We start from the raw sequence: 250,363 nt of genomic DNA on the forward strand, positions 1-250,363 counted from the left end.
TGCTTATCATGGTTACCACCAAAATGACTTCTGCCTTTAGAAACTCTAATAGGAAACAGGTAAATGTCTAAAACAATGTTTGATTTTACATTAAAACTTATGAAAATGTAATTCCTCTAACAAGATATTTTGTTATTGAGTTAGGATTAATATATCTTGCTTGATCTTCAAGTCACAGGAACAGCTTGTTAACATTTCAGCTTTATTTTGAGACTTATCTCCTTATTCTGTGGCCATTTGAGTGTACAAAAATTTATGAAGTGTTAGGTTTAATTCCACACCTGTAAGAAAGGTTATTTTAATAACTGACTTCTGTAATTCAATACTGTTTCTCTCCTTGCTGTAATTGGCTGCTGGTTATCTTTTCTGAATGTGCTTTTTCAGAGGAGACAATGTGGCTTCATGGGTTTCAAATTTCTCATGTGGAGAAAACGATTAACTGGGGAAAAAGCTGGTTACCACAGAATTTGCTGACAAATTCTGTTTGGTGGCAATGTTGATAGTTGCATGGCCTTTCGGTGATGACTTCAACATGGTTGCTACCAAGTTGTGTTTTGATGCACAGGGCATAATAAAAGCTAAATTAATTTTATCATAAAGTAAAATTTTACCTTCCTAATGTAGTTTTTTAGTTTCATTTTTGGTAGAGGTTGGGACAAAGTTAATTAACATTAGCTGATATTGTACTTTACTGTTTTTAGACACTTCTCACATGAATAACACTTCTGTTGTTGGCAACTCTTATTCTTACTTGTCTGATGAAACAAGCTTACAGAGGCCAAACAACTATTAGCAGGTGGTAGAGTCAGGATTTTTCTGTTGCAGAGTCTTTTAGAAATCTATTTAAATTTTTGGCATATTGATGCTTTGTAACTTTGGATAACAGCAATTACCATTCACTGAATGCCTATTTTGTGCCTTGGGTATATTATTTCACTTAACTGTCACTTCAATGCTTAAGTAGATCGTTTTATTCTCTCCAGTTTATAATGAGAAGACAGGAGCTCAAAGAGGTTAAACACACTTTGGCAAACACATGTGAAATTTTAGGTTACAATCTAGTCACGTGCATTAATTTGGAAGTTACTAGTTCCCAGATAATTGAATAGGTTGGAATTGCTACTCTAATTGCACTAAGTTTTGTCTTGCTCTAAAACAGATACTTCAGACTGTCAAGAAAAGAATGGACTTCTCCCCTGGTGGGTGAGGTGAAAACTGGCACTCAACTGATGTCCCAATTTGGTGGCAGAGTTTTAAAAGCTGTTGTTGGGTTGATAGCGTGAATGTCTGATATCACATGTAGAAATGATGTCCAATCACTGGAGCTCAAGACCTGGTTCTTTACCACAATTATGGCCGATCTAGTCCCTGCTCGTGCACAAGTGCCAAGAGATGGCAATAGAATTGTGTGCCTCTTAACAATGTTCTTTCCTAAGATAACATGTCTTGCAAACCACAGAATGTGGTGGAGGTGAAATGGTGAGGTTAAAGCCATTTTTATCACCTCAGTACGAGAGGCCACAGCTTTCGTGCTTGAGTGCCTTTTGGTATGTGCTATGGAAAGCACCGCCAAGTGAATAGGCTTTCATTTCACTATTTCATTGTGAGCCTTTGGGCTGAAGGTCACAATGGAGTGTTGTTCCTCCTCTTTTGGAATAGTGCTGCCAAGAGAACTTTCTGATGGATAGAAATGGTGTATGTGTGCCGCCCAACTTAGTGACTAGCTGCCACATGTGGGCTATTATTAAGCACTTGAAAGGTGTGAGTGCTACTGAGAAACTGAAATCTTAAGTTTCAATGTAAATAGTCACATGGGGCTACTGGCTGATGCATTGGACAGTGCAGTCCTAGAAGAGATACCCTGGTTCTCTCTGGAAACTCCAGATGCCAGCTGCCCAAAGTGAAAATGGGCAATGAATTTAACACTAGTCAGTTCCTTTTCTGGACTCTGAGTAGTTTTTGCCTTTCAGGGGAATGTACTGAGGTTATAAGAATGCCTCCCTTGCCTTTCCTTTCTGTGAGCAATGAGGCTCACATGGCTGACTTACAAAACGCTGTCGGTGACTGAGAGAACAAAGCCCTGATGTTTAACCCTTACCCGGTTTAGAGGGGACTAGAACTCAGACTCTCCTTCCGTTCCCCTCCCAGTGTGTGCGTGCTAAGTTGCTTCAGTCGTGTCTGACTCTTTGCAACCCTGTGGACGGTAGCCTGCCGGGCTCCTCTGTCCATAGGATTCTCCAGGCAAGAACACTGGAGTGGGTTGCCATGCCCTCCTCCAGGGGATCTTCCTGACCCAGGAATCAAAACTGTGTCCCCTGTGGCTCCTGAATAGCAGGCAGATTCTTTACAGCTGAGCCACCAGAGCAGCCCTCCCTTCTTAGATAGTGACCCAAATCAATATCATGGGTGTGTGGCATTAGAACACAGGGAATCTTGAATCGCTAACTGAATTTGCCTCAAATTCAACTGTCTCTGAGGAGGGGACCCCTGTCCACTGCACTCACACTTCCTCTATCTTCTATTCTAGTTTCATTCAGAGTGTGAACAGCCAAGTGGCAGAGGGGTGGAGCAGAGGTGGTGATGGTGTGAGATTCGCACGGTGGAATTTCACTTATGCAAGTGTTCAAGCACTTGGGAGAGGTTAGAATTAGCTATTTCTCTAGTTAGATTTAGCTTTAATTTTAATCTTATTTATTTGTACAGATTTTTTTAAAATTTCAAATAAAAAATTCAATTTTTCAGTGAAAAACTAAAACATAAACTCTTTCATTAAATGAATTGGATGGTTAGAGCTAATGGTAGAAGCTTCTGTCCTCAGGCTCATGATCTCATTAGAGATAGTACATCTTAGGCACTTAACACAATGGTACTGATTATTTAGATTGTTTAGAGTATTACATACACACACACATGTATGCATGCGTACATGTGTGCTCAGTCGCTTTAGTTGTGTTGGAGTCTCGGAGGCTCTATGGACTGTAGCCTGTCAGGCTCCTCTGTCCATGGGAATCTTCAGGCAAGAATACTGAAGTGGGTTGCCATACCCTCATATAATTTGTACCGATTAAAAATGCATAATTTGTACCAATAAAATCAACACCAAGCTTGTTCTTTATCCTTCATTCAAAATATGTTAAGCAGCTACTATGCAAAGTGCTGGGGCAACTAAATAGTCTAAGCCAAAATATGATTTCAATCTTTGCAAAGCTCTTGATCTAGTGGGTAAGTAATATAAACCACTTCTGACATTAGACTGACTGGGATCAAAGCACTGCCCCATCATTTTTTATTTTTATAGATAAGGGCAAGTTACATGGTATTTACTAAGTTTCAGTTTTCTTATATACAAGGGGGTTATAGTGATACCAACCTCATGAGCATAGCATGAGGATTAAAAGGAAAAATTATTAATATGTACAGTCCTTAGCCAATACTTACAGACAGTGCTCAACTGTGCGTTAGCTTATTTTTTAAATTGAATTGACTCATGATATTGTATTAATTTCAGATGTATAACATGATGACTTGATATTTTTATACATTATGAGATGATCACAACAGTATGGCTAGTTATTAGGTTGATGCAAATGTAATTGTGGTTTTGGACTGTAAACTTTAAATCATTATAACTAAGCTCAAACACATCTTTATTAATCAAAATAGGAAACCATTACAGTCAACATATTTTTGCCAATGAGAAATAGGTTTGTTTATTAATGTAATATAAAAATCCATGCTTCTGGATTTGACAAACTCTTGGAAAGCAATTTCTGTCTCCTGCTGGTTGTGAAAACATTTTCCCTTCAAAAAGTTGTTGAGATGCTTGAAGAAGTGGTAGTCAGTTTGTGAGAGGTCAAGTGAATATGGTGGATAAGGCAAAATTTCGGGGCCTAATTTTTGAAGCATTGGTTGTGGGACATGCAGTCATGCATTGTTGTGGAGAAGAACTGGGCCTTTTCTGTTGACCAGTGGCGGCTGCAGGTGTTGCAGTTTTTGGTGCATCTCATTGATTTGCTGAGTTTGCTTCTCAGATGTAATGGTTTCACCAGCACTCAGAAAGCTGTAGTGGATCAGACTGGCAGCAGACCACCAAACAGTGAGCATGACTTATTTTGGGGGGCAACCTCGGCTTTAGGAAGTGCTTTGGAGCTTCTTCCAGGTCCAACCGCTGAGTTGGTCATCTCCAGTTGTCCACTTTTCATCACACATCACAATCAGATTGAGAGATGATTTGTTGTTGTGTAGAATAAGAGAAGATGACACTTCAAAATGACAATTTTTTTGATTTTCAGTCAGCTCATGAGGCATTCACTTGTAGAATTTTTTCACCTTTCCAATTTGCTTCAAATGCTGAACGACCTTAGCATGGTTGATGTTGAGTTCTTTGGCAACTTCTTGTGTAGTTGTAAGAGGATCAGCTTCGATGATCCTCTCAATTGGTTGTTGTTAACTTCTGATGGCTGGCCACTGCACTCCTCATCTGTCTCAAGGCTCTCATCTCCATTGCAAAACTTCTTGAACCACTATTGCACTGTACATTTGTTAGCAATTCCAAATGCGTTGTTGATGTTGAGAGTTGTCTCTGCTACTTTACAACTCATTTGGAACTTGAATAAGAAAATTGCTCAAGGGACTTCCCTGGCAGTCCAGACTTTGCCTTCCAGTGCAGGGGGTGCAGGTTCGATCCCTGGTCGGAGAGCTAAGATCCCACATGCCTCATGGCCAAAAAGCCAAAAACATAAAACATTAATAATATTGTAAAAAATTCAGTAAAGACTTTTAAAAAAAGAAAATTGTTCAAATTTGCTTTTTGTCTAACATCATTTCCCTAGTCTAAAATAAATATAAATACACAGCAAGTAATAAGCAAACAAAATAAAGGGAGAAATGTGCATTAAAATGATGTATAACATAATCACATTTATTTAAGAATGTATTCCAATATCAAACAGCAAATGTCAACAACATAAAACTGCAATTATTTTTGCACCAACCTAATACACTCTGTCACCAAAGTTATCACACTATTGACTATATTCTCTATATTACATTGTACATTACATTCCCATGACTTATTTTATTACTGGACATTTGTACTTCTTAATTCCCATAGCCTATTTCACTCAATTGCCCATTTGGTTTGTTCTCTGAGTGTTTCTATTTTGTTATGTTTGTTTTGTTTTTTAGAGTCCACCTACAAGTGAAAACATATGATATTTGTTTTTCTCTGCCTGACTTTTTTTATATAGTATAATTCCCTCTAGGTACATCTATGTTGTTGCAAACGGCAAGATTTCATTCTTTTTTATGACTAACATTTCATTGTGTATATATACATGATATCTTTATTCATTCATCTACTGATGGACACTTAGGTTGCTTCCATATCTTAGCTATTGTAAATAATCCTGCAGCGGACTTTGGGTGCACATATCTTTTTTTTTTTTTGCCACAATGAGAGGCTTGTGGGCTCTTAGTTCCCCAACCAGGGATCAAACTCGAGCCCCATGTTGGAGAAACACTGAGTCCTAACCACTGGACCACCAGAGTATTCTCTGCACATATCTTTTTATTTTTATTTTTTTATTTTTTTGCACATATCTTTTTAAATTAGTGTTTTTACTAATTTATTCAGATAAATAACCAGGAGTGAAATTGCTGGATTGTGTGGTAGTTTTATTTTCAATTTTTTGAGGAATTTCTATACCATTTTCTACAGTGGTTGCACCAATAGCATGTCACTGTTTTGAGTACTTGGACTCTTTAATCAATAGAAATTGATAAGACACCAGATGAGAAATTCAGGCAAGTTATTGGATCTCATGCTGCAGCACAAGGGAAGGAAAATGAGTAACAGATGCCCTTACTGGCTCCAACTGGTGGTGGGAGGCAAGATGGTTTCTTAAATGGGTTGAGGGGATGGGCAAGTTGGTGGATTGGACAGGAAGCATAGCTTAGATGGTCTGTCCACCCAGCTGGTGGTGCTGTGTGCAGAAGTCATACATAGTACCCTGCTTTTGCTCCTGACACCTTAGAAATGGCAGTTGGTTTGTGGTCCTTTTGTATCTGCACATGTGTGCAAGTATTTTTAGTCCCTTATAGCTTCTTTGTATTCTGTTGCTTAAGGAAATATTTGTGCAGGTGCAAGCACTCCAGTAAAGAGTCCCAGGTCCCAGCCTAGCCCAAGCGGGATAGTTTTATGACCCAGAGATTTCTCTCGTGCACCTTCCCAATTTCCTGCCAGAGGCAATCTGTTATGAGTTTTTCACCACAAACTAGTTTTGCCTTTTCTGGAATTTCAAATAAATAGAATCAGAGTATGCACTCTTTTGTGTCATTTATTTATTTTCAAATAGGTAATATTAATATATTCACATGGCTTGAAATTAGGAAGGTACAAAAGGGCAGGCAATCAAAAGTCTTCTTCCCAGCCTTGACTCCCAATCATTCAGTCTTCCTCCCTTGAAGCAACCATTATTATTAGGTTTATGTGGGACCATCCCATAGCAGTCATTATTAATTCAGGGCTTTATACAGGTACTTTGAGAATTCAGTTTTAAAGGTTACCCAAAGGATCTTCAGACAACCCAGCTAAGCAAAATAAAATCAATTTTAAAAATTATTGGAGTTCTTTTTAGACTCTGATTCCAAATGTCAGATTGTGACATTTTACCTATCTATGACTTAGGTAACCTTCAAGCCATATCTAGTTCAAGTTCTAATATTAGAATAATTAATTAATTATTAATTACTTCTCATTTATTGAATTAACAAAACATACATTGAACAAATATAGAACTACAACCATGAACCAAAGAAAATCAAGCTTCTGGCCGGCCTCATTGGTGTAATTAGTCGAGTGGGGGAAACAAAAATTCACCAAAAAAATCGCATAATTACAGTTTCAGTGCCATGTGATGCGAAAGGACCAAGGCAGGGGAGTCTGAAGGTACTTCTCAGAGGTAGAGACTAGAGGTGTGGTCAGAAGGATGAGTACTGGAAGAGCTTTCCAAACACAGAGCAAAGCATACACCAAAGGCCTGTGGAGGGAGAAAACTGAGGAATTGGAAGAGGTCCGTGTGGCTGGAACAGAGATAGGACAGAATGTGGTCTGAGCAGTGAGAAGAGGTGGAGAGGTGGAGAAGAGGCCGCCTGACCACGCAGATTAGTTAAGAGGTTTTGTCTAAGGAAGTGGGAAGCCACTGAAGTGGTAGTGCCTTGGTACACAGAGCCATTTGTGTGGAGACAGGATTAGAGAGGGGCTAGAGGGCATGAGAGTGAACCAGAGACTAAATCAGTAGCCCGGGGCTTCCCTGGTAGCTCAGTCCGTAAAGAATCCGCCTGCAGTGCAGGAGGCCGGTTTCCATCCCTGGGTGGGAAAGATCCCCTGGAGCAGGAAATGACAACCCACTCCAGCATTCTTGCCTGGAAAATCTTACAGACAAAAGAGCCTGTCAGGGTACAGTCCATGGGGTCGCAAGAGCTGAACACGATTTAGCGACTAAACCACCACCACCCAGGCCCCTGGTCCTCCCAGGCAAAGGTAGTTTGGACTAGGGTGGTGATGGAGGATATAGACAGAGGCCAGATTCAAGGAAAATTTGGTAGGTAAAAATCTACAGGATTTTCTGATAGATGGAATTTAGCAAGGAAAGGTAGATTAACATGGTGTCTCAGCTTTCTTATACAAGATGGATTCAGCTGTGATGAAACTTGGTTGAAATTACTGTAAATAACGGCATAATCTAAAGTTATGCAAAATTTTGCCTCAGATAATATTTCAAGTTTTTATCTGCGTGGAAGGACATGGCTCTACTTCCTATTTTTTGAACTTCCTAATCTTTTTTTATATAACGAGAGTGTTTTTTTTTTTTTAATTTTTTTGAAATGCTATTACAGTGGAACCCTTTCTGGAAATTCTGGTATTCAATTAGATAATAACCAGGGCTATCTAATTTCTACGTTCTTTTTTGGGTGCTGATTACTATCATTTTGTCACTTCTAAATATCTAATGAAAGTAATTTATATTGCCTTTGTTGTTATTATTTTTTGCCCGTTTTTCTGGGATTTGACTAGGATTAGTAGCTGGTTTCTGTTCCTCACTTAGTACTTTCCTTCTAAGAATGTCTTCGTTGATATTGGATAACTGCCCGACTGGATATCACATATTTGTGCCCATGTTCTGTCCACTGCCGGACTCTGCATAAACCCAGTGTGTCGAGACGACTGTTGCAATCACAAGTGCCATTTACACGTTGTTTTTTCAGAGTGACCCGGTCGCCTCTTGAGGAAGCTCCGGCGGCCGCTGGAAGCTTGCGCGTCTGCATCGCGTGGCCCCAGCCTGGGACCCCTGTGTAGGGGTCCCGCAATGCCAGGCCCGCAGTCTTAAGGCTGGGGTCGCTTCGGGCCGGGAGCGGGAACGTTTGGTGCAGCTCTTACACGCAAGGGGCGGTTCTAGAGACTGGGGAAGTCAGCATTTGTGCATCCGATGGCTGGAGCTTTGAAAGAGAGGCGGAGGAACAAGCGAGAGCTCCCCGCCCCCGTCCCCCACTGTCCAATCCCTTCGGCTTCTCCTATTCTCGGCCTGCCGGCCCGACCCCTAACCTGCTCGAACCCATTCTGCGGTAGAGACGGCCGGGTCTCTTTAAGGCCCTTCCTGCGCCTGCGCCTTGAGCCTTCCTGACGCGGCCGGGCCGGACCCGGGAGGAGCCGGCGGCGGGCACGCTAGGGGTCGGGTGGTAGTTGAAACCGCGGCGGCTCGGCAAAAGTAGGGTCAGGGTCTGAGGCGGCCCGGAGCTCCTGAGTGAGCGCGGCGCTCGAGAGGAGGCACAGAGGGCGGCCCGCGAAGCCGGGAGCGAGGCCGAGGCGCTGAGACGCGGCGGCTCGGCTGCCGGCTGGATGGGAAGTTAATGTTTACGACGGAGTCCACCCAACGTTTCCAAGGTGAGGGGCGCCGCGCCAGGCCGGGAGGGCCGGGAGGCCGGGCGGGCCGCGAGCCCGAGTTCCGCGGGACGCACAGCCGGGCCGAGGAGCGGCGAGTGGGGGCCGCCACTAAACTTGGCGGCGCGAGCGGGGCGGGCGCCTCCGGCCCCACTGGGGCCTAAGTTCCCTGTGGCCACCGGGACCCTCCCCAGCGCGGTTGCTGCGGAAGAAACTCGCCAGCGGGACTCCCAGTAGTTTCCCAGGGAGGTGAAGGGGCGAGGCTGTTTCGGGGGCGCTTCCTCGTATATCCTGTGGGGCATATTGACTCTTCACCTCCGCGCTCGAGGCCAGGAGTCTGTTCCCACTGGATGACCAGATGGGGCGAGACTGTCCGCGCCTCTTGCGAAGTTGGCGTCTTTACTTGGCCTCGGGGATTCTGCGTAAGGCCATGTCTCCAGGCAGGTGATGGGCGAGCCAGGTGTGGTAAATGACGCCCAAGGATGCAGTTGGGAGCGGTTGTAGCCATCACTGAAATCACCTTATGACTAGAGGGGCAAGCCTCAAATTAACCACAGAATTTCCGGTAGGTTGGATTGTGGTGTTAGTGTTTGATTTAGAGTTGCTGTGATTTCTTTGTGTTTTTCTTTCTCTCTTTTGGGCATCATAGATCAACTCAGTTGGCATCCTTTCACCGAAGAGTTAGCCAAAACTTTTGGAATGGTTCCTTCACTTTACTCCTATCTGTTGTTGTTAGAAGTGGTTTCAAAAATCAGCATTTTCTTTCAGAGATATCTTTTCTGTGGGTTTCAGTGTAGAATAACAGAATCCTTCCATTGGTGAAAGAAATCTGGTGCTTCATGAAAATCCTGAAGTTATCTGTTCGTAGTTTTTACCTTTGTTCTGGACTGAAATGTATTAGTAGCTTTTTTGTTTTGTTTTTCAAAAATGTTATTAATAAACTTTCTGCAGTTTACCAGAAGCTCCTATTCTAAAATGCTAGCCTTAAGGTCTCTGAGAAATTTGTGTCAAATCTTAGAAAACTTATTGTAGTATAACGTATTTTTAAAAAGTGCCAGTCTTGAGTATGCAGGTAAAGACTTTTTACTAAGTGTACTATTACAGATCAAGAAATGGAACATTGCAGGATTGGGGTTTATATCCAGGAGTGGAACTGTTGATTTATGAGGTATGTGAATAATAAAATGTTAGCATTAGAATAATAAAATGTCAGCATTAGATCCAGTTGAACATTTTCCCAAAGTAGCTTTTACCAGTTAGCAGGGAATGATATTCCGTTTACCTCATGTCCTTGTTAATGCTTCTCAGTGTTAAAATTTTTTGCTGTTTTAGTGGAAGTGCAGTAATATATATATGTATGGGGTCGCACAGAGTCGGACACGACGGAAGCGACTTAGCAGCAGCAGCAGCTTTATTTTACATTTTTCTGATGATTGTGGTTAAGTACCTTTTGTTGGCCATTTATATGTTGTCTTTTGTGAAGTGCTTGTTAAATCTTATTATTTTTTAATTGCTTTGTAATTCTTTATTCAGAATATGAGTTCTGTTTGTGTATGTGTATGTGTATACACATCTATCTCCCATGAGTCCTTTCTGGACTTAATCATTTTCCACTTTATATCTTGTCTTTTCAATCTTGATGGCCTGTTTTTTTTAATGAATGGAAATTGCTAATTTTAATGAAATATACTTAGTCCTTGTCTTTATGATTACTGTTTTTTGTAACCTATTGAAGAAGTCCTTGCTTCGCCTGAGAATGTGGAGATGATTTCTCAAGTTACCAAGTGTGTGTGCTCAGTTGTTTTAGTCGTGTCCGACTCCGAGGCCCTGTGGACCTTAGCCCATCTGGTTCCTCGGTCCATGGGATTTTCCAGGCAAGAATACTGGAGTGGGTTGCCTTGCCTTCTCCACCCATGTTATCGTACAGAAGTTTTATTTTTACTTTTTACATTTAAGTTGTACAATTTACAGTAAGTTGTAGGTGGATTGTAGGGGTCAAGATTCATTTTTTACCATATGGGTGTATATTTGACCCAGCACCATTCACTGAATATATATCATCCCTGCCCCTCTGCACTGTGTGACTCATAAGTCAGGTGAACGTAGAAGTGTGAATCTGTTTCTGGACACTATTCTGTTTCACTGGTATATTTGTTACCCTTGCACCAGTATCACTGTATTAATTGATGTAACTTTATAATAAGCCTTGATATGGGTCGTTCCTATTTTGTTCTTTAAGATGGTCTGGGCAGTTCTTGGCTCTTAACGTTTCCATATAAATTTCAGAATCTTGTCCTTTCATACAGATTTTGGAGATTGGAATTGAATCTGTTTATCAATTTGGAGAGAATTCAGTTCTTAACAAAACTGAGCTTTCCAGTTTATGAACGTGGTATGTTCTTCCATTTCTTTATGTCTTTTAAAATTTCTCTAATGTTTTGTAGTTTTCTGTATTAAAGTCTTGCGTACCATTTGTTATTTATTGGTAGGTATTTGATATTTTTAATGTTATTGTAAATGATGTTTTTTTTTTTTTTTTTTGTAAATGATATTTTAAAGCATTTGTGGCCAGTATACAGAAATACAGCTGATTTTGGGAGTGGGGGGAGTGGCTCGGAAATTATTTTAAAACTAATCCCAGACATCATTTCATTAACAAATCCTAAATGTTTAATCTCCCTTCGATACCTACCTAGTCCAGATTACACCTTGTGTGTTCTAATTTTCCAAGGTTTTCTAATCTTTTTCTATTTGCATGTTATCTCCCGGGTCTGAGACAAATTAAAGATTTGTAGAGTGTTTAATATAAAGTGTGACTGTGTTAGGCTCTGGGGATACAAAGCTGATTAAGATGCTGCCCCTGCTTTTAAGGAGTTTAGAGTCTAGGAGGAGTTGTAGAAATTCAAGAAAAGACCTTTATCTTGCTATGATGAAAATTGGTTTGGCTGCATGCAAAAGGGACATTTAAATCAAACTGTGGGGGAGGTAATATGCCTGGCTCCCAGTGTTCTGAGAGCTGGGCAAAGGAAGTGGGCTGTGGGTGGGGGCTGCTATTCACTATACATACTTCTGCTTTATTCCTTGGCTTTCAGCCTTGAGCCTCTCTCCACTCTTCTTGAGTCTGGAGTCTCTCCAAGTCTGTGTTTCCAGAGACTAAATTTATGAGAGGATGTGAATGGGGGAGAAGGGAAACTGCAGGTCCACATACAGACTGTGTGTGTGCGCTCAGTTGTGCCCAACTCTTTGCGATCCCATGAATCGCCAGGCCTCTCTGTCCATGGGGTTCTTCAGACAAGAATACTGGAGTGGGTAGCCATTCCCTTCTCCAGGGAATCTTCCTGACTCAGGGATGGAACCTGGGTCTCCTGCATTGAAGGCAAGTTTCTGAGCCACCAGGAAAGCCTTTCAGTTCAGTTCAGTTCAGTCCAGTCCAGTCGCTCAGTTGTGTCCAACTCTTTGCGACCCCATGAATCGCAGCACGCCAGGCCTCCCTGTCCGTCACCAACTCCCGGAGTCTACCTAAACCCATGTCCATTGAGTCGGTGATGCCATCCAGCCATCTCATCCTGTGTCATCCCCTTCTCCTCCTGCCCCCAGTCCCTCCCATCATCAGGGTCTTTTCCAGTGAGTCAACTCTTCGCATGAGGTGGCCAAAGTATTGGAGTTTCAGCTTCAGCATCTGTCCTTTCAATGAATATTCAGGACTGATCTCCTTTAGGATGGACTGGTTGGATCTCCTTGCAGTCCAAGGGACTCTCAAGAGTCTTCTCCAACACCGCAGTTCAAAAGCATCAGTTTTTCAGTGCTCAGCTTTCTTCACAGTCCAACTCTCACATCCATACGTGACCACTGGAGAAACCATAGCCTTGACTAGACAGACTAGCTGACTTTAAACCACTAACCTGATTTTTTAGTCCTTTACTTCTTCCCTACTGACTGTGTACTTGGAGACTCTCAAGGGCTGAGCCTTTCTGGGGCTCTGAGTAGGCCTATCAGTGTGTTGATGTTATTCCCTTCTGCAGGCCTGGAGGTTTGACTTCTTGTCCTCTGCTTCCTGTCCTCTACCTGTTACTTGTTTTTTTTTCATCTCTTTTCTTGTTTCATAGATGGCATATCTCTTGATCTGCCTGAGAATGTTAAAGATAGTTTCTTTAAGCTGTTGTTTTCCTTACATAGCTTATTTCCTCCAAGTTCCTTTTTTTCCTGTTTGGTATAGTCTCAGCAGCAGAGACCCTCCTCAGAGGTCTGGTAATCCTTGGTTGTTTGCTTATGATTGAGAGACCAAATACATTAGCAAATTTAGGTGTGATTGCCCACAGTGAAATATATAGAGTAAGTGTATTGTTTGATAGTTTTGCTATGTATACACCTGTGTAATTAACACACAGTACAGAGCATAGTGAAAAACCCAGACAATTCCTTCATATCCCTTTCTTCTATCTTCCCCATTCCCTGCCCAGAGGCAACCCCTGTTCTGATTTCTCTCTGCATAGATTAGCACCAGTATATTCTAAAGTTGCCCGGGTGATTCCAATGTATGGTCAGGATTGAGGCCATTGGTTTGAGTGGGCTGTTTGAGCCTCTCTCCAGTGTCTGTCTTTCCTTTTGGCCTGATTCGATTTCCCAGAGAGTATGGAAGTTTTCTGCTTGGAGGCCAGAGGTCTAGTTGCCAGTGGTCTGGGAACTCAGGAAAAGAGAGTTGGGTAATGAGCCATAAAAGCATGTAATGTGAAGGGACACATAATTGGCTTCCATCTTTCACAATGTATGGTTTACCCTTTTTAGAGACTGAATCTCTAATCTGCTGCCTTATTGAGGTCAGATCACTCAGTGGCTTGGAAGAGGAATGCGGGTCTAGGTTTATAATTATTCAAACAGTTTTCACTGGATCTTTCCTTCTTCAGTCTCTCCCTTTGCTCTGGCAGTTCCGGAACGCTTTGAGGATTCTGTACTGTAAACTGGGTTTGTTCTTGGTGGTCAGCACTGCTGTCTTTGCAAACACTACTTGTCTTTGACCAAATCAGTTACCACTCATCCATCTCTCCACCTTTCAAGGTTTTGTTGCTGTTGTTTGTTCCATTCTCTTGATCCTTATGGTTAGTGTCCTAAAAACAACAGCAAAATTTTCTTTATCCTTGTTTTATTAGAGTTTTGTTGTTGTTGTTTAGTCACAGTACTGTCTAACTCTTCTGCAATCCCATGAGCTGTAGCCGCCAGGCTCCTCTGTTCATAGCATTTCCCAAATAAGAGTACTGGAGTGGGTTTGCCATTTCCTCCTCCAAGGGATCTTCCCAAGCCAGGGATCGAACCCATGTCTCCTGCATTGGCAGACAGATTCTTTATCACTGAGCCACCAAGGAAGCCCTATTATGATTCTGGGAGAGAGAAGAATTAGATGTGTGTGATCAATCTGCCGTCTTAACCTGGAAGTCCCTCATCTTTCATCATACAAAAATGTGTTGCCATCTGTCCATCACTGTTGTCTCCTCCCTGTGGGGTTATAGCTTTTAAAGTCTCTGTAGTGTTATCTACATAGAATGGTAGGAGGGAGAGCATCTAAATACTGGATCAAACTGTCATTTGTCTAGAAATCCCTAAATTCATTTGAGAAGTATCCTTTGTCCCAGAGTCTTATAGTCTCAGGATTGGAAGTGATTTTAAAGATAAGACAGCTTAGTGAGCTATTTGATACTTTCTGTAGTGGGGAACTCACTTAGAAGAGAAGAAGGACTGGAGAAATGGAGTGGGCTGTGGATCTCTGTACTGGGTCTGTAAATCCATATGTGCATTAAACATTTAATAGTGAATGAACAAATAATAGATCTTGCATATTTGTAACATATAAAAGTTATTAAAAAGTCATGGTGGTTTTGTTATTTTAATCAATAATTCTTAAATCTAGCTATGGTCATGGTGGGTAATACTTAGAATTTTTTGTTTTTTGCTTTTGACTGAGTTCTCTGAATATTTATCACAGCAGGTCACAGCAGTAGCAGGGGTGAGGGAGAGACAGGAGACTCCTTTACCCTTTAGGTAGGTCTTGGAGGTCTGCCAGCCTATGGGGGGTTTCCTTCAGGCCTGCCTTCTGCCAGATGTGCCTCGGGTCTCTCTTGAACTTGTCTGCTTCACTTCCAGGCTGATTTTCCACCGCAGGAATCAGGTCCTCTTGACCAACTTACAGTGCTTGAGATGATGCTGGCAGTTCTTGAGCACATCTTTGCAGTGCATCTCAGACCTCCTTACCCCCTCCTGCCCAACCCCTTCCCCAACCTGGCTGGGTGGACACTCAGAGTTGGGGTGAGACACAGTCCCTGAGGCCCCCGCATCCAGTCTGGGCAGGAGGTAGCAAACGGTCAGCCAGTTCTCCAGGGGCTGATGCATATCTTCCTGGGGACCAGCATCTCCTCGAACTCCAGGTGAACCTGCCGGCCAGGAAGGGAGGCAACCCCATGTGGGCCTGTTGGTTGCATGCTGTAGTGAGGCTGGCAGTCTTGCCTGCCCAGCACCCCTGAGACAGGCCAGGGCCCACTGCAGCCTGCCCTGGGGTACACCCCTGAGCAGCTGGGAGTCAGGTGCCCCAGAACATGGTCTGTGTGTGGCGGCAGCCTCAGGTGCTCAGCAGAGCCTTCCTAAGCCTCAGCTTCACCCTGAGGCACCCACAGTGCGCTGCAGGTGGTGTGGGTGCCTTGGCTGTTGCTGGAACCCACAGGCTGTGGCCTCACGCTGACCCTCCCCAGATGTGGCCAGGAGACTAACCATTCCACCACCCAGAATTTTTTGTTTGGAAACACAGGATTCTGTACCAGAAAAAATTGACAATTTGCTAAAGTTGTTGAAATCTTGATAGTTAACTTAAACTGGTAAATTAGAGCTACCCATTAAAACCTCTCTGTTACTCCTTTAATAACTTTGTTATGCTTTGCACTCTTTTTTTCTTTAAAACTCTAAGTAGGTTTCCAAATGCTTTTTGAAATAAAAGTTTTTATCACAGAGTTCATGATATGAAAATATTATTCCCAGTATAACTTGATTTCTGTTAGGCTAAATTTATAAAACTTTATTTATTTACCTTTCAGTTGTTTCCATGTTTCTGGGTTTCAGTGTCTTTTGTTGTTGTTGTTGCTCTTGTCCATTCGCTCAGTTGTATCTGACTCTTTGCAACCCCATGGACTGTAGCACACCAGACTTCCCTGTCCTTCACTATCTCCTGGAGTTTGCTCAGACTCATATCCATTGAGTCCATGATGACATCCAACCAATCTCACCCTCTGTCGCCCCCTTCTCCTCCTGCCCTCACTCTTTCTCAGCATCAAGGTCTTTTCCAATGAATCAGCTGTTATCTTCAGGTGGCCAGAGTATTGGAGCTTCAGCATTAGTCCTTCCAGTGAATTTCCAGGGTTGATTTCCTTTAGGATTGACTGGTTTGAGCTCTTTGCTGTCCGAGGGACTCTCAAGTGTCTGTCTCTAGAGTACTGTCTCTGTGCTTCATGAGAGGGTTCCCTGCCTGTGCTTTTGTAGTTGATTAAGTGGCCAAAGACAATGTGTCTTTAGTGCTTGTTTATTGTATTTTGTACTAATCCAACCCTCATAGTTGTACTTTGAAAAATGTTCCCTAAAGCTGGTTAAACTGGCTATTAATCTGGATCTTCATTGTAGGTTTTGCTATGCAATGTCTTACGAATTTATGATTAGGGCTCTATCTTTAAGGAACTGCTGGCTCCTGTGTTCTTGAAAGGAACCTTGATAGAGATAGGAACAGAATGGTTTTCTTATGGATCATTGCCCTTTTTGTTTTTCACAAGAAAGTGTTAAGCACTGATAGGGAAGTGACCATGGGCATTTTGTCTTACCTTTGAGTTGGTGCTCAAATAATTAGTTGCTGTATTCAGCTTGGTACAGATCTTTTGCCGTGTTAAAAATGAATCTAGGGACTTCCCTGGTGGTCTAGTGGTTAAGAATCCATCTTCCAGTGCAGGAGGCATGGATTTTATGCCTGGTTGGGGAACTAAGATCCCACAGGCCACGGGGCAACTAAGCCTAGGCACCGCTTTTACTGACCCCGAGTATCACAAGTAGAGAGCCTTTGTGCTGCAATGAAAGACCCGATGTAGCCAAAAATAAATAAATATTTTTAAAAAGGAATGGAGCATTCTCATAAATTATGCTAGTAAGTTTGTTAGAACAGTGTTAACAGATATTCGATAAAACTTTCACTTTAATGAACAATTGTGTAATGTGATATTTGAATGAAATACATGAGAGAAAGAAAAATTTAATATATTCAGGTATACTAGAAATCATGATAGTTTAGAAGACTGAGCCAGAATTTGATGGTGAGAAGACAGAAGTAAATTGAGAATGAATCCTAGCTCATGAAAAGTATAGCCTTTAAATATTTAATTGAAGTGCATGTAAGAGAGCAGCACAATGCTAAAGACTCAACTGGGCTGCCTTTTTGAAAATGTGGAGAAGCTTCTTTGCCACTGCCAGATGAACAAGGTTATAAATGTTGTCAAGCATGGTATATTTACATTTAACACACAAGATCAGAAAAATGAGTCAGCAGATGATCTAAAAATTTAATGGAGTTGTAAACATTGTCAGTAAGTCATTAAGAATCAGCAAAGATAACATATATATATAGCATCCCGAATGTGTCAAGTATAAGGATGGGTGCTGGGGTAATTGTGATCAATTCTACATAGACAGAATCTTTGCTTTCACAGAATTTATAAACCAGAGGAACACACAGTGGCTACAGTCTCGTTTCTTTACTCTTTTTGTGTTTGGCCACAGTGCTCAGCTTGTGGGATCTTAGTTCCCCACCCAGTGATCGAACCTGGGCATATGGCACTGAGAGTGCCAAGTCCTAACCCCTGGACCGCCAGGTAATTTCTGGTGTAGTCTTGTTTCTGAGTGAGGTGATAAATAAAGAAGGGGGGTAATTTAGTGATTGGTTTGTTTTAAGTCTTGAGGCTTTTTAAAAAATGGAGTGTAATTGATTTTCAGTGCTGTGTTTCAGGTGTTCAGCAAAGTGATTCAGTTATACATGTATCCTTTTTCAGATTCTTTTTCTTTATAGGTTATTATAAGATATTAAATATAGGCCTCTATGCTATGCAGTAGGTCTTTATTGCTTATATAGTAGTATGTATCTGTTAATCCCAATCTCCTATTTATCCCTCCTTTCCCCCACCTTTTTGCTTTGGTAACCATAAATTTGTTTTCTATGTCTGTGAGTCTATTTCTGTTTTTTAAATAAGATCATTTGTATCTTTTTTTTTGATTCCACATATAAGTTATATCATGTGATATTTGTTTTTCTCTGTCTGATTTACTTCACTTGGTATGATAATCTCCGTAGGTCTATCTGTGTTGCTGCAAATGGCATTATTTTATTCTTTTTTTATGTGGCTGAATAATATTACAGTGTGCATGTATATACACATCTTTATCCATTCATTTTTTGATGGACATTTAGGTTGTTTCCATGTCTTGGTTATTTTCAATAGCGCTGCTCTAAATATTGGAGTGCATGTATCTTTTCAAATTAGAATTTTTGTCTTGTCTGAATATATGCTCAGGAGTGGGATTGCTGGATCAGATGGTAACTCTACTTTAGTTTTTTTAAGGAACATCCATACTGTTTCCATAGTGGCTGCACCAATTTACATTCCCACCAGCAGTACAGGAGGGTTCTCTTTTTTCCACACCCTCTCCAGTATTTGTTGTTTGTAGACTTTGGTGATGGCCATTCTTCCAGATGTGGCTATTCTGACAGCTGTGACGCTTTTGTATGGAAAAATGCTGAGTTGAGTAAAAGTTTTAAATCTTAACATGTGCTTTAGAAATTTTTGAGGTGAAATTTATGTGTCGTGAAATGCTCAGAACTTAACTGTGGAAGCTGAATGAGTTTTTTTAAATTGGTGTGTGATTGTCTCACAGTGTCGTGTTTCTGCTGTCCAGCAGTGTGAATCAGGTGTAAGTACACATATATCCCTCCCTCTTGGGCCCTCCTGCCATCTCAGCCTCCTACGTCATCACGGACTGTGGAGCTGAGCTCCCGGTGTTACATGCAGCAGCTTCACACTGGTTGTCTGTTTTATACATGGTGGTGTGTATATGTCAGTGTCCCTCTCTCAATTTGTCTTACTTACTCTCTCCTTCCCCTGCTGTGTCCACAAGTCCATTCTCTACGTGTGCGTCTCTGTTCTTGCCTTGCTATAGATAGGTTTATCAGTATCATTTTTTCTAGTGAATGAGTTTCAATAAATATGTACTCTTGTGTGACTCTGCCTTCCCAATAATCCCACGTAGTTCCTTTAATCAGTTCTTGTTCTGATAGCTTTTACGACCAGTTTAGTTTTTCTAGGTCTTGAACTTCTAATAGAAAAGTAGAATAAGTGTGTATTCTTTTCAGGCTGGCTTCTTTAGTTCAACGTAATATCTTTGAAATTCATCCATTGTTGCTCTTATTAGTAGTTCTCCCCCCCCCCCCCCATTGTTCATTGGGGTATATCTGCTGTCTTCCTTTTTTTAAATTGAAGGATAGTTGCTTCAATAGTTCTTTATAATTGATGTGTAGTAAAACATTATACGGGCTTCCCTGGTAGCTCTGCTGGTAAAGAATCCGCCTGAAATGCAGGAGACCCCAGTTCAGTTTCTGGGTCAGGAAGATCCCCTGGAGGAGGGCATGGCATTCCACTCCAGTATTCTTGCTAGGAGAATCCCAATGGACAGAGGTTGGGACAGAACTTGGTGGGCTACAGTCAGTGGGGTCGCAAAGAGTCAGACACGACTGAGCGACTAAGGACAGCACAGCACAATACCTTATATATCACATTTTGTTTATTCATTCTCCCTTTAGGCTATTATGAATATAACTGTTATGAACACATAACTGCTAGTCTTCTTATAGACATGCATTTTCATTTCTCTTGTATAAATAACTAATGGTGGACTTACTGGCTCATAGGGCAGCTGTATGTTTAACTTTAGAAGACATTGCCGAACGATTTTCCCAAGGGAATAGATCATTTTACATTGCAACCAGCAGCCTATGAAAGATCTACTTGAGTGACACATCAGAACTGAGTTTCAGAAAGCCTTTTCTGGCACAGTGGAGTATGAGACTTGAGGTAGGGAGCATGCACAGTGAAGCGACACGGCTGGAAATTTGTGTATTCCTGTTCTAAGGAATTGATAGGGCGGGAGAGAATCTTACGGACTCTAGAGCCTATGGTGTGTGGGGTGAACATAAAGCAGGGGTCAGGTGATCCCCACGTATCTGCCAACGTGTTAGTCGTTCAGTGGTGTCCGACCCTTTGGGACCCCATGGACTGTAGCCCGCCAGGCTCCTCTGTCCATGAAATTCTCCAGATAAGAATACTGGAGTGGGTAGCCATTCTCTTTTCTAGGGGATCTTCCCAACCCAGGTCTCCTGCATTGCAGGCAGATTCTTTACCATTTAAGCCACCAGGGAAGCGTGTATCTGCCATAGGCTGTTGGATATTGGTGCACCAGTCATTAATAAAATGGAGGAGTACATTTTAGAGGGAAGAGGGAGAAATCTGTTTGTAAGTAGTAATTGGGGTAAAAGGAAGTCGATGAGATAGTTGTGTATAGAGAGGAGAAAGCCCAGGATGGAATTGGAATTTTGGGGACCACTGACATGTAAGAAAGAAGCTGATGAAGAGAAGTCTGGAAAGGAGCAGGAGGATTCAGTAACCACTACAGAAGGGACACGGGAAGTGAATTTAACAAACTGGAAAAAAAAAAAAAAACTGGAAGAGTTGAACTTTGAAGAAGGAGGGAGAGGCTTGAATGTTGTTAATGTGAGTAAAAAGTAATAATAGCCTTTTTGGAGATTAACTTAAAAATTCCTTAAAACTTAAAATATAATGTTTTTTGACCAAATAGTTGCACTTTATGGAATAACTTCTAGAGAAACAGACAAATATGTGAAGATGTGTTTAGAGGTATTCTAAACCTCTACTGCTAAGTTACTTCAGTCGTGTCCGACTCTCTGCAACCCCATGGATGGAAGCCCACCAGGCTCCCCCATCCCTGGGATTCTCCAGGCAAGAACACTGGAGTGGGTTGCCATTTCCTTCTCCAATGCATGAAAGTGAAAAGTGAAAGGGAAGTCACTCAGTCGTGTCCGACTCTTAGCGACCCCATGGACTGCAGCCTACCAGGCTCCGCTGTCCGTGGGATTTTCCAGGCAAGAGTACTGGAGTAGGGTGCCGTTGCCTTCTCCTCTAAACCTCTAGGCACCTGGTAAAGTATATAGTAATGAAAAACTGAAAACAACCCAAGAATCCATTAATAAAGGATTGGCTAAATAAAATATGGTATATTCATATGATAAAATGCTATGCAGCTGATGGAATATGTTATACACACATACCATATTCCATCAGCTACATAGCATTTTATAGTATATGTACACATACACACACACGGTATTAGTTTTCTATTGCTGCTGAAACAAATTAGTACCAACTTGGTGGCTTAAAACAGAAATGTAGTCTCTTACAGTTATGGAGGCCAGAAGTCTCAAATGTGTTACTGGGCTAAAGTCAAGGTATTGACTGCTGGTTCCTGGGGTAGAATCCATTTCCTTGCCTTCTCCAACTGTTAGAGTTGCATTCTTTGTATTCCTTGCATTGCATTCCTTGACTTCTTCCTGCATCTTCAGTCAGCTGCATTGCATCTTCAGGTGGGCCCAACTCTGACAATTCAGGATAATCTCTTCATCACAAAACCTTTCCCTTAATTACCTCTGCAATTTAAGATAACATGCCCAGGTTCTGGGTTTTATGATGAGCTCTTTTGTTCTTGTTTAGTTGCTAAATTTTGCCTTGACACTTTTGCAACCCCGTGAACTGTAGCTTGCCAGGCTCCTCGGTCCATGAAATTTTCCAGGCAAGAATACTAGAGTGGGTTGACATTTCCTTTTTCAGGGGATCTTCCTGACTTAGGGATTGAACCTGCATCTCTTGCACTGGCAGGTGAATTCTTTACCACTGAGCCTCCAGGCAAGAATACTGGAGTGGGTTGCCATGCCCTTCTGCTGGGGATCTTCCTGACTAAGGGATCGAATCCAGATCTCCTGTATTGCAGGTGGATTCTTTACCATCTGAGCCACCAGGGAAACCCTGAGTTCTTTAGGAGGCCATTAATTATGCTGTCACATAATACTAACACAGAAAATCAGGCACATTATATAAAAATTCTCAAAAATATATAGTATGATTTTTTTTTTTTTTTGACTGGGCTGAGCAGCATATGGGATCTTAGTTCCCAGACCAGGGATTGAACCCATGCTCCCTACAGTAACAGTTTGGAGTCTTAACCACTGGTCCACCAGGAAAGTCCTCAAGTATGAACTAATTTTTGTTAACTTGATACACATACCCATATAGTAGCATATGTATAGCAATCTTAATGAATATATACTGTACTGTTAACAGTGACTTTTTGAGAGTGGGATTTCAGAGTATTCAAACTTTTCCATTTTTTTCTATGATAATTTCAATTCTTAATGAACATGCATTTACTGATCAGAAAAATAAAAAACAAAAGGAAAGTATTGTGTGGGTCATATGTTACAGAGAGATCTGCAAGTAAGATGAATATTGTAGATCATGTACTGAATTTAGCACAAAGAGGCTGTTGGTGAGTGACTTTAATCAGTGTGGTTTTAGTAAAATGGTATGGTGGAAACCACACTGCAGTGAAAAAGTGGGAGATGAGGTAGGGAAGAATGAAAGTTAAACATGTGTCCAGTTGCTTAGCTGTGGGGAGGTATTTCAGGGACAGGGGTATTTCAGTTCAGTTTAGTTCAGTGGCTCAGTCATGTCCGACTCTTTGCGACCACATGAACTGCAGCATGCCAGGCCTCCCTGTCCACCAACTCCCGGAGTCCACCCAAGCCCATGTCCATTGAGTTGGTGATGCCATCCAACCGTCTCATCCTCTGTCGTCCCCATCTCCTCCTGCCCTCAATCGTTCCCAGCATCAGGGTCTTTTCCAGTGAGTCAGCTCTTCGCGTGAGGTGGCCAAAGTATTGGAGTTTCAGCTTCAACATCAGTCCTTCCAATGAACACTCAGGACTGATATCCTTTAGGATGGACTGGTTGGATCTCCTTGCAGTCCAAGGAACTCTCAAGAGTCTACTCCAACACCACAGTTCAAAAGCATCAATTTTTCTGTGCTCAGCTTTCTTCACAGTCCAACTCTCACATCCATACATGGCCACTGGAAAAATCATAGCCTTGACTTGACTAGATGGACCTTTGTTGGCAAAGTAATGTCTCTGCTTATTTAATATGCTGTCCATAGAGGGGTGTAAGATCCAGTGAGAGTTCTCAATATGGCAGAGCAGCCTGTGTAAAAGTTGAGAGCAGAAACTGGGAAGAAGAGACAGACTGCCTCTTGAGTTCCAGGACAGAGAACAGGAGGCCTGTCTTCTGACTTTAGATAGAAACCCTACTTACTGGTGGCTTGTGAGACTAGAGAGGTATGGATATGGGTAGTAGTTAAGTTTATAACATTTTTGTTTTCTTTAACATTATCAAATTAAAAAAAAAAATCTCTTGTAGTCCTAAATGTTCCTCTGGCATTTTGTTAAAATCTACAGTTATTGTGTACCTGGGTTAATTTACTCAAGAGTACTCGCTAATGTACTCTTACTTTGTTGGTTTGTCCCAGAACTTCTGATTGTTTCTGTAGCCTCATAGTATATATGAGGTTCAGGGAATGAGACCTTAGTTTTCTAGGGCAGTGTTTTGGGGATTCCCCCTACTCCCTCACCCCTTATTATTGAAACTAATCATACATAAAAATCTGCTCCTATGAGTTGATCAGTTTTCTTTTGGCTCTACAATGTCTGAACAGAAAGGCATTGGAGATACCATTCACTCCAACCTTTTTTTTTTTTTTAAAGTTCTGACAAGGAAATAACGTTTAAAAACACTTTAACTTGTGAAGGCCCTGTGGTTTTTGGTTGCTTGCATGCGCAGAAGGCCCTATGCACTTTGTCAATAGAATGTGGTGCTTTTACCTTGCTGAAATGCTGAGGACCTTTCAAAAAATCATTTCATTGGTCCTATATTTCTGACAGGATTTCTTGAGTTTTCATGTATCCTTCTATCCAATTTCAATTAACATACATTTTCCACTTCTTATTTTAATCAGTTTTTTAAAACCAGTTTCAATGTAATTAAATTAATTTAAATGTCAATTTAAAATAGCTTTTAGGCCTTGCCATGATCTGTGCATTATTTGCCTGTTTTGGAGAATTATGTTAAAGACTCTTATTAACATTTTAGGATTTTTCAAAACAGTGGCAATTCATTTTTATTTCACCCTTGGTATGGAGTGATAGTGCTTAACATGCTTACCCCCCCCCCCCACTTCTTGATATATTGTGTACATTAAATAAAAGATTCATGTAAGATGTGATATATTTTAAGAGGTGCTTGTTCTGAATTTGTGCTTTTTTTGTGCTGGACTGAGGCATAAGAAAACAAGTATTTTAGCACTGTTGCTGCTGCCAAGAAAAAATTGTGTGTGTGGATATGCTTTTTTTTTTTTTTTTTTGGATATGCTTTTTTTAAAAACAATTTTGTGTTTTTAACAATGGAACGTTGAGGTTGGGGACAGGCTTATTAGCTCTTTACTCATGAACTTGAACATCTTGGTTATAGAAATTTTAGGTTCAGCTCACAATGGCCAAATTTTAGTTACCTAGTATTCTTATCAGTGTATTTTACATAGCATTCTCTTCCAGTTTTAATGCAAAAGTATTGATGGAGAAATTATATCAGTAGTTTGGTAATACAGTAAAATATTTCACATAATAGCAATTGCCTTTTCTTTGTAGGAAAGCAGCAGTAGTTTTTATTGAAGCAAGTAAAGTTCTGTTTCGGGAAGAATTTCATTATGATATGAATTGATGGCCAGAGAGGAACAAAGTGGCATAATGTAGAGAGTGTGTGTGAGTCGCTCAGTCATGTCTGACTCTTTGCAACTCCATGGTCTGTCCATGGAATTCTCCAGGCAAGAATATTGGAGTGGTTTGCCATTCCCTTCTCTAGGGCCGCTTCCCAACCCAGGGATTGAACCTGGGTCTTCTGCATTGCAGGCAGATTATTTACCATCTGAGTAGAAAGAGCAAGCATTTTACTTTGTCATTTTCCTTCTCCTTTTAACCTCTCTGGGTCTGTTTCTTTATCAGAAGAATGTGTTTTCATATTATCATGCAGTGTAGTTCATGAGGAATGGAAATACTAAATGTAAAGTATCTGGAACAGTGCTTGGCCTGTGTTTTGTGCTCAGTATAAATAGCCGTTATGATTTTGTGATTATCAGTTTCTTAAAGGAAGTTTAAGAGAATGCAGAAAGCATGAATGGAATTGACTGTAAAATATAAGGAAGACCCTTCTGATAGCAGGATTGGTTTGAGTTTTGTGTTCAGTTTTCAATTACCAGAATGTCTCAAGTGGATTGCCAGAACTACCTGTGAGATAGTTTTCTTCTGTCAGTCTGAGGAATTATGCTGTGTACCTTATGAAGTTGTTTGATGCATTGTATATATTTAAAAATACTGATTATCTTATTCTTTGGATGGTTTGGCCTGTAACAGGCAAGATTCTAGGTTTATATACTTTTAAAAATAGATTGTGTCTGCTGAAGTGTATAGCATTAAATAAGTCATTTTTAAGCATGAACAAAATTTTATTCCAATCCATAGCTCATGGTAATTTTTGTTTTATGATCAAGGTGATTTAAAAGGTCACTATTTTTTCTTTAAAAACCTAGCAATGACTATCCTGAATGTATGAAAACTCTTTTGATACTAGGTAGTAGGTGAACTGTCCAGTGAAAAGATTTCATTAAATTTTTGAATAAAATTGAACTTGAATAGCTCTTAGGTTTCAAAGACTTAAACAAATGCTAATTCCTTAAGATAACTAGGTGCTATATCGAGTACAGTTTTGTATGTTTAAAACATTTAAAATGGTAAAACTTAGGACCTTATTCACATGTAATGCTTTAATTAGATAGTCTCTAAATATCAGCAGTACTCAGGTGTTTTGAATGGTTGGAAAAGTGTGTGAACTTTGTATGTAGTTTAAGGTATTTCTGAGCTGTGGCAGTCCATAGAGATAAAGGCATTTGGTTAGCTAGAGAACAGTGCGTGTAGTTCTGTAAAGCTGAGTATAGACACAGATTTGCAGTTATTAAACCACAAGCTTATACTTTTGGAGCATCCAACAAAACTGACATTTTCTGTTTTAGAAGATTTTTTTTTTTCCCATTTATTAGTTGGAGGCTAATTACTTTACAATATTGTAGTGGTTTTTGTCATACATTGACATGAATCAGCCATGGATTTACATGTATTCCCCATCCCGATCCCCCCTCCCACCTCCCTCTCCACCCGATTCCTCTGGGTCTTCCCAGTGCACCAGGCCCGAGCACTTGTCTCATGCATCCAGCCTGGGCTGGTGATCTGTTTTACCCTAGATAATATACATGTTTCGATAATATACATGTTTCAAAACATCCCACCCTCGCCTTCTCCCATAGAGTCCAAAATTCTGTTCTGTTTAGAAGATTTTTAGAAAACTTATTATGTATAAACAAGTTAGATTCGTTGCAGTTGAATGTTTGTGTTATCCTTGGTAGATTTTCTTTTCTCTCTCTCACAGGCATGTAATTGTGATGTGGTTGCTGATGCTTGCTTTTCCCTGTTCATTTTCTTTTCTTTCTTTCCTTCTTTAGAAATTATTGCTGTAGCTTACAAAGTGGGATGATTTTCTTCTGTGCAAAATGTTAAAGTCAGGAGAATGTCAAACATTTCTGCAGTTATGCAGATCTGTTTACACTTACTATAAAAATTATAAAAGAGGTTTTTGTTGATATTCTTGAGACTTTTTTAACACTAGTATTATACATTGATACAAAAGATAAAATACAGTCAATAATACACTATTGTCAAAGGAGGTAGGAGTTTTCTTGTGATACGTTGACAGTTCATTTTCAAATATAATTTCCATCTCAATATTTTAGTTAATTGAATCTCTTAAGTAGGTAATCAGATTGGTTTGGGGCAGGTCCTATCTGTCTGTCAAAATCCTTAGAGTCATGACATGTTCTCATATGCTGTGTTTTTACTTTTGTGCTCTTCTGTTAGTTTAGCTCACCTTCCTTTCCATGATTTACACTCGTGAGGACATTTTGGTTTTAGGGCTGAATGTTTAGTATCCTGGCTCCATCACTTATTAGCTAATGGCTTCTTGGGCCAGTTGTTTAACCTCTTATCAGTCAGTTCAGTTCAGTCGCTCAGTCATGTCCAACTCTGCGACACCATGGACTGCTGCACGCCAGGCCTCCCTGTCCATCACCAGCTCCTGGAGTTTACTCAGACTCACGTCCATTGAGTTGGTGATGCCATCCAACCATCTCATCCTCTGTCGTCCCCTTCTCCTCTTGCCTTCAATCTTTCCCAGCATCAGGGTCTTTTCCAATGAGTCAGTTCTTCGCATCAGGTGGCCAAAGTATTGGAGTTTCAGCTTTAACATCAGTCCTTCCAATGACTATTCAGGACTGATTTCCTTTAGGATGGACTGGTTGGATCTCCTTGCAGTCCAAGGGACTCTCCAGAATCTTCTCCAACACTGCAGTTCAAAAGCATCAATTCTTTGGTGTGCAGCTTTCTTTATGGTCCAACTCTCACATCCATACATGACTACTGGAAAAACCATAGACTTGACTAGATGGACCTTTGTTGAAAAAGGTATGTCTCTGCTTTTTAATATGCTGTCTAAGTTGATCATAACTTTCCTTCCAAGGAGCAAGCATCTTTTAATTTCATGGCTGCAGTCACCATCTGCAGTGATTTTGGAGCCCCCAAAAATAAAGTTTAACTTTTGTAAACTTCAGTAAAATCTGTACCTGGATTATCATGAGGGTTAAATAAGGTAATGAATGTAAGTCTTGTCATAGTGCCTGGTATGTAATAAAATATACAGCATTGATAAGATATCACTGTGTGCAAATTTTCCTTTTCTTTTTTTCAAATTATAGTTGATTTACAATGTCATGTTAGTTGCAAGTTTTCTTTTCTGAAACTTTGCCCTGGAGGTAGGAAGGATCAGAGAGAGATATGAATATATGCTGTATGCATATAGAAAATAAATTAACTCAGAGAAATTTGTCATAAAGACATCTAAAGGAAGAAGACTTGTCAGCAGTGTTACCCTTTTTTGTATTTTTTTCCCCTTTCAGTGTAACTCCTCTTTGCTGTTTTTTCTATTCCTATTGAAGTCAGTTTTTGTATCTTTCTCTTCTTTCATCTGACAACTGTTAAATAAGTGAAAGATAATTTGAAATTCTTCTTTGAAGATATTTATAGATTGTGTTTTAAGATCTCTATTCCATATTTATTCATAATACTCAAAACATGCAAAACATTGCTGTTTATAATAATGTTGTTTATTCCCACATTTACAGAGCTGGAATAATACTTCCTTCAGTTCAGTTCAGTCGCTCAGTTGTGTCTGACTCTTTGCGACCCCATGAATCTTAGCATGCCAGGCCTCCCTGTCCATCTCCAACCCCCGGAGTTTATTCAAACTCATGTCCATTGAGTCGGTGATGCCATCCAGCTATCTCATCCTCTGTCGTCCCCTTCTCCTCCTGCCCTCAATCCCTCCCAGCATCAGGGTCTTTTCCAATGAGTCAGCTCTTCGCATCAGGTGGCCTAAGTATTGGAGTTTCAGCTTCAGCATCAGTCCTTCTAATGAACACCCAGGACTGATCTCCTTTAGGATGGAGTGGTTGGATCTCCTTGCAGTCCAAGGGACTCTCAAGTCTTCTCCAACACCACAGTTCAAAAGCATCAATTTTTTGGCACTCAGCTTTCTTCACCGTCCAACTCGCACATCCCATACATGACCACTGGAAAAACCATAGCCTTGACTAGATGGAGCTTTGTTGGCAAAGTAATGTCTCTGCTTTTAAATATGCTGTCTAGGTTGGTCATAACTTTCCTTACAAGGAGTAAGCATCTTTTAATTTCATGACTGCAGTCACCATCTGCAGTGATTTTGGAGCCCCCCCCCCCCCCAAAATAAAGTCTGACACTGTTTCCACTGTCTCCCCATCTATTTGCCATGAAGTGATGGGACCAGATGCCATGATCTTAGTTTTCTGAATGTTGAGCTTTAAGCCAACTTTTTCACTCTCCTCTTTCACTTTCAACAAGAGGCTTTTTAGTTCCTCTTCACTTTCTGCCATAAGGGTGGTGTCTTCTGCATATCTGAGGTTATTGATATTTCTCCCCACAACCTTGATTCCAGCTTGTGCTTCCTCCAGCCCAGTGTTTCTCATGATGTACTCTGCATATAAGTTAAATAAGCAGCCAATATACAGCCTTGACATACTCCTTTCCCTATTTGGAACCAGTCTGTTATTCCATGTCCAGTTCTAACTGTTGCTTCCTGACCTGCATACAGGTTTCTTAAGAGACAGGTCAGGTGGTCTGGTATTCCCATCTCTTTCAGAATTTCCACAGTTTATTGTGATCCAAACAGTCAAAGGCTTTGGCATACTCAATGAAGCAGAAATAGATGTTTTTCTGGAACTCTCTTGCTTTTTTGATGATCCCGAGGATGTTGGCAATTTGATCTCTGGTTCCTCTGCCTTTTCTAAAACCAGCTTGAACATCTGGAAGTTCACTGTTCAGGTATTGCTGAAGCCTGGCTTGGAGAATTTTGAGCATTACTTTACTAGCGTGTGAGATGAGTGCAATCATGCAGTAGTTTGAACATTCTTTGACATTGCCTTTCTTTGAGATTGGAATGAAAACTGACCTTTTCCAGTCCTGTGGCCACTGCTGAGTTTTCCAAATTTGCTGGCATATTGAGTGCAGCACTTTCACAGCATCATCTTTCAGGATTTGAAATAGCTCAACTGGAATTCCGTCACCTCCACTAGCTTTGTTTGTAGTGATACTTCCTAAGGCCCACTGACTTCACATTCCAGGATGTCTGGCTCTGGGTGAGGGATCACACCATCATGATTATCTGGGTGCTGAAGATCTTTTTTGTACAGTTCTTCTGTGTATTCTTGCCACCTCTTCTTAATGTCTTCTTCTTCTGTTAGGTCCCTACCATGTCTGTCCTTTATTGAGCCCATCTTTGCATGAAATGTTCCCTTGGTATCTCTAATTTTCTTGCAGAGATCTCTAGTCTTTCCCATTCTGTTATTTTCCTCTATTTCTTTGCATTGATCACTGAGGAAGGCTTTCTTATCTCTCCTTGCTATTCTTTGGAACTCTGCATTCAAATGGGAATATCTTTCCTTTTTTTCCTTTGCTTTTCGCTTCTCTTCTTTTCACAGCTATTTGTAAGGCCTCCTCGGACAAGCATTTTGCCTTTTTGCATTTCTTTTCCATGGGGATGGTCTTGATCCCTGTCTCCTGTACAGTGTCACCGGACCTGCTTAAAAACTGAAGATAGATATTATATTTGTGCCAGCCTAAATCCTATTGGAATAATATTGAGTATAAATATATATATTTTTTGCTTTCTACATGTTTTTCAGTTGTATATCAAGTTCTTTTATGGGTTCAGAATTTCTAGTACCTTGAAGAATAAGTAACGATGTGTACAGATCACAAATTAATTATTTTTTATATTTACATTGGCATAGACCATTTTGAAATTTGAGCATGTATTTTAGGTGTATTTCTGAGTTTGATACATTGGTGTTTATTTTGGAAGCAAAGATGAAAAGACCTCTCTAGACCCATTTGGCATTACACACAGGCAAATACCCACTTAAATAGTATGATGCTATAAGTTGGTGAACTCTGAGTTTGTAATCTTGTTAAGCAGAGCTGTTTAAATACTGGTCCTAGAGGTACGATTGCCTGTCATTCATGTTCTGGCCAATTTCTCCACAAGTTCATATCAAACTTGCTGTGAAACTTGAGATGCTTCTAATAGTCTATTTCAGACTAAGAGTATAAATACTTTTAAAAATGTGATGTAGTTGGAAGAGCTCAGATATCTAGAGAATTCGTCATCTATTTTTTTAACCAATTTTTGTTGTTGAGTTTCTGGTATATACCAGGCACTGTGCTAGGCATTACAGAGGGCAAGTAATACTTTGGTCAGAACAAAAAGGAGATGCCTTTTCAATAGTGGTCCTAACCTGCAATCCTGACCTCAGTAATGATTTCTTAATATGTTATTTTAGTATTGTTGCTTCCTCCCTTTTGTTTCCTTCTTGCAAATATATTTTTCAGATTAGAATGTATATAGTCTGTCATGATGGAGGATTCTAAAAAATGATTTCCCCTCAATAATGCAAATAATACATATTTGTTTAGGAAAGTTTGGAAAAATTAGAAGTATAAATAATTTTAAAACCATAAAGTTAAAAACAAAAACAAAAACATAAAGTTGGGGCTTCCCTAGTGGTCCAGTGGTTAAGACTCTGCACTTCCACTGCAGAGGGGACAGGTTCTATCCCTGGTCAGGGAACCAAGATCCTGCATGCTATGTGGTGCAGCTGAAAAAAAAATCCATAAAGTTAATGTCTTATATTCTGTTCAATTCTGTTGTGGTAATTGCTGTTGGCAGCTTCTGTTGCTGTTTTTCTTTAGCCAGAGCAGACTATTAAAGGTCTATTTGGCATTTGTATGCCACGCTCATAGCAACATTATTCACAATACACAAACTGGGCAACAACCCAAATGTCCATCAACAGAAGAAGGGATAAACATTAGATGAGTAGAGTTCGTTCTGTCTTTCCTTCCTCCATCCCTCCCTTCTCTCTCCTCCTACCTCCCCCCAACCTTTCCTCCCTCCATACCTTTTCTTTCTCCCTCCAGTTTTTCATAGCCTGAGTTTCTATTCTAGCACCATGAAAAATGAGAGAAGTATATATAATGGAATATTGTTCAGTCATAAAAGGAAATGAAGTTCTGATATGTACTACAGTGTGGATGAACCTTGAAAACTTTATGCTGAATGAAATAAGCCAAGACACAAAAGGACAAATATTATATGTATTGTTTGCTGTTGTTTAGTCACTAAGTCGTGTCCTACTCTTTGTGATCTTATGGACTGTAGCCCACCAGGCTCCTCTGTCCATGGGATTTTCCAGGCAAGAACACTGGAGTGCGTTGCCATTTCCTCCTCCAGATTGTATATATTAATATGATTCTATTTATATATCTAGAATAGTTAAATTCACAAAGTCAGAAAGTAGATTAGAAGTTACCTGAGGCTATGGAGAAAGAGGAATGGATGCATAGTTTCTGTTTGGTACAGAAAGTGTTTTGGAAATAGTGGTGATAGTTGTACATCATTGTGAATATAATTAATTCCAATGAATTGCACACTTAAAAATTGTTACAGTGGTGGGTTTTTATGTCCTGTATATTTTACCCCAGTTATGAAACAGTCTGTTTGGAACCTGTGAGAGCCTTGTGGCTAGTTTGCAGTTTTACTTCTTAGTAAGGCTAAGGTCTCACTCATTCATGCTTCCTCATGGTTCCCTTGTTCATGCTCCATCGTTTTTGAAAAAAAAAAAAAAAGACTGAGTGGTGATTTTTATGGGTAATTTTTCTTCATGATTTTTATTTTTTTTGTGAATATAGATCACATAATGAAAATATTCATAAATGAGACTTATTTTAAAAACAAATCAGAAAATATTTATCTTCTTTGGCTTATTATATAGTATTCTTTCTTTTAACCTTTATTTCTTCTTTATGATCTTTCACTTTTTTTGAATGTATGTATCATTCTGTAATTTTATAGTTTTTAGTATAACTAAATTGGAGATAATTGGGAAAAGAAAGGATTCTTCACATCCCAACAATTCACTACTATATCATTGAGTTTCTTGGTTTTAATTTTAATATGTTTTCTTCTATTCTCTTCTTTGCTTATGTCTTTGTCCTTATGAAAATTTTTATACAATTTGAGTTCCTTTTTCACTTTTTGCTACATTAGCATTCTGCATGTGGTCTGCCTTGTCTTCGTAACCATCTTTTTGTCCCCTAACCATTTTTTAAAATAAAGTTACAACTTCCAGTTTCTGCAGTCAAATGCTCTACCCCTGAGCTATACCCCCCTAACTTCCGGTTTCTGGTTCAGCATAGAAGTTGCCACTTCCCCTTAACAACAGGTAAAAACTAAACAAACTGAAAAATTAATGATTCTTATATTTGCAAGAAGTGAGGCCACAAGACAGAGCACTGCCCCCTAAGTTGGAGAAACACAGAGGTAGATACGGAGAATTACAACTTACTGGAGAGAAACCTGTGAGTTTGAAACCTCTGTGGGAACTGGTGGTAGGGAAGGGAAGCCTGAACTAAAACTGATGAATTGCTGCAGGCTCAGTGTGAACAGGTCTGAGAGAGAAAAACTCCAAGGGGACCCAGTCTTTGGTGCCCCAACACTTTTGTGAATTTTGCCTCCAGGAGCTTGGCCAGGTTTTCATAGTGAGTATGAGAGAAAAGTCCCCTCTTGCTTCCAACTGGAGGAAAGGAAAAGGAAATGTTTAAAAATACAGTGGAATACTCTCTTCTTAACAACATCTGCCCTCAGGAGGAAGTGTTGAACCAGAGCCTCATCTCCTGGAGTTTGATCAGGGCCTATCTGACCTGGGGGAAATAAACAGCTCTGGTCTTGTCTGGCCATTTTGTCTCACGTAAGGGGAATGAAATGATGGGAGAGGAAGATGACTGGGTGGCACATGTAAAGTTCAAAGTTCAGAGGTGCAGGCTCACTGAAAGACTAAGATCTAGTCATAGGACTATAAAATGCTTCCCGTCCCTCCACACTGTACTACCACATTATTAATAAAGGCCTGTTTACAGTAGTTCCTTTTACCCAGTACATCATATCTATAAAGCAATTATAATACACACTGAAGACGAAAAACAATTTGAAGAGATAGTGCAAGCATTAGAACCAGACTTAGATATGGTAAGGATGTTGGAATTATCAGACAAAAGAAGACTTTAAAGCCATTGTGATCAAGATGCTAAGCCCTCTAATGGATAAAGTAAATAGCTGACACAACAGATGGGCAATATTGGGAGAGGGTGGAAATTATAAGAAAGAAACCAAAAGCCCAGGACCGGACGGTTTCACAGCTGAATTCTACCAAAAAATTTAGAGAAGAGCTAACCCCTGTCCTACTCAAACTCTTCCAGAAAATTGCAGAAGAAGGTAAACTTCCAAACTCATTCTATGAGGCCACCATTGCCCTAATACCAAAACCAGACAGAGATGCCACAAAAAAAGAAAACTGCAGGCCAGTATCACTGATGAACATAAAGATAGAGATAAAGATTTAAAAGATAAAGATTGTTAGACTAAAAAAAAACAAGATTCAACTATATTGTCTATAGGAAATCCCTTTTAAATTAAGACGGGATTAAGAGGTACAGACTACTATGTATAAGCTACAGGGATAGATAGTACAGGGAATGAATATAGCCAATATTTTATAATAACCAAAAGTGGAATATAACCTTTAAAAATTGTGAATCACTGTTATACACCTGAAACTTATATAAAATTGTAAGTCAACTATACCTCAAAAAAAAAAAAAACCGAAAAACAAACCATATAGATTAAAAGTAAATGAATGGAGAAACATATAAAAGATACACAATTGCTAACATTAATTAAGACAGAACAGCTGTATTAATTTCAGACAGCAGACTTCAGACCAAGGAAAGTTTTCAGGGACAAGCAAAGAAGGGGATATATAATAAGGGGATCAGTTCATCAAGAAGACATAACAGTTCTTGATATGTATACACCTAAACCAGGGCACCAAACTGAGGCGAAAACTGAAGAATTGCAAGGAGAAATAATGAATCCATTTTCACAGCTGGAGACTTTAATACCCCTCTAAGAAATGGACACATCAGCAGACAGTGAGGACACAACTGCGTTCAATAGCACCATCAGTCAGCTAAATATGACAAATGTCTGTTAATAGAGACTGCTCCATCCAACAACAGCAGAAAGTACAGACTACTAAAGCTCACGTGGGACATTCATCAAGACGGATGACATTCTACCAATTTCTTGAGAGACACGATCTGCCCCAGCTCACACAAGAATAGACAGGTTTTTTAATTAGAAAGTAATAAAATTTTTTTGGCCACACCATGCAGCATGTGGGATCTTAGCTTAGTTCCCTGACCAAAGATCAAACCCCTCCCCCTTGTAGTGGAAGAATGGAGTCTTAATCAATGATCTGCCAGGGAAGTCCCAAGAATTGACAATTTCTATTAAAGTAATTGAATCAATTTTAATAACCTTCCAGAACAGGAAGCACTAGACCTCTGTGGATTCACTGGTGAATTCTACTGAACAGTTAAGGATAAAATTATACCAATTCTCTACAGTCTCTTTAAGAAGATAGAAGCAGGGGGGTACTTCCTAACTCCATTCTGTGAGGCCAGCATTACCCTAATACCAAAACTGGACAAAGACATTAAAATATAGCATGCAGACCCAAATATCTCATGAACATAGATGCAAAAATTCTCAACAAAATGTTAGCAAATTGAATCCAACAATGTATAAAAAGAAAAACATATTGTGATGAAATGGGATTCATCTCAGTTATGAAGGACGGGTTTAAGTTTTGAAAATCAGTTAATATAATCCACCACATCAACAGGCTAAAGTAGAAAAATTATATCAATAGATGCAGAAAAGCATTTGACAAAATTCATCACCCACTTATGATGGCCAACTCTCAGCAAACTCTCTTTGAACTTTATCGATAAAGAATGTATACAAAATTATACAGCTGATGTACTTAATAGTGAGAAACCTGTAGCATTCCCACTAAGATCAGGAACAAAGCAAGGATGTTCCCTATCCTACTGCATTTCAACACCATACTGGAAGTTCTAGTTAATGCAGTAAGATTCTTTTTTTTTAAAAAAGGGAAGTTAAAGGTATACAGACTGGGAACAACAACAATGAAAACTGTTCACAGATGATATGCTATAGAAACTCTGAAAGGTTTCAACTACAGAAACTTCATGGAACTAATAAGCAATTATAGGAGGGTTACAGGAAAAAAAAAATCAATCGATTTACTATATATCAGCAATGAACAAGTGGAATTTGAATTGAAAAACACAGTGCCATTTACAGTAACACCTTGAAAAATGATTTCAGTTCAGTTCAGTCACTCAGTTGTGTCTGACTCTTTGCGACCCCATGAATCTCAGCACGCCAGGCCTCCCTGTCCATCTCCAACTCCCGGAGTTTATTCAGACTCATGTCCATTGAGTCGGTGATGCCATCCAGCCATCTCATCCTCTGTCGTCCCCTTCTCCTCCTGCCCCCAATCCCTCCCAGCATCAGGGTCTTTTCCAATGAGTCAGCTCTTCGCATGAGGTGGCCAAAGTATTGGAGTTTCAGCTTCAGCATCAGTCCTTCCAATGAACACCCAGGACTGATCTCCTTTAGGATGGACTGGTTGGATCTCCTTGCAGTCCAAGGGACTCTCAAGAGTCTTCTCCAACACCATAGTTCAAAATGAATTACTTAGATATAAATCTAACAGTATGTGCAGGGTCTATTTGAGGAAAACTATAAAACTCTGAATGAAAAAAGCTACTAAATAAACAGGTATTCATAGATTGGAACACTCAGTTTGTAAGAAGGTCAGTTCTTCCCAATTTAAATCTGTAGATTCAATGCAATCCTGTTAAACCCCCAGAAAATTATCTTGTTGATTTTGGCAGACTGACTCTGAAGTTTATAAGGAGAAGCAAAAGATCCGGAATAGCCAACATTGTTGAAGGTGAAGAAGAAAGCTAGAATTCTGACACAATTCAACTTCAAGATATACTATAAAGCTACAGTAATCAAGACAGGGTGGTGGAGAGGAAGGGATAAATTGGGAGATTGGGATTGGCATGTACACACTATTATGTATAAATAGATAACTGATAAGGACCTACTATATAGCACAGGGAACTCTACTCAGTACTCTGTAATGACCTATATGGGTAAAGAATCTAAAGAGTGGATATATGTATAACTGACTCACTTTTCTGTACAGCAGAAGCTAACATACATTGTAAATCAACTATACTTTAAGAAAAATTAAAATTTTTTCTAAAGGGAGGAGAAAGGAATGAGGTGATGGTGACAGACAGATGGACAAACTCCAAATCTGATTGGGGGGGGAAAAAAAGGCAGTATGGTGGATAAATAACAAGGTCCTATTGTATAGCATGGGGAACGATACTCAATATCCTGTGATAAACAATAATGGGAAAAGAATATGAAAAATTATATATATATGTATATATAATTGAATCTCTTTGCTGTACACTAGAAATTAACACTGTAAATCAACTGTACTTCCATTAAAAAGTATAGTATTGATGAAAGAATATACAAAACAATGGAATGAAATAGCCTAGAAGTAGTCACACATAAATATAGTCAATTGATTTTTGACAAAGGGACAAAGGCAATGCAATGGAGAGAAGATGTGTGTGGGTTAGTCACTCAATCGTGTACGACTCTTACTCTTTGCAACCCCACGAACTGTAGCCCATCAGGCTCTTCTATCCATGGGATTCTCCAGGCAAGAATACTGGAGTGGATTGCCATTCCCTTCTCCAGAGGATCTTCCTGACCCAGGGATCAATCCCACATCTCCTGCATTGCAGGCAGATTCTTCACCATCTGAGCTACAGGGAAGATCTCAGAGAGAAGATAGTCATTTCAACGAAAGATAACTGGAGTAACTAGGTATCTACATTTAAAAAAAAAAAAAAAAGATTCTAGGTACAGACTGTACATCCTTCACAAAAATTAATTCAAAATGGATCACAAACCTAAATGTGAAAGGCAAAACTGTAAAATCCCTAGAGGATAACATAGTAGAAAATCTAGGTGACCTTGGGTTTGGCAATGACTTTTTAGACACAACACCAAAGGCACAATCCATGAAAAAAAGAATTCATGCCTGTGTGTAAGACACTGTAATGAGGATGAAAAGGCAAGCCAAAAAATGAGAGAGAGTATTTTCTAAAGACATATCTGATAGTGAAACCACACTCCTATTCACATAGGGTTTGAACTCAGCCAAAACTAAGGTTGAAGCCGTGGGCTAGGACTTGAACCCACTGTCTTTTAATTTAAATCCGATACTGAAGCTCAGTAAGGTTTTTTTTTCTCTGATAAGGAAAATTTGGCCTGAGGCAAAGCAATTGGTAAAAAGTGAGTTTATTAGCATAGGACACTTTTGTAGGCAAGAGAGCACAGCCCTGAGAACAAAGAGGGCTACATTTTTATAGTCAAAGAAAAAGTAGGGAGGGGATAAGACCACCTTCTTCCTCATTCTTGGATAGATGTCAATCAAGGCTTTCATCATTAGTTCCTCTTTTGACCCTTTATGATCTGAGACCGTCATGGTGCTATTTAAATCACATGTATATTAGCATAAGGGTAGTAACATATATTAAAATATGATAATTCATCTCAGCTTTCATTATAAGGTACCCTTTCACTTACATTCCCGTCTTGGCTATATGCAGAGATGCTGCTTTTCAAGGACCATTAGCTCCCTGACTTCAGATAACATGAATCAGACCCCATGTCTGTTATCTTGTGTTTTAGTTATCACAATTTATAGCTTGAGTGTGCCTGGTCTTCCTTCAAGGTGTAGATTGTTGCTGGGTTCCTGGATTCTTTCCTTGAATGGTCACTGACTTACATCAGTCTCCCAAAACTCTCTTAAAATTCTGTCTCTGTCTTTAATCCCCTAGTGGAATTTTTAAACTAACCTTTTAATTATCCTACTTTATCTGGTATCCCTACTGATATCCTATCAGTAATGGACTTTATCTGATATCCCGATCAGTAATGGACTGTTAGCCAAAAATAGAGAATTCTTAAAACTCAACAGTAAGTTGGTGGGAATGCAAACTAGTACAGCCGCTATGGAAAACAGTGTGGAGATTTCTTAAAAAACTGGAAATAGAACTGCCATATGACCCAGCAATCCCACTTCTGGGCATACACACTGAGGAAACCAGATCTGAAAGAGACACGTGCACCCCAATGTTCATCGCAGCACTGTTTATAATAGCCAGGACATGGAAGCAACCTAGATGCCCATCAGCAGATGAATGGATAAGGAAGCTGTGGTACATATACACCATGGAATATTACTCAGCCATTAAAAAGAATTCATTTGAACCAGTCCTAATGAGATGGATGAAGCTGGAGCCCATTATACAGAGTGAAGTAAGCCAGAAAGATAAAGAACATTACAGCATACTAACACATATATATGGAATTTAGAAAGGTGATAACGATAACCCTATATGCAAAACAGAAAAAGAGACACAGAAATACAGAACAGACTTTTGAACTTTGTGGGAGAATGTGAGGGTGGGATATTTCAAAAGAACAGCATGTATACTATCTATGGTGAAACAGATCACCAGCCCAGGTGGGATGCATGAGACAAGTGCTCGGGCCTGGTGCACTGGGAAGACCCAGAGGAATCGGGTGGAGAGGGAGGTGGGAGGGGGGATCGGGATTGGGAATACATGTAAATCCATGGCTGATTCATATCAATATATGACAAAACCCACTGGAAAAAAATAATAAAAAAAAAAAAAAAAAAAAAAAACTCAACAGTAAGAGCTCAACACAATTAAAAAATGGACCAAAGACCTTATCAGACACCTCACCAAAGATATACAGAAGGCAAAAAGCATATGAAAAGAAAAAAACAAACAGGAAGATGGTCCACAACATATGTCATCCAGGAAATGCAAATTAAGATAACTGTAAAATACTACCATATTCTTATTGGAATAGCCACAATCTAGAACACTGACAACAACAAATGCTGACAAGGATATGGAGCAACAGGAGCTATCATTCATTACTTGTTGCAATGCAAAATGGTACAGTCACTTTGGAATAGTTTGTCCAGTTTTTACAAAAGTGAACACACTTTTACCACACAGTCCAGAAGTTATACTTCTTGGTGTTTACTGAAAGGATTTGAAAAATTACATCAATACAAAAACCTGCTTATAGATGTTTATAGCATCTTTACTTATAATTGCTAAAACTTGGAAACAACCAAGATATCCTTCAGCAGGTGAATGGGTAAGAAAACTGTGTTACATCCAGACAGTGGAATATTATTTAGCACCAAAAAGAAATGCTCTATCAAGCCCTGCCAAGACATCCAGGAAACTTAAATGCTTGTTACTAAGTAAAAGAAGCCAGTCTGAAAAGGCTGTACATGGTAAGAGTCCAACTCTGTGATATCCTGGAAAAGGCAAAACCATGGAGACAATAAATGGGTAAGTTGTTGCCAGGCATTGGGAGGAAAGATGAGATGAAGAGGCAGAGCACAGAGGATTTTTTGGGCAGTGCAGCCACTATGTATAATGCAATTGGACTTCCTTATTCTTGGATTTCTCATTCATGTATTCAACCAACTACAGATAAAAATATTTTAAGAAATTACAGGGACTTCTTTGGCGCTCCAGTGGTTAAGAATCTGGGTGCCAGTGCAGGGGTCATGGGTTTGATCCCTGGTCCAAGAAGATTCTACATGCCGTGGAGCAACTTAAACCCATGTGCCACAACTACTGAGCCCACATGCTCTAGAGCCCATGCTCCACAAGAGAAGCCACCGCAACGAGAAGCCCACGCACCACAATGAAAACCCAGTGCAGCCAAAAACAGATATTTTTAAAAAATTTCAGAAAGTTCCAAAAAGCACAACTCGAATTTGCCACACTTCAGCAACTAGTATTATAAGTAATCTAAAGATGGTAAAGTATAGGAGGATGTGCGCAGGTCATATCCAAATACTATGCCATTTTATATAAGGGACTTGAACATCCACAGATTTTGGTGTCCACAGGGGTTCCTGGAATCAATCCCCTGTGGATACTGAAGGGTGACTGCACTGTAATGATGAATACATACCTTTACGCATTTGTCTAAACCCACAGAATGTACTGTAATTTAAATAATGGAATGACAGAATGGGAATAATGAAGTGGGAGGAATACAAATCAGCTAGGATCTTTTGTCAGTGTGACCAAAGCCATTCAATAATACCTTTGAACCCTTTACTTCTCCCCAAAGATGCAGAATTATTTGTTTATTTCTGTATATAGTTCTTCAGCTTTTGTTATATTCTGTGTTAATTGTTTCTATGTTTGTCTGCTCACACTCCCATCAGTGGTGCTACTTGAGGACAGGGCAAGACAGGGACCAAATATATTCTTCTTCCCACTCAATGCTGTGCTTAACAGTAAATATCTGTAGAGTGAAATTATAGGGTTTTTGTGGAAGTAAATAAGTTAGAAGAAATATTAAATTCCTGAAACTGAGATAGGCAGGTTTTTGAGTCATTGTTAACTTGTGTAGACCACCCTGTTTCTTCTGAAGAGTGGTAACAGTAAGCTTCTGAACTACTAATGCCGCTTTGGCTGTAGGAGTTTGGCACTGATTTTGAAGTCTTGGCATTTGGCTTCTATTTTGTTATTGTTCTCTGGGGCTTGGTTTAGGAGAAAATGTCTTCTGTAAAAGATTTTAATTGTAAACTCCTTCTGGGCATATTAACTGAAGGTAAATGTTTTTTCTTTTCATTTTTCAAAATATGAAAGTGTAATAAAAGACCTAAAGGCCTTTCAGTTGAGGATTTTGCTGATGGTGTCCTCAGGAGGCAGTGCTTAGCTTCAGCTACAACCTAATGGATTATTTTTATTTATAGATTTTGGAGAGACAGTGTATTACTGCAGAGAGTAATATACCTAATTTTAGAATATCCAGGTTTGAGTCTCACTTTTAGTTTTAAGTGTGAGCCTCTCAGAACCTGTTTTCTCATTTGGAAAAGATTTCATGTTCATGAACTGTAGCACTCCTTGCCAAATAACAAAATGCCAGTTTCTCTGGTTTCAGTAAATGGCGCCATCAGTTGCTCAAGTCAGAATAGATTGTACTCTTGATTTGTCTTTTGCCCTCATTATCTACATCTGTTTCATCAGAAAGTCATTTTGTTTCCACCTCCACAGTATTATTTTGGAGGTAAATATTACATCTATTTTCTTAGTCTCTGCTGCCCCATAATAGCTTAAATCTTGTTTCTTACCCAGATTTCTGTAACAGTTTCCCACCGAGTCTCCCTACTTCGTCTCTTACTCCCCTATAATTTGTTTATAAAGGAGGGTACTTTTTTTTTTATAAAATAGAAAAGACCATATTATTCTTCTCCACATGGTTAAAATCTTAAATGACTCTCATATTCCAAATAGTTTCCAAATTCCTTTCTTATAAGATTCTTACTGACTGAGCCCTGGTTGACTTTTTTAGTTTCATCTTTCTGCACATCCCCTTAAGCTACTATGCTTTAGCCGAAATGCTCTCCTCTTAGTTCTAACCTCTGCTGTTCAGTATGGAGGCCACTAGCCACGTATAACTGTTGAGCACTTGAACTGTGACTAGTCTGAATTGAAATGTGCTCTAAGTATAAAATGAGCTTCCTGGGTGGCTCAGTAATAATCTGCCTGCCAATGCAGAAGATGCAGGATACATGGGCTTGATCCCTGGGTCAGGAAGATCCTCTGGAGTGGGAAATGGCAACCTGCTCCAGTGTTCTTGCCTGGAAAATTCCATGGACAGAGGAACCTGGTGGACTATAGTTCATGGGGTCTCAAAGAGTCAGACACGACTGAGCACACATTCACATACATACGTATAAAATACACACTGGATTTCAGACTTAGTATTAAGGACAGAATGTAAAATATTTCATTAAATGTTCATTTTCTGTTGAAATAATGTTTTTGGTATATTTGGGTTAAATAAAAGAATTTCATTTGCTTTTACTTTTTAAAGTTTAGCTACTAAAAATTTTAAAATAACTATTGTGGCTTGCATTGGGGGCTCATCTTATATTTCTTTTGGGCAGCTCTTTTCTAACACATTGTTTGTTAATTCCTCAGGGCTTTTGTACGTGTTGTTACTTTCTTTGCCTAGCTCTGTATAGCTGGCTTCTTCTTGCTCATTTGGAAGATCTTAACTTGAATAATGCCTCCTCAGAAAGGCAGTCCTTAACTGCCCTAACAAATTGAGTTCTTGTTTGTTGTCCTCATGCCATTTAACCTTCCATGCCTTTGTTCACAATTTGTCTGATTGAACTAGTTCCTTGAATGTAAAGAACACGTCTCTTTTCGTTATGACTACACATTCATGTATATTTACCACCCAGTAAAGTGGTTTTTAGATTAGGTTCTAAATGTGACTTGTCAAATAATACTTGTCAATGTAGTAATACTGGACTTCTTCTCAGATCTGTTGTAAGAATTAAATATATTAAGATATTTTGTAAAGGCCAGTAGCAATGTTATTTATATGTAGAGAAGCTGGAGAAATTGGTCATGTGTCTCCTGAGAAATTAAAAATCAGTTAGATGAAGCAGTCTGAATTTAGCCTGCAATTTGGTGTGTCCTTCAACCAACCTTTGCCTCTGATAGTTTGACACAACAGTACATATATTATGTGACCTAGAACTTCTGAGGATTGTCATGTTTTAAAAATGGTTTTTTGAAAGGTTTTTTACCTCTGTTTCTTTTCTCCAGTAGTTATTTTTATAGCTTTTATTTTCTTTGTAAGGGTAGTTAGGGTATTCATTTAAAATAGTATCAGATCTCAGAATAGGTGATGAAATACTTGTAGGTGTATTGTTTTGGCTATGTCTTTTCCTTGGCCATTCCTTAAATATGCTGAAATTATGAGAATAAAACTTAGTATTCTAGTCAGTATTCAGGTATCACTCATGCTAAGTTAAGATGACATTCTTTAAGAAATTATTTCCATAGGAAGAATTCTTGTCAAAAAGAAAATTTAATTGGATTTTTTATTCAGTGACTTCACAGATACATATTTGTATTTTAGAAAATAAAGGTTAACTCAGAGTTTGTGACATACTGATTATAAACCCATCAATAGCAGCAGAGATCTGGAGAACAATGATAATTCTTACTTTGTAAACTATTAAAGATTGGGAGAGGAAACAAGCAAGGGTCCAGATACAATTAGTTTAAGCCTCTGTAAAAGCTTAGGGGCTTCCCAGGTAGCTCAGTTGTAAAGAATCTGCCTGCCAATGCAGGAGACGTGGGTTCGATTGCTGGGTCGGGAAGATCCCCTGGAGGAGGACATGGCTGTGCACTCCAGTATTCTTGCCTACGGGTTGCAGTCTATGGGGTAGCAAAGAGTCCAACACGAGTGGGTGACAGCACACACGCACAGACACAAAAACTTAGGAGGTAGGTGGGGAGAACATTATGAGGCTTTTGTTAATTAATATGCAGCAGCAGAGGCAGTCGAGGTAGCACTGATACAGCAGTAGTGGCAAAAGTTTGAATGCCTACAATGCCACGTGGCCTTCTGAGTGTCAGAAAAACATAATTTTCATGAAAATCATAGGGTATATGTTATCAACCTACTTTTTTTTTTCAGTTGGGGGTTAGAGGCATCAAGTGATGAAACAAATTGCCCAGGGTCACACAGCAACATCTGGGTACAGAGTTTGTACTTGATCCAGCACAGAGTAAAAAGAGAAGTGGCCAAAGATGGGTTTGTGGGGGACATCTGGTAAAGCATAGAAAGGATGTAGCAAGAAGGAAACCTGAGAAGCAGAAGGAAAAACCAAGGGTGTGTTGTCATAAAGGCTCCGGGAAGAGAGAGAAGAAAGAGGATTAGTATGAAAATAGCTGCATTTATTGAGTGCTCTACATATGCCAAATGCTTTGATTACATTTTATCTTTTATTTTTGACCCTGTTTTATAGATAAGAACCTGAGGCTTCTTATATCAGTAGTAAGGAGAGGAGCTGGTGTTGCACCCAGGTCTTTTTTCTTTTTTAACATTTTCTTTTGTACTGGGGTATAGCCAATTAACAATGTTGTGATAGTTTCACATGAACAGTGAAGGAGACTCAGCCATACATATGCTATGTATTCATTCTCCCGAAACTTTCCTCGTCTCCAGGCTGCCACATAACATTGAGCAGAGTTCCCCGTGCCATACAGTGTTTCCTTGTTGATATCCATTTTAAATCTAGCTGTGTTTACATGTTCACCCCAAACTCCCAAACCATCCCATCCCCCCAGCAACAGTAAGTTCGTTCTCTAAGTCTGTGAGTCTGTTTCTATTTTGTAAGTAATGAACCTCGGTCTCTAATTTCAAAGAACAAGTGCTCAATCTCTAAGCTGTCCTGCTTCCTAACAATATGAGGGTTTGTGGAAAATAGTGATCAAATTGGGAGGAACAGTAAACATAGGAATCCAGCTCAAGAAGTATAGTAGCTGAATAATAAGACTTTGAAAAAAAAAAAATACCATCAAAGAAACAAATCAGGAAAACTTCCCAGGACTGAAGGACATGAATTTCTAAGTTAAAAGAGCCCATCAGAGTGCTGAGCACAATGGAGGAAAAAAACATTTGTGTCAAAGCATTTCATTGCAAACTTTTACAATTTAAGAAACCAAAGAAGAGTTGGAGAACTTCCCAGAGATGAAGGGAAAATGGGCTAATTAATAAAATTAGAGTGGTTTCAGATTTTTCAATAAGAATAAGTGAAGTGAAGTCACTCAGTCGTGTCTGACTCTTTGTGACCCCATGGACTGTAGCCTACCGGGCTCCTCCATCCATGGGATTTTCCAGGCAAGAGTACTGGAGTGGGTTGCCATTTCCTTCTCCAATAAGAATAGTGAAAGGTAAAAGACAACTGAGGGCTATATCTACAAAATCTCAGGAAAAATTATTTCTAATCTAGTTTGTAATGCAGCCAAATTTTGAAGTGTGAGAATAGAATAAAGATATTTTCATGTATGCAGTGTCTCAAATTTACCTCTCATTCAGCCCTTCTCAGGAGGCTTTTGAAGGTGTTAACCCACCAGAATGAGAGCGTGTACCAACAAATAGAAACACACAGGATTTAGGAAATAAATTACCCAAGCCTAGTGAGGAATGGATAACAGTGAAGTGAAGTCCCTGGAGGACAGTTGTATACTAGGTGTAGAGAGCAATCAGTCCAGAATGGAGCAGGTCAGTTTTCAGAATGGACATGGTCAAAAATTGGCAACTCATGTGATAAATATGTTGTGGAGATTTATAAAATTGGATGAACTGGGAAATAATTGGGCATGAATTAATAATGCATACGTATTAAATAAAATGAAGATGTTTATTAAGGGTATGTAAAAAGTTCCTCTTCATGAACCACACCCTTGTGGTGAAGCGGCTTGCATAACTCGGTGAAGCTGAGCCATGCTGTTTAGGGCCTTCCAGGATGGATGGGTCACACTGAAGAGTTCTGAAGGGTCTTAGTAGAGTTTTCTGGGTCCATTGAAGGAGGAAGTGGCAACGCATTCCAGTATTCTTGGCATGAGAACCCCATGGACAATATGAAAAGGCAAAAAGATACGACACCGGAAGATGGGCCCCTAGGTTGGAAGGTATCCAATGTGCTACTGGATAAGAGCAGAGGACTGTTACTAATAGCTCCAGAAATAATGGAGCTGCTGAGCCAAAGCGGAAACAACGCGTAGTTGTGGATGTGTCTGGTGGTGAAAATAAAGTCCAATGCTGTAAAGAACAATATTGCATAGGAACCTGAGATGTTAGGTCCGTATATCAAAGTAAATTAGACATGGTCAAACAGGAGATGGAAAGATTGAGCATTAACATCTTATGAATCAGTGAACTAAAGTAGATGGGAATGGGTGAATTTAACTCAGATGACCATTGTATCTACTACTGTGGGCAAGAATCCTTTAGAAGAAATGGAGTAGCCATCATAGCCAACAGAAGAGTATGAATGCAGTACTTGGGTGCAACCTCAAAAACGACAGAATGATCTCAGTTCATTTCCAAGGCGAACCATTCAACATCACAGTAATCCAAGTCTATGCCCCAACCACTGATGCCAGAGAAGCTGAAGTTGACTGGTTCTGTGAAGACTTAAAACACCTTTTAGAACTAATACCAAAAAAAGATACCCTTCTCATCATAGGGGATTGGAGTGCAAAAGTAAGAAGTCAGGTGATACCTGGAATAACTGGCAAGTTTGGCCTTGAAGTACAATAGGAAGCAGGGCAAAGACTAACAGAGAACATGCTGATCATAACAAACACCCTTTTCCAACAACCCAAGAGATGACTCTATACATGGACATCACCAGATGGTCAGTACCAAAATCAGATTGATTATGTTTGCAGCCAGAGGTGGAGAAGCTCTATACAGTCAGCAAAAACAAGACCTGGAGCTGACTGGCTCAGATCATGAGCTCCCTATTGCAAAATTTGGGCTTAAATGGAAGAAAGTAGAGAAAACCACTTGACCGTTCAGATATGTCCTAAATCAAATTTCTTATGATTATACGGTAGAAGTGGCAAATAGATTTAAGGGATTAGATTTGGTAGACAGAATGCCTGAAGAACTATGGATGGAGGTTCATAACATTGTATAGCAAGCAGTGACCAAAACCACCCCAAAGGGGGAGAAAAAATGCAAAAAGGCAAAGTGGTTGTCTGAGGAGTCCTTACCAATAGCTGAGAAAAGGAGAGAAGGGAAAGGCAAAGGAGAAAGGGAGAGATATTCCCAATTAAATGTAGAGTTCCAGAGAATAGCAAGGAGAGATAAGAAAGCCTTTTTCAATGAGCAACGCAAAGAATTAAAGGAAGACAGTAGAATGGGAAAGACTGGAGATCTCTTCAAGAAGATCAGAGATACCAAGGGAACTTTTCATGCAAAGATGGGCACAATAAAGGACAAAAATGGTATGGACCTAACAGAAGCAGAAGGTATTCAGGAGAGGTGGCAAGAATACACAGAAGAACTATACAAAAAAGATCTTCATCATCGCTTCTCGGCCTTTTGGCTAAGATCAAGTGTAGTATCTGTTCTTATCAGTTTAATATCTGATACGTCCTCTATCCGAGGACAATATATTAAATGGATTCTTGGAGCTGGGAGTTGGAATAGGAGCTTGCTCCGTCCACTCCACACATCGACCTGGTATTGCAGTACTTCCAGGAACGGTGCACCAAAAAGAAAAAAAGAAAAAAAAAAAAAAAGAAAAGATCTTCATGACCCAGATAATATGATGATGTCATCACTCACCTAGAGGTAGGTATTCTGGAATGCGAAGTCAAGTGGGCCTTGGGAAGCATCACTATGAACAAAGCTAGTGGAGGTGATGAAATTCCAATTGAGCTATTTCAAATCCTAAAAGATGATGCTGTGAAAGTACTGCACTCAATATGCCAGCAAAATTGGAAAACTCAGCAATGGCCACAGGCTGGAAAAGGTCAGTTTTCATTCCAATCTCAAAGAAAGGCAATGCCAAAGAGTGCTCAAACTACCACACAGTTGCACTCATGTCACATGTTAGCGAAATAATGCTCAAAGTTCTCCAAGCCAGGCTTCAATAGTACGTGAACCATGAACTTCCAGATGTTAAGCTGGTTTTAGAAAAGGCAGAGGAACCAGAGATCAAGTTGCCAACATCCGTTGGATCATCAAAAAAGCAAGAGAGTTCCAGAAAACATCTATTTCTGCTTCAATGAGTATGCCAAAACCTTTGACTGTGTGAATCACAACAGACTGTGGAAAATTCTTCAAGAGATTGGAATACCAGACCACCTGACCTGCCTCCTGAGAAATATGTATGCAGGTCAAGAAGCAATAGTTAGAACGGAACGTGGAACAACAGACTCGTTCCAAATAGGGAAAGGAGTATGTCAAAGCTGTATGTTGTCACACTGCTTATTTAACTTCTATGCAGAGTGCATCATGAGAAATGCTGGGCTAGATGAAGCACAAGCTGGAATCAAGATTGGTGGGAGAAATATCAATAACCTCAGATATGCAGATAATACCACCCTTATGGCAGAAAGTGAAGAACTAAAGAGCCTCTTGATGAAAGTGAAAGAGGAGAGTGAAAAAGTTGGCTTAAAACTCAACATTCAGAAAACTAAGATCATGGCATCCGGTCCCATCACTTCATGGCAAACAGATGAGGAAACAATGGAAACATGAGAGACTTTATTTTTTGAGGCTCCAAAATCATTGCAGATGGTGACTGCTGCCAGGAAATGAAAAGATACTTGCTCCTTGGAAGAAAAGTTATGATCAACCTAGACAGCATATTAAAAAGCAGAGACATTACTTTGCCATCAAAGGTCCATCTAGTCAAAGCTATGGTTTTTCCAGTAGTCATGCATGGATGTGACAGTTGTATTATAAAGAAAGCTGAGCACCAAAGAATTGATGCCTTTGAACTGTGGTGTTGGAAAAGACTCTGAAAGTCCCCTGGACTCCAAGGAGATCCAGCCAGTCCATCCTAAAGGAAATCAGTCCTGAATATTCATTGGAAGGACTGATGCAGAACCTGCAACTCTAGTACTTTGGCCACCTGATGTGAAGAACTGACTCCTTTGAAAAGACCCTAATGCTGGGAAAGATTGAAGGTGGGAGGAGAAGGGGATGACAAAGGATGAGATGGTTGGATGGTATCACTGACTCAGTGGACATGAGTTTGAGTAAGCTCTGGGAGTTGGTGATGGACATGGAATCCTGGCATGCTGCAGCCCATGGGGTTGCAAAGAGTTGTACACAACTGAACTAAACTGAACTGAATGACAGATTTTACTTTTTTGGGCTCCAAAATCACTGTGGACAGTGACTGCAGCCATGATATTAAAAGACTCTTGCTTCTTGGAAGGAAAGCTGTGTCAAACCTAGGCAGTGTATTAAAAACCAGAGATATCACTTTGCTGACAAAGATCGATATACTCAAATCTATGGCTTTTCAGTAGTCATGTATGGATGTGAGAATTGGATCATGGATCATAAAGAGGACTGAGTGCTGAAGAATTGATGCTTTTAAACTGTGGTATTGAAGACTCTTGAGAGTCCCTTGGGCAGCAAGGAAGGAGTTTAAACCAGTCAGTCCTAAATGAGATCAACCCTGAGTATTCATTGGAAGAACTGATGCTGAAGTGAAGCTCCAATACTTCGGCCACCTGATGTGAAGAGCTGATTCATTGGAAAAGACTCTGTTGCTGGGCAAGATGGAAGGCCAAAGAAGGGGGCTTTGGTTAAATGGTTTGACAGCATCACTGACTCAATGGGCATAAATTTGAGCACACTTCCGGCGATAGTGGAAGACAGAGGACCTGAATAACAGCAACAACAATGTAAAATGTTGGGGGAAGGGAGTGAAAGTAAACACAGCCAGTTATAGAACCGCTGTGACTTAAGTTACATAGCCGTGTTAATGTATGTACTGAATCTTGATTGACCAAAAGTATGTTTTAGTTAGATAGGAGTGGTGAAGTGTAAGAGATGTGTGCATGTTATGGTAGGCAAGGCATGGATGGTGCGGGTGATGGGGAAGAGAACTAAATTGTCCTGTTTCATATTGAGAGGTCAGTAGATAAATTATTTAAAACTTTCTTTTTGGTCATAGGCCTCATATAGCTGATAAACATATTGTGAGTAAGGGGAAGTAACAGTGATGAATCAGACATTAGCTGAAGGAAAGCCTGGTTTTCTTATTCGTGTGTCTGCGTATTATGTGAACCTTCGAAAGCTATTTGCAAAATTTTGTTTATATGTTCCTGAAGTTTTCAAAGTGGCCTTAAAAAATGTCCAGACTTCTGTCTTATAGGAGAGGTGTAAGGGGTGGTATGATTATAGTGATGGTGGTTTTCAGCGTGCTTTACCTCTTGAGATTGTTTTGGTGTTGATTCTTTTTATTTATTTATTTATTTTTTTTAAAGTTTTTGGCTCCATGGCATGTAGGATTTTAGATTCCTGACCAGGGATTGAACCCTGCCCCCTGCATTGGAAGTACAGAGTCTTAACTACTGGACTGCCAGGCAAGTCCCCTGGTGTTGATTCTTGATTCGTATTTTTCTTCATGTGTTATTTAATCATTTTATATGAAAAATGACATTGGGAAACTAACTACCATTTTGTTTTTGGTCCTTTATCAAGATAAATCTCCAGAGGATTGCGTTGTATCTTTGTGCTGCTTTATGAGTTAATATCTTCAGTTCTTCTAGTTCACTGATTTCCTCTTTATGGGTGGTTATAACCTGTTTAACTGTCTCTCTCCCCCATCCTTCTCATTCCTGGTTTTTTCCTTGCTCATTTAAGATACTCTCTTTTATTGCTTTCAGCATTTTAGACGTACTTAATTTATAGTCTATATTTGGTAACTCTAGTAGTCAAAGTGCTTCTTGATCTAATTCTGTGTTTATTTAATTTGTCATTATTATTAATATTATTATTTTTGGCCACTGCGAGATCTCAGTTCCCTGTCAGGGATCTTTTCCCCAGTTGAAGTGTGAAGTCTTAACTACTGGACTGCTAGAGAAGTCTTCAGTTGTTCTTTGAGCTTTGTTTCCTGTGTGCATTGTAAATTGTGAGCTTTTTTCCATCTGTGTCTACTTTGGTGGTTTGATTGAGCATTTTTAATTAAAGAGATTTTAAGAGCGGTTATGTGAACATGAGTTAGTATGGACATTTGGAAATTTGAGGTTGTGGGGCCCAGTTTTAGCAGGATGTATATTGCATATGACAAGATGGGATCTGCATTTTAATGATCATTTGAGTACTTAGCAAACTGCTTTATTTTTTAATGCTTTCGTGTGCTCTAAATAGGGAGGGAGTTTCCCCCTAGCTGTCTTGATGTCAGCATGATTTGGCTAAGTGAATACTTATTGTATTTACTGGTTATTACTCTCCCATTTATTTTATATGTAACTTACTCTTTATTGCACAGACATTTGTTGAATATCTGCTTTATGGTAGACACAGTCTTTGGTACTAGGGATATAGAGATATTCAAGATACAGTTTCTTCTTTTGTGGAAGTCAAGTAGCAGATGAAACTGAGAAAAACCTTGTTGAGAGCTTACGATTACTCAGCCTTCATAAAAGTTAAAAATGATAGGATGTGTTGGCAAATAGAAGGGATACCTTGCTCTGAAGTAAAAGAAAAAGATGTTTTGAGTTGAGTAGCGAAATAAATGAGGAATTTAATTATTTGATCACTTCTGCTTCATTAAGGTAAGGCTGTTTGATTGAGAATGTCTAAAACACCAGATGGTGAGGAAAGTTGTGGAAAGACATGAAAATAGGTTTTGTTTTTTTTTTTTTTTAATATTTATTTATTTGGCTGCACCAGGTCTTAGTTGTGGCATATGAGATCTAGTTCTCTGAGCAGGGATAGAACCTGGGCCCCCTGCATTGGGAGCACAGAGTCTTAGCCACTGGACCACTCGGGAAGTCTTTTTTTTTTTTTTTTTTTGAAGATAGGAGATTTGATTAGAGGTGAGGAGAGTTGTCAAGCATTGTCTGCATCATAAACTGGTCTTGGTTATTTTATGGAGAAATTTGTTCTAACCTAAATTTTATGTTGTTGTTTTATATACAATATAATGCTAATTTTATTTAAAATACATAAAGTATGGAAGAAAATATATCCAATATTAATAAGTACTGACCTGGAAATTTTTTTTTTTTTTTGTGGCTGTGCTGCAAGGCTTGTGGATTCTTAACTCCTGAACCAGGGATTGAATCTGGGCCCTTGGCAGTGAGGCACTGAGTTCTAACTGCTGGACCACCTGGAATTCCCTGACCTGAACTTGAAAATTTTTAAATTTTATTCTGTTTGTTTGAGTATACTGGATCTTCATTGCTACACACTGGCTTTCTTTAGTTGTGGTGAGGGGAGGATACTCTCTAGTTGTGATGCATAGGTTTCTCATTGTAGTGGCTTCTCTTGTTGAGGATCACGGGGTCCAGAAGGTGCGAGCTTAGTAGTTGTGGCACACGGACTTAGTTACTCTATGACATGTGGAATCTTCTCGGACCAGGGATTGAACCTGTGTCCCCTGCATTGGAAAGTGGATTCTTAACCACTGGATCATCAAGGAAGTCCTGACCTGAATTTTTAAAATAACTTCTTTTTCAGACATAAGTCACATCCTATACAATTCACCCATTTAAAATATATAATTTAATGGTTTTTAGTATATTCACAGGCATGTGCAACCATCATCATAGACAATTTTAGAACATTTTCACCACTGCAGAAAGAAACCTAGTGCCCTTTAGCCATCATGTCCTGTCCCTACATCCTCACCAGTCCTACATAATCATTAATCAGCTTTTTGTCTAAGGCAATGGTGACCCACTCTAGTATTCTTGCCTGGAAAATCCCATGGACGGAGGAGCCTGGTGGGCTGCAGTCCATGGGGTTGTAAAGAGTCAGACATGACTGAATGACTTAACTTTCACTTTTCACTTTCATGCATTGGAGAAGGAAATGGCAACCCACTCCAGTGTTCTTGCCTGGAGAATCCCAGGGACGGGGGAGCAAGGTGGGCTGCTGTCTATGGGGTCGCACAGAGTTGTACACAACTGAAGAGACTTAGCAGCAGCAGCAGCAATGCCTATTCTAGACATCTCTTGTAAGTGGAATCATTATATGTGTTATTTTGTGGTGGGTTTCTTTTACTTAGAATAATGTTTTCAAGATTAATTTATGTTGTAGACTATAGCTTTCATTCTGTTTTTAGCTGTGACCTATTTTTTTAAATGTAAATTTAATTAAAACTGCTTATACCATTGAACTAAGCTTTTTTGGATATTTTTACTGAAAGATTTCTTTCCATAAAATAGAGTAGGTTTCTATTTTAGTCACTTATCTTAGTTAAAATATGAATATTTACAACTATATCTTCAACTTAATTATATCCTGTATTATTCAAAAAAACAAGATTCCTATTTCAAGAGAATAGCCTACTTGTTAAACAAAAGGCTTCCTTGAATATCTTACTTCTTGGCATTGCTTTAACATATGATCAAAATGCTATTTTAATAGCAGTGAAAAAATAATACCATGATTTAAAAGCATTTGACTCTGAGCTGCAAGTCAAGTGATACATTTTCTAGCTTAATTAAATGCTGTTCTTTTAGGCCTTTGGAGCATTAATGTTATTTTCTGGTTCTGCTATTTACTTGGATTTTCCTAGTACACTAATTTGTTTTTTCTCAATTACATGTGTCCTCCATCCTCTCAAAAGCAAAAACAAGTGCCGTATGATGTCTCTACTAATGCAGTGTCCTGGGTTTATTTTAAGTTTTGTTAAATATTTTAATTTTATTTTGTGATTTATAGCTGTGTCTCAAACCACCATAAAACTTAGTGACTTAAAATAATCATCTTAGTATATCTGTAGATTCTTTGAATCAGAAATTTGGACAGAGCTTTATGAGGAGAGCTTGTCTCTGCTTCATAATGCTTTTGAAGCTGAGAAATGGAGACCTTTCATCTAAGGCCTTGAGTTATTTGACGGTATATCTACACTCATGTCTGGTGGTTGATGATGGGACCTCAGAGAGGCTGTTAGCCAGAATACATACCTCCACTTGGCCTTTCCAGGTCTCTGTGTGGGCTAGTTTAGGCTTCTTAACAGCATGGCGCCTGGGTTCCGAGAGTGAGCCTCAGTAACGATGTTCAGTGTACACTACTGTTGAGGTAGTCAGACAGGTCTGCTCAGGTTAAAGAGCACAAGACAGAGACTCTCCCACTAGGTGGGAAGACACGAGGGGAGCAGTGTGGCCATCTATGGATTGAGTTGTGCCTCTCCCTCCCCCGCCTCCACCCCAGTGGATATGTTGAAGCCATAAGCCCATTAACTCAGAATGCAGTCTTATTTGGAAATAGGTTTGTTGCATATATAATTAGGGGAGAATGCCTTAGAATATTGGAGGCTAAGATTGAAGTGCTTGAAGTGCTGCAACTACGAGCCAGGAAATGACAGGAATTGTTGCCAAACCACCAGAAGCTAGGAAGGGACATGGAAGGGTTCTCCCTGTAGATTTTAGAGGGAGAATAACCTTGCTGATGCCTAGATTTTGAATTTTTAGCCTTTAGAACAATGAGACAACAAATTACTGTTGCTCTAAGCCACCCGGTTTGTGGTACTTTGTTAAGGAAGCTCTAGAAAACTAATACAGGACATCTTTAAAAAATACAATCTGCTACAGTGTTGTAAGATAGCTTTTTTCTCTCCATTTGTATTTGGCAGTGGTTTTGCCCATCTACACATTTAGGTTATTATATCCAATGGAAACTTAACAGGAGGGGCTATTTTAATAGTCATCAGCCTAGTTTATCTGTTAACATTTTTTGGTGAATGAGTACAAAACATAAAAGATAGTCAGTGTATATCGCTGCAAAAAGAAGTTGGAATGGGACTTAGATTCATTGAAATGTAATGTTAATAAAAATTTATTAAGGGAATATTAATTTTGAGTGCCTACTAGTCACATAGTTTTGTTTCTTTTTTGTTTTTGAAGTGTAGTTGATTTACTATATATATATATTGTTTTACATGTACAGCATAGTGATTCAATATTTTTGCAGATTATACTCCATTATAGGTTATTACAAGATAATAGGTATAGTTACCTGTACTATACAGTATATTCTTGTTGCTTATCTATTTTATATGTAGTATTGATAGTTTGTATATTGAATGTTAATCTGGTACCCTTAATTTGTCCTCCTTTCTCCCTTTTGGTGACTACAAATTTGTTTTCTATATCTGTGAGTCTGTTTCTGTTTTGCAAATATATTCATTTGTATTATTTTTTAGATTCCACATATAAAGGATAAATATAGCATTTGTCCTTCTCTGACTGATTTCATTAAGCATAATATTCTGTATGTCCATCCACGTTGCTGCAAAAGGCAGTATTTCATTTGTTTTTAATCCTGAGTGATAGTCCATTTCCCACACCCCTTTCTGCCCCACACCCACACACATCTTCTTAATCCAGTCATCTGTTGATGGGCACTTGGGTTGCTTCCATCTGTTGTAAATGATGCTGCTGTGAACCCTGGATTGATGTATCTTTTTGAATTATGCAGTTTTGTTTTTTCAAGATACTGAGTTGGCAAAAAAATTGAGTCAGGTTTTTCCATAACATCTTATAGAAAAACCCAAATGAACTTTTTGGCCAACTCAGTATATACCCAGGAGTGGAATTGCTGGATCATATGGTAGTTCAACATTCAACAACTCAAACATTCAAAAAAATAAGACCTTGGTATCCAGTCCCATCGCTTCATGGCAAATAGATAGGGAAATAGTGGAAACAGTGACAAACTGTTTTCTTGGGCTCCAAAATCACTGCACATGTTGACTGCAGCCATGAAATTAAAAGACAGTTGCTCCTTGGAAGAAAAGCTATGACTAACCTAGACAGCATATTAAAAAGCAGAGACATTACTTTGCCAACAAAGTAATGCAGAGACATTACTATGCCAGCATAATCAAAGCTGTGGTTTTTCCAGTAGTCACGTATGGATGTGAGAGTTGGACCATAAAGAAAGCTGAGTGCTGAAGAATTGCTGCTTTTGAACTGTGGTGTTGGAGAAGACTCTTGAGAGTCCCTTGGACTGGAAGGAGATCAAACCAGTCAATCCTAAAAGAAATCAGTCCTGAATATTCATTGGAAGGACTGATGCTGAAGCTGAAGCTCCAATACTTTGACCACCTGATGTGACTCATTAGAGTCAACTCACAAGAGCCGACTCATTAGAAAAGACCCTGATGCTGGGAAAGATTGAAGGCGGGAGGAGAAGGAGATGACAGAGGATGAGATGGTTGGATGGCATCAACTCACTCAATGGACATGAGTTTGAGCAAGTCCGTGAGTTGGTGATGGACAGGGAATCCTGGAATGCTGCAGTCCCTGGGATTGCAAAGAGTCAGACGTGACTGAGCAACTGAACTGAACTGAACTGACTTGTATCACTGATCCTGTTCATTATGCCTATTGTCGTGCTGTTCACACTATTTGCACTGTTCGCTGAACCCAGGATAGGCAAGGCTTGAGCTAAGAGGCTGAAAGGAGACTGTAGGAACTGCAGACACATTTATTCTCTTCTAGCTACCACGGCAGCCATAATACAGCTCCTCTCCTGGCTGATGCAGTAGCTGTAGCAGCAGCCACAATATAACCATAGCGTAGCCCTGTCATAGCCATAACATAATCTCATATAACATAACCATGATGCCGCTCCAGTGTAACATCAGTGCAGCAGCAGCAGCCACGGCTTTCATGGTGAAGCTCACACAGATGTACTGCACAAAGTAGCTCGTGACCAAATGAGTACCTCGTGATGCACATGCGCAGTCTACAAATGATTTCAGCTGTTACATGGTCTGTTCACAAAACGTGGGGTGAGAAAGCCTGAACATGCCATCTTGGCCAATTTGCTGTCTCCCCACATTCCCACCTCTTCAGGATCTTTCACCTTACATTCTATGTGCAGTGCATCTTTAGCGATATTCCCTTGGCGTGTAGCACTGACCCTTGGATTTACGTCTTGCAACAGCAGTGGCTACAACAGCAGTTACATCCCCAGCACATAGCAAAACCCAATGCCAGGTATCACCTGGAACTTATGTTCCAGTCCTTGCCCTCATGGGGCTAGAAGAGCCACCCTCCATGTGTGGAGTGCCTTTATCTTCCATGGCCAAGTCCGGTCCACCATCTGTCCTTGTGAGATTGCAGGAGAGCTTCCACAGGGGAAGCTCCACCCCTGCCAGGTTTATTATTAACGACTCACAAAACCCCCTACAGACGCCGGGGCCCACCCCTCAAGGTTGAGGCATTCCCAGGCCACCCTACATGATTCCAAATGCTCTCACACTCTTCTAAATCTTCAAGAGAATCAGTGGGTAGTAGCACATCATACGACACAGCCTTTTACAGCACAGTGTTCTAAATCTAGAACACAGCCTAAGTCTCTACAGCCTAAATCTGTATGATTTGGCCGCATCACCGTCAGTGTATGCATTAGAACCAGGAAACTACTCTGGCTTGCCATAAACAAGGCTGCATTCAGCACCAGTGTCAACCAGGGCCATTACTGTCTGCACATTAGCTAGTGACCAGTGACTTGCAAGTTCTACATGGGGCTGCCTGTCCTTGCTTGGGTTCTTCAGGAGGACACCTTGGTCTGAGCCATATTTAGAGCCGGAAAAGGGTAGCATCTAAAGGAATGTCCTAGGGTGCCGTATAATCTTTTAGCTGAGCTGCCCATTTCTTGCTGTGGGTTCTTCCCACATGTGGTAAACTGCTGCTCTGGTCTCAGCTACCTCCATAGCTCTGGGAGCAGAGCTTTGGGCTGTTTATCAGTTTTTTCTGTCAACTCCTGCTGCCAGCACATCAACCCACACTTGCATTCTCTTCACCAGAACGGGCCTTTACCAGCTCAGACCCCCTTCAGGGTATTTATATGTCTAATCCACTTTGGCCTGCTGCCACCCCTCAATTTTCTCCCAAACTAGCCACCATCAGGGTCATCTCATAGATGGGGTGCCCCACATAGGGTGCTAGGATAGCAGTCAGGGGTTCAAAAAAGGTAGATGGGGCATTGTTCAAAATGGCTTCTCGAATGCTGCCAGTAAAACGCTCGTCATTTGGGCCTCGGGTATTTGGGTTGAATATTGACTGCTTCATGCCCAGTTCTCTCACTTACTTGGGTCAACGTGGCATAGGTATGCCATTTACTCACAGTATGTGGGAGCTCTCCTGCATTTGACCACACAGTGTAGATGATGGTGTTAATCCGTTCCATGAGGGTGTGCATTTGTTTAGGCGCCCCTTGCATTAATTGCCTAGCATTCTGCTAGGCAGAATGAAACCTTTGTTTCAATGAGGGGGTGAGTGGTTATAGAGGCCCGCCATTCTATTTCGTCCCCAGAACTCAGGATACCACCCACCCCTGTGTCTCAGAGTTGCAGGAGCCAAGTTGCCATGGTTTCCCTTGCTTTTGCTGAAACTGCGTACCCAGGTCTACCAACTCCGCCTGAGTCTGTGGCTGATAACGTTGTGAACAGTCACGTTGGGGCGGCTGAAGATGCCCCCCTGAGCCACAGGCTGCTCGTGCTTCAGTTTCTGCTCTACAGCAGGCCTCGCTGCCAAGGGAGGAGCTGCAGTCTCACAGCCTTCATCATCATTGTCCTCAGTCTCATGTTCATCATCACCGTCACTTAACCGCCTCGTATTGGGGATGTAACTGCTGTTGTAGCCACTGCTGTTGCAAGACGTAAATCCAAGGGTCAGTGCTACACGCCAAGGGAATATCGCTAAAGATGCACTGCACATAGAATGTAAGGTGAAAGATCCTGAAGAGGTGGGAATGTGGGGAGACAGCAAATTGGCCAAGATGGCATGTTCAGGCTTTCTCACCCCACGTTTTGTGAACAGACCATGTAACAGCTGAAATCATTTGTAGACTGCGCATGTGCATCACGAGGTACTCATTTGGTCACGAGCTACTTTGTGCAGTACATCTGTGTGAGCTTCACCATGAAAGCCGTGGCTGCTGCTGCTGCACTGATGTTACACTGGAGCGGCATCATGGTTATGTTATATGAGATTATGTTATGGCTATGACAGGGCTACGCTATGGTTATATTGTGGCTGCTGCTACAGCTACTGCATCAGCCAGGAGAGCCTGAACATGGCATCTTGGCCAATTTGCTCTCTCCCCACACTACTTTCCAAGTGGTTGTACCAATTTACATTCTGACCAACAGTGTACTAGGGTTTCCTTTTCTCTACAACCTCTCTAGCGTTTATTATTTGTGGACTTTTAAAAAAAATTAACTCAATTATATAAACAATATTAAAAAAATTTTTTTGGCCATGCTGCATGGGGAATCTTAACTGTTGGACTGCCAGGGAAGTCCCTGCTTGTAGAGTTTTTGATGATATGTCTCATTGAGGTTTTGATTACATTTCCCTAGTCATTAATGATGCTGATCATCTTATCATGTGCTTGTTAGCCATCTGTATGACTTCTTTGGAGAAATGTCTAATCAGATTTTTGGCCCATTTTTTGACTGGGTTCGATTTGTTTTTGGTGACCAGGCATGGAGTTGTATGAGTTACTTGTGTATTTTGGATATTAACCTGTTCTTGGTTGCAACAGTTGCAAATATTTTCTCCCATTTCATAGGTTGGCTTTTTTATTTTCTTAGTGACTTTTGTTTAATTTTGCTTTTATTTCTCTTGCCTTAGGAGACTGCCCCAAGAAAATATTGCTATGATTTATGTCAGAAAGTGTTCTGCATTTGTTTCTTCTAGAAATTTTATGGTTTGAAGTCTTCTATTTAAGTCTTTAAAGCATTTTGTGTTTATTTTTGTGTATGGTGTGAAGGAATGTTCTAAACTCATTGTTTGGCACATAGCTGTCCAGTTTTCCCAGGACCGCTGTTGAAGAGACTGTCTTTTCTCGGTTGTGTATACTTTGTCATGAATTAATTGATCATAGGTGTATGGGTTCATTTCTGGGCGCTCTCTTCTGTTCCATTGATCTTTGTGTCTGTTTTTCTGTCAGCACCACTTTGTTTTGATTACTGTGCATATAGCTGTGTTCTTGCTCATTAAGACAATTCATGAAAAGAGTAGTCTCGTTGACCTATTACATTCTTTTTGGTGACAATATGAAAATATATGAAATAATATTTTTATTTCTTAAGGAACCTTTAACGTCTAAATGGTTAATAATCTAACAATATAAAGATAATATGACACAGGTACCACAGGGTTGGGGGTTAAATTATGCGATACCAAGTATCTGAGTGTAAGCACTAAGCGTTTAGTAAATATTAACTGTTATTACTTGACTAATAAATGCTAAAGTATTCAATTCAGTTGTCTCTCAGTATCTGCTGGGGATTAATTCCAGGACCGTGTGAATACCAAAATTCGAGTATCAGTGACACAGTATTTGCATATAACCTACACATATCTCTGAATACTTTAAATCATATCTAGGTAACTTATAATACCTAATAAAATGTAAAGGGTGTGTACATATAGTTATCAATGAATGCAAATTCAGTTTTTTGCTTTTTGTAATTTTTTTTTTTCCCGTCTGTATTTTCTATCCTTGGTTGGTTGAATTGGTGGAAGTGGGACCAGCATTTACAGAGGACTGATCCTAAGGATGAAAATACCATAGAAATGGAGAGAAAAGTAAGAACACAGTTACAAACACCTTAAAGAATGAATACTGTTTGGAAATAGCATTTCTCAAAATGTTTGCCTATAATGGTGGAAAAAGGGATTTATGGGCAGTTAAGATTGGAAAGTACATTCCTTTACCTTCTATCTTGACAGTAATATAGTAATATATTTCCTACCTGTACAGTAATACAGTTCAGTCTCTGAGAAGTTGAATAATAAAAAAAATTGTCACCTAATCTATAGGACTGCTTTAAGCAATACGGTTCACCACATAGCTTGGAAAATCTCTTCCTAAATAAAGCATCTAGAAATGCAAAAATCTTTTTAAATGCAAAATTGTATTTCCAAGAAGGTAAGGGAAGTACCCCAGACGAAAAACAGTCAGAAACTGGAAACCAGATGGCCTTCAAACCCACCTATATATTGTATAAATTATTTGCTTTTTTGAATAATAAAAAGCTGGAGTAGCTATGTTAATTTCAGACAAAGCAGACTTGAGAAGGAAAGTTTCCAGACATTATGTATTGATAAAGAAGTCAAATCTCCAAAAAGGCGTAGTTCATGAGGCAAAACCTGATAGAATGTCAAGGAGAAATAGACACATTCACCATTATGGTTGGAGTCTTCAGCACCTGTTTTTCAGTAATTTAGATACAGCAGGTAGAAAGTCAGTAAGGATACAGGTGAACAATACCATCAGTCAACTATATTTAATGATGTTTATCTGATAACCACCGAGTATATGTTCTTTTCTGGCCTCCATGTATCAGTCATCAGGATGCACTATATTCTGGGTCATATGGTTCAGCACACCTGAACATGTGCTGTCAGACCACAATGGAATTAAGTTAGAAATAATAGAAAGATAGCTGGAAAATGAAAATATTTAGAGATTAAAAAACACACTTCTAAATAACACATGGATCCAAAAAAATGTCCAAAGAAAATTTTTAAATATTTTGAACTAAAGCAAAATGAAAAGTAGCAGAAGCAGTATTAGAGGTTAGTTGAGAGCATTTGAATGTATTTTGAAACAGAAGAGAGATGCAAAATGAGTATTCTAATCTTCCAGCTTAGAGAACCAGAGAAAAAAAGGGATATAAACCTTAAGCAAGTGGAAGAAAAGAAATTAAAGTTAGAGCATGAGTAAGTAATGTCTTCCTGAAAACAGGAAGACAGAGAAAAATCAACAAAACTATTAATAAAAGTTGGTTCTTTGAAAAGATTGATAAACTTCTAGCCAGGCTAACAAAGACCAAAAGAGAGAAAGACACAAATTACTAATAAAAGGAATGAAAGTTGTAAATTTCTTCTTTTTGTTTAATTGTGATAAACTGCTGACCCTTGAACAAGATGGTAGTTAAGGACACTGACCCTCATTCAGTTGAAAATCCATGTATGACTACCGTTCTACCTCTGTATTCATGGTTCTGCATCCTTGGATTTAGACAACCACAGATCTTGCAGTACTGGGTAGTACATACTTGCTGCAAAAGACATGCGTTTAAGTGGACCCACTCCCTGGTGGCTCAGATGGTAAAGTATCTGCCTGCATGTAGGAGACTGGAGTTTAATCCCTGAGTCGGGAAGATTCCCTAGAGAAGGAAATGGCAACCCACTCCAGTATTCTTGCCTGGAGAATTTCATGGACAGAAGAACTTGGTGGGCCAGAGTCCTTGGGTTGCAGAATCGGACACGACTGAGCAAGTAACGCATAGACACACACAGTACAAACCCGCATTGTTCAGGGGCCAGCTGTACATAACAAAAGTTTACCATTTTAAGCATTTTTAAAGTGTACAGCTCAGTGGCTTTAAGTACATTCACTTTGTTATGCAACCATCATCTCTACCCACCTCTAGAGAACCCATTAAACTTCCCATTCCCCACTTCCCTGGCAGCCACCATTCTGCATTCCCCCTCTATGAATCTGACTGCTCTTAGGTACCTCTATAAGTGGAATCATAGAATATTTGTCATTTCATGACTTGCTTATTTCACTTGGTGGCTCAGACGGTAAAGTGTCTGCCCACAGTGCGGGAAACCCGGGTTCAATTCCTGGGTCAGGAGGATCCCCTAGAGAAGGAAATGGCAACCCACTCCACTATTCTTGCCTGGAAAATCCCATAGATGGAGGATCCTGGTAGGCTGCAGTCCATGGGGTTGCAAAGAGTCGGACACGACTGAGTGATACAACTATTTCACTTGAAATAATATCTTCAGGGTTCATTCATGTAGCATATGTCAGAATTTTTTTTAAGGCTGAATAATAATTCATTGCCATTTAAAAAATCCATTCCTCCATTAATGATCATTTGAGTTGCTTCTGCCATTTGAATATTGTGAATAATGCTGCTATGAACTTGGGTGTATAAAAATCTCATTTAGTTCCTGCTTTGAATCCTTTTGGGTACATTCCCAGAAGTGAAATTGCTGTATTATATAATAATTCCATGTTCACTTTTTTGAGGAATCATCATACTCGTTTCTGGGCATCCCAGGTGACTCTGTGGTAAAGAACCCGCCTGCTGATACAGGAGACACAGCAGATGCAAGTTTGATCTCTGAGTTGGGAAGATACCCTGGAGGAGAACATGGCAACCCACTCTAGTATTCTTGCCTGGAGAATTCCATGGACAGAAGAGCCTGGTGGGCTACAGTCCGTGGGGTCTCAAAGAGTCAGACATGACTTAGCAACTGAGCAAACAACCAGAGTATTTTCACTGCCATGAAAGTCCTCTGTTCTCTGCCTGTTTGTCCCTTCCCTTGCCCAACTCCTGATCTTTTTATTGTCTCCACAGTTTTGTCTTTTCCAGAATGTTATATAGTTGGAATTAAACATTATGTAAAACTTTTCGGATAGACTAAGCCCTTTTAAAATTGAGATATAATTCACATACCATAGAATTCTCTCCTTTAAAGTGTTCAGTGGCATCTAGTGTATTCACAAGTCGTGTAACTGTCAGTGCAATCCAATCCCAGAGCATTTTCATCACTCTGGGAAGAACTGTACCCATTAGTAGTCATTTTCCGTACCCCCTCCTCCAATCTCTCCACGTCACTAAACTACTTTCTCTCTCTTGGTTTGCTTCCTTTATGTAAGTGGAATCATACGCTGTGTGGCCTTTTGTGCCTGATTACTAAACCTTTTTAGTGATGGCTTTAATCTTTTCAAAGTATGTTCATGTTTAAAAATAAATGCATAACACCTCTGTGAGGTAGACAGGAACTTTGTGACATAATTGCATTGTCAGATTTATTGTGTCTTCATGACACAGTTTAACATAAGATGAGGGAAAGAGGTTTGGAGGTGGCAGGGTAGAGATTTGGAAAAGTAGAGTTAAAGAAAAAGTAGGACATGATGATATATGAGAAATAACTCAGTCCTGTGGGATTTCTACAACCATGAGTATTAAGCTTTATTAAAGTGGAACTGCAATTAATACTCCAATTAGACTTAAGAATTTAAAATGCTAAAGATGGGTTGTTGAGCCTTCAGTAGTTATAGACTGAATTTCATTTCATCAAGGTTGAAAGGATATCAGGATTGTGTTCTTGGTTATTCCAAACTCTTCAAATGGAAGCCTGTTGCTACAGTATGTAGAAGGGGTATGATAAAGTTATTTTTAAAAATAAATTAAAGCAAATAATACATGTCTTTTGCCTTTGCTACAGTTAGCTGGAGTAGAGAACTTTTATATAAGGGAAGTGTAAATCTTTCTTTCTTTAAAAATTATTTCCATATGTATTTTAAAATTGAAGTATAGTTGACTTACAGTATTTCAGGTGTATATAAAAGTGATCCAGTTATATATATATTCTTTTTTAGATTCTTTTCCATAATAGGTTATTATAAGATATTGAATATAGTTCACTGTGGTGCTATACAGTAGGTCCTTGTTGTAAGTATTAATTCTTAAAAGTTGTTAATTATATTTGAAATTAATAGTAAAGGATAACATTTTCCTGTAAATTTTACATGTTAGGTTTTCTGTTTTACAATATAGTGTGCTTTGAGAATGCAAGTTAGTGCTGTCCTCACAGTTGAATTTGTATTTGTAGCTGTAGGAGAGATCAACAGGGTAACAAACCACAGGAGGCTGTCTCGCTGACTGCCGTGGCTCTTACGTTTCCTGGTACAGAGGAGGTTCTGGCTAAATTACTTGGTTCCTATATGATCTTTTACCCTAATAAACTGTGTTGCAAGTCTATTCACTGGTGAGGACTGTTTGTTTGCCTGGAAGCCTAAAGATCTGCTCCATACTTCTTTTCCTTGATTCCCCTACTTCATCATGCTTGTCTTTCTTGGGGGTTTTTGCCTCAACAATAAGAACTCCCTCATCCCATTCCAAGGGAAGTAAGTTCTCAAATAGAAAAGTTATTGGAAATGAACATTAGAGGTAGGTCATGTATCTGTTGATGAGGTGAGAAGGCAAGACTTGGGCAACCTATGAGGAGAGAGTAGTATCTGCTAAGATAGTCTGGGTGGCCTTTTTATTTGTATATATATATATATGTTGATTTTTTTTTTTTTTGTATTTTCAAAATTGTAATTAGGTATTACCAAATAAAGTAATATACAACTCTTAATTTAGAGTGCAAAATGTTTTCTCCAAAAGGCAAAGAGCAGAAGACATATGTTGATGTTTTAATTTGTATGTGTATAAATTGCTATATGAAACCAAGGTTAGCTGAGAACGTCTACATAGAAAATAGTTTGTAGTGTTTTGATCATTTACCTTTTGTGTAAAATTTCAGATTTGTATGCACATCTGCTTAAGACACTGGCGTGATTTATGAAACATATATCAGTTATATAGTTATATGCAGTTATATAGTTTGTCGAATCTTGCAGATGGAAAGGATTTAGGATTTGAAAGGATTTTCTGGTCCTGCTTGCCCACCTAAAGCAGAAATTCATCTTCAGTCATCTGTTGACTTTTGACTCTTATAACTGATTCTTAGTTGTAGCCCTTGGCAGAGAATGTCTACTCTTTCTAAGCATCCTATTCTATTTCTGTCTAGTTCTGTTTGCAAATTGTACCCTGAAACTCTCTTACTCTATTAACTCAAAACATTTGCCATAATTTTGTTCTTCTAGAACTAAATCCTCTTCTAAGAAAACACTCATAATAGTTTGAAGGTTTATTATGAATCTCATTTAATCTTATTTATGCTAAGCCTAGTTTTTATTGAATTGTTGGTCATGCTATAGGATTTCCCTATCCTGATCACCTAATGGACATGTTTTGGTTCCTTGGCTTTCAACTGTTTTTGACTACAACCCAAATGAAGAATGTATTTCATATTCCAACTCAACCTATCCACATGTACATACATGAAGTATGTAGTTTTAATACATCTATGTAACTGAGGCAGAAATTTTGTGACAATGTATCTTTACACTGACATTTTTTGCTCCTTTTCATTTTTAAAAAATGCTGGTGTTACCTATAAAATTTATTTTATCACTTCCTGATGGATTTCAGCCTGTAGTTTGGAAATCACTGTTTTAATTTGTGCATGCTACAGAACTGAAATATGGAGTTTCCAAAAGCCGTATGTTAGAACAGTCATTGCTAAAGCAGGTGTTACCTTTATTAACTCAGAGAAAATATTCTGATTGCTGGTTTTTAAATAAAACTAATGAGGATTATCAAATTCTTGGTAATGCATAAAGTAAAACTGAAATATGTGTAACTTTTATTTTTATACTTAGGTGGCGACAGACAAGGTTGCAGAAAAGTTGAGTTCTACTCTCTCATGGGTGAAGAACACAGTGTCCCATACAGTCAGCCAGATGGCCAGTCAGGTGGCAAGTCCATCTGCTTCCTTACACACTACATCCTCGTCTACCACACTGTCAACGCCGGCCCTTTCACCATCTTCACCGTCACAGTTGAGTCCAGACGACTTAGAACTCCTGGCTAAACTGGAGGAACAAAATAGGTAAGTGAGGTTGCTTGGGTTTTCTTTCTTTAATTGTCGCACGCAGTTGACCATTCATATATGTATGCATGCCATAATCAAAATTTTAAATGTTTTTCCGTATTAAGAGTGTGTAGGGGAGTTCCCTGATAGCGCAGGGTTAGGATTCTGGGGTTTTACTGCCATGGCCTTGGTTCATTCCCTGATCAGGAAACTGAAATCCTGCAAGCCATGTCGAGGGGCCAAAAAAAGTTTAGTTTTTTTAAAATCAGAGTTAATTAACAGAAATTTTCAAGAATTTTTTTTGGAGGAGTTGGTCTTAAAACTAAAATTGGACTAAAATTTTCTTCAGACTTGGATAGCTGTAGACTTGTTTACTTAACATAGCAAATTGTCTAAATTCTTCCTGAATGGTTCTTTAGGGCATCAGCTACAAAAAGAGTTACTGAAAGAGAATCCTTTTATGTTCAGTCAAAATAAGGATAATTGCAGAGAGAATTTCTAACAACTCTTATGATATGTAATTGACATAATAAAGTACACATACTTAAGGTATACAATTTGATAAGTTTAGACATAAGTATATACCTGTGAAATTATCACCAAAATCAGGAAAATGAACATATCTGTTATCTGCCTTTGTATCTCCAGATAGCCACTGCTCTGCTTTTGGTCATTGTAGGTTGGTTTGCATTTTCTATAGTTTTATAGAAATCAAATCATACAGTATATACTCTTTTTTAATGGCTTATTTCATTATTCTCAAAATGAATTGTTTTGAGATTCATGTGTGTTGTAATACATATGAATAGTTCATTTCTTTTTATTGCTTAGTAGTAATCCACTCCAGTACTCTTGCCTGGAAAATCCCATGGACAGAGGAGCCTGGTAGGCTGCGGTCCATGGGGTCGCTAAGAGTCGGACACGACTGAGCGACTTCACTTTGACTTTTCACTTTCATACATTGGAGGAGGAAATGGCAACCCACTCCAGTGTTCTTGCCTGGTGAATCCCAGGGATGGGGGAGCCTGGTGGGCTGCCGTCTATGAGGTTGCACAGAGTCAGACACAATTGAAGCGCCTTAGCAGCAGCAGCAGCATTCCATTGTATGGATATATCATAACTTACCTACTCACCTGTTGTGAAATGCTATAAACTTTTGTGTACAAGCCTTTGTATCAGTTTATGCTTTCATTTCTCCTGGGTAAATACCTAGGAATGGAATGGCTGGTTTATATGGCAGAAGTATATTTAATTGTCAAACTGTTTTCCAAAGGACCTATAGTTTTTCACATTCTCATCATCAGTGTATGAACATTGCTGCTCTTCTGCAGCCTTACCAACATTTGGTATAGTCAGTCTTTTTAATTTTAGCTGTTCTTATGGGTATTTGTATCTTGTGGTTTTAATTGCATTTCCCTTTTGGTGTTGAGCACATTTTTTATGTGCTAATTTGCCATTGGTAAATCGTCTTTGATTAAATGTCTGTTCCAAATTTTGCCCATTAAAAAATTAGATTATTTGCTTTCTTACTGTGTTTTAAGAGTTTTTTACATAGTTTGGGTACAAGTCCTTTTTCCATAGATAGCTTTTCAAATGTTTCTGTATTTGTTGAAAAGACTGTCCTTTTTCCTCTTAATTACTTTTGCACTTCTGTCAAAAATCAGTTGTCTGTGTATGTATGTTTCTTGGCTCTTTTTCTGTTCCATTAATTAATTTTTCTACTTTAATGCTACTATGACACTATTGAATATTATAGCTTTATAAGAAGTCTTGAAATCAGATAGTGTTAACTGTCTTTGTTCTTTGACTGTTTTTGCTCCTTATCATGCCTTTGTGAATTTTATGTCAATTAATTTGTACAAAAACACTTGCTGAGATTTTGATTAGAATAGTGTTGAATTCCTACAAATGGTGGCTTCCACCCATGAACACATTTTATTTTTCTTTTACTTATTACTTGTGCATGGTATTGTTTTTGTAAATTTAATTTCTGATTGTTCATTGTCAGCATGTAGAAATACAGTCATTTTTCTTTTATCATTCATGTATTCTGTTGCCTTGGTAAATTCACTTGTTCTGGTAGATTTTTTTTTGTTTGTTTTGTTTTTTAGATTCCATTAGATTTTCTATATAGATAAGCATGTGGTCCATGAATAAAAGCACATTTGCATCTTTACAATATGGATGCCCTTTATAGCTTTTTCTTGCCTTATTGTAACTGGCTAGTACTTCCAGAACAAATTTGAATATATATAACGAACAAATAGCCTTGTCATTAACGGGAAAGTTTAAAATTAAAATTATTTTAATTAAAAATTAAAAGACGCTTGCTCCTTGGCAGAAAAGCTATGACCAACCTAGACAGCATATTAAAAAGCAGAGATATTACTTTGCCGACAAAGATCCGTCTAGTCAAAGGTATGGTTTTTCCATTAGTCATGTGTGGATGTGAGAGTTGGACTATAAAGAAAGCTGAGCACCAAAGAATTGATGCTTTTGAACTGTGATGTTAGAAGACTCTTGAGAGTCCCTTGGACAGCAAGGAGATCCAACCTATCTATCCTAAAGGAAATCAGTCTTGAATATTCATCGGAAGGGCTGATGCTGAAGCCGAAGCTCCAATACTTTGGCCACCTGATGCAAAGAACTGACTCATTTGAAAAGACCCTGATGCTGGGCAAGATTGAGGGCAGGAAGAGAAGGGAATGACAGAGGATGAGATATTTGGATGGCATCACCGACTCAATGGATATGAACTTGAGCAAGCTCCAGGAGTTGGTGATGGACAGGGAAGCCTGGCACACTGCAGTCCATGGGGTTGCAGAGAATCGGACATGACTGAGTGACTGAACTGAACTGAACTGAAGGGGGAAGCATTAAGAGTGCGTAAATTGTAGGTTTCTATAGATGACTTTTTATCAGATTGAAGAAGTTCCTGTTTCTCATTTGTTAAGAGTTTATAAGAAATAGATGTTGCATTATGTCAGATAGTTTCCCTGAATCTATCGAAATGATCAGTTGTTTCCTTCTTTTAATTTGACAGATTACTTTTTTTTTTAAAAGTTAAACCCCACTTAGTCATTATCCGTTGTCATTGTAGGATATTGTTGGATTTGATGAGCTAAAATTTTTTTTGGAATTTTTGCATCTGTGTTCAGGAGGAAGTTCACAGTCTGTAGTTGTTATCTAGTGTCTTTGGGTTTTGTTTGTAATGTCTTATGTCCTTGTAATATTTTTGTGATCTTTCTTCTTTTCTCATTTAAGTGTTTAATGTTATGCGTTTCTCCTGAAGCTCTGCTTTTGCAGGATCCCTTTAAAGTTTTATAGTTCTGAGTATAGTCTGTTTTGATACATGTTTTATGTGCACTTGGAAAGACTGTATATTCAGCTGTTATTTGGTAGCATATTCTATAAATGTTAATTGGTTCAAATTGATTGATGGTGTTGTTCAAGTCTACTGTATCTTTTCTGGTTTTCTGTTTACTTGTTGTATCAGATATTGAGAGAAGGGTATTGAAACCTCCAACTATAATTGTGATTTATTTCTCTTTAAATTTTATCAGTCTTTGTTTCATATAATATGAAGTTATATTGTATATATAAACATTTAGAATTGGTCCATCCTGTTGTCAAAATGCCTTCATTATTCCTAGTAATAACTTTGTTTGCTTTAGAAATCTACTTTATCTCATTTAGTCATTGTAACTTTTGAATAGTGTTAGTTTATATACTTTTCTGTTTTTTACTTTTATTCTGTTTTTATCTGTACAGTTTGGCAGTTAGACAATATATAGTGGCTCTTGCTTTTTAAAATAGCCTGACAGTCTTTACCTTTTAATTATGGTAGTTAGATCACTTTTAAAACAACTGTGACATAATTTTATTTCTTGCTTACATTTATGTTCATCTCAGACTTTAGGCTGAGTACATTTTTATTGCATACTTCTTAATTTCTGGACTAGTGACCAGCCTCTTTGCAGGATAAACCAGACTCATGCCAAATGGGAAATGGATATAGAGGAAATATGTCTTAAAACATCTACTAGGGAGTTATATACATAACTTCAACTTACATTTTATTGGCCAAAGAAAATAATATACTCACTTCTTATGGAGTGAAATTGAGATTAGAATCTTCTTGCAGGGCTGGGTCTAAGAAAATTGATGCTTATTGTTGTATCAGAACCCTTTGCCAATATTTTTATTGTATTGCTCTTGTGCCTTTAATTATTCACTTACCATAAAAATCCACCCTTTTAAAATATACAGTTTAGTAGTTTTTAGTATACTCACAGAGTTGTGTAAACATTAGCATTATCCAATTTCAGAATGTTTTTATGATTCCCAAAAGAAACCTTGTATCCATTAGTCTCCCCTTTTCACCCTCCTTCCTGGTAACCACTAATCTACTGTCTCCATGGATTTGCTTATTCTGGCCATTTCATTGCTAGTCTTTTGTGACTAGCTTCTTTTACTGAACACAGTGTTTTCCAGATTTTGAGTAAAAAATCATTTACATTTAATGTAATTATTGATATGTTTATGTTTGTCATCTTATTTTTACTGTTCTTTATCTTAGTATTTCTGCCTTTTGACTGAAATATTGTTTATGATTCTGTTTTATCTTTTGTTAATTTATTATTTATAACTGTTATTTTGCTGGTTGCTTTAGGATTCATAGTGTATATCCTTAACTAACTTACATACTATACCTTCAAGAGATCTCATGCCACTTCACATGTAGTATAAAAACTGAAAAAAAAAACAAACCCAAAAAACTGAGAATAGTACATTTCCGTTTCTCTTCTCTGGTCCTTTGTGCTAGTTTTGTCATGCATTTTGCTTTTGTATATTTTTTTTTTGTTAAAAATTATTTATTTTTAAATTTTTGACTGTGCTGGGTCTTCATTGTTGCATGCAAGCTTTCTCTAGTTGTGGCAAGTGGAGGGTACTCTCTTATAGTGGGTGGGCTTCTCATTGCAGTGGTTTCTCTTGTTTTGGTGAAGGAAATGATAACCCACTCCAGTATTCTTGCCTGGAGAATTCCGTGGACAGAGAAGCCTGGCAGGCTATATATAGTCCAAGGGGTTGCAAAGAGTTGGACGTGACTGAGCAGCTATCACTCACACTTACTCACTCTTGTTTTGGAGCACAGGCTCTAGGCCATGCGTGTTTAATGATTGGAGTGTGCAGGCCATAGTGTGTGGGCTCAGTAGTTGTGAGGCACAGGCTTAGTTGCCCTGAAGCATGTGGTGTCTCCCTAGACAAGGATTTGAACTGGTGTCCCCTCTGTGGCAGGGCAGATTCTTTACCACTGGACCACCAGGGAAAGCCACTTTTGTGTATGTTTTAAACCCCATGCTACATTGTTATTTTTGCTTCAGCAGTCACTTACCTTTTAAATGAGATTGATAAGGAAAAAATAAGGAAATAAGGAAAAAATTTATATTTTTCTATATAAATTTATGTTTGCCTATATAGCTTCCTTTTCTGGTGTTTTTCGGTTCTTTCATTTTAGCTCCAGATTTCAAACTGATAGAATTTTCCTTCTGCATGGAGGACTTCCTTGAATGTTTCATGTAGTATGGGCTGCTCCTATATGTCTGAGTCTTCATTTTGCCTTTGATTTTTAAAAATATTTTCTCTGAGTAAAAGACTCTAGGTTGACAGGGTTTTTTATTATTTTTGTAATAATGTGTCATTGACTTCACTTTTCCATTGTTTACATCAGGAAATAGGATGCAATCCTTATCTTTGTTTCTGTATGTATAATGTGTCTTTTTTCCTTTCTGTCTCCTTTTAAGATTTTTTCTTTATTCCTGGTTTTAAGTAGTTTGATTCTAAAGTGCCTAATTGTAGTTTTCTTCCTATTTCATACTTGTGAGTTTTATTGAATTTCTTGTAGACTTACAATTTTCCTCAAATTTGAAAACTTTTCCATCATTTCTTCAAATTTTTTTATTCTTTTCTTTCCTCCTCCTCAGTGACTAATTACACAGATATTAGGCCACTTGAAGTTGTTCCATAGCTCATTAATATTGTGTTCATTTTTTGGAAAATTTTTATTGCTTTGTATTCAGGTCTACCATGATCTGATTTGTGATCTACCATGTCTGATTTGCCATTCATCCTATCTAGTGTGAGTGGTGTTTGTATGTCTCTACTTAAGTTTTGAACATACAGAATTACAGACTTAATACCTTTTAATGGCCTTATCTGGTAGTTCTAACATTTCTATCAATATCATTTTCAGTTCAGTTCAGTCACTCAGTCGTGTCCGACTCTTTGCGACCCCATGGACTGCAGCACGCCAGGACTCCCTGTCCATCACCAACTCCTGGAGTCTACCCAAATTCATGTCCATTGAGTCGGTGATGCTATCCAATCATCTCATCCTCAGTTTGCTTTTGATTAATTGTTTTTTCTTCTCGTTAGTTACATTTTTCTGCTTCTTTGTGTGCCTGATAATATTTGATTGGATGTCTCACATTGTGAATTTTACCTTGTTTGGTTTGGCAGTTTTCCTATAAAAGATTCTTGAGCTTTGCCCAAGAATGCCGTTAAGTTACTTGGAAAGAATTTGCTCTTGAGTGACTTGCTAGGTGGTTCAGTGGTAAGAGAATTCACCTGCCATTGAAGGAGATGCTGGTTCGATCCCTGGGTTGGGAAGATCCACTGGAGAAGGAAATAACAACCCACTCCAGTATTCTTGCCTGGGAAATCCCTTGGACAGAAGAGCCTGGTGAGCTACGGCCCATAGAGTTGCAAAGAATTGGACACAACTGAGTGACTGAGCACGCATGAATATGCAGAAGTACTATCCTAGGGCTATTATTCCCTCCTCCCGAAGCATGACCTTTTTGTGTACTCTACACAGTGTGTCTTGAAACAGATTCTTCAGTCTAACCCATGGGGACAGTTACTGTTCCTGGCCCTGTGTGAATGGTGGCTTTTATTGCTAGCCTTGGGTACTTTACTTACATACATATGATGATCAGTACACAGCTGAATACTTAATGGGTATCCTCTGTCAATCTCTGAAGATCTTGTTTGTATACTTAGCTTTCTGGTATTCTGTTCCTTGGACTCTCGCTACCTTGGTCTCCTCATGCCCTCAGCTCTATCCATTCAGTTGAGAATGTTCACTGGGTTCTGTTGATTTCCCCTGCCCAAGCCAGGATCTGGAAACTCTCCCAAGACAGGTAAGATGGCAATCATAGGACTTACCTCACTTAACTCCTGCCTTTCAGTAATAGCTGTTCATTGTTGCCTGTTGTCCAGAGTCTTTTAAAAAAAGAAATATTGTTCTCATATAGTTGATGTATCTTGTCCAGTATTTTTTGGTTGTTTCTTCAATTCAGTTCAGTCGCTCAGTCATGTCCGACTCTTTGCGACCCCACGAATCACAGCATGCCAGGCCTCCCTATCCATCACCAACTCCCAGAGTTTACTCAAACTCATGCCCATAGAGTTGGTGATGCCATCCAGCCATCTCATCCTCTGTCGTCCCCTTCTCCTGCCCCCAATCCCTCCCAGCATCAGGGTCTTTTCAAATGAGTCAGCTCTTCGCATGAGGTGGCCAAAGTATTGGAGTTTCAGCTTCAGCATCAGTCCTTCCAGTGAACACCCAGGACTTATCTCCTTCAGGATGGACTGGTTGGATCTCCTTGCAGTCCAAGGGACTCTCAAGAGTCTTCTCCAACACCACAGTTCAAAAGCATCAGTTTTTCGGTGCTCAGCTTTCTTCATAGTCCAACTCTCACATCCACACATGACCACTGGAAAAACCATAGCCTTGACCAGATGGACCTTTGTTGGCAAAGTAATGTCTCTGCTTTTTAATACGCTATCTAGGTTGGTCATAACTTTCCTTCCAAGGAGTAAGCATCTTTTAATTTCATGGCTGCAATCACCATCTGCAGTGATTTTGGAGCCCCCCAAAATAAAGTCAGCCACTGTTTCCACTGTTTCCCCATCTATTTGCCATGAAGTGATGGGACCAGATGCCATGATCTTAGTTTTCTGAATGTTGAGCTTTAAGCCAACTTTTCCACTCTCCTCTTTCACTTTCATCAAGAGGCTTTTTAGTTCCTCTTCACTTTCTGCCATAAGGGTGGTGTCATCTTCATATCTGAGGTTATTGATATTTCTCCAGACAATCTTAATTCCAGCTTGTGCTTCTTCCAGCCCAGCGTTTCTCATGATGTACTCTGCATATAAGTAGGGAGGGAGTAGATCTCTTATCTGTTATTCTATCATGGCCATAATGAAGTAATTTTTTTTCTTTAAGAGAGTTTTATATTTTCCTTTGGCTGGAAGAAGAAGCTTGAATAAGATTAGAAAAATAGACATATTATTTGATAGTTAGATTTAGAAGTTAATACTATATGTAAATGTATTGTGAATATTAACTTTGCTCAGCTTTAAAATTATTTTATTGCTGAGATAGTTATTGATATTTTTGTTTTAAAATGACTTGTCTTTAGGTTTGGTCTCTTCCTGTTGGTATGGAGATAGAAAATAGAGGCATGAGAGCAATTTCCTGGAAAGAGAATTTATGAGGTAGAGATTTTGAACCTGGTCCATGTGAACCACAAGAAGAAGACCTAATGTTAGCTCATACAAACCTGGCAATAGAAATTGCCCTCTTCTGATGATCATTTCCTAGAAAGTGCTTTTAAAAGGGATTTCTTTGGCTGTCAGCATTTGATGGGTAAGATGGAAAGCTTGGTGTGCCACATGATGATAACTTCATGTCGGATTTATGTGTGTGTTGATTTTAACTTTGTGCCCCTTTGCTTACTATATTTGAAAGATTTAGAGCAAAGTCTTTTGGTTGAGGTTTCAGGAAGAGAGAGTTTTAATATGTGGTTTGGCAGAGTTTTTTGGATAAGATGAATTTGGAAGAGGGTCATAAATGAGCAGGGCTTTTCTGGTGGCTCAGCGGTAAAGGATTCTTCTGCAGTGCTGCAGATGTGGATTTGATCTTGGGTTGGGAAGATCCCCTGGAGAAAATGGCAGACCACTCCAGTATTCTTGCTTGGATAATCCTATGGACAGAGGAGCATGGCAGGCTACATACAGTCCACAGGGTTGCAAGAGTCAGACACAGCTGAGTGACTGCACCACCACCACCACCAGTATAGAAAATACTATATTAAAAATTGTTGTTCCCTGGTCTTGCAGATTCCACATGGAGCAACTAAGCCCATGTGCCACAGCTACTGAAGCCTGAGCACTCTAGAACCTGTGCTCCTCAACAGTTCAGTTCAGTTCAGTTGCTCAGTCATGTCCGACTCTGTGACCCCATGGACTGCAGCATGCCAGGCCTCCCTGTCCATCACCAACTCTCGGAGTTTACTCAAACGCATGTCCATCGAGACGGTGATGCCATCCAACCATCTCATCCTCTGTTGTACCCTTCTCCTGCCTTCAGTCTTTCCCAGCATCAGGGTCTGTTCCAGTGAATCAGTTCTTCGCATCAGGTGGCCAAAGTATTGAAGTTTCAGCTTCAACATCAGTCCTTCCAATGAATATTCAGGACTGATTTCCTTTAGGATGGACTGGTTGGATCTCCTTGCAGTCCAAAGGACTCTCAAGAGTCTTTTCCAACACCACAGTTCAAAAACATCAATTCTCTGGTGCTCAGCTTTCTTTACAGTCCAACTCTCACATCCATACATGACTACTGGAAAAACCATACCTTTGACTAGATGGACCTCTGTCAACAAAGTAATGCCTTTGCTTTTTAATACGTTGGTCTAGGTTGGTCATAGATTTGTTGTCTAGGTTGGTCATAGATTTTCTTCCAAGGAGCAAGCATCTTTTAATTTCATGACTGCAGTCACCATCTGCAGTGATTTTGGAGCCCCCCAAAATAAAGTCTGTCACTGTTTCCATTGTTTCCCCATCTATTTGCCGTGATGTGATGGGACCAGATGCCATGATCTTAGTTTTCTGAATGTTGAGTTTTAAGCCAACTTTTCCACTCTCCTCTTGCACTTTCATCAAGAGGCCCTTTAGTTCTTCTTCACTTTCTGCCATAAGGGTGATGTCATCTGCATATCTGAGGTTATTGATATTTCTCCTGGCAGTCTTGATTCTAGCTTGTGCTTCATCCAGTCCAGCATTTCTCATGATGTACTATGCATATAAGTTAAATCCATTACAGTGAGAAACCCATGCACTGCAACTAGAGAGCAACACTCACTCCCAGCAACCAGAGAAAGCCCAGGTGCAGCAACGAAGACCTAACACAGTTATAAATAAAAAATTTTTTTAAAATTATTGCAGGTGATGTGTGTGTATAGATGAACTTTTCCCCAAGTAATTCACAGTTTATTCCAGAGTTCTAGATGCACTTGGCATATGTGTCAACAAGCTGTTTGAAGATGTCTAGAAAAGAGATTTTTGACAAATAAGACTTTGAAGAAATAAAGGGAGCACAAGATTTTTACCATGTGTTCTTGTGTAGAATTACTCAAATCTTTTACTTTTTTGAGTTCATGTTTTGAATCTCTTAAAAAAAAAAAAAATGGTAAAACTCAGAATCCACGAGAAGGATTTATCTGTAGAGACTGGGTGAATGCAGCACTCTGTTGTTTGTTTTGCTTTAGGAAAACAGTCCTGGTGGAAAAACACATCTGTCTGGCTTTAATTAAAAAAATGACAAACATTAAAATCTAGCTCTCCTTCCTCTCTCCCGCTCTTCTTCCCACCAATGTATTAAGTCTAAGGAAAAATTGCAAGAATAATAGCTTAAATTCTCTATGACCACTTCTGTGGTTTGTAATATAGATATGTAAGTTATGTATTTAAAATAAAAATTAGGAGATGCAGCTAGTACTAGTAACAGGGAAGATGCTTTTATTTAGGATTTTTTCTTCTCTTCCCCACATGTCTTAGGTTGTTTAACTACTTTTGATTTAGAAAGTATAAAAAAGAGTATTTTAGAAAGTTAAAATTGAAGAAACATAAAAATATCAAGCCCTATAAAGAAGCTATTTTTCCCTCCCATGGTTTTACTGCAGTAATCACTTTTTAAAATCAGTGCATGTGGCAATCCCAGTAAGATGTGAAGAAATGGTTCAATGCAATATCAAAGATCTGTTTGATGAAAGTTAATTATTGATAGCCTTGAGGTTGAAATGGGATAGCTGTTTTTTTTCTATGTTAAATGTGTTTTTCATTTTAAAATTACAAAGACTTTTTGGCAGAGATGAATTCAAGGAGGTAAGGTTCAAGTGTAATAGCAGTGCCTTTTAATTAAGGAGGGGAATAATGCTAATTTAAATTTTGAACGGGCCGTTATTTGTGTGGTTAAAACTTTGGCATTGCAACCATGTTTGTTTCCTTTTACATCCTGTTACTTAGAATCAGATTTTACTTTTTAGCAGATTTGGGGGATAAAATATGAGGACAAGAAAATGGAAAGGGTTCTTCTAAATTAAAGTAAGTATATTTTATGTAACATCTAAGTCTGCACTGTCAAATATGGAAGCCATTAGCCGTATGTGACAGTTGAGCACCTGAAATGTGACTGGTCTAAATTGTGATGAGCTGTAAAAGTAAAACATATTCCAGATTTTGAAGATCTGATTTGAAAAAAAAAAAAAAAAAGAGATCATCAATTAAAAAATTTTTGCTTGTGTAGTAAAAATATGTAATGTTTTGACTGTATTTGATAAAGTAAATTATTAGAATTAAATTGCAACTATTGTTTTATACTTTAAACTTGGCTATTAGATCATTTAAACTTATATAAGGGGCTGGCATTATATTTCTGTTGGACAGTGCTGATCTCAGTGATCTAACTTTTACATTTGTAATTTTATCACCACAGCATTACCTCAGTTTCCTAAGGGTACTCTCTATAAACACAGCCATGCACCATAAGGAAGTGGTAAAAAGCTTCTGAACAAAACAAGTATTTTCAAGTCTTCATGTTAAAAACATTTGTTTTTAATCATAGAGTTCTTTAGATCTTCACTTGAACCTCTTATTCTTCTTCTTTTCATAGGAGAATTGTTTTAAATTTTTAATCAGTTGTCTGGTTTCCTGAGGAATTTGATGATGGGATTAATTAAAAGAATTTATTGTATTACTCTTTCTGTTTCAACTTAGCTTCAGTCTTTAATATCTGTATAAATCAGTCATGAAACTGTCAGTTTCTGATCAGAATATTTGAGAATGGCCTGCAAGACTCATGCATTTACCTTCTCTCAGACCTTATCTTAAAGAAACAAAAGCCAAAGAAAAACCCCCTGTGCTTTCAGAAGCACAGAGATTCTTGTCATTTAGGCTCCTCCCTTCTGAGTTGTCTCTGATTTGTTGCTTCCTGTACTAATTCCTTGTCTTTTTCCTTAATTCTCCCTTCTTGCTTCTGTTGTTCTGAGACATGTGTATGTTTGATGATGTACATGGGAATGGGAGTGACTCCTCTGTGAGTCAGGTTTGTGTTCTGTTGCTGTTGGTTTGCAGCAGCCTGGTTTTAGACAGCAGTTTGCTGCATTTCTCCCTGTACTTTCGTATCCTGTTTGTTTGGTGTCAGGTTGCAGGAGTATTTGAACCCTATGTTTGAAAAGTTGCTCCCTCTGCAATGAAGTGCCAGTGTATTTAGCTTTTCAAGTGTTTTTCTCATATAGCAGTATTTTTCCTTAGCTTTCTTAGCTCCTTCCTTAGCTCTTTATAATTTATCTTAACAGTTTACACATTCCCAGATAGCATGTTGACCTGTTATTTTTGTATCCTGCTCTCTTATTTCTGGTATCCATGGGAAAGCATTATACTGAGTACAACAGGATATTAAAAAAGTTTGTCAAATAATTGCCAAATTTCCATTTGTAGACTTTTCAACTGCTGTATTATTTATCTACATGGATAAGTCTCCCAAGTACTTCAAACTCCAAAAACCCAAAAGAAAACCCTTTTTTTTCCTCTTCCTTTGTATTTTTTGTAGTATTGTAGAGAATTATTTTCTTTCATGTTTATCAAATATATGCATTGTACATAAGTTACTTTCTTTTTCTCATATGTCCGTCATGAAGTGCACAATGTACCATTTTCCTCAGATAGGTGGCCCCTTGTTGAGATGAAGGTTCAGTTCTCAGCAAGAATATGGTGAAGATAATCTCTAAAATAAGACCTAAAGACCCAGTTACTCTCTCTGTTGGCATATACCCTTGTTCTCACTTTAGAGAACTGGAATTGGATATGCTTTCTCTCTGCCAAGTATCCTAAGCTTCTGCAGTCAAGGAATCTTAGACATTTTCCATCCTTCATACTATTGGAAGTCCAACTGACAATGGGCTTTAGCACCCCCAACTCAGATAATGTGGAACTGTAGCTACTTTGAATGCTACCCTTAGAGCTGGAGGTACAGAAAGTTGGAGTTGTTTAGGTGGAAGACCGTGGATTATATATTTATTCCCCAGTCAGTAGAAATCCAAGCTCTGATGCCTTAGTCTTGCAGCATTCTAGGAGGATGAATAAATTTAGGTCTCTTAATTGTATAGCAGCTGGCCACACCTACCTGTGGAGAATGCCTTTGATTATCACATACAGTGTTCCTACCAGGCCAGTATACTTTTCCTTTAATTCAATGGATTTCTTCTTGTTTTAGTTATAAGAAAATTATGATGGGATGGGAAGGTAGCTTCCTTTTTTTTTTTTTTTTTTGCAGTAAATCCTTGCAAGGCAGTGAACCCATGTGCTCTGGGAAGAGGAAGGTAAATGAGTAACTTTTGAATAGACTTCTCACTAGCCCAGAGACCTATGAGTAATGCTGTATTACCAGTCTCTCAGGGGCCAGGCTACATGGTCTTTGAAAACTGCTCACATTTTCAGGCAGTGTGCCTTTACTACCATGTCAAGAGTATTTTAATTGAAACTAGGTTGCAACCTGTCTAGGAATCTTCCTGAGGTGCTTAAAAAAAAAAAAAACAAAGAGGAATCACTGCTTTTAGCAAAAATAAATAGAAATGTATGATTCTAACTACACATTCTATAAAGTCTACATATTTTTAACGAGTATGTAAATTCTTTTCCTACATACCATGATTAAGTAGCTAGTGGAGAGAGACTTGATAGTATCAGCTCAAGTATTACTTCTGGAAAATGTTCCCATTCTCTCAGACAGAAGGACTTCATTATATCCATAGCATAGAAAAAAAAATTCTAAAGTTATTACTTGGAAAATTCTAAATTTTGATAGAATGACCAACAAATTTGAAAAAAGAAAGTAGTGTTTATACCTTCCTTTGTTTACAAAATAGATACACTTAATATATCAAAAATAGTCCCTGTTTTTGTGATCATATTATAATCATGGTTTTTTTTTTTTTTAAATTTTTCTCCCACTTTATTTTCAAACTTCATAATTATTTTTATTTTTTTTTCTCATTCAGAATATATATATATATATATATATTTTTCTTATCAGCCATAGATTTACACGTATTCCCCATCCCGATCCCCCCTCCCACCTCCCTCTCCACCCGATTCCTCTGGGTCTTCCCAGTGCACCAGGCCCGAGCACTTGTCTCATGCATCCCACCTGGGCTGGTGATCTGTTTCACCATAGATAGTATACATGCTGTTCTTTTGAAATATCCCACCCTCACATTCTCCCACAGAGTTCAAAAGTCTGTTCTGTATTTCTGTGTCTCTTTTTCTGTCTTGCATATAGGGTTATCATTACCATCTTTCTAAATTCCATATATATGTGTTAGTATGCTGTAATGTTCTTTATCTTTCTGGCTTACTTCACTCTGTATAATGGGCTCCAGTTTCATCCATCTCATTAGGACTGATTCAAATGAATTCTTTTTAACGGCTGAGTAATATTCCATGGTGTATATGTACCACAGCTTCCTTATCCATTCATCTGCTGATGGGCATCTAGGTTGCTTCCATGTCCTGGCTATTATAAACAGTGCTGCGATGAACATTGGGGTGCACGTGTCTCTTTCAGATCTGGTTTCCTCAGTGTGTATGCCCAGAAGTGGGATTGCTGGGTCATATGGCAGTTCTATTTCCAGTTTTTTAAGAAATCTCCACACTGTTTTCCATAGCGGCTGTACTAGTTTGCATTCCCACCAACAGTGTAAGAGGGTTCCCTTTTCTCCACACCCTCTCCAGCATTTATTGCTTGTAGACTTTTGGATAGCAGCCATCCTGACTGGCGTGTAATGGTACCTCATAGTGGTTTTGATTTGCATTTCTCTAGAACACTTTCTAACACCATACACAAAAATAAACTCAAAATGGATTAAAGATCTAAATGTAAGACCAGAAACTATAAAACTCCTAGAGGAGAACATAGGCAAAACACTCTCAGACATAAATCACAGCAGGATCCTCTATGACCCACCTCCCAGAATATTGGAAATAAAAGCAAAAATAAACAAATGGGACCTAATGAAACTTAAAAGCTTTTGCACTACAAAGGAAACTATAAGTAAGGTGAAAAGACAGCCCTCAGATTGGGAGAAAATAATAGCAAATGAAGAAACAGACAAAGGATTAATCTCAAAAATATACAAGCAACTCCTGCAGCTCAATTCCAGAAAAATAAATGACCCAATCAAAAAATGGGCCAAAGAACTAAACAGACATTTCTCCAAAGAAGACACACAGATGGCTAACAAACACATGAAAAGATGCTCAACATCACTCATTATAATCATGGTTTTAAAAAAAGTTCTGACGGGCTTTCAGTAATATAAAGCAGTAGTTTCTCACCTAAATCTTACTATCCCTAATGTCATTAACCAGAGATAGTATTTTTAATAAATTTTTGTGAAAGTGTTAGTCGCTCAGTACTGTCTGATTCTTTGCATCCCCAAGAACTGTAGCCTGCCAGTCTCCTCTGTCCATGGAATTTTCCGGACAAGAATACTGGAGTGAGTAGCCATTCCCTTCTCCAAGGGATCTTCCCAACTCAGGGATCTAACCCAGGTCTCCTGCACTGCAGGTGGGTTCTTTACCTTCTGAGCCACCATGCAGTTCAGTTCACTCACTCAGTCGTGTCTGACTCTTTGCGACCCCATGAATTGCAGCATGCCAGGCCTCCCTGTCCATCACCAACTCCCAGAGTTTACTCAAACTCATGTCCATTGAATCAGTGACGCCATCCAACCATCTCAACCTCTCTCATCCCCTACTCCTCGCACCTTCAATCTTTCCCAGCATCAGGGTCTTTTCTAATGAGTCAGTTCTTCAAATCAGGTGGCCAAAGTACTGGAGTTTCAGCTTCAGCATCAGTCCTTCCAATGAATATTCAGGACTGATTTCCTTTAGGATAGACTGGTTGGATCTCCTTGGAGTCCAAGGGACTCTCAAGAGTCTTCTCCAACACCACAGTTCAAAAGCATCAATTCTTTGATGCTCAGCTTTCTTTATAGTCCAACTCTCACATCCATACGTGACTACTGGAAAAACCATAGCTTCAACTAGATGGACCTTTGTTGGCAAAGTAATGTCTCTGCTTTTTAATATGCTGTCTAGGTTGGTCATACTTTTCTTCCAAGGAGCAAGCATTTTAATTTCATGGCTGCAGTCAACTATCTGCAGTGATTTTGGAGCCCAAGAAGATAAAGTCTGCACTGTTTCCACTGTTTTCCCATCTATTTGCCATGAAGTGATGGGACCAGATGCCATGATCTTAGTTTTCTTAATGTTGAGTTTTAAGCCAACTTTTTGACTCTCCTCTTTCACTTTCATCAAGAGGCTCTTTAGTTCTTCGCTTTCTGCCATAAATGTGGTTTCATCTGCATATCTGAGGTTATTGATATTTCTCCTGGCAATCTTGATTCCAGCTTGTGCTTCATCCAGCTTGGCATTTCGCTTGATGTACTCTGCATATAAGTTAAATAAGCAGGGTGACAATATACAGCCTTGACATACTCCTTTCCCGATTTGGAACCAGTCTGTTGTTCCATGTCCAGTTCTAACAGTTGCTTCCTGAACTGCATAAAGATTTCTCAAGAGGCAGGTCAGGTGGTCTGGTATTCCCATCTCTTGAAGAATTTTCCACAGTTTGTTGTGGTCACACAGTCAAAAGCTTTGGCATAGTCAATAAAGCAGAAGAAGATATTTTTCTGGAACTCCCTTCCTTTTTTGATGATCCAGAGGATGTTGGCAATTTGATCTCTGGTTCCTCTGCCTTTTCTAAATCCAGCTTGAACATCTGGAAGTTCATGGTTCACGTACTGTTGAAGCCTGCCTTGGAGAATTTTCAGCATTACTTTGCTAGCTTGTGAGATGAGTGCAATTGTGTGGTAATTTGAGCATTCTTTGGCATTGCCTTTTTTTGGGATTGAAATGAAAACTGACCTTTTCCAGACCTGTGGCCATTGCTTAATTTTCCAAATTTCCAAAGTGCAGCACTTTGACAGCTTTATCTTTCAGAATTTGAAATAGCTCAACTGGAATTCCATCACCTCCACTAGCTTTGTTCGTAGTGACGCTTCCTAAGACCCACTTGACTTCGCATTCCAGAATGTCTGGCTCTAGGTTGGTTGATGTATAATTTGCAAGAGAAATGCACAGTTCTTAAGTGTATAGTTTGAGCTTTAACAGATATAAACACCTAACAGATATATACACCTGTGTATAACCCACACACCCATTAAGATGTAGACAGTTCTTTTCATCCTAGAAAATTCATTTGTGCCCTTTTTACCAACTCTACCACCAGAAACTTTTCTTCTGATTTTTATTGCCATGGATATATTTTGCTCATTCTTTTTGGTGAGGCTGTAATTCATATACTATGCAGTTCACCCATATGAAGTGTGTAACTCAGTGGTTTTTTATGTATTTACAGAGTTTTGCAGTCATCACCACAATCATTTTTAGAACATTTTCATCATCCCCCAAAGAAACTATATCCATTAGCAGCAACTGTCCATCCCTTCTTGTTCCCCTTACTCCCACTCCAGTCTTCAGCAACAACTAATCCACTTTCTTTTTTTTTTAACTTATTTATATTAGTTGGAGGCTAATTACTTTACAGTATTGTAGTTGTTTTTGCCATACATTGATATGAATCAGCCATGGATTTACATGTGTTCCCCATCCTGAACCCCCCTCCCGCCTCCCTCCCCATCCCATCCCTCTGGGTCATCCCAGTGCACCAGCCCTGAGCACTTGTCTCATGCATCCAACCTGGGTTGGCGATCTGTTTCACAATTGATAATATACATGTTTCAATGCTGTTCTCTCATATCATCCCCCCCTCGCCTTCTCCCACAGAGTCCAAAAGTCTGTTCTGTACATCTGTGTCTCTTTTTCTGTTTTGCATATAGGGTTATCATTACCATCTTTCTAAATTCCATGTGTATGTGTTAGTATGCTGTAATGTTCTTTATCTTTCTGGCTTACTTCACTCTGTATAATGGGCTCCAGTTTCATCCACCTCATTAGAACTGATTCAAATGTATTCTTTTTCATGGATGAGTAATATTCTACTGTGTATTTGTACCACAGCTTTCTTATCCATTCGTCTGCTGGTGGGCATCTAGGTTGCTTCCATATCCTGGCTATTATAAACAGTGCCGCAATGAACATTGGGGTACGTGTCTCTTTCAGTTCTGATTTCCTCGGTGTATGCCCAAGAGTGGGATTGCTGGGTCACGTGGCAGTTCTATTTCCAGTTTTTTAAGGAATCTCCACACTGTTTTCCATAGCGGCTGTACTAGTTTGCATTCCCTCCAACAGTGCAAGAGAGGGTTCCCTTTTCTCCACACCCTCTCCAGCATTTATTGCTTGTAGACTTTTGGATAGCAGCCATTCTGACTGGCGTGAAATGGTACCTCATTGTGGTTTTGGTTTCCGTTTCTCTGATAATGAGTGATGTTGAGCATCTTTTCATGTGTTTGTTAGCCATCTGTGTGTCTTCTTTGGAGAAATGTCTGTTTAGTTCTTTGGCCCATTTTTTGATTGGGTCGTTTATTTTTCTGGAATTGAGCTGCAGGAGTTGCTTGTATATTTTTGAGATTAATTCTTTGTCTGTTGCTTCGTTTGCTATTATTTTCTCCCATTCTGAAGGCTGTCTTTTCACCTTGCTTATAGTTTCCATTGTTGTGCAAAAGCTTATAAGTTTCATTAGGTCCCATTTGTTTATTTTTGCTTTTATTTCCAATATTCTGGGAGGTGGGTCATAGAGGATCTTGCTGTGATTTATGTCAAAGAGTGTTTTGCCTATGTTCTTCTCTAGGAGTTTTATAGTTTCTGGTCTTACATTTAGATCTTTAATCCATTTTGAGTTTATTTTTGTGTATGGTGTTAGAAAGTGTTTTAGTTTCATTCTTTTACAAGTGGTTGACCAGTTTTCTCAGCACCACTTGTTAAAGAGGTTGTCTTTTCTCTATTGTATATTCTTGCCTCCTTTGTCAAAGATAAGGTGTCCATAGGTATGTGGATTTATCTCTGGGCTTTCTATTTTGTTCCATTGATCTGTCTTTCTGTCTTTGTGCCAGTACCATACTATCTTGATGACTGTGGCTTTGTAGTATAGTCTGAAGTCAGGCAGGTTGATTCCTCTAGTTCCATTCTTCTTTCTCAAGATTGCTTTGGCTATTCAAGGTTTTTTGTATTTCCATACCAATTGTGAAATTATTTGTTCTAGTTCTGTGAAAAATACCATTGGTAGCTTGATAAGGATTGCATTGAATCTATAGATTGCTTTGGGTAATATACTCATTTTGACAATATTGATTCCTCCAATCCATGAACACGGTATATTTCTCTATTTGTGTCCTCTTTGATTTGTTTCATCAGTGTTTTATAGTTTTCTATATATAGGTCTTTTGTTTCTTTAGGTAGATATATTCCTAAGTATTTTATTCTTTTGTAGCAATGGTGAATGATATTGTTTCCTTAATTTCTCTTTCTGTTTTCTCATTGTTAGTGTATAGAAATGCAAGGGATTTCTGTGTGTAAATTTTACTAATCCACTTTCTGAATTCTAGGTATTGAATATAAATTGAGTCATATAACATGTTTCCTTTTGTGACTCGCTTCTTTCACTTAGTGTGTTTTCAAGGTTCCATGTTCCAGCATCCATGTTGTAACCTGTATCTCTGCTTCATTTTTTTTCAAGACTGAATGATATTATACCTTATGGATATACCAGTGTTTTTATCCATCCAGTACTTGATGGATATTTGGATTGTTTACACTCTGGCTATTATGAATAATATTGGCATGAACACTTGTTATGTAGGTTTTGTGTGGACATAGATTTTCATTTCTCTTGAATATATATATACCTGGGAGTGGAATGGCTGGTTTGTATGGTAATTCTATGTTTAACCATTTAAGAAATTGCCAGACTTTTTTTCTGAAGTGATTTTACCATTTTATTTTGCCATCAGTGTGTCTGAAGGTTCCTATGTCTCCATATCTTCACCAACACTTGTTGTTATTTGTCTTTTTCATTATAGCCGTACTATAATGCCGTACTGTGAAGCAGTGTGTTGTTATGTTTTGATTGGCATTTCCCTAATCATTAGTGATGTCGAGCATCTTTCTGTGTGTTTATTGGCCAATTACATATATTTGTGGAGAATTATCTATTCTTATTCTTTGCTCATTTTTTAATTGGTTTATCTTTTTAGTATTGAGTTATAAGGGTTATTTATATATTCTAGATAGAAATCTCATGGGTTGCAAATATTTTTTCCCATTCCGTGGGTTTTCTTTTCACTTTCTTAATGCATCCAGTGAGGTACAGAACATGTAAAATTTTGATGAGTCCAGTTTAAATATATTCTTTATTTTACTTGTGCTTTTGGTGTCATATTTAGAAAGGTTTTTCTTCTGTAGTGTGTGTGTTCTTGAACTTCTTATAAGTGGAATCAAGTAGTATGTGTTCTTTTGCATCAAGGTTCTTTCACCTGGTGGGTTCCATACAGTCCATGGGGTTGCACAGAGTTGGGAAGGACTGAGCAAGTAACACTGTACTTCACTTCTTTCACCTAATGTTTATAAGATTAATGTTATGTATCAGCAGCAGTTTGTATCTGAGTGATGTTGCAGTGAATGAATGTATCACAATTTGATCATTTATTTTTCTGGATATAGGGGTTGTTTCTGGACTTTGGCTATTATGAATAAAGCTTTTCTGAACTTTAAATTGTAAGTCTTTTTGTGGACATAGGTTTTCATTTTTCTTGCTGTCATATAAAAATGTATTCAACTTCATAAAGAATTGCCAAATAGTCTTCATAGTGGTTGAAGTCTTACATACTACTGACATGGATATGTTAAAGTCACAATTGGTCTCATCTTTGGCAGCACATAGTATGACCAGTCTTTAAAATTGTAGCCATGCTGATTGTGTACATAGTGTGGTTTTAACTTGGGTTTCTTTGGTGATTAAGGATGTTGAATGTTTTTCAGTTGCTTGTTAGCCACTTGACTGTTTTGTTTTGGAAGGTGGCAGTTTAAATTTCTTACTCATTTTTAAAAATGTGTTGTTTGCCTTCTTAATTATCAGTTGTAAGTGTTCTTCATGTATTCTGAACACCAGTCTTTTGTCAGATGCATATGTTGAAGATTTTTTTTTTCTTAGTTTGTGGCTTATGTTTTCATCTTCTTAAAAGTAGAGCTTTTAAAATTTGAAATGCAATTTAGTATTTTTTAATCAATTTTTTTCTTTTATGGTTAATGTTTGTGTCCCATTAACAAATTTTGCCAATTCCAAGGTTGTGAAGACTTTTTCCTGTTTTCTTCAAGATGTTTTATAGTTTTAGTTTTTATATTCAAGTCTATTGTCCATTTTGAGTCTTTTTTTTTTTTTTTTGTATTATGTGAATTAAGGCAGGGACAATATCTTTAAATAATGTAAAGTCTGTACTTGGAATATTTCATTTGTAATGTTTTTCAAAGTTTTGTATATTTGTATTACTTACTGCATTGTCCTCTGAAGATGAATTGCTTAACTCTTCTCTCTAATCCACCCATGAATTCATTTGGTTTTCCTGCTTATACTAAAAGTTGTAATGTGGAGATCTCTGAGACCTTTCTGACTGTTAAAAAACAAACAAAAAACCTTTCTTTTAAGGTACTTTTTCATCTATGCTTTCATTATATCTCAGATTTCTGTTTAGCTTGGGAAACACCAGTATTTTCTTTTTAACTGCATGTCTTTATTAATGGTAGTGGTGCAGTTTAATTATTTGGCATATAGTGAAGTGAAGTCGCTCAGTTGTTTCCGACTCTTTGGGACTCCATGGACTGTAGCCCACCAGGCTTCTCCATCCATGGAATTTTCTAGGCAAGAGTACTGAAGTGGGTGGCCATTTCCTTCTCCAGGGGATTTTCCTGACCCAGGGATCAAACCTAGGTCTCTGCATTGCAGGCAGATGCTTTACCGTCTGAGCCACCGGGGAATCCCAAAAAAGTGAAAGTCACTCAGTCGTGTCAGACTCTTTGTGACCCCATGGACTATATAGTCCATGGAATACTCCAGGCCAGAATACTGGAGTGGGTAGCCTTTCCCTTCTCCAGGGGATCTTCCTAACCCAGGGATTGAACCCACGTCTCCTGCATTGCAGGAGGATTCTTTACCAGCTGAGCCACAAGGGAAGTTAGCAAGCATTCAATGAATAATTAAGTGAAGTGAACTTAGGGTCAGGTTATTTCTGTAAAGTTTGTTTCTGTATTCCATTTATAAATCTTGAGGTTTAGAATCATACATAGAATTACTTGTATACATACACTTATTTTTTCATAAGTTTTATTGTGGACTTATTAAAATAATATCTATGGAAAAAACAGTATTTAAAGCAAAACATTATCATTAATTAGTTTTTTTCTGATGAAGACTATTTATAGCAAATAATTGACCCTGAATTTAGCTGTTTTGTAAATTTTTCTATTTCTGGCAATATTTGGGACATTTTATTTCATTTACTGTTGCCATGAAAAAAATGTATTAAATTATGCCATGAATACGGAAAGTTTTTTAGTTTATATTATTGTGTTATTGAGTTTGATCATCTCGTACTTGAAGTTTTTTTTTATTATGGAGATTTGAGTTTTATTTCAGTTCTCTCAGTTTTCAGTATATTTTGTTTTGAGCTAAATACAAAGACAATATAAAGGGATATAAAGATGAGTAAGATATAAATGTGGCTTGCAAAGGATTTTTTATAATCTGCTAAATATAATTTGACTCATGTTTATTAGTTTTTATACATCCTAAATTAATATTGGGAGCATTTTTTTGTCTAAGCAGATGATTTTCTGAAGGAGTTACTGGAAGTAAATAGTATCCATGTTAAATAGATGTTTTAGGACCCTTATTTGCATGGCATGTAATTTACATCTTAATGATAGAGCCACATTTTCCAGCCTTTTTTTTTTTTGATAGTCTGTGTACATGTGAAAGAAGTAATGGATTTGATGTTGTATGAGTTATGGAATGGATCTCTGAAATTATCTTAACCTGTCTTTCTACAGATAAGGCAGAGGCCTTAAACAGGGTCTTAACAGTGAAGAGGTCTCAATTTTAAAGTGCTAGTCCAGTGATAAATGACAGCTGTTAGCTGGCCTGAGTTTCTGGGAGATAGTAGGGTTTATGGAGAGTTAGTGGATTAAAGTCCTTTCTCATTTAAAGGGAGAAGCTTCTACCCTGCTATACCCTGTTATTTCTGGAGTATAGGCTAGTTTTGCCCTTTTTGTTTTTTAAGAGATCCAGAATTGTAAATACAAATGTATGTTGGAGAAGGAAATGACAATCCACTCTGATATTTTTGCCTGGAAAATCCCATGCCTAGAGAAGCCTGGTGAGCTGCAGTCCATCAGGTTGCAAAGAGTTGGACATGACTGAGCAACTAACACACACAGACACACATATGTGTATATAAACAAATGAAATCTTCTAATTTTAGTTTTAGTAATTGTTCATTTTTTTTACACAAACATTGCATGAGCTAGACAAAACACTCATTGTTTGGGCAGATCAGTTATGCCTGGGTGAAGCAAAATTGAAAGAGACAAAAGATTTGATTAATTTATCTGTCTGCCTTTTTTAGTCCTAGACACATTTTAAACATGTTAGGATTAGTTCTTCCATAAAATTAGTTAATACTGCTTCCAAGTACAGTTTCTTTTTCCTTGAAACCTTCCCAATGAATTTCTCCCCAGAAGATTTCTTCTACTTTGAATTTTTAGTGGAGATAAAGAGAAACTGTGATGGGACTAATAGCACTAAAATATTTAACATAATTTACTTTATCAAATTTTAAAATTGCTATTCTTAGTAGAAAAAAATACAGCAATTAATTTTGTAGATGCCAACCAAGTATTTTAAAAATTATGTATATTTTAAAAGTATGGCTAAATTGCTGTAGTGAAGCCCTTAAGTATCATCATGTTATTGCAGGAAGGGGGACCCCTTCCAGGGCCTGAGAGTAGGCTCTTGTCTAACGCTCGGAAATGGATTGTCCAAGGAGGTACATATGCTGACAAAGCAAGATACTTTATTGGGAAGGGGCACCTGGGCAGAGAACAGGAGGGTAAGGGAACCCAGGAGGACTACTCTGCTATGTGGCTTGCTGTCAGGTTTTGCGTTGATGAGATTAGTTTCTGGGTTGTTTCTGGCCAATCATTCTCAAAAAAGAGTCCTTCCTGGTGGCACACCCATTGCTTAGGCCAGATGGATGTCAGTGAGAAGGATCCTGGGAGGTGGTAGGACAGGTGGTGTCTCCTTTTGGCCTTTCCTGAACTCTTCCATTTGGTGGTGGCTTAATAGTTCCACGTTCCTTACTGAGACCTCCTGTGGTAAAATACTCATGCAAATAGTTATTATAGTGCCTGGCCTGGGTGGGTGGTTTTAGTCAGTGTGTTTCCTCTAATATTGTCATCTAGTGTCACTGTGAGATCTTGAACAATTTTTAATTATATTTTAGATTGTTAGAGACAGATAGTAAGTCTTTAAGATCTGTAAATGGATCAAGAAGGAACAGTGGCTCCTCCCTGGTATCAAGTTCATCAGCCTCTAGCAACCTCAGTCACCTTGAAGAAGACTCTTGGATTCTTTGGGGAAGAATTGTTAATGAATGGGAAGATGTGCGCAAAAAGAAGGAGAAACAAGTTAAGGTATTCATATTCTTTGCTGAAGTTTTCCTCTTATCCCATCAGGCAGAGATTGATAGAGGATTAAAAAAAAAAATTGGATTCTAGTACTTCCCAGGTGCTGTGCTGAAGAGGTCTACTTTATATGTTTTCTTCAATTGTGCCAATAGAAGTTTTGATTTGCAGCTATCAGCTATTATAAAAGTCTCCTAACTGTAGAAGTATAGATTCAGAAATGAAGTGGTGACATCCAAAATCCTTCAGTTATCATTATTTTACTTTTTTTTTTTAAAAATCATAAAACAGCCCTTTGAAAGATCATGGTTACCATGCTATCTGTCATTCACAGCTCTGCAGATTATCAGTTCCTTAATACATTGAGAGGCTATACTCTGAGTGAAATGACAGGAATTTATCCACAGCGTTGTTGTTCCTCTGATCAGAGCACAATACATCAGTATCTTAGCCAAATCTTAGCTTTGGTTAAAAAGTTCCCTAGTCTTATTTTAAAAGTAGCTTTGTGAATTAAAATTTGAGAAAGTGAAAAAAAAAAATTTTTTTTTAAAGTCATCTACTCCACTCCAATCCCTGTGGCTTTCAAGGTAGGAAGCCTAAATAAGTCATTTAAACATTTTTTATTTTTATTTTTTAGGAACTTGTTCGTAAAGGGATACCCCATCATTTTAGAGCGATAGTTTGGCAACTTTTGTGCAGTGCACAAAGTATGCCAATTAAGGATCAGTATTCAGAACTCCTGAAAATGACCTCACCTTGTGAAAAATTGATCCGAAGGGACATTGCTAGAACTTATCCTGAGCACAATTTTTTTAAGGAAAAAGATAGCCTTGGACAGGAAGTTTTGTTTAATGTAATGAAGGTAAGTTCTATTTATTCATTTTTTGGGGGGAGGAGGTGAAATAAATTCTTACATTGAAATTAAACATTTCTCATAATGAAGTACAAACTCATCCTAGTAATCAGTTGCTTTGGCAATCAATTTGATTTTAGCATAATCTTGACTTTAATTCTGATGTTTAGGTTGCTGTCTGATTTGCAGAACTCTTGGAAAATTCCTTACATTGCTTGGTATTAGTTGAAGTCAAATAACCTATAAATGACTATACATACCATAGAGAGGGACTTCCCTCGTAGCTCATTTGGTAAAGAATCTGCCTGCAATGCAGGAGACCTGGGTTTGATTCCTGGGTCGGGGAGATCCCCTGGAGAAGGAAATGGCAATCCACTCCAGTATGCTTGCCTGGAAAATCCCACGGACAGAGGAGCCTGGTGGGCTACAGTCCACAGGGTCACAAGAGTAGGACACAACTTAGCGACTAAACCACCACCACCACCACCATAGAGAAGACCCTTCATGAAAATGAGTAATTCACCTTCTATGAGTTTCACAATTTGGGAGCAAATTTTCTGTTTGCCATGGCTGGCATCGCTAAGAGCCCCTCACCCTTGAAGGTGTGTGGCATTGTAATTTTTTCTTCAATATTGTCTTTTCCCTTTGCATAATTCCTTTCCCTTTTAGTCACCCCTTTGAAATTATGATTTCTTGTTAAACCATATCAATTTTGTCAATGCTTTACCATCGTCTTACTCAAATTTTACTCTATCAGCTACATATTTTTAATGATTTTTAAGCTTTGTCACTTCCCTGAGTACAAATTCCTTTATTTTCTTGTCCTTAAGAACTGACAGTTCCTAATTCGTAAATCATCAAAAGAAAATTTTATGTAGTAAATCATATAGGGTAGGATAGCATCTACAGCAAAGCAAACAAGAGCTTCTCTAGAAAATAAATGGTCTTTAACCCACCTTCTCACTATTTTTAGGCTTTTATAGAAGGAAGGTATGCTGTATCATGATAAAGTATTTTTAACAACATTTTTTACTTTTTAGGCGTATTCTTTAGTGGATCGTGAGGTTGGTTACTGTCAAGGAAGTGCTTTTATAGTTGGATTGCTGCTTATGCAGGTAAGTTATATAAGTATTAAAGTTGGAGAATTTAAAAATCATCCTTGTTTTTAGTAAGTGGATATTGGGTATTTTTCTCCTAAGCATAATCTAAATATTTAGTTTGCACTTTAAAATATTAAACATGATGAAAATAACACATAGTAAATATCCTGCCACTAAGTCAAATTTTGTCTTATCTACATTTGGACCATAATTTTCTACTAAATCCTGTATCTACTTTTAAATCTGTATTTAAATGTCTGTATTTAATGAGGAATAATCTTTTCCCAGCTAAGGAAGACTGATTAAAGTGTTGGTATAGAAATCTTACTTTATGGGACTTCTCTGGTGGGTTTGATCCCTGATTGAACTAAGATCCCCCATATTGTGTGGCAAGGCTACATGCACACACATATCATAGTTATGATATACAATGTCTTTGGAAGTTTATACAGTACTTTTATTTGTCACAGAACTGAGGGCTTGTTACACCTCTCTTATTATAGGCTCAAAAATAGAGGTACTCAGTCACTTCTCCTGCCTTGGGGATAAACATGTTTCCATTGGCAGTGGCCTATATTGGGTGGGGTGTTTTTGGAAGTCAAGGATAGGACAGTAAATCATAGCTTTGACAGGAAATAGCATGTGGTGTTATCTGTTTACCCTTACTGAAAAATTTTTAAAAAGTTTATCTTACTTTTGTATTAAGTCTCAAGACTGAAATATAACTTGAAAAGAAACCTTGGAGATAACTTTTGAGTCATATAGGCTTGTTTTTGCAACTCAGTTCTACACTGAGTTCTGTAGTCTTGGGCTAGATTATTTTAACATCCTTTCCTCAGCCTTAATTAGGTACTGCGTCTACTTCTAGATTCATTGTGAGGGTTATATAAGATACTGTATGTAATAGCCTAGCATAGTGTATGACACATGGTAGACATGCAGTAAAAGTTCAGTGACTTGCCCAAGATCACATATCTTGGTAGATAAGAGCAGTGTAGGAATCAGAAACTGTGTTTCTCCACTGTTACTGTTGTTCAGTTGCTCAGTAGTGTCGAACTCTTTGTGACTACATGGTCTGCAGCATGCCAGGCTTCCCTGTCCTTCACCAACTTCCGGAGCTCACTCAAACTCATGTCTATTGAGTCAGTGATGCCATCCAACCATCTCATCCTCTGTTGTCCCCTTCTTCTCCTGCCTTCAATCTTTACCAGCATCAGGGTCTTTTCAAACGAGTCAGCTCTTTGCTACTTTGCCTCCCACATATTAGCTTAGAAATATAACTCAGAGTCTGATAAAAATTTTTTTGCAAGTTAGCTTATTTACTACATGGTGTTAAAATAGTTAAGAGTACTGGGTATATGTTTTGTGTATATCTTAGTACTGCTTTAAAATTGGGTAGATAGTGTCCCCACTAGACCTTTGCAAAAGAAATGATTCTTATTAACTCAGTGTCATAGAGAAAATGTGTATCAGAGAGAAGGGGCAGTTAGTGGCAATGAGGCATTGAGGTCCAAGGAGGGACCTGTGCATCTCTGCCCCTGCCTTCTTCCAGTGCTGAGGGAGAGAAAACACCCTCCTCAGGAGACAGCCAGATTTCGGTTTTGAAGTATCCTTAGGGGGGATTCAGGTTTCACTTAGAGAAAGACAGTAAAAGAACATTTGGTGAAGAGATTGAGGGTATAGATAGGATATTTTATTGATGGCAGGTTATTAGTTCCAGAAAGTGCTGTGTAAAAGGTTTAGGGCATATTAGAAATGGGGTAGGTTATGGGAGCACTGGAACCACATGGGATGAGTGTTCTAGGATATTGGGTTTCTTGTAGTGACTGACATAAAAATCAGTGGGGCTATCAAGCTTGATAGGATTAATGAAGATATGTGTTGGGAGGAAGGAAGGAAGTGAGTTTTGCCAAGAATAGTTCTTGGCTCCTGTTCATGGCTTTGTTGAGTCCAGGGAAAATGTATTGTTAATAAATGTAGTCTTCAGTAAGAAAAGTGCCTAGAGACCTTTTGAGGTTTCCTCTTTTGAAACACACTGGTATAATGTGAGTGAATGAACAGTAGAAAATTTTATCTTAATACACAAGGAATTCCCTGGCAGTCCAGTGGTTAGGACTGTATGCACGGGTTCCACCCCTGTTTGGAGAACTCCGATCCTCCATGACAAAAAAAAAAGACGACACGGTTATTTGTATGTTATGTGTCTAAATTTAATATCTGTGTAACTCTATGGAGCTTTTTTTTTCCTACAGAGCTTTTCTATTCAGTATCTTAGTTGATATAATTATCTAGTGAGTTACACACAAAATGTGAAATTGAAACCTTTAAAACCCTAATTACAGATTTTTTTGGAAAACTTACTTTACTAGTTCTTTTAACACTTAAACACTATTTTTCTGCTCGGAACCCTTGAAAAGCCTCCCATCTCACTTAAGATAAAAGTTCAGGTCCTTACAGTGGCTTCTAAAATCCTATGATTTGTTTTGTTGTATTTCTCCTCCATAACCATAACTTCATTTGTAGCATCACTCCTAGTTTAGTAGTCCCCTGTTTATTGTTCCTTGAGCATGCCACTCATGATTCCATTTCAAGACATTTGTATTATTCTCTCAGCACTGTTCTTCCCTCAGTTGTTCCCTTACTTTCAGTATTCTGCTCAAATGTTACCTTATCAAGAGACTTTCTCTGACCTACCTATAAATAAATAGAATGTATCTCCCCAGGATTCCCTGTTGCTTTACTTTGTCTTATTTCCATAGCACTTTGCACCATCTGACATGTATTAATTGATTTATTCCATATATTGCCTGGAGAATCCCATAGACAGAGGAGCCTGTCAGGCTACAGGAGGGGTCATAAGAGTAGGGCACAATTTAGGGATTAACCACCATGTATTGTCTTATCTCCCCCTACTGGAAGGTTCAAACTCCCTGAAAGTAGAGGATGTTTATTTTGTTCACTGGTATATAAGAGAGAGAGAGAAGTATCTGGCTTTAAATGAATATTCGTAGATTAAATTAATGAGTTAGGCAAGTGAGGCAGCTGGTCTCAGTTGTAAGATTCACCTGATTTCTCATTGATTGTGATAGGATGGGAAATTAGAATCTTCTGATTCCTAGTCCATTGCTCTTAATATTACATCACTTGGCACTCAAAACACTGGTTATAGTTGGATGAGTACTTAGTTTAAATGTATTTAGCTTATTTGTTTATCACAGAACATTAATAGATGTTGCTTTTTTTTCTCCTAATGCAGATGCCAGAAGAAGAAGCTTTCTGTGTATTTGTTAAATTAATGCAAGATTATAGACTTCGTGAACTTTTTAAACCAAGTATGGCAGAATTAGGCCTTTGTATGTACCAGTTTGAATGCATGATACAGGTAATAAAAGTGTGGCGTTAACCAAAAACATACTGCCTTTATATTTTTTGTCATCTTGGTTTGAGTGACAGCTAAGCAAATTTAATGTTAAAAGCATTAAAGCAACTGAAAAAAAAATTATTGTTTTGATTACATGATTATTTGTTGGTCTGTTAACCCACAATTTAGACTTTACTTCCCAGTTAGGTGCTGGCCCAGGTAGATCACAGTCTGGAACTTTACTACAATTTTTATGTTCAAATCTTAAACATTTGTGCCAAATATATCATAACCTGCATTCTTGAGTTTCTTTATTATGCCGTATTGATCACATTTTTTTATGTAGATTATGCTCTCCTACAGAAGCCCATGACATTTGCATGCTGATATCAATTCATTTCCTTTGAGATGGTCTCTCATCTCTTTCGATCCTCTCCCCTGCCTTTCCCACCTTTCATCTCACTTTTTCTGCTAGCCTGTAATCTTAAAAAAATTACTGTTTCTATCCTTTTATATTGTTAATTTAAGATTCATAGTCTTATTGACTGTGTGAGGGTGAAGAGAAGAGAAAGAGAGGAATCAAAACCAAGTAAAAAATACCTTTAAAGTATTTCACCTTTCTGGATTTAATTTTTATATTTGTATAAGTAGACTTGCTATTTTTCCCTGTGATGTAATGGTATAAATATTCTTCATTTACTTAAATTTCAATTATGTAAGCAAAATTTAAGAATATTGGTTAAGGATTCAGCTGGCCTAAGAGCCATTTTCCTGAGAAAAGTCTCCATTTCCCTGGCAGCTTTACCCACAGGAATTTTTAAATCCTCTACCTTTTCTATGTGTGATGAGAAGAAAGGGATATGCCAAATGTTTTTGCATTTTAAAGAGAAAGACAAAGTAGGTCTTGATGATTCTTATTTGTCTTAAATAGTAAGCTTATTTTTAATCAACCTTAAATTCCCTTGGTTTATTTTCAGTTAATGTGTCATTTATGTTTTGAATTACGAGAGTTGCTGAAGTATCTGTATTTCAGGTGAGAAGGGAGCTTAGGATAGGCAATCAGGGGCATATAGCACCTGAAAGTATTTCAACATAACATCTTTCCTTAAAAAAATTTTTTTTTGAAATATTATCATTTATAGAAAAGTAAAGAAAATTATAAAAATTTTACTTATTGTAATTTTTCATATTAAGAAATCATTAGAAAGTTCCAACTTTTAAGTTCCAACTCCACATCCTTTTCCCCTTCTTCCTTTTCCAAATAGTAACCACCATCTAGAGTGTCCATTTCTGCCTCTTATTTCTTCCATATGATTCCTGAATTTTTATGTTTATGTTTGGTAAAGGCTAATTTAGTATGTGTACAATGGTTTGGCTTAAAATACTGAGTTTTACAATGTTTTAGCTAATTAATTCCTTTCTTCTATTTAGGAGCACCTTCCAGAGCTCTTTGTGCATTTTCAGTCTCAGAGTTTTCATACCTCAATGTATGCATCATCATGGTTTCTGACTATCTTCCTTACAACTTTTCCACTACCAATTGCAACAAGGATATTTGACATCTTTATGTCTGAGGTAAGTTAGTGGGCAACTTACCAGACTGAGCAAAGGAATCATTGGGTTAATGAGAGCTAGGCAATGAGGAGAACAATAAAGGAGACTCATGTGTTCCATGCTAAACTGCTTGCATGGATAATCTCATTTAATCCTATAACATCCATATGAGTACTGTTCATCTCCTCATTTGATGGATGACAGGTGAAGAAGCTGATATTTAGAGAAAGATTAAGTAGCTTGTGTATGGACACATAACACATAAGTAGTATAGTAACCAAGATTCAAACACAGGCAGTCAAAATCAGGAACCCATACTCTTAATCAAACCTGAATCACCTCCTTTTTGATTTAGTGAGAATTATCGAGGGTTAAAATTTCCTTTACAGTTAACATTGTTGCAATGCATCTCTTACCCAAAGAGGAAGAAGTAGTGAGTATAATTTTCTTCCATCCCCTAAACATCTTACAGGTAGTCCTTTTAATTATCACTGACATGTAGTGGTGATCCTTTGTCTTCTATATTTTGACTGAGAAGGTAGGAAGGTGAGGATAGGTGATCAGTGATAGAGAGCATCTAAGAATATTATTAATTGTTATTAATTACATCTTGGGAAGATCAATTTATATAACATAGCTAAATTTGGTTAGTCTGGAGCCAGGAAACTATGATTCGTGTACTGATCTATCCTGGTTTGCCTACCAAGTCTGTCCTTTCTGTAAATAAAGTTTCTTGGAACATAGCCATGACTATTTGTTGATGTGATGTCTGTGTCTGCTTTTCAGCTGAAATTCCAGGGTTGATTATTTGTGACACTTATAGGTAGGGCTTCTAAAGCCTAAAACATTTGTTTTCCAACTCTTTACAGGAAATGTATGCTCTCCTCTAGTTTAGGTACCTAAATGTTGACCTTAGAATTCTTTTGAGTGATTAGTTGTTGTGGAAGAGTAAGATAAATTTGACTTTATAATTTGATTCTTCAGGGTTTAGAAATAGTGTTTCGGATAGGATTAGCGCTTCTTCAAATGAATCAGGCAGAACTGATGCAACTCGACATGGAAGGGATGTTACAGGTAAGCCAGGTCATGATTTCTTAAATGTCTTTAGATTTTACTATTTATTAATTAATAATAAATGGCACTAAGTAATTCTTATGTTTTTCTTCTGTTGTATCTTAGCACTTTCAGAAGGTCATTCCACATCAGTTTGATGGTGGTCCAGACAAATTAATTCAGGCAGCTTACCAAGTCAAGTATAACTCTAAAAAAATGAAAAAGTAAGTTAAGTATTCTGTATTTTGTTTTTTTAGTTATAGGGGTTTGTCAGTGCATTTTAGGAGACTAAATAGAAGCAGCAAAACATTCTAGTGGTGAGTGCAATTTTCCTCATCATTTTATAGAACTGTAAAGTTTTATTTGGGGGTATTAGTTTTAATATGACATAAATTTTAAATTGGAATTTCATAGTGCTCTGATGGCGCATGGGACTATTGTGTATTACTGTCTTTTTCTTTTTGATTGCACTTTTAAAACTCCTTTCCCATTCCACAATGACTAGAATTAGGAACCTGGTAAGTGTATATATGTGAGTGTGTGCTGTTGTTTTAGAAACCGCTTCTATGTTGTGGTCCCTAACATTCTTTTCCTCTCAGTTGATCACAGTCTATCACTTAAGTTCAAGATTAACATAATCAGCAAGATAGTCATGAGGTGTGCATTAAGTTAAAATTTTGTTTATTATGTATTACTTTCTAGTGAAATTTTCTTCTGTATATATTTTATTAAAGTTCAAGATAATCAGTCTTGTCTCATAAAGTTTGATTTCTGAAACATGATAAAAGTGTTAAGAACAATCTCTTATTCTAGCTTTCAGCAGTTAAATGAATCTTAACCTGAGGTCATAATTAGCATTCCTGACACTTGTTAATGTGCTGCGAGGTGCTTTAAAATGATAGCAGTAGTAGCCTCACAGTCCTTAATATCTTTGCTGCTGCACAGTGAAATTACATTAACATGTACAGTGTACTCCCATAGAGAGTCCGACTTCAGAAATATATTAGAATATGAGTATTTTGTTATTAAAATTAGTTAACTCTAATTTGTGAAAACAGATAATTTATCATGTTCAACTAGTATTGTGAATAAATTGCCTGTGAAATTACTAATAACCAATCACATCACAGCATCATTTTAGACATTTTAGACTGAAAAGCTGTTCGGTTCTATAATTGATAAAACCTTAGGAACCATCTCAGTTTCTGCCTCTTGACCTTAATTTAAAAGTACTTTATTGCTAAAAAATGCTAATCATGTGATCCTTTAGTAAGTTGTAATCTTTTACAGTAGTAACATCAAAGATCCCTGATCACAGGTCACCATAACAAATATGCTTCTTTTTTTTTTTCCTTTTTTTTTTTCTTTTGTTGGTACTTGCCTTCCTTTTCCATTGCAATATCTACTTCTTACTGCTTAGTAGCTGTTTATGCATATTCTGGAGAGTAATGTTTTATCAGTATTAAAGGATGAGTTTCATCTGTTTCTAATAAGTACCACTCTCAGAATATAATGAACTTAGACTTGGCCCTGGCTCTGAAAAAGGTTCAAACTTCCTGTACGTAGGATGATGGCAGAGCAGGGAAGTAAATAGCTATTACAATTACAGTCTCAGTTCAGTTCAGTCTCTCAGTCATGTTCGACTCTTTGTGATCCTGTGGACTGCAGCATGCCAGGCTTCCCTGTCCATCACCAACTCCCAGGGCTTGCTCAAACTGATGTCCAATCTCATGACTCTCATCCTCTGTTGTCCCTGTCTCCTCCTGCCTTCAATCTTTCCCAGCATCAGGATCTTTGTCAATATAACAGGTTATTAATTTGACATGTAAGAGATGCATAGCCTATGTGTCTTTAAACTGTATACACAGTCTAGTCTGCTGTGGCCCAGGAAAATGTTCAGAGCATGGTGACTAGATTTTCAGTTTCCAATTATATTCTTTCTTAACTTTTATCTGCATGATAATATTCCTAAGGTAGAGGTATTTTTACTGAATTCAAGCATATAAAGTCGCCACATGACAGACCAGTAAATCAAGAGTCGAGGAATAGTGAAAAGCCAGCAGACTTAAGAAGATGGAGGACTGATGTCCCAATGAACAATCTTACCCGAGTTAGGATTTAAGCCTGTTTAATGCTAACAGGGGCACCTACCGACCTGGGGAGTTCCTCTTTCAGTATCCTATCATTTTGCCTTTTCATACTGTTCATGGGGTTCTCAAGGCAAGAGTACTGAAGTGGTTTGCCATTCCCTTCTCCAGTGGGCCGCATTCTGTCAGACCTTTCCACCATGACCTATACGTCTTGGGTGGCCCCACACAGCATGGCTTAGTTTCAAAAAAGATCTTGACAACCCAGGTAATCACAATGGTGTGATCACTCACCTAGAGCCAGACATCCTGGAATGTGAAGTCAAGTGGGCCTTAGAAAGTGTCACTACGAACAAATAGAAAGTGTCACTACGAACAAAGCTAGTGGAGGTGATGGAATTCCAGTTGAGCTATTTCAAATCTTAAAAGATGATGCTGTGAAAGTGCTGCACTCAATATGCCAGCAAATTTGGAAAACTCAGCAGTGGCCACAGGACTGGAAAAGGTCAGTTTTCATTACAGTCCCTAAGAAAGGCAATCCCAAAGAATGCTCAAACTACCGCACAATTGCACTCATCTCACACGCTACTAAAGTAATGCTCAAAATTCTCCAAGCCAGGCTTCAGCAATTCGTGAACTGTGAACTTCCAGGTGTTCAAGCTGGTTTTAGAAAAGGCAGAGGAACCAGAGATCAAATTGCCAACATCCGCTGGATCATCGAAAAAGCAAGAGTTCCAGAAAAACATCTATTTCTGCTTTATTGAGTATGCCAAAGCCTTCGACTGTGTGGATCACAATAAACTGTGGAAAATTCTTCAAGAGATGGGAATACCAGACCACCTGACCTGCCTCCTGAGAAATCTGTATGCAGGTCAAGAAGCAACAGTTAGAATTGGATGTGGAACAATAGACTGGTTCCAAATAGGAAAAGGAGTACGTCAAGGCTGTATATTGTCATCCTGCTTATTTAACTTATATGCAGAGTACATCATGAGAAATGCTGGGCTGGAAGAAGCACAAGCTGGAATCAAGAATTCTGGGAGAAATATCAATAACCTCAGATATGCAGATGACACCACCCTTATGGCAGAAAGTGAAGAGGAACTAAAAAGCCTCTTGTTGAAAGTGAAAGAGGAGAGTGAAAAATTGGCTTAAAGCTCAACATTCAGAAAACTAAGATCATGGCATCCAGCCCCATCACTTCATGGCATATAGATGGGGAAACAGTGGAAACAGTGTCAGACTTTATTTTTGGGGGCTCCAAAATCACTGCAGATGGTGATTGCAGCCATGAAATTAGAAGATGCTTACTCCTTGGAAGGAAAGTTATGACCAACCTAGATAGCATATTAAAGAGCAGAGACATTACTTTGCCCACAAAGGTCCATCTAGTCAAGGCTATGGTTTTTCCAGTGTTCATGTGTGGATGTGAGAGTTGGATTGTGAAGAAAGCTGAGCGCTGAAGAATTGATGCTTTTGAACTGTGGTGTTGGAGAAGACTCTTGAGAGTCCCTTGGACTGCAAGGAGATCCAACCAGTCCATCCTAAAGGAGATCATTCCTGAATATTCATTGAAAGGACAGATGCTGAAGCTGAAACTCCAATACTTTGGCCACCTCATGCGAAGAGTTGACTCATTGGAAAAGACCCTGATGCTGGGAGGGATTGGGGGCAGTAAGAGAAGGGGATGACAGAGGATGAGATGGCTGGATGGCATCACTGACTCGATAGACATGAGTTTGGGTAAACTCTGGGAGTTGGTGATGGATAGGGAGGCCTGGCATGCTGCAATTCATGGGGTCGCAAAGAGTCAGACACGACTGAGCAACTGAACTGACTGAATGCTAACAGGGGAGTGAGGGTAGCTGGTTGTTGCAAATGTCTTGGTGCCGCAATTCTTTGTTTTTGCAGTAGCCACAAATCTGGTCACAATGTTCCTATAAACCCCCAACAAGACAAATTTTCTTCATTTTACATGTTTTTATCTCCATATGAATAGAAAAGTGCTGTCCTTTTAATGATCAAGCCTGGGGGGTGGTACCTTGAGAATGGGCTCTCATTTATATTTCAGGCTCATGTATCTAGGCAACATCTTTGTACAACAGTTCAGAGCCAGAATGACTAAGCACAGGGAATAAAGCACAAAGGTTAGAGCTAAAGGAGTAGATCCAGTGTGGAGTCAGGTCTGTTCTTTGTTACAGTGTCTTTGTGTTCCTTTCTACCTTCCCTTTTACAGTCTGCCTTCTACCACTTTATGAAAGTAAAGCAAACCTGTCATACTCCAGTTCTTACTGTGATATGTTACTTTGGGACATAAAAATATCTGGGGTACCAAGTCAGAGGGGCAATTTCAGAAAATTTTGCTCCAGGAGTGTTATCTGAGAGAACAAAACAAGAAAAATCAGATGGAGCAGCTTCTTATTTCATCCAGCTAACAGATGCTTGGCAGTACTGCCTTATCTTGCTTACAGTTAGAATTGAAAGTTAAAACGGTGATGATGGAGTCAAGTATTAACATATACTTATTTGAGTTGAAAATAATTGCTGATTGCTGTTTGTGATCAGATAGGTGCAAAGAAGTCGTTGTTACACACCTCTCTATTGATTTTGTACTTCTCCCCACTGGTGTTGCACCCTTTCCTCTGGCTGAAAAGACTTCTAAGAAATTTAAAGAGATTTAAAGGGCTAGCACCCTTTTTTCCCCTTCATTTTTGTTTTTTTCTCCCCCTTTTGGGAGCCAGACACTAAAGACATTCAAAAACAGCTCCATATATGGAGGAAATTATAACGTGATTGCACATTCCCAAGGGAGAATTTCAGAAAAGACCTGAAAATACCTTGAGTTTACATCTCAGGTTGGTCATCAGCACAGAGATAACTTACAACAGTCCAAAACACAATAACAGTAACAAAAGAACAGCAAACCCTAGGGAGGAGGAGAATCTGATTTACAGAGTTACCAAATTACTAGGTTCACATGTCTAGTTTTCAACAACAAAAAAATCAAGTCATACAAAGAAATAGGAAAACTATGACCCATTCAAAGGAGAAAATTAAATAGAAACTGTTCCTGAATAAGACTTATGGTAGGCTTGGTAGATAAAGACTTTAAAAGATGCTTAAATAAAATAAGATGTGGGAAAAGTAAAAAAAGATGTAAGAACAAAATGGGAATATCAGTAAAAAGATGGAAAACCAAAAGGAAATTCTGGATCTGTAAACTACAGTAACTGAAGTGAAAATTCACTAGAGTGATTGAAAGGCAGATTTGAGTAGGTAGAAGAATAAGTGAACTTGAAGACAGAACCCTGGAAATCACTGAGTTTGAGGAAGAACAACAACAAAAAAGACCCAAGAAAAGTGAACAGAGCTTAAAGGACCTGTGAGTTATCGCCAAGTGGACCAACATACACTTTGTGGGAATCTGAGACGGTGGAGTGGGGAGAATGTTTTAAGAAATAATAACAAATTTGTTGAAAGACACAAATATAAACATTGATTAAGTTCATTGAACTCTAAGTGATGTAAAGAAGACCTCACCCCAAGACATGTTACAATCAGACTTGCAAAAGACAAAGAGCAAATATGGAAGTCAGCAAAAGAGAAGCCAGTCATTACGTACAAGGGATTCTCAGTAAGGTTATAAGCAGACTTCTTATTAGAAACTTTGGAGGTCAGTCAAGAATCCTGTATCTGGCGAAATGTCCTTAAAAAGTGAGGGGAAAATTAAGACATTTCCAAATAAACGGAAGCTGAGCTAATTATCACTAGATCTACCCTTCAGGAAATACTCATTCCTGCAGGGCGAAATGAAAGGACACTCAACAGTAATTCAAAGTCATGTCACAAAAGGAAGGTCTTAAATAAGGTAGACACATGGGCAGTTGTAAAAGTTACATTTATCATAACAGTGGATTGTAACTCCACTTTTTGTTTCTTGTACAATTTAATGTTAATGCATTAAAAAGAGCAATTATTAGTCTAAAAGCTATTAGTATTATAATTTTTGTTTGTAGCTTCCAATCTTGCTTTCTACATTATTTAGGAGCCTAGTAGATTTTAAAGAATCATTAGTTTGTGTTCTGGGGCACTCAGTGTATAAATATATATTTTTGTGACCAGTAACCAAAAGTGTTGGAAAAAATGTTATAAAAGCAGAGTTCTTGTATATTATTGAAGTTAAGCTGCTAGAGATTCAAATTAGAGTAGTATAACTTCAGATGCAATCTCCATGAAGCCACAGAGAAAATAACAATGAAATATACATGAGGATATTAGAAAGTGATACCAAAAAACCCAACTGAACACTAAAGACAATAATAATGCAGGAAGTGAGAGATTTAAAAAAAAGCAAAGCATATTGAAAACAAATAGCAAAATGTGTTCTCCTTTATCAGTAATTACTTTTAATGTGAATGAATTAAACCCTGGAAAAGACGTGGATTGGCAGAATGGAGAAAACCACAGAATCCAGCTATATGATATCTACAGGTGACTCATTTTTGATCCAAAGATGCAAATAGGTTGAAAGTGAAAGTTTGGGAAAAGATATTCCATGGAATATAGTAAACAAAAGAGAGCAGAGATGGCTGTAGAAATATTAGACAAAAATATCAGACTTTAAGTTTTTTAAGTTTCCAATAGACAAAGGCAGTTAATACATATTAATAAAAGGTGTAGTACAGCAATAAGATATAACAATTAAAAACATTTGTACACCAAAGACAGAATATCAAAATATATGAAGCAAAAAAGCACATAATTGAAGTGAGAAATGAATAGTTCTACAGTAATATTTGGAGACTTCAGTATCCCACTCTCAGTAATGGATAAAACAACCAGAGAGAATATACATAAGAAAACAGGACTCAACACAATAAATGTACATTGAACACTCTACCTAATAACAACAACTCTGTTAAGTCTTAGTAGATTTTAAGAGAAAGATGTAGAAAACATCTTCTTCAGTTGTAAACAGTTGAGGTTAGATATCTAATAGAAGTAAAACTGGAAACAGCATTTTTTTTTTTAATTAAACAGTGTACTGTTAACCAGTGGATCAGTGAAGAAATTTAATTTTTCGAGAACATCAAAAGGAATATTTAGGAATTAACTTAACCAAGGAGGAAGAAGACTTGTATAGTGAAAATTTCAAAACATTATTGCAAGAAATTTAAGATACATAAGCAAATGGAAACACATCCAATATTCAAAGATTGGAAGACTTAATCTGTTTTTCTTTTTTGGAAGACTTAATCTTACTAAGATGTCATTACAACCCAAAACATACTCAATGCAATCCTTATCAAAATACTGATGATACATTTTTTGCAGAAATAGAAAATCCCACTCTAAAATTCACATGGAATCTTAAAGGACACCATATAGCCAAAATAATCTTGAACAGGAACAAAGCTGGGGGACTCACACTTCCTGATTTCTAAACTTACTACAAAGGTATAGTAATCAAAACAGGTTGGCACTGGAATGAAGACAGAAATAAGCCCTTGCCTACTTGGTGAGGTGATTTTTGTCAAGGATGCTAAGACCATTCAGTATGGATAGAACTGTCTTTCAGCAAATGGGACTGGGAAAACTGGATATCCACATGCGAAAGAATGAAGTTGGACCTTCACCTAACACTATATGCAAAGTCAAAACGGAAAGAGCTTCATGACACTGGATTTTGCAATGATACCTTGCATATGACACCAAAGACACAGACAATGAGGGAAAAAACAGACAAACTGAAGTTCATTAAAGATTTAAAATTTGGAGATTAAAAGGTAAAAACTTTCAGTTACGAAATCAGTCCTTGGTGTGAAATGTACAGTGTGGACTATGGTCAATAGTTTTGTAATATCTTTGTATTGGATCTCTTGGAAATGTATAAAAATGTCAGGTCACTATGTTGCGTATCAGAAACTAACGTAGTGTTTTAGGTAAGTTACACTTCAGAATCAAGCTCATAGAAAAAGAGATCAGATTTGTTAATACTAGAGATGGGGATCAGGAGAGGGGAGTTGATGAAGGCAGTCAAAAGGCACAAATATCCAGGTTTTAGTGCTGGGGATGTAATGTATAATATGATGAAGATAGTTAACACTGCTGTACATTATATATGAAAGTTTTTAAGGGCAAATTCTGAGTTCTCATCACAAGGAAAAAAGTTTTTTTCTATTTTTAAAATTTTGTATCTATATGAGGTAATGCATGTTCACTAAACTTACTGTGGTAATTATTCATGATGTATATCAAATCATGCTGTACACTTAAAGTTATAGCACTTGTATCAGTTATATCTCAATAAAACTGGGGCAAAAAATTAAAGAAAAAATTTTTTCTATCCATTAGAGACTCTTAAAATACATTCAAAAAAATTTTTGTGTACTCTAAGAAAGACACTCAACAGAAAAGACAATCCACAGAATGGGAGAAAACAATTGCAAATCATATATCTGATAAAAGATTAATATCTACATAGAGAACTCTTATCTATATATTATTTACTCTTATCTGTATATTAATATATAGATATGTTAATATCTATATAGAGAACTCTTAAAACTCAACAGCCAAAACCAAACAGCTGAATTTAAAAATGGACAGTGGATTTGAATGGACATTTCTCCAAAGAGATATAAATGGTCAATAAACACATAAAAAGAGGCTCAATATATGGTATAATATGGGTAAACTACGGGGACATGATGCTGAGTGAAATAAACTAGTCACGATAGGACAAATACTGTATAATTCCATTTCTGTGAGATACTTAGTGTTGTCAGACTCACATACATAGAGCATAAAACAGTTGTTGTCAAGACCTGGTGAGAGGGGACAGTGGAATGTTATTCTTTCATAGGTATAGAGTTTCATTTTTTAAGATGAAAAAACCTATGGGCATGGTGGTGGTGATAGCGTCACAACATTCTCTGTGTGCAGGTATGCGAATACATGCACTCAGTAGTGTCTGACTCTGAGACTGCATGGACTGTAGCTTGCCAGGCTCCTCTGTACAAGGGTTTCTCCAGGCAAGAATACTGGAGTGGGTTGCCATTTCCTATTCCAGGGGATCTTTCTGACCTAGGGATTGACCCCCCCCATCTCTTGCATCTCCTGCATTAGCAGGCAGATTACCACTAGCGCCACCAGGAGAGACCACTGAATCGAACATTTAAAAATAGTGAAGATAGTAAAATTTGTTATATGTATTTTACCACAATACAAGTGAGCTAAGTGAGATTGAAAGTGAAAGTGAGTGAGAGTAAACATAGTAAATAATAGCTTCTTGTCTCTTGAGGGAGAACTTGATTTTTGAAAGCAGCTATAAGTTATGTGGAGCTTGGTTATTATTTGGAGGGTTAAACTTGTTATTAACATTTTTGATTGAGAACAAGATTTAAAAAAGAAAACTTAGTAGTAGTAATTTTTGGATGGCCAGTAATTTTTTAAGATAATTTTATGCTTTAATTGTAGAGTTGCAAACATAGTACCCTGCATTTGTTTGTCATTTCTTACTCTCTTACAGTCTGTGACAGTTCCTTAATCTTTTCTTGTGTTTTCTGACGTTGACACTTCTGATCGAGTTGGTCAAATGTAATTTATTTAGAATGTCCTTCAATTCGGGGTTTGATGATTTCTCTTGATTAGATTGAGGATATGCGTTATAGGTTACCACAGAGGTGAGGTGCCTTTCTCAGTACATCTTAACATGGAGTGTGTGATGTTCGTATGCATTACTAGTGATGTTAACCTTGATCATTTGGCTCAGATGTTGTCTGCTAAGATCCTATACTATAAATTTTCTATTTTTTCCTTTGTAATTACTAAATATTTTGGGAGAGATACTCTGAGATTGTGTTTAAACTTCTACCCACTGATTTTAGCATCCATTTTTCTTGCCTGTGGCAGTTATTTATTGTGGAGCTCTAATGGTGATTTTTATATTTGCCTCATTCTTTCCACATTTATTAACTGGAATTTTTTTTGGTAGGAGGAGTTGTTCCTTTATTCTCCTTACAGATTTCTTAGTCAAGCTTAGTCAAGATCCGATTGAATTTTATCAATGTATTCCAATTTGAGGGGGAAGGGTAGGTGGTTCTTTTGTAAGTTAAGGGCTGAATAGAATCTATAAGCTCAGTTCTCTGTTTTGTGCTTTATAGCATTTTGCTTTTTAAAGTTTACTTTTCTGTGGTTCTTATTATTATTTTTAAATATTTATTTTATTATTTATTTGGCTGTACCAGGTCTTAGTTGTGACAGGCAGGATTGTTGATCTTTGTTGTGGCATGCAGGATCTTTAGTTGTGGCATGTGGGATTTTTTTAGTTGCAGCAATTGAACTTAGTTGTGGGACGTGGGATCTAGTTCCCTGACCAGGGATTGAGCCCCAGCCCCCTGCAGTGGGATCCTAGAATCATAGCCACTGAACCACCATGGAAGCCTCTTATTTTTTTTGTCTTTGAAGTAATTTTTTTATGTGAAAACGCATATAACTATTGAGATGATTTTTCTGATTTCAAATATTGCAAGTCATAAGTTAGGGGGAACATAGTAAAATTGTATTTTGTGTTAATATATGGTTTTAAATTTTATAATTTCTGTAACTCGATTAGAATGAAAGCATACCTTTAACTTTTTTTTCCCTCTCTTTCTTAGGCTTGAAAAGGAATATACTACAATAAAAACTAAAGAAATGGAAGAACAAGTTGAAATTAAAGTAAGCATCTTAGGACTTTTAAAAGTACTGAACATAATTTGATTGAAGTCAGTTATTTGGCAATATATGTTAGGTTATGTTGACCTATGTTGATATATTGTAGATTTAATGATGGTGTTTGTTTTATTTATTGATAAATTTACCATCCCACTAGGTTATAGTTAAAAATAGACATTTCAAAAAATAATGTGACTGAAGTGGTTTTCATTCTAATATGGAAGAAAGCAGCTTTTCCTTTTTCTGGATTTATTGGCAGGTCATCAGGAGAAAATACTTCTTTGGGGGAAAAATAATTATCATTCCTTTTAAGCATGTTTTAAAAAGTTACAGAGAAGATAATCTATAACATGCTGAGACTAAAAGCAGTATAGTTTAGGGGAGACCAAATAGAGGAGATTATTGTATTAGAAATAATTTTGGCTGCTTTAGAGAAGCAGAAAGCTTTGACTAATTCAATCTTCCAATCTCTAAGCAAAGGTTATATTTTAATTACTGTTCAGAGAAACAGGTAGATTTTCAATCTGAAGGACATGTAAATTCACATGTGTATCTTAAAATTGTTTGTATCCCTGTAGGCTAGAAATTGTTGAGGATCCTTTAGCATTGTGTAAGCTGGGTGTTAAGGAAAATTAAATTGGCTCTTATGCTGATATTTCAAGATGGGGATAATGAATGGAACTCAGTGACTGGCTGATCCAATTTCTTACCTTTTATTTTCTCCCTAATTCCTGCAAAAGAAAAAGAAAAAGAAAATTTATTGAATGACTCTACTTAAAAAAAAAAAAAACAACACAGCTGTATGTTTGAATGTGTCTGATTTTTTACTTGGACCTAGCAAGACATTTGATGAACATCTTATTTACAGTTCACTAGCCATGTGTTAATTCAACCTTGCTATAAAATAAAACTTCATTACTCACATCCTACAGGCCCTTTTTACTAAGGAATGAGTTCTGCTAAATTGCTACTCTTTCTTACCATAATCCTGCTCATAAGCTTCCTGGAACACAATCTCTTCCCTCATCAACTCTGTCTCTCTTTTATTTCCATTTCTATCACCTACTCACTATCTATTGGAAATAGATACTTCTAAATTTTTCAGAGAGAGAGAGAGGAAGAGAGACAAAGAAAAGACCCCTGTGGATTTTTTTCCTCTTTTTTTTTTTAAAAAAAAGTCTGTCATCCAACTCCTGCTCTACTATTTGCTTTTCTTTTAGGTTCCATGAGTAAGAGTAATATTAATTCATACCCTCCACTTCAACCTACCGAAAGTAAAAAGTACGTCATCCTGATGACTGGGGCGAGACCATGGGTTATTCGGAACTGCAAATCAAGAATCTGAGGATGGGGAAACCATCCTGTTCATTTCATCATGCTTTGTTGTTGCAAAAAAAAAAAAAAAAAAAAAAAAACCACCTCAGTTCTATGAACAATCCTTGCTCTTGAAGAAGTTTTTTTTCTAAGATTAAGTCACATATGTAGGAATATCAAAAGGCCTTTTCAAAAAGATCTAGCAGACTTTAGCCTATATTTGCAGTTTTTTTTTTTCAAATTTTTATTTTTGGGTAAAGTAATAGTTGACATACCTCACAAAATACTTTAAAATATGTTTTAGGCAAAGCAGATGGCTTTTATAAAGTTGTTTATAGAGAAGAATCTGGGGAAAAAATGTTTAAAAAGTTAGTGGAATGCATTGGGTAAATAAATGCTGATTTCAAAGATAGTTCCTTTTATAAAATCTTGTTTCCACTTAGTTCTTTTTTATTCTTATACTATTTTCTTTCCTTTCCTCATTCCTCCTGTCCCTTAAAGGACACAGCCAAAACAATTTTTGTATAACTGTACTTTTTAAACTTTGTTTGCACATGTCTGATTTTTAAGTTGGATCTGGCAATTATTCTCAGTCATAATCAGAAGACCACCTTATTTACAGTTAATTAACCATGTATTCTTGGAGCCTTTCTTATCAATAGGTAATGCCACTTCTTTATTCACATTCCCTTCCCCTCCCACAAGGTCCCTTTTACAAGGGAATTGATTCTGTTAAACTAGTACTTTCTTGCTTTGGTTCTTAAAAGCCTTTGGGAGATAATCTTATATTGTTCTTTTCACAAATAGTATGATGATAATTATGTGATTTTTTTTTTGCATTTTATTGTAGTTTGTGGATATTGTATTTTTTTTGCTTGTTTATTTTAAATTGGAGGATAATTGTTTTACAATGTTGTGTTGATTTCTGCTGTACAGCAGCATGAATCAGTCATAAGTAAACATGTGTTTCCTCCCTGGTGAACCTCCCCCGACTCCATCCGACCCCTCGAAGTTGTCACAGAGCACTTGGTTGGCTCCCTCCTGTTACACAGCAGCTTCCCACTAGCTGTCTGTCTTACATACAGTAATGTACATGTTTCAGTGCTACTCTTTCAGTTTGTCCCACCCTCTCCTTCCTCCACTGTCCACAAGTCTGTTCTCTATGTCTGTGTCACCATTGTTGCCCTGCAAATAGGTTTACAGTACCATTCTTCTAGATTCCATATATATGTGTTAATACACGATGTTTGTTTTTCTCTTTTTGACTTACTTCACTCTGTGTAAAAGGCTCTAGCTTCATCCACCTCAGTTCAACTGACTCAAATTCGTTCCTTTTTATGGCTGAGTAATATTCCATTGTATATATGTACCACAACTTTTTTTATCCATTCATCTGCCAGTGGACACATAGGTTGCTTCCATATCCTGACTATTGTAAATGTTAATCTCCAAAACACACAAGCAGCTCATTGCAGCTCAATAGTTGAAAAGCAAAAAAATCCAGTCAAAAAATGGGCTGCAGACCTAAACAGACATTTCTCCAAAGAAAACATATAAATGGCCAGCAAACGCATGAAAAGATGCTCAACATGGCTCATTATTAGAGAAATACAAATAAAAACTACAATGAGGTATCATCCCACACTGGTCTGAAGTGCCGTCATCAAAAAATTTGCAAACAGTAAATGCTGAAGCAGATGTGGAGTAAAGGAAACCCTCTTGCACCATTGATGGGAATATAAATTGATATAGCCACTATAGACAGCATAGAGTTTCCTTAAAAAACTAGGAATGAAAGTACCATATTACCCAGCAATCCCATTTCTAGGCATATACTCTGAGAAAACCATAATTCATAAACACATGTACTCCAGTGTTCATTGCAGCACTATTTACAATAGCCAGGACATGGAAGCAACTTTGATGTCTATCAGCAGATAGGTGGATAAAGAAGTTGTGATGATATTTTGATATAGAAGTAAAAGATCATTCTTTGATGTTATGACATATGTTTAAGGTTTGACCTTCAGGTCAATAACTTTTATGCTAAGAATTCTATCTGTTAGCTTCTTGATCAAGAAGGTGACTTTCAAGTATTTTCCATTGTTTCTCTGAAAGTGTTATAGGAAGATTTTGTTAATAATGATTTCATATGGTGAATTTTACATTTTACCATGTGAAATTTTTTGTTAATAGAAACACCTCTGTCAGTATCTTCTTCCAATCTCTTATGTTCTACCCGAGGGGGAGGAGGTAAGACATACTAAAATTCTAGCTTATGTGGGGATAAACCACAGATCTTTAAAAATGAAGAGCCTTTATCCCCTGCTGTATTTAAAATAGACCTATGAATTTATGTTTAAATTTGTGCTTTTGGGCATAGAGATTTAAGTCCTGTGAAGAGGAGTTAGAAATTCTGACTGGTTATTAGTCAGATTTGGATATTTTTTACTTAAAAAATTATGAGATATTCCAGATATGCTGAAAACTAGAGCATATATATATAAAATATATTTTTATACATATATAAAACATCTGTTTTCACTGCCTGACATAAATAATACAAACATGACAAGTGTTATTTAAGTCATTCAGGAATTATATTAAACAATCAATATAAAGTACTAGTATTCACACATTTATTCAACACTTAACATATGAAGGATAATTTATATACATTATCTCCTTTTAATCTTCTGTAACCTCCTGAAATGATTGTTCATCTTTCGGTGAAGAAACTAAGGTTCAGGAAGCTCAAATAATATGCTAGTGGTTATGTTGATAGAGGGCTTCTCTGGTGGCTTAGATGGTAAAGAATCCACATGCAGTGCAGGAGACCTGAGTTCGATCCCTAGGTTGGAACAATTGCCTGGAGAAGGAAATGTCAACCCTCTCCAGTGTTCTTGCCTGGAGAAACCCATGAACAGAGGAGCCTGGAGGGCTACAGTCCATGGGGTCTCAAAGAGTTGGACATGACTGAGAGACTAAGCACGCAAGGACATATTGATAGAAGATTGTCAAGGGTTAGAACTCTGATTTGGGTTAGTGTGAGATTCATACATGTTCTTAAGTGTATACATTGTGCTACTTGCCAAGAGAGACTTTAATGTATTATTATCTAAAAAGGATTTGTATGCCAATTTTTCTGTGGATAAAGCTTTTCATTAAAAAATGAATAGCTACTTAATAAAATCCAGTGGGGAAACCAGTGGGGAAACAAGAGCATAATTTATTGAAGAAATCATTCATTTAACAGATATCTACAGTGCCTACTGCATGCCTAAACACTGTTCTAGGCATTTGAGATGTATTTATGAAACAGACCAATTCCTGCCCTCGTGATGCTTATATTCTAGTGTTGAAAATATACGATAGGTAAAATGTACAGTATTTTAGATGGTGATAAGTGTTAAACAAAGGGGAAAAAATCTTAGGGAAGGGCAAATAAATGGATGGTGTTTGGATTAAAAATTTAGAGTAATTGACCAGGTTTCCTTTGAATAAAAACCTGAAGGAAGTGAGGGAGCTAGATATAAAAGGAGAGCTGAGTCTGGTCAGGAGAGTGCTGATAAGGAGTAGTGATGGGACAGCATGAAAATGAAGGAAGTAATAAGACATAAGATGTTGCATGTTACAAATAATATAGGGAGTTGCTGAACATATGAAGACTTTAGCTTTTCCTCTGGTGAGCCATTGGAGTTTTCAATAGAGAAGGACAAGGTATGACTTTTAAGTTTTCAGTAGTCTTCTGGATGTTGTGTTGAGAGCATATTGCAGAGGGTAGGCACAGAATCAGGGGAAATAAGTAGAAAGCTGTTGAAGTAATGCAGGCTAGAGGAGGTGGTGGCTTGGACTGAGGTGTTAATGATTGGGTGGTGATATGGAGGTGTCAGAGGGACAGGAATCTAGGACTTTGTCCTGAGCAATTAGGAGAATGCAGTTCCCAGTGCCTGCAATGGGAAGGTATGGAGAAGGAATATCAAGAGCTCCAGTTTTGGCTATATTAAGTATGAGATGCCTAGGAGCTGTTCAGGTAGCTCCTCAAAATATTTGAAGTTGGCGTTAAGAGAGCACAGGCTGGAAATACAAATCTGACAGTATTGACACAATCATATTAGTATTAAAAGCCATGAGAGTGGATGAGATTAACTGGGGAATGGATGTAGATAAAACCGAAGAGTTCAAGAATTAAGCCTGACAACATGGCAACATTTAAAAGCTAGGAAGACCAAGAACTAATCAGCAAAGCTTAACAACAGGGAAATGTAACACCTAGAAGTGAAGAGACCAAAAAAAAAAAGTGAAAAAGTGTTTCACGGAGAAAGTGTTTTATTTACTGTGTCAAATGCTAAAGAAAGATTTTGTTTAATGAGAAAGACAAAATAATAATTGAGTTCATCAATGTGGAAATAGATTAGTAAAAGTGCTGGAAACTAGAGCTTGACTAGAATGAACTAGGAAAAATTGGAGTTAGAAAGTATAGGTATTTTTCAGGGAATTTGCTATAAGAGAGAAAGAAGTGGAACAGTATGCTTAGGGTAGTGATTTTGAAGAGATTTTAAATTTGTTTTTCCTTCCTTTTTCATTAAGATGGAATAATTAAATGGGAAACGCTCATGATGTATGATTGTCAGGACAATTGCTGGAATGAGCAGGATTATGAGGTTTAGCGCAAAGGTGGAAGACTCACCCTGGTCTGCTATGTAGATCAGTTCAGTTCAGTTCAGTCACTCAGTCGTGTCTGACTCTCCGCAACCCCATGGACTGCAGCACGCCAGGCTTCCCTGTCCATCACCAACTCCTGGAGCCTACTCAAACTAATGTCCATTGAGTCGGTGATGCCATCCAACCATCTCATCCTCTGTCGTCCGCTTCTCCTCCTGCCTTCAATCTTTCCCAGCATCAGGGTCTTTTCAAATGAGTCCGTTCTTTGCAACAGGTGGCCAAAGTATTGGAGTTTCAGCTTCAGCATCAGGCCTTCCACTGAATACTCAGGAGTGATCTCCTTTAGGATGGATTGGTTGGATCTCCTTGCAGTCCAAGGGACTCTCAAGAGTCTTCTCCAACACCACAGTTCAAAAGCATCAATTCTTCGGCGCTCAGCTTTCTTTATAGTCCAACTCTCACATCCATACATGACTACTGGAAAAACCATAGCTTTGACTAGACAGATCTTTGTTGGCAAAGTAATGTCTCTGCTTTTTAACATGCTGTCTAGGTTGGTCATATTTTTTCTTCCAAGGAGCAAACGTCTTTTAATTTCATGGCTGCAGTCACCATCTGCAGTGATTTTGGAGCCCCAAAAATAGTCACCATTAACATTGTTTCCTCATCTCTTTGCTGTGAAGTGATGGGACCAGATACCATGATCTTAGTTTTCTGAATGTTGAGTTTTAAGCCAACTTTTTCATTCTCCTCTTTCACTTTCATCAAGAGGCTCCTTAGTTCTTCACTTTCTGCCATAAGGGTGGTGTCATCTGCATATCTGAGGTTATTGATATTTCTCCCAGCAGTCTTGATTCCAGCTTGTGCTTCATCTAGCCTGGCATTTTGCATGATGTACTCTGCATATAAGTTAAATAAGCAGGGTAACAATATACAGCCTTGACATACTCCTTTCCCAATTTGGAACCAGTCTGTTGTTTCATGTCTGGTTCTAACTGTTGCTTCTTGACCTGCATACAGGCTTCTCAGGAGGCAGGTCAGGTGGTCTGGTATTCCAATCTCTTGAAGAATTTTCCACAGTTCGTTGTGATCTGTGCAGTGGATAGTCAATAAAGCAGAAGTAGATGTTTTTCTAGAAGTCTCTTGCTTTTTCAGGGATCCAGTGGATATTGGCAATTTGATCTCTGCTCCCTCTGCCTTTTCTAAATCCAGCTTGAACATCTGAAGTTCACAGTTCACGTACTATTGAAGCCTGGCGTGGAGAATTTTGAGCATTACTTTGTTAGTGTGTGAGATGAGTGCAATTGTGTGGTAGTTTGAGTATTCTTTGGCATTGCCTTTCTTAGGGATTGGAATGAAAACCGACCTCTTCCAGTCCTGTGGCCACTGCTGAGTTTTCCAAATGTGCTGGCATATTGAGTGCAGCACTTTCACAGCATCATCAGAATTGTTAGTATGTTGATCCAGAGTGGTGGTTTCCCAGGCAAGTACGCTGACTACTAAGGGAGAGAAGGGATAGGGGAAATAAGAGCAGGGGAGAGTCTGCAGTGATTGGAAATTGAACTTTGGGAAGAAAGGATATTAGGGACTGAGAGACAGTGAAAACTTGGTAGGATCAATGGATTATCCCAACTAAAAAGATACTATTGAATTTGGGTTATTTCATAAAATGGATAAGCTAGAAAGAATAGAGTGAGTTGTTTGAAGCTAATATTCCACGATTTTGTGATATTTAGGTTGTTTTCATCATTAAAAAATAATGCTTATAGTTACCATCTTTGTATATAAAGTTTTGTGATACCTTGTATTTCCATTGTTGTTGTTACTTAGTGGTTAAATCGTGTTTGACTCTTTTGCCACCCCATGGATTGTAGCCCACCAGACTTCTCTGTCCATGGGGTTCTCCAGGCAAGAATACTGAAGTGGATTGCCATTTCCTTCTGCATCATCTTCCTGACCCAGGGATTGAACCCATGTCTCCTGCTTTAGCAGTCAGATTCTTTACCACTGTGCCACCGGGGAAACCTTGAAAAGCTGTAATTGCTAAAATACTGTCAAGGTAACCCTGAAACAGTCTTTAATAACTCATAAAGGCTATTATATATTTTCCATCTCCTCAGGAAGTGGATATCACACAAATGAGGAATTGTTGATTTATTGATGATAAAAGTGATATTTAGATATTTGTGTAGGTACTATAGGGGAACATATTTGTGCAGGGGAAAATGAATTTAGGATTTATTTATAGCAAAATTTCAGAAAATTTAAATGGTATGGGAAGGGAAATCCAAGTGAGTGTTTTTAGTTTTAAATTTTATTATTTTATCATCATTTCGAGTGTAATATTAACTTTATTCTCTCAATTGTCTGGTTGAACTTTACTTCCTAAGTCTTTTAGAGTAAACAAAATGCTACTTTTTTTTCAAGAAACATGTTGAGAAGATACTGAGAATCATGTTTATTTCTTTAGCTTTCCAGACTTTAGCAGCATTTAATAGTTGTTTATTTGTGTAGACCATTATACTATATGTAATATAAGTAGCCAAGAAGTACTTTATTCTCCTCAAACTATTTTGTAGTCTGAGATCACATATAAGGTAATATCTATTCATATCACCTAAATATATTCTAGTGAATAGAGTAAGAAAATTTAATTTGCAAACTATCTTTGTAATAACTCTAACATATGTTCCAATTTATGGTTTACCTAATAAGAGAACAATAATTTATAGTCTTATTTTCTTTGTTATGAGATTTTATATGTTATGTGCTCAGTTGCTCAGTCTTGTCTTACTCTTTGTGGCCCCATGGACTATAGCCTGCCCATGGGGTTTCCCAGGCAAGAATACTAGAGTGGGGTGCCATTTTAGTCCTTACTGACAAAATAATAGGTCGAATCATAGAAAAATTTCTGAGGAAGACATTTTTAGCAGAAATTTAGAGAAAAGTAAGGTTGAAAGAAGGGTGGATTGTGCTCTAGAGCAAATTGGTGCAGGAAGGTAAGAGGAAGTTTGAAAGTACAGTGACGGCAAAATGGAGGGATGACTTATATTGGTAGACTAAACAAGAAGGAGGTGATTTTTTTAATGTAGACTGATTTTTTTATATCTGATTTACAGTGTTGTGTTAATTTTTGCTGTATAGCAAAGTGATTCAGTTTCACACACATATATATTCTTTTTCATATTATTTTCCATTATGTTGTCACAGGATATTAACTACAATCCTCTCTGCTATACAGTAGGACCTTGTTGTTTATCCATCCTGTATATAGTAATTTGCATCTGCTAGTTCCAGACTCCCAGTCCATCCCTTCCCATCCCCAGTCTCCCCCTTAGCAACCACAAGTCTGCTCTCTATGTCTGTGTGTCTGTTTCATGGATATGTTCATTAGTGTTGTATTTTAGATTCCACGTATAAGTGATATTATATGGTATTTGTCTTTCTCATTCTGACTTACTTCACATAGTGTGACCATCTTTGTTGTTGCAGATGGCATTGTGTCATTCTTTTTTATGGCTACTGAGTAATGTTCCATTGTGTATGTGTATCACATCTTCTTTATCCATTCATCTACTGATGAACGTCTAGGTTGTCTCCATGTGTTGGCTATTGTAAATACTGCTGCTGTGAACATAGTGGTGCATATATCTTTTTGAATTACAGTTTTCTCTTGATATATTTGGGGATTCCCAGGTGGTGTAGTGGTAAAGAATCCACCTGCCAGTGCAGGAGATGCAAGAGGTGTGGGTTTGATCCTTGTGTTGGGAAAATCCTCTGGAGTAGCAAATGATAACCTACTCCAGTATTCTTGCCTGGAAAATTCCATGGACAAAGGAGTGTGGCGGTCTACAGACCATGGGGTCACAAAGAATTGGATATGATTGAGTAATTAAGCACACACGCTTGATATGTGTGCCCAGAAGTGGGATTGCAAGATCAAATGGCAACTCAATTTTTAATTTTTGGAGAACCTCCATGTTGTTTTCCATAGTGATTGCACTAATTTATAGAATGTTAGTTTAATACTTAATAGCAGTAATTGGATAGTGTTTTGAGAGTTGGGCATTGAATAATTAGGTGCAGAGTTTTTTTTTTTAATCAGGTTTTACTTTTAACTATAGGAAAATGGTAGTAATTAAGTTTGAAACAAGTCATGATAAATAATTCATTTGATGAAAATAGCTCATTATATTTTCAGAGTGGAAATTTGCAACTTTGCATGTACAGCACATTATAAATGGAGGCTGATCTAGTTTTAAACTGACAATTTGATATTTATCCTATACATTTTTCAGGTTTCTTATTTGATAATAGACAATTGACTATTATTTATGTTGTCTTTGTAGGAGATAAATGAGTTAGAATCTTTTCTATCTAATGGGGATGTTAAGACATGTAAGAAAATACTGGGAATTCCCCGGCAGTCCAGTGGTTAGGACTCTGTGCTTTCAATGCTGAGGACCTGGGTTCAGTCCCTGGTCTAGGAACTAAGATCCTGTAAGCTGCAAGGTGAGGCCAAAAAAAAAGAAAAAATAAATACTGATTATGAGTCCTTTTGCTAGGTACAGAAAAGAAAGAGATTATTTCTGAACATACTCTAGCTTATATTTAAAATTCAAACATAGGCAGAATGATAAATATGGTCATTTCCTTTTCCATGCATTTCTTACTCTGAGCCTTTAAGAATTCCACAGATGATAATGTAGCCATTTCTTAGACTCTTTTCCTGTTTATTAAAGGTGGTACATTTTATGGACTATGATTCAGGTGTCATTTTTTCTTCTCAGGAATGTTTGCAAACAAAGCTTTGTTTTTTTCTGCAGAGGTTACGAACAGAAAATAGACTTTTAAAACAGCGCATTGAAACGTTAGAAAAAGTAAGTAAATTGCTACTTCTGTAAATGTCTGTTGAATTCACAGTAACTTTGCTACTTTAAATAAAGGCTCAAAAATCTAGCACGTCTCCAGAATTGTGGTACTGACTGCTTAGCTTGCATCGCTTCCTACTAAACTAAATAACTTGTCAGTAAAACTGATCACTACTAGTCCTTGAACTCTCAGGTCGAAGTTTCAAGCTAAGGTTATTAATAGAATAACATAGTAATATTACTTGTTTTCATTATATAATCTCTCAAAAGTGTGTTCTTCAGGGGTAACCTAATTGAGAATCCATTCTGTGTAGTATTTTAAAAATGGCTTTCAAATGTTGCTGTGACTGTCCAGACATATATTAAATGTGGCAGTGATTTCTTTAAGACCTAGGCTTGCTTTAAAGTTTAGTCAAAATGACTAATTCCATACATAAAAATTCATCATGAAGTTTGTTGATTTTTCAGTTCAGGAATTGTGCCTAACCTTTTGGTTCTTAGAATTATTTTGATAACACTTGTTACCTTTTCCTCTCTATTTCATATAAAATAACTGGGTAGATGTTGCAATTCTATGTTATTTTTCTTATTATGCTTTTGAAATAACGTCTTTTGTAGTCTTCTTCCTGGTGCTGTAAGAATATATTGAGTAATAAAAGCATAGTCTAAGACATTTGTTTTATTAAAGATGTCCCAATTCACAAACCCTTGGTGTGTTTTTTGTTTTGCTTTTTTTTATTTTTACCAAAGATAAGAATTAGTTGTTTAAAAAATACTCCTCATGATATTGCCAAATATCTTAAAATCTTCCCTGAAAATTGATTGGTCAATATTTAGGAACAAAATGAATGAAGATACAGATTATTTGCATTTTTTCTTTTGTTTGGAATATTGATGGTTTCATGTTAAATAGCATAGCACAAGGACAGGATTTTATTACATACGTATTTTTGTTGTATAATAATTGCAGGTACATTATATTAAGGATATAATGCCTTCATCTTATTAGAGTTGCTTTGAAGATAATTCTGCTTTTTTGGTAACTGCAAAAGGTTGTGCTCTTAATTGTCTTTAAGTCATTTTAATTTTATATACATATATATATTTTTTAAACTAAATATTCAGTTTATAGTAAACTATACCTCTTTCTAGGTGGTCTTTTATCTTTGGAGTAAGACATTTTCACAGAGAAAGTGTTTTTATTTCCTCGAAGCTTGAGAATAATAAAGGTGCTGTTGGAAAATGTTAAGTTTGGATTTTGCTTCTAGAAAATTAAATACTTTTTTGCTGGCTTATTTGGCCTGGGTGTGTTCTTTAGCACTTAGAATCCTGTAAATACTTATAGATACCAATTAAAGTCCATAACCACAATGTTTACTTACTCTGTTATTGCTAGAGTTTATTACAACTGAGCTCATTAATATCATTTGTCATGTTTTCCTTGCTTTGTTTCTTTGGAAGTTGCTGTTGCACAAATTGCTGTCACACTTTATAAGTGGAATTGCTTACTCAAATTCCTTCTCCCTTTCATATAAATGATTTGACAATATGGATAATGTTAAAAATACTTTAAAAGTATGCTTTAAAAAGAAGATATTGGTTTGTCCCAAATTATGAAAAAAAACCCTCTTGGAATTTGTGTTTGGTTTCTCCTAGAAGTACATGATGTTCTCCCGTTTATCTTTATTTTGATATATTTTTCTTTAAGAATAGAAATACATACAATAAAAAACCATTTTAAAATCTAAATGTTCATTTTAACTGCAATGAAAAGTAGGTGGAATTTGGGTATGTGTTGTTTCTTCTTATTCCTAATTTTATCACCTTTGTTTTATTTCTGTCTCTTATATTCCTATCTGAATTTTTCCTTTTGTAGGAAAGTGCTTCCTTGGCAGATAGATTGATACAGGTATAGTTTTTTTTTTTTTTAAAGCATTTTCTCTAACATCTAAGGGAAGTCGTAAACCTAGAAATTCATATTTTAATGCATGCAATTTTACATGCATTTTTCTGGAAATAATTTTCGGGGTGGTATCTATGGGTGTAAACTTAATTTTTGATAACAATGTGTTACTTTTATTAAAATAAACCCATCTTTTGCACGTTTTAGAGCTAACCTTATTTTAAAGTATTTATTCCAAAATGGCAATCAGTGAATTTTGCAAAATTAACCACTATTCATTGAAAACATTAGTCCTGCATGTACAGTAATATTGCATGAATTGAATTTTTATTGACTGAAAGAGGAATTGTTCTTAAGATTATCAGATGAATTTTTCATTGAGTCTCCCAAAATTTGCTGGAGCAATAATAAGCTGCTGGCTAATGATTACTTAGGTTGTTCTGTTTTCTGAGATGATTTTTTTTTTAACATGTCAAAGTAAGTAATTAAACCTCACAAAGGCAGTCTTTCTTGAATCTATCCTAAATTGCTTTACACACACAAAAATTATGTCCTAAGGGACAAGTGACAAGAGCCCAGGAGGCTGAGGAAAACTACCTCATAAAACGGGAGCTGGCCACCATCAAACAGCAGAGTGATGAGGCCAGTGCTAAACTGGAGCAAGCTGAAAATACCATCAGGAAGCTCCAGCACCAACAGCAATGGGTAAGGAGTCTGGTAGTGTTTTTTCTCACCTTCCTCATCCCCTTCCTTTAAACTTTTTTTTTTTAAGCACAACTTCTGTGCTCTAGTTTTTTAACAATTTTGTTTTCTTCTGTAATTGAATTCTTAATCAATTTTAAGTTTTATAATACTTAGGGGTCTTATTGTGGCCTAAAGACTCCTCGTTCTAACATTTTTTTTTTTCTGTTTACACAGTTTTGTTAGAAATGGGTATTATTTTGTTTCCTTACATTATGTTTTAAGTCACAGAAAATAAGTGGTGTTCATCAGAACTGCTTTTTAGGTTTTAGATATCTGTTTTAATAAAAAGTATTTTTTCATTTTACAAATTAAAAGATTAATTCATAAATCTTTTGCCAGTTTTTGTTAATTGTGTACATGAGATACTACCTAGCATATAGAAAATATGTAATATCTCATTTAGATCTTTGATAATATGGTGATTTATGTCTTAGAAATACTGTAGTCCTCATACATCGGGACATTAAATTATGGGTTCAGTTGTATGCTTAAGTTTTTTCCAGAAGAGAGAAATTGTCAAAATGAAAAAAAAAAAGGATTTTAAAAATATTATGTTAACTAACTTACAGTAGTAAACTGCTACTGCTCATAGAACTATCCTTAGGTATCTTTTGTAACTTAGATACTATTTTCCATTGGCAAATTCAGACCAGTGTGATCTTAATCAAAAATTTGGAAGTTAAAAAAAACCCGACTATATGAGAGTTAAAAAGAAAAGCCAGCTGTTTATCTTTGAGAATATATTATTTCTTATTTCAGCTTTCTGTTTTCAAGTAAGAGTTGGATTGTAACAGGAATAGGAAGAAAAAGTGTTAAACCTAGAACGCTATATGTAAACCAAAGAGAATGACTTCAAAGTTGGATGTTATTTTTATTCAGAAAAATTAAGAAATGGTATTATCTTCTGAGCATGAAAATCAGAAAACTAAAAACAAAAAAAGAAATTGGTAATTGAAAAAAACATACAATTTTTCTTATTATGTTAGTTGAATATGGTTACCAAAAACTGAAATAAAAGAGTGGTCAAAGAATACATTCATTGCTTATTATCTGTGGAAGACTGGTTCCAGGACACCTGAGGATACCCAATTATTGTGTGCTCAAGTCCCTTTTGTAAAAGGCATCGTATTTGCATTTAATCTGCATGCATCCTCTCATATACTTTAAATCATCTCGAGGTTACTTATAATACGTAGTACAATCTATTACGTTGGCCAAAAGTTCATTCAGGTATGTCTGTACCATCTTACAAACCTGAACGAGCTCTTTGGCCAACCCAATAAATGCTATGTAAATGGTTGCCTTTGTATGACAAATTTAAATTTTGCTTTTTGGAACTTTCTGGAATTTTTTTTCCTGAATATTTTCAACCCACAGTTGGTTGAATCTGCAAGTGCAGAACCTGTGGCTGTGGAAGGCTGACTGTACTAAAAAGATGGGAACTCAGTTTTATTTTGTCTTTGAATGAAATATCAGTAATATCAAAGCATAAAAACAGGAAAAAGAGAATTGAGAGGTCATGCTGAAAAATAAGCTGAACTGAGTTATCAGTGTAATCTGATTTTGTCATGAGGAAAGATAAATATTATGTTTACATTTAGTATAAGCTACAGTCTTAATAAAATACATTAGAATCATGAATTATTAGTTTTTTACATAGTTTTTCAAATAATAAGACCTGTGGATAGATGTGTATCAAAGATAAAAAAATACTGGTTTATAATGAAAGAGCTAAGTGGGCAGACAAAAACAGCCAGAATGAACTGAAGCTTTTGAAAATAGTCAAGTGTAACAAAAAGAATCTTTGTACTCTAATTCAGGGACAAGATAGACCCATACTGAGGGCCTATGATACAGCAAGTAGAAAGCAAATCTCTCCTTCAATTTTGTTACCGTCTAGGCAAGCATTCTCTTAAACTGAAATAAACTGTAAAGCAGGCGTATAAAACAGCAATGCACAAAAATAGGTGAAAATATCAGAGCCTTGGTTGAAATTTCAATTTCAAAGTAAAGTGTATATCCCTGGGTAATCAGTAACTTCCAGGATGATCACAGGAATATTACTTTTTAAAAAGGATCTTACAAAATAACAGATACTAAAGGCATGAGACAAGTGCTCAGGGCTGGTGCACTGGGAAGACCCAGAGGGATGGGATGGAGAGGGAGGCGGGAGGGGGGATCAGGATGGGGAACACATGTAAATCCATGGCTGATTCATGTCAATGTATGGCAAAAACCACTACAATATTGTAAAGTAATTAGCCTCCAACTAATAAAAATAAATGGAAAAACAAAACAAACAAACAAAAAATAAAGGCTTTGAGGTTGGCAACTACAGCTAAGTAATAATGGCTGGATATCTCAAAAGATCAGTGACCTTGATAATGCTTCATTAAAAATTTCTGAAGCATCTGGTTTGTGAATAAATAGAAAAATAACTTCTATTAACTGAAAGCTAATTTACTCTGTATAAGTCATAACAAACTAACTTTATTTCTGTAATAAACAAAAATTCTTACAAGTTATTGGTAGTCGGGTCATAACAAACTAACTTTATTTCTGTAGTAAACAAAAATTCTTACAAGTTACTGGTAGTCTCTCTCATGATACCATTCTTGACAAAGTAGAAAAATACAGATGGAAATAGTAAACAAGTGGTTTTACAAGTGACTGTGTCAAAACGGCTATTCATATTGAAGAGATATCAGAGGTCTTTCTCTCCTAAACCTGTGCTTCAAATATATATTATTTAAATCTTCATATACAAGGTATGTTTAAGGTTTGTATGTGAAATATTTTAGGAATGTAGGTAATATGCTAATGGTGAGTCAAGATTTTAAAATATTTAAACAGTCTGTTCAGAATAAGAAACTAAAAGATTATCTCTTAGGAAGAAATCTATAGTTTTTGTCTTGAAGTTTAAATCTTAAAGATATATCTTAGTGATGCTTTATGTAACAAAACATAATTGAAATTGATTGAGAATCAGGAATTACCAGTAATATAATGAGACTCCCCACATCTCTAATCCCAAGTATTGTCTTCTAGAAATATAGTAATCCAGTTCTAAGTAGCTTGTAGAAAATTAGTGGTGTTGTATCTAGTTTGAATACCAAAACTCATATGAAATGTTTACAGACTGTATTATAGCAAGTTTAGGAAGATGTGGAGTCCCTGGATATTTTTAGATTCCACTAAAGAAGGTTTTAAAGATCATCATAGGTATAGTCATTTTTAAGTATTTGGAGGTGAGCTTATGGAAAAGTAGTTAGTCTCTTTTGATATTGCTTCAGAGGCAGAATGTATTTAAGATCCAAAGATACAAAATCTTATTGGAATTTTGACAAATGGAGTAATTTCTTTGCAAAGTACTGAGAATACTATTCCTTGAAACTGACCAACTGACACTGCTAAATGTCTTGATTACAGCCTTCCAATATAACATCATGAAGTCTTCAAAATTCTCTAAGGTTTTCAAGTTTATTCCAGCAGGAGATATTGAATTACCAATATAATCAACCACCACCCCCACCCTCTACTGCCAGTAGTGTCATTTTATATGATATAAATAGCTTTGGATTTCATATAGGGAACTGAAATCTAATCCTGTTTTGCTAGCTTTGTGACTTTGGATACTCAAGGATTGGGTTTCTTTTCTTTTCTAAAATGATTGTATAAGGCTAAACCATGTCAAGTCTTTCTCATTAATTTTTTAAATGAACTTTATTGAGGAATAAATTACATGCAATGGAATTCATCAAATTAAAATTAAAATACATGGTTTGATGTGTTTTGACATTAGTTGTATAACCTTCACAGTCAAAATATAGAGCATTTCCATCACCCCCACAATTTCCTTCATGTCCCTTTTCATTTCACCTTTTTACTCCCGGGAGCCTTTCTGCTTTCTGTCACTGTAGTTTTGCCTTTTTTAGAATTTCATATAAATGGAATTGTAAGGTATGAGGCTTTTGTGTCTGGCTTCTTTGACTTAACATATTCACTCATTTTTTTTCTTCTTGACAATTTTTTTTCTTCATTGTGGTAAAATAGACACAGCATAAAATGTACCATTTAAGTGCTCAGCTCAGTGGCACTGGATACACTTACTGTTGTATGACAATAACTACTGTATTTCTAGAGCTTCGTCATCATCTCAGACAGAAACTTCATACCCATTAAAAAATAACTCTCCTTTCAACCTCCACCTCTTCACCCTTGGTAACCTCCATTGTATAATATAAGTAGATCATATAATATTCATCCTTTTGTATCTGGCATATTTCATTTAGCATAATGCTCTCAAGGCTCATCCTTGTTGTAGCATTGCATTAATATCAGAATTTCTGAAGTTTTTACTGTGGCTGTGTAATATTCCTTTGTATATGTATATGTTTTGTTTACCCACTCATCTGTTTACGGTCTTTTTGGTTGTTTCTACTTTTTGGTTGTCATGAATAATACTGCTGTGATCATTGATCATTAACATACAAATATCTGTTTGTGTCCCTGCTTTTAATTCTTTTGAGTATGTACCTAGAAGCAGAGTTGCTGCCTCAAATGGTAATTCCCTGTTTAACTTTTTGTAGATTCAGCAGACTATTTTCCACAGCTGCTGCATCATTTCACATTCCCACCAGCAATGTACAAGGGTTCCAACTAATTTCTCTACATCTTCAACAGCTCCTGTTCTTTGCTTTGCTTTTTTTCTTTACTGTTTTTTATTTAAAGAAAAAATAGCCATCCTTGTGGTAGATGTTAAGTGATAATTCATTATGGTACATAGGAGTAAATTTAACTAGGAAGATGAAAGACTATGCACTGAAGACTGTGAATCATTGTTTATCCATTCATCTGTTGATGAAAGAAATTAAGGCATAAATAAATGGAAAGACCCCATGTTCATGTATTGGAAGTTTCATATTATTAGGATGTCAGTGCTACCTAATATAGAGAAGGCAATGGCAACCCACTCCAGTACTCTTGCCTGGAAAATCCCATGGACAGAGGAGCCTGGTAGGCTGCAGTCCATGGGGTCAAACAGAGTCAGACACGACTGAACGACTTCACTTTCACTTTTCACTTTCATGCATTGGAGAAGGAAATAGCAACCCACTCCAGTGTTCTTGCCTGGAGAATCCCAGGGACGGGTGAGCCTGGTGGGCTGCCGTCTATGGGGTCGCACAGAGTCGGACACAACTGAAGCGACTTAGCAGCAGCAGCTACCTGATATAATGTATAGATTTAATTCTATTAACCCTATCAGTCTTTTACAGAAATGAGAACACATCCTGAAGTTCACATGGAATTACAAAGAGCTCTAAATAGGGAAAGCAATCTTGAAAAAGAACAGAGTTGGCAGACTCACATTTCCCAATTTGAATACCTACTACAAAGCTAGAATAATCAAAACAATATGGTACTGGCAAGAAGATAGACATATAGATCACTGAAGTAGAAATTGAGAGTTCAGCAATAAGCCCATACATCTATGGCCAACTGATTTTCAAAAAAGGATACCAAGACCAATTGATAAGGAAGAATAGGTTCTTCAACAAATGGTTCTTGGAAACACAGGATATCCCCATGCAAAAAAATAAACTTTGACTCCTGTCATACACCACATTAAAAAATTATTCAAAATGGCTATCAGCCATCTTTGTGCTTTTAAAGTACATAAGGATAAATCTTCATGAGCTCAGATATGGCAGTGGATTCTTAGATATGAATTCTTTGGCACCAAAAGGATAAGCAACAACAACAACCAAAAAACAGGTAAACTGAACTTCAAAAGTAAACTCTTTGAGTATCAAAGAACATTATCCAGAAAATGAAAAGACAGCCAACAAAATGGTAGAGGATATTTGCAAATCACATATTTAATTGTTTAGCATCTAGAATATATAGAGAACTCTGAACAGAAAGACTACTCAGTTTTAGAATGAACAGAGAATTATACAGCATCAACCAAGACATGGAAACCACGTATGTGTCCACCAATGGATGAATGGATAAAATGATGCACATAAACACACATGATACACCCCTGCATGCTAGAATATTATTCAGCCACGAAAACAATGAAATCTTGCTATTTGCAACAACATAGATGGACGCTGAAGGCATTATGCTAAGTGAAATGTCAGATAGTGAAGGCACATATCACATGACTCACTTATATGTGAACCCCAAAAAAGTCCACCAGGCTCATAGAGACAATAGATTGGTGGTTTCAGGGATGGGAGGATGAGTGAAGTGTGGTTAAGGGAATCAAAAGATAGAAATTTCCAGTTATAAATAAATCATGGGAATGTAATATACAGCATGGTGATTATAGTTGACCATGCTATATTGCATATTTGAAAGTTGCTGAGAATAGGTTTTGAAAGTGCAAAAAAGTTGTAACTGCGTATGGTGACGAATGTTAGACATTGTGGTGATCCTTTCACAATTTACATAAATACCGAATCATGATTTTATACACCTATAGTTAATATAATGTTATATGTCAATTGTATTTCAATAAGACATTTTTTTAAGTAGGCAGAAGACTTGAATAGACCTTTTTCCAAAGAAATATACAAAAGGCAACAAACACTTGAAAAGATCCTCAACATCATTAAGCTTTAAAATCACCTCTCAATTACTTAAAAATGACTACCTAAAGCATTGGCTAGTGAAAAATTTATAGCATTGAATGCTTATATTAGGAAATGAAATTCAAGTCTCAAACCAACAATCTATTCTTCTACTTTAAGAAACCAGATTTGTCCGAGAAAACTGAACCTAAAGCAAGTAGAAGGAACAAGTATAAAGAGAGTAGAAATTAACGAAATTGAAAACAGTATAAAACAAAAATAGAGAAAATCTGTGAAACGAAATGCTGGTTCTTTTAAATCATCAATGAAGTTGATAAAACTGTCTAGACTGACTAAAGACAGAAAAAACAATAGCCCATTTAGGGATAACGTTGGCTTTTTACATATGTAACTAATTTTGTCTTGTCTTATACCCTGGATTTGTCTGATTCCTTCTTCGTGGTGTCATATTTTCTATAAACTAGATTCAGTTAAATATCTTTAACATTTAGATTATAGGTGATGTTGTGAACTTTGCTTTAAATCAGGAATCCCATAATGTAAGTTCCCATTATTTAGTGAAGCTGAGTTTGTTTGTCATGCTAAGTTTGGTTACCGCACACCCTCTCCCTTGTAAAGGTATGGTTTCTTCTTTGCAATAATTAATATACTGGGAAATACTTTTGTACCAAATAAATATCTTGTCCTCTGTTCACCTATTACCTAGTGGTTTTAGCATCCTCTGATTAGGTTTCCAAGATGGTGATTTCCATATTTTCTCATTTTTTCCTACTCTGTTAGCTAATATTTCTCTGTAAAAGAGATTTTTTTTTCCCCTTTCAATCTCTCTCTGTTACTTACTTTGAATACTTTTGTATCATTCCAGACTCATGTGCTTTTATTTGTTTTGATGTTTCATATAATTTTTAATGATTTTAATGCAGTTGATACAATGATATATATTAAACGTTTGGCAGTTTTTAGTATAATTTTAATAGATTTTGAGTATATCCTTAAAAAACATTTGTGCAGTACACAACTATTGAGTAAATGTCTTTTAACAGGTCACTGGTTCCATTTCATGCTGGCTTTTTGAATCTGGTATTGTTGGTTTTCAAAAATGATGTTATTTTATTATAATTTTTTAATTGAAATATGCAGTTGATTTACAATATTAGTTTCAGGTATACAACATATTTACTCCATTTAAAGTTATCACAAAGTAATGGCTATATTTTCTTGTGCTGTACAATGATCTGTGTTAATTTATTACTTAGTATTTACTAAATAAAATTTACTTTCATTTAGTAATTTTAAATGATAAACATTAAACTAAGCATTAGATAAAACCAAGCATTTAGATTAAACTATTCCTTGACGTATTTGTTATACAGTGTTACACATCAGTTTTCTTAGGAAGCCCGTAGAGTTAGAAATGATCCAGTAATATTTTGTCCCTTTTGAGTGTGATGAGGCACAGATGTGTTTATGTTGGATGATTTTTCCTGAGAGATCTACTGTCTGAGTCTTGCTTGATCTATTAATATTTAAAAACTTCTTATTCTACACACGACTGCTTATCATTCAGGTGTCCTGAGTAAGTAATCTTTGTCCATCAATTTATTGGCTAGGATCACTGTATACAAGAAGGATTGTAACAGTTAACGTTGTTGACTGCTGAAGTGACTGCCTTTCAGATGGTTGGGACCGTTGTACCAGGAGGTTCTAAACAGGAGGCTAGGCAAGATTTCTTTTGATCTTCCTTCCTCTTCCTATAATTCTAGAAGAAAATATGAAATAATTATGTGATAATTTTAATAATCAAGGATTTGGTGTGAGGAATAAAAACTAATTATACTTAGAATAAACATATGAATAAACATTAATAAACAAAAAACTGTTAGTGCAAGTTGTGAAATTTTTTAGATAATTTATTTTAGAAAATGTGTTTGTTGAGCAGCATTTAGAATTGTGCAACACCTGATTTTACCTAGTGGATTTGTTTTTCTTTATGAATATGGAAGTTAATATCTAACATCTTTTCCTGCACAATAAAAACTTAAACTGTATTTTGGTGACATTTCAAGAAAAAGCCATTTAATTTCTAAAAGCCATGTAATTATTGGTAAATTTCTTTAAATTTCCTAAAAATCCAAAATAGACTGTGTTCTGTTCAGTTCAGTGCAGTCGCTCAGTCGTGTCCAACTCTTTGCAACCCCATGAATTGCAGCACACCAGGCCTCCCTGTCCATTACCAACTCCCAGAGTTCACCCAAACCCATGTCCATCGAGTCAGTGATGCCATCCAACCATCTCATCCTCTGTTGTCCCCTTCTCCTCCTGCCCTCAATCTTTCCCAGCATCAGGGTCTTTTCAAATGAGTCAGCTCTTCGCATCAGGTGGCCAAAGTATTGGAGTTTTAGCTTCAACATCAGTCCTACCAATGAATACCCAGGACTGATCTCCCTCAGGATGGACTGGTTGGATCTCCTTGCACTCCAAGGGGGACCCTCAAGAGTCTTCTCCAACACCACAGTTCAAAAGCATCAATTCTTCTGCGCTCAGCTTTCTTTATAGTCCACATCCATAGTCCAACTCTCACATCCATACATGACCACTGGAAAAACCATAGCCTTGACAAGATGGACCCTTGTTGACAAAGTAATGTCTCTGCTTTTTAATATGCTGTCTAGGTTGATCGTAGCTTTCCTTCTAAGGAGTAAGCGTCTTTTAATTTCATGGCTGCAGTCACCATCTGCAGTGATTTTTGAGCCCCCAAAAATAAAGTCAGCCACTGTTTACATTGTTCCCCATCTATTTGCCATGAAGTGATGGGAACGGATGCCATGATCTTAGTTTTCTGAATGTTGAGCTTTAAGCCAACTTTTTAAGCTTGGTGAATTCTTACACTGTTGGTCAGTATGCCTAGAAATCTGAACAGAAGTTTTCTTCCAAAATAATTTTGGTGTTAGTCTAAGATTAAATGTTTTACATTCATATGTATTCTTTTCTTTTCAGCCTAAATAATAAACGAATGCTCACTTTAATGGAAATAGTTGTTTTCTTAGCATTTTTTTCATCAGAGTATCTTGCGTTTGAGTATAAAAATAATCAGAGATGATCTTCCATCTTAAAGGATGTATGTAATTTTTCAGATGTTGGAAATAAATCATTTAAAAAATGATATACCATTTTTTCAAAAAAGTTTAGTGTGGCAAATCTTTAAATAGGGCATCCATATTGCTTGGATTTTTTTTAAAACAAAGACTACATGGAGCATGTGGTAGGGAGGATTACAAACATCTTTTGGGATCGTATGCTGGGTGGGAGAGCAAGATACAACTTTTTATTTAAATTTTTTTAATCTTCTGATATCGCTTTGCATAGCGTCATATTCTGGACTGTGTGCCTGTGTGGCAGTAGTTTTCTGAGGTGCTTTAGCCGCAGCATTAGAATGTACCATGTGCTGTGCTGTGCTGTGCTTAGTCACTCAGTCGTGTCCAACTCTTTGCGGCCCCATGGACTGTAACCTGCCAGGCACCTCTGTCTGTGGGAATTCTCCAGAAAAGAATACTCCAGTGGGTTGACATGCGCTTCTCCTGGGGTTCTTATTTACTCAGGAATTGAACCTGACTCTCTGGCATCTCCTGCATTGGTAGGCAGAGTCTTTACCGCAGAGCCACCTAGGAAGCTCTAATTCTTAGAACAGTACATATTAAAATTCTTCCCTGGTGGCTCAGATGGTAAAGAATCTCCCTGCAATACAGGAGACCAGTGTTCAATCCATGGATCAGGAAGATACCCTGGAGAAGGGCATGGCTACTCACTCCAGTACTCTTGCCTGGAGAACTCCATGGACAGAGGAGCCTCGTGGACTACAGTCCGTGGGGTTGCAAAGAGTCAGACGTGATTGAGGGACTAATACTTTCACATATTAAAACAATATGTTAAGCTCTAAAAAGTATTATTTTATCCTTTATATGGCTTGCAAGTTAAGAATATGGACTCTGTAATCCATATTCCCAATTGACAGAATTGCCAATTTCTTTTTCCCTTGCTGGGTCTTTTTAGGTTACTTAGGTTAAGTGAGAATATAAAGCACTTAGCATATGCCTGACATACAATGAGCACTCAGTAGATGTTAGCTGCTATCATCATTGTTGTTATCATAAACTTTAAAATCTGTTTTATAGTGAGTGTAACAGGAACATCTTAAAATGAAACAACTGCATCAGAAATGATCAGGGCTTGGGCTCAATATGATAGTTATTAAACCTCGCTTTGAGCTTCTCTTGGCTTTGATGATTTTTAAAAATAATTTTATTTATTTATTTTGGCTGTGCTGGGTCTTCGTTGCTGCACGGTGTTTTCTCTAGTTGGGGTGAGCAGGGGCTACTCTCGAGTTGCAGTGTGTGGGCTTCTCATTGCAGCAACTTCTCTTGTTGCGGAGGGGCTTAGTTGCTCTGTGGCATGTGAGATCTTCCTGGATCAGGGATAGAACCCATGTCTCCTGTGCTGGCAGGCAAATTCTTTACCAGTGAGCCACCAGGGAATCCCCTTGATTTCATTCTTCTCTCGAAAGTTTATCATTCTTTTCCTGACCTCAAGTCAACCTCGTATATAAAAGCCCAATTTTTGTTGATTTGTTTTAAAATTTTCAATTCTGTGTTGTTGGTTTCCAGATTTTCATTGTTTTTTAATTATTTTTTTTTTCTATTTGGTTTGGGAAAACTATAAAGTGAGGTGGACTGTCCGTGCTAAAAAGTTTCCTACTCAGAATTTTTGTTCCCCAGTGTTCACTTGTTTCATAGCCACTGTCTTCATGGCACATTCTCCTGATAAGCAGCTGGAAATGCCCACATGTGCTACAGTTGTTTTTCAGACTGTGTGGCACCCATAGCCTTTCTTGACATCTCTTATTCCACTAGGGGTAGTTAAGTTAAAAGGCTTAATAAAAACAAGAGAAACAAAACTCCTTGTTTTATAAATGACGTTCCCCCCCGCACCCTGTGGGGGGCGGAAATTGAAACAGGTATTTTACAGTGCACAGCAATGTCTTTTAACAGTGACATTTTTATCCCAATTCTGTCACTCACTATTTGTCTGTCCTTTTAAAAATTACCTAACTTCTGTATAGAATACAAATTTTTTTATCCTATATATAATAAAAGATTATTGAGATTTAAGTGAGTTGGTCCTCTGGAATAATGCTTAGCATAGAATGAGTGCTCAATAAGTGGTAGTTATTATTAAGATTAACATTATTTCATTATTCTACCAACTTTTCCACTCTCCTCTTTCACTTTCAACAAGAGGCTTTTTAGTTCCTCTTCACTTTCTGCCATAAGGGTGGTGTCATCTGCATATCTGAGGTTATTGATATTTTCCTGGCAATCTTGATTCCAGCTTGTGCTTCTTCCAGCCCAGCGTTTCTCATGATGTACTCTGCATATAAGTTAAATAAGCAGGGTGACAATATACAGCCTTGACGTACTCCTTTTCCTATTTGGAACCAGTCTGTTGTTCCATGTCCAGTTCTAACTGTTGCTTCCTGACCTGCATATAGGTTTCTCAAGAGGCAGGTCAGGTGGTCTGGTATTCCCCACTCTTTCAGAATTTTCCACAGTTTATTGTGATCCACACAGTCGAAGGCTTTGGCGTAGTTAATAAAGCAGAAATAGATGTTTTGCTGGAACTCTGTTGCTTTTTTGATGATCCAGCAGATGTTGGCAATTTGATCTCTGGTTCCTCTGCCGGTTCATGTATTGCTAAAGCCTGGCTTGGAGAATTTTGAGCATTACTTTACTAGCGTGTGAGATGAGTGCAATTGTGCGGTGGTTTGAGCATTCTTTGGGATTGCCTTTCTTAGGGATTGGAATGAAAACTGACCTTTTCCAGTCCTATGTCCACTGCTGAGTTTTCCAAATTTGCTGACATATTGCGTGTAGCACTTTCACAGCATCATCTTTCAGGATGTGAAATAACTCAACTGGAATTCCATCACAGCCACTAGCTTTGTTTGTAGTGATGCTTTCTAAGGCCCACTTGACTTCACATTCCAGGATGTCTGGCTCTAGGTGAGTGATCACACCATTGTGATTATCTGGGTTGTGAAGATCTTGTCTTGTACAGTTCTTCTGTGTATTCTTGCCATCTCTTCTTAATATCTTCTGCTTCTGTTAGGTCCATACCATTTCTGTCCTTAATTGAACCCATCTTTACATGAAATGTTCCCTTGGTATCTCTAATTTTCTTGAAGAGATCTCTAGTCTTTCCATTCTGTTGTTTTCCTCTATTTGTTTGCACTGATAGCTGAGGAATGCTTTCTTATCTCTCCTTGCTATTCTTTGGAACTCTGCATTCAAATGGAATACTAAAAAGCCTCTTGATGAAAGTGAAAGAGGAGAGTGAAAAAGTTGGCTTAACACTCAACATTCAGAAAACTAAGATCATGGCATCTGGTCCCATCACTTCATGGGAAATAAATGGAGAGACAGTGGAAACAGTGTCAGACTTTATTTTTTTGGGCTCCAGAATCACTGCAGATGGTGATTGCAGCTATGAAATTAAAAGACGCTTACTCCTTGGAAGGAAAGTTACGACGAACCTAGATCGCATATTAAAAAGCAGAGACATAAAAAAAAAAAAAAAGCAGAGACATTACTTTGCCAACAAAGGTCCGTCTAGTCAAGGCAGTGGTTTTTCCAGTGGTCATGTATGGATGTGAGAGTTGGACTATTAAGAAAGCTGAGCGCCGAAAAATTGATGCTTTTGAACTGTGGTGTTGGAGAAGACTCTTGAGAGTCCCTTGGACTGCAAGGAGATCCAACCAGTCCATCCTAAAGGAGATCAGTCCTGGGTGTTCATTGGAAGGACTGATGCTGAAGCTGAAACTCCAGTACTTTGGCCACCTGATGCGAAGAGCTGACTCATTTGAAAAGACCCTGATGCTGGTAGGGATTGGGGGCAGGAGGAGAAGGGGACGACAGAGGATGAGATGGCTGGATGGCATCACCAACTTGATGGGCATGAGTTTGAGTAAAGTCCCCGAGTTGTTGATGGATAAGGAGACCTGGCGTGCTGCGATTCATGGGGTCGCAAAGAGTCGGACACGACTGAGCGACTGAACTGACTGACTGACCAGCATTTTTGGTCAATGGCATAAATGGCTAACAATAATAACCAAAACTTAAAAGACTAAAACTGAAAGGTGAAGTTTTTTATCAGAAGTATATCATTTTCCTGATCAAATTTAGATCTGCACAGTTTTGAACAGCAGAATTCAAAATGTAGAAATAAATAGCAAATAAGAGAATTCAATTGCAGAAGCTCTGAGCCAGATGAAAGGGACCAAAACCAAGCAAGAATAGTAAAACCTCTATAATGAATAAATTTAATCTTACTTATAAAATTTACCTTGTGTTAGAATTCTGCAGAGTAATGAAGGTAATTCCAGTCCAAGGGTAGGAGAGGACTAACGTCCTAGCTCAAGCAGTGGGCAGGAACAGAATGAATCCTTCCTTTTTCTATTACATGTTCTATTAAGGCCCTGAACAGAATGGCTGGTCCCCACTTACGTTGGGAGGGCAGTCTACTAAATCATCTGAAAACACCTTCACAGAAACACCCAGAAGTAATGTCTAATCTGGCCATCCCATGTCCTAGCCAAGTTGATGAAAATTAACCATCACAAGTCCAGCCTTAGTCAATTTGGCACCCATGTGTTTCTCATTAATCTATACTTAATCCAGGGAAAGAAAATAATAAGGTCATAATTCTGCATAACTTCATACAGTTATATCCTGAGCATATCCAGAAATGTACTAATGCCTTCCCCAGAAGAGGTGGTAAAGTTCTTGAGTAATGTTTTCTCTTCTTGATATCTTGTAATTTAATTACAGGGTATACAGTAAAATTAACAATACTTAAATGCTATAATATAAAGTCAGTGCATCTTATGTCACATGATAAGAGAACAAGAGAGGAAAGAAAACACACATATTCAAACAAATTCAAACATATTCAAAACAAAACATTCATAGCAAAATTAGGAGGAAATACTCATGGCAGTTACAGTCCTCATTTATGTAACTGATCATGTGGTAGCATTTGTAACTACCTTCTTCCACTACCCACTCTATTCCTTTACCTTCAACAAGCACCCCAGCTGTTCATGGTTCTTTGCTTGGTGGGTTGACCCAAACCTTGAATCCTGAAGGATCTGGGCCATAAGCAATCCTTCCTGAATTGAATTATTGTAATTTTTTTTACCTTAATTAAAAGGCCTGATAATATTAAGAGACACTTGAAAGGATCTCCTATGTTTCACATATATTCTTCCAAATCTCCATTGTAGTGTAGTGGACTACTCGGTAGTGATCAGTCAGTGAAACCAACACCGTAATTCTCTTTTTTTACTTACTAATTCAGATGCATGAGGACTCAAAGTGGTTTGCCTTAACTTCCAGTTTACTGTCTCTCCATGGAAGCATTCCTCCCTCAGGAACTAAGAAATCTAGACCAGCAGAACATAATGTTGCAAAGCAAACATTTTGTTGGTGAGTCTGTAGCAGTAATAGTGTCACTCCTACTTACACCTCTTGATTCCTATATCTGTGAATTATGGGAGAAAAATGACACTGTATATTGCACAGTGATGCACAGCATATTCATTCTTCTGGAGAACGTTGTCCCAGTCTTGTATTGCCACCTAACTGGCACTGGAAATGAGTTTTCAAGTGGTCATTCCACCGTTCTGTCAGTCCAGCTGCTTGATATTAGGGAATTTGATAAGACTGATGAGTTCCATTAGCATGGGCCCATTGCTGTTCTTATTTTGCTATGATGTGCACTCCTTGATGAGAAACAGTGCTATGTAGAATACCATCACGGTGGAGAAGGCATTCTGTAATTCCACAGATGATAGTTTTGACAGAAGCATTGCATGCTGGGAAAGCAAGTTCATATCCAGAGTAAGTGTGTATTCCAGTAAGAGCAAAACGTCCCTTCCATTTTGGAAGTGGTCCAATATGATTAACCTGCTGCCAGGTAGTAAGCTGATTACCCCAGGGAATGGTGTCGTATCAGGGGTGTAGTATTGATCTCTGTTGCTGGCAGATTGGACACTTAGCAGTGGCAGTAGCCAGATCACCGTGGTGAGTAGAAATCCATTTTGCTGAGCCCATGTATAATCTCTGTTCCAGCCATTGGTCATCAGCTTATTGGGCTTTCTGAGGATAGAGGCTGACTGGTATCCACAGAATGGGTCATCCCATTCAATTGAGGTTTTTTTTAATGACTTGAAATCTTTTATTCCTCTAACTGGAGAGCACAATTTCCCACTTTCTCTATCAAGCAATGAAAAATATTTGACTCCAAAAGTGAAAAACAAGAAACAAAAAATAAAACAGAACTTTTTAGTGCTCAATAGCAAATAGTATTACAGTTTTCAGAGATGAGCTGGAACTGACCTCATAGTGCAGAGAGCATAGTGTAAGAAGCAGATATTATTATATTTCTTTCATCTAAATAGGGCAACACTGCGGCTTTTGTGATTTGTCCAGCCTAGAAGGGAAGAATGAGAATGCTCTTGCCACAAGAAATTTTGGACCACACTTACCTTAGAGCCTAAATCAGAATTTTATCCATTCAACTGATTTTTTAAAACTCTCTGCTGGAAAAAAAAAAATTCTCTGCTGAGGTCACCCTTTGGCGAGCATTCACGTGGGAAGCAGCATCTTCACAGTTTTAGCATATTCAGAAAGGTATGTCTCCATACATCTTCCCCAATTTCTTTGTCACCAGTTTTCCCTTTCTTTACATTGAACCAAGGCATGTCCAACATTTCCAGTTCATTCACCATGGACCACCCTTTGGTCCATATTTCAACCAAACAAATGTTAGTTTTTTTTCCTAACCCCCCAAGTCATAGCACTAATGCAGAATCTCCAGTGAGTCCATATCAGTACTAAGAACTGATCCTAATAAAAGCATTTTTGTTCAATAATGCATATGAATGTAATTGAATAGAGCTAGTTGCTATATACAAAAATTGATAATGAGATGAAATTGGCTTAGTGAAGTTAGATTTATTCTGAATACTCTGTTTAAGTGTATCACTGCTTGTATAATTTTCATTAACATGTTTGTACTAATAAACATGGAATTAAAACTCCTTTAGTCTCAGTACAAAAGGGAAAGAAAACACCTACCTGGGCCGGGTGGCAAAATTGTAAATGCTTCTACTACAATTTAGTGTGAGCTGTAACATAAAATACAGGTGAACCTCAGATTGTGGGTTCAGTTCCAGGCCACTGCAATAAAGCAAATATCACAAAAAGTGAGTCACACAAATTATTTGGTTTCCCAGTGCATATAAAAGTTATGTTTACACTGTACTATAGCCTGTAAAGTATGCAGTAGCAGTATGTCTAAGAAAAACAATGTATGCACATTAATTAAAAGATGTTTATTGCCAAAAATGCTAACCATCATCTAAGGCTTCAGTGAGTTGTAATCTTTTCGTTGGTGAAAGGTCTTGCCTCGATGTTGATGGCTACTGACTTATCAGGGTGGTGGTTGCTGAAGATTGACAATTTATATTTTTAAAAAGGCAAAGTGAAGTTTGTTACAGCGATTTTGATTCCTTTCATGAAAAATTTCTCTGTAGCATGCAATGCTGTTTGATAACATTTTGCCCACAGTAGAACTTCTTTCACAGTTGGGGGTCAATACTCTCAAACCCTGCCAGTGCTTTATTAAGTAAGCATGTGTAATATTCTCAGTCCTTTGTTGTCATTTCAGTAATCCTCATGCATAGTCATCAGAAGTAGATTCCATCTCAAGAAAGCATTTTGTTTGCTTACCCATGAAAAGGAACTCCTCGTGCAAGTTTTACCATGAGTTTGCAGCAAGTCAGTCACATCTTCAGGCTCCACTTGTAGCTCTAGTTCTCTTGCTCTTTTTGTTACATCTGTGCTTACTTCTGCCACTGGTCTTGAACACCTCCAAATCATCCATGAAGGTTAGAATCAGCTTCTTCAGTTAATGTTGATATTTTGACTTCTCCCCATGAATCATGAATTTTCTTAATAGCACCTAGAGTGGTGAATCTTTTCCAGAAGGTTTTCAGTTTACTTTTCAAAGATCCATCTGAGGAATGGCTCTTTTTTGACAGCTATAGCCTTAGAAAATGTATTTCTTAAATAATAAGACTTGAAAGTCAGGATTATTCCTTGAACCCTGGGCTGCAGAATGGATGTTGTGTTAGGAGGCATGAAGACATTAATCTCATTTTACATTTCCATCAGAGTTTTTGGGTGACCAGGTGCACTGTCAGTGAACAGTAATATTTTGAAAGGAATCTTTTTCTGAGCATTAGGCTTCAACAGTGGGGCTTATAGTAGTAAGCCATGTCATAAACAAGTGTGCTATCATCAAGGCTATGTCATTAATTTTTAGAGAGCACAGACAGTAGATTTAGCTTAATTCTGAAGGGTCCTAAGATTTTCAGAATGGTAAATGAGCACTGGCTTCGACTTCAAGCCTCTAGCTGCATTAGCCCCTAACAAGAAAATCAGCCTGTTCTTTGAAACTTTGAAGCCAAGCATTGACTTCTCTTCTAGCTATGAAAGCTTTAGGTGGCACCTTCTTCTGATAGGAGGCTGTTTGATCTACATAAAAAATCTATTGTTTAACGTAATCACCTTCATTAATGATCTTACCAAAATCTTCTGGATAAGTTGCTGCAGTTTCTACATTAGATCTTGCTGCTTCACATTGCACATTTATTTTATGGAGATAGCTTCTTTCTTTAAACCTCATAAATCAGTCTCTTTTTAACTTCAAACTTTTCTTCTGCAGCTTCTTCATCTCTTTCTGCCTTCATAGAATTGAAGAAAGTTAGGTCCTTGCTCTGGATAAGACTTTGGCTTCAAGGAGTGTTGTGGCTGGTTTGATTCTCTGTCCAGGCCACTAAAACTTTTTCCATTATCAGCAGTAAGGCTGTTGCACATTCTTACCATTTATGTGTTCAGTAGAGTAGCACTTTTAATTTCCTTGAAGAACTTTTTCTTTGCATTCACAACTTGGATGTTTGGGACAATAGCCCTAGTTTTTGGCTTATCTTGGCTTTTGACATGCCTTCCTCACTAAGCTTGATCATTCCTAGCTTTCTGTTTAAAATGAGAGAGATGCAATTCTTCCTTTCTCTTGAACACTTAGAGGCCATTGTGGGTTATCAAATGGCCTGATTTCAACAGTGTTGTATCTCAGGGAATAAGGAAACGCAAGGAAAAGGAGAGAAATGCGGGGGATGGCTGGCTGGTCAGTGGAGCCGTCAGAATACACACAGCATTTATCAGTTAAGTTCACCATCTTAAATGGTGTGTGGTTCATGGCACTTGAAAACAATTGCAATAGAAACAGAGCTCACTGATCACAAGCCAAAAATAATAATAATGAAAAAGTTTGAAATATTGTGAGAACAACCAAAATATGACACAGTGACTTGAAGTGAGCAAATGTTGTTGTAAAAACAGCGCCAATAAACTTGGTTTGAAGTAGGGTTGCCACAGACCTTCAACTTATTTAAAAACCAACAAACAAACAGTGTCTTCAAAGTGCAATAAAGTGAAGAGCAATAAAATGAGGTGTGCCTATATTAAATAATACCCACTAAGCACTGTAATTAATAGTTAGATGGTCATGTATGTAAGACTATTGCAGTAGTTCAAAGAAAGATGAGAGCACAAATAAAAACAATGACTGTGAAAATGGAAAGGAGCAGACAAATTCAAGAGGTAGCTGGAAGAAAAACTAAGATTTGGTGATTGATTTGGTGTGGGTTGATATAATAATAGGGGAAGTTTTTACTTGGATGGTTATTAGATGATGGGATCCTTAGCATATAAGAAGGAAAAAATAAGGAGCCCAGTTTTGAAAGGTTGAATGTGAGGTGAGTGTGAGGCTAAACAGACAAAGAAAACCAGTAGGAAGTTGTGAATATGAATCTGTAGTTTATTAGAAAGATCAGGGTGAGAATATGGACTTGAGAGTCGTCACTCTTTATATATCTGTATATCTGTCGATTTCTATCTATATTTATTGTCCTTAGAGTTCCATTATTGTATGTTCCTCTTCCTCTCCCCCCACTTTGTTTGTTTTTTTTTTTTTTTAACTATTTTGCAGATTCTTCCTTGGTGATCTCATCCATTGTCTATATAAAATTATATAGAGTAAAAATATGATATACATTGTATCTGATAATGTCTTTGTATGGGCTGTATTAGACAATAGATGAAATCACATAGGAGGAATCTACAAAATAAGAAAATTAACAGAAAGATTGAGAGAAAATACAGAATATAGAAACCCTGAGGCCTGCTGATTGACACACACACATATACACACATACACACACAGACATGTTTATAATGAAGTAGTGGAACTGACGGAGCAGACAGAGAAGATAGGAAGTAAAACCATGAAAGGGTAACACCTCAGAATCTAGGGGAGGAGAAATTTTTAGTGAGTGGTCAGTTGTTTTAAATTCCGTAGACTATCTGGTGAAGCTAAGAGCTGAACAAAAGGGCTTTCCATTGAGCTTTTATATTGTTATTGGATATTAATACTGTTAGTGATTAGAGCAGTTTCATCAAGAGTTGAAGGCTAAAATTAGTTTGTAGTGGATTGAGGAACAAACTGGAGAGAAGAGAAATAACATGTACACTGTAGAGTGAATCCCTTGAACAATAGAGGATGATTAGAAGTTTTGTAAATTTTATTGCTAAAAATTTGTTCCCAATATTAGTAGTTGTTTTTTTTTTTAACACTTGGTTGGATGGGTTGGTTTACACCAAATCAATGATTCCATTCTCATATTGGCCATTTGGGTTTGATGTGTTCCTTGGGCCCTCCTAATAGAGTCTTAACAAGTAAGCCTGAATTACTGTTGTCAGAGCTTTAAATTAAAGGCAAAAGATTCTAGTATTACTCATAAAATAACTGTGATCTAATTAAAACAAAAATCATGACACCTGCATTTTGGATGCAGCCATTCTAAAACTGTGTCATTTTTCTGTTTGGTAAGGTAAGTATTTGCTAAGGTGATATACCTATTGCAGATCTATTTCTTATATTGAAATATTATTTTAATAGTATCAGAAAGTAACTTGGAGATTTAAAACTGAGTTTAAAAGTTCTCATTTGCCCAGTAGGTGAACTGTGCATTTTTAAAACATGTAACTTTTTGAGTTGGGCAAAGGAGTACTGTATATTTTAATTAAGTATTTAATAGTTTTTAAATAGTTTTAATTTGATATCTCTTTTGTTCCTAAGATATTAAAGAGTAAAAAGACCCATTATTTACTTATGTTAGTTCAGTAGGAGATTATTCTCTGTGACTCTTATTTTGGAATTTTGAGTTGTCACTATTTTTTAATCATGTAGTAATTACTACCTGAATTAAATGTGAAGTGATAGTTTATTTTAGGAAGTCTTTTATAGTGATGAATAAACACCTTTTTGAACATCTTTGTGTACAAACAAGTTCGAAAGGGGATTTCTTAAATAGCTACATTGGTGTAAAGTAGGAAAGGAGATGGAAGAGTTTCATCCTTTCATGGTTAATTTCTTTATGCAGCATCGTTGCTTCTAGCAGTCATTTTCATGAGTATATTTAAAGAGATCAGTACATTTCTAACAGCAAATACATTTTTGTTCTTTTGGGATTTAGGATGGTTTACGTTATTATAGATGCCTTATTTTTATTCCTATTAGGTTAAAATAAAATTTTCAGTAAATTTGTACTTGTCTTCTGTAGTCTATATCAGTGCTGTCTAATATCAATATAATGTGAGCCACATGTGCCTTTTAAAGTGCCATAAAAAAAAGGAGTAACTAACAATGAAATTAATAAATAATAAAGTTTTGTTTGATTAAATAAGTATTTTAACTCAGTACATTTGAAATATTGTGGAATTAATAAGTAATAGTTTTATTTGATTAAATCAGTATTTTAACTCAGTATGTTTGAAATATTATTTCAACATACAATAAGTATTAAAATTAATGAGATATTTTGCCTTTTTATTTCACATTAAGCATTCAAAATCCAGTTTGTATTTTACACTGACAACCTTTCTTAATTTGACTAGCCACATTTCAAGTGCTCAGTAACCATATGTGACTGGTGGTATGGTGTTGTTCAGTTCAGGTCTATAGAGCTGGAACAAATTCTTAGTATCTGGATGAATGGACAGATAAAAGAAGATATTTATCTTCTGTGAATTGGATTCGATTATAAACATCTGATAATGTGATCATCATTATAGATATCAAACCTGGAATTTTTTATTTTCTGGAAAGGAGATAAGCTGGAAGTACTAGGTAGATGGAACTTTTACAATCTGGTTACCCTCAATAGCTGTATTGTGTAATTGCACTTATTATATATACGTGTTCAAAATTCTGAAAAATTTCAGTGTATGTCTATAACTTGTAGCATAAATGCAGTTCCAACTACAATGAAGATTTTGTGCTACAGCTAGAGAAGGAATTGGTCCAAGCCCGTCTGAGTGAAGCTGAGTCTCAGTGTGCGCTGAAGGAAATGCAGGATAAAGTTCTGGATATAGAAAAGGTAAGAACAACATAAAGGCTGTCATTCCCAAACTAGAGGGGACATATGATAGATATTTAAGTGCTTATTGAGTGGTGAAATTTGGCATGGTTTTTTGCACATTAAAAATCTTACATGTTAGTTATGAGAGGAAAGGAAAAAATACATGATTCCTATTTAATTTTTATTGTTACCATACTACTCAAAGCCCCATATTTTGGGTAAAAATAGAGATTAAAGTCCTTTTAGAGGGAAACAACCAGGATAATTTTTATATGAATGGCATTTAAATATTGGAGAAAAGAGACTTAAGGAATAGAGATTAACTGTTGTCAAGATAAACAGCCTTTAGAGTCACCCAACTATAGCTGACACAGTATCTCTCAGACTGCTGCTGCTGCTAAGTCGCTTCAGTCGTGTCCGACTCTGTGCGACCACATAGACGGCAGCCCACCAGGCTCCTCTGTCCCTGGGATTCTCCAGACAAGAACACTGGAGTGGGTTACCATTTCCTTCTCCAGCGCGTGCATGCAGGCTAAGTCGCTTCAGTCATGTTTGACTCTGTGTGACCCCGTGGACAGCAGCCCACCAGGCTCCTCTGTCCACAGGATTCTCTAGGCAAGAGTACTGCAGTGGGTTGCCATTTCCTTAAAATCCTGGGGCAAATGGGATGATGTGAACTATAACAGTCTACAACGTAGTAATATTACATCTTGGCCATTGACCGAATACTAACCCTTTTTGTTTTTAGTATATAAAATATGCTGAAAACATTCCTCTTAAGCACATTTCAGTTAATGTAATTAAACAGAAGGCAGCAATTTCCTTCTAGAAGAATTAGATTTAGCTATGAAAAATTTGCCATGTATTTGTTAAATTAATTTATGGAATACTTTTGGGTCAGTGTAGACCACAGTGTATTTTTTAATTTAAAGCCTGTGCTAAACATGAGTAAAATGTGCTTAAACCATAACCATATTCGTAGTTCTTTAAAAAAGGAATATTACCATTTTTATCCCAACAGTATATAAATATATCACTTGCTTTTCTCCCAGTTAAAGGTAAATTTTAAAAATCCACTGTGAAATATGCATCCTGACTAAGCACAAGATGCACAAATATTCATTTTAATCAAATTTCAGCTGAGAAGTGAACATTTTTACTTTGAAATATGAAGATCTGATATATAGAAGTGAATTTTTTGATTGAAACACATTGCAGATGTGTCTTGTTTTTCTTGTAAATTTGTTTAAAGAAAGAAATTAACCATTGTTTTCAAATATTATAATAGTTTTATCTGCAACAAGTGTAGAAATAGACTAGTTAAATACATAAGCATTTCAGGAAAATTTTCATCTGAGTATAACTGTTACAGCTTTCCAAGCTACAGAAAACCATCACAGTTTTTATATAGGAAGATTTTAGCTGGAGATGTACTTACAGAAATTAACTTACCTCTTTTGAAGGTTATTAAAGAACAGATGAGTAGTGGAAATAGAAACACTTTTAGGTTTCTTATAACCTCAGACTTCAGAGTCTGTGTTCCAAATCACAAATTCTGAATCTCTCTTTTCTCATTTATAAAATCATAGATAATTTGGGTTCTGTGTTGAGTTTTTTTCTTTTACACTTAGGTAGTATCTAGCCATTTATTCAGAATCTCATAAACAATGGACATGAAAGAGCCTCAAATTCTTAACTGTTTCTTAATGAAATAGAACAGGGTATAACTACAGTGGAATAATTGTGCCAGAAATCTATTTTCTATTTTTATATTATCTTTGGAAAACTTTTTCTCCTATTTGTTGAGGAAAAAGCCAGCAAAAAATAAAAAATGCCTAATGGGGAGTATTCTGGGCTCCATGATTTAGTTAAGAGTCTGGATCTTTCTGTTTTGAATATTTGGAAGAAGGAAATGTTCTTGGGTCCAATTTAAAAATGGATTTTTAAAGTAGCTTTGTTGGTATTCATGCATCCTATGGTTACTGTCTTCATGCAAGGTAGTTTTTCTTAAAATACATATACAGTAAATTTCTAGTTTTCAGTTGAGAAAATATTTAAAATCCATCACAAAGTATGTGTAGTTGACATGAATAACTTTATTCAGCCATTTCTGTGGGCTAAAATGTTAATGAAATATTTCAGAGATAGAAAACTTTGTAGACTTGGAACTTAGTTTACTTAATGAACTTTTATTAGAGCCTAATTTAGAATTCTTTGGTCATTCCTGAGAGCAGTTCAATATGGCAACCCTATATTCTAAGATGGGTCTTTCAGGACCCATCTTGTACCCTTGAAGGAAATACTTAGATTACCTTAGAATTAATTTCTTGAGTATTGATGAGTCACAATAGTGACTAATGTACAGATATCTTATACTCCTTTTCCAAAGTGGTGTGTTGAAAAAATAAAACAAATTTTGAACTGCTCTCTTCCATAAATCTTTAAAATATAAGTGATGTTCATGCTTTGTTTGAAGTCCTAATCAGAGGTTAGTATGTTTATTGCCATGTTGAAAAACATTTTTAATCTTGTTGCTCCATAATTCTGATTAGTATTTTATTAAAACAGAATTAGACTCTGTGTCCTTAAAATTAAAGACAGTTCCTTCCTGGTGGGAATGTAAAACATGCAACTGCTTTGGAAAGGTTTGCCAGTTTCTTAAGAATTAAATGTAGAATTACCATCTGATCTAGCATTTGTGCTCTTTCATATATACTCAAGAGAGTTAAAAACATACATCTACACAAAAACTTTTACATAAATGTCCATAGCAGTGTTACTCATAGTAACCTCAAAGTGGAAACAACTCACGTTTCCATCAACTGATAAATGTATAAATAAAATGTGGTATATCTGTGCAATGAAATTATTATTTGGCAATTTAAAAAATGAAATTTGAAAACATGCTGAGTGAAAGGAGCTAGTCATAAAAGGCCATAAATAATATGATTGCATTTGTATGAAATATTCAAAATAGGCAAGTTCATAGAGACATAGATTAGTGATTATCAGGGCCTGGGGGTGTAGAAAACATAGAGTAACTGCTAATGGGTATAGGGTTTCTTGGGGGTGATTAAAATGTACTGAAATTAGTTTGTGATGATGGTTGCATAACCCTGTGAATACTCTTAAAAACCTCTGACTAGTGTTCATTAAAAGGATAAGTTTTATAGTTTGTGGATTATATCTCAAGAAGATTGTATCAAATTAAGCAAATTTATATATGAGATGAAATAGCTCTTGTTATTTGCTGTATTGTTGTATATGCTGTATTTTATTTTTTAAATTAAAAATCCCCAATTAAATTCTCTCTTGCTTTAGAGAAACAACTCCTTTCCTGATGAGAATAACATTGCAAGACTTCAGGAAGAACTCATTGCTGTGAAGCTGAGAGAAGCAGAAGCTGTTATGGGTTTGAAAGAGCTTAGACAGCAAGTCAGGGATCTGGAGGAACACTGGCAGGTATAGGAGTATATTTTGTGTGCTTTTTTAAAAAAACGTAAAACCTGAATATCCTTTTTGTGTAAATTTGAAGTAGTTAACGACCAGCACTAGGGTTTGAGTTTAAAGTGAGAAAGACTGTTAGGTACAAAACTGAGAGCTTTTTTTCTCTTTGATTTTTAGAATTAAATAAAATGTGAAATAGAGGCCAAGTCATATTTTTGTTCTCTTATTATACCATTGTGATTTGTGTTAACTTTTTCTAAAGAACTAAGAGAAAATATTTTTTTATATTGTACTTATTTCTTCTGTTGTTAAATTCATTGGTCATTATGAAACATCAGAAGGGTGCATGGCATCAACATAAATTTATGAATTTGTAACTTCTTTTGAAAATGGTTTTATCACAAAATAAAATAGACATTTAGTTGGTTATATGACACAAATTTATTCACATATGAGGGAAACTACTGCTAAATAGCAAAAAAAAGAAAAATAGAATCTATAAGACAGAAGGGAGAAAGGAAAAAAAGTACATATTGTTTCAGAAAGTGATCTTGGTATGAATTCGGGTGGGGAATATATCTAGCAAAGTTCTTTACATTGCCATGGCTTTTTTTTTTTTTTAAAGAAATATCAGACAGCAATAAACTGGAAATTAATTAAAAACAAATGAAAGAATTTTTTGAGAACACTGTTCTTAATTTCTGCTGTTGTTTCCCTAATTCATGAATGCTTCCGTTTTCCCCTTTTCTTGGGATTTCATTAAAAAATAATGTAAAAATCTCTCAGGGAAAAATGAGGATAAAGATTATATTTTTTACAATAATTAATCTACAGAATAAAAAAATATTTGAACCATGTCTGAGTTTATATCCCAAATCTGCCACTTACTGGCTGGGGGACGTTTCTGGAGTTAATCACAATTTCCATTTTCTTTTCTGTACAGTGAAAATAAGAGCATTTAACTTTTAAGATTTTCTGGGATTAAATAAAATGACACATATAAAGTGGGTTATACAGTACTCGGCCTGAAATAAGTGCTCAGTTAATTTGGCTTTTATTTTAGTACTGGGAATATTTGTTGCAATATAATTTTTTTTTAAATTTTAGCGCCACTTAGCTCGTACTACTGGGAGATGGAAAGACCCACCTAAAAAAAATGCCATGATTGAGTTACAAGATGAACTGATGACCATCCGACTTAGAGAAGCTGAAACACAAGCAGAAATAAAAGAAATAAAACAGAGGATGATGGAAATGGAAACACAGGTATGATGAAAAAACCTAATAACTTTAAAAACTATTGTTAACCCATCAAAAGTTTATGCACAAATTGTATCATCCTTACAATAGAGCTAAAAAGTGGACATATGAAACTCTCTCATCTACAATTTTCTATCCCAAATGAAAAGGACTTAAACGTAATACTATACATATATATTTTTTGGCCATGCCATGTGGCATGCAGGATCTTAGTTCCCCAACCAGGGTTTGAACCTGTGCCCCCTGCACTGGAAGTGCAGGGGCAGTTTTGACCAGTGAACCACTAGGAAAGTCCCAAAACCCATATTCCTTGATGGCAGAGATTTAGTGTCTTCTTTAACTCTTTCAGCATAGTTGAAGCAAGTCATAAAACTCTATATGACTTTGTTTCCTTATTGCACAACCTGAAAGGGAATATTCATGTTGAGCAAAATTTCTTAACTAACATTTGGGGCCAGATAATTTTTTATTGTGAGACTGGCCTGTGCATTGTAGTACGTTTAGCAGCATCTCTGGCCTCTTTAACTACTACCACATCCCTCTACCCTCTATTCAGAAGCACCACACTCCCACCTCCCTATGATGGCCAAAAGCACCTCCACACAGATGTCAAATGTCCCCAGGGAGGCAAAATTGCCCCTGCTTGAGAACCACTGATACAGAATGTAATGTGAAGGATGCTTCCTAAAATTGTGTAATGTAGTGACTCTGAGCAGTCAGTTTCAAAGTTATACTTCTTTCTTCTCAAGTCCCCTGTTTCTCTAATAAATATTCTCTCAAATATTCTTGACTTGAAACCTACTAAATCCTTTTTATGAAACCCATTTGCATTATAAAAGTACATTTGGGATATTTGGTTTTTATGTGGTACATCTATTCTTTGTATCATTTGGTTTTCAAAGTACTTTTCAGTCAGTAGGGGGCATAGTTAACTCATGTATCATTCTATATACTTAAATATAAAATCATCATCCCAGCTTGAATGTGATAACATAGATATGTAAATCCTTTAGAATAAATATATCTTATTTTACATTGTTCACAGAGTTATTTTTTTGTGTTTTTCATTGTATTTAAAAATAACAGTAAGATTACGAAAAGTAGAAATCCAGCTTTATGACGAGAGGTTTTAGTTTTATGATCAGATTTTATCTCAATATCTCAATACAGATATTAAATATGCAACCACAACTTTCTGCCAGTGTTCAGGACTTATTTCAGCGTGATTATAGGTAAATGAATCAAACTCAACAAATGTAGTTTTGGGAACTTAGGAATACAAAGCAGTGTGTAGCCATCAAAGATCTTATACTTGAGAAATCAGTCATGTGCAAACTATATTTAAATTCACTATATAAGATTAATGTTAACTAAATTTACTGTGGTAATCATTTCACAATATATGTAAATCAAGTTATGCGTACACCTTAGACTTATACAATGCTATATGTTAATTATATCAATAAAACTGGAAGCACTGTATAATTCAGAAATTTGTAATTAGAGAATTAAATATAAATTGCTATGGAGAATAGGACAGTACAATTAATTCCAACTAGGTGGTTGGAAAACCTAGAAGAAATTTGGAAAGGAGAAAACCTTCCTAAGGAATTTATATTTTGCACTACACTTGACTAATGGATATGGTTCCTAAATGTCAGTGCATGTACTGGTGATGATCCATGATGCTTTCTCATTGCAAAGTGAGAAAAATAAATAAAAATAGTGTGGTGTGTTGGTTATCTAAAGAGTATTGCATTAAACACCCATGTATCCAGCATCCAAATTAAGAAATAGGTCCTTGCTGATACATGTAGCTCTAGTTCCTTCATTTTAATGACGTTTAGAAAAGTGCGCCTGGTAAGTATAAGTTTATGGAGCCACTTTCCTCTTTGTACTGACATTTGCTATTACAGACAGTGCTGCCCTGAACATTCTTGCACGTTTCCTTGTGTATATCTCCAATAGGAGTTTCTTTAGTACAGGGGTTCTTATCTGTTTTGTGTGCCGTGCACCCCTTTGGGAACCTGAAACCTATGAACCTCTTTCCAAAATAATATTTTTTAATACATAAACTAAAATATATAGGGTTGCAAAGAAAACCAGTTGTATCGAGGTACAGTTATCAAAATACAAGTTTGTGATATAGAGTGCAGACACAGAAACATACACAACATATTCCCATTGCGGGAATCAGGTTTTTCATAATTCAGATTTTTTTGTACCTGAATTAGATTGTACTATAGTTTTCTTTTGCGGGGAGACTTTTATCTCCAAGGTTATAGTAAGCTTGATGAATGAGTTGGGTTGTATTTAACTTTTTCTATTCTCAGAAGTTTTTTGTAAGATTGGAATTACCTGTTACTTTCCTTTTCTTTTAACTTTTTTTTTTTGGCCATGGGGCAGTTGGGATCTCGGTTCCCCTACCAGGGAATGGAACCCCTGCCCCCTGCAGTGTAAGCAAAGACCACTGAACCACCAAAGAACCACCAAAGAAGTCCCTGGAATTCATCCCTTTAAACAGCCTTGTCTTTTTGTTTTGTGGGCATGTTTAAGCGATACATTTGAAATTCGAGTGTTTAGATGAAGTGGACAATTTCCTAGGGAAATACAGTTTGACTTGATGTGACTTTTGCTTGTTTTTTCCTTGAGCTTCTGGGACCTGTGAATTTGTGACTGCCATGAAATTTGGAAATTTCTTGGTCATTATTTCATCACATACTTATTCTCCCACGCTCTCTTCTTCAGGGATTCCAGTCATACTTACATTAAATTGTTGATGTTGTCCAGAAACTCTTGGTTATTCTTTGCCTTCCCATTATTTTTCCTCTTTGTATTTCAGTTTCTGTTGACTGACCTATTTCTCTGGATTTATCACTAACTTCATTGATTCTTTCCTCCACTTTGTGAGTTGTCTGATGAGCCATTGAAAGCATTCTTTACGTCTGTTACTATGCTTTTTACTTCTAGTATTTCCTTTTAATTCTTACAGTTTTCATTTCTTTGCTGATATTACCTATCTGATGTTGCATATCTTTCACCTTTCACGTAGAGCCCTTAATTTATTCCCTGTCAGAAAACTTCAATATCTGTGTCATATAAGAGGCTGGTTCTGTTGATTGCTTTATCTCTTGGAAGTGTTTTGTTTTTTACCTTTTCCTATGCTTTGTAATTTTTTTTCTTTAAACTAGATGTGCATCTTGTGTAGGAGAGTAGACTAAAGTAAATGGTTTGTATGCCTGGAAATGGGTACATCTTTCCTTCTACTAGGCCTTTAATGTGGGGGGTTTGAGTTAATACAGTCAGGAGTTGGGCAGGTTTGAGGTTTGTTGTTTCTGTGGTTACCCTCATTGCACCACAGGCTTCAAATTCCACTAGCAATGTCTTATTTTTAGGTTAAGGGCTGGTTTGCCAGAGGGTTTTCTCACTATCTTTAGGTCTTCCCTTTGCACAGCACTTGAGGAGTTGTCAGTCCCCAGCAGTGTCCCACTGTTACTTTTGTTCCACAAGAAACTGGAAGAGCAGAGAACACTTCTGCCGTGTTGTTCTGAGAAAGCCAGAGTCTTTGGCTGCATTAGTGTGTTCCTGGATCTGGGGCATTTGGCCTCATTAGTGCTCCTGTCCTGTGTGTGTTAGGCTCTCAGTCATGTCTGACTCTTTGCGACCCCGTGGACTGTAGCCTACCAGGCTCCTCTGTCCATGGAATTCTTTAGGCAAGAATACTGGAGTGGGTTGTCATGCCCTTCTCCAGGGGATCGTCCCAATCCAGGGATTGAACCCAGGTCTCCTACATTGCAGGCGGATTCTTTACCATCTGGACCATCGGAGACCCTATTCCCAAGCTATAGTCCAGCTCCTTCCCCAGATGCACTTGTTTTCCCAGTGCCCAAGGGACAGCAGTGTTTGTTGTCCTGCTCCAAGCAAATTAAACCTTTGGTTCCCTAGAGGAGATAAGCAAGGATTAGTGCCCTTTTCCCCTCCTTGAGGCCTGTACCATGGAGATCTCTTTCTCAAGACTCTCATCCGTCTTTTTGGTCTGTTCCTGTTGAAGAAAAATGTACAAGAGTTTGTGAACTCTTTTGTCCCCACAGGCTCCATGCTTTCTATCCAGCCCATATTTATGCTCCACCAATTTGATGTTTATTCTAGCTGAATTATTCTTAACAACTTCTAGCAGCATCTGCTGTGTCCCTTCTAAGATTTGGGGCTGGTTAGTTGTCCTGTGACCTCTTGGTTTGTTCAACAGTAGTCATGAACTTAGAGTTTGACCGCCCTTTTTTTTTTTTTTAATTGAAAACCAGTGTTCTTTCTGACTCTCTACATCCTCAATCAGAAATCAAAAGTCTTTATTATGTATTTGAAATTATTTTATTTTATACTCTATCTCTCCCTTTTTTCTGTTTTTTCCTCCTTTCTTGCTTTTTATTGGATTTGTTTTTCTTTTTCCTTCTGTTCAGTTCAGTCACTCAGTCATGTCCAACTCTTTGCGGCCCTGTAGATTGCAGAATGCCCAGGCTTCCCTGTCCATCACCAACTCCCAGAGCTTACTCAAACTTATGTCCGTCGAATTGATGATGCAGTCCAACCACCTTATCCTCTGTCGTCCCCTTCTCTTCTTGCCTTCAGTCTTTCCCATCATCAGGGTCTTTTCCAGTGAGACAGTTCTTTGCATCAGGTGGCCGAAGTATTGGAGTTTCAGCTTTAACGTCAGTCCTTCCAATGAATATTCAGGACTGATTTCCTTTAGGATTGACTGGTTGGATTTCCTTGCAGTCCAAGGAACTCTCAAGAGTTCTCCAACACCACAATTCAAAAGCATCAGTTCTTCAGTGTTCAGCTTTCTTAATGGTTCAACTCTCACATCCATACATGACTACTGGAAAAACCATAGACGGACCTTTGTTAGCAAAGTGTCTCTCTTTTTAATATGCTGTCTAGGTTTGTCATGGCTTTTCTTCCAAAGAGCAAGCGTCTTTTAATTTCGTGACTTCAGTCACCATCTGCAGTGATTTTGGAACCCCCAAAAATAAAGTCTCTTACTGTTTCCATTGTTTCCACATCTATTTGCCATGCGTGATGGGACCGGATGCCATGATCTTCGTTTTCTGAATGTTGAATTTTAAGCCAGTGTTTTCACTCTCCTCTTTCACTTTCATCAAGAGGCTCTTGAGTTCCTCTTCGCTTTCTGCCATAAGGGTGGTGTCATCTGCGTATTGGTTATTGATATTTCTCCTGGCAGTCTTGATTCCAGCTTGTGCTTCACCCAGCCCAGCATTTCACATGAGATACTCTACATGTAAGTTAAATAATCAGGGTGACAATATACAGCCTTGACGTACTCCTTTCCCGATTTGGAACCAATCTGTTGTTCAGTGTCCAGTTCTAACTGTTGTTTCTTGACCTGCATACAGATTTCTCAGGAGGCAGGTAAAATGGTCTGGTATTCCCATATTAATTTGACTTTTATAATTCCTTTTCTTTTCTACTGTTGTTACCTGAAAAAAAAAAGAAAAATGCTTCCCTGATGGAACAAAGTATAACGTTAGTAATTATCTCTGTTTTTTTCCAAACTCTGTTAGGTCCTTAGAAGAACTCCCATGTGCTCTTTCATCTTCTAGTCTTACATCTTACTATTTTTGTACCTCCAAATTCCTGTTATTTTTTTACCTCCAAATTCCTGGACATTATTGTCTTATGGAGTCAGTATTCCTGTGGTTTTGTCTGAAAAGTGAAAGTGAAAGTCGCCCAGTCGTGTCCGACTTTTTGTGACCCCGTGGACCGTATAGTCCTTGGATTCTACAGGCCAGAATACCGGAGTGGGTAGCCTTTCCCTTCTCCAGGGGATCTTCCCTACCTGGGGATCGAAACTAGGTCTCCTGCATTGCAGGCAGATTTTTTTTACCAGCTGAGCCACAAGGGAAGCCCGTGGTTTTGTCTACCTGCATGCTGTATTTTTTGCTCTGTATTCTTTCTTTTATTTAACAGCTTCCTCCCAGTTTCAATCATGAGTTGTAAACTCTCTCACTTTCTTAAAATAAATGTACTTTTCTCTCCTCTGTGATAGTTAGCTGAGTATACTTTTATAGGATGAATTTTTTTTTTTAAGCACTACCAATTTTTCCAGTTGAGATGTCTGCTGGATATTTCACTTTCCACCTTCACAGATACTGTTTTTCCCTTGATTTGCCTGTTTTACTTTAGCATTCTATAAGTTTTGATATAATGTATTTTGATAAGGATTTATTTATATTTATCCCAAATAGTATTTGGGACTGATTGTGCTTCCAACAGTGTAGATGTGTATGTGATTTTTGTTGTAAAGATTCTCAACTATTATCACCTTCTTAAGCCATCATAGCTCACTTTTTTTGAGGGGGGTGGGTAACACCTGTAAAGTGTTTTATACCTCTTTATTCTCTTTTCTGTCTCTTGACATCTTCTGGGACACTAATTTTTTCTTCATTGTGTCTAGTTCTTAGTTGCTTAGTTTTATCTGACTTTTTCTGACCCCATGGACTGTGTAGCCTGCCAGGCTTCTCTGCCCACGGGGATACTCCAGGCAAGAATACTGGAGAGTGTTACCATGCCCTCTTCCAGGGGATCTTCCCAACCTAGGGATTGAACTCAGGTCTCCCACATTGCAGGCAAATTCTTTACTGTCTGAAACACCAGGGAAGCTCAAGAATACTGGAGTGGGTAGCCTATCCCTTCCCCAGGGGATCTTCATGACCCAGGAGTCAAACCAGGGTCTCCTGCATTGCAGGTGGATTCTTTACCAGCTGAGCTACCAGGGAAGTCCAACTCATTGCAACCCCAGGGACTGCAGCCTACCAGGCTTCTCAGTCCACAGAATTCTCCAGGCAAGAATACTGGAGTGGGTTCCCATGCTCTTCTCCAGGGGATCGTCCCCACCTGGGGATTGAACCCGAGTCTCCTGCATTGCAGACAGCTTCTTTACTGATGTAGCCACCAGAGAAGCCCTCATTGTGTTTAATCTCCTGTTTAACCCTTTAATTGAATTTATTATCAGTATCTGTTAATTTTGGAAATTATGTTTGGTTATCTTTCAAATTTGCTGATATTTTGACAGTGACTAATTCTTTGTTTATGCTTCTTTTTATGTTTAATATGTAAATATGTAAACTATTTTGTATAAAATCCTTATGTGATTATTATCTAGAGTTCTTAAGGATCTAGTGTATTTTTTGTCTGCCATTTCTCAACTCATAGTCAATTCTTGGGTTTTAATTATTTGTGTTAGTGTTTCGTAATTTTGGAGCATGGAATGGTATTAGGGGTGCAGGGAGAAGTTTTGGAGTGTATGTTAAAGGTGTGTCCCTCTGAAGTATAGTTGTTTGTTTTAATGGTAAGAGATAAGGCACTAAAAAGAGGTTGTGGAACATTTTGAATATGGTTAACAAGTTCACTCTTAACTTTGTAGAAAGTGTTCATTGATTGAAAGTGAGAAAGAAGAGAGTAGAAGATGGTCATAGGAAGGAGGCATTTCTTCTGTTGGTCGGGAAGATGAATAGTGAAAATGAAGAAACCTGGGAGTGGTAGAAAGTATATGAGCTTAAATCTATCAGGTGATACAGATTTTAAAATGAAAACTGGAGGCAGGGTCATTTTCATAAAATGAGATAGAATAGGTTTAGTAATAATAATAACTGAGTATTTGTTAAATGTCTTCTATTTCAGGCATTAGGAGAGAACTACTTTCATAAACTTTTCTCGTGTAATTCTCACAACACAGCCTTAAAAGTCAAGCAGTAATATCTACACTCCTATCAGTGTACTAAAACTTGATGGAATTAGATAACTTCACCAAGGTTAAAGAACTGTTAAATGAGGAGCCAGATTTTGCCTGTGTTTGGTTATGAAAATGCTTACTGTTTCTTTCAGGCCCCTAATGGAATAATCTAGGATTGAGAGAATTCAAGCTGAGTCAAGCCTGAATATGAAAACTACCTCATGTCAGTGAATTTACAATCTATAATGTTAAGGCCCTAATGTATAGCAAAGGGAACTATATTCAATATCCTATAATAAACCGTAATGGAGAAGTATTTAAAACAGGGGGGGAAATATATATATATAAACTGAATCACTTTGCTGTATCCCAGAAACTAAAAGGGCTTCCCTAGTGGCTCAGACAGTAAAGAATCTGCCTGTAATCCAGGAGACCTGGGTTCAGTTCCTGTGTCAGGAAGATCTCCTGGAGAAGGGAACGGCAACCCACTCCAGTATTCTTACCTGGAGAATCTCAGGAGCAGAGGAGCCTAGGGGGCTACAGTTCATGAAGTACAAAGAGTAAGACCAGACCGAGCAACTAACACTTTCACTTTAAGAAACTAAAACAACATTGTAAATCAGCTATACTTCAATAAAAATAGATAAATAAAAGATCTGTGTTTTATAGCTTGTGCTATAGTTATAATACACTAAGAGGCTAGCATATATTGAGTTCTTACTATATATTAAACTCTGTTACATGTGTTATCTCATTTAATTGTAAAGACAGTTAAATGAGAAATAGGTAGTATTTTACATATGGTTTTCTTTAAAAAAAAAAAAAAAGTGTTTTTGCTGTGTGGTCACTAAGGGTTGTCCAGCTGTCTTGCCACCCCATGGACTGTAGCCTGTCTGGCTTCTCTGCCCATTGGATTTCCCAGACAAGAATACTGGAGTGAGTTGCCATTTTCTTCTCCAGAGGATCTTCCCAACTTAAGGATCTATCCCAAGTCTCCTACATTGCAGGAGATTCTTTACCACTGAGTCACCTGGGAAGCCCTGTGTACATTTTTCAAATGAGGAAATAGAAATTAGATATTAATTAGTTTGTTTAATCACCAAATGGGAAGCCAGAATTCAAAGCTAGTCCATAAGCCATAAAAACAGACTGCTATACATTGTAGGAATGTAGTTAACATAACACAGTTTGTGACATCAGAAAGTTTGCAGTTCAGTAAGTGGTGGTGGTATCTTTTCGGCGGTCTGTGCTTTCTTTTGTGAACTGGAAAGGGGAGTTAAATACATCATATCTCTATCTGCTTATATCATATTGCCTATTTCAGAAGTTAATACCTACAAGTTCTGTATAAGCATCCTTATAGTTTATAGGTATTTATTGTATGAACGGTAAGTGGATCTTTAATGAAAGTTTCTAATGTGAACCTTATGCATTCTTTTGATTTTTAAAGCAGTTTTATAATCTTTTTAAGTGTTTAACTATTTGTTGAATAAAATAGACCTGTAAATAACAATAACATTAAAAATATTGCTGAGACATAATATACACATGTAGAAATTTATAAGTTTTGTGATAGTCACTCAGTCGTGTCCGACTCTTTGCCATCCTATGGACTGTAGCCCACCAGGCTCCTCTGTCCCTGGGATTCTCCAGGCAACAATACTGGAGTGGGTTCCCGTTCCCATCTCCAAGGGATCGTCCCAACCCAGGGATTGAACCCTGGTCTCCTGCATTGCAGGCAGATTCTTTACCGTCTGAGCCACCAGTTTTTTCAGGCCTTTTATCTGTATTCTGCTATTTATATTTTTATCTGTATTCTGTATTTATATTTTTAATTGTTAGAACCAGATCAATAGTAATCATCTTCGAAGAGCAGAGCAAGAGGTGGTCAATCTCCAGGAGAAGGTGCAGTATCTTTCCGCACAGAACAAAGGACTGCTCACCCAACTGAGTGAAGCAAAGCGCAGACAAGCAGAGATTGAATGCAAGGTAAACATATCAACTAGCAAGTTTATGTTTTAGTCAATATAATAATGTTTTTTTTGTTTTTGTTTTTATCTCATCACTGAGTACACTATCATAAAACTAAAAGAAGCTAGTCTTATTTCCTACTTTTCCTGAACTTAGTTTGACAGTTGCTTTCAGGCCAGGTTACCCCATCATGCTCTGGGTAAATTTCAGGCTGGAAACTTCGTTTTCAACCACTTGGTTAGGAAATTAAGTTAACCAAGTGGTTGAAGGTTGGTATCTCTGTTGACCTGTAGCCCTTTAAAACTGAAGCTTTTAATGTCTCAACCAAAAAGATAGGTAATTTAGAGAAGTTGGGTCTACTCTGCTTTGATTGGCACCTTATTAATGGGCTGTCACTGTTGATATATGTTTTCTGGATAGAGAATAAAAGAGCTGTGTGTGTACCCAAAGGTTGGCAAAATTGTGTGCATTTCATGTTATTATTTTAATCAATTTTTAAATTTTTTATGGAGTGTTTGGATTCATAAAGCATGGGAAAGTTTTTGAATGCAAGTATGTTAAATTTATAATACAGCAATGGTGAGAGAGAAGGCAAAGTTGGGAAATGGGGTGGAAGGAGAGGGGTTTTGTGTGTGTGTGTGTGTGTGTGTGTGTGTGCGAAATAACTAAAGACATGACTGTGGTGAACATTAGAATGAATTACTGAGGGCAAGTTTATTTTTTGGCAAGTTTGGTTTTGTTTATGAGATTTTTTAAAAAACTAGACATTCATCTTTCCATGGTGAGAGAGTAGGAATAATGCCCTTTAAAGATTCCAGCCTTATTATTCTATGATAAGAAATAAGACTTTCAATGGCAGATATAAAGCTGTAATTCCATCAACTTGTTCTAGTGTCATTAAAAACCAAAAGTGAAGCTTGAGTGGTTTATCAGTGTCACTGAAATCCAGAGATGAAATTACATCCTAATAAATATGCATGACTGTTACAGTTTACTCTGACAGAAATCTGTAGGCAGTACTGAAATTTGTACTAATGTAAGAGTAGTCCCTCCTGAAGTATGTGACTACGTGTGCTTTTTTTTTTTTTTTTGTCTTGTGGGATCTTAATTCTTGGAAGTTGGATTGAACCCAAGCCATGGCAGGGAAAGCACTGAGTCCTAACCATTGGACTGCCAGGAAATTCCCTAGACTAGTTTAAAAATAAGATAATGTAACATGAGATTACATCAGTTTGATTTATTATACTAATATCTTTTTCAGTTTTTATTTTTCAGTGTCTGTCCTGACTTATTTTTAATAAAGAACTAAATTTAGTATTTTATTATTGATATGTTTTTCTTTAAACATGTTGATAACATTGTTACTGGATTTAATACTGTACCCCAAATACCTTAGCACGTTTTAATCAAAGTAAAGTGTTATTTGGAAATAAATATTTGGGGAGTCTGCCGATGAAAATAATTGTTTCCTTTGAATTTGTGTAAGTAATGGGCCCACATTCAGAATTTTGAGAACTGATATGAGATCTTATTTAACTTTAACTTTTCATTAATACCTCTGTAAAGTATATACAGATGCTGATTCTGAGATCTCCCCTGTGTTTAAGGTGTATATTGATTTATTCAAAGTTTTTAAATGCCTTTTGCAGATTTCCATCATGACCAATGTTGTCACCCTGGCATCTGGCACATTCTGATTAAGTGTTAAATATTTTACTTTATCATATTGAAATAATTCAGCAATAAACCTAACTTTTTCAAGAGAGCTAGTCTTTCAGTTATATAAATCTGATAGTTTTCATTTCATTTTATGTGATTATAGCTTGTAATTTGTTGATAAGTAATTATTAAAGCTCATGCTATTTTTCATTGATGTAAAGCAGGGTACTGTTTTTGTTTGTTTTTAATTTCTTTTGTTTTTTGGCTGCGCTGGGTCTTTGTTGCTGCATGTGGGCTTTCTCCAGTTGCGGCAAGCAGGGGCTACTCTTCATTGCAGTGTGCGGGCTTCTCATTGTGGTGGCTTCTGTTATTGGGGAGCACAGTCTCTTGATACTCACGCTTCAGTAAGTGTGGTACATAGTCTTAGTTGCTACGGCATGTGGAATCTTTCAGAACCAGGGACTGAACCCATGTTCCCTGCATTGGCAGACGGATTCTCATCCACCATACCACTGGGGAAGTCCGGGATACTGTTTTTAATATTAGCATTATTTTCCCTCTGTAACTGAATTTGAATGTTCCCACTTAAAACAGTGTAAGTCTAAGATCCCCAATATGAAAATCCAAAACACTTTGAAACCTAAATCTTTTCATAAATTTCACACAAATTCATTTGGAAGCAGAACCTGATTTGAACTAATACATAGCGATTTATCGGAGAAGGCCATGGCACCCCACTCCAGTACTCTTGCCTGAGAAATCCCATGGACGGAGGAGCCTGGAAGGCTGCAGTCCATGGGGTTGCTAAGAGTTGGACACGACTGAGCGACTTCACTTTCATTTTTCGCTTTCACGCATTGGGGAAGGAAATGGCAACCCACTCCAGTGTTCTTGCCTGGAGAATCCCAGGGATGGGGGAGCCTGGTGGGCTGCCGTCTATGGGGTCACACAGAGTCAGACACGACTGGAGTGACTTAGCAGCAGCAGCAGCAGCAGCAACATAGCCATTTATAATTGTTATTTATCCCACTTGGTTTGAGTACTTACCCATCACTGCTTCATTTTTGTTGAGTATTGAACGTACAGTTTCATTTTGGACGCTGCCTTAGAACCCATTGGATCATATTAGTGTTCCGTTTATGCACCTTATTACTCTTCTAAAGTCTGAAAAATCTGAAATTCCATAACATACCTGGCCCCCAGAATTTCAGTGATAAGATTGTTGGATTTCCTGTGTAAATCTAAATTTGAAAATTATAGAAAGATTTTATACTCTAGTAACAGATACATAATTACGTATCTCCAGGAGAAAAGGTATTATTGTATATTCATACACAAACTTGTAAAATTGTGTAATAAATAATGTTAAGTGAGGAAAGCTGAGCAAAGTATTTTATGATTATAATATTGTGCGTATATGAAATAATGATAGGAAGAAAACAAGAAATTAAACCTGTTGCTTGTATTCCATGTAATTTTTAGTAGCTTAATACTTGTGCATTTTTTCATAATGCTTTGATGGTTTTAAAGCTAAATATAAAGGAAAACATTCGAACTCCTTTTATCTTACTCTCTTCCTGACCCTACCATGTACACCCCTTTATTTTTTCCCCAGATAATGGCTTTTATTATTTTCTGATAACTTCCTTTAGAGTTTCTTTTAGGCAGATACTAGTAATTAAAAGTATATACTTTTTCTTCTCACAGTCTTATGTGAAAGTTAGCAGACAATATATTCTACCTTTTGCTTTTTATGTTAATATGTTTTGTACAGCTTTCAGTTATCAGTGCTTACAGTCTCCTTGTTAGTCTCTAAGATACATTGTTTTCCATTGCAAGTATATACCACAGTATCCTTAACTAGGTCCATATTAATGGATACATGGTTTGTTCCCAGTGTTTTACTACTACAAGCAGTGTATAGTGAATAACTTTGTACATACATAATTTCAGATGTATAGAGGTATATCTACACATTTCTATAGAATAAATTACTATAAATATGATTGTTTGGTCAGAGAGTAAATACCTTGGTACTTTTCATAGTTTTTGTCAAATTACTCTCCTTAGGGTTGTGCTTTGACCTGCAGAGCATTTTTTTTGTGTGTGTGCTTTGACCTGCTTTTTTGTGTGTGCTTTGACCTGCAGGGCATAATGGTACCTGTTTCTTTATCATGTTACTTATAAATTGTATAACAAAATCTTTTCATTTTAATTAGATGGAATTTATATGTTCTAGGACAGTGATTTTCAAATGAGGAATTGGAGGAGGTGAGATTATGAGACTTCAAAGAATGATAACATCAGTGTACATATTTGTCAAATATTTGCGTGTCTTCTTGTAGGTTATTGTTGTAAGCATTGGGGATACAGTAATGGAGAAAGTAGACCTAATGTTTAGCGAGACAATAAATAAAAAATAGAAAAGATCATTAGTAATAATGTTCTGTAGAGTGAGAAGTTAGAGGAAGTGGTAATTAAAATCAAGTGCCAGGAGACGGTATCTGAGCTGAAGAATAAGAAAGAACCAGCCTTATGAAGAGCAGGGGGGAGATCCTTACATGAAAAAGGTCAGAGATCAAGACCCAAAAAGCAGGAAAGAACTTGGTTGCTGAGTCTCATATATAATGCAGAGCTGAATGAGATAAAGCCAGGGAGGTAAGCTAGGACTTAGCTTCTAACAATGTAGATATTTATAGGTCATGGTAACAAGTTTGAGTTTTACTCTTAAATTCTTGGGAGGCCACTGAGAGGTAGGATAAAAATCATGATACATTTTTTTATTTGCTCTGTTTGCTTCAGGTTTTTTTTTTCAGTTTTTATTTAAATTTTATTCATTATTTTATTTTTGTTTGTGCTGGGTCTTTGCTTTACAAAGGCTTTTTCTCTGGTTGTGGCAGGTGGGGGCTTCTCTCTAGTTGTGGTGTGGGGGCTTCTGTCTAGTTGTGGTGCATGGGTTTCTCTTTGCAGTAGCTTCTCTTGTTGCGGAGCACGGGCTTTTGAGCTTGCAGGCTTCAGTAGCGCTTGGGCTCACGAGTTGTGACACATGGCGTGGTTGCCCTGCAGCATGTGGAATCTTCCTGGACTAGGGATCAAACCCCGGTCCCATGCATTGGCAGGCCAATTCTTACATTGGACCACCAGGGGAGTCCTTTGCTTCAGTTTTTTTTTTTTTTTTCTTTGCTTCAGTTTTTTACTTTTACTTTTGACATAATTTTATGTTTACAGTAAAGTGGCAAAGATAGTACGGGGAGTTCCCATATACCCTTTAATTAGCCCCTCCTAATTTTAACCTGTTACATAAACATGACACAGTTATTAGTGCTAAGAAATGAACATTAGTGATAATGTTATTACTGAATTACAGCCTTCATTCAGATTTCCCCATCATGTCTCATTCTTCTTTGATCTGAGGTATGTTGTAGAAATCCCTCAATTTAGGATTGTCTGATGTTTTGTTATGCTCAGACCAAGGTTATGTGTCTTGGGCCCTTTCTCAGTATATTATATCAGGGGCATGTGTGTGTGCAGTTGCTAGGTCGTGTCCAGCTCTTTTGCAGCCCCATGTATGTAGTCCCGCCAGGCTCCTCTGTCCATGGGATTTCCCAGGCAAGAATGCTGGAGTGGGTGGCCACATCTTCCTCCAGGAGACCTTGACCCAGGGATCAAACCTGCGTCTCCAGCACTGGCAGCAGATTCTTTACCACTGAGCCATCTGGGAAGCCCATCACAGGGCATTCTGTATTGATACACCTTACCTCTGGTGCTGTTAACTTTGGTCATTTGCTTAAGTTGGTATCTGCTCACTTTCTCCACTACAGAAGTCCCCCCACCCTCATACTCTGTTCCTTACAGGCAAGTTACTGAGGCTAGACAATGGTTCAAGTGGAGGAAAGGGCATTAAGTTACAACTTCTGAAGGAAAGAGTATCAAAGAATTTGTTACAACCACCACAATAGGACAATAATTAATACGTATTTGGAGGAACTATTTTGAGTTTATGCAAATATGCTTAAGGTTTCAGCAGTTAATTTTAGCTTTATTAGGAGATAATGCATGTAAAAGTTAATATAATTATTTTTTAAGAGAACACACATGCCACTCTGTGTGGATATGGATTTGAGGTGGCTTTGGAGAGAGGTGATGTGAGATCATCAGGTACTAGAACAAGACAGAGGTGCTCGCTTTGGCTCAGTTGTTGGCAGTGGAACTAAAGTAGAGTAGATCAATCCAGTATTTTTATAGAGACTCAGTGATTGGGTTGGAGAGGGAGGAAAAGTAGGAGAAAGTTGGTGCCCAAATATGTGGTGTTTTACTTGATGGATGTAATATTTTTATACAATGTTAATATTAGTAGAGTAAATATGCATTAGTTATCTATTGCTATTTAACAGATAACCTCTAAAATTTAGCAACTTAAAATAATAGTAACGACTAAATACCCCAGAGTTTCTGTGGATCAGAAATTCAGAAGCAGCTTAATGTAGTGATTCTGATTTAGAGCCTCACGAGGCTACAGTCATCTCAGGCTTAGCTAAAGCTAAAGGATGAGGCTTTTTAAGTGGTGCACTCAGTGGTTACAAGGTGGTGCTGGCTGTTGGAGAGAAATCTTTGTCCTCAAGGGGCTCTGTTTTAGCAAAGGATACAGACAAACACACCATTACAATGCAGTATGAGTAGTGCTGTGATTGAGGTGGTACATTGGATCCTGTAATGTGAGTTTAGTTTATGGTTCAAGCAAAGCTCACTAAGGAATGATTAAGCTAAGACCTTAAGGATATGTAGGAGTTAGTTGAGGAAAGACAACAGAGAGTTCACTAGGCGAAGGGAATAGCACATGTGAAGAGCAAAACAGACAAGGTTGTTTGCTTGAACTAAAAGTTCATTCGAGTTGGAGGGGAGTGTGTGATAAGGAATACTGGTAATATATGAAGCTAGAGCAGTAGATAGGGAAGCCAAATCATGGAGAGTCCTGGACACTAGTAAAAGAACCTGTTATCTCAATATCTGTGGAATACTAGTAAAGTGTTTAAAATAAGGGAGTGACAGAGATTTGAGTTTTATTAAACATAGACACAGTGGTGTGCTGGAAATAGCTGGTAAAGGCTTGCAAGAACCAATTGTTAAATTTTCAGGAATTTTGTGACACAATTGTTAAACAGTCATATTAAAAATTAAATTATTTAACATAATTAACAAATTATGATAAAATAATGATAGTAAATACTCAAACTTCATGATTTCCTAATTTTTACATTTTACTATTATGTGTGCACTTCAGGTTATTACACTTATTATGTCTGTATTGTAGAAATACCATGGTGTGCCACTAATGTTATCTTCACTGCTGTTCACTAATGTTATGTCAAGTTGAAAGGAGCCATGATGGGAGTAGTTATACCACATTAATTGGCAAACTACAAATCAAAGCTTGACTTACTGTTTTGTTAATTATCTAGACCAGAAGTTGGCAAATTGTAGCCCATGTTCCAAATCTATCAGGCTGCCTGTTTTTGTAAATAAAGTTTTATTGGAATACATTCATTTGTATATTGAAATATATTCATTTATTTCCTATTCATTTGTATATCGTCTGTGACCACTTTCACACTCCAGTGGCGGATAGAGTAGTTGTAATAGCCTGTATGACCCATAAGTCTGAAATTATTTACTATCTGGCCCTTTAAAGAAAGTTTTTGTCTCCTTCACTAGACTGTTAAAGCTTAAAAATGTGTTGTGTCTTCAGTCTTTACATTATGAATAGCACAATAATATTGAGGAAGTTTTCTTCCAGTATTTGATCACTGTTATCAGAGTGATAATAACTCTATTATCAGAATAAATAACACAAACAAAAATTAGCCAGAGTTTACATCAACACTTTACTTTTCCCTCATTTTCAGCGGTAGGTGACTTATGGACACAAGATTTGGCAAAAATTAGGGAAAGCTTTCTATGAGAGTATATTGGCTAAATAGAATTTATAATAATGAGTATTATGTATCTTAACTGTTATATACTGTACATCTTCTATTTCAGTCTAGATTAAAATATATTGTAAATGCACATACAAACATATTTATACACACACACACACACACTTGCTTGAGAGCTGGTTATTAATTGTGTGTAGAAACTATACTTAGTGGCCATGTACAACTTGGCAAAATATTTAAAGCAATATTTGCTTGAAATGAAGTACCAGGATCATATCAAAAAAGATAAAAGAATAAATATATTTTTATTTAAAAGTTTAATTATATTTTTACTAAGTGTGAAATTTTTAAAAATTTTGATATTACTCTCAGGTGCTAAATTTCTCCTATGGTCACCATGCTGCACATTTTTGATACTGATTGCTAAATTTCAACTGAAGTTAATATTTCCTCAATATTATATATTTTTGTATATTCCATCTTTCTCTTCTATTATCGCCTTTGTAGTATAAAATTAATATTCATTAGCATTCATTGCCTCAAAAAATGTAATTTTAAAAATATTATCTAGCTAACATACAGTGTTTATATTCCCTATCAATCTATTGTCCTAGTTACATATTTGAAAGTTCTCAATAATTGTTCCTGGATAAAAAATTAAGTTTTCACAATCAACAGTAATTTTAATAGTTTTAATTAACTTTTAATTTAAAAGTTTGAGCAATATTTATATACAAGTGCTCTTAAAGATGGAATGCTGTTATATATATTTATTCTTCATTTTATACCAAGTTCAAGTTATAATGGCATTTAAAAAGATTTTTTTTATTGAAATATAGTTGATTTACAATGTCGTGTTAGTTATAATGGCTTTTTTTTTTCTCTCTGATTTAATCAGGGGTCTATTTGTTACTTTCTAAATTTGAGGCAAGTTACAATGTTTGTTTTATTGATGGTTTGGTTTATTGTGTGGTTTGTTTTTGGTTTGCTTTGTTTACCACCCTAGAACAAGGAAGAAGTGATGGCTGTGAGGCTCCGGGAAGCAGATCGCATAGCAGCTGTTGCGGAACTACAGCAGCACATTGCTGAGCTTGAGATCCAGGTACCGCGTGAAAACAGTAAAGTAAATGTAATAATAATGCAGTTATTTCCCTCTCCTCTGCACACGGATAGTGACTTACGTCTTCATCCTAACAACTGTGTTTCTGTTTTCAACACTCCTTTCCAAGTCCAGTTTTTTAAATTGCAATAAAAATATACTTATTGTGGTAAAATTTACAATTTTAATGTATACAGCCTGTTTCATTAAGTACATTCTCATTGTTGTGCAACCAGTTTCCAAAACTCTTCACCTTGTAAAACTGAAACTCTGTGCCTGTTCAACAACTCCCCATTCCCGTCTTCCCTCAACCCCTGGAAACCACCCTTGTACTTTCTGTCTCTGAATTTGACTCCTCTAGTTAATCTCAGGTAAGTGAAATCATAGAGTATTTATTTTCCTGTGACTGGCTTACTTTACTAAGAGTAATGTCCTCAAGGTTCATTGATGTTGTAATGTTGTATCAGAATTTTCTTCCTTTTTTATGGCTGAATAATACTCCATTGTGTGTGCATACAACTTTTTGTTTATCTGTTTATTCATTGATGAACATTTAGATTGCTTCTGCCTTTTGGCTGTTGTGAGTAATGCTGCTATGAATATGAGTGTACAAATGACTATTTGAGCCCGTGTTTTCATTTGTGGGGGGTATATACCCAGAAGTGAAATTGCTGAATCATGTGGTAATTCTGTATTTAATTTTTTGAGGAATTGCTATACCGTTTTCCGCAGCAGCTGAACCATTTTACATTCTTTCCAACAATTCACAGGGGACTAGTTTTTCCACATCGTCACTAATACTTGTTAATTCTCTGTGTTGTCTTTTGTTTTTTTAAATAGTCATCCTAATGAGTGTGAAGTGGTATCTCATTATGCTTTTGATTTGCTTTTCCCTTGTGATTAGTAAAGGTCTTCCCTCGTAGCTTAATTGGTAAAGAGTCTGCCTGCAATGCAGGAGACCCAGGTTCAATTCCTGGGTCTGGAAGATCCCCTGGAGAAGGAGATGGCAACCCACTCCAGTATTCTTGCCTGGAAAATCCCATGGACAGAATAGCCTGATGGGCTACAGTCTGTGGGGTCGCAAGAGTGGGACACAACCTAGCAACTAAACCACCACCAGTGATTAATAATGTTGACCATCTTTTCATGTGCTTGTTTGCCATTATGTCTTCTTTAAGGAAATGGTAGGTTCAGTCCTTTGCCTGATTTTTAAATGGATTGTTGTTGAGTTATGGAAGTTTCTTATATATTCTCAAGGTCAATCCATATCAGATATATGCAAATATTTTTGAAGGTATTTCCTCTCATTCTGTGGGCTGTCTTTTTGTTTTGTTGTTAATGTCCTCTGATACACAAAAGTTTTTATTTTTGAAGTCCAACTTACCTATTTTTCCTTTTGTTACCTGTGTCATATTTCCTTATTGTCAAAGCTGTTTTTGAGAGATAATTCAAAACTTTGAAAATAAGTGTTTTGTCATTTATTATGAACTATTTATTTTACAATATAAATACATTTGTTTTATTTTATAAGTATATTTGCAATATGGGCAAAGTATTATGTTTAAAAATCTTATTTTTAAAAATGTTTTATTAGATTCTCTTCCAACCCATAATACAGTTTTGGCTGCAACACCTAGAATTTTCTTCCCACCTGAAATGCCTTTTTGTCTGTAAATTTCAATTTAAGGTCTGGGTCAAAAGTAATCACAACACATTATGATTTGCAAAAGTTTATAAAACAGTATCCATTTTATGTTCTATTGCTAGTATTCCTCAGAAATTATTGCATATCCACAAAAACTTCAGGGCCTCTCTGATAGCTCAGTTGGTAAAGAATTCACCTGCAATGCAGGAGACCCCGGTTCGATTCCTGGGCCGGGAAGATCCTCTGGAGAAAGGATAGGCTACCCACTCTAGTATTCTTGGGCTTCCCCTGTGGCTCAGCTGGTAAAGAATCCACCTGCAATGAGGGAGACCTGGGTTCAATCCCTGGGTTGGGAAGGTCCCCCAGAGAAGGGAAAGTCTACCCACTCCAGTATTCTCTGGAGAATTTGATGGGGTCACAAAGAATCGGCTGAGTGACTTTCCCTTTCACTTTCAAAGAAAAACTTCAGACAAGAACCAACTGCATAAGATATCTGTAATCAGCTATTTAAGTCATGCTATCATATGCAATTCTAATTTTAGTCATTACTTTTATATCATGAAAATTATAAAATTTTGCCACATTTCTGTACATCTTAGTCACAAAATAGCAAGATTTGAATTACTTTTTGTTGATTCTTTTTTTGTTGTTGTTGTTGATTCTTAAATGCTAATTAAAATGAAGACGCTGCTATGCTGCACGCTTTGTTTAAAATGAAACATAACATGTATTTCACCAGTTTTCAAAAACAAAAGGAGTGCATTAAATTTTACTGTTAAAAATTTTTTTTTTACTGTTAATAGGAGTATGTTAGCCTCAAATGTCTCATAAGTGAATCCTAATTGCTGGTTCATTGGTATTTTTTCAATATTCAACTGGCTGGAACTTATTTCATTTGTCATTATTGACCCCTTTGTCCTCTTAGCTTTTCTCCTCTCTTGGCTTTCCTAGCACCATCCACTTTTGACTCTTTGCTTGTTGAAGTTGTTTTCAGTTCTGTGTGTTTGTATTCCTTTGAGAATCCAAGATTTTTAGGTTTTTAAAAACTATTCAGTATACAGTGAAGGACCTCACTTATATAGTTTCAAGAGCCATCTTTACAACAATAAATTCTAATCTAGCTCCATCCTAGCATGTTTTCTCGTAACTAACAATCTTATACCCTATTAAAAAATTATTTATTTATTTGACTGTGCCAGGTCTTAGTTGTGGCAAGTAGGATTTTTAGTTGTGGCGTGCGAACTCTTAGTTGCAGCACATTGAATCTCTTCCCTGACCAGAGATTGATCCCAGGCCCCCTGCATTGGGAGCATGGAGTCTTAGCAGGGAAGTCCCATAATCTTACATCTTTAAAAAAAATTATGAACATAGTATACAGAAAAGTTCATAAAACACACTACATTATATGTAAAAACAGTATCCATATAACTACTACTTGGGTCAAGATAGAATATTGTCTGTATTCCAGAAGTCTGCGTGATCACACCCTGCTCCCTTATCCTGAATTTTATAGTAGTGACTCCTCTGCTTTACCTTATAGTAATGTCATCTTTGTATTCATCTCTCATCCATACAGTTTAGTTTTCTGTTTCTGAATTTCGTGTAGAGTCATGTTGAATATTTGTGTCTCTTCTTTCTTTGTTCACCGTTACTTTAGTGAGTCATCATTTTTCTCACTGCAACATTTCCATTTTATAAATATATGGCAATGTGTATGTCCATTTGTAAATTTCCAGATTGGGACTGTTACAAACAATGCTGTGATTATAAGCAATCTTATACACTATACTGGCCACAAGTGCACAAGAGTTTCTTTAGCATGTATGGCAGGGTGTGGAATGGCTGGGTCATAAGCATGCAGATCATCAGTTTTATTTTCCAGAGTGTCTGTGCCAGTTTTAACTTCCATCCACAGCATATGAAAGTTCTGTTGTTCCACAGCCCTTGGTGGTGTCAGATGTTTTAATTTATGCCAGTCTGGGGGGTATGCAGTAATATTTCATCATGATTTTAATTTCCATTTGCTGTTTTACTAATGAGGTTGGAAACTTGGATTTCATCTTTTATATGGTGCCTATTACAATCTTCTGTATTTTTTCATGTGGGTTGTTTATCTTTTTCTTAAGTATATATAGTTCTTTTAAGTTTTATTTTATTTTTAATTGGAGGATAATTACTTTACAATATTGTGACGGTTTCTGTCATATGTTATGTGTTGCAGATATCTACTTCCACTTTCTAACTTGTCTTTTGTTGTCGTTTTTAACATATTGTGTCTTTTGATCAGTAGACCAATGTTTTTAATGGACAGTAGAGAGTTCCTCCTGAAAGTTGTACAGGAACTCCAAATTCAAGATGTTTAAAATCAAATGTGTTTCTATTCCATCCAAAATGTTTTTATACTTTTGTATCTCAAGTCTTGTTTGATGGTATCATCTCTTACCGAATTACTCAACTTAGTAGGAACTTCACTTACGCCTTTCTTATTGTTCTGCCGTATTTATCAAGGCTGAGTATGTAAACTTCCAACTTTATTTGAGAATATGAAGTTATTTTCACAAAGAGCTTGTGCTAGTTAACATTCCTACTAGCATTTCAGCTGCTCGCCTACTCATGTAAATTTGCCTTCAGTGCAGTCAGTTCAGTTCAGATCAGTCACTCAGTTGTGTCCGACTCTTTGCGTCCACACACCAGGCTTCCCTGTTCGTCACCAACTCCCAGAGCTTGCTCAGACTCATGTCCATCGAGTCAGTGATGCCATCCAACCATCTCATCCTCTGTCACCCCTTCTCCTGCTGCCTTCAGTCTTTCCCAGCATCAGGGTCTTTTCCGGTGACTCTGTTCTTCACCTCAGGTGGCCAAAGAATTGGAGCTTCAGCTTCACCATCAGTCCTTCGAATGAATAGTCAGGACTGATTTCCTTTAGGATTGACTGGTTTCAGATATTTCTTAATAATTCATACAGATTAAACATGTCCAGCTCTTCAGTTTCTTCAAAACATAAAAGGCATGGGTAAATATAAAACTAAATCAGAGGTAATTTTACTCATTTCAGAAACTTAAAAAAAAAATCTTTCATGGCCTTTCTGTTCCTCCCTGCTACTCCCTAATGTATCTGCATTCGTCCCTACCTGAACATCACAGCTTCCTGTTCAACTTCTTTTTCTCTGGCCTGAGCTCTCCCACGGAGCCACCAGAATTATCTTTCTAAGGCATAAAAACTTTATTGACTGCCTTTTACCTACCAAATCACATCAAAACTCCTCAGCACAAATGCTAGCCTTTTCATTTATTGTTCAAACTTTCACCTCCAGCCTCTTCTTTGACCATTACCACCCTGTCCTCTCTCCCCAGCACCTACACACAAACACACACACTCTCACTCTTTCAAAGTGTTTATATTCTTTTAAAATTTTGTACCATTTACAAGCTATCATGTCTTCAGAAAATTGCTGTTTTCCTGTATCCTCTAGTCCTCTGCTTTTTACATGTTTTCTGTTTATTGAGTTTTCCTTGACCAGTTTGCTATTAATACATGTGATAGATATGTTTTCAATAAACATCTTAATGATTCAACCTTCATTCATTTATTTATTATATACAAGTTAAGATCTATAAATAGATCTTTTGTTAAAATCCTAAACTCCTTTTTCAATTACAAAAACAATACATTTTAGGTTATGTTTAATCATGGAAATATTTTAGATCATTTTCAAGTTCCACTAGGGGGAGAACTCAACTTAGTCAAATATTTTTATACTTCAAATCTCTTCAGACTAATTCTTCCAGTTACCATTGCTCTCTTGTAAATAAAAATTTTACCCACAAACCAAATTCTTTCAAACTCTTCATTTCATAAATTACATGACTATGTAATTAGTTGTTGATAAAAATAAAGACTACTTTTTAAAAAAGTAGTTAAGAAAATTGTACTTTTGTGAATGTCTCATTTAGATGAGGAAATACTCATTTATGTACATACTGTAGCATTCTATAGAAGATATACTTATGAGGTTGAAGTTGATTGTATTTATTTTCAAAGAGTCTACAGTCAACTTGAAACTTTCAGGTCTGATTCATAATCACTACCCTGCCATGTTATTCTGAGTGAACTACATTTGTAATATGCTTAATGTTCTTTATAATAATGCCTTTTCCACAGTCTTTGGAGGAGCTAATTTACATTAGTGCCTCATAGTGAATTTAATTTTTTTTTTTAATGTGGCATCTTTCAAATTTTAGCCATTTTCCTGAGCTATTTGTAAAAGTTATTGCTGAGGTTTCCTCCTCCTCAAGCAGAATGACATTTATTAATGGATTTTAGTCACTTGTTTGAAGCAGATCATACATACCCCTATAGAATTAAGGGGTTGAACTCTACAGTGACATTAAATATAAAAAATATGATATCATGTATATCATTTTAATATTTTTCAGAGTAATCATTATGAACTTTAAATACTATATAATCTCACTTCATTCAGGTCTCTATAGTTTTCTTAGATAAAGCTCCTGTTGCCAAATTTCTATCTAAAATAATATTCATATCCTAATCACTGTGCTCTTATGCTGCTTTATGTTTCTTCAAAACAATTGTTTCTTGCCATAAATTATGCATGTTTGTTGTTGTCCACATTCTCCGCTAGAGTGGAAGCTCCATGAGAGAGAAATGTTTGCCTGTTTTATTCAGTCACTGTCTTTCTAAGTGCTGGTATATAATGCTTAGCATATAACCATCATTCACATATTTGTATTTGAAGAAGTTAAATTAACAGTAATTTGCTCACCTGTTGTTTCTTCAGTAAGTGGTTTTTATTTTATATAATTTGAGTATTAGATTTTTTTAAATTCAGCAGTTACCACTGTATTCACACTTGTATGAATATGTATTTTTTGATCATTAGGTCACTACTGGCTAGGAAAGATAAAATGAATGCAGATTCTGCCTAAGTGCATTTGTCATTAGACAGAAGGAGTGATTGAGCCTGGGTCCCTTCTTTGCAGTATCACTGAGTAGAATTAAAGCTCTGAAAATGTATGTACATTATTGGTGTTAGTAATAAACTAACATTTATTAGTTAATAAGTGTTTTGTTAATAATAAATATTTTAATTAATAATAAATGTTTATTAACTAATAATATTAGTAATAACTAACTAATGTTATTGGTGTTACTAATAACACCAATAATAATAAAAAAGTTGGACATGACTGAGAAACAGAAAAACAATTGTTAATGGCTTTAATTACATGTGAGATGATGCCATTGTTATCTTTTAAAGGAGAATTTTATTTTTTTCTTGCTATCTGCACATATACTTTACAAACTAATTGAATGGCTCAGGTTAATGGAATTTCTATAAGTAGCCTGCAAAAATAAATATGATATACCTTGATCAGAATTAAAAGGGTCAATAAACTTAGTTTTTATTGGAAATGAGAATTTTAGAATACTAAGTAACTCTGTGGTCACAGTTTTTGTCTTTCTGTTTTCTTGTAATTGCTAGAGATTTTTTTGGTTGGTTGACAGTATAGATTTTGAAGACAAACAACTTCTTAACTATCTTGTCTGCCAAGTTATTTAACTTGATTTTGAATTTACTCATTCAAACCTAAAGTTATCTGCTTTAGAGTTGGTATTAAGTGAGAAAGCATGTATCAAGTTATCAAGTGTTCTTTCTTCCCTAACTAGTTTCCAGAAAATCAGCTTATCAATGACCTTTTGTAAAAGATCACACTCAGCATTGTAAGGGCTTCCAAAAATTACAACCAAAATGCAGAAAGTCTTCTGAGTTCCCTTTAAGATAATTTTTATCCACTCCAGATAACGAATTTATCCCTTTCCAAGAATTAGATGTGGCTTCAAATTAAGAATTGCTTTGACTTTTTTTTGGGGGGGGGTGAACTTATTTCTGTCCACTCTCAGTCTTCATTTTTGTGTATTTAAAGTATTAATAGCTGGCATCATTGAATATTTAAAACTTGCCAAGCATTATTATTAGCAATATATTTGTATTTGCTTATTTAATCCTTGTAGCAGTCTTATGATACTGTTGTTAATATTCCCATCTAATAGTGGAGGAAACTGAAGCATAAAGATTTTTTTTTAATTAACTAATTTATTTATTTTACTTTACAATATTGTATTGGTTTTGCCATACATTGACTTGAATTCGCCATGGGTGTACATGTGTTCCCCATCCTGAACCCCCCTCCCACCTCCCTCCCCATCCCATCCCTCTGGGTCATCCCAGTGTACCAGCCCCGAGCACCCTGTATCATGCATCGAACCTGGACTGGCGATTCGTTTCGCATATGATAATTTACATGTTTCAGTGCCATTCTCCCATATCATCCTGCCTTCACCCTCTCCCACAGAGTCCAAAAGAGTAATATTCCATTGTGTATGTGTACCACGGCTTTCTTATCCATTCATCTGCTGATGGACATCTAGGTTGCTTCCATGTCCTGGCTATTATAAACAGTGCTGCGATGAACATTGGGGTACACGTGCCTTTTCAATTCTGGTTTCCTCGGTGTGTATGCCCAGCAGTGGGATTGCTGGGTCATATGGCAGTTCTATTTCCAGTTTTTTAAGGAATTCTCCACACTGTTCTCCATAGTGGCTGTACTAGTTTGCATTCCCACCAACAGTGTAAGAGGGTTCCCTTTTCTCCACACCCTCTCCAGCATTTATTGAAGCATAAAGATTTTTAAATGAGATTTTATTGTAAGTTTAAGAACCCACTCTGTAACTTAAATTCCTTCCAGAACTAAAATGAAATTTTTTTTCTTTAGTTTTACAAGTACTGTCATGTTAATTATATGGAGTTTCTTGATAGACTCCCCCCTACAGCTTTGTTACTACTAGTTCCCTGTTCTTCACCTGCATCTTTTGATAGCTCCCATGGCTTTCAGGATGAAGTTCAAATTCTGGCTGTTCTCACAAGACAATTCCTGCTCTGATTCTTACCACCCTTTCTGGCTTCATTTCCTGCTTTTCCCAGCATATACCTGTGCTTGAGCCACCATAAACTATTTAAGAACTCTTTGAATCTGTCATTGAGAATCACTCTGTTTTTCTTCTCTCCTCCTTTGATCTTATCATTTCAAAGGGCTGATTAAGCTTGACATATTGTGATCAGCCTTCCCTGATGATGCCAGTCCAGCCAATTTTGTTGTGTCTCTGCTCTCATAACCCCCTCTGTTATAGAGCTCTGTTATTTCATCTCATATTATATTAATCATTCTCATTTAAAAGCCCAGATTGTGGAGAACAGATTAAATTATTTAAATGAAGTATTAGTTTCAATTCAGCAAATATTTATGGAATACCTACTATGTACTAGTCACTACTCCAAACACTTATAAGAATTAGTGAACAAAACGCATAAAAAAGATTCCTTTCCTCATCAATCAAGCTTACTGGGAGAGGAAGAAATAGGATGAACAAAACAAATGAATCTTAAAGTGTGTAATTCAGAAGATGATGAATACAATAGAGAGGAAAATGTAGGAAAAGGAGAGTGTTGGGGTGTTGAGGTAGGCTACCATTGCTATTTTAGGTAATGTGATCAGGAAAGGCTCATTAGAAGGGGTTTTTTTAAACAAAGATTTGCAATGCAGATTTGTGATAGGAATGCCCTGCTAAGGGAATCTTAAGAACAAAGGGCCTAATGCCAGGGGCACGTCGTCTCAGTCCCTGAGTGGAGTAAGAGGGGATGTTAGAGGAAGTCTGAGAGGTAAATAGGGCCAAATATGTATGGCAAAGGAACTTCGGCCCTTCTCTGAGTAAGGCAGAAAATCATGGGAGGGTTCTGAGCATAGGAGTCATCAGTTAGATGACATTTAACCTTTTAAAAAGATTAATTTGAACTTCATTCAGAAAAAAATATGCTTGTAGGAATTCATAGTATTTAGATGGGAGGAAATGGTGGTTAAAAATTGTTTCCTTCTCTTCGTGGAATTTTCCACCTTTATTTTGTTGATCCAAATGTTACTTACTAGTTGAGGACTATATTTTTGCATTAGTACTCTCTGCACTTTCCAAGTGGTAGAACAAAACACAGAAAAGTTTTTGCTCAGTTTGTTGAGGAAAACAGATGAGAATTGAATCCAAGCCTTCTGATACTTAAGTGGAATTGAGTTTGTGTTTTGATTTTTATAAAAATAAATGTATTAATTTGTCATAACCATATTAAAAGCTTCTGTGAGCTAAGCACATCTATAAAATTAATGCTCCTTTGTTATAAATAATGAAAAGTTTTAAATTTAAAACAGTTCTATTCGAATCCAAATTTGCGTTCCTTTCCTGGTACCCAGTAACATTTACCCACTTTCGTTAGTTTGCCCAACATATCACCTCTAGGGATGCCTCATATGGGCAATACCCCAACCACTCTTGGCTTAAAAACACCCACTCAGAATTCTGTTCTGACATAAAATGAGGGAGTTAGATTTAAATCAGTGTGCCCAGATCAGTAGGCAGTTTTGACAGAGATAGAGAGGAAGTGATAAAAATCTTTACCATTTAACTTAAGAAAGTGTATCTTAATAATGTAAAATTACAATGACATAACTAAATGATAGAGTTTATCATGAAGCTTTGTGATTAGTTTGTATTTCCTAGTTTTCTGAGCTAATTTAACTTGTTAATAGTTTCACAGCAGGTGGTAGCTTATATGCCAACTCTTGACTAACAGACTTCTTTTTGGAGAACTTTTTCCCTTTTAAGTACAATGGTTTCTGTTTCAAGCAAGTTATTTAAATATTAAAATATTTTTCATTTTTCTTTCATGATCTTGCTTGAATTTTTAAGCATTTTAAAGTTAGGAAAATAGCTATTTTGTAATCTTATCTGGTCTTAATACTAGTTCTCAACAAAGAGAGTTAATGTATACAGAGTATTTAATTCAGTTTGCTATCTGGTCATTAGATATTGTAAATTATGTCAAAATTCTTTTTTTAACTAAAGTGCTCAGAGTTGGTTCTCTGATCTCTAGCTTTAGTATGCAATTAAATATAAAGGAATTAAGTATCCAGAGGTTTTTAAGATATTGCTGTATCTAGGAATTAAGGATGTCATTCACTTACCTGAGACCAGCTCTTAATAGCATCTAAAGAATTAATGAAAGAATTAAGAATTAGATCCTCACTATCAGTGATCATCTTGGTGTTATTAAAAATTAGGTTAGGGAATTCCATGGTGGTCCAGTGATTAGGACTTGGTGCTTTCATGCCATGACCAGGGTTCAGTCCCTGTGTATGTATACTCGATTGTGTCCGACTCTTTGCCACCCCGTGAACTGTAGCCTGCCAGGTTCCTCTGGCTATGGGATTTCCCAAGCAAGTATACCGGAGTGGGTTGCCGTTTCCTTTTCCAGGGGCTCTTCCTGACCCAGGGATCAAATCCATATTTCTTGCCATCTAGTGCATTGGGAGGAAGATTCTTTACCATTGCGCCAGCTGGGAAGCCCTTCTAGGAGAACTAAGATGCCGTAAGTGGTGTATTGTGGCCAAAAAATTTTAAAAATAAAAATTAGTTTATGTTCACTTAGCACATAGATTTTGATTTCTAATACCATTCTCCAATAAAAGAAACCAAGGCTCCTCAGAGAAACAGCTGATTCCAGGCCTGGAACAGGAAATATAGAAGATGAGCCTGGATATCTTACAATGTCAGAAAGTAAGGAGGTGCTCCAAAACAAAAGAAAATAAAACCCTACATTAATGGAATAGAGAGGGGCCAACTGAAAAAGCTCCCAATGGCCAAAGGTAGAACAATATTTAAAATAGGGAAAAATTATTAACATAATAGTAGATTATAGATCAAGGTGCAGTGAGTTAATAAATTAATAAATGAGGAAGAAGAGATAAATCTCTATGCAGAAGAATTCCAAATAATTTTTGTAGATACTCTGCCTTTAAAAGGGAATCATAAATTTCTACTCTTTAAATGTAGGCTGTGCACAGTGACTTCCTTCCATGAAGTCCAGAATGGAAAGGGTAAGGAAAAAAGACTTTTTTTAAAAAAAAATTTTATTTATTTGGTTGAATTGGGTCTTAGTTGTGGCGCTCTGGCTCAGTAGCTCTGCAGCACCTGGGATCTTAGTTCCCTGACCAGGAATTGAACCTGCATCCTCGACACTGGAAGGCAGATTCTTAACCACTGGACTACCAGGGGAGTCCCCAAGACTCACTTTTTAAAAGAAACCTGACAAAACACTGCCTAACCCAGATAATCAAATCAGCATCAACAGTTGTAAATCACACTGATAGTATATAGTCTTAATAGGATGTGATGAAATGGCACTTTACCTCTGTGGTCTTCCAGTAACCCATAATCACATTCTTACTATGAGAAAAATATCAGACAAATTTCAGTAGTGGGGCATCTGACAAAACATCTGACCAGCATGCCTCAAAGCTGTCAAGGTCATCAAAAACATGGAAAATCTGAGAGACTCACAGCCAAGAGGAACCTAAGGAGACACAGCAACCAAATGTAATGTGATATCCTGCATAGATCCTAGAACAGAGAAAGGACCTTGGGTTTAAAACAAAAAACAAAAACATCTAAGAAAAACTGAATAAACTTTAAATGTTAGTTACTAACAGTGTATCAGTGTTGGTTCATTAATTGTAACAACACAGAAGATATTAATGATAGGGGAAACAGTGCCAAGGAGTATATGGTACTCTTCTCAGTTTTTTGTAAATTTAAAACTGTTTGAGAATCAAAGTCTGTTATAAAAAAATAATTTATGGGAATTCCCTGGAGGTCCAGTGGTCAGGACTCGGTGCTCTGTCTGCAGGGGCCTGGGTTCAATCCCTGATCAGGGAACTAAGATCCCACAAGCCATGCAATGGCGGGGGCGGGGGGGGGGATTTTTTTTTTTTTTCAATTTTTTAAAAATTAAAAGTACTTTATAAAAATTCTATAGTTTTTAGAAACCCCTGAAATTTGATAGAATTTTAAGTATTAGTCACAAAATTGATCTAATTAAATGGATTTATAAGAATTATTTTCTAGCTTTTGGACCTTGTGCAAATGCTTATTTTTTTCATGTGTATATTTAACTGATCTAGTAAGAAACATCACTTTAAAAGTGTGTTTGTGTCAGTAGGGGAAGAAGACAGTGGAATGAATTGAGGGAATAGCATAGAAATATATATATTACCATATGTAAAACAGATAGCAAGTGAGAATTTGCTATGTGACAGAGGGCACACAACCCAGTGTTCTGTGACAACCTAGAGGGATGGGATGGGGTGGGAGAAGGGAAGGGAGTTCAGGAGGGACGGGGCATATGTGAATACCTGCGACTGATTGATGTTGATGTATGGCAGAGGCCAACACAATATTGTAAAGCAATTATCCTCCAATTAAAAAAGGAAAATGCAATTAAATCAATCTTAGTAGTGAGAAAAAATTTTATTTTCTCCTTTCCATACTTTTCAGCTTACTTTATTATTTCTTAAAAATATTTATATGTACTTTTTTTTTCTAGTTACTAAAACATAAAAGAGTATTCAAACCTTTTTGTCTGTGACTTGAAATTACAGGAAATTGTTTTAGAAACTTACCAATAGTACATGATATGAGTATGATTTGTTTTTAGATGTTTCAAATGAGTCACCTTGAAGTCATGGAGAGGCTACCATTTACCACATTTACTATTCTGAATAATTGTTCCTAAGGCAAAGTACAAATCAGTAAAAACCTACTAAAGCTTAGTGGTTGCTATTGATGTTTCAGTAAGGTTATGTTGATTAATCACAGTGATTGCTTATCAACTGTCACGGATTTACTCAAATCATTGTATTTTCTGCTACTATCATAATTTCATATGTAGTTATAATTTGCTTAATATATTTTGCTTTAACTGAAAAATATCACATTAGGACTTAGAAATTGTTCCGCTGCTTGCTGCAAGTTAATATGGTTGCCTCTGTGACCGTTGAACATAGTTTCATAATATAGCCTTAAAAAAAAGTATTATTTAACCTTTAAAACAATCAAGATAGTGCCTTTTAAGGGTCTCTAAAGTGGTTTAATTTTTACTGGATAGAAAAAGAGCTCATATATATCTTTATGTAGCATAATCTCTCTTTTTGTTACATTTTTTATCTTTGGGTATAATTTAAAATATTTTTTAATGTAAGCTTTACACTTGCATTTGAGACTAAGCAACCTGCATTGTGTCATGACCCTTCTAATACCACAAACCTTCTGTAATACTACTCCGAGCAAAAAACCCACATCCTATGTATAACCTTAGATTTATTTTGAAATCTCTATGAAGAGAGCATAGAGAGATTACTAATTGTTTCTGTTATTTCCTTTAAGGGTGTGATGTCTATTTGTAAACCATGTTTTAAGTTTTACTTTGTCAGGCTTAAAATGTTAAAGTATATCAAGTACTGATTTCCTATTCAAGAGTTCCTGTATAAAAGTTTAAAAACTAAGAATTGGGTAGTATGTTAGATATCTGTACGGCATTCAAGAAAGGAGAAAGCAGTGGAACTGACAGTAGCCAATATTTCTAATATCACTGGCCAGCACAATACTAACAAACAATTGCAGTTTAAACAATAAGCTACCCCCCCCCCAACTCCGTTTTATTCCCGCTCTTCTATTGCTTCCTATTTTGGTTTGTATTCTTTGTGTAACTTCTTAAGATGGATGCATAAATCTAGCATTTTTAGTATTTAAAAGCATGGTTAACTACTCATCATAAGGAGAATGGTTAAACCATAGTAGATGCATATTTATAAAAGTCTGTATCTTTAAGAAAGAATAAGGAAAGTTCTGCAACACATAATGAGAAAAATTATAGACAGTGTGTGTGATAATTCCATTTGTATATGTTAAAAAGTATCCACGTGTGTGTGTGTAAGTACACTGGGATGTATGCTGTGATATCTATCAAAGCCTGTCTGTGGAGAGTAAAGGGCTTGGTGCAGAAGAGTAAAGAGCACTCCAGTTTTTTTTTTTTTTTTTTTTTAATTTTTTAATTTTTTTTTTTTAATTTTTTAATTTTTTAATTTTTAATTTTTTTTAAATTTTTTTTTAAATTTTTTTATTAGTTGGAGGCACTCCAGTTTTTATACCATATGAAATTATTTGATTACCACTATAATTTTTTAATGTACTTACATTTAAATAACTTTTGAGGTAACCATTGCTAGAATGGAAATAAGAATTAGAGCCTCCAAATAATTATAGGAAAATAGCAATGAAGAATACTTGGTCATCCTAGCAAAAATGTCACTTTTCTTCTCTGGCTTTAAAGTCTTTGGTCTGGGTCCTGCCTACTTCTGTGACTGAATCATAAACCGCATTCCCCTTCATGTCATGCTCTAGCAGCACCAACTTTCTTTTTGTTTCTTGAACCAAGCTTTTTCACTCTTACAGGTTTTTGCTCTTGCTCTTTCCTATATTTGGAATGCTATGCTCCCTGATCTTCCCATGGCTGATTCCTTCTCATCATTTATATCTAAATTTAAAAGTCACCAACTCATAGAGGTTTTTCCTGACCACCTTTGTCAAGTAAATCCCTAATGCTGTTACTCTCTATTTCATCATCGTGTTTTATATTATTTGTAGCTCTTATTAATGTCTGAAATTACCTTCACTTTAAAAATTAACTCACACACACATGTAATATATTAGAACCTTGTTTGTCTTATTAACTGCTGTACACTGTGTACCTGGCATATAACGGGTGATCAAAAATTAATTGTTGAATGAATCTTAGGGAGCAGGAAGCAGCCATGTGTATGAAAACTTAATATTCCTATGCCACAAGATTCAGTGCAGTTCAGTTTAGTCGCTCAGTCGTGTTCGACTCTTTGCGACCCCATGAATCACAGCACGCTAGGCCTCCCTGTCCATCACCAACTCCCAGAGTTCACTCAAACTCATGTCCATCAAGTCGGTGATGCCATCCAGCCATCTCATCCTCTGTCGTCCCCTTCTCCTCCTGCCCCCAATCCCTCCCAGCGTCAGGGTCTTTTCCAATGAGTCAGCTCTTCGTAGGAGGTGGCCAAAGTACTGGAGTTTCAGCTTCAGCACCAGTCCTTCCAATGAACACCCAGGACTGATCTCCTTTAGGATGGACTGGTTGGATCTCCTTGCAGTCCAAGGAACTCTCAAGAGTCTTCTCCAACACCACATTTCAAAAGCATCAATTCTGTGGCGCTCAGCTTTCTTCACAGTCCAACTCTCACATCCATACATGACCACTGGAAAAACCATAGCCTTGACTAGACGGACCTTTGTTGGCAAAGTAATGTCTCTGCTTTTTAATAAGCTATCCAGGTTGGTCATAACTTTCCTTTCAAGGAGTAAGTGTCTTTTAATTTCATGGCTGCAATCACCATCTGCAGTGATTTTGGAACCACAAGATTAGGTAGGTTCAAAGTACTGTTTTTTTTGAGATATAATTGATGTACAGTATTATATAAGTTTCAGGTGTTTAAATACTGAACAAAATTCATTGGTTTAAATACTGTATTTAGGTGGACTAAAACTGCTTTTATAATTTCCTACCCCAACCGTCTAACAAAATAATAATTTTTTTTAAGGCATATGCTTTCCCACTAAACGGATCTTAGTCTTTCAAATAAACTTTCAAAGCAAAAGCTAAGGAAAGAAAGAAAACTGTTTTACAGCACTGCTGCTGCTGCTGCTGCTAAGTTGCTTCAGTCGTGTCCGACTCTGTACGACCCCATGGACGGCAGCCCACCAGGCTCCTCCGTCCATGGGCTTTTCCAGGCTAGAGTACTGGAGTGGGGTGCCATTGCCTTCTCCGGTTTTAGAGCACAGAGGCCTACTAGAGCTCAGCTTCTGACCTGAACTATCTTCCCCTCTCCTTTGTCACCATGCTGTATAAGTAAGTCAGCAAAACCCTCAGAGCATTCAGTCATATCCCAAATGTGGCCAGAAGGAAAATGAGTATGTCTGACTGAAATGTTGTAGAAACTTTTAGGAGTAACAACCCAGTGAAAGAGATTAGAAAGTGAACATCTGAGTCTTAATTAAAGTGAAGGCCTTGGAACAACACACTCTATTTGGGAAATTATCTGAATCCTGAAGCCCAGGTTTTGGCCTGTATCCCCCCAGTTATGTAATACGAAATATCCAAGAAAATCTCAGAAGAATAAACAGAGCCCTTGTTTAGGTAGGTTCTTCCTTTCCCCATGCTATCCCTCAGAGCATGGAGAAATGAAAACAAACTTGAGCATGGAGGGCACATGGTAGGCTCCGGCAGTTGGTGACGGACAGGGAGGCCTGGCGTGCTGTGGTTCATGGGGTCGCAAAGAGTCGGACACAACTGAGCGACTGGACTGACTGACTGAGAATAACTGAGCAGTCACCTGGCCTTGAGTGTGATGAGAAGAAATGGCACAGCAGCTTGGTATATATTATTACAGCAGAGAAGAGAGAAATACCATTCAGAAAGATCTCCAACCAAGAAGAAAGATAATTCAAGAGAGGCGCTGCAGTTACTTCACACTGTAAAACAACTAAATGTGAATTTAATAAAATTAAGAAATCAAAAAATAATTTACAAGTACAGTGAGGTAAGAAGGAAGATTGTAGCACTAAGGAAATAAATTAAAGCCCAATGATGCTTCTGAATTGTGGTGTTGGAGAAGACTCTTGAGAGTCCCTTGGACTGCAAGGAGATCCAACCCATCCATCCTAAAGGAGATCAGTCCTGGGTGTTCATTCACTCTTAATACTTTGGCCACCTGGTGCGAAGAGCTGACTCATTTGAAAAGACCCTGATGCTGGGAAAGATTGAGGGCAGGAGGAGAAGGGGACAACAGAGGATGAGATGGTTGGATGGCATCAACAACTCAATGGACATGAGTTTGGGTAGACTCCAGCAGTTAGTGATGGACAGGGAGGCCTGGCGTGCTGCAGTTCATGGGGTTGCAAAGAGTCAGACACAACTGAGTGACCGAACTGAACTGAACTGAACACCATTGCAGAAATCACAAAAGAATCACCTAATTCAATGGACCACGCTGAAAATTGGACTATTGGCATAGAAGAAAAGCTTGAGAAAATATTCACAGTCAATGTAGAGGTTAAGAATGTAAAGCATATTAGTTAATGGTTATAGATGACAGACAGATACTCTTTAACACTGAGGATAATTGGTATCCCACTGCAAATGGAAAGAAGATATATGTAAAAATAAGCAAGAAGAGGGCCTTGAAATTAATGAAGATACAAATATACAAATTAAAAGAATACCCCGTGTTCTAGGAAAATTTGACACAATGCTCCATAAACACTTAAAGCAAATTATCTACAAAGTTGTATGGGAAGATTAAAGACTTGTCCTCCAGATTGCTCACAGCATATTCAGTGCCAGAAATCGACAGAGCAATGGCTGTGCTGCAGTCTTCAGTACGATAGCCACTAGCCAGTCTCTTGTGGTCGTAACCTCGTGTTGCACAGTAGCTGCTAGCTACCATATTAGATAGTGCAGATAGAGAACATTTCTATCACTGCAGAAAGTTATCTTAGTGCTAGTCTACAACATTTTGAGTTTGGCTGACCCAGAAATATTATAGCTAAACAATGTGTAAAGCAGACAAACAGGTTGACATTTTCCAGTGTAAAAGGTTGGTAGTTTACTACTCTCATAATCTTGAAAAAAATTACTAGATAGTGAAATCCAACTTAAAACAAGTTAAAATAAATAATGATGAAATACAGGCACTATTTGGGAAAATGGAAAAATACTGAATCTGTTTAAATATAGAACCAACACCAAAAAAAATATGGGAATAATGGTTACAAGTGAGAGAGTTGTTTTTATTTTTTTTAATAAACTTTGACAATGTAAAAATAACATAGCTAATAAAAATCTAAAAGTGGAGGAGAAGGAGACTTGAAAGCAGGTATGAATGCAACTCATATCCAAGCAAGATAGTCGATCAACACCACATACATTAAAAACGTTAATAAAAAAGTAGACTCTAACATCTTAATGATTTTTGTAATCTCTTTTATTTTGAGGTTTTCTAAAAAAGGAAATTATCTCATACTGAAGACATGCTTTGCATTCACTGTATTTTGTTTTCTTGTTAATTTCAGCTGTTTAATTTTCATTTTTGTATTTTTAGCTTTTTTTTAATTGCTTAAAGAGAACATGTAAATTTTACAGAAACAAATATTTTTCTTAAAGTCTGGCTGCACATATTACATATTCCAAGATTAACATTGATCAATTCTGAGGAGTATGAATAGAAATAATTGTTACTCTCTTTGTTTTTTTAATTAAAATTCTTTTCCTGCATTTTCCTCCTCAAGTATTTAAGTTCCAATGTACAAAAGGTGAACTCCAATCCTAAGCTAAAGGTGATTAATATTTGATGGAGGAATATATGCAGAGGAAAAATGACTCTGGAAGAATGTAACTGCGTTATTCACAGCCAAGCCAAACCACCTCACTGAAATTGTTGAGAAAGGAAATGAATTTTATAGTTCAGTTCACTCGCTGAGTTGTGTCCGATTCTTTGCAACCCCATGGACTGCAGCACGCCAGGCCTCCCTGCCCATCACCAACTCCCGGAGTTTACTCAAACTCATGTCCATTGAGCTGATGATGCCATCCAACCATCTCATCCTCTGTCGTCCCCTTCTCCTCTCATTTTCAGTCTTTCCCAGCATCAGGGTCTTTTCAAATGAGTCAGTTCGTCACATCAGGTGGCCAAAGTATTGAAGTTTCAGCTTCAGCATTAGTCCTTCCAGTGAATATTCAAGACTGCTTTCCTTTAGGATGGACTGGTTGGATCTCCTTGGAGTCCTCGGGACTCTCAAGAGTCTTCTCCAACACCACAGTATGAGTTACTAACTTGAAATTTATAAACTATTATTGACATTATGTGACTGTCTTTGGTTTATCTTTATTTTCTTGTACCTTGGTCTCCCTTGACTTCACAAGGGATGGGATTACTGAATTTTTAAGTAATATTTTAATTTTTTCACACTGGCCCTCTATACTTAAAGTGTCTGGCTCCCTGTCAAGTTCTGTCAGGGGTGGGGAGGAGGCGCTGTACCACGTGGTTTGCAGGCTCTTAGTTCCCCAACCAGGGATTGAACCCATGCTGCCCACAGTGGAAGTGCAGAGTCCTAGCCACCGGACTGCCAGGGAAGTCCCCCTGTCAAGATCTAATAGGTTGATAAAGATGCTTCTTAGCAAAATCATCTGTATGTGTATGCTTTAAACAGGCCACAGAAAGGCATGTCTTATCCTTGAGATGAATATATAATATAGGAGTCATATATATGGTCATCTGATGCTAAGGAAGTAACATGAGAAAATTTGATGGCTAAGGACTGAGCTCCCCAACTTTTGGCTTACTAACACTCTTTACAGAGGGTCCAGAAAAAGATAAATGAGTAACATAAGCAATATTGTTTTTGGAAAAAAACAATTCTAGCACATTTCCTGTTGTGATTTATCTTAGAATTAAGGTACTAGTAGTGAAATCTGATTTCTATTCTTGGCTAGCCATGTGATCCTTGATAAGTTAGCCATGAGTCTATTTAATCTTCTAGTGCTGTTACCAGGCTGTGCTTAGATCAAGTCTTCTATGAGGACAATACTCTAGTAAAGCACCTTACCAAAAAAGAACACTTATTATGAGTCTATCAGTCTGGAGAAAATCTGGTCAAGAGAAAGAAGTGCTGATATAAGAATCCAGAGGATGAAAATAATTGGTCTAGATCATAATTATCATCAAGCTGGGAAAGCACAATCTAGAGAAATAAAAGTGATGGATAGCAAACTGACAGAGTGTTGAAATGATGTTTGCATAGATCTGGGAAGGCTTTTTGTAACTAATTCTTCAGAAATCTTGGTTTCTTAGATGGTACTCCCCAAAGGATTTGTCCGGTATTAACTCAGCCTAGCATAACAGTGTTTATCTGTAGTAAATGGATACATCATCATATATCCTTTCCTCATAGGGGAAAAGTGAAACAAAAGCTGCTCTACCATGCATAAGAGTACCTATTTGGAGTAAAGTTTGTGGTATCAAAAACAAAAAGCCAAGAAACAAAACAGAGATAAATCTTTCACTGAGATGATAACCCCCATGACATGAAATTTAAAGGAAATTAAAATATGACAATTTCAACTATCCAGAAGATGAATCACGTTTTCTTCAGTTACAGTTTTCTAGCAATGAGCACTCTCTCAGTAAGCAAGATAAAGCTTAATGAGTGGTTGTTTTATGGTTTTGTTTTTTTTTTAAAAGGTTAGGTAGGACAGTTACTAATTCCTGGAGGGTGCATGCTGGAATATATAGTAGTAAAATGTCGTACTAGCAGTTAACATTCAGATGGTTCAAACAATACATATAAATAGAACAAAAGCAAATGTGGCAAAACAGTAATTGGTGAATTTAAGGAATATATGGATATTGTACTGTAATCAGCTCTTCTGTAGATTTAAAACTTGTAAAAACTAAAAAGCTAGAGAAAATTTTTGTAAGAAGTTAATGATAGACTACATGGTTTTATATTTGATCTAGGGTGCTTTCTACTACCTTATCTACACATCTAGTATATTAAGTAGGTGTTAACTGGTTAAATTCTTTAAAAAAACAAAACCTTCTAAGCAGATTATCTGGTTGTAAAGAGTATGAAAAAACCTATGACTTGAAACACAGCTTTTAAAATCTGCTATCTTCCTGTCTAAGGAAGTGTCCTTCCTGTGGCAATATAGGGTAAGTTATAACCAGCATTAAAAACATAGATAAAGAAACAAACAGGAATGGACTCTTAGGCTTGGCTATTACAATTTCTCTTTAAAAATGAGACTAATTCATGAATTTAAACAAACCTGGACCCCTGCCTCTTTTCTTACTGCCACAACACTTTTTAATGTTGTACACTGCTAAACCACACTTTTCTCCCAAACACTTGTTCAAAGCAACTTAACAACATATTTATCTCAGTTTGGTTGCAGCATAACATGCAAAATCATGCTCCTTAGAGCTATAGAGCATACACTTCACATTTTCTCTTCCATCTTTTACCTTGATATGCATCACCATACTTAATTGTTAAACCTTTTAAATAGTATGTTGGAGTATAGTAGATATAGGTGAAGATATTTCTCATTAAAATGTCTACTTTCTGCTGTGGCTTGCACAAATACATAATTCATTTTTTCCCTGCTGACCACAGCATCTATGATTTTTCAATCAATAGGTTGAAAATATTCCAGTGACAGAATATTGTCACATCCTGAGCACAGTCCGACTCTAGCTCGTTCTTTCTATGATAAAAGCTGCCAAAAGTTGCAGTACCAAAACAGGTAAAGACATATGCCTACGGTTGTTAATCAGCAGTCTAGGTGGCTGAATACCAGAATCACTACTCTAAGTAAAAGATTTCTCTGTACACATTTATGGGTTATATTAAAGAACATAACTCTGGGGCTATAACAATCTGTTACCTGATTAAAAATTTACAGAATTGGACTCCATTTTCTCTTTATTTTTTGCTGTATCTCCTCATAAATATTAGGGTTTTTTTAAGTTTTAAAAGAATTGTTTTCTTGGTCCCCAGATCTTTGGGTTTTTTCTTCATTCTTTAGAACAATTAGTTTTCAGTCTTACGGGTCATATGTGTAGAATTTTCTCAGATCCTAAACATTTTATTTAGTTCCTCATCATACATTACCAAACTTTAAAATTATATTTTCTGTTTGAGAGCTAGGTTAACCAAGAAAGGGATTTGAGTTCAAAATTGAACCAACCTCTGTAGACAAGGAACTGACCAGCTGAAACTATCACAGAAATAACGTGAAGTGAAACTGATAGCAGAATTGAAAGAAATTAAAGAACCCTTGACAGCATTCTTCTGTTTTTGCTTTTAAGTATATTTGTTCTGGAAACATAGAGACTATTTGTAAATGAGTTTATGAGTCTTGGTCATTTACCTGAACATTCACTATTGTTGTAGTTTAAAAAATATCTCCTTTTTTTTTTCAATATATAAAATTAAACTATATAAATTCTGTAATGAGTATCAACTCATAAAATATTGAGACTTTTTAAGAAATAAACACTTTATACTTGGCATATAAATTTTAGATTTGTGTTTTTTAAAAAATAGTTAATTTTCAAAGGTAGTTCAAACCAGTGCGTTTCAGTGTAGTTTTGTCACACTGATTGTCAGAATCACCCCTTGTTTAACTCTCAGAGTATACTGATTTCAAGCTCCATTCCCAGACATTTAGAATTCAGTAGATCAGAGATAAATTCTCTTAATCTGTAAGTTTACAAAACTCCCAAAGTAATGTTTTTTTCATGATCATCTTTGGGAATCATTGTTTTAAGCATTTCATAGGTTGTGTTGTTTACATTATATGGTGTTTGTTTCCTTGGGCTTCCCAGGTGGTGCTAGTGATAAAGAACCTGCCTGCCAATGAGACATAAGAGACACGTGTTCAATCCCTGGGTCGGGAAGATCCCTGGAAGAGGATACAGCAACCCACTCCAGTATTCTTGCCTGGAGAATCCCATGGACGGAGGAGCCTGGCAGGCTATAATCCATAGGGTCTCAAAGAGTCGAACTTGACTAAAGTAACACATGTGCATTTACTTAGACATATTTTTAAAAATATTTATTAGATAGGATGTTTTATTGCAGGTAACAGAAAATCCAATTCTGGTTTTGTTTATGGCATAAATAATGTGGCTTAAATACTAAATGGTATTTATTGGCTTATGTGCCTGAAAAGTCCAGAAGTAAGTTGTGCTTCAGGAAAAGTTGAGTTTGAGCTCCATCTTATATTTAACCATGATTCTTAAGGCTCTACCCTCCTGATCATTTTTATCTTCTAGAGGTTTTCCTTATTGTGTTAAAATGGCTAACAAGTGAGCTTTATACCCATGTGTCATAATATCCAGAATAAGAAACTATACCCCATACTTTCTGGCAAAAGTTTTGAGTGTCGCACTTTGAGAAACTCCTGAACCAATCACTATGCAAAATAGATGTGTTTATCTTGTTTGGGTTAAACTCCACCAATCAGGGCCTACCTTTGGAGTTGAGGATCCAGTAGGATAATTCTAGTCCTATTACCACTAATAATGAAGGAGAGAGAATGGATCTTGAGGTAACAACCATAAAATCTACTGTATGTTATTATAGAGATGAACTATAACTTAGCCTGCTCCAAAATTATATTCTATTTAATGAAGTACTAATTGTATGATTTAATCATATTCCTTTTTCATTTCTTGAGTTTTCAGTAAAATGTGAAGAAAGCAGTGTCCATTCTAGAGCAAAACGTAGATTTCTGTTTTGCTTGTTTTACTTTTTGTCCCCACTGCTTGGCATGTGGAATCTTAGGTACCAGGGGTGGAACCCACGTTCCCTGAAGTAGAAACATGGGGTCTTAACCACTGGACTGCCAGGAAAGTCCCAAAACATGGAATTTTAAGTGAAGAATCATGAACTTTGGGAGATGAGTACAGTTTGGACCAAGTGCTTACATTTTAGCAGACTGGGAAGGGAGAGGAAATTAGTTGTTTTTTATTGATGACTTCTTCCAGTACTTTATTATGAAAAATTTCAAAAATACAGAAGTTGAAAGAATTGTATAGTGAACACCATAAATTCACCACCTCCATTCTAAATTAATATTTTGATATATTTGTTTTATCTCTTGCTTCATCAGATACTTACCTATCCACCATTCTAGCGAATTTATTTTTTCAGTGCATGTCAGCGTAAGTTAAAGTTTTCATACTTTACCCCAGTCACTTAAGCTTGCATATTATTAACTAGAATTATTAATGACCTTTTGACTAAGAGGTTCATATATAAAGCTCAGTTACTTGAGGCCTTAATATGAATTAACATTATTTCAGACATCATAATGATAATTCCTAAAATTATTTTTCAAAAGTAGATCCAAGTGTGAAATGTACATTTAAAGCTTTTATAAATGTTACTTTATGCTCTCTTGATGTAAAGTTTCTTTTGCTGTGTGACAAAAAGTATTTAAGGTCTGTTCATTGAAATTACTGAATGCCAAAATTGTTGACACGTTGGATCTGTCTTCCTTTAAGTTTGTTACTTACTTATTAGTTTTGCTTAGGAAACCAGTTAACTGGCAATCTGTTGTTATCAGCTGGACCAAAACAAAACCTCAAGAAAATTCAGGTTCCTGGTAAGTTTACCACTGTAGCTGACATTTTCCCACCATCTTATCAGAAAGAACCATGTGGACATTTCTCGAAAATAAAAAGGTGTAAAAATACTTTTAAAAAAACCCCTTAAACATTAGATAATTGAAGGAACTGCCACAGAAGTGAAATTAAATTGATACCTACTTATTAGACTATAATAGTTAATTATATATATATTTTTTGGTGGTGTAAGCATACAGTTATTCAGTTTTTATATTTAAAAAGAATCTTTGAAAGACTTTATATTAACATATTTAAATGAGACCCTATTTGTAGAATATAAAATCATAGACTTACAGATAAAACGTCATTTTTATACATTTCAGTTCATTATATAGCATTCAGGACATCTCTTACATAACTCTGTTATTGAAATATCAGCTATGTTCCCTTAAAGCAGGCTATTGAATCAAATACCCCAAGTGGAGCTTTCCACTTGTATCTGTCGCCCTGGTGTGCCCCTGATGTGTGACGGTGTGCCTGGATGGTAATTGTCTTCTCCTGGGGTCACTGCTAAAGCCTGGAGCTGCTTAATCACCCCTCCTCTTTCTTCAGTTTAGCCAGTGCCTTACAGGTTGTTTACTGGGGTCTCTGTCCACAGAAACAGTGATTTAATAGGCATCAGAATGTTTTTATTTGTAAAAGTTTTTTTTTTTTTAACTAATTTAATCTTTAAAAAGAGCAACTATATGCAGTTAGATTTCATCAAATATATAGTGTTTCTCTTTGAAATTCTCCCTTTTTTCCTACAATTAATAGACATTGAAAGAAAACCTATTTTTTAACTATAAAATGTAAAAGGGCTTCTTTGATTTTCACAAGTATCTTTCAGGAGTCTTCTTTTTTTAAGTTGAAAGCTTTCCATTTTTTATTGTAAAATTTCTTAACTGCTCTGTTTTTTCATTAAATACTACCTTTCCTCCAAAGAAATCAAAGTGCTATAAAAAACTTTTTAGCCAAACCCTACAATGACCCACCTTTGGAAGAAACAAATCTTTGGAGTCATTTGATCGTTTTTTATAAAACGGACGTAATGATTTCTGTCTTGCCAAACCTTTTTTTCAGTGGTCTTAATTATTATTACTGGTCATTCTACAGCCATTCAGATCTAAAGCACTCCTGCATTCTTACAGTTTTAGCACTTACCTTGGGCTTTGTCATTTTTTGTTGTTGTTTAGTTGCTAAGTCGTGTCCAACTCTTAGTGACCCCATGGTCTATAGCCTACCAGGCTCCTCTCCCCATGGGATTTTCCAGGCAAGAACACTGGAGTAGTTTTGCCATTTTATTTACCCTGAAAATTTTACATGATCCCACATGATAACATTGCTCTGTGATGACCAAAATCCTCAAGACTTTTACCTTTATTGAGGACTTAATTAAAAATCACCTTTATCCAAGTATGATTCCAGACCATAAACATTTAGTTTATTTAATTCAGAAGGATATCTTCCAAGTAGTAGATTGCGCTTACCATTTAATCACCTATTTCAAGAGAATTAATATGACATAGTTGTAAAATTAGGCTAAAATAAAAAGCCAGCTGAACACATGTATTAAAATGGATAATTCTTATCAGATATCCTGACTTTGGAAATACAGTTACTTACTAAAAATATGCTCCCCTTTCTCATGTCACATACAGGATTTAGAAAGTACATTCTGTAAGAATAATGGCTTTATTTGATTTATATTAATATTCTCCCTCCAAAATTTTTTTTTCTACATTCTTTCTTGTCTTCCTTCTTCTTTCAGTTACTCACTACTTAATCCTTTCTACCTGACATCATCTTTTCCATCTTTGAGATATACAGGACTAAAGGTGGAGTAAGTCTAAAGCCAAGGAAAATCTTAGAATGAGATGTAGTCATGCCACAGACTGAATTTAGGTGGTGGGTTCATTAGTCTTTATTTTATTACACTGTTGTTCTTATTCTTCCTTTGAAATGTTTCATTTAAAAAGTGGATGATTAAAAATAAGATGCAGGCATAAGAACATGTAAGTCGTATTGGACAACTGTAAATTGATAATATGGATCATATTAGCTTAGGGCCATAGATGCAAGTAGCTATAGCATTTTAAATTCTTTCGGTGTTGCAATTCCTGTTTAAATCGGCGGAAAAAGTGCAAGTGTTAGCCATTTAGTCATGTTCTACTCTTTGCGACCCCATGGACTGTAGCCCACCAGGCTCCTCTGTCCATGGGATTTCCTAGGTAAGAATACTAGAGTGGGTTGCCATTTCCTCCTTCCCAACCCAGGTATTGAACCTAGGTCTCCTGCATTGCAGGCAGATTTTTTTACCATCTGAGCCACCAGGGAAGCCCTTAAATCAGCAGAGGCTAAAATAAGTATTTTTGTAACAAATCCAAGGAAGCTAATTTGTGAATCCTTTTCATAAATCTCCATACATTCTGTTTCATTATTTCTCATGTTCAAAGTGCTGTAATTTAAGGTAGAAAATGTGTCATCTATTGTTGTGACTCTTGAGCATCCAGTTCACTCAGTCTTTCATTTAAGTGTTCTTATCTAGGAAATAGGAATAAAAATGGCATCACCGACTCAATGGACATGAGTTTGAGCAAGCTCCAGGAGATTATGAAGGACCGGGAAGCCTGGAGTGCCTCAGTCCTTGGGGTCGCAAAGACTCAGTTGTACACGACTGAGGGACTGAACAACAACAGTTATACACGGTTGTTGTGATAATTACATGTAAAGGGCTTAGAACAATTCCTAGCTCATTGTAAGCCTGTCTTTCTCTACTACCACTCCTCCAATAGAGAAGCTCTACAGAAAATTGAGTAGCTATTTTCTCAATTGTTCTAAGGATGATACAAAGCTAGTACCATTTTAGATGCATAGGAGGTAAGTTAGATCATTACATACAAGGATACTTTAGGCATTAGGGCTTAATTCCTGTGATAGGTAATATGAGTTTGTATGCTCAGTCATGTCCAACTCTGCAGCGCCGTGGACTGTATGTAGGCCCACAGACTCTTCTGTCTATGGAATTTTCCAGGCAAGAATACTGGAGTGGGTTTGCCATTTCCTTCTCAAGGGCATCTTCCTGACCCAGGGATTGAACCTGTGTCTCCTCCATTGCAGGCAGATTCTTCACCCACTGAGTCACTGTGGAAGCCTGTGGGGGAACCTCAATTGTGAAGGCCTAATAAGTGCTCCAGATATGTTAGCTTTTATTTTTTTGGTTGCAAGTGACAAATCCACATTCAAACTGGTTTAAATAATCAAGAGATTTTATTGGTTTATATAAATTAGAAAATCAGTAAGGAAGGCTTCAGAGATGGTTTGATTAGGATTCTGTTTTGGTATCCTTGCTGTTCTATTGGTTCTGCTATCATTTCTCTGGGCATCGTATTAATATTTCTAACTTAAGTTTTCAAAAGAATTTTTATCTTAAATGTGGGAATATGGCTAAAAACCATAAGGTGTCTTTTGTATGTATTTTGAAGGCCTTGCATGTTTGAAATACAGTCATTGTTAAATTAATTCTTTTTTTAGATGATTATATGTGATATCCATGTGTTTAAATGTATAAGAAAAGTTTTAAAGCCTGTGGAGTAGGGAATGGCAATCCACTCCCGTAGTCTTGCCTGGAGAATTCTGTGAACAGAGGAGCCTGGTGGGCTACAGTCCATGGGATCACAAAGAGCAGACACGACCAAGCGTTAACACTGACTAGACAGAAACAGTAGTTGTTCTTTTGTTGTTGTTTAGTCACTAAGTCATTTCCAACTCTTTTGTGACCCTATGGACTGTAGCCTGCCAGGCTCCTCTTGCCAGGAAATTTCCATGGAATTTCTCAGGCAAGAATCCTGGAGTGGGTTGCCATTTTCTTCTCCAGGGTATCTCCCCGACCCAGGGATCAAACCCGCATCTCCTGCATTGCAGGTGGCTTCTTACCACTGAGCCACCAGGGAAGCTCAATTGTTTTTTTACCTCTGTACAAAAACTAGTTACATCAAACTGCTTCAGCAGGCCACATTCCAATAAAAGGTTTTTAAGTCAAATTGCCGTAAGAAAAAAAGGGAAGGATCGTATAGGAATAACTTGATGAAAGGCTTGCAGAACAGAGTAGAGGGTACATAAGGATGAAATGAAGGTGGCAGGAACAGAGTAACACAGAAGAGCAGTCTTTTTTTTTTTTTTTTTTAAGTTTAGAAGAGCAATCTTGTTGGGGTGGTTGCCATTACTCTGCAGAGGAGCTGCCCATCCTGTTGCCGAGGCAGTTCTGGCTAGTTCTTCTTTTTGCCAAGGATGTTAGGGGAGGGCATGTGGAAGCAAAGTAGAGGCTGCGTGTGGTTACAGTCAGAGTTCCAAACCAGATTATGTCCAAGGTCCCTTCTTCTTGTGAGTGGAAAGACATTTTCCACATTGGAAAATGCTCTTCACTATAACCGATCATACTCAAGGTAATTGTATAGAACCTAAGGCACCTTTTAAAACTTACTTTTAAGTAACTGATAAATGTTTAGATACCACTAAGATAACTTCTGCAGGAACTCCAGAATTCTCTCAAATCACAATGTATTATCCTGCTGCTGCATGCTGATATTGAATGATCTTCAAGTACTATTCTTGAGATAATAGCAAGTATAGAACAGCTTGTATGGTGTCTATCGTATGAGTAAAAATATGTGTGTATACATGTGAGTTTATAAATGTGTGTATACATGTGAGTTTACGCATGTCTGTACAAAATACCATGGGAAGACTACATGAAAAAAACTGTTAACAGTGGTTGTGTCCATGAAAAGAAACTGAGTGGTGACTATTGAAGGTAAATTGGTACTTTTCTGGCATCAGGAGTTGCTCAGTAGTTTTCAGTAGATGTCTCCGGATCAGAGCTTCTTAACATTTTAAACATCAAACATGGCCTCCTAAACAAATAATCTGAAGACACCAAAAACAATCCTGTTTTTTTTTCCTTTACCTTAAAAGTTCACATTTGTTTTCAGGTAGTGTAAGAAAAAGGCAGTTCCTCCTCTTTCCAGTCTGTCTCCCTGGAAAATGATTCCAGCATGATTCTGTAACTAGTTCTCAGGATTGGAGCACCTTTTAATCTCATTCCTGAGCTAATTAAACAGAAGCTATTCAGAGCCATCTTCCCCTTGTAAGAGAGTTTTGAAGAACCTTTTCTCTTTTTTTTTTTTCCTTTCTGTTCCCCAGCAAAAGCAACTTCCTACTGTAATTGTAGGAGGCTTACCACCTTCCCAATTAAGCATTGAATCTCTTATGGAATGGATAGAAAAGTATTTACCCTCAAAATGACTAAATGCTTTCAAATTCTAGGGTAATTTTTTTCACTAGTAGACCCTTTCAATTATTGATTTCTAAGAGCCTCTCAAAAGATACAGTTTATAAATTGTGTTAATTATATTAATACAGTTAGTTAAAGTTAAGTCACTCAGTTGTGTCCGACGCTTTGCGACCCTGTAGACTGTAGCCCACCAGGCTCCTCCATCCATGGGATTCTCCAGGCAAGAATTCTGGAGTGGGTTGCCATTTCCTTCTCCAGGGGATCTTCCCGACCCAGGGATAGAGCCCAGTCTCCCGCATTGCAGGCAGACGCTTTAACCTCTGAGCCACCAGGAAAGCCTGTTAATACAGTTAATCAGCATTATTTAGAAATAGTATAGTTTACTATTAACTTTACAGAAATAGCTTGAGAATATATTTGTTCACAATTTAGCCAGTTAAAGGATATGCCTTTATGCTGTCCTGTATCTTCAAATACTTAAGTACATGCTGTGAAAATTGTCTCTTGATTTTGCTTTGTTATATTGTCACAAAACAGAAAGAAGAAGGAAAGCTTCAAGGACAGCTTAACAAGTCTGATTCTAACCAGTACATTAGGGAACTGAAAGATCAGATAGCAGAGCTGAATCATGAGGTAAGTGATAAATTTTGATCTTCACATATTTCTTTCTTCCTTCCTCTGTATTGTGACAACACTTTATTATTGCTTATGATTGACTCTTTCATGGTAAATATTTTTTGTGAATCTTTGATTATTACTAATAATAATATTTTAGAAGATTATCTTCTGTTTAACACATTTTTCTGTTCTAGTATTGAGGATTTGATTTCCTTAAACCTCTTTAATTATATCTGAAATGATCAATTAATGTTTGTATGGCAAATATTTTATTTTTTTATTGAGATCTGAAAACACTTTATAGTTTGCCTGGGTTTCCAAGTTACTTCAATTAAACTAAAATTTTCTTTTTATCTTTATAGTAGATTTGTGGTATTACCGTTGTGACTAAAGGGAAGTCTTTTTTACTCTTGTCTTCTTTCTCACTTCATAGCAGTATTACTGAGATTGCAAAAAAGGATACTTGCCTAATATCAGTTAACAGATTTCTTAGTATCTGAATACTTTTTAAACTGGCACTAACTTGAATCTGTGAGAGTCAACTCATGAAATTTTCAGGTAGTTTTTACTAGATAGTTTTATTATACTAGGTAATTTAAATTATTTAAAATAATGTATTTTGACTAGAGAGACACTTTTTAATTAATGTGATTCTAGGTCAGTTTCCTTGGGTTTTTTCTAATGATAACTATCTGACTAAACATAAATGGAAAAGTATGCTTCTTATATTGAACTATTTGTACAATAATGTTTATTCACAGTCATTTGAAGGGGTAACATAAACCTCGCTTCTTAAGAAAGAAACTCATTTTCTTCACTAAATTAATTTAACCTCAAAGGAAAAAGTTTGGACATTACCCTTTCCTGGTATTACACTCTTCAGTTAAAGTCTGTGTTTTGGGTAATACCTCCTGGAGGCAATCTAAGTAAATTCTGAATGAAAAGAAAAGCTAACAAAAATGATAAATCTTAGATGTGGTTTAATTTAATTTGCCTTGAAGTTTTGTAGGTCTCTCCTATAAATACCAATTTTTCAGCTGTGGTAGCATTTGAGGGATCCAAGATCATGTTTATCTTATTTATGTTAATTTTTTATAATCTGATATGATAGTAATACATGAAAGAACAAGTTACAAATAAGCATGTTCTAGAGATTCTTATTGAGAACCCTAGGGGATTATTCCTTAGGTTCAAAAGATTTTCTCAAAGGAAATTATGGCTGAAATAAGTCAATCTCCCATTTATAATTTTGACATCTAGTGATAAGGGAACGTACCTTAACTAAAAATAATGATACTCTCGCCTCATCAGGAATGGCAGAAAATAGTTAACTTGAGGTTTAACTTTAATGTCAGATTTTTAGGTGTGGCTTGTGAAAACAATCTTTAATTTTAGAACAGTTTGTAATAAGATGCTAATTGGGTGATTGAGACTAGGCCAGAGTCCTGGGCTTAAACAAGTCCCAGTTAGAAAACAGTAGAGAGGAGAATGACTGTAGTTGGGGACCACACTCCCAACCCACTCCAGTATTCTTGCCTGGGAAATCCCATGGACAGAGGAGGCTGGCCGGCTATGGTCCATGGGTCGCAAAGAGTGGGACACAGCTTAGCACCTGAGCAGCAGCAGGAGACCACAGAGGCAGACAGAGGTGAGAATGAGTATAGGGTTGGGAGTTTAGAGGAGGCCAGGTTTGATTAAGTAATGTGACCGAATTGTGGAAATAAAGTTAGATTGAATAGAATCAGTTTATGGTGAATCTTCAAAGCTAGAAGAGATTAAGTTTGCTAGATATTGTGAAACCACTATAGGTCTTTAGTTGGAGACTTATTTTCACTATGTTTTTATTCACCTGTTCAAAGTTTTATAACTAAAGAAAGGATAAGGGAAAACAGGTGAAAGTTTAAGATACTGGCTCAAAAATTACTATTTGTTGGCCAGCTTCTTGAGAGATTTAAACAAGTTTCACCTTTTTATTCTAGTGATTTTGGTTTTTTTTTCTTCATTCTTGTGTATAGCACTTCACAGTGGGGGGAAAAAACAGATAAACTAAATTCAATCTAATTGCTCCAACTTAACTTTTGTTTGTGTTCTAGAATTTGCTAGAATCTTTGACTTTCAACATAAGAATTGACTTTTAAGTATTAATGTTGTATTTGAGCATGTGACTGTTTATAATAGTTACTGTGTTAGCTGATTTTTGTACTTCTCTAAATGTTGAAGGAAATATTGAAACAGCTTTGCAGATTCATCTTCCTGAATACAGCAATGTTTGCATGTTATAACAGCTATGACCACTTAGCATAGTTAACTGTATGAAATGGTAAAGAGGATTAAACAAGTTATTTTTCATGAATGGCTGAATATATTGTTAATCTATAAAGTAGCAATAATATATACTGTTTATTGGTCTGTCGCTCAAGCATGGTGTTGGACACTTCATATTTATTATTACTAATCTTCATAATAATCCCATATGATGGTAGTATCCTCAGTTGAATAGATGTGGAAACAGACTCAGAATGATTAAGTAACTTTTCCCAAGATGATACAAATAGTAAACGATTGAGTCAGGATTTAATCCAGAATGGCTTATCTTTTCTGTGCTACTTACAGAGCGTTTAGATTAGAAAACAATGTTTAAAATCTTAAGAATATCAATTAATGACCATATTTTAACTGTGTTGTCCTCCTTGACACATGAATTCGCATATATCCTGTAAGTAAATTCTGCAGTTGACTTAGTCACAAGAGCTCCCTATCTCTCTCTGTCACTATTGCAAATAGAGATCTATATTCACGTTCTGCAGTTTACTATCATCCATCCACACACCTTCTCTGACTTCCAACCCCTGTGATTCTTACCCTTACCACCTAATTAATTTTGCTCCTAACATTACCTACCTACCATAGAAATCTTTTAATTTGAAGCCTCTTACCCTGCCAAGAGCTTCACAGAAGCCACTGTGGAAGCTCTTGCTGCCCCAGACCTGGTAGGGGCTGTGATTAAATCCTCTCCTAACCCTACGTTCTGTCCTTATGGCAGACATAGAAAAGACCCGAGGTCCCAATTTAAGTGCTTTCCTTTCCCTATCTTCCCGCCTACTGCCCTTTCACCCATCTATCATCACAGCACCTACTCTGTACTAGGCACTGGGCTTAGAATTGAATATAAAGGAGATTGAAATACAATTCATAGCCTCAAGGGACTCACAGTCTAACAAAGCAGATTGTTGTTGTTCAGTTGTTCAATCCTGTCTGACTCTTTGCAACCCGGTGGACTGTGTAGCATGCCAGGCTTCTCTGTCCTTTACGGTCTCCTTCATTGTTTGCTCAGACTCATGTCCTTTGAGTTGGTGATGCCATTTAACCATCTCATCCTCTGTCACCTCCTTCTCCTCCTGCTCTCAATCTTTCCCAGCATCAGGGTCTTTTCCAGTGAGTCAGTTCTTTGCATCAGATGTCTAAGGTCTTGGAGCTGTAGCATCAGTCCGTTCAATGAATATTTAGGACTGATTTTCTCTAGGATTGACTGGTTTGATCTCCTTGCAGTCCAAGAGACTCTCAGGAGTCTTCCCCAGCATCATAGTTTGAAAGCATCAATTCTGCTGCGATCAGCCTTCTTTATGGTCCAACTCTGACATCCATACATGACTACTGGTAAAACCACAGCTTTGACTAGACAGACCTTTGTTGGCAACGTGATGTCTCTGCTTTTTAATATGCTGTCTGGGTTTGACATAGCTTTTTTCCAAGGAGCAAGGGTCTTTTAATTTCATGGCTGCAGTCACTGTCCACAGTGATTTTGGAGCCCAAGAAAATAAAGTCTGTCACTGTTTCCATTTTTTCCCCATCTATTTTCCATGGAGTGGTGATGAGACCAGATGCCACTATCTTAGTCTTTTGAATTCTTTAGCCTTCATCATGAGACTCTTTAGTTCCTCTTCACTTTCTGCCATTAGGGTGGTGTTATCTGCATATCTGAGGTTATTGATATTTTTCCCATCAGCTTGTGCTTCATCCAGCCCAGCATTTCTCATGATGTACTCTGCATATAAGTTAAATAAGCAGGGTGACAATATACAGCCTTGACGTACTCCTTTTCCAATTTGGAACCAGTCCGTTGTTCCATGTCAGGTTCTAACTGTTGCTTCTTGACCTACGTACAGGTTTCTCAGGAGGCAGATAAGGTGGTCTGGTACTCCCATCTCTTGAAGAATTTTCCACAGTTTGTTGTGATCCACACAGTCAAAGGCTTTAGCATAGTCAAGGAAGCTGAAGTAGATGCTTTCCTGAAATTCTCTTGCTTTTTCTGTGATCCAACAGATGTTGGCAATTTGGTCTCTGGTTCCTCTGCTTTTTCTAAATCCAGCTTATACATCTGTAAGTTCTTGGTTCAAGTACTGTTGAAGCCTAACTTGAAGGGTTTTAAGCATTACCTTGTTAGCATGTGAAATGAACACAATTGTGCAGTACTTAGAACATTTTTTGGCATTGCCTTTCTTTGGGATTGGAATGAAAACTGACCTTATTCAGTCCTGTGACCACTGCTGAGTTTTCCAAATTTGCTCACATGTTGAGTGCAGCACTTTAACAGCACCATTTTTTAGGATTTTAAATAGCTCAGCTAGAATTCGATCACCTCCACTAGCTTTATTGGTTGTAATGCTTCCTAAGGCCCACTTGAGTTTATACTCCAGGATGTCTGACTCTTAGGTGAGGGATCACACCATCATGGTTATCTGGGTCATTAAGACCTTTTTTGTACAGTTCTTCTATATATTCTAACCACCTCTTCTTAACCTCTTTTGCTTCTGTTTGGTCCTTCCCGTTTCTGTCCTTTATTGTGCCCATCTTTGCATGAAATGTTCCTTTGGTACTTCCAATTTTCTTGAGATCTAGTCTTTCCCATTCTGTTGTTTTCCTCTATTTCTTTGCATTGTTCTCCTAAGAAGGCTTTCTTATCTCTCCTTGCTATTCTGTGGAACTCTTCATTCAAATGGGAATATCTTTCCTGTTCTCCTTTGCCTTTCACTTCTCTTTTCTCAGCTATTTGTAAGAAATAGGCATACAAATAAACAAATTATAATACATAATGAAAAGTATACATTATAGTAGATACCATTTGTTCAATAGTCATTCTGTGTCAGACACTATACTAAGTATTAAACTTCCTTTATTTCTTTTAGCCTTCACAGCAAACTTCTGAAGTAGGTAGCATCATTATTATTCATGCTTTACATGTCATAAGGACTTCCCTGGTGGCTCAGATGGTGAAGTGTCTGCCTACAATGCAAGAGACCCAGGTTCCATCCCTGGTCGGGAAGATCCTCTGGAGAAGGAAATGGCAACCCACTCCAGTACTCTTGCCTGGAAAATCCCATGGATGGAGGAGCATGGTAGGCTACAGTCCATGGGATCACAAAGAGTCAGACATGACTGGGTGACTTCACTTTCTACATGTCATAAAACTGAGGTTCTTGGGTATTAAATAACTCCCCATGGTTATACACTAGTCAGTGATAGAGGTAGGAGGTTAAACTATATAACTTTAAGCCCACCTATCCACTAAATTCCCATATGCTATATAGCCTCCTTTGAAACATAGTGGGATAAGATGGCAACAGCATCTGGGCTGGGTTTTGAAAAATTAAAACTTTTTCAGGCAGTTTGGACATCAGGAACATTTAAGTCAGAAGACATAAAGCTGTAAGTTCCAGAAGTGAATGAGCTGTCTGCTTCAGCATTTGATCCATCTTCTTACAGCTGCCAACCATTAAAGACAAAGAATATCTTCTAACTGCTTGGAAAGGGAGATAGAAGGAAGTAGAAAGTTAATCTCATTTAGAAGCCAAAAGAAATGTACTCAGAAGTCATTTAAGTATTGACATATTGAGAAGTATAATCATACAGTTCAGCCACAGTATCAATTGATGAAGCTTCTCTGGGTTCCTTTAAGCCTTGCTGTCATTTTCAGTATTTTTTCATGTGAAAATGCTCACCAAACAGCTGATCTGGAAATGTTTTTGGAATACAAATTTTATGTTTTACCTTGTTCTTGGTGCTGGTGTGTTCTGGTAGATTTAGGAATAGGTAGATTTATTCCAGACTGAAGACAGTCCACTTATACTAAAAATTAAATATTTCCCCATTATAGAGCTTTGCTGAATTTTTATGATGTATTAATAAAATAGTTTTAATGAACTTTATATCCTTAAAATCCCACAAAAGTAATTCTAGTCTAATCACTTAGTAGCTTTTCTTTTTGATTTTTTTTTAGTAGCTTTTCTATATAAAGCAGATATCCCCTGTTTTTATTAAACTTTCTGTGTGGTAGTTGCTAAACTAGATATAGATCTTTTGGATAAGTATTTTAATCTTTACAGTTATCTTGTGGAAATTGTTAATATTTCCACTTTATAGGCTCGGTGAGGCTAAATAATTCATCTAAAGTTACATAACCAGTAAGTGGCAGAAGCTGGAATTCAGGGTCAGGACTTCTAGTCAGATTACAGTGCATTAAACAAGAATGAAGTAAAACCAAACATATTGAAGTAAAACCAAACCATATATTTTTTAAGAGAAAGAAAAAAATTAGAGCATTTTTTATTCACTAATACCATGCCTTGTTCCAGATAGGATAAAGGAAGTTTGCAAATGATTTTAAAAAAAAAAAGCAAAGTGTAATTTTGTGAGAAAAAGTAAAGAACACTAGGAATGTAACATGGAACCTTGAATAAGACCAGTACAAAATAGCATACCACAAAAGTATCTTATACATTTTTATTCATGGGCCTCAAGCTTGGCTCTAAAGTTTTCAGCGGAAAGGGGAAAGCTGGTCACTTTAAACTTTTCATAGTGTCTTTGTGATAAAACAGACCAGTTGGTTAGAAGAGCCACACCTGTTCCTAATACTAAGACCAAGCAAAAGTTTCTTCATTGCTCTTTCATATGGAGACCTTCTAGAATGAGTCTACCAGCTATTATCCTTAACATTCTGCAGTCGTATGGGTTCATAGTCATAAAAATTGAACAATCTAAAGAACACAAACTTCTAAAACTTTTCTGTAGAAGTATTACTTACAGAAAAGTGCCCAGGTGACAAGTTTATAGTTCAGTAAGTTATCACAGAGATCACATCCATGTAACCACCACCCAGGTCAAAGAGATAGGCTGCAAAGCTCCATTCATACTCTCTCCCAACCTCTCTTCAGTCATACCCTCCTCCCCAGAAATAACTATGATCTCAACTTCTAATACACTGGTTTAAGTTTTCAAATTTTATATAAATGTCTTCTTATGGTATATCTTCTTTTGTGCCATGCTTCTTTTGCTCAAAGTTGCTAGTGAAATTTGACCATGTTATTCTTAAATGTAGCCCTAGGTTATTCATTCTCATTGCTGTGTAACTTTTCTTTATATAAATATACCACAATTTATTTATCTTTTCTGTTGGTGAATATTTGAATTACTTCTGTTTTGGCCTTTTAAGAACATCGCTGTTATTTATTGGCTTCCCACATGGCCTCAGTGGTAAAGAATCCACCTGCTAATGTAGGAGACATGGGTTTAATCCCTGAGTCAGGAGGATCCCCTGGAAAAGGAAATGGCAACCCACTCTAGCATCCTTGCCTGGGAAATCTCATGGACAGAGAAGCCTGGTAAGCTACAGAGTCAGACACCACTTAGTGACTAAATGACAACAACAAAGTATACTCCCATGAGCCATAAAGACAGTTTTCATTGTTCTACATTCTCATCAGCATGTGGGATTGTCCGTCTTTATCTAATTTTAGTGACTCTTTGACTGTGAAGAGGATTCTCATTACAGTTTTAATGAGTATTTCCTTAATTACTAATAAGACTGAGGACCTTTCCCCTAGCATCCACAATAGTGTTGGCATGTGGTCGGTACTCCATGAAAATGTTTTTAGTGAAGAAATGTTTGTGGAAGGCTTTGCTGATAAGGTAACACGTAAGTTGTGATAGGAATGCTAAGGAGCTTCTGATGTGCAAAAAACAGTGAAAAGATCATTCCTGGCAGAAGAAACAACTTGCACAAAGACCCTGGAAAAAATGAAGTGGACTTTTGAGAAACCATACTAATGTGGCTCGAGTGTAGTAGAGAATGGGAAAAAATACAGTATGAGGTAAGACTAAAGAAAGAGAGTCAAAGCCTATATAGTGTTCTATAAGCCAGGATAAATCATTTGGACTTTATTTTTGGCCAAGCAAGAATGATGTGATCTGATTTGCCCTGCCTGCTATGTGGGAATTGATTGTAGGAATTAAGAATGGAAATAGGGAGGTTCATTAGGAGGCCATTAAAATAGTCCAGGTAAAAGCAGAAGTGGAAATCTTAGCATGGTGGATGTTTTAGATGTAGAGAACTTGCTGGTGGATTGTGTGAGGGACATGAGAGAGAGAGTAGTCAGTGACTCCAGAGATGTTTGGCTTGATAGTTGAGTGAATGGTTGGTGCGACTTACTGAGGTTATGGAAGGTAGAAGATCCAAAGCTTTGTTCTCTTTATGTTAAGATTGAGATTCCTATTAAACATTGAAATGAAAATAGCAGGCAGACAATGGATGTGAATATGAGGCTCTAAAAAGAGATCAGGGGCTAAAAATAGGTTTATTGGTCATTGGCATATAAACAGCATTCATCAATAAAGAGAAGGGGGTCTAGGAGGAAGTTTGTGGTGCTCCTCACCTTTAAGGTCAAGAGAGCCAGCAGAGGAGACCAAAACCACCAGTGGGCTAGGAGGAGATCTAGGCAAGGGTGAAGTATTCAGGAGGCTCCCAAAAGGAGACCTTCAAGAAGGAAGCATTTCAACATAGTTGTTTCCTAATCCATCTGAAGAATGAATTTATTTAAAGTGATTTTGTCATCCTTTCCCACCATTTATCAGAAAAATTATTTATGAAAGAACTTGAGAAGGAGCTGTAATTTGTCAGTTGACAGCTTCTTGAAGAAATTGGAGAAATGTTAGCTATTTCAGGACAAGATTGGCCAGAAAATAAGAAAAAGGAAAGAATTATTACAGGGTGCTCCAAACAACTTACAATCTGGGTAAACGGAACCAACTTTCTTTCTAAGGATAGACATTGTGCTGTCTTCCAGAAAGTCTTCTGTCTTCCTGTCTTCTCTGTTGGGGAGGCAGGTTTTTAAGTTAAGTCATCGTATGTCACTAGAATCTTCTTTTATATCTTCTAGCCAAGTAGGAAATTAAGAGTTTCTGTAAATAAAAAGAAATCTAAACAAAGCCCTTACTAAAGTTTGGCTTTAAAAATGTTTATACATATACTCTTTAAGTTTTTAAATTCTGATAACTGTTTATGTACACCTGAGCTATGGGTTTATTACTTAAATATCTATCAAAATGTATTTTTGTTTTATTTTTATTCATTTTTAAAGTTTATTTGTTATTTTTGGCTGCTCTTCATCTTTGTTGCTGTTGCAGGATTTCTCTAGTTGCAGTGAGTGGGGGGCTACTCTCTAATTGCTGGGTGCAGTCTTCTCATTGTGGTGGCTTCTCTTGTTGCAGAGCACCGGCTGTAGGGCTTCAATAGTTGTGGCTTCTAGGCTCAGCACTTGTGGCACACTGGCTTAGTTGCTCTGAGCCATGTGGGAGCTTCCTGGACTAAGGATAAAAACCCATGTCTCCTACATTGGTGGATGAATTCTTAACCATTGGACCACTAGGGAAGTCCCTAAAATGTATTTTTACTGTTCTAAACATTCTTAATATGTTTAGTATGTATACTCACTTTGTTATCCAACTAGAATTTTTAAAATAAGAATCTTTGAGAGTCAAATGACAGATGACCCTTTGGTACTGTTTGAGTCTTTTTATTTCCCCCTATATTCTTCAGTTTAAGAATAGGTAATAAAAATCACTTGAATTTTATTTTAAAAGATGCAGCAACAACAGCTTTTTAAAAGACTCCTTGACTTTCATCTAAAATCAGAATAAAGGTAGAAAGACCTTGAAGCTGGGAAAGATTGAGGGGAGAGGGAGAAGAGGGTAACAGAGGATGAGATGGTTGGATGGCATCACCGACTCAATGGACATAAGTTTGAACAAACTCTGAGAGATAGTGGAGGACAGGGAAGCCTGGAGTGCTGCAGTCCATGGGGTCACAAAGAGTTGAATGAACATGGCTTAGCAACTGAACAATAAAAGTAGAAAAAACTTAGTCATTTGGCTCTGTAGGTATGGGCAGCTTTTTTTTTCCCCTCTCTCTCTCTCCTTTTGATCTAACCAAATGCCTTTGTTTTTTGTTTTCTTCACTGGATGCTCATTCCATATGACTGTTTCTACCAGTCTTTATTTCCTTTTAAATCTTGCAAAACTCTAGGTATATTAGCTAGTTTACAGAGTGGTAACCTAGAATAGAATTTACATTCTTCCAAACTGCTTTGATAACAACAATCTGTATCTGGAGGCAGAAATAAGAATCAAAAATAGTGTTTTCTCTTTGTACTGATGGCCATTGATAATTTTAATTTTAGAATTATTGTTTAAGAACTTTTTCAAAATGTGAAATTATAAACCTTCATGAATCTTTTTGTAGAAGGGCATGGTAACCCACTCCAGTATTCTTGCCTGGAGAATCCCTTATACAGAGGAGCCTGGTGGGCTGCAGTCTATGGGGTCGCAGAGTTGGATACGACTGAAATAACTTAGCACGCATGCATGCATCTTTTTACAGTGAAAAGTGCTAGTTTTCTCAGTGTAGGAACTTCTTAATAAAATAAACTATTTGCTTCAACTTGTTCTTTCTTTAGTTAAAGGAATGTGAAGTACCATGGTGGAGCTCACATAAGCCTCAATGCAAGTAAATTCATTTTCTCTGCTGCGCCCCCCCCTGCCGCCAAAAAGGTCCTGTGTAAATAATGATAGAGCATAATTGTACTCCTATGAAAATTACTTTAAGGCCCTTGAATGAAATGTGTAGCACTGGTTTTTAATATTACCTCCATTTATCAATAAAAAAATTGATTCTTAATGACTTCTTTAAATGACTGTTATTACTCTTAATATGTTCCATTTTCTCAGGTAAACAGTTCATCTTATTTGAAGTTATAAGATTAAAAATGTATTTATTGAGCAGTGTCCAGTATTCTATGTCTGGAATAAATAGCACTATGTAAAAGACTTGAAAGTAAGATTTCAGATTTATATATATATTTTTAACCAGACTTGTTCTTAAAGTTTATCTAGTTTTTCACTTAATAAATGAGGAACCTGAGGACCCAAGAGTTGAAGGGACTTACCCAAAGTTGTGCAGCTATTTAGTGGCAGGGACGGAACTACTGCCTGGGCACCGTAGCTTCTGATCTACTCCAATCCACTGCCCTACCAATCCTGTCGACCAGTTCAGCTGTCTCATGGTAGACAAAGTAAGAGTTTCATAGGAGTTTAACTGAATTAAAATTAATTATCTCTCTCAGATGAGAGTCAATGTTTAGGTAGTAGAAATCTATCCTTATTTAGTATTCTTTACTTTTCTTTCTTCCTCAGGTTTTAGACTTCTATATGATCTGAGACTGGGGAAGTGGTCTGACTTGACCCTTCAATTCCGCTTTAGTTTCCAGTGGTTGCCACTAAAATCTTAGCTTTTAAATATTAGCTGATTTTCTGGAAACAGAGGCAACTGAGATTTTTTTAGCCAAATCTGACATCTCTAGAAACCTAGAATTAAGTAAAAATTGTCAACCCATTTCCATATATACATATTATTTAAGAAATACAAGCTTATTCAACTATGTAAATTAGCTCAGCTATTCAATACATTCTGTTTCAAGAATCTAAAAGTCAAATATCATATAATATCACTTGTATGTGGAATTTTTAAAATTATACAAATGAACTTCTTTAAAAACCAAAATAGACTCACAGACATAGAAAACAAGTCTTTGGTTACCAAAGAAGGGAGGGGGGAGTGAAATTAGCAGTTTGGAATTAACATCTGCACACTATTGGTACGTATGAAGGGAAGTGAAGTCGCTCAGTCGTCTCCGACTCTTTGCGACGCCATGGACTACAGCTTACAAGGCTCCTCTGTCCATGGAATTTTCCAGGCAAGAGTACTGGAGTGGGTTGCCATTTCCTTCTCCAGGGGATCTTCCTGACCCAGGGATCGAACCTGGGTCTCCCGCATTGCAGGCAGACGCTTTACCATCTGACCCACCAGGGAAGCATCCATTGTATGTATCATAGGTAGCAACAGGGACATACTCTAGAGCACGGGGAACTCTCTCAATGTCTTATAATGACCTATAATGGAAAAGTAATCTGACCAGTGGCCAAACTTCCAGCAGTTGTTTCCAGATTATTTTTTAAATCTCCAGGGATATAGTTACATTCATTCTTTGCCTCGTAAAAGAATAATATACCACATTCATATAAAGAAAAACAATAATAATCCAACACAGGACTTTTAGACAATCTCCTAGTTTTATGTTACATTCATAAAAAGAGGGTGTTCTACTCAACTACATACATCTGTGTATCCTGGTTGCTGTAGGTAAAAAGAAAAAGTTTGATTTGTTAGTGAATAATATGTTTATAATAATGGTAGTTTCATTAAGAAATTGGAGTTGAATTGTGAGACTACGAAAAAAAAAAGTTTCTGGTAGGAGAGGGTAAATTGAAATAATTAAATCACTTAGAAAAGAAAAATTAAAAATATAAAACAATTAGCTGTATACCTGAAACTAACACAACATTGCAAATCAACTATACTCCAATATCAACTTTTCAAAAACTAGAAAACAAGGCGAGAGAAGGATTTAGAACCCAGAAAAGATGAGATACCAAGGAAAGAAGCCTTTTAGAAGTATTGACTAAAGTAGGACATGCCTCTAGAAGGGTTTCTTTACAACATTTCTAGGACAAAATCTGGGTGAACTGCCAATTTACAGAATAAAGAATCAGTCTGGAACTAGGAATTCAGACCTGGTACTCTGAATTAAAGGACAAAGTAAATGTCCTCAAGAAATAATTTGACATTGGCCAAGGAACAGAATCAGTTAGAAGTGTAAAGTCAGGCTTGAATATTAAGCTGAGTCACATGGAATTTTTTCTGATATTGTGCAAGACATTGTAGGAAGCATACTTTTCTAGGCAAGAATACTGGAGCAGGTTGCCATTTCTTTCTCCAGGGGATCTTCCGAACCCAGGTATCGAACTCGCATCTCCTGCGTTGGCAGGCAGATTCTTTACCACTGAGCCACCAGGGAATCCCTGTATTTAGAGATTACTTAAATTATACAGAAGGATGTGCACAGGTTATATGCTAATACTACTCCATCGTATATGACAGACTTGATCATCTGTGGATTTTGGTATCCACAGGGTCCTGATCCAGTCTCCCTTGGATACTGAGGGACAACTGTACTGATCTGTAAACTGTTAAATAAATGGTCCCAACAATTACTCTGTGGCTGTTAGATTGGAAACATACCTCACAAGAAACCACTTCAAAGGAAGCTGTGTATACCCAAGTGGTCAAATGCCACTTGGGTTACAAGAAATAAAGGCAGAAAGCATTTTTAAAGGAAATAGAACTAACTATAAAGCCTAGAGTGACAGTTTTTTATAGTTACCTATTAGTACTCCTTGGGAGAAAAGTTATGACCAACCTAGACAGCATATTAAAAAGCGGAGATGTTACTTTGCCAACAAAGGTCCGTCTAGTCAGGGCTATGATTTTTCCAGTAGTCATGTATGAATGTGAGAGTTGGACTCTAAGAAAGTTGAGCACTGGAGAATTGATGCTTTTGAACTATGGTGTTAGAGAAGACTCTTGAGAGTCCCTTGGACTGCAAGGAGATCCAACCAGTCCATCCTAAAGGAAATCAGTCCTGAGTATTCATTGGAAGGGCTGATGTTGAAGCTGAAACTGCAATACTTTGGTCACCTGATGCGAAGAGCTGACTCATTTGAAAAGACCCTGATGCTGGGAAAGATTGAAGGTGGGAGAAGAAGGGGTCGACCGAGGATGAGATGGTTGGATGGCATCACTGACTCAATGGACATGAGTTTGAGTAAACTCCAGGAGTTGGTGATGGACAGAGAGACCTGGTGTGCTGCAGTCCATGGGGTCGCAAAGAGTCGGATATAACTGAGTGACTGAACTGAACTGAAATGGATTTATTTCAGTAAGGGTGGAAGAGACTTCCTTTTAGCCTTTCATGAAGAGGTCATCTAATAGTATACTCTTAGATCTAAGACATGAGGAAAATAAGATATAAATGCCTAAAGACATTTCAGTCATATGTATGATACCAATAAGGTTTTAGCATGACTACAGTATTGTTTGTTGACATTTGGAATGACACTGGTAAGATGTGCTTGAAGATTTCATTCAACCTGATATGGGGCAACCAAAATGAGCTATGACTTTAAAATTCAGTGAATTTATTTGTGTACTCAGGGTTCAAGACTTTAGTGTTCATTTTTTAAATTTATTTCATTTATTTGAAAGCTGATTATCCCCACTCTTCATCTAACTCTGACTTTCTCCTTCACTGTCATGCCACTACTGCTAAACACATTCATAAAATAAAGAAGAGGGGGAAATAGGTTCTTAATAGCATTCTGGATTTTGTTGTTCTTTGGGTGTTTTCTTTTGATAAGTTTGGCTTTGTTTCTAAATTTTGTGTCTTTGCTCTCCATCTTACTGCAGGTGGTTGAGAAATGGTCATCCTGGATTGTAGGGCTAGTTCTGCCACTGATTAACTGTGTGGCCTTAGGATGCCTATTCATACTATTCATTCAGTCAGTGAATATTTGAACATCTTTTAACTCTCAGGCATACTTCAGGCCTTGCCTCTATTTCTGCATCCCAAAACAGTTATTTAAATGGTTATTATAAAGTCCTTTCCATCCCAGTCCTGTGCTAGGTGTATAAAAGTCACAATCCCAATTGTGAAGGGATTCAGACTGGTAGGGAAAGCCAGTCAGTATGAGCAGTGCTGTGGTAGAACCGTATGGTGCCACAGCCTAGAAACTGAAAAGGTTTCTGGGCATGGGGCTGCCTAAACTCTTTATTGAAGGATGGATAGAAGCCAGGAAAAGGAGAGTAGAAAGCTATTTCAGGCAGAGAAACCATCATATGCAAAGGTTCAGAGGTGTGTAAAGAGCTCAAGAAGAAATAACTAGAAACCAGTAAAGAGGGGCACCTCTAAAACCAGAGTGCCTTCTGATTAGTCCGTTTTAGTGTGTGGTAGTGAAGAAAAGCACTTACAGAGATTGAGCTGATGGCTGAGGGTAAAGCTTTCTTGAACAAGAGGAAGTGCATTAAATATAATCTTCCTTAATTATGTTTTAAGTTATATTCCTATTAAGGCCTTGGTTTAGATGATGCATTTCAGAGCCAATTTGGATTTTTTTCAGTCTAATTTAGATATTCTTGTGCTATTTTTTTACCAGGCTACCCAGTACTTCACATTTGTTTGTTAATGCTATCTATTCTTAAATATTAATCCAGTTTCTTCAACTACACTAAGATTTGGAAATATAATCAGTTACTTTAAAAACCTTGGAGGTTTTTGGGTTTTTTTTGCATCTTGTAATTCAATTTTAAAGAAACAATAGTATAGTATTGATAGTGTTTCAAACTAGGAACATTTGAAAATGTGCTCCACGAATTTACTGTCGATTAAGGAAAACTGATACAAGATGAATAATAGCTAGCTCTCTCAGATTTACAAAAACTAAAACCTTTACATTGTGGTTGGAAGTTTTAGTGCAGTAAGTCATGTGCTTTTCATGGGCCATATCTCACAGATGCAGTTGGACATGAGATAATCAGATTTTCACTCCCCACAAGCTGGACAGCTGAAAATGTCATACCAATAATACGTGTCAAAGACTCAGTGCTACTTTCCTGACTGTCTGATTTAAGTTGTTGTGGTCAGTGTGAGGAACCTGTGATATGATAAGATAGCATTCATGAGGTCATGTGGTTTGCAAGTACCCAATCTTAACTAAGCAGGCTGTGAGCACCTCCAAATGAGGAAGAGAGGATACTAACCTTGTCTGTTTGAAAGCTTATTTTGTGTTCAGTGATAAAATAGCATGGGTTTGTGGCTATGTATGTGTATTGTATATTTTTTAAATTATTTTTCCATCAGAAGTTTTAGTTTCTGAAAAAAAGTATATACTATAAATGAATTCATCTTCTTTAACTTCAGTCTAAAGAAATAAACATTTTATTTTGAATATTTTCTGCCTGTTTAAAATGAAGCTGTAGAAGATAGCCATCATTTCTTTTTATGTTGAGGAAAAAACTGAATGTTGAAGGTTAACATTGTTGGTGAATTTTTTTTAATCAATTAAGTTTTCTTCATTTCCTAAATAGAAAATTATTTCTTTTCAGTCTGGCAATATCTCTGTTGAAAATATATCCACAGAATGGCTATCTGACATAAATGTAAATAGATATAAATATTTTGCGTGTGTGTGTGTATATATATATATATATATATATATATATATATAAAACAGCTTTATTGAGCTTTAATTCACATCTAATACACTTTACCCACCTAAAGTATACAATTCAATGGTTTATAGTATATTCACAGAGTTGTGCAACCATCATCGCAATGAATTGTAGGCCATTTTTATCATTCAAAAGTTAGTCACATTCCCATTAGCAGTCACTCCTCATTTCCCCTCAAGGTTCCCTTCCACTAGTTCTAGGCAAACACTGATCTATTGATACTTTCTGTCTCTTGATTTCTCTGTTCTGGATATTTCACTTAAATGGAATGATACAATATGTGGTCATCTGTGGTTGGTTTCTTGTACTTAGTATAGTCTTGTCAGAGTTCACCCTTGTAGTAGCATGTATCAGTACTTCTTCATTCATAATGCCTAATAATATTCCTTCATACGGATATACCACAATTTATATATCCGTGCATCAGATGATGCATTTGGATCCATGCATCAGTTGATGACATTTGGGATGTTTTCACTTTGGGGCTACTTTAAATAATGCTGTTGCAAGCATCTATATACAGGTTTCTTTGTGAACATTTTCATTTGTCTTGAATGTGTACTTAAGTATTAATGATATTGCTGAGTTATATGATAACTCTACCTTTAACCATTTGAGGAACTGCTGTACTGTTTTCCAAAGAAGCTGTACCATTGTGTATTCCCACCAGCTATTTATGAAGGTTCTAATTTCTTCACATCCTTGCCAGTACTTGTTATTCTCTATTTTTTGGGCGGGGGGGGTGGGGGGAATCAATAGCTATCCTAGTAAGTGTAAATGTTATCTCATTTTGTTTTTTTGATTTGTATTCTCTCTATAGTTAATGATAATTGAGCATCTTTCCCTTTGCTTATTAGCCATTTGTATCTTCTTTAGAGACATATCTACCTAGACCTTTTGCCCATTTCAAATTGGGTTATCTTTTTATAATTTAATTGTAAGAATTCTTTATATAGTCTAGACACAAATCCCTTATCAAATAAATGATTTAAAATTTGGTTGATTGAATGGACTGATAAAACCTATGATTTAGCTTTAGAGAAGAATAATTCCTCCTAGGAATTCAATCCAGATAGAAAAAAAAAACCTTGTTTTTATGAGGATGTTTTGCTGAAGATTTGAATTTTTTTTTCAGTGCTCCAGCTAAAGGTTAAATCATATGAAATGTACATGGTACTTTGATGTAGCTTTAAAAGTTCAGAGTGAAACAAGTGTGAAGTGATTTATTTCCTGTAATTGGTCATAAATTTACATAGAACCTCATATATTCCTAACCTCATCACCATTGACATTAGAATACCTTCTAAATAATGTTAATGGTTTCAATTTTATCAAGATGTGTCAGCTGCCAGGAAGAGAGCAATGGCAGTTTCATTTTGTTTGCCTCAGTGTACTGAATAAATCTAAGTATGCACTAGAGAAAAACTAACAGTTCTTTGTAAATGGCTTTTATTTCTTCCCCCTCTGTCCTTCTCTCGTAACAAGTGCACAGTATAGCTTTCTTCAGTTCCAAACTTTACTTTCCTTCTTTTTCATTTATTAATGTATATACATATTTTTTCTTTGCTTCTAACCATATGAGTTTTAACTGTTGCATTTTATACATTTAACATAGACTCTATATATATTTTTAATTTTAAGTGTTTCATCTGGCTTTAAGGAGATTTAAATAGATTAATGCCAAAAACATTGTCAGCATTGTCTATTTTATATTATTTCAATAAAATTCTTGAATTTTTCAACTTAATCTGAATTTTAATTACTGTAAGTCTGAATTTTGGCTCTTGTCTATGTAATGCAATGATCAGAAGGTCATGACCTCCAATTGATCACTTTTATTGGTTTCCGGTTCTGATTCACTGGAAATCTTTTGGTTTGTGTGCTTGTCACTAGTTTTAATCTTTGTCATATGTGTAATTCAGTTTTTAAAGCTGATAATTGAGAATAAATATACTGTCTCATTTCTCATTTACATGTATTTAAAATTTTGAAAATTATTTTGTAAGGAATCCAACAAAATCACTGGTTAAACTTTGGGGGAAAAAAAAGAGTAAAGCGTTTATAACTTAGAAATACAAATCTGTTAATTTGACTTTATATCTGCTCATATAAGATAATGTATAGTTATTTTTATATATTATAGATCACTTATAGAAGTGTTACATTTAGCTTTAAAAGCTATAGCCCTGTGTTTTACAAAGATTGATTGTAGAGACCTAAATGTACAAATAGGAGCTTTTATAATCTGATATGACTCAGTCTTGGAAACTTACTGCAACTGTTTTGCAGTTCACTTGGTATCACATGACTCACTTCAATGGTTTAAACCCTGTCTAGTAGTGATCAAAGTTCATTTGGTTAGGGGTTTTTTTGGTGTGTGGATGACTTTTTTCCACTTTGTTGTGGATTGATTGTCTTTCAAAATACTCAGTGCAGTCCTTCTTACTCTTTTGAATCTCAGAAAGTAGTAGTTGCCTGTACAATTCAACCTCCAAGCAGACACATGGGGGAAAAATTTTAACTTGAAATAATATACACAGAAGCACTTTTAACTGTAAAGCATTATATCAGTATAAGTGTTCATTATTAATTCTGTTACCTCTACATGTTGAAAATGGCAGAAGATTAACCTGTTGTGTTGCTTTAAAATCAACTGTAAAGTTAACCCTAATGTTTTTCAAGGCACCACTGTTCTGTAATGTGCAGAAAGAAAGCAGACACATAGAGAACATGTTGTGTCCTCTGTCTACATGGCCAGCAGCCCAAATGAGCAAGTTTTCTTAGAACAGATTTCCGTGTTACTTATTAAGAAGTTATATTAAAAGCTGTATATCTCTAAAACTATCACATTTTTCTGTTTTACGAAAGAAATTTCTGTCTTAATAACCTTTAGTCATTTAGTGAATGAAGTAGACCAAGGAAAAAATTACAAAAAATACTTCTATATCCTTCATAATCATGAAGTCCTTTGAGGCTTCAGAATATTCACCCCTGCAGATTCTCCCTGCTTTAAAAATTTAATGTAATTTTTATGTGAAATAATTGTAATAGTTTTTAATACTCTTTTTTCAGTCTGAATTTTTACTGTCTTGCAGTTAGAAACGCTGCTGTTTCCTGTCAAAACCTATGTTCATCAGACTGAACATGACAGTTTCCTGTTTTCTTATTAACTATACTGAGTTTTGTTTTATTCTTTATAAGTTGTGTCTTATCACTTTCCTTTTCAAATTACTAAATGCCTTCTTTGGTAAGCATCGCTTAATATGTGCAGAGAAATCCTTAAGTCCAATCTCTTTGTTGATAGTGAGAGTTTAAGATTTTGTTAACTTTTTTTAAGTTGTAATGTGTATATCATAATGTCTTAAGTATTCTTTAAATAAATTCTATATGTTTTTACTTTTTTTACTCTGTCTCTTAATGCATAACATGATGAAGCAGTCCACATCAGGTAAGAAATAGTACATTATTTGGGTCTTGTATATTAGTACTCCCATCTGTATGCTTACTAGTTTTCTCTTTCAGCATTTAAAAGGACCGGATGGATAATCAATGCCTGAGAATTTTTTCAAGAATCCTGCTGTCTTTTTAGTGTAGTTTATCAGCATTCTTATGTGCCTACCCTGGTCAAGCCAGAAAGCTCAGTTCTAGGATACACAAATGATTAAGAAATAATCCTCATCATTAGGGACTGACAGAAGAGGTAAAGTGTATGTACAGCAACCAATCATTCCATATTTTCCCAGATGGTACTGATTTTAAATATTTGATTCCAGTGTTAAATCATATAATTTGAAAAAAAAAATCTATAAAAAATTCAGGGACTTCCCTGGCTGTCCAGTGGTAAAGACTCTATCCTTCCTCTGCAAGGGACACATGTTCAATCCCTGGTCAGGAAGCTAAGATCCCTGATGTCGTGCAGCATGGCCAATAATAATAAAAGCTCAAATATGCATATATATATGTGTGAATCACTATAGTATTAAAGTATTTATGCTTGTTGATTTATTTAAAATGCTATGAAAGTTATAAAAATGGTTTATAAAATGCTAATATTTTAAACTTAATATCAAAATAATACTAGAAAACAAAAGAAAATTTTTTTTTAATGAAGCAATTTTTATTTTTTTGTCTTTATTATTATTGGATTATTTGGGAATTTTGTTCTGGTGAATGTAAATACTTTATTATCAAATTGGTCAAGTTACAGATAAATTTGGAAGCATATTTGAGAGGTTTTATTGATCACCTAGTCTTGGGATACAACTAAACAAATATTTGAAACTGAGAAACTTAATATGCATGATGGGAAATGTTTGTTTTTAGATTTATACTCCTCTTTGTTCCCTAAAGATTTTGAGGCAGTTTGCATGAATGTATATAATGCAAAAATAACCAAAAATTAGGTTAATTAAATATAATTATTTATAAATATGTAAATCGACACAGCTATGTCTGACTCTTTGCGACTCTTTGCGACTGAATACTGGGGTGGGTAGCCTTTCCCCTCTCCAGGGGATCTTTCCAACCCAGGGATCAAACCCATGTCTCCTGCCTGCATTGCAGCAGATTCTTTACCAGCTGAGCTACAAGGGAAGCCCAGGAATACTGGAGTGGGTAGCCTATCCCTTCTCCAGAGGATCTTCCTGACCCAGGAATGAACTGGGGTCTCCTGCGTTGCAGGCAGTTTCTTCACCAACTGAGCTATCAGAGAAGCCCAGTTAAACCAAAGGAAATTGCTAACACTTAACTTTCACTTACAAATATGGTGGTATCATATGGGTCAGTCTAATAGTTAAAATAATTCTAATCTAATAGAATCAGAGTTATTATTAGCATGCAGAAATGCCTACAGTATCAAAGTGGGCTGCATAAGTGGCCAGCGTAAAGCATGGAACATAATGTATTAAAGATTCATGTTGTCTAGTAAGACAAAACGAAACCAGTTATTCCTTTTCCTGCTTCTTAACTTTTATTTCTTTTATGGGTTCACATATGGTACTAGAAAATACACTGGAAAAAAAAAAAAAAAAGAAAATACACTGAACAGAAAAGTGTTAGGCTAAGTAAGTGCACTGTTATAATGGACTAAAATAGTGGAGTCCAGATGTATAACTAGTGATTGTCTAGTTAGAGCCAAAGGTAGAGTTTAGAAATACTAGCAGAAGAAAGAAAAAAAAAAAGAAGAATGAATGGCAATTGCATGTCTTTCCAGCAATCTTCCATAGATATTATTTCTTGGACTTTTATTTAATAATAGACATTTTATTCTTAAAGTATCAGTTATATACAGAAAAATTCATGAATCCTAAGTGGTCCAGCTTGATACATTATTGCAAAAATAAATATGCTTATTTAACTTTCCACCAAGGTCAAGAACTAGAACCTTGCCAGCATTTCAAAGGTTTCTTTGTCACTCTCCCACTTACTGCCTAGTTTTTAACCTTATACTAATGGAATCATACGAATGAATTATTTCAGGCTTCACATATTTTGCTCATACTGTGAGATTTATCCATATTGTTCCATGTAGCAGTAAAAGTTCATTTTCATTACTGTATTATATCAATTATATGAATATACCATAACTTATTTACTCATTCTACTATTATTTCTACTTGGGGTTATTATGAATAAAATTGCTATGAAACCCCATTGTAAATGTTTTTTTAGTATATTATACTTAATTTTATTGTTCATATACTTAGGAATGGAAATGCTGAGTGACTTACTATTTATGGTTCAAACCAGGGCACTTTTGAGAATGAAAATAGTTTGTCCCAAGCAAACTGTAGTCTATGGTTATTTTAGGTGTAAGGTGTATAGGTGTTCAACTTTAGTAAATACTACCAAACCATGTTCAAAAATACTTTTACTGATTTACACTTATGCCATCAGTTTACAAGAATTACCACATTACCATGTGATTACAAGAATTACATGTCTCTGCTAATGTGATTGAACAGCTGAAAATTCAATGTTGTATTTTCTAATAAGAGCCTAGAATGAATTTAATCAGGGTGACCAGTTAAGGGAACATTAATTTGCTTTGACAATCAATCTGGCAGAAGGCAAGGCCAAAGTTTTCTTTCAAAATTTAAAGAGCTTATGTTATAATACTTTGGGAAATGATTTGGCAGCTTATTAGAGCTTAATAATACAGTGATCCAACTTAATAATACAGTGACCCAGCAGTTATACTCCTGGGTGTATTCAAGAGAAGTGAGTGCTTATACTCACTAAAAAACATATTTAAGAATGTTCCTAGCAGCTTTGTATGCAGTAGGCTGGAGACAGCTCCAAAGCCATTAACAGTAGAATGGATATTTAAATTACGACATAGTTAAATTCACATAGTGGAATACTACATGGCACTGAAAAAGAGTGAACAACTGCTATACATGCGAACATGGATGAATCTCACAAACATAATGTTGAGTAACAGGAGCCAGACACAAATGAGTACATGCCATATGTTTCTTTGTTTAAGTCTGAGAACAGGCAAAATATTCTGTGGGGTTAGATGTCAGAGTAGTGGCTACCTTGAAGGAAATGTAGGGTAATCACCCAGATAAAAGAGGACACAAGGGGGCCTCTCAGGGTGCTGGAAGCATTCTATATCTTGATCCAGATGGTAGTTACATGGACGTGTACATGAGTAAAGATTTATTTGTCTGTACACTTAAAATCTGTGTACTTTTACTGTGTTTTATTTTTTAAAGAACATGAGCCTAAACATTGTCTTAAAACAGACATACTCTCAAAATTTGCTCAAGCAATTCTGACGTTATAGACAAATATGGTCGTAGACAGATATCACAGAACATCTCATTTTTTAAAAAATTGATAGACTTTATTTTGGGAAACAGGTTTGCAGAAAAATTGAGCAGAAAGTACGGAGAGAAACCCCCTCAGCACCTTCCCACAATTACCCCCAGGAACGTCTCATGTTAGTGTCATACATAAGCTAATATTGACAGATTAACTAAAGTCTGTTTTTACATTAGGATCCGCTCTTTGTGTTGTACATTCTGTGGGTTTTTATAAATGTACAAGTTATGATGACTTGTAACTGCCATTACTGTGTCATACAAAATAATTCACTGCCTAACAGTCCCCTGTGCCCTACCTATTCATTCTTCTCTCTCTCCCTTTTAACCTCTGATAACCACTGGTCTACTTACTGTCTCTACAATTTTGCCTTTTCCAAAATGTTGTATAGTTGGAATTATACAGTATTTAGCTTCTTCAGATTGACTGCTTTGACTTAGCAGTAGGCACTTAAGATATTTCCATGTTACTCCTCCAACCCCAGCACCCCTAACAGCCTAATATTAAACTGCTTAGCAGTTCTTAAGACCTCTCTTTGGCCTGCATACTTTTATACATGCTTCATCTCTTTAATGGAGCCTTTCAAATGTGTGACACCATGAAATACTGTTTAACCAGAAAGAATTATTGGTACAGATTCAGTCATTTGGGAAGAAACCTGGATCCTACTTAAAGATTTGGAAAGGATCCACTCTTTCAAAAGGTATGTTGTGTGTGTGTGTGTTAAAGCTCCTGAGTTTCCTTGGAGGCCTCTCCTCCAGAGTGGAAACCAAAGGCCTGGAAAATCTTATTTTTAACAAGTTTCCAAGGTAGTTTTATCAGGGAAGTTTGGAAAATAATGCTTTGGGGAGGATTTGTTTGCTTTTCTGGCTCTAGTTATTAATATTTTAAGCAGATTTATTGAGGCATAACTTACAAATCATAAAGTTCTTCCATTTTAAGTGTAAAATTCAATAGCTTTTAGTGTATTTACAGAGTTGTGTGACAATAACCACAATCTAATTTTAGAATATTTCTGTCACCCCAAAAAGAAACCTCATGTCCACTTTCAACCATTGTCTTTCTCCTCCCCTCTTCCCTAGTCATAGGCAGTCACTAATCTACTTTGTCTCTGTGGACTTGTCTATTCTGGACTCTTTGTATAAGTGGAATCATGTAATATGTTGTCTTTTGTATTGGCTTTGACTCAGGTTAATGTTTTTGAGGTTCATTCATGTATCATTACTTCATTCCTTTTTACTGCCTTTCAGTTGTACAGAACAGTGTCTTGTGATTATTTTACCTGCATACATTTATTCAAATGATTGTCTTAGTTTTTTTCATTTTATTGGTGCGTTCTCTTATGTTTAACTCTCCTCTTGTTGTTCAGTCGCTAAGTCATGTCTGACTCTTTGCTACCCCATGAACTGCAGCATGCCAAGCTTCCCTGTCCTCCACTATCTCCCAGAGTTTGCTCAAGTTCATGTACATTGAGTCAGTGATGCTATCTAACTATCTCATTCTCTCCTGCCCTCTTCTCCTTTTGCCTTCAATCTTTTCCAGCATCAAGGTCTTTTACAATGAGTTGGCTCTTCGCATCAGATGGCCAAAGTATTGGAGCTTCAGCTTTAGCATCATTCCTTCCAATGAATATTCAGGGTTGATTTCCTTTAGGATTCGTTAGTTTGATCTCCTTGCTGTCCAGGGGATCTCAGACAGTGCAAACTCTCCTCTAATACAGTGCAAAGCTCCTGTTATCTGTTAGTCTCTTCTTTCAGTTTAGGTGTACTGTTAATTTTACCTTTGTTTTAAAAATTCATCTTTGTCTTTGCATGGTTTGACAGCTTATTCCTTTTATTTATTTACTTATTAATTTATTTATTTATTTGGCCGCACTGTGTCTTAGTTGTGGCACATGGGATCTTTGTTGTGGGTGCGGGATCTTTAGTTGCAGCATGCAGACTCTTAGCTGTGGCCTTAGTTCCCTGACCAGGGATCAAACCCAGGCCCCCTGCATTGGGAGTGTGGAGTCTTAGCCACTAGACCACCCAGAAAGTCCCTGATTTCACCTTCTTGAAGAAATCTTTCCTCTGGCCTGCTGGTCTACTTCAAAGGATGTCATCATGTATAGGTGGAGGCCTCCTGCATAGCTGTCATCATGGGAACTTTCTTTGTTATCCTAGGGATTCCTTTTGCCTCACTTCTGCAGTAGACTTCCTTTTTCCTGGATCAAAAATAAAAGCATGTCTTTCTTGGGGTACTTCATTTTGGCGGACATATCACTTACCTTTCTGGGGGAAAAAAGATGGGAGATAAACTATAAAAAAGATTTATCTGATTTTGGTTCTCATGATTGACCCCAGATGTTAAGTCCTTGAAGCTTTTAGCTCATACTTTAGCCTCACATTTAATTGATAGTTTGTATGGGTATAAAAATTTTGTTAAGATAATTACAATTTTTTAAAATAACAGAAATTTTTTTCTCAGAATTTTGACGGCACTAATCTATTGTCTAATACCATTCTGATTCTTAATCTTTAATGTAAAATTTGTTGGTTTGGGCTGGATACTTTTTCTTTTCTTTGTTCCCAGTGTCCTGAGATTTCATTGTGATATACTGTGATATAGGTTTACTTTTAAACCATTGTCTTGGACACTTGACAGGCTTTCTCAATATCAAAGCTCATATCTTTCAGGTCAGAGAAATTTAAGTCTTAAAACCCCTTTTTAGAATATCACTTTTTCTTTTTACATGGATGCAGTGTCTTCAGAAGCAATGAGTAATGCTTTTTTTTTTTTTAGTTTTTTTCTCCCCAAATAGTCTGCCTTTTTTATGGTTTCTCTTAAATGCTTTCCTTAAATGTCTGATAATATTTGACTCTCTATTCAGACTTAAGACTAGAGAACTTTAAAACCTGACAGGAAGGTCTGAATGCCTGGGTAGGATGCATTAACTAAAACCACCATTTTATCATGATCCTGCTGAGATCCTTCTTTGAGGAATTCAAAGATTTCTCAGAAAGAATCACTTTACATACAATTCCAGAGAGTCCTGGTGCCTTTCTTTCCTTGTGAAATCTCAGAAGTACTTTGAGGCACATTCATTGCCTTTAGAACCTATGTCTAATTTCACCTGGAAAAATAATACTTTCTCTTTTCCATGATATGAGTGCATTGTTGGCATTTCACAATTTAAAGTTTTTGTCTTTGCTTTTAGTATTGTGAAGATATTCCTATAGTTTTTATAAAATTAGAAGACGGTGGGCCTCAAAAAGGTACATTCAAGAATATATGTGTACTTTTCAAGACAAGAGTCAGTAGCTTTTATCAATAGGTTCTGTATCCTGTGAATGACCCCCCAAAAAATGTCAAACAAAACCAAACAAAAGAAAAAAGTGATGTTGTGTAAAGGGTGGTCCTTACCCTTGAATGTACATCAAAATTATTCAGCTTTTTGAGCATCTACATTTCTAGACTCTACTCTTATACCAGGAAAAAGTTTCAGGAAAAGATACTTCAATAGACTACTCCTTGTTTCAACCACCAGATGGTAGAATCGGCCCAAAACGGCTTGGTTGTACTACTGAAAGACGGTGTCCATTTGTATATACCAGATACACACACAGGCAGGTAGATGTTCATAGTTCAGCAGCGCTTTTGTCCTGAATAAATAATAGTTCCATTTTGGGTAACTCAGCTCCTTTCTGAGTCAGCCTCATTTGGTTTGAACAGAGGATCTGCCACAGTGATCCTCTAACTGAGCATGTCAATATCTCCTGAAGTGCTTTTAAAATATATAAGTTCTGGATTTTCACACTGTGGATTTAGGTTCATTAAATCTGGGGAGTGATTCTACATTTTTCGTAGGCATCCTCGGTTATTCTGATGCTGATGATCAGTGGGCCATATTTTAAGATATGCTAATCTAAATTTGCGACCAATATTATCCCTGTAAGTTTTTGTAGCAGGGTTGGGTTGAGAAGGTTAGTTGTCTGCTTTCTGTTGTTTTTTAAATATAATTAGTTCCTAGAAGTCTAATAAAAAGGGTGAGCAGTACAGTTCTTAGACACAGACAGCAAAAGCAGTACTTTAGAAGGCCCAGCTCTGGGCTTCTCCCGGGCAGACTCCTTTTCAGAGGATGTGGAGTCCCAGAGGACATCCCTGAAAGTGGAAGTGTTAGTCGCTCAGTTATGTCCAGCTCTTTGGGACCCCATGGACTGTAGCCCGCCAGGCTCCCTTGTCCATGGAATTCTCCAGGCAAGAATACTGGAGTAGGTTGCCATCCCCTTCTTCAGGAAATCTTCCTGACCCAGGGATCAAACCCAGGTCTCCTGCATTTCAGGCAGATTCTTTACCATCTGAGCCACCTTGAAGTCTAACCCATTTGAGACCACACTTTGGTCTCAAATACCTCAGATACCTGAGGTACCTCTCAGTACCCTGGAATTCCTTGCCCAGATGTTTACTTTCAGGGCCTGCATAGGCCTCTACCCTCTCAGAGCCAATATGCACACTCCTAGGTCCAGGGGATAACTAGATAGCTTCAGTTTTATCAAATAGTCCCTTACCTTCAGATTTTTCATCTCTCCACCAAAAACTTTCTCTATGCCTTTGCTATTCTATATTCAGTTCAGTCACTCAGTCATGTCTGACTCTTTGTGACCCCATGAACTGCAGCACGCCAGGCCTCCCTGTCCATCAACAACTCCCGGAGTCTACTCAAACTCACGTCCATCGAGTCGGTGATGCCATCCAGCCATCTCATCCTCTGTCGTCCCCTTCTCCTCCTGCCCCCAATCCCTCCCAGCTTCAGGGTCTTGTCCAGTGAGTCAACTCTTTGCATGAGGTGGCCAAAGTATTGGAGTTTCAGCTTCAGCATCAGTCCTTCCAATGAACACCCAGGACTGATCTCCTTTAGGATGGACTGGTTGGATCTCCTTGCAGTCCAAGGGACTCTCAAGAGTCTTCTCCAACACCATAGTTCAAAAAGCATCAATTTTTCGGCGCTCAGCTTTCCTCACAGTCCAACTCTCACATCCATTCATGACCACTGGAAAAACCATAGCCTTGACCAGATGGACCTTTGTTGGCAAAGTAATGTCTCTGCTTTTTAATATGCTATCTAGGTTGGCAATTATCAAATAAGAAAGCATTTTTTAAATTGTATCTCTGATGTTGAAGAAATGACCCTTCTATCTATAGTTTTATTTCATATAATATTGAGGTCAATGATTACATTTGATATGAGGCTGCGGTGTTTTAATTGCAGAAAATTTTGTTAGAACAAAGAAAAGCTACAGCTTTCCCAACAATTGGGAAGTTTTAGTTCCTCTGCCACAATCCTCCTTTATAGCCAGGAAGAAGGAGGACACGCGCTCTATATTATTTCTTCAAAAGGGTCTGGGGACAAGAGAAAGGAAGAGATTAACTGACTTAACTTTATATTTGGAGCTATAAATCATGTTGCAATTCGGTGATAGGATGTTGCATCAGAGCATGGCAGTTGTAGTAATGCAGTGGGTATCACAACCACGGGGAGGTCTTTGTGGTGCTCTATGCCCTTTCCCTGGAGATTCAACTCGAAGTTTATCTCCTTTGTGCTATGCCAAAGAGGAGGGTTTTACTTCAGTTACATAGTAACTCACAGTGATGTTCTCTTAGCCTAGGGCACAGGAATTTCTTAATGTCTGAGCTTTCCCTGAGGCAGACATTGCTGTGTTGAGCCCCAGCATCCTTCTTGTTTCCCATTATCACATACCAACAGAGATTTACTAGGGTTTCTTCACTTCTTCCGGGATGTCTATCAGGAAAGCTAGGAGGTGTTATGGCAAAGCTGTAATGTCTTGACTCTCAGAACCGTTAGTTTTGAAAGTGTATGTAATATTTCCTGACTATTTCACATTGCCTTTATCTCAAGATTTGAAAGATAGTTAGTGACCAGGAATTTGTCCCTAAAGAACAAATATTGCAGGTTGATAATACTGATAAGGGCAAGAGATATGAATTGTATTTTTAGCAAATTCTTGATAGTCAAAGTAGATTTGGGTAGTTATTTGTTCAAGTGATAATATCAAGATTGAATTTTATATTTTTGAAACAAATTCTTGAAAAGAATTTGATGTCTTAATTATATGGTAGTGGACATGATAGTATCTTTTGAGGAGGGGTTGGGAATTTGAAGAAACAGGCAAAGAAGGGGCAGATGAAAAGAAAATCACTCTCAATACTGATAAAACTGGTTTGGGAGAATGTGGTTTTTGATGTATGACAACAGTGGGTTTTTCAGTATTGAACTTTAGAGTTTGTCTGACTTGCCCACCCAGTAATAGGTAGCATTTGATCTCCATAGCCCTTCCCACACAAGAGTATGGCCCTGTGAGACTCCAGGGATGGAGATGGAACGGGATGGTTCCCAGCGATGGAAGGAGAGGGAGAAGAGCTGAGCAGCACTTGCCTTCCCTCTCCCCTACCCCTTAGTGAGAGAAGTCACTCTTTCTCCCTGGGAAGAATAGGGGAGAGAAGACAAAAATATTATACGTTCCCTCTACACAGAAGAACATATCGTGGTGGGAAGAAAGCATCTCTGTTCTCACTGAGTGATAATGGTATGGTGGTCTTTAGGCTGTTTTAACAGGATGGAGACTCAGCAAATGTTTTTGATTTGTAAACCATTATCATCATCATCATTCACAAAATTATGGAGACATGCTCTAAGACAGGGTGTGTGATAGTTCAGAGTATTGTCTTTATTAAGTTCATTTCTTCTACAGACGTGCACTGAAATATTTACAGATGAACTGATAGGATGAGATTTACCTCAAAATAATCAGGAACATGAGAAGTACATTGTAACAAGATTGTCCATGATGTGTTAGATGTTGAAATTAATGATGGGTACATGAGGTTTATGTTATTCCTAATATAGCAGAGGTTCATTTTGAATCTAAACTTGACTGTTAGTTGTGTGTCCTCAGGAAGCTATACCACCTGAGTCTCTTATTTCCTAATCTCTAAAATGAAGACAGTAAAATCAACCACATAGGATTGTTGTAATGATTTCACTAAAAATAAATTATGTGCCCATTGCATGACATTTAAGAGTCACTAAAAAATGTGATAGTTACTATTTATATCCATAAATTGAAAAAAGACCAAGATATCTTCTTGTTTAAATATGAAATGTTTGCTTTCTTGGAGTGTGTGTATTTCCCCAAGTTGAGTATATTAACTTGGATTTTGTTTTGACAGCTCAGGTGCCTAAAAGGCCAGAGAGGCTTCTCCAGCCAACCCCCTTTTGATGGAATCCACATCGTCAACCATTTAATAGGAGATGATGAATCATTCCATTCCTCTGATGAAGAGTTTTTAGATAATTCCTTACAGGAAAGTGGCATTGGTTTCCCTTTGCACAGAAAATCTGGTCCAATGTCTTTGGACCCCACAATGGCAGATGGTAGTGAAAGCGAAGCAGAAGACAGTGCGCTGGGGACCAGAGAGGGCAGTCAAGTGGCTCAAAAGGAGCAGCCCCTGAGAAGAGCGTCGTACTCAACCACTGTCTGACCATCACTGTGACCTAGACTGTGGATTTTTTTTAAGGGATCAGTTATCATGACTAAGGATTTTTGGAACATATCTGTTTCATATGTATATGTGTGTGTGTATATATATAAATATATATTTTACAGTCTTATCTGCCTTTTTATCTTTGCCAAATCTTCACCACTGACTTACCATTGCCATAAAGTAGAATGGAATATGGTTAATGGGAAAAACGAGGTTCTAACAGTATTACTAAATATTAACATTTCTTGTTTAGAAAATGCAATTATATCTATATGTGGGGAACCATTTTGAAGTTCAGAACTATGGAAAATTGAATTTTCTTCAGACAAAGCTGTTCTCGTGCAATATTTTATGCTCAGTGAACAAATTGTATATTTATATTTATCAATTTGTTTTCAGAGCAGCTGTCTACACACATTTAACCAAGGCACATCTGAGTTATCTTGGTATTTTGTGTTTGGAAACTTCTTTTTTTTTTTTTTTCAACTAAAATTACTGCTCTATTAGTGGGCCATTGAAAATTCCCAAATACAAAGCCTTTTTTCGCATAATTTTATAAACACAAGTTAATGGTTGTCTTAAGAATTTTAAGTTTTGTTTTAATTTCAAATTTTTATGTGCATATGATGCTTCCATATGTTGCCTATCAGAGTACTAGTTAGCTACAAATATATTGGGTTTTTGTACATATTTATAAATCTGTACCACCCAACACTGAACATTTTATATGGAGAATGTACTTGTTGAAAAATGACTGCCTTCAGCATTATAACTGGACCTCTGTAAATAATAGGTTAAAGAAAATTGAAAATAAAACCAAACACTAATATTGCAATAGCTTTAGTATTTTGCTTATTAGCATTCAACACTAGCAGATTCATAACTGATGCTTATTCAAAGACACTACTGGTGAAATCTTTTACTTCATGTGTATGTAACTACTAAATTTTTCTTGATTAGAGAGGTTATAGCAGGCATCACTTAGTGCTAATATTCTACTTAATGTAATTTAAGCAATGGACTGAGGTCCACGATGCACAACAATTATATCTGCAAATAATCTGTGAATATTATCTTCAGATTCTCTAGTTACTGATCTATAGATGAAGCAAGCCATATGAATCCGTTCCTACCAGTTCTTTATCATCTAGATTTTTTTTTTACCCTAGAAAACTGATGCCTGTCATTGATAAATTAGAGGAAACACCCAAACTACATTTCCACTATGGAAAGACTCCAGAAATGTGTTGGCTGGATGCTTTCTACTCTTAATTTTCCTCAGCAGCTTATGAAAAGAAAATAATCCTCAAGACTTTAAGAGGAAGGCAGAATTCAGTAAATACAGAGGTAAATTTTGTACAATGTGTTGCATGCAGGAAAAAAAATACATGATAAAATAGAGTAGAAGAGACAAAAATAGTTTTCTAAAACAAGGAGGTAAGCCTTATGGTACATTGTAAGCAAGGCTTTCTCAGCAAGCCCTTTGTAAGCAAGCTCTTGAGAGACAAGATTGAAAAGATGCCTCCTGTGTCCATAGCTCCAGGCTAAATTCTAGTGGTTAAGTAATTTACCTGTGGCCACAAGTTAGTAAATATCAGCTTAAGTTTTAATCCAGATTGCTCATCAGAGTGTTTGAAAGATGCTCCAAAGCATTTGAAAAGGCTCAGCTAAATGATTTTATCAATTCCCTGCTTTTCTGGCAATTAATGTGATTTAAATAAATTTGATTTAAACTGTTTCCTGGATATATTACAGAGATATATATATCTATATGTATAGATATGTGAGTATCAACATTCATAAGCTGCATAAAGCTTTTGAATGTAGGTACTACTAGAATTGTCTGACTGGTGCCTTTGGGATTCTCTTTTTGGGTTCATTGCTGTCATTCTTGAGGTTGTTGATGCCCAAGTGAAGTGAAATGATTTATGGCCACATGATAGCTTTGTCCCCCACATCAAGAAATCCGAATGGTCCAGCCCATAAGCTAGTTCCAGCCAACAGCCTATTTTTACATGACCCACAAGCTAAGAATGATTTTTATATTTTTAAAGAGTTGAGGGGAAAAAAAATCACATGAAAATCATATGACCTTCAAATTTCAGTGTCAATAAAGTTTTATTAGAGCATACCCACGCTGCTGCATTTGCATATTGCCTGTTACTGCTTTTGAGCTACAGTAGCAGAGCAGAGTAGCTTAAAATATCTGTCTGTCACTTTAGAGAAAGTTTGCGGATTTTAATTTAGATACTGTAGGTTTACCTCTTCAGTTTGTCTCAAGTAGAAGATTTGCTTTTCTATTGAGCTAATGGTTTGGACCTAAAATTTCTTGGTGGATCCTATACTTAAAACTATTCAAAATGGAGAGGGTGCCAGCTATTTTAGATTATGAAGTGTTTGAAGACATAGAAAATTCGGAAGGATATCTATGCCTTTGGAAATGGAGGGAAAAAGGAAAGAATTCCAGAATCTTGGCACCATTCTGTAAAGCATGCATCATTGACCTTTAGGGTGTGCTTCATTGAGTCAGTGTTATAATTTGACTTTAAAAGTATGAACATCCTTTTAGAATCATGTTTCAATTCTAAACTTTGAAAGATATCTTTAGAGAATTTCCTAAGTACTGTTTCTGGTTAGGAATTAGTTGTTAAGTAAACCTTAATCTGTTGGGACTCTTGTAATTTGAATAATGAAAAACTAAAAACAACAATCTTTTCTTTCAAGATCTTTGATTCAGATACTTCTTAGAAGGGTTTAAAATCTTCCTGGCCTTTAGGATGTAATAGGATAACTTGCTCCCTTGGAATAGATTATTTCTGGTGTCATTGTTATCCTGGGTTGAAATGCTGAGAAGAGGTTACAAGTCACTTGAATAAAGTGAAAATTACATTGAGGTGATTAAGCAGAGACCTTACAGACCAAGAAAAGATTTCAATAGGCTATTAAAAAATAAGTGGAAAAAATTTTTGTTCCTGGAAAAATATGTTGAAGATATAACTACATGATTTCTACCCTTTTTGTTGATAGGGTTAAGCATTCAGTCTTTGATGACTAACTGAGACATCAAGTCCCAACCAACTGGCTGGATATATGGGGAAGGAAAAAAAAAACTTTTTCTTAGCTCTGAATGCAGCTTGTTACTCTCCAGATAGTGCCTTTGATTGAAAACAAGGTCTAGACATTTTTAAGTATTTTATTTCTGACGTCATTAGAAATGACATGGTTCCTCATGCTTCTTTTTCTTTACATAATGCACTATAATGTTCAGATTTAAAGTAAAATGAGTATATGAATTGTGTTTTAATAAAGCCCTTTCACGGCCAGCTTGATTTTTGTGTAAGTACTAGGCATCAACAGCTAACGTTTCATTAAATCAGTGATTTACTTTGTTACAACAATGAACTTTAGCCTGAAAGTTATTGCTGCTCTGTCATTAATGAAACAATAAGTTTTTTAGTTAATTTAATTCATTCTACTGAAATTAAATTTTCTGATTAAAAATGGAGTGAATGCTATTTATAATCCAAGTTTTTACATTACATCCATTGATCTGCCTATACCTTCTTTTCATTCCAAAGAAGAGAAGATAGAATAATACATTAAATATACTATAGAGATGCAAGATTACTATAATGTATTTCATTTTACTGTTGGAATTTCTTATTGTAACATTATATGATAACCTGAAATGTTTACTTGTGCCTTTGCTTTAAACAATTAAAGTTTTCCATTTTATAAGAATTTCTGTTTCCTTAAACTATTCAACGTAAAAGGGAGTAGACATCAAAGGTCTGTCTAAAAATTTATAGCCTAACATCAGGTATTCATGAGTGAGGCCTGTGTTCTCTGGGTATAGGGACCATATCCACCTGGTCCACCCATGTGTAACTAGTGCTAAACAGAGAGCCTGGTATATATTTTTCAATAATGAAAGCCTAAAATACCCGGATTTGTTATTTCCTTCAGAAACATTGTTATTTTTTGAAGATTGTAATGGCAGTATTTTTATCTCACATTGTGTTTTAGGTTATTTGATTAGTAACTGATTCAATAAATATATTTAAATATATAATTTGAGTATATATACAGAGGTAATTATAAAAAGAAATTTATGCCTTCTGCATCATTACAATGTTCAGTTCAGTTCAGTCGCTCAGTCGTGTCCGACTCTTTGTGACCCCATGAATCGCAGCACGCCAGGCCTCCCTGTCCATCAACAACTGCTGGAGTTTACTCAAACTCATGTCCATCGAGTCGGTGATGCCATCCAGCCATCTCATCCTCTGTCGTCCCCTTCTCTTCCTGCCCCCAATCTCTCCCAGCATCAGGGTCTTTTCCAATGAGTCAATTCCTCGCATGAGGTGGCCAAAGTATTAGAGTTTCAGCTTCAGCATCAGTCCTTCCAATGAACACCCAGGGCCGATCTCCTTTAGGATGGACTGATTGGATCTCCTTGCAGTCCAAGGGACTCTCAAGAGTCTTCTCCAACACCACAGTTCAAAAGCATCAATTTTTCAGCGCTCAGCTTTCTTCACAGTCTAACTCTCACATCCATTCATGACCACTGGAAAAACCAGAGCCTTGACCAGACGGACCTTTGTTGGCAAAGTAATGTCTCTGCTTTTTAATACGCTATCTAGGTTGGTCATAACTTTCCTTCTAAGGAGTAAGCGTCTTTTAATTTCATGGCTACAGTCACCATCTGCAGTGATTTTGTATCATTTAATTCAGAAGCAGTAGTTCATTGTGTATGCTGCTTTATTCCCAAAAGGATTTAAGGCACTTCACAAGGGTACCTGAACTATGACAGGATAATTATAATCCAGGATTTCTTACCTTGGCACTGTTGACAGTTGGGGCCAAGTTGTTGCAAGTGGCTGTCCAGTACCTCCTCAGGTATTTGTCAGCACCCCTAAGCTCTATGCACTAAGTGTCATAGCTCCCCCTCCTTCAGTCATGATGACCTAAAATGTCTCCAGTTGCCAAAAGCTGGGAGGACTGAGAATGAAAATCACCCCTGGTTGAAAATCTCTGGTATATATTTAGAAGTGAGTCAGAAAACAAAAAGCCACTAGGACCAAAACTAAAAATATTTGCACCTATTGAAGATGGATAACAAATTTGACTGTTTCTAGTAGCCAATGAGAAAAGTAAAACCTGAACCACAGTGAGATGTCTCTTCACACTTACAATGGCTATGAAGACACACACTAACAAGTGTTGGTTAGGGTATGGGAAAATTGGAACGCTTGTCCATTGCTGCTGGAAATGTAAAATGGTGCAACCGTTGTGGGAAGGTTTTGTCAGTTCCTCAGAAAAGCTAAACACAGACTTACCATATGATCCAGCAATTCCACTTCTAGATAAATACCCAAAATAAGGCCTCAAACATACTTGTACAATGGTGTTTATAACATCATTTTCACAATAGCAAGAAGGTAGAAGTGACAAATGACAACAGATGAGTGGGTAAATAAAATGTATACACACATGTAATGGAATATTATTCAACTATAATAAGGAATGAATTTTTTTTTTAATGCCATATCTTGTGACTTGCTGGATCTTAGTTCCCCACCTAGGAATTGAACCTGGGCCCCAGCAGTGAAAGCACCCAACCACTGGACCACCAGGGAAAATCCTAGGAATGGAATTCTGATACATGGTACAATATGGATGAACCTTGAAAAATGCTAAGTGAAATAAACCAGACACATAGTGTATTTCCACTAATCCAAAGTACCTAGAGTAGCAGATTTATAGACATATATACAAGTATTTCTGTACTTGGCCAACATGTCTAATGTGTAGACATCAACCATGGGATGGGGGAAAGGGGAGTCATTGTTTAATGGATACAGATCTTCTGTTTGGGATGATGAGAAAGTGCTGGAAATGAATAGTAGTGATAGTTGCACAACACTGCATGTATTTAATGCTACTAAATTGTACACTTAAAAATGGGTGATGTAGGGACTTCCCTGGTGGCGCAGTGGATAAGAATCCCCCTGCCAGTGCAGGGGACACCAGTTTGATCCCTGGTCTGGGAAGATTCCACATGCCACAGAACAACGAAGCCTGTGTGCCACCGCTGCTATACTTCAAAGCCCGTGAGCCGCAAGTAATAAGCCTGTGTGCCAGAAGTACTGAAGCCTGTATGTGGAGAGCCTGTGCTCCTCAACAGGAGAAGCCACTGCAATGAGAAGCTTGCACACCGCAATGAAGAGTAGCCCCAGTTCTCCGGAACTAGAGAGAGCCCACACAAAGCAAGGAGAAGATCCAGCACATCCAAAAATAAATAATTTTTTTAATGGTTGAAATAGTTTTTTAAAAATAGGCATGCTGAGGACTTACAGTTGGCTTATAAGTTAAATATGTTCAAGTGAGGATATATAGGAGGGAAGAAACCTAAAACCTAAGAGTCGTAAGATTTGCAATGCCCATGAAGTAAATAGTTTTTTAGGTGTAGAGTTCTGACACTAGACTGTGACTCAAGCTTTGTGTTGATGAAACCTGGACAAGTCACAGAACTTGGCGGCTTCCTTGCTGCTCCCGGGTCACCAGACTCCCGGGTCCTTTCCCTTCCTGCAATGGCCGTTGGCCACATCCCACAGTCCTCACTCCCTATCTCCATTTGAACTCTGTTCACGTATCAGCTGCGTAGGAGGCCTCTTCTGACCCTTCCTTTCTAAAAGCCCCTTCCCAGCTTTATTTTTCTCCATTGCATTGATAATTATCTATGTATTTTATATTCATTTGTTTTTATTCATCTGCCCACACTAGAATGCAAGCTTTATGATTTTTGTCCCTATCCCCAGTATTCAGGACGACATCTTAGCTCACAATACATGGTTATTGAGTGAGTGAATGAACAGTTGAATAAATCACTGTACCTCTGTTTGTTCACTGTTGAAATGGGATAACATCTGCAAAATACGAGTGTCAGTGGAAAACCCAGAATCTCCCAGTGCCAGTGCACCACCCAGCTGACTTCAGAGTCCTCTAATTACTCAATAACTGCTTCAGCAAAAGACATCCACCAGCACTGTTGAGGAGGCAGAACCAGACCACCTCTGGTCCTCACACATGGTAGGAGAGATAGAAAAGTACAGATACAGTGCTGTTGGAGTCCGGAGATTACGTCCGACTTGCGGGAAAGGGCCTGCTTCATACCCCTTCCTCACTCTCTGCCATCTGAAATCCCCACCCAGCACCAGGGCCGGGCCTGTGATCACTGCAACTACTGCGAGTCCCATCGGCTCCCGTCCAATGACTTACTCCCCCCCAAGCACTAAGGTCTCCTGATCGGGGACTTTGGCTTCATCTCTTCTGCACTCTAGACTTTACCAAGGATGTCTAGAAATGAAGAATCGTAAGCCAGAGTGGGGGATTTCAGGCCCAGAGTATTTTTTTATATCCTGAGTTGACTCTTACAAACTAGCGACTGCTGCAAGGGATCTTCTTCTCAGGCTGTCCTCAGAAAAAGGAAGAGCAGGGCCAGGTGGAAGGAGCCTGGTTGACTTTCAAGATGTTTCTCTGATTTTTTTTTAAAGGAAATGCATACTGAACACATGAGAGACTCCAAGGCTGAGAGAGGCCGTGGCAGTTGAGGTGCACCTGGGAGCGCCTAACTGCTCCTGCCTCTGCCGCAGCGGGTGGGCCAGGCAGCCCCTGCCCACAGCCCTCCTCAGCAGACGGACCAGAGCCGCCCAGCAAGTCTCAGCTCCCTGTCTCCTCTCCTGCCAAGGACTCTTCTTTCTCTCCAGGCGAAGGCTGTCCTGGTCTCTGGTGTCTCCTCTGTCATGCCCACCCAGGTCTGGTCTAGGCGACCCTCCTTGGTGTTCACTGTACTTCTATCTTCAAGGCACAGTTGTGTGTGGACCTGCCTAACCCCAGCCAGGCCGATGCTTCTCCGTGGGTAGAAGAGCCAACAGCTGTTCCCCAGAGCCTTGCACTGTCTCTCTGTTTTGTACGTCTAGAAGTCCAGCTTCCTCTATCCTTGGGCCTGGCGCTCAGGACTGGGCCAACTACACTCCATTTACAAAGAGAGTTTTAAAACTTTTGGTGCATGAATAAACATTTGTCTCCGCAGCCTTCTCACAACAGATAAACTTCTGGTCAGGCTTAGTCTGTCAGTTTAAAGCCATCTCTGAGCCACTTACCTCCCCCTGCCTCATCACCCCACTGAGCAACTGCCAGAACTGCAGAAGCCAGCTCCCAATAGAGGAGGTGGAAACCCCAATGGCGAAGAGTCGTGATGGTCAGCATAAATTCATAAAGAAAAGTGTCAGGCATTTCCCCCCCAATTAAAGCCCAGTCAATTCAAAGGCGAAGGCCAGGTCCAGCTCTGCCCTGTTCCAGCAAACTGCCTTCCAGCTGTGCTCTGAGGAGGGTTGTCCCAGTCAGGCAGCGCCCCGGGCCAGTGCTGGGATTTGAGTAATCACAGGCCCAAGTCGGGTGTGTGGGAAGGTGTATTGTTTGGCCTGGCTCACAGCCCTTAACACTGCAGCTATTTTAAACGGATCCCACAACCTTTTATTTGCTTCACTAATTTCTCTAAAATAGAATTGTTTATTTGTGGGTCAAAATTGGAGAAGCTTCTTATTCATCACCAAACTGCTCTTTGATGAGACTGGAGACTACCTAAGCCCCAGAGCCCAGAAGGACTTGGCCCTGAGTCAGTAGTCAATCAACATTAGCTAACAGCAAGATCGTGTGTGGTGTCTCCGAATCCCCAGAACCAGAACAGGCCACTCAGTTAGTAGTCATGGATTTGCAGGTTCCTTCATCTGCCCTGACCTTCCCTGGTGGCTCAGATGGTAAAGAATCTGTTTACAATGTGGGAGACCTGGGTTCGATCCGTGGGTCAGGAAGATCCCCTGGATAAGGGAATGGCTACCCACTCCAGAATTCTTGCCTGGAGAATTCCATGAACAGAGAAACCTGGCAGGCTAATCGCAAAAAAGTCAGACACACTTTCTCCTGCCCTAACTTCTCATCTGTAGTCCAGTTCTCTATTTTCACTGTCTAAATGGTATTTCCACATAAATACGTTTGAGGTGATGGGCCAACACTATTTCCTAATTTCTGCCAGTGTTGGTAATTATACTAGTTTTTGTTGTTGTTATTAATACATGGCCTAGAATCTCATGGCTTACAATGTCAGATCTCATTCATGCGACATGTCCATCGCAAGTTGGCTGCAGCTCTGCTCTACATTGGTTTTTGTTTGGTTTTTATTTATGCTTTCTCTAGCTGCAGTGAGTGGGGGCTACTCTCTAGTTGTGGTGCTGTGGCTTCTCTTGTTGCGGAGCACAGGCTCTAGAGCATGGGCTTGAGGAGTTGTGGCTCATGGGCTTAGTTGCCCTGAGGCATGTGGAATCTTCCCAGACCATGGATCGAATCTGTGTCCCCTGTATTGGCATGCGGATTCTTAACCACTGGACCACCAGGGAAGCCCTCTGCATTGTTTTTACTCTAGGAACCAGGCTGGTGAAGCCACTTCTATTTTGAATGTTGCTGACTGCTACAGCAGAGGGGAAAGTGATATGGTGGCTCCCAAAGCTTCCAGAAAGTGATATACATCATTTTCAGTCACATTTCATTGACTAAGGTAAGTCACACAACTAAAACTTCTCCAAGGAGAAGCAGTAAATGTTCGGAAACATAGTACTTACTTTATGCCAGCAACTATTCTAAATACATCTTTAAAATAACAGTTTTATTGTGATATAATTCACACATCATAAAATTTAGCCTTTTAAAGTATATGATTACATAATTTTTAGTATATACACAGTTTTTCAGTCACCACCACTAGTAATAATGGTTCACACCAATTTCAGATTATTTTCATCACTCAAAAAAAGAAACCTCATGCCTATTAGTGGCCTCTCGCTATTCTCTCCTCCCCAGCCCCTACTGTTAGTAGGCAACTCTTTTTGTCCGAATAACATTCCAGCATGTGAGTATACTGTATTTTGTTTATCCAGTCATCAGTTGATAATGTGGGTTGTTACTAGCTCTTTGCTATTGTGATTGATGCTGCTGTGAACATTTGTGTCCACATTGGTTTGTGAACATAGGTTTCTAGTTCTCTTGGGTATATACTTAAGAGTGGAATTTCTTTCTCATGTGGTAATTCTGTTTAACATTTTGGGGAACTTCCATTCCGTTTTAAGTGTCTACAATATTTTACCATGGTCCCAATTTCTCCACATTCTCAACTCTTATTATTGTCTGTCCTTTTTATTTTAGGCAACCTAGTGAGTGTGAAGTGGTGTCTAATTGAGGTTTTGATTTGCATTTCCCTAATGACTAGTAATGTTGAGCATGTTTTCAGGTGCTCATTGACCTTTTGTGTATTTTCTTTGAAAGTGTCTATTTAAATCTCTTGTCCATTTTTTAACTGGGTTGTTTGTTTTTTTATTGTTGAATTAGTAACAACATTTTGTATATTCTGCATACCAGTCCCTTATCAGATATATGATTTGCAAACTTTTTCTATCCCATTAGCTATTTTTTCACTTTCTTAATGATATCCTTTAAAGCATAAAAGTGTTTAATTTTGATGAAGTCAATTTTGTCTATTTTTCCTTTTGTTGCTTGTGTTTTTGGTATTATATCTAAGAAACCATTGCCTAATTCAAGGTAACTATGTTACAGTTTTATGTAAAGGAATTTTATAATTTTAGCTCTTACATTTAGGTTGATGATGTATTTTGGTATGAAGTAGGAGTCAATACTTTTTTTTTAATTAATCTTTTATTTTGAAATAATTTTAGATTTGCAGTACAGTTGCACAGATAGTACAGTTCCCATATACCTTTCACCCAGCTTCCCCTAATGTCTAATATAACTATAGTACATTTGTCAAAATAAGAAACTTTAAATGATATGATAGTTTTAACAAAATATAAACTTTATTTGGATCCCATCATTTTTTCCACTTCTATACTTTTTTTAATTCCAAGATCTAATCCAGGATAAAATACTGCATTTAGCTAAATACATTTTTATATATTAAGTAATTTAATCCTCACAACAATATAATTATCTTCCCATTACAGAGGAATTGAGAGTGGCTCAGACAGTAACAAATCTGCCTACAATGCAGGAGAGCCAGGTTCAATCCCTGGGTCAGGAAGATCCCCTGCAGAAAGGAATAGCAACCCACTCCAGTATTCTTGCCTGGAGAATCCCATGGACAGAGGAGCCTGGCAGGCTACAGTCCATGGGGTTACAAAGAGTCAGACATGACTGAGCGATCCAACACTTTCACTTTCACAGAGGAAATGAAGGCATAAAGAGCTTAAAGTAATTTACCCAAGGTTATATTGCTAGTAAGTGATGGAATTTTTCTCATCTTCATTGTCAGTCCAAAATTCTAGGTAAATTACACTGCTTCCTTCAGTCACCTCTCAAAGAAGGTGCAAGGGAGTTGAATGTTGTGAGATGTTGTCAGTCTGAAAATTTTTTATTGTTTTTATTCTATTTGACTGGCAGTTTGGGCAATGTGATAGACTGTCTGATGTACTCCCATATCTCAGGGTTCTGAAATTTCACCCTGGTATCTCCTGATATAGGGACTTTTTTATTCATTGTGTTGAGCCCTCCCTGAGTTTCAATAGGGAGACTGATATCCTTTAGATTTGGAAATATTGTTCTTATTTCTGTGATAATTTACTTTCTATTCTGTTAGTGGGATGGTGGGACCCCACCATCTAGGGGACCCCACCATCTAGGGGACTCTACCATCTAGGGGACCCCACCATCTAGGGGACCGCACCATCTAGGGGACCCCACCATCTAGGGGACTCTAATTTCCCTGTCTTTTTCTCTCCTGTTTTCCTTTTTTGTGTTTTTATTTAGTTATTTTTTAAACTTGGGAATATATATACATATTGTCATGTGTCCTGATTTTTAAACTTACTTTTTTATACATATTTTAATGGCTGTACATCATATGAACATTCTTTATTTGACCAGTGTTCTTTTATTGGGCATGTGTTCCCTATTAGTGCCATGTACCTGGTTAAAATAAGTTGTAACAAAATTTTGCTTCCTTATGAAATATTACTAAAAGTGGAATTCCTAGATCAGAGAGTATGTATATTTTAAATACATTTTTCTGGTACATGTTAGCAATTTACCCTCCACAAATTAACATTCTCATTAATAATACATAAGGATATTTAATCATTTTCCTTATAAAGCATACTTTTGGGAACAGATAAGCTAATTTAAACTGGAGACATATATTCTTTGTAAATAGAAACTTGTAATATTGAATACATTCGAGGGAAATTTTCCTCTCTAATCTGAGAGGTTACTTTATATGTGTAGTTTTAACATATATTATCACTATTATGCTGCTAACCATCCTTAGAACGAATACTCTAGTTTCCGTATAGAGTTATCTCTTCTCTGGCTTAACTAAGAGCATCCTCATCATACAGCCGTAATACCTAAGAATTAGATCAGGGTGGCCAGGGCACTGAGAAGAGCAACACGGCTAACAGCTTTGAAAGCCTGGCAATTTGTCATTAGGTGAATTTTACATAAGCCACTTTGGATGCAGAAAACTCATAGCCAGTTTTCCTGAAAATGAAGGTTTTACCTAAGAAGGTAGTACATGATTTGGTAAGGACCATTGGTTAGCCAAGAAAACCTTCATAGGGTTAATGATGAAAAAGCAAAGATCTTCTATAGTTTTTCTTTGCTTCAAAAGCTATTGCTAAGAAGAATCCTTATTTTTATAGAGACATTGAAATGTTTATAGAAGAAATGATATGATATTTGGGGTTTATTTCAAAATAGATGGAGCAAGGGAGCAGTGGGTGGGAAGATAAAAGATAAAATGCAAAAAGTTTGGCCGTAGATTTACTGTTGAAACTGGGTGACCGGTACTTGGGGTACATTTTACCATTCTATCTGTATATGTTTGATATTTTCCATGAAAACAAAACAAAAACAAGGAAACCTCCTTCACTGTGGTCTTTTGGGAGAAACTGAGGCAAGCTATTAGATTTGGCAATTTGAACCTGATCCCAAGGCAAGATGATGGAGTAACACCCCAGATATGAGCTGGCTCAGGTAGGCTCACTTGACCTAACTCTACAATCCATGGCCAGGTGCCTGGATTTTTGTAGCTCCCAAGGAAATCTTAACCAGAGCTCAGTCACATCCCCCCACTTTAAGCAACTGGTTAAAAAATAGAAATTCAATATAACACCCAAAGTGCTGAAAATAATCTAGGTCTTGACTTGGGTATGTAAAAATTAACCAAGCTATATACTCTGAAGACGTGTGTATATATGTATTATGTATATATATATACATATATAATATTATATAATATGTTTATAAATATAAATTATATAAAAATAAAAATTTATAAAAGAGAATAAAGTATCCAAGACTTTATTTCTAGAGCTATTTAAGAATTATTGTGAATCACAAGCTCTGATCCTTATAAACAAGAGGTATTTCTGACATGTTCCCTTTGCAAACATGATCATACCTGGCAGAAAAGCAGCATTTATTCTGTCTTTGAAAAAGTCAGCCTAATTTAAGGATCATCTAGTCTGCTTATTAGAGGGGGCAGCAAAAACAGAGTTTAAAAGTCTAGGCTTTAATATCAAATTCACTTAGGTTTGAACCCTACTAAGTAGTGGCATTATTTTGGGCAACATTACCTTTCAACTTCAGTTTCCTCACCCTTAAAATAGCAATAATAACAATAATACTGCCTACCTCACAGAGCTGTTGCAGTCAGTGAGATAAAATGTGAAAAGAACTCATAGTCAACAACCAAAAAAAATGAGTTATTATAGCTCTATTGACAAATTTTGAGCCTGGGTTTTTCTAGCTAGTTGTACGTAAGGAATAGGCAGACTTTAGATATAGCTTATATAGTATATGCAACATTATATTCCTTTGAAATTTTTCTCAGACTTTAGAGCTGTTGGCAGGAATTGGGTATGGCACCATCTGCACAGGTTCAACACAGATACACTCTATCCTGCTGCCCACCTACTAACACTTACGTTAAATCTTAAAGAATCTGAGCAATAAAACAGTTTTTATAGATGAGCTTGAAAACTCCTTTCTGTTGTAAAAAACAGAAAAGTAAGCACTTTTCTATATGCAGATAAAATGAGTCATTTCAAACTCAGAGCTCATGATAAAACCCTCTTGGTAATCACTGCTGGAGAAGTTAAATATTTGCAAAATAAATTTACACTTGGTATGTGTTTGGTGGGTATGTCTCATCTTCTAACTGGTTCATAATGTTAAACCAATGTTATGTAAGTTTCTTTGTTTATCTTCATATATATCATAAATCCTCGACATATATCAGAAATATGTAATACAAATACCCAGAGGGTAGATATGGCAGAAAGTATCCTTACTAAAAGTTTTGACTTCTGGGAATGCTTAATTAAGATTTTCTTGGGCTTCCCTAGTAGTCCAGTGGTTAAGAATCCCCCTGCCAATGCAGGGGACATGGGTTCAATCCCTGATCCAGGAAAATTCCACATTTGGAGTGACTAAGTCCCTGTGGCACAGCCACTGAAGCCCACACGCCTAGAGGCTTGCTCCGCAACAAGAGAAGCCACCACAATGAAAAGCCCACACACCGCAACAAAGAGTAGCCCCCACTCATCGCAACTAGAGAAAGCCCCCACACAGTAATGAAAAGAAAACCCTGTACAGCTAGTAAAATTTTTTAATTAAAAAAAGATTTTCTTTTGATGTTAACATTTTCATTTAATTCTTTTGTTAAGGTTATGTTGGAGTTGAATCTAATTAGAATTATTTGGATGTTCATTGTACTATTCAAAGTTTTCTGTATTGAAAGTATACATTTGGAAAAATATCATTTTGGCCATGTTCTATGGATGTGACCTTTTAGAGTCTAATTTGTGTGCTACAAAGACCTAAAACAATCTCCTCAGGAAAAGTCTACACCTGACTGTTTTTTTCTTGTAGGTGAGAAAAGCCTTTTACTTAGGTACCTCAGCTTTCACAATAGGTCAAACTCTACCCTTGAATTGTCTGTTAAGGCATGTATGTCTGAATTTAGACAACTCAGGATTTACATTCCAGGATTAGGTTGGTAATATAATCTCGTCACCCAATATTTATTAAAAACTCAGTAGGGAGAAGCAATTTTCAGGAAGTGCACGGTGCATGCATGCTCAGTCGTGTCTGACTCTTTGCTACCTCGTGGACTGTAGGCTCCTCTGTCCATGAAATTTTCCAAGCAAGAATACTAGAGTGGGTTGCCACTTCCTTCTCCAGGGGATCTTTCTGACCCAGGGATCGAACCCACATCTCTTGTGTCTCCTGAATTGACAGGCGGATTCTTTACCACTGCACCACCTGGAAAGGATTATACTTTTTCAGACAATCTAGTCTAAGACATATCCATGGATTAAACCAGATAATTAGACAGCTGGTGCCTTGCTGGACAGTGCCATAGCTTCTCAAAGTATAATTCTTTGTATATACCAATTTGTACTTTTGTATGATATCAACATTGTATAATAAGTGTTACATATATTATAAGGAAGTATGAGAATATTGTTCATTTCTATCATACAGTTAACCACTTTTTAGGATTCCAGAGATAAATATAGTTGGTCTTATAATATATAGCTGGTCTTATAATACAGCTTAAATATAATATATATATATATAAAATTTATATATATATATATAGCTCATCTTATATATATATATATATATATATATATATATATATATATATATAAGCTCATCTTATAACTACCAAAAATAATTAATAGTAATAGTCTCAACTTTGCATTAGAAAGAATGAGAGAGAGAGAGAAGAAAAAGAAGTAAAACATTTTCATCTTCCCTTTCTGACTCCTTCCCAGAGAATCCAAGCAAAAACATGGAGAAGTTTGGTTAGATAAGCATCATGGAATATGTCAAAATCAAATAAGTGATTTTCTACAATCCAAACTATAATATTCTTCCCAAACCAGAAGCAAAAAGGTGTGTGCAAAGCGTAGATCACACTCTTGGGTTTCCCTGGTGGCCCAGCGGTAAAGGATCCACCTGCCAATGCAGGGACACAGGTTCGATCCCTGATCTAGGAAGACCCCACATGCCTTGGAGCTACTAAGCCCATGTGCCACAACTACTGAAGCCTGTGCGCCTAGAGCCGGTGCACCACAACAAGAGAAGCACCGGAATGAGGAGCAGCCCCCGCTTGCCACAACTAGAGTAAAGCCCACACAGCAATGAAGACCCAGTATAGCCAAAAATAAACAAATAAAATTATAAAAAAAAAAAAAAACAAAATTCGAACCCCAGCTTCATGTATTATGTGAGTCTCAGATCTGTAGTAGAAACTCTGCAATGGTGCTGACTGGCAGCACTTATCAGGGTTCTCCAGAGAAACAGGACCAGTAGGAAATATCTAGATATATATGAGAAAATTTATTATAGGAATTGGCTTACCCTGTTATGGAGGCCAGGAAGTGCCATGATCAGCAAGCTGGAGAACCAGGAGACCAATGGTATAATTCAGGCTGTGTCTAAATGTTTGAGAACCAGGACAACTGATGGTGTAACTCCAGTCTGAGGCTGAAGGCCTGAGAACCAGAAATTCTAACATTCAAGCCTAAGAGCAGATGGGGTGGAGGGTGGAATTCACCCTTCGTCTCCACCTTTTTGTTCTCTTAGGGCCCTCTATAGATTGAATGATACCAGTCCACATTGTTAAGGGCAATATTCTTTACTTTATTTACCTATTCGAAGGCTGATCTCTTTGGGAAACACCCTCACAGATACATCCAGAAATAGCATTTTGCCAGCTATTTGGGTATCCCTTTTTGTGTCAAGATGACACAAAAAGTTAATCATCACACTGGTCAAAAGAAAAGTCCCTGGGGAATTCCCTGGAGTCCTAGTGGTTAAGACTCTGCCTTTCACTGCCATGGACAGGGGTTCAATCTCTGGTCAGGGAATTAAGATCCCACAGGCAGCATGGTCATCTCAGAGGCCTGGAGTAGGACAGAAATATTCTTCATTCATTAATTTTATCTTTTATTTACCTTCCATGCTATAGTCACTTCTTGGTTGGTAAAAGAGAGCAGAGACTCCCATATCCATCTCTATACCCAACATGGGGCACAATATGTGAAATTCATCCAGTATTCACTAAATATATGTTGAATTAAACTGAATCATGCTATTGGGACTTCCCTGGCAATCCAGCGACTAAGATACTAAGCTCGCAATGCAGGAGACCCAGCTTTGATCCCTGGTCTAGGAAGATTCCACATGCCTCACCGCAACTAAGCCTGTGAGCCACAACAAGAGAAGCCACCACAATGACAAGCCCGCATGATCGCCACAACTAGAGAAAGCCCATGCAAAACAATGAGGACCCAGCGCAGCACCTCCCCCCCCGCCAAAATTAATAAAAATAAAACGCTTCCTGGCAAGTCCTGGGCATTGTCTGGAGTATGAAAGCTACCCTGCTCCCACACTGTGGGTCCTACCTCCCTCCAAGAGCCCTCCTGCAGGGTCTGTGGCCAGGCTGGCCTGGATTTGAATCTTGGCCCTGTCCTCTGGCCATGTGATCTAGGAAAGACAAACCTCTTCAAGTCTATTTCCACAGCATGTTTATTGGGATGGTTAAGGACAGGGTATGAAAGGGCCTCAATAGTGCTCTGGTATATAGAAACAATAACTAACAGTAAATGCCAACTTGATGCCTCACATCTATTAACTTGTTAAGTCTATGCAGTGCAACAAACTATGAGGTAGGTGCTATTCCTATAAGCATGTTCACAGATAAAGAAACTGGGGGACTGAGAAGTTGAGGAACTTGCCTAAGGCTAATAAATGAAAGAGTCAGAATTTCTAGATTTTAGAAACCTGGCTCAGAGTTCATGTCTTTAATGACTACATTCTGCTCTTCCTTGGCTACTATGGTCTTTATAATTTTTCTTGGCAGAGGTGTAACTATTGTATTCATTTGGGAAAATAATTTGTCAATATATGTTCATAAACTTGAAAAAATTCTTATTCTTTGATGCAATAATTCCATTTCTGGCAATCAATCCTAAAGAAAGAATTATACATACATAAAAACCCAAATGCACTTTAAAAAAATCACAGGGACTTCCTTGTTGGTCCAATGGCTAAAAGACTCTGTGCTCCCAATGCAGGTGGCCCAAGTCAGATCCCTGGTCAGGGAACTAGATCCCATATGCCACAACTAAAGATCACACATGCCACAAATGAAGACCCAGTGCAGCCAAATAACTAAATATAAATATTTTTTTAAAAAGAAAAAAAATCACAGAATCATTCATAGTAGGGAAAAATAAATAAAATCATAACACATCATTTAAATGGAAAATTATGCAATACGATCACAGTATACAAAATATACATTATACTTTAAGACTGAGAAAAACATTCCAAAATATTGCTAGTGGTAAAACTTAGGTAATGGCATATGGAAGTATGCTTTAATATGTTCTTTTATCAACTTTACAAGTGTTCTGTCATACAGCTATTCTGATTTTAGTAAGTTACTCACTTAATGCTGTTTTCTAGGCTTGGAGCAGGAGGTGAGGAAATGTGTCCCCTTTCCTCTACAAAAATTATCAGCTTCATCTCCCCCATCCTTATCACTTCCTAAGGCTCTAACAGGCACACGGCTTTTGGCTCAAGGCTTTTCCTCCCCGTGCTGGATGTGGAATGATTAGCAGGGTTTGGTAGAAAGAGACAAGAATGGAACAGATTTGGTTGAGTTTACAAAAGCTGCTAGTTATCAGAACCTAGGCTTCTTAAACCACTGGTGTCCTTTTGGGCAGGAAATAGAAACAGCTCTAATGTCTGCCTCTGAGAAGTACCAGCCTTTTTCTCTTTTCCACGAGGCCAGTAAGCAGGAGAACTAGAACACCCCAGCGGGTTGCATCTGCCTAAATAC

At 37.1% G+C, this 250,363-nt stretch overlaps 1 protein-coding gene, 1 non-coding gene and 1 pseudogene across 9 annotated transcripts; 2 read left to right on the forward strand and 1 right to left on the reverse strand.

The window, feature by feature from the left end:
- The first annotated feature begins 8,614 nt into the window (after positions 1–8,614).
- EVI5 (ecotropic viral integration site 5) lies at positions 8,615–235,122 on the forward strand. Of its 8 annotated transcripts, none has more exons than XM_043875546.1 (20): positions 8,615–8,944; positions 66,868–67,097; positions 92,000–92,189; positions 92,818–93,042; positions 94,074–94,148; positions 97,390–97,515; positions 98,926–99,069; positions 100,033–100,122; positions 100,228–100,325; positions 110,849–110,909; positions 121,712–121,765; positions 123,633–123,665; positions 124,218–124,364; positions 146,484–146,618; positions 149,922–150,062; positions 151,155–151,313; positions 160,900–161,046; positions 169,630–169,725; positions 200,418–200,513; positions 231,067–235,122. In XM_043875546.1, the coding sequence occupies exons 2-20, from the start codon at positions 66,949–66,951 to the stop codon at positions 231,376–231,378; spliced, it is 2,478 nt and encodes an 825-aa protein (XP_043731481.1). In that variant the 5' UTR covers positions 8,615–8,944; positions 66,868–66,948; the 3' UTR covers positions 231,379–235,122. The 8 variants fall into 8 exon arrangements, with proteins under 8 accessions (XP_043731481.1, XP_043731480.1, XP_043731478.1 ...); XM_043875545.1 differs by lacking the exon at positions 8,615–8,944 and adding an exon at positions 9,018–9,506 and having other exon boundaries at positions 146,526–146,618; XM_043875543.1 differs by lacking the exon at positions 8,615–8,944 and adding an exon at positions 9,019–9,506.
- LOC122678275 lies at positions 14,840–19,051 on the reverse strand (annotated as a pseudogene).
- Positions 47,937–48,127, forward strand: LOC122678401. Its single transcript, XR_006336087.1, has one exon. It is a non-coding gene; the product is annotated as a U2 spliceosomal RNA (small nuclear RNA).
- Positions 235,123–250,363: the final 15,241 nt, after the last annotated feature.

The sequence above is a fragment of the Cervus elaphus genome, chromosome 20, assembly GCF_910594005.1.
Source record: "Cervus elaphus chromosome 20, mCerEla1.1, whole genome shotgun sequence".
Taxonomy (NCBI): Eukaryota; Metazoa; Chordata; class Mammalia; order Artiodactyla; family Cervidae; genus Cervus; species Cervus elaphus.

Bases quoted from the DNA above. Each gene is read 5' to 3' on its own strand.
- EVI5 (XM_043875543.1), top strand. From the start codon at position 9,465: ATGACTAGAGGGGCAAGCCTCAAATTAACCACAGAATTTCCG. The intron at 93,043-94,073 runs GTAAGTTCTATT...TTTACTTTTTAG, and splicing joins TTTTGTTTAATGTAATGAAG to GCGTATTCTTTAGTGGATCG. The intron at 97,516-98,925 runs GTAATAAAAGTG...TCTTCTATTTAG, and splicing joins AGTTTGAATGCATGATACAG to GAGCACCTTCCAGAGCTCTT.